Genomic DNA, 243,793 nt, shown 5'->3' with positions numbered 1-243,793 from the left:
TCGCATCCGATTATCCTCCCTCTAGTAATGCCACTTAAGCACGTGTTTGAAAATATCAGATTTGTGTCATCGTCTCTGTGCCTTTCAGCGTGCTACCTCTGAATGGGGCAGTTTAAAAGAAACAACTATTTAAATAATGTAGGTTTCATCCTTGGGTAAAAAAAAACCCAAACTTGAGGACATTCCCACGGCCCCTTCCGCTCCAGTTGAACCCCATCACTTTTTCTGTGCCTGCAAATTACCTTGGCTTACATTTCAGTGTTGTGGATATAAGGCCTCTTCCTTCCTTGTTTTCCCTTTTTCAACAACTTTAATACTCATTTTGATGTGTAAGAACAATGCAACAAATCATTTTTGTGAAAATGCCAGCCCTAAGCCTTGGTAGAAATAGACTCATATCACCATACCTTCCTTCCCTTATAAACTGAAGAATGTTCTCTACACTATCCCGATGTTACAGGCTGAGTCGAACTGAGAGCTAGTACAAGGAACAGATGACAACAAATGAGAAGGGAACACTGAGATTTAATGTCCTGGTACTTAAATATCTTCTAATATTAATGGGCTATCACACAGCTCTTAAGTCCCCAAAGTCAACAGCTCTCCAGGTTAGCAGCCTTTATTCAGGACAGGGACTACCACATACAGTGCAATAAGTAGGTCAAAAATAGAAAAACTAGTTCCAAATTAAGTTAGCAAAATAACAAGCAGTAGTCCATCTAAATTCCAAAGGTATTTTAATGCCAGGAAAGAAAACTTCTGTAACAAATGATGATGAAACAATTTTACATAAAAAATAGCTTTTAAACTTTTATATTCAACAAATATTGATTGAGCACCTTTCACCTAGCAGGTTCCATGCTAAGCACTGTGGCTGCAGACAGGGCCCTTACCCTCAGGGAGCTTCCAGTCTACTGGGAAAGACAGACATTGTACAGATACATTCAAAGACAGGGGATGTGAAGATAAAGAGCAGATGGTTTTGGGGGACACAGCAGGGGGCCTTAAACAGGGGTCCCTGAGAAAACAATGTTTGACCTGACCTTGAGAACTATTTTCTTGCATAGATACTAATAGCTTATTTGTATTGATACGCAAATATGGCTTCTCATTAATGTTATAGAACCCATTTGGACCTTTCTTTACTATATATTTTCATGTATTTCAAAACTTTCTTGCACCAAAATAAACTTATCCTCACTGTCCATTTTCCAAAAACTTTTAAAAGTGCCCTGCATAGCCTCACCTAGGTGATATTCAGAATCTCCAACAACAAGTGAGGCAGAGGATGGACCCCTTAGTGCAGACGCTGGCCCCGGCCATGCTGTGCACTCACTGGAGTCCACCACTTGAGGGGAGGTTGAGTGTTCTTTGGAGGGGCCACGGTAGAAGCAAGCCCCTGGGGAACTCAAGACCACCGCCATTTGCCAACAAGCACTATGTCTCTACTGGTACCTTGTTTTAGTCCAAGTAGATTCAAGGTGTTATGGTATATGTTTTTATTTACTTGATAAAATATGTTTATGGTGTACAGCATGGTAATTTGATACTTGTATGTGTTGAAGAATGAGTAAAGCTAGTTAGTATAGCCATTACCTCAGACACTTGTCAGTTCATTTGTGGTGAGAACACTTCAAGTCAACACTCAGCAACGTCCAAGCACTCAATCCTCTGCTGTTAACTGTCCTCACTACGCTCCACAGTGGGTCTCTCCTGCTCCACACTGATAAGACGGCACTCCTGTGCAACCTGGCTTCTCCATGGAAACAGCCAAGGTCAAGGTCAGAATTATTTATTTATTTTTTATTTATTTATTTATTTATTTTTGTTTTGTTTTTTAAAAAATTTATTTTTTAATTTTGATTTTCAATTAGTTATAAGCAGTCAATGCAACATGTAGATACAATTCTATGAACATAGTGATATTGCCTTCCTCCCTCCCTCCCTGTCCCTCTCTCTCTTGCTCCAAAATCTCTGAAATATCCCAAGAAATCCTAAAGAACACTAGCCTTTGACCATTAGTTCTGATGTTCCCTGTCTTCATGATGCAGTTTATTTTATTTCTTTGAAAGGTAGAGTTGCAGAAAGAGAGAGAGGGAGAGATGGGGAGAGAAAGAGATCTCCCATCTACTGGTTCACTCCCCAGATGGGTGCAAGGCTGGTGCTGGGCCAGGCATTTTTAAAGTATTGTTTTTTATTTGACACAGTTAGAGAGTGAGAGAGAGACAGAGAGAAAGGTCTTCCTTCCGTTGGTTCACTCTCCAAATGGCCACCACGGCCAGCGTTGCACCGATCCGAAGCCAGGAGCTAGGTGCTTCCTCCTGGTCTCCCATGCGGGTGCAGGGGCCCAAGCACTTGGGCCATCCTCCACTGCCTTCCCGGGCCACAGCAGAGAGCTGGACTGGAAGAGGAGCAACCGGGACTTGAACCCGGTGCCCATATGGGATGCTGCCGCTGCAGGCGGAGGATTAACGAAGTGAGCCATGGTGCCGGCCCCAAGCTCAGAATTCTAACTAGACTCTCCCCCAACCACCCCAAATCCTGTATTATTTCAGTCAATCTTACAAAAATCAATGACTAAGAAAAAGTAAAAATTTTTATGTAAGAATATGAAGTTGCTGGTTTTAGAATACATTCATTTTGAACTGTTGAGAATAAGCATTTTACCATATAGTTCTAAACACAAAGTATGACAGCATGCTTGGTTTACTTTTCTTATGGACAGAAAGAGAATCATCCAAAGATTTCAAAAATCCCTACATTTAGGCAGTTTTAGGAATGTACTGAATCTTGGGTTATGATTTTACCTACGTATAAAGTTCAAAATACAGAAAAAGGTGACATTTTAGCATAAGATTAAATTTATATTGAATTTACAAAGTACCAACAATTGACTAGTACAAAAAAATTACGTCATTGCTTAAAAACCAAACATAAATTTATCTCCATCCAGAAAGAACAACTGTATTAATTGAACTTTGAAGTACTGTGAAATTCTCAAGAAGAATACTCTGTTTAAATATGGCCTTCATTTTTAAACCAGCAAAATATGCCGAGCCTGGCTTCCATTAATTTAACCTTTACTGAATGTAAACATGTAGTACTTAGGAAATGCTAAGCTTACACCGTATTTACTAAAAGATCTTATGGACGAGGCAGACATGCTTCTATATATAACCAACTTGGACAAAACATCCGTGAAGTCGCGAATTTACTTTTGTTCTACCTTGATGTAAATATTAGTGGCCTTCCAGTCAATTCTAACAGAAGTCTGCTCACTTTTCCCTGATCCCTTCATCTGGACATGTCAAACACAAGTCTTCATGTGGTAACCTATTTTAAGGGCATCATATACTACTCTTCAAAAAAACAAAGAGCATTGTTTTTCTTTGACTTAAACTTTGACTTGTGACAGAGGGAGTACTAATTGGAAACTTCTGCATCTCTTACATCCTCATTTGTATTTCGACTAAAAAGAGCACTTTTGTAGATCATGTGATAAGAGCATCATTAAATGTTTTCAGAGTCATTTATGAACATGAGTTAACTAGGGAGGTGTGTTTCACAAATATTCCCAGCTTAGCTTATTTATCTGCAGATCAAGGCATAGTTTAAAGCAAAAGAGAGTCACACTACAATTTCAAGTGACTGTATCCTTTCTAGAAACCAGGAGGAAAGTGCCAAGTATTAGGATGAGCCAGAGTAAGACTCCCTTCTGGGCCTCACAAGAGCTTTCCTGACAGCCTTAATTATGCTGCCAGGAAGGTTTTCCAGTCCCCATACGTCTTCAGTAAGTCTCCATTTGGCAGACATACAGGGAGTCTTCAAAAAGTATACGGAAAATGTGTATTACGAAAAAAAAGTCTGCATGGATTTCAAAAATTTTAGCAGCAAAATATACTGATCTTTTAATTGTATTTCTCTAAAAACTTTTTGAAATACCCTCATGTTTTAATTAACTACATGGTTCCATTTTAAGCAAACCTGTATGCTATAAAATTTTCCCAACTCTAACAGATTTGCAGGTCTGGTTCAACTATATTTGTAGTTTTTTGCCTCCTTTTGCTAAGCGAGACCAAAATATGTCCTTCCATCAACGTAGCCTACTGGTGAAGGTTATGGAGGCCACGTTTGGAAGGGTCTGAAAGAGGAAAGGAAAGTATAGATTCCTGTTCCACTGTCTACCAGGCTGAGTAATGTAGGTAAGCTATTTAACTTCTCAGACTTTCTCTAGCCATACAATAGGAGAAAATATACTTCTTCTTAGGTTAGTAGAAAAATTAGGAGTGATCCATGCTAAGTGCCAGGCATGTAGTCAGCGCTTAGACAGAGTAGCTTTGCTTTTGTTTGTTACTTTGGGGTGGTGATGGTGGTGACGGTTTTTGTTTTGCCCACTCTTCATAAGCAAGCACCGGTGCTGTGTAGCATGGCCACCTTCTCATGGCGCCCGGCAGGACATCTCCACGGTGGGTGACTTTGCCCCCTCGGGGACATCTGGCCCTGTTTGGATGACACAAGGCGGGGGGGGGGGGGGGTTCTCTTGCCATCCAGCAGGGTGGAGATGGGGGGGGGCAAGGGATGCTTCTAAACACCCTCCAAGGCACAGAACAGCTTCGCACCCCCAACAAAGAATAATCTAGCCCAAAAGGCAACTGTGCTGTGATTAAGAGACCCCGGCCTGCATGATAAGCATAATAAATTCTAGAGGCAAGGAAGCCATAGCAACCATTGGAATATTCACCAGAAACTTCAGATTGTCCCTGAAGTAAATGAAGGACGGTTTTAGAACAGGCTGCCTGGTAGGCGGGTGTGGGTGGGAGTGCGTGCGGGTTTTTTTCACCAGTACATCCACTCTTGCTTCGGATATAGGTAGCACGATGAAGTCGACGCTCTACACCACCAACCTGGAATGTGTGGTTGCCTCGCCCCACACAAAGGGGACTTTCCGTAGCGCCATCCCTCTTCGGTCTCAGGAGTTAGAGATCTTGTTGTGGTTGTGTGTGCGTATCTCAACGCCGATCCATCGGATTGGACACGGAGGGTTAGCACACTCTTCATACTTCAATGTGTATATTTCAGCATATGAAATTTTTATGAAAAAAACCTGTGATATAATCCAAAGTTAGCTTTGCTTTGGAGATGACACCACACAGCCTGAATGTATGAACCACTTTAACGTTTGCATGTCTCCGTCCATGCATTTGAAATACCTCTGGGTTGAAGCGACTCCACTGTCATCACCAGTCAAGTTCAAGCTGGTCCTCTCAGCTCCACAACCTTCATTCGAGTACTGTGGGTTTTAAAATAAAAACCTCACCTGGATTTCTAAAAGTCATCACAACTAACTCAGAAAGTCTTGTTCTCTTGAACTCAAGTTAGAGAGATCATCTTATTGTAATACATTTTGGTTTCTCACTTGATAAATGACATTTTCAAATCACTGAAAGAAGCAAAAAGCCAACCTGGGGAACATCTGAGGGTAGAAGGAAGTTTAAAATAAAAACGGGAGAAGAAAAAAATTTACTAATGATCAGTATTCTGTACCCTCCAAACATTTTTGGAAGCAACAGCATACATACAATTTTTACACTCTGTGTAAACATCAAAAAATATACTAAATTGGCAAAGCAATAATTCAGTTATTTTTAAACTATTTAAGTAAGTTATCCAAAATGGGATTTTTGAAAATCATTCAGTGGAGTAAGTTTCTTTTCCTATAAATAGAAATTATTGGAGCTACAAATTCCACTTAACAACAATACATATAGATACTTAAAAAACATTCACAGAAAATGAAATTAAAAGATATGTATTTTGGTGGGAAAAACTTTTGAAATCCATACTGATGAGTAGGTCTTTTAAAAGTTCATGAAAATTATGAAATATCTATGCATGGATTTCAAAATTGTTTACAGCAAAATAAACATTTTAATTTCATTTTCCATGAACTTGCATATGGAAAGGACTGCTACTACTGACTACTGTGTAACCATCCGAGGAAAAAGGCACCACAGGCACGACGGCCTCAGGCCATATGTCACATGTGATGCCTACTGACAGTACCGGAAAATGCACTTGGGCTAAGGTATTAGAAAACCGTTGACAGCGCGGCCCACGTGCCTGGTTGGGAGCTGATGTTTGGAGGCTGAAGTGCTAGCAGTGAAGACTCGCACTTTCTGCTGTGTGCTCCGCTTCACAAAGGTAGGGATCCAAGGCTGAGTCAGGAAAGAACCGGGAGTTGAAGCTCGATAGTCTGGGCTTTGAAACTCAGTAACAGAATGCGATGTGTCCGAGGCCCTGGAAGCCAGAACCCGTGGCTGTTACAACACCGCTGCTTGGCCCCACAAAGGGCTGAGGAGGAATGACAAAGTGAGCTGGCAAAACCCGGAGAGAGGTGACTCCGCATCCAATGAAAGGCTCTGTTTTAAACAGGAGATCACGAACTTGGGAATGTCATCAACCCAGGACGAAGGGAAAATATATCATTTCATTGTAAGGTGGGTGAATTCACGGATTATAGACATATAATAAAGTTTAGGGAAAACTGGGATGCATGGGGGAGTACTTTCCAAGTCACAGTGGAGGAGGACAAGTTTGTCCTCTGTCAGAGCAAAAGGCCTGGGTCTGGACAAATGGTGGTGGTTGCGTGGTGGAGTGGCGAGCGTAGTTGGTTGTTCATCCCTTGAAGTATCGACTGTGCCTTTGCACATCAAGCTCCAGGCCCCCCTGCACCTCAGAGACAATGACACAGTCCCTGCTCCAGCAGGTAAGGAAGCTGCGTGCTCAAACCCTCGGAGGGAGCCATGGACGACTCCACTCCGGAAATACTTCCTTCCTTGTACTCCTCGTGAGGTCCTGCATCCTATTTCCACCTTGTATTCACCCAGCTCAGAGTATAACAGCTACTTGCATTGAAGAGATCTTTCTTTAGGAATAGCTGAGGTTTAGATAAATCTTTGTAACTGTGAAAAAGCCTGAAATCCTTTAGTTCTAATTCTTTGAGGAGGCTGTACCAGAATCTGACGACACTGCTGTCACTGCCACTGACCTCGAACCCGGGCCAGTGCAGATGGATCTCAAAGATGAGCTGTCCAATCTGTTCAAGCACATTTTCCAGAATGAGATTTTCCAAAACTTTCCATTCGGCACTCTCCAGATCTGCCTTGAGAACATCAATCTGAAACAAAGCAATGAAATGAGATTAGTAGCTTTGACAAATCACTGTTAAAAATACCATCTTGAAATCTGCAGTGGCACACTGTCACTGCCCCACAAGGAAGCACAATTTGTAAAATTTTAGTGTTGGAGGTCATTTGCAAGTGGCCAATTCCGATGTGAATTTCTAATCTCGTTCCATTCCAAATGTTACGTATGCAAATTGTGAAATGCCAGGCGGAAATGCTAACAGACACTTGCTTTCTGCCAGTGGGAATGGATGTCCGAGGAGGAGACACTGTGGCAGGTATGTCACGGAGCCCGCAGCCTCTCCCCACGATCTGTCTGCCACTCCAAGGGGCCCAGCCCAGTCCTAGCAGCACGGCGGCTACAGAGATGGACTCACAGAGGGCCACTGCCCACAGGGGCTGCCTCTCAAGCCTCAACCCTCGCCAAATGCATCAGGACTAGAAGCCAAAGGAAGAGTTCTCGGGCATCTGAAACTGGACTTGAGAAAAAATTATTATTCTGTGATTTCTTTTAAAAAGAAAAAAGCAACACCATCTGCTCATTTAATGAATACTAGGAGTCTTCAAAAAAGTTCATGGGGGCCAGCGCTGTGGCATGGCGGGTAAAGCCTCCACCTGCGGCACTAGCATCCAATATGAGCACCAGTTTGAGTCTCAGCTGCTCCTCTTCCGATCCAGCTCTCTGCTATGGCCTGGGAAAGCAATAGAAGATGGCCCAAGTCCTTGGACCCCTGCACCTGCATGGGAGACCCAGAAAAAGTTTTTGGCTCCTGGCTTCAGATCGGCTCAGATAGCCATTGTGGCCATGTGGGGAGTGAACCAGTGGATGGAAGACCTTTCTCTCTCTGCCTTTGCCTCTCTGTGACTCTGCCTTCAAACAAATAAATAAATATTTTTTTAAAAAAAAGTTCATGAAAAATGCATATGATGAAGAAAGTATGCATGGATTTTTAGACATTTTTTCATCAAAATAAGCTTATCTTTTTGTTCCACTTTCCACGTACTTTATGAATTCCCTTTGTACAGGTTCACATCCTAGGTGTGATGGAATAAAGGAAGAAGAATTGGAAGGGAGAGAAATAATTTGCAATTAAGTTACGAAAATCAGCCCCCCTGTTTTTTCTGGTTTTACACAAAATCCACTAGAATAACAGAACTCTGCATACCTTCAGAAACCTATGAAAGCTAATCCTTCCCAGGGACTTGTATGCGCCTGACACTCTGCTAAGTGATTCCCTTTATAATATCCATTTAATCCTCTCAACAATTCTGCGACGGTGATTATGGTAGTCTCCCTTAATTAATGTTTAAGGGAACCAGTAATCGCTCCCTTGTCACATAGCTGGAGGAGCAGTGGTGGAATCTAAGCACTGTGGGCAATGCCTGTGCTCTTAGCCACGACACCATGTGGCCTCCCCAGTCAACCACAAGAGGACGATGCTAACTCAGAGTCGCTAGGAGGTTTTGGGTTTGGGAAATCACATGCTCTCTGGCGAGTGGATATGAGTCAGTGAGCAGAGTACTGGGAGCGACACCTTTGCAGAGCACTTTTATTTATTTGACAGATAGAGTGAGACAGTGAGAGAGACAGAGAGAAAAGTCTTCCTTCTGTTGGTTCACCCCCCAAATGGCTGCTACGGCTGGCGCTGCGCCAATCCGAAGCCAGGAGCCAGGTGCCTCTCCTGGTCTCCCATGCGGGTGCAGGGCCCAAGCACTTGCCCTCCCAAGGCCACAGCAGAGAGCTGGACTGGAAGAGGAGCAAGCGGGACTAGAACCCGGCACCCATATGGGATGCCGGCACCGCAGGCGGAGGATTAACCAAGTGAACCACGGTGCCGGCCCCTGCAGGGCACTTTTCAAAAGGGCTAACTGTCCCGCACCGAGGGAAGCGGACAGCATTCAGACTGGCAGAACAGAAGTGAAGGGACTCCCGGCAAAGGACCCCCAGTTCTGGACCTAGGAGGTGACAGCAGGACCGTAAGCAGCCTGTCTGGAAGCTGCTGCCTGAACGTGAAAGCACCTCCACCTGTTCAGAGGCCTGGGGTAAACCCGAGAGGGTCCCGCCCAGCCTCTCCTCGCGCTGCGTGCTTGTTTGACGCGTTTCTCATGTGAGGCTGAAACCTGAAGTTCGCAGTATAATGGAAAGAGCCCGTATGTGATTTCAACATTGAGTAGACCAAAAGGCTCATGGAATTTACACATAATTACTGCAAGAAAATGAGCTTTGCCCAAAGTCCTGAGGCCCGAGGGAGACAGATTCGCTCACTTCCATGGTACCTCCAGCCCATCAAGAGAGGAGCTACATTAACAACTCCAAGAAGACCAAGAGGCTCTGGACAAGACTGGATATCTGTGGACCAGCTCGTTGATTCAGTAGTTTCTAAATCAAACTGCAAAAGTTAAACACACACACACAGTCACACACACACACTCACACACACACACATCTTTCTTCATGAATCAGCTGAGCCACGGCAGGTTCCATGTGAACATACACCAGGCTAAAGTCGTTCTTTTGAATCAGACACGATGTAACCAAGTCACTATTTCTTTCCATCTCAGTGGCACTGGCAATTGCAAGGCTTTATTTAATCTTGGCAGTTGTAGGCAGAATATTCCTGGATTAAGGGTAATTAAGCTGCCAAAAGAAATATTTAATTGAAACCTAATAGAATGTTCTAAACGGTACAAAAAATATCCAAAACTCAAGAATCAGCATTTGCTGAATCAATTCACGTAGCAAAGAATTTCTTAGGTTCCATCCAGATTTGTTTCCACCATGGTTCATGGGTTTTCCTGTTGAGTGTGACGAATAAATCAAAGAATCAGAAGGACAGGGTAAAGTTAATCAGTTTACAATTGACCTAAATACTATACTGGTGAAGTATTGGAGAATATATGTATTTTTCCGAACATATTTATAAACTGTCAGGAGTTATGATAAGAGTAGGAGCTGGCATTGTGGCATAGCAGGTAAAGCCACTGCCTGCAATGCCAGCATCCCAGATGGGTGCCAGTTCTAGTCCCAGCTTCTCCACTTCCAATCCAGCTCTCCACTGTGGCCTGGGAAAGCAGTGGAAGATGGCTCAAGTCCTTGGGCCCCTGTACCCACGTGGGAGACCCGGAAGAAGCTTCTGGCTCTTGGCTTTGGACTGGCCCAGTTCCAGCTGTTGCAGCCGTTTGGGAAGTGAACCAGTGGATGGAAGATCTCTCTCTCTCCCTCCCCCTCCCTCCCTCTTTGCCTCTCTCTCTCTCTCCGCTTTTCAAATACATAAATCTTTTTTTTTAAAAAAAAAGAAGTATAAGTAACTGGAAGAGGACTAAATTATTAGACTCAATCATAGCAAATATATTCTCTATGTAGAAATCCAACTTTAATTTACAAAACACCATCTATTCTAAAGAACAAAGTCTCCTAAACATGAAAACATCCCCATCCTCTTTTGAGTTCAGTGACTGGAAACTACTTGCCTTGATCAGGATTTTACGATGATCTAGATAGATTGTGCAGCCCAAGGGTGAGGTGTCACTGCCTTCTGAGAGCAGAGAATAAAACATATTTTTCTTTTCCAGTGGGAATTTTTTATTTCTTGCTTTCCATAACTTCCCATTTCAAATATTTTACAAGTGTCATTTCCATTCCTAGTGTATAATGCATCCAATATTATTGTTCTTATAAAGCACTAATCATTTCTGAATAAGATATGTCCCTTTTAAGGTGCTATTATCTGCTTTCTACAATTATGGTACTAAAAATCATGCAAATGATTATACTGGAATAATCAAGGGCCCATCCTGATACAGGTGGGTTTAGCCAGGTTTCTAGAGAAAAACAGCTAAGTGTTAATTCTCTGTAAACTTCAGAAAAAGTGAAAAATATTCTTGGGTGGAAGAGTCTCAAAGAAGGTAAATGAAACAGCCTATCTGGTCTATTTTTTTAATAGAAAACCCTTTAATAAATATAAATTTCAAAAGTACAACTTTTGGATTATAGCGGTTCTTCCCCCCATAACCACCCTCCCACCCACAAACTCCCATCTCCTACTCCCTCTTCCATCCCATTCTTCATTAAGATTCATTTTTAATTAGCTTTCTATACAGAAGATTAACTCTATACTAAGTAAAGATTTCAACAGTTTGCACCCACACAGACACACAAAGTATAAAGTACTGTTTGAAGATTGGTTTTACTGTTAATTCGCATAGTCCAACACATTAAGGACAGAGATCCTACATGGGGAGCAAGTGCACAGTGACTCCTGTTGTTGATTTAACAATTGACACTCAGTAGTAATCACTCGAGGATCTTGTCATGAGCTGCCAAGGCCATGGAAGCCTCGTGAGTTCACCAACTCCGATCTTATTTAGACAAGGCCATAGTCAAAGTGGAAGTTCGCTCCTCCCTTCAGAGAAAGTTACCTCCTTCTTTGATGGCCCGTTCTTTCCACTGGGGTCTCATTCACAGAGATCTTTCATGTAGGTCATTTTTTGCCACAGTGTCTTGGCTTTCCATGCCTGAGATACTCTCATGGGCTTTTTAGCCAGATCTGAATGCCTTAAGGGCTGATTCTGAGGTCTATCTGGTCTAATTTTAACCTTTCACAAAATTTTTGGAGAACTGGGCATTTTAATTTTCACTAGAGTAAGATGGGATGCCCTCTGGGCAGAAGCTCCTTATCATGGGCACAAGTTTATCCCTGTGGTCAGCCATCCAGGACTTCAGGACAGGAAGGAAGTGGAAGATGGGACCAGGGCGTTGTGCCAGTCTGCTGGGGCTGCCCCAACAGCCTACCACTGACTGGGTGACTCAAATAACAGGAAAGTATCATCTCATAGTCATGGAGACCAAAAGCCCAAGATCAAGGGTCGGTAGGGTTGGCTCCCTCTCTCCCGCCTCTCTCTTAGCTTCCAGCGGCCACTGGCCATCTCTCCAGGCTGTGGCTCCCACAGCACCTGATCTTGGCCTTCCCCCTCATGCAATGTTCTTTGTGTGTCTGTGTCCAAGTTTGCCCTTTTTATACAGACACCAGTCACACTGTATCAGGGTCCTGCTATGACCTCATTGAACTAATTATACCTCTGCAATGACCCTATCTCCAAACAAGGTCATCTTCTGAAGCACTGAGGGTTGAGACTGCAACATTAATCTAGGGAGAGGGGCACAACTCCACCGCAATAGAAGCAGTGCTTTGTAAAAGGCCAATGCTCAGGAAAAATGTCCTCTTCCAGAGATCCAAGGACCCCGGATATCACCCCGCCAGTCTGTCCGTCTGCCAACACTGAGGGCTCCAGTCCTGCCAAGTGCCAAAGCCAGAGCAACTTGGAAGCCTCCAAGGCCAACTGAAAGCACCCCTGAGAAACTCCTGTACTTCATTCCCGGGTTCTTTCTCAGCAACACAACCACGTGCAGCAGGTGCACTTTGTCCTGGCACTCCCCGTGCCCTATACACTGGGTTCCCTCTCCTGGAACTCCTCCAGTCACTGGGCACCCTCCCACCTACAGCACCCCACCTAAACTGAGACATCTCCCTTTTAAAAGGGCTCCCCAGCAGGACACACTGCTGACTGGCTATCAGCCGGGGAAAATTCAACAGCAGCACCCTTTCTTTGAAAATTATTTTATTCATTTGAAAGGCACAGTGACATGGAAAGGGATGGCAGGGGGAAGAGCTCTTCCATCTGATAGTTCACTCCTCCCAAATGCCTACAACAGCTGGAGCAGGGGCCAGGCCAAGCCAGGAGCCAGGATCTCTATCCAGGTGTCCCACATGGGTAGCAGGAATCAAAGTACTTGTTCCAACACCTGCTGCCTCCCAGGAACATTAGCAGGAAGCTGGATCAAAAGCAGTGGAAGGCCTCCAAAGCAGTGGCTTAATTAGCTGCGCCCAACACCTGCCCCTGCAGCAATTTTTAAGGTCTGGCCCTGGGAATCACAGGGCACCATTTCCGCTGCATTCTGTTGGTCAAAGCACATCATAAGGCCAGCCCACATTCAAGGGGAGGGGCCAACCTTTGAGGGAGGACTGGCCATTTCTGCAGATAACTGAGACCCATGATTAAAAGTAATATCACAGGGCTGGAGCAGCAAGCTAAGCCGCATCTACAATGCCAGTATCCCATATCAGAGTGCCTGTTTGAATCCTGGCTGCTCTGTTTTCAATTCAGCTTTCTGCTAATGCACCTGATGACCCAAGTACTTGAACCCCTGGCACCCATGTGGAAGACTTGGATGGAGTTCCATAGCCATTGTGGCCATTTGGGGAGTGACCAATGGATGGAAGATCTCTCTCTCTCTCTCTCTCTCTCTCGGCCACCACCATCTCCTTCTGTTTCTCTCTTTATCCCCCTCCCCTTCAAATAAATAAATAAATCTTTTAAAAAAACTAACAACAGGTGACAGACATTTGATTCAGTGACACAGTGGTTCAGATGCTGCTTGGGACACCCAATCCCACATTGGAGTGCCTGAGTTTGAACTTCGCCTCCACTTTCCATCTGGCTTTCTGCTAATGCACACCCTGGGAGACAGTAGGTGACATCTCAAATAGTTGGTCCCTGCCATGCACATTGGAGACCTGGACTGAGTGTTGGGTTCCTGGCTTTGGTCTGGCCTAACCCTTGTTTTCGCAGGCATTTGGGACGTGAACCAGTGGATGGAAGATCTCCCTCTCTTTCTCTCTGTTATTCTGCCTTTCACGTAAAAAAGCAATCATTAAAAACACACTTTACTTTTGAATTCTTAAACATTTTTCCTTGGCATAAACACATGCACACACGCCAACACACACAATTAATAGATTATAATATATACAAGCATAACTGAAACACACATTTTCTAGAAAGTTGGAATTATGTTTTGTTTTCAAACTGCTTTTTGTTGCATTTTTCCTTTTATTTATTTTTATTTAAACATTTAAAAGACTGACACATAGTAATTGTGCATATTTATGGAATACAATTTGACATTTCAATACATGCATGTAATATCTACTGATCAGATTAGGCAACTGAGATACCTATCACCTCAGTCATAAAATTTCATTGTATTGGGAGCATTCAAAATCCTCTATAATAGTGATTTTGAAATACTCAATCGTAGGCAACTATAGCTATCCAACTGTACTACAGAACATCAGAAGTTACCCTTGTAAGCAGGTGCACCCTTGTACCTATCAATCATCCCCTCACCATCCTTCACTCTTGACACCTTCTCAGGCTCTGCTAACCACTCATATATTCTATGTTTCTTTGAAATCAACTTTTTAGCTTCCACATAAAAGTGAGAACACCTAGTATCTTTCTGTCCCTGACTTATTTCATGTGACATAAAGTTCATCTGTGCTGCAGCACTGTATTCTTTCTATGACTCAGTAATATTACGTACATACCCCCCATTTTATTCATCTATTCATCTATCTATGGACACCTTGGTGGATTCCACATCTTGGCTGTTGTGAATACTGCAGCAATAAGCATGAGTGCTGGCTTTAACATACTGATTTCAATTCCTTTGGACATGCACTAGCAGGGCTGCTGAGTCATGTGATCATTCTATTTCTAGTTTTTGGAGGAGCCTTCACATTTTGTTCCGTAATGGCTATGTGTTTATTCCTACCAACAGTGTATGAGAGCTCCCCTTTCTCTGCCCACACACCAGCATTTTTTTTTTCTCTTTTTGATAATAGCCATGCTAACTGGAGTGAGATGATATCTCATCGTGATTTTGATTTACACATCCCTGATAACTAATAATGTTGAGCATTTTTTTCATATATTTGCTGGGTATATTGAGAAATGTCTATTGTGGTCATCTGCCCATTTTTAAACTGAATTATTTGCTTCTTTTAAAAAAAGATTTAGTTACTTAATTGAAAGGCAAAGTTACAGAAAGAGGGGGAGAGAGAGAGAGAGAGAGAGACCTTCCATATGCTGGTTCACTCCCCAAATAGCTACAATGGCCCAGAGCTGGATCAGGCCAAGGCCAATAGTTTCATCCAGGTCTCCCATGTGGGTGAAAGGGGCCCAAGCACTTGGGTCATTTTAATTAAAATGCTATAATCTATTGTTCTATATTAAGTCTTTAAGAGGACATAGATGCTTTTTTTCCCACTAGGAAAATGCTTATGAAAACTGTTTAAAAGACTTATGTGATTAACGAATTATTTATTTGAAAGGCAGGGTGATAGCAAGAGGGAGAAAGATCTTCCATCTGTTGATTCACTCCCCATATGGTCTGGGCCAGGTCAAAAAACAGAGGCCAGGAACCCGATCCCAGTCTCCCTCAGGGATGGCAGGGGTCCACACATTTGGGCCACAGCTGCTATCTTCCCAGGTGCATTAGCAGGAAGCTGGATCAGAATCAGAATAGCCAGGATATGATATGGGATATGATAAGCCGGTGTTGCAAGTGACAATCTGTGGGATATGATATGGGATATGGGACGCCGGTGCTCCAAGTGACAGCTTAACCTGCTGTGCTACAACTCCTGCCCCTGCATATGAAAACCTAAAATTGGCGAATACTCTATCAACCAAGATCTCTAGAGCCAGGGTTACATAAGCAACACCACTAAATGTGAGTATTACCTTCCAGCTTAGCAATCACCTAAGCCAGAATAAGGCGCTCTCCACTCGGGTCTAACGTCCTGCAGGTGCAGTCACTTGCCTCAGCATCATCTGGCTGTTGTCTGGCCAGGATCATGCACTACAACGCGTTTACACATGTTCACATGCTATAAAGGAGGCCTACAAAGGAGTGTGGGAGCTAAGTTTTGTGATCAAGAACATAACTGAATTCTTTATAATTTATTTGACCACGTCATCGGGTTAGGTATGAATGTTTTTAAAAATTTAATTGTCAATTTCTGACCAAAATGGCTGAATAGGGAGGGAGCTTATTGTGCTAGTCTAGGGGAAGACAGTTGTAAACATGTGAGAAAGAGTGCAGTCTCAGGGAAGAGCTAGGGAGCAAACGGCAGAGGAAACTCCACGCACATTAGAGGGACACTGTGGATCTGCGTGAGGGTGTGGATGTGCACAACTCAGCACCCCAGCAGCCAAGAGCCTCAGCACCAGCTTTGGAGACTGAGGTGAGACCAGACTGCAGCAGCCCAAGCCACTGGAGATAAAGCTGCAGGAACAGCCTGGCTTGAGTCCAGCTTGGAGCCCCGTGGGGGACAGTGGACCTACCAATCTAGAGGTGAAAAAAAGGGGACACATTTCTCTCTCCCAGACCACCCAGCACTGGTGTCCTGTAACTAGCCGAGAGAGGGCAGGTGCCATCTAGACATATGTTAACAGCTGTGCCAGCTTGTGTCCAGGCACCCAGTAATCAGCCGAGAGGAGACGCCTGAGTCTGGCTGGGAGAACTGACAGGGGGCTGGGTGCTCATGACTGTGAAAAACACCGGGGCTGTGAAAACACTGTGGTTGCGTGTGAAGGTGCAGGGTGTGGCTGGGTCTTTGGGCAGTCACTGTAGGTGGCTCCACATGCTCGGGGCTCCCTGATTCCCTGGTGAGAGTCATTGCTGCAGGATCCTGTGCTCACACCAAGGACTGCACAGATCCTTTGTGTGGTTCTTGTGGCAGCGTGGATGAATATTGTACCCACTGGGGCTAGTGCCAGGTATTAGTCTCCTTGGAGGAAAGGAGGTGAGCATGAGACTATACCAACAGAGCTGAACAAACTTCCCCTCTGATAAAAAAGAAAAAAGAGGAGATTTACAGCACCAAATTTGGGAGTCACCTTGGACACTCTCCTCACCCTGGAGCACTAAACAGAGTTCCCTGGCCACACCCAGCCAACACCTCAGGGTATTCACTGAAAGAGCAGACACTCCACTAATCCACAGAGGAATAATCCAAAGATAAAAGCCATCACAAGGAAAAAAAACACCCAACAAGTATCTCCACAAATGCCTAAAAATAAATGCAGCAAAAATTCAAGAAACAAGATAAGGAATACAACGTACAGCCTCAAAGGAACACAAGACTTCAATACTAGATTGTGAAAATGAAGAGATTGAAGAAATGCCAGAAATGGAATTCAAAAAATTAATTGGATTACTTAGAAGTAATCAGAGGAGCTGGTGCTGTGGTGCTGTAGGTTAATCCTCTGCCTGAGGTGCTGACATCCCAGATGGGTGTCAATTCAAGTCCTGTCTGCTCCTCTTCTGATCCAGCTCTCTGCTGTGGCCTGGGAAAGTGGTGGAAGTACTTGGGCCCCTGCACCAGTGTGAGAGACCTGGAAGAAGCTCCTGGCTCCTGGTTTCAGATCTGCACAGCTCCAACCATTGTGCCCAACTAGGGAGTGAGCCTGTGGATGGAAGACCTTTCTCTCCGTCTTTCCCTCTCACTGTCTGTAACTCTATCTCTCAAATAATACTTTTAAAAATAAATACTTCTTTAAAAAAGAAGTAATCAGAAGCAAATCCATTAACTAAATAAGTCTGTACAAGACAAAAAAATTTTCTCTTGAAATTAATATTTTAAAGAGAAATCAAAACAAAATATTGGAAATGAAGAATGTGCAATAGAACAAATAAAAAATGCAGTGGAAAGCCTTAACAGGCTCAGTGAGGTAGAAGAAAGAATATCCATATTAGAAGAAAAATCTCTGGAAATTTTATAGTCAGACCAAAAAACAGAAGAAGAAATTAGAAAACTTAAAAACAGTGTTGGAGATCTATGGGATACTATCAAACAACCCAACATATAGGACTTTGCAGTTCCTATGGGCGTGGAAAGAGAGAATGGATTAGAAAGCCTTTTAAAGTGAAATATTTACAGAAAACTTCCCCAATTTAGAGAAAGAAAGGGACGTCCAAGTACAGGAAGCACATGGAACTCCTAATAGACATGACCAGAAAAGATCTTCATCACAACACATTGTAGTTAAACTCTCCACAGTAAAACATATACAGAAGATTCTAAAATGTGCACGAGAGAAATGCCAGATTACTTTCAGAGGATCTCCAATTAGATTCACAGCTGACTTCTCATCAGAAACCCTTTAGGCCAGGAGAGAATGGCAAGATATATTCCAAGTCTTAAGAGAAAAAAACTGTCAACCTAGAATACTGTACCCTGCAAAGCTCTCATTTATGAATGAAGATGAAATAAATGTCTTCCATAACAAACAGAAATTGAAAGAATTTGTCACCACTTGTTCAGCCTTACAAAAAATGCTCAATGATGTGCTAAATATAGAAACAAAGAAACATGGTCATCACTATCAAAGAAGGTGAAGGCAGAAAATCTTCCAGTAAAAGTACAAAGGAAATCCAAAGTAAACAACAGAAATATTTATGGAAAAACAGCATGGCCAAGTTATTACTTATCAATGGTCACCTTGCATGTAAAGGGCCTCAACTCTCCAGTTAAAAGATACAGATGGCTGAATGGGAAAAAAAAGACCCATCTATTTGCTATCTATAAGAAACAAATCTCACCAACAAAACTACACACAGACTGAAAGTGAAAGGGTGGAAAAAGATAATCTAGGCTAATAGAAACTAAAAAAGAGCTGGTATTAGACAAAATAAACTTTACACACAAATATTGTTAAAAGAGACAAAGAAGGGCACTATGCAATGATTAAGGGATCAATTCAACACAAAGATGTGACTGTAATAAATGTATATGCACCTAATTACATAGCTATTTAAAAGAAATGTTAATGGATCTAAAGGGAGACATAGACTCCAATGCAGTAGTAATGGAGGACTTTAATATCCCACTTTTAACAACGGACAGATCAACCAGACAGAAAATCAGCAAGGAAACAACAGAGTTAACTGACAGTATAAACCAAACAGACCTAACAGATATCTACAGAACTTTTCAGCCTCCAGTTGCAGAATACACGTTCTTATCGCCTGTGCATGGAACTTTCTCTAGGATAGACCATAGACAAAGCCATAAAGCAAATCTCAGCAAATTCAAAATAACTGAAATAATACCATGCATCCTCTCTGACCACAATGGGATGAAGCTGGAAATCAGTAACTCAAGAATCTCTAGAACATATGCAAAAACATGGAGACTGAACAACATGCTCCTGAATGAATAGTGGGTTATAGAAGAAATCAAAAGAGAAATCTGAAAACTGTTGAGGAACAGGTTTTATTTATGCTACTTGTTGAACTCTTTAATTAGTATAGAGTTAATCTTTTATATTTAAAATTTATTGAAAATAGATAATAGTAAAAAATAAGAATGGGAATAGGAGAGGGAGGAGGAAGAAGAATGGTAGCAGTGGGGCTGGAATGGTGGGTATGATAGGAAGAATCACTATCACTATGTTTCTAAAGTTGCACTTATGAAATGCATAAAGTTTGTATACCTTAAAAGGTTTCTGGAAAAATAAAAAAATACAATAAAAATTGTCAATTACTGATCACTCTTAAAAAATCAAGTTGTATTCATTATTTTTCACTATAGTGTGAGTCAATATTTAATCATAATTTAAACATAACTATCAAAACTTCTTCCTGTTTTAGCTTAATTATGAAAAGCTGTTATTTACTGATAAAATAAATTCAGGCTTTTATATGTCAAGCATACTTAAGGGAAGATTTATCTGCACCTATAAGACTAGAAGTTAAAGGCATTAGAAGTTAAAGGCATTAGATCTTCTTGTAGAAAACTGGAACAAAATAATCTGTCTTAAGTGAACAGGAAGAGATTCAAAGCCTCTTTGGGAGCTTTAGACTTTAAACACACTAAATCAGATTCAATTACCACTGTCAACTGGCAGGAACATTAACAACACAATATTTTTGCTACCATTTGAGAAAGAGAGATGAGGCTTGCCCTGCATATTATAATAAATATGAAAGGTCACTCTAAGCTAATGTAGACCAATTCTGAACTAATAAGAAAAGAAAATATTTTTGTATGTAGTAATCAGCTTACAGAATGAACCTCTGCAGGAGGCAACACTTTGCAAATGAATTTAAAAAGAAATGAGAAAAACATTTACAAAGACTTTTGTGTGTGCCAGATACCCAGCATGAGCAAAGAATCCTCCCTGAGGCTGCCGAGCAAGAGTCTTCTGGGTTGGGTGAAAAGATGGGCACAGTAGCCCCAGGAACCAAGAAGGGACCTTTACAGGGAGAGCTGGTGACAAGTTAACCTGTTAGAATTCAGCATGGCTCCTGGTGACATGCTGAGCAACTTAAATGTAGGCAGCATTGTGATGGTAGCAAGGGCGGACTCAGGCAGAAAGGCAATGGCAGCACCAAGGACAGCTCCAGGCACATGTTTTGATTTCTGTATTTCTACCCACTTTCCGGGCAGCTGAGAAACAATATATCTGTCACTAGCCTTAACTCAGTGCCTTAAAGTTACATTAAACTTATAATGTATTTTCCTGTCCTAATTATATTTCCACAAGCATTCCAAAGTATTTCTGGAAAGATATAGGACATAAAAAAGATATATAAATTATTCTTAGATGTATAAACAAATAAATTAACAAGTAAGCACCCAACTAAAATATTCTTCAGGAAGACATGGTCTTGAGGTTCCTTAGGGAAATTTTTGCCTTTAGATTCTGGTGGCACTGAGTCAATCCCAGAGCATTCTGCGGCCAGCAATAGGACTTAAGCCACATAAAACATAGCCCAGCACTAATTTAGAGGGACATGAAATAAACTCACTTGGTTATTTAGTTTAGAGGGTGGTAATGAGGTTATAACATACCCTGAAGGCTAAGTGAGAAGAGATACTACCCTGGAAGAGAACATAGGAAATTCAGCAGTGAGTGGGATCAAGTGCTGGAAACCCAAATAAGAGGAGTCAGGGAACACCAAGAAACTTCAGGGTTAATGTATACACATGCACAACTAAAGAATGCTGTTTTGAAAAAATATGCAAAAATTATTTTCCTCACCTAGCCTGGCCTTATCTCAGATCTGAGTATCACTCCAAACAAACGAACCTCCAAGTCTCGAGTCCTATGAGACAACAGCAGTTCCTTAGATCTGTCAGGACTACCTTGATGTCCTCCATATCTGGACCCTACACAGACATCTAGAGAAGCAGGTAGCAGAGTTTTCATTCATTTGTTGATATTTTAATTCCCTTACCCAGGTTGTCAGTTGCTTCAGGGCAGGGATATAACTTCTCTTTGGGTATCAAGCCCTTATCAGAGTCCCTGGCACAGAGAAGGTGTAAAATCCCAACAGATAAAAGTCCTGTCCATTCTGCCTCAATAATATCTTGGGCCTGGTCTCTTCATCTTCCACCTTCACCTCTGGAGTTAGACTTCACCAGTTGAAATGGACAGGAGCCAAGCACAAATAAAAGGTATGAGAGCAGCAGTGAACTCCATCATCCTGCTAGCACTGATTGTGTTGGGACCCTGATGTTCAACACTTTATGAATGCTACACTCCAGCCAATGCAATGCTTTGCTATTCCTCAGGATGTCATGAACTTCCCTGCCTCTGCTCCTTTTCTCAGACCACTTCCTTCTGTGGAACACCAAAAATTTCTGCAGCTCATCTCTCCCCTCCACCAACATACAGAGGACTAAATTTTCCTTGGAGCACTGGCTGACAATTTTCTTTAAAACCTTGAGTTGTTGGGTTATTCTAAAATACTTACCATTGGGGTCTAAAGTGGGACAATAGTCTAAGAAAGCACAACTTACCACAAGTCCTAATAGGACTTGGGACTAAACACAAATTGGTTTTCTCTTGTGGAATATTTCATAGGCAGTAAACTACAAGGCTCTCTTCTAAAATATTTTCTAGTTAGTTGATATAAAAAATTAGTTGATATAAAATATATATAACAATGTAATAATTATGCAGGTGCATTCAGTTTTCTGTTACATTGTAGTGTGTCCCAGGCAGTGAACTGTGCAGTTGTAAAGGTACACGAATGTCTAGGGATGATACCAAGCTCTGCTGTCCTATACAATAGCCACTCACCATGTGTGGCCATTTAAACTAAAATCACATAAAATTAAAAGTATAGCACCTCTGCCACCTTTCACATGCTCAACAGCCACATGAGGCAAGTGGTTGTCCTAATGAACAAGGCAGCTATAGAACGTCTCCAGCATCACACAGATTTCTCCTGGACAGTGCTGCTCAGAGTAACCCAGGCTTCAGAATCACCCAGAGGGCTGGTGGAAACACGGTCTCTGAGTCAGTATATCTTGAACAAGGCCTGAGTATCTATTTCTAATAGGAACCCAGCTGGTGGTGATGCTGCTGACCCAAGAACTATACTTAGAGAATCACTGGACTTGGTTGAAAGCACTGGGCGAGCTATGGGTTTGTCATATATATCCTTTTATTAGGTGTTAAAGTATATTGCTTCTATCCTTATTTTGTTGCTAGGTGTTATTAAAGTATTTTTTTCTGCATCAATTGAGATGACCATGTTATTTTTTAACCTTCATTCTATCGATGTTGTTATGAATTATGTTTATTGATTTGTGAACACTGAGCCCTCCCAGCATCACTGAAATAAATCCAACTTGCTCATGATACATGATCCTTTTGATGTGTTGCTAGATTTGATTTGCTAGCAGTTTGTTGATAATTTTTACATATTTGTTCATCAGGGAGATTGTTTATTGTTGTGTTATTGTCTAATTTTGGAATTAAATGCTAGCCCTCCAGAGTGAGTTTGGAAGTGTTTCCTTACTTTGAATCTTTTGGAATAGCTTAAAAAGAATTGGTGTTGGGTCTTCCTTAAATATTCAGTAGTATTCAGTAGTGGAGCAGTTTGGTCCTGGCCTCTTCTTTGTTGGGAGAATTTTGGTTACTGAGTCAATCTCATTACTTGCTATTGTTCTGTTCAGTTTTCCTGTGTCTTCATGGTTCAGTTTTGGTAAATGTATCCAGCAGCTTATTCACTTTTTCTAGGTGTTCCAATTTGTGGATGTATACTTGTTCATAATAGTCCCTAATGATCCTTTGAATTTCTGTGGTATCAGTTGCGGTATCTCCTTTTTCATCCCTGATATTAATTATTTGAATTTTCTTTATTCTGAGTTAGTCTTATCTTAGGTTTATCAATTTTAGTCTTAGGTTTTTCAATTTTATTTATCTTTTCAAAGAATCAACTCTATTTCATTGAGCTTTTGTATTGCTTTTTAGTTTCTATTTCATTTTGTGTTTGATCTTTTTTCTTTCCTTCTACTGTCTTCGGGTTTGGTTTACTCTTGTTTTTCTATGTAGTTGAGATGTATTGTTACGTTGTTTATTTAATACCTTTAAATTTTTTACATAGGTACATATTGCTATAGACTTTCCTGGTATTACTACTTTTGTTGTTGTCACTCCCCCATTCGCGGAGGAATGACACTAGACCCTGCGCTGTTCTTTCTGCCTGGCTCTTCCCGGGTTTGCTGCCGGCCCTCACTCATGGAGAAACGACGCCGTCCCGGGTTAGCTACCGGCCCCTCCACCTCTGTGGAGGGGCGGAACCCCCCACTGCTTTCCCCGCTTCCGTGGAGGAGCGGCACACTGCCGGCCGGCTCTCTCGGGGGCTGCTCAGATGTTCCTCAGGTGTTCCTTCAGATGTTCCTGGTGTATGTTGTCTCTCTCCTCCTTTATAGTCCTCTTCCACCAATCCCAACTCTGCTACCCACACGCCAAGCACACTGCTCTCCTCCAATCAGGAGCAGGATCAGCTCCTGCAGCTTATCAATCAAATTGGTGAGAGGCAGCTGCGTAGAGGTTGTTTGGTGTCTCTCTCAGCGCCATATTGTGGGAGAGCAGATGCATAGAATAAGTCTTAATTCCAGTAACTTAGTCTAGTCCGAGTTGCTCCCCACAGTTGTATCCTATAAATCTTTGTTGTGTTTCCACTTTCATTAGTTTCAAGGAATTTTAAAATTTCCCTTTGATTTCCTCAGTGACCCATTCTTTAAGAAGCACGGTGTTCAATTCCCCGTGTATTTGTACAATTTCTAGAGTTTCCTTGGTTGTTGATTTCTAGTTTTATTCCATTGTTGTCAGAAAAGATTTCCTTTTTTAAATTTGCTGAGACTTGAATTGTGGCCTAATATACTGTTTATTCTAGAAAATGTTTCATGTGCTGATGAAAAGAATGTATACTGTGTCACTGTTGGATGGAACATTCTGTCAGTGCCTATGACGTTCACTTGGTAACTAACATAGCATAGTCCAACTTTGAAGTTTCTCCATTAATTTCTTTTGTCTGGATGATTGATCTGTCATGAATGAAATTGGGGTGTTAAAGTTCCACACTATTGGGCCGGCGCCGTGGCTCACTAGGCTAATCCTCCGCCTAGCGGCGCCGGCACACCAGGTTCTAGTCCCGGTTGGGGCACCGGATTCTGTCCCGGTTGCCCCTCTTCCAGGCCAGCCCTCTGCTGTGGCCAGGCAGTGCAGTGGAGGATGGCCCAGGTGCTTGGGCCCTGCACCCCATGGGAGACCAGGAAAAGCACCTGGCTCCTGGCTCCTGCCATCGGATCAGCGTGGTGCGCCGGTCGCAGCGCGCCGGCCGCGGCGGCCATTGGAGGGTGACCCAACGGCAAAGGAAGACCTTTCTCTCTGTCTCTCTCTCTCACTGTCCACTCTGCCTGTCAAAAAAAAAAAAAAAAAAAGTTCCACACTATTACTGTATTAGAGCTTATCTTTTCCTTTACAACTGATAATACTTTTTAAGTAAAATTGGGTGCTCTGGCACTAACTAGGTACATGCACATTTAAAATCATCATATCTTCTTGTTTAATTGATCCCTTGATAATTATATACTGACCATTTTTGTCTTAAAATCCACTTTGTCTGATATAATAATAGCAGCTCCTGACATTTTTTAGTTTCTGTTTGCATGGAATCTTTTTCCATCCTTCTACTTTCAGTCTCTGTGTTTCTTTCTGGTGAGGTAGATTTCTTGTAGACAACATATCTTTTGCTTTTATCCATTTACTCTGTCTGCATCAAATAATGGAATTTAGACCATCTGCATTAAAAGTTGCTATTGATAAGTAATGACTTTATACTGTCATTTTTACTTCATTTTTAAAAATTTTATTTACTTAGTTTGAGAGACACTGAGATGGGGGCCAGGACACAGGGGAGAAATCCCCTATCCAGTAGTTCACTTTCCAAATGTCTATAATATCTGGGGTTGGGAGATGCTGAAGCTGGGAAACAGAAACTCAGTCCAGGTCTCCAATGTGGGTGCCAGGGACCCAAGTACTAGAGCCATCCCTATCCCTGTCTGCTTCCCAGGGTGTGCATTAGCAGGAAGCTGGAATCAGGAGCAGAAACAGAACTTGAACCTACACACTCTGATAGGAGATGCGGTTATCATAAGCAGTATCATAACTGCTAGACCAAACATTTTCCCACTATTATTTTTTAAAATTCTTTCTGTGAATTAGCCTTCACTCTTTTTCTACAGGGTATTGTACTTTTACATGTTTTCATGAAACTAGTTATTTTTCTTTGTTTCTGTATATAGGACGCCCTTCAGCATCTTTTGTAAAGTTGGTTTGCTGGTCATGAATTCCCTCCAATTTTCGCTCATCTTGGAAAGTATTTCTCCTTCATTTATGAAAGATAGTTTTACTGGATTTGGTATTTTTAGTTGATAGTTGTATTCTTTCAGAACTTGGGATATATCATTCCATTTACTCCTGGCCTGTAAGGTTTCTGTTGAAAAAATATTCTGGGGGAATCGCATTGTGGCAAAGCAGGTTAAGCCACTTCCTGTGATGACAACATCCAATATGAGTGACAACTTGATTCCTGGCTGCTCCACTTCTAATCCAGCTCCCAGCAAATGTGCCTGAGAAGGCACTGGAAGATGGTCCAAATGCCACCCATTAGGGAGACCTGGATGAAGGTCCTGGCTCCTGGATTCAGTCTGACTTACCCCCTGGCCATTGATTGATCTCTTCCTCTCTCTGTAATTCTACCTTTCAAATAAATAAACAAGTCTTTAAAAATATATTCTGTTAGTCTAATGGAAATTCCCTTAAAAGTGACTTGATGCTTTCATAGTGAAGATTTTAAAATTCTCTTTGTGCTATATTTTTGAGAGTTCAACTCTTCCGTGTCCTAGCAAGGATCTTTCTTGGTTGTGTCTGTTTGTAGTCTTATTGGTCTGCTGTACTTGGATGTCCATTTCTTTCTCCAAGTTGGGGGAATTTTCAGCTATTCCTTCACTGAATAGGTTTTACATGCCTTCACACTTCTCTCCTTCATGAATTTTCAGAATACAAGTATTAAATCACGTATTGGTGTCCAAAAGTCCTTATAGACTATCTTCATTCCTTTTTTCTTTTTTTTTTTGTCTGACTAAGATATTTCAAAAGACCTGCCCTCAAGCTCAGATATTGTTTCTTCTGCTTGATCTAATCTATTATTGAAGCTATTGGACTTAACTGAGTTCTTAAGTTCTTAGATTTCTGTTTGATTCTTTTTTAAGATCTCTTTTTGCTGAATTCATATCATGTATTGATTTTCTAATTTCATGTAACTGTCAATCTGTATACCTTTCTATCTCACTGAGTATACTTATAGCCATTCTTTTGAATTCTTCATCAGGCATTTTGTTAGGCTCCTTTTCTTTGGAGTCTACTAGTAAAGTATTATTGTGTTCCTTTGGGGACATAATATTGCCATTCTTTTTCTTAAGTTTTATGTCCCTACATTGAAATTTGAACATCTGGAGGATCTGTTGTCTATCACTATTAAAGGATGACTTTTGTGGATTGAAATCTTTTCCAGAAGATGTCTTCAGGTGTCAGTATGGTAGGCTACTTCAGCTTTAGTTGCTGTTGGACACTAAAGTATAGCCTCCCTATATCTTCTTCACTGATAACAACAGCAATGGAATAAGGGACATTGGTGGCTACTGTAAGTCCCAGCATAGGTGTGTGCATCGCAGAGGTGGTGACCAGAGTCGTGGCAGATCTGGGCTCAAGCCTGGGGCACATATGCACTTCCAACTGCTCCCACTAAAGCCAGGACAGGCTCAGGCCACGGTTGGGCTGGAGCTCAGGGCGCTCACCAAAGCCAGGACAGAGCGGAGAAGGAAATTGTGCCACCTAGGTAGCTGTACATGACCAACCATACCTATGAAAACTTGGGCAGGTTCTGGCCACAGTGGGGTTGGAGTCCAGGGCACTCAGCAAATCTGGGGCCCACATAGACTTTATTGGGATTAAATAAGAAAATGCAAATAAAGCACTATGCACAGGGTTTAACACAGAGTAAGTGCTCCATCAGCGTTAGCTGTTACAATTTTTGCCAATTCTCCACGAGGTCCATAATCCAACATTTTTATGGCTATATGATTTAAGCTAATGTCAAAATGTATCTTCTGTGTATCACAGCAGCTATGTTTTAGGAGATGGTTCAGATATAAAATTAAAACTTGGTACAGGAAATATAGAGATATTCCAAATGTGATAGGCAAGAGCTACCTATATAGAGCAAATTGACTGATAGGTGGATGATTCAATGGACCTCCAGGATCCCGGATTATAAAAGATTAGATTCAGTAAGAACTCTGTGAACATCTTGTCTAACATCCTCATTGTAAAAATAAGAGATGCTCAAGATTACAATGTGATCAATTAGTGACAAAAATATCACTTCTGAAACATCATCCTTCCACTTAGTCTCCACACACGCACACATGCACATGCACACACACACATGCACATGCACACACACGCACACACTGACATTAACATGACTCCGAGGGAAGTCTCCAGCTCTATGCCTCATTCTTCCTAGGACCCCATGACCAGCCACCGGATCACCTTAAGGAGATCTCTGACATTTTAGAGAGAAGCACAGTCCTTTTATTCTCCTAATAACTTTTTCTGCCAAGAATCTTTCTACACCAGAAGTACCCAGAAAAGCACAATCTGGCATTTTCTAAATTTACTTCTGATCGATACCAGCTTGTACATTAATAAAAACTCAGATCCTATAAAATGCACTGAGGAATCCATTTTATAAAATGAGAAGAACAGCAGCATATATTATTGTTTAGTTTAAGGGCAGAACTGTTGCTTGCCTGCATTCCTATTCTTCCTTCTCAGTACCACAACTCTGATTTCCAGCTGACTCTAAAGCTGCCCTAATACAAGACTCTCTTTTCTAGTCGTTCTATGGCTGTCTTGCCAGGTGACTGAAATCTAAACAATAAGATATGAGTAAAAGCGCATGTGGCATTGGGGCTGGCACTGTGGTGCAGTAGGTTAATCCTCTGCCTGCGACACCAGCATCCCATATGGGCACCGGGTTCTAGTCCCGGCTGCTCTTCTTCCAGTCCAGCTCTCTGCTGTGGCCCAGGAGTGCAGTGGAGGATGGCCCAAGTGCTTGGGCCCCTGCACCTGCATGGGAGACAGGGGAGAAGCTCCTGGCTCCTGCCTTTGGATTGGCGCAGCTCCAGCCATTGTGGCCATTTGAGGAGTGAACCAACTGAAGGAAGACCTTTCTCTCTGTCTCTCCCTCTCACTGTCTGTAACTCTAACACTCAAATAAATAAAGAAAACCTTTAAAAAAAAAGTCATGTGGCATTCCCAGGAATTTTCCTTAAAGGACAGGGTTGCACTTTGTGCTTTCACCAGCTCTTTGCCTGGGATGAGGATGCCACGGTTTGTTCTAACAACAATACTGTATCATGAGAGGAAGGATTATACCCCAGGGGTACAGCAGGGAAAACCTGGATGGAGCTTGGGTCCCTGGTGACTGTGGAGTCCCCATACAAGATGTGTACTACCTACTTTCAGACTTCTCTCGTGTAAGAGGGAGTGAACTCTTCTATTGTTTAAGCCACTGTTGGCTGTTTTTTTTCACGTGCAACTCACCCAATTTCAAATACATTTAACATATGTTAGCATTCTTAGCTACTTATTAAGAGAGGTGTCGCACTGCAAAAGCTATTCAGAGCTGAAACTTTCTGTGAACACACAGTTAGTGGCAGTGCAATAGACCACCAACTGGTCCCACCTTAACTCTCAGTGTTCTTGGGCACTCTGGAATTGGTCCAAAGCTCTCTAGTCTGGGATCTCTACTCTTCCTCTACATCCCCTACCTAATTGCTTTCTTTTTTCTCCCCCTTAGCTCCAGGATCATGGTAATTCCCCTGCCAGGGTTCTAACGATGACCTGCTGCACTGAGCAGTATGGATTCTTATCCATAATGTTTCCATGATAATATTCACTTTAGATGATCTAAGTTGAACGTGTTGAGTCTCTCAAAAACAAACACAATTGAGAAAGATTCAGATTTTGTGGATCCTGAAGCTCATTTAATTCAAAGGAGCCTATTTTAAAAAATAGAATACAATATTTTAAACACACCTAATATATAATTAGGTGTAGGTCTCAGAAGGGTCCTTTGGCCCATGCAAGTGAGAGGCCCCAAGGCCCGAGTTGCATTAACTTCATGATAAAGTCAGCCCTGCTTATAATCAAGACATATGTGCAAGTCACAACTCAGGAGAAAAGCAGGGATTAAGTAAAAGCAAACTAGAATCAGATGTAAGGCTAAAAGCCAGAAAACAAAAATATGCAAGAAAAAAAAAATTCAAGCAGTGGGAGTTTTGAACTTCCTGTTAAATTTATGTAGCAATTAGAGGAGGGAGGGGGAACCTTTTAGACAAAAATATCAGGACCTGGATATCCCACACACAAATCACCCACGTGACATCAAGAAAATGTGCTAGAAACTTAGCCATGGATCAATCTAAAATCTCATCTTAAGAAAAGTACTTAGATAATGCTTTGTAGAATTACTGACTCATCGACTCTCACTGGATAGTTTTTAAAAACCCCTAATAGTTGCTTTAGATGGGCAATGCTTCAGAGAACAATATTTATCTTCTTATCTTGAATCCACTGCTAATGACAAACTAATAATTAACTAACACTCACTATGCACCCAGTCAAGTAGCCTGCCAAACATTTTATGAAGAATGCCACTATTAATCCTCAAACAACAAAATGAAATAAAATAGGTGCTTTTGTTATCCCTATGTTCCAGGTCGGGGGAGTGAGGCCTAGACAGGTCACATAGCTTATGAAAGGTGAAGCCAAGATCAATTATTGGTGAAACTTGAAGTTCAGAGAGGTTAAACAACCCCAGGATCACCCAGCTATTAAGTGGTACTGTCAGGATTCTGATTGGACCCGACTTCAAACAGGTGTTCATATACCCTCATGGTATGAAAGGATCCCAGGACAAAATAGGGCATGGTGGAGGGTTTCTGACGATAGCTTCTTTTGAAAAGTGACAGCAGAAAAGCCAATGTGGTGTATGTATTCATTTAACAAGTCCTTACTGAGCTCTCGGCATGTGTGTGGCCCACTTGGTGCCACTTTGGGGATTAAAAATCAGCAGGCAGGCCAGGCAGGAATCCTGGCAAATAGAGTTTAGCAGTCGTAGCTTTTTTTTTATCATCAGAACTCCCACCTCCCTGATCCATGCCATTTATCCAGAATAATGACATTGTCACCCATATGAATTTCATAGCTTCTCTCTAACCGAATGGTATAACTTAGGGCTGGGACACTTTTCTTGTCACTCTATGTTTAATAAAGTTCCCTTTTGATTAATACAACTATGCTATAACCAGGAAATCATCATTTACATATGTGGAAGCTGGAACAACTGCTGCAAAGTCCCTGTCCCTGCTACCGAGGGTTTCCTTCCGCTAATTCATCCCCTTTCAATTCCTACATTCAGACTTGGGTCCAACTGGAAGGGGCCAGGTCTACAGAAAACATCATATCTCAAGTTAAACTGCCACATAGAAAAAATGACTCAACACGTGTTATACCAAGAAACAAATGTGATGTTCCAATGCCATTCCAAGTCTCTCCATTCCGCAGGGGGAAAAAAACAATTTGGGAAGTTGTGTGCGTGTTTCTGTTTATAAAAATGAGACATGGTAATTGTTAAAATTAGAACACTACCAAAAGGTCTACAGAAAAAGAAAAAAGTTTTCCAGCATCCCAGTCCCAAGAGGAAATGACTATTAACATACTGCTTACATTTCATGTAGTATTTTATTTATTTTAGAAAATAATTGAGCTCAAAGAGTATATATAATTCTGAAATCTGTTTCTGCTTGGGCTTTTGGTTGTTTTTCACTTTAAAAGGCCATCTGTTTAATACTCACAAATAGCTCCCTTACATTTCAGGCAAAGATCATTCCAACATCTTGACTTGAGCATTCTAAAGACATCTACCAACAATCTGAGCTTCTCTTGTGTGCAGTTCGGTAGGCTGTCCTGGGACCTTTGAATTAGATGGTAAGTGAAGATACCCCCACACCGTGGGACCTGCATGGAGCTACGTGACAACATGAGCTGACCTTCCTTCCTGCCAAACATGACCGCTGTTGTATTTTCATGCTAATATGAATGTAGTGAGACGTTTTCATCTTTTTTCATGTTTCACAGCATCCACTGACTCACATCTGACAATCTTTCAAGGCACAAGCAGGGAAAAGTACAAAGACAAAGACAAAGAAGGGATGCAGCACCTACGGAACCATCTAGAGACTACGTGACATTAAGAGCCTCATTCATCTGACAAGAGGAGGGTGGAAGAAGAGAACATGACGGCAAGGAAGAGAGAGGAGGCAGTGGAGACAGCTGGCGTTCCAAACACTACGCATTTTCAGAGGACTGCTGGTTGAGATTTATCCTTTCCCATTGTCCCACAATCTATCTTGTGCCTCAGTCCCAGAGCAGGGAAAATAGCATGACTGCTTACTTCGATATGAGTTGACACGTGGGAGTTTTTGCAAATGATTATCCTTTTGAAAGTGATCCAAAGGTATACACTTCTAACTGAATCAAAGAGATCAATACTTATAATGGATGTGTTAAAAGTGTATGTGTTGGCCCAGAGCAGAGAGAGTGGAGGTGATCATCAAAGTTTTATGGCTTGTCAACCCAGGACTTCATCTTCTTGCTTGATTTCAGTGGCAGTGGATTTACAGCATCTTAATTGAAGTTCCCAGAATCCTCCATCATCTTATCTTCCTTCTTTAAAAGAACTGCTGATGCCTGGGAGGCTTCAGCCAGGAAGCAGTTTTATTGGAGCTAGGGAAGTTCTCCAGATGGCATTTTTCCAAAGGAAACAAAGGGCAGAAGGCAGCTTCCCCAACATTCATGCAACACTTAGGGAACCTGGCAGCCTGTCCCTTGTTCACCTGCAGCCACTGAACACTTCCCTGGATAACCCATGAGTTCTCCACATCAGCCACCAAAGTGGCTTCGGGCTGATATTTTCCAGGGATCAAGCATGCTAAAGAGAAGGAAGATTGTCTCCTCATAGCTTTGTTCTTGGATATTATAACATGTGAACTTCCCAGAAAACCAAGTCTCTTACAAAACCTTATATTAGAAGTCCAGGCTGGCGCCGCGGCTCACTAGGCTAATCCTCCACCTGCGGCGCCGGCACCCCGGGTTCTAGTCCCAGTTGGGGCACCGGATTCTTTCCTGGTTGCTCCTCTTCCAGTCTAGCTCTCTGCTGTGGCCCGGGAGTGCAGTGGAGGATGGCCCAGGTCCTTGGGCCCTGCACCCACATGGGAGACCAGGAGGAAGCACCTGGCTCCTGGCTTCGGATCGGTGCAGCGCCGGCCGTAGCGGCCACTTGGGGAGTGAATCAACAGAAAAAGGAAGACCTTTCTCTCTGTCTCTCTCTCTCTGTCTAACTCTGCCTGTCAAAAAAAAAAGTCCAAGTTACTCTCAGACGTGCAAGTTACTAAGGATCCTCTAAGAGTGTTTTCCATAAAGATCTTACAGGTAGAAATGTGTCCTAATTGTCTTGGCTACACGAGGGGAGGGAAAGCAGCACCACTGAGGTTCGGAGGTCCACTTGCCCAATTTGGCTAGTTCACTTGGTCATTTCATGTTGAGGGCCACTGCCTAATATCTTCATTTAAGGGCCTTTTGAATTTGTTGTTTCCAGAAGGCTGACTCTGATGAACTAGGAAGGATCAGTTGTGAGCTTCTTGATCTACATGCAGGAAATGTCCTCTAGACAAACACTTGAACTTGAAAAACACCTCACAGGGAAGGACCAATAAAAGAGAGTCCATAGTTCACTTTCAAAAAATCTATATAGAGTCTATATTAAAAAATCAATTTTCAGTTATCTAAGGGGTGGTTTCCAAACCCACACTCAAAAGCAGTTATAAGATCACAATCCACAGCCAAATATTAAATATTTACCTGGAGTTATCTTCAATTTGTGAGATGCCTGAAGAAAAATAAAAAATTGCTGATAGCACAAAAACAGCTTTAACTGTTTGTGGAGAATGTGGTATATCTCTGTTCTCTTCATAGATTAAAAACCCAGTTCAGGGGCCGGTGCTGTGGCACAGCGGGTTAACACTCTGGCCTGAAGCACCGGCACCCCAGATGGGCGCTGGTTCTAGTCCCGGCTGCTCCTCTTCTGATCCAGCTCTCTGCTGTGGCCTGGGATAGCGGTAAAAGATGGCCCAAGTCCTTGGGCCCCTGCACCCATGTGGGATACATGAAAGAAATTCCTGGTTCCTGGCTTCTGTTTGGCGCAGCTCCGGCCATTGTGGCCATCTGGGGAGTGAACCAGTGGATGGAAGACCTCTCTCTCTGTCTCTACCTCTCTCTGTAACTCTGTCTTTCAAATAAATGAAATAAATCTTAAAAAAAAAAAAAAACAGTTCAAATTTGTTGATAGTAGGCCTCAGAGGAATTTTTAATGTTTAGAAATAAATATTTCTTCTTAAAATGAATTATTAAATAGAATTTTAAATGTTCTGTGTTGCAGCTTTAATTTTTTCGCAGAGGGGTTTGACCTTCTTTTTCAAAAATAAGCTTGTTATTATAAAAGTTGTTTATAATTTGTACTCCTTAAATAAAAGGCTTCTTTGGGAAAAAATAAATAAATTAAAAATCTATCATGAACCTGAAAAAAGAAAGTTGGTTGTAAAAATATAACTAAGAAAAAAAAAATCTATGAAACAAAAAGTAGGGGCAGGTGTCTAGCCTAGTAGCTAAGATGTCTGCAAGCCCCATTCAGAGAACTTGGTTTTGATAGCCAGCTCCTGCTCCTGACTTGTTTCCTGCTAATGTATCCCCTGGGAGGCAGCACTGGCAGCTCAAGTAGTTGAGATCCTGCCACCCACATGGGAGACCTGGACTGAGCTCCCAGCTCCCACCTTCGGCCCAGCCAGCCCTGGCCATGGCAGTGACTGGGGAAGTAAGCCTAGCGGATGGCAGTTCTCTCTCTGTCTCTCACAGGAAACCTTTCTTTTGAAACCACAAGTCAAATGCCACATGACTGCCCACATTTTGTATTTTGGTAATGCTTGACAGATGTGACAGCTATTGCTAAAACGCCAAGGCTGACCAACGGCTTCTTCTCCAACACCGACTATGATCAATGTTTTCAGTGTTTGCTCACCCAATATTTTGAGTGAACTAAGCCAGCTCTCAAGAGATTTTAGCCTTGACTTGTCCACTTTCTATAATGTTTCCAGAATTATCTATAAGTTTTAAGCCTCATCATTTAAGTCCCTTGCTTAAAAGCCTCTCCCAGCTCCTTGCAGCTACAGAATGAATTCCAAACTCCTTTACACAGCTCACCAGCTCCCTCACAACCTGGACCCAACCTTCCCTCTGGCCTCACGTCCTTGCTGCCTCCACAAATCAGCCTTGTGCCGGCCATGCTGAACTTTGTGCCTTTCTGGGAACTCGCCATTCTCTTTCTCACCTCTATGCCTTTCCATTCACTATTTCCTCTCCCTTCTTCCTTTGATAAACTCCCGTTCAATTTTCGTGAGCCACCTGTAACATCACCTGCCCATCCTGGCTTTCCTGACTGCCCAAGAAAAACAAGTTGTTCCACTTCTGTTCTCATGCACTGAGTACACTGTATAATTGTACGATTCTTGTGCAAACATTTGCAAATATTTTGTACATTGAATAATCTTTGTACAAATATTTATCTCCTGCTGATGTCTCCGAGAGCAAGGACCTTCAACATTGACTCCCTGTCCTTGCTTCAATTCCTGATTTCTAAGAGGCTTTCAAAAAGTATTCACAGAATACCAACAAGGCATTCAATATTATCCAGAGAAAGCAAACCACCACAAAAAATCCAGTCTCTCTTCCTCCTCATGGAAGTACTGAATAGCAGTGTGTGACAAGCATCGACAACCTATGGCTGGCCTGCATTGGAAAGCACCCCATGAAATCCTACTGTGGCCACTTCCACAGCCGCATAGCCATGGCACAGAAGGCAAATTTCCTGAAAATGTTTCTCCTTCTCACCTTCTGCACTCCTCTCCTACCGCCTGTGTCTTCACAGCCCCAGCAGTCACTGGCAGATGCCCTCTGGCTGGCCAGAAGTTCCATTTTGCAGAATGTAGACCAAGCCACATGCAAAAGCATCTTCCTTTTCCACCTATGCCAATGTCCTCCACCTCTGCCGACATCCATTCCCTATGCCAAGTATCACGAGACAAGTATGCAAGAAGCTAGTGAGGTTACAGGAGTTCAGTAGTTGATGCACAGCAGGAACAGCTCAATTTCCCAGAGAGGAATGTCCTCTTCAAAGATCAGCTAATTGGGGGTCGGCGCTGTGGCGCAGGTGGGTAAGCCTCTGCTTGCAATGCTGGCATCCCATATCCAAGCGCTAGTTCAAGCCCTGGCTGCTCCCTATTAAAGCGCTTGGCAAAGCTGCAAGGGAGGGCACAAGTACTTGGGCCATTGCCCCTCACGTAGGAGACTCATGAGAGAGCTCCAAGTTTCCGGCTTTGGCCTTGCCTAGCTCCAGCCATTCTGGCCATTTGGGGAGTGAACCAGCATACAGAATATCTCCCTCTCTGTCTCTCCCTCTCTCTCTGTCACTCTGCCTGTCAAGTATGTAAATAAATCTTTTTTTAAAATTAGCTAATAATTAACACAGAGGAATACACCAGTGGAATACACAGGAGAGATATTTCCACTGGGAGACCCTCCAGAAGACCATCGGTTCTGGATGACGAGACCTCCAGCCCCACTGTGTTGGGTAGGTGCTGTCAGCAATCAGACACCACACTTCTGAAGGGTTGCTGACGCCTGGCCCATCCCAGTGTGCCCTCCTTCGGGGATCCGTGCTCTCAAGATTACAGTTGCCAGTGTTATCCACTTGCAGAAATCATTAGAAGACAAGCCAAATAAGGACAAGAAGGGCGAGAAGAAAAAAGGTTGAGAGAAGAGTGGCCGATGAGAACGGATGACACACTACTGGAGACCACACCATAGAAACAGACGGCACCAAAAGCCAACTGGAATAATTTCACCAAACCCAGCAAGCTTTCTATTTAAAATATTTTCCACCTGAAGCTGAGTGTCCTATAACACCGTAGCTTAAAAAAAAAATCACATAAGACTAAGTGGGTCAGAAAACCCCAAGCAGTTTGCTTTGGGAAACTGTGACAGCCTAACGAATGGCTGGAGCCGTCTGCTCTATTTTCACTTCTCCTGATACCAGTTTCCAGCCCCAATCTCATCTTATTGCCAGGGCGACCATGCCTCTTATAGCCACGCATGCTGAGATCACAGGACAGAGAGGCTGTTACACACAGGAATGACATTACAGAGAGGGGAGCTGGAAAGGGCTCAGCCTTCATCACAAAGAATAATTTCAAGAAACAAAAGTCATTTGTAGAGGAAGCTGAAACCAAAAATAGTAGCAACTTCAAACTTCATTTTAGGAGTGTGAGGGATGTTATACCTCTCTATTTGGTTGCCTAGGGAACGCGATTCACATCTCCTTTGCTTCCAATAATTTCTTGGAAATTGCTACCTTATATTATATCCGCGGTTGTTAAATTCACTCTAAATGGGAAAGCTCTTCAGAAAGTGCTAAGTGTAAGTTCTAGTAAAGGAACCTCTGTCAGGAAAATGATATAGGAAGCTAAAGCTCGTTTCATATATCTTGCTGTTCCAATAAATTAACATTCTGCTACTGGATAGGAGATTTTCTTATCCATGAGATCTTATTCTTCATTTTGATTCCTGGATGTGGAGTCGTATTATAAATAAATGAATTCACCTTGATCCAAAACATTTCTCTTAGGAGCAGAATTTTGGCCTAAGAGCTAAGCTGCCCATGTCCCACAGTGAAAGGGCTGGGTTCAGTTCTCAGCTCTGACCCCTAACCCCAGTTTCCCGCTAATGCAGACCCTGGGAGGCAGTAGTGATGGCTTAAGTGATTGGGTTCGTACTCAGCCCACATGGGAGACCCAGCTTGAGTTCCTGGTTCCTGACTTTTTCCCCAGTTCAGTCCTGGATGCTGCAGGAAAGTGAACCAACAGGTGGGAGCCTTTTTGTCTCTATTTTTTTCCCATTCCCTAAAATAAAAATTTAAATACATTTAGAAGACACTATCTTAGCATGTCAAAGGCATAAACAGGAAAAGTTAAGACTGAGCTAAGCCATGCAACACTATTCTGACTTTCCTCCAAACATTCAAGAAAGAATATCCTTGATAACAGAAAGTATAAGAAGCATAAAGAATGATGTTTGGCTTTCTTCACATGATAAATATTCTTCACCTTTTGCCTGTTATAGGCCCACCTGAGAGAAAGAAAAGTTCGGTTAAAGGTTGTGGACAGGCTAATTGGAAATGCCATTGATGGCATAAGCATGTATTTATTTCCTTTGTTAAAAAGAATTTATTTATTTGAGAAATTGAGAGACAAATGCATAGACAGACAAAGAACTCCCATCCACTGGTTCACTTCCCAAACAGCTGCAACAGCTAGGACTAGGCCAGGCGGAAGCCAGGAGCCAGGAGCTCCATCTACGTTTCCCATGTAGTGGCAGGGACCCTCTGCTGTCTCCCAAGGTTGTACATGAGCAAGAAGCTAGAATTTGGGGCAGAGCCGGGACTCAAACCCAGGCACTCACTGTCATATGGGAAACAAAGCATTCATCCCAAGTGATGTCTTAACCACTGTGCCAACCACTTACCCCGATGTGTTTGTTTTCTAATGTTTAAATTCAACAATTCTGGCCCAGTTTCTCTCCTTTCTGCTTCCTGTGGTTATTTTAGGCCAAGGTAATTATTTCACAGGTGTGCTGAGTCTTTAATTTTTTTAGTTCATTAATTGAATAAAGGACATTCTGAGAGCTAACTGTCCAGCAGGTGGAATATTCCTCTGTTAATGCTGCTTGCTAATGGCTTTGGCTTCCTTTCATATTCTCACTTCTTATGAAGCAAGCAGAAATCAAACTTTATCTCTACACTTTCTTCTTTGAAATACCCTGTGTTAAAAATCTAGAAAGGGGGAAAAAAAGCAGTCCAATGATTGGGGGAGTGGGTAATTGGCGATTTGTCGAGTTTAATTTTCTGTGAAATTTCACAACCTGGTTGCACTATGCCTGAAACCAGATACTTTGCACCTCATACACATAACCTCTAGTAAAACATCTGAAATGGTAGCCATTGGCAGAAGAGCAAGGTCTCACTTAACCAGAATCTAACCAACAGAAAAAAATTCCTACTGGCCGTGAAAACCCTTTGTTAGGCACTGTCAGGCTTAGCAATATGCCAAATCAAGTTGTTTTCCTGTACATAAGGGAATTGAATTACAAGAGAACAGATTCATATAAGAAATCTCATTTTTACAAATGGAAACAGAGGGAGTGGCATTTAGCCTGGGATGAGATACCCTCGTCCCAGGAGTGCCTGGATTTGATTTCCAGCTCCGGTTCCTGACTCCAGTGTCTGCCAATGCAGACTTTGGGAAGCAGCGAGTGTTGGCTCAAGTAATTGGGTTCCTGCCACCCACGTGAGAGACCTGGATTGAGCTCCCAGCTCCCAGCCTTAGCCCTGGCCACTGTGGGCATTTGGGGGAACGAACGGAATGTTTCTCTCTCTCTCTCTCTCTTTCTCTCTCTCTCCACTTCTCAAATAAATAAAATGTAAAAAGTAATGCAAACAGTTTCCAGAATAGGCTTAAGATTAGCACATATCCAGCTTTGTCTTGTACAACTAATTAGGGCACCTTAAAAATGAAATTCAGAAAGACTTTATGGGATGGGCAGAAACTCCATTTGCTCACTGTGTTTAATTCATGAGGGCCTATTAATGACTGTTCAGGATCCTGTAGAATGCTGAATGAAGGTTTTTTAACACTGAAGTGGATTAATGGTGAAAACAAAGTTAATCAACAAAAAACAATTTTAAGTTTCAAACTGGCAGTGTACATCGGGTATTTTATTTGAGAATGCCTAATTCTTCTATAGAAGATGAAAAATCAAGTGGTATATGTGAACTTTGCAACACTTATTTGTCGCTCCCCCTCTTCGTGGAGGAACGACACAGGACCCTGCGCTGTTCTTTCGTCTGCTCGGCCCTCCCCGGGTTTGCTGCTGGTTCTTCCCGGGTTGGCTACTATCCCTTCCACCTCCGTGGAAGGGCAGTTCCCCCTGGCTGCATTCCCCACTTCCGCAGGGGAGCGGCACACCGCCGGCCGGCTCTTCTCGGGGGCTGCACGGGTTCCCTTAGATGTTCCCCATAGATGTTCTTGGTGCATGCCGTCTCTCTCCTCCTTTATAGTCCTCCTCCGCCAATCCCAACTCGGCTGCCCACACGCCGAGTACGCTGCTCTCCTCCAATCAGGAGCAAGTCCTACAGTTAATTGGTTGAACTGGAGGCAGCTGTGCGGAAGCTGTTTACTTCTCTCCCAGCGCCATATTGTGGGAGAGCAGATGCATAGAATAAGTCTTAATTCCAGTAACAGTCTAGTCCGAGCTGCTCCCCACAGATCCCCCTTTCTTTTTATTTTTTTGGCATTGATACGCGCCTGTCTTCGGTGTCCCGCAGCACACACTCTGCTCTACTTGCTAGAGTTGCCACAGGCTCTTACAAGTCCTATCCATCAGGCAAACCGAATCCGGGTCCTCTCTTCGCCATGTTGTGAGGAGGTTTTTAGGCGCTGATGCGTGCCTGTGTTCGGTGCCCTGCAGCGCATGCTCTGCTCTGCCTGCAGGGGACTTACAAGACCTATCAGGCAAACCGAATCCAAGCCTTCTCATTGCCTTATTGTGGGGGAGACTTATTAGTGTTGGTTCGTGCCTATCTTCGGTGACCTGCAGCTCATAAGCTGCTAGCTGCCCGCAGGTGCTCATCGCCTCACTTGATTAGGCAGACCGAATCCAAGCCTTCTAATTGGCATGTTGAGGGGAGGCCTTATTTTTCTCTATTTCTCTATCTCCGGGCATTCCTATCTCTCCCATTTTACTTCTATCTGCCAACATTCCCATTTCTCTCACTCCACTTCCAAACTTCTGTTTCTCTTATCCCCGCAGCTTCCCGCTCTCATTCCATTTCTAAACTTCTGTTTTCTCTTATCCCCGCGGCTTCCCGGCGCCTCGCCCTGCCGGCAGCTTCACGGCTCCGCGCAGCTTCCCGGCGCCTCGCCCCGAGGCTGCTTCTCCGCGCCTCGCCGGCTCTGAGCCGCTTCAGCCCGCGCCTCATCTGCGCGGCTTCCCGGCTTTGCGCGGCTTGGCTTCGCGCTCCGCGGTCTCCACGCCCTTCGCGTCCGCACCACGGCCTACGCCAGCCCCGTTCCCTATCTATTCACGCCCCGTGCTCTCTGCACGCGGCGGCTTCCGCGAGTAACACAGCGTAGCTCACGTGTCCGCCACTAGCATTCAATCTAAGTTCCCCGGGCTAGCCTGGCGAATTCAACCCAGCTTACGTCTCCGCCCCACGGTTTGGCTTCCCGTCCTTTGCTCCCCGGGCTAATCAGACGGATCCCAACCTGGCTCACGTTTCAGCTTCTGGTTTCAACTTTTCGCCCCCTATTCCCGGGCTAACTTGAGAACCCCAAAGTGGCTTCCGTTTCCGCCTTGGCCTGCCCCCCACGGCTTCAATTTCCCTAACATTTTTCTCTACCCGGTATGTTTCCCCAAACTTTCCTCCAACAATATTCCTCCCTCATTTCTCCTGGCCTCTCCCCACAGTCCGCATCCGAGTCTGTTTGTTCTAGCTTTCACTTTCGCTTTCGACCTTAAAGATTTCTCCCAGCTTCCCCCCGTAGTCCGTATCTGAGTCTATGCCTAGGCTTTCAATAGCTTCTTCCGGCTCCTTTTTCGTCCGGCTTTTCCCTAGGCTGTTTGCTAGTCTCTCTCTCCGATATTTTCCCAATTCTTCCCGTTTCTTCCCGTTTCTTCCCTCCTAAGTTTCCTATCCGTCCTAAGTTTCCTATCCAAGTCAGGTTTCCTATCCGAGTCACGGCACCATTATGTCGCTCCCCCTCTTCGCGGAGGAACGACACAGGACCCTGCGCTGTTCTTTCGTCTGCTCGGCCCTCCCCGGGTTTGCTGCTGGTTCTTCCCGGGTTGGCTACTATCCCTTCCACCTCCGTGGAAGGGCAGTTCCCCCTGGCCGCATTCCCCACTTCCGCAGGGGAGCGGCACACCGCCGGCCGGCTCTTCTCGGGGGCTGCACGGGTTCCCTTAGATGTTCCCCATAGATGTTCTTGGTGCATGCCGTCTCTCTCCTCCTTTATAGTCCTCCTCCGCCAATCCCAACTCGGCTGCCCACACGCCGAGTACGCTGCTCTCCTCCAATCAGGAGCAAGTCCTACAGTTAATTGGTTGAACTGGAGGCAGCTGTGCGGAAGCTGTTTACTTCTCTCCCAGCGCCATATTGTGGGAGAGCAGATGCATAGAATAAGTCTTAATTCCAGTAACAGTCTAGTCCGAGCTGCTCCCCACACTTATTAAATATAGGTAAGTCAGTAACTTATGAAACATATTGGGTATAAATAAAATGAATAGTACATATGTGAAAAAAATAGTACATATGTGTATTAAGCATAGACATGGCTAGAAAAGCTCAGTAAACAGTAAAATTATGCCTAAACATTAACTGTACATGAGGTAGGTGTGGACAGTTAGTCTATTGGTTAAGACACTGGTTCAGATGCCCACATCCCATAATGGAGTGCACGGGTTGGATTCCTGGCTCCCGGCTTCAGCCAGCCTAGTCTTTGCCATTGCAGACATTGGGGAGTGAACCAGTGGATGGCAGTGTGCATGCTCTCTAGCCCTCTCCCTCCCCCACCTCTGTCTGGGACCCTAGGAGGCAACAGGTGATGGACCAAATAATTGGGTTCCTACCACCCACACAGCAGCTCCCAGTATCTACATAGATTAAGTGAGTCGCTCATCCACCATTTACACATGAGGCGTGCAAGCCACTCGCTCTTCATGAGGTCTTCCATTGGCCACGGATGGCTGACACCCATTCTGGCCCCACAGATTCTCTGCCAGATAAAATCCACAGCTGCTCCTAGGCTAACTGGGGAACCTGCAGTTGTGACCAGACATACTTGTCCCTGTGTCTCTCCAAATAAGTTTTCTTGCTCTTAATGTCAACTCTGTTCCTACTAACTGCACCATCAGCAGACAGAGCTGATGAGAGAAGGAGAGGAGAGGGAGGCTGATCCGCTGACTCCAGGTGAGTGCAGTGAGGCGCTTCCATCTGATCCCAGGTGCACTAACTTACTCCACCTCCCTCCTTTTCCTCCCACGGTAAGCTTTTAATTGATTCAACAAATGGGCATCTTACTCTGTGATCCAGAACCTCTGGATGACTTCCTTCACAGTGTGGGTGGGTGCTACACTGAATCAAAGTAATTTCCCACATGACAAAACTCATCAGCGTCTATTAAGCCTTCATAACTAATTGTCTGCCACCAGGGGCCAATACAGGAAAAATAAACGACAAGTGGCAACCAGTTATTAGTGGGGGAGCCGGAGATAATCAATCCTGTTTAGTCCTACAGCTTGGTTGCACGTGGTCTTTATTGTGACTTTCATGTTGCATACATAGAAATAGTTGTGTTTTCCCTGGTAAAGTCCTCCCTAGTCCAAATCTTAGATTACAGACACTGGTCTTCCACTATCCCTTCCACAAAAGGGATAGTGAGCTATACAGAGGGCCAAGACCCCAGGATGCTCAGCCACCCTGAACAAGTCTCATTAACATCATTTTACAAAGAGGCTCACTGATAATGTGAAACTAATTCATTTCAGGGCTTCCAGGATTTATTGGCTGCACATTTCACATAGAAGCACAGGCTGAGCCGTGCTGTGGAAGCAAGGGCACTGTGAGGGTGTCACTATCAGGATTTTCACAGTGTATGGAACAGATAGATACAATAGCATCTCAGGTACACATACACGTGGGGTATCCTAGAGATACAGTGTGCTTCAAAATGGTCGTGGAAAAGATTATTTTGATGCAAAACAAAATTGAAATCCACACATAGTTTTTTGTTTGTTTGTTTGTTTTTTTTTTTTTTTTTTTTTTGACAGGCAGAGTGGACAGTGAGAGAGAGAGACAGAGAGAAAGGTCTTCCTTTTTGCCGTTGGTTCACCCTCCAATGGCCGCCGCGGCCGGCGCACTGATCCGATGGCAGGAGCCAGGTGCTTCTCCTGGTCTCCCATGGGGTGCAGGGCCCAAGGACCTGGGCCATCCTCCACTGCACTCCCTGGCCACAGCAGAGAGCTGGCCTGGAAGAGGGGCAACCGGGAAAGAATCCAGCTCCCCAACCAGGACTAGAACCTGGTGTGCCGGCGCCACAGGCAGAGGATTAGCCTAGTGAGCCACGGCGCCGGCCTACACGCATAGTTTTTTTCATAACATGCACTTACCAGGAACTTCTTGAAGGCCACTTGGACTTTAAGTATCCAGGCAATTATGATGCAAGGAATTAGCTAACTTCCATAAAAGACACACATATAAAGCATGATGGGAATGCAAAGAAGCAAGCAGTCACTTCCATTGGAAGAATCCCAGTAGAATACAATAGTACAACTCTGTTGATGGTAATTGATCTATGTATATGAAAAGGCCCAATACTATATAGTTTATGGTGGTCAAACAGTGGAAGTAATGTATGCATCCAACATTTGGGGAGTGGTGAAACTGTGATACATCCACTTACCAGAAGATATGCAGCCATTACAAATCACACTATAGAGTTTAGGGGAAAAGTTTAAGTACACATGGTAAGAAGTTCAAACCCTTCAGAAGGACAACCAAGTGTCTTCCTCACACTGCACGATGCTCAGAACCTTTCCCCAAAGACACAGAAGTACCCAGAGAATCCCCAACACCTCTACTTAGTAGATTTGCTCAAAGACACAATGTAAAGCATGTATTCAAGCCTGCATTTGCTAAGCACATCTATTGATTTTTATTCAACTAGTGGGTATCATTACATACTCAGAGTTTGGAATTTTGTTTTAGGCCCTTAACAATGTATCTTGGATATTTTTCCATTTCAGTAAAGCATAGATATGTAGAATATGTACTTTAATAGACACCAAGTATTTAATTGTATCGGTTTTGCTATATTTAATTATTTAGCAACCTCTAAAGGACAATTATATTGTTTCTAGAATTTTGCTACTACAAACAATACTGCAATATATATAGTATAAATGTTTTAAAATGTGTGAAAATATTCAAGATATTTAAAATTAAAAAATAGATTATAAAATAGTATTTACAATATGATCCCAATTTAATTTTGTTACAACTGTATGTTATAATTGGAAAAAATCTGGAAGGAGAGACAATATTAATAGGCATCATCTAGTGGCAAATTGTGGGTGACTTTAATCATATGGGACCAGCATCATGGTGCCTAATGTGCCTAGGAAAGCAACGGATGATGGCTCAAGTGCTTGGGCCTTTCACCCATGTGGGAAACCTGGATGAAGTTCCAGGTTCCTGGTATTGGCCCGGTCAAGCCCTGGTCAATGTGGCCATCTGGAGAGTGAACCAGTAGATGGAAGATATCTCTTTCTCTCTTTCTCTCTCTCTTTCAAATAAATACATCTTATTTTAAAAAATGAATTGTGATTGAAGCTACATGGAATTAGACAGTGTAGTCAAGTTGGACCAAGGTGGGGGCAGTAACCACTTCATTTTGTCAGAGAAATTAGTTATCCAGAATATCCCTGAGTACCTGGTTCATCTAAAATTTGGGACTATATTGGATATGTCTCCCCAAAGGAATCAAAATGACCTAACAGAGGGGTTCAGAAAGAAACAGCTCAACCTAGAAGGTCATGTAATATCATATGGCAAATTTACTAAAAAGTATTGAAGCCTCGATACATAAAATATCTTCAAAGATATTAATATTACTTAGGTTCCTTCATAATAATATACTCAATAAGCCTGTGTAGCTGGAAGTGCCCATGCCCAAGAGTTGCACATGAGAAAGATCACTGAATTATAAGATTTCTACATCACTGCAGAGAGTTTGGTCCCAAGGACATCGGAGGGATATCAGGACATCAGATGCACGTGGCTACTCTTCTAAATACTTACAAAATCCAATCCGGAGTACACATTCTATTTACCATGTTCTGGAATAAATGGTTGACCTAATAGAAGTTCCCCACTAAGAAACAGAAAAAGCAATAAAATATGCCAAATCATCCACACTGTAATCTCACATCTACAGTATTTGCACACTGTCCTAAAACAATTCAAACCAACCCAACACATTAAATGCTTAATAAAAAGTTCCCACCTGGGGAGCAGGTGACCAAGCACTGTTCTAGATTCTTTGAGTCCTTTTTTGGTTTTAATTCCCTCAACAATCTTGCATGGAAAGTGTTATCATGCCCATTTTACAGAAAAGCATGTAATGTGGTTCTAAGAGCTTAATTCTCATGTATAACTCCTACAACTGGTAGGTATGAATGGGGTTGGTCACCTCTGTTTGGCTGGGAACCAGCAGCTCTTTCACTGGGTTCTATATCCAATACTTGCTACCTGCCCCCCAACCAGGATGCTGCAAATATCATCCACATTGTCCTCCTGTGCTAATACCAAGTCTACAGCAACCCTGGGAAACCCTCAGCATATATTGCAGCTATCTGATCTCTCTAGTTAATCAGAAGAAAAACACCATGGTAAACAGCAGAACCAATACAAATTTCTAAGGAAAGAGGGTGCCAAATATTTGTATTGCCTGCTTCAATTACTAGCAAAATTAAAAATTAGATATAACAAAAACTATGTCTTTCATTATTTTTTTAACTTTTATTTAATGAATATAAATTTCCAAAGTACAGCTTATGGATTACAATGGCTTCCCCCCCATATCATCTCTCCCACCCGCATCCCTCCCCTTTCCCACTCCCTCTCCCCTTCCATTCACATGAGGATTCATTTTCGATTCTCTTTATATACAGAAGATCAGTTTAGCATACATTAAGTAAAGATTTCAACAGTTTGCTCCCACACAAACATAAAGTGAAAAATAATAGATGATTTTTTAAATGATGATTAAATCAGATCAGACCTATTGTCATGTTTAATCCCAGTGAGAGTCAAGTTGGGAATTGATAATTTCTTTCTTTTTTTTTTTTTTTGTTTTTTTTACAGAAGATCAGTTTAGTATACATTAAGTAAAGATTTCAACAGTTTGCACCCCCATAGAAACACAAAGCGAAATATACTGTTTGAGTACTCATTATAGCATTAAGTCTCAATGTACAGCACATTAAGGACAGAGATCCTACATGAGGAGTAAGTGCACAGTGACTCCTGTTGTTGACTTTACAAATTGACACTCTTGTTTATGGCATCAGTAATCTCCCTATGCTCCAGTCATGAGTTTCCAAGGCTATGGAAGCCTTTTGAGTTCACCGACTCTTATCTTATTTAGACAAGGTCATATTCAAAGTGGAGGTTCTCTCCTCCCTTCAGAGAAAGGTACCTCCTTCTTTGAAGACCTGTTCTTTCCACTGGGATCTCGCTCACAGAGATCTTTCATTTAGGGTTGTGGTTTTGTTGTTGTTCTTTTTTTTTTTTTTTTTTTTGCCAGAGTGTCTTGGCTTTCCATGCCTGAAATACTCTCATGGGCTTTTCAGCCAGATCGGAATGCCTTTAGGGCTGATTCTGAGGCCAGAGTGCTGTTTAGGACATCCACCATTCTATGAGTCTGCTGAGTATCTCGCTTCCCATGTTGGATCACTCTCCCCTTTATTTATTCTTTCATTATTTGGAATCACAGATTCCTTTTACAGAACTAAGAACAGAATAAAAAGTTTGTTTCCAAATACTATCTACATATATTATTTTTTAAAAAAATACCTGAAATTCTCATGGAAAAGCTCAAGAATGAAATTTCAATTTAGAATACCTATGACTAGCATGTAATTGAGCAAAATATTATTGATTTAAGCCAAATGAAAAAGAAAGCAAGAGGCCTTTTTGTTATCTTTGTAGAACAAAATTCTTTAGATGGTGGAGATAATGTCCTTTTTTTTTTTTTTTTTTGGCAGGCAGAGTGGACAGTGAGAGAGAGAGAGAGAGAGAGAGACAGAAAGGTCTTCCTTTTTGCCGTTGGTTCACCCTCCAATGGCCACCGCGGCCGGTGCGCTGTGGCTGGCGCACCGCGCTGATCCGGTGGCAGGAGCCAGGAGCCAGGTGCTTTTCCTGGTCTCCCATGGGGTGCAGGGCCCAAGGACTTGGGCCATCCTCCACTGCACTCCCTGGCCACAGCAGATTGCTGGCCTGGAAGAGGAGCAACCGGGACAGAATCTGGCGCCCCAACTAGGACTAGAACCTGGTGTGCCGGCGCCGCAGGCAGAGGATTAGCCTAGTGAGCCGAGGCACCGGCCGGAGATAATGTTCTAAGAATAGAAAGAACTTTTCCTCGCCAAATATCTCCCTACTTCCTGACATCCACAGGCAGCTCCCCCCACCCCATCCTACCCTACCCTCAACCCAAAGAAAAGACAGGAACATGTCTGAAAGAAGTATCGCCACATTTCTGAGTGTTAGATCAGACACAGAAGGACAAGAACATCCCTGGGAAAATATCTTCCTTAACCTTGCCAGAGGTCAACAGAGGCAGCCAAGAGCAGGCTGGTACCACATGCACAAGTGCTCCAGTTCCATTCCTGCAGCAGGCTGGTGGCTAACAGCAAGGAGGATGCTGAGGCTGGAGACCTGACCACCAGGTCTGGATGGTTCGTTTACCCACCACACACTGCAAACGAAGCATCAGCAGCATAAAAACAAATGGCAGGTTACATGTGATTTCTCTTAAACATTCCCATTGCACACTGTATTTTTTTCTTTTTCTTAAAAATAGTTCCCAGGGGCCGGCGCGGTGGCGCACTAGGTTAATCCTCCGCCTGCAGCGCCAGCATCCCATATGGGCTCCGGGTTCTAGTCCCAGTTGCTCCTCTTCCAGGCCAGCTCTCTGCTGTGGCCCGGGAGGGCAGTGGAGGATGGCCCAAGTGCTTGGGCTCCTGCACCCGCATGGGAGACCAGGAGGAAGCACCTGGCTCCTGGCTTCAGATTGGTGCAGTGCCAGCCAAGGTGGCCATTTGGGGAATGAACCAACGGAAGGAAGACATTTCTCTCTGTCTCTCTACTGTCTGTAATTCTCCCTGTAAAATAAATAAATAAAAATCTTTAAAAAAAAAAAAGAGTTCCCAATCTCTTTTTCTTTCCTTTCCCTTTCTTTATTTTTAATCTACTTGACAGGCAGACCACAGAGAGTAAGATAAACAGACAGAGATCTTCCATTCTCTGGTTCACTCCCCTCCATGCCCATGACAGCCAAGGCTGGACCAGGCAGAAGCCAGGAGCCTGGAACTCCATCTGGGTCTCCCACATGGGTGTCAGGGGCCCAGGTATTTGGGCCATCTTCTGATGACTCCCAGGATGTGCATTAGCAAAAATCCTGATGGGAAACAGAGTAGCTGGGAGTCAAATCAGCACTCCACTCTGGGATATGGGGTGTCCCAAGCAGTGCTTAACACACTGTGCAACAATGCTCTCCACATATACATCTGCTTTGTAGCACTCAGCTATCTTTATTCTTTTTTTTTTTTTTTTTTTAACAGGCAGAGTTAGACAGTGAGAGAGACAGAGACAGAGAGAAAGGTCTTCCTTCCGTTGGTTCACCCACCCCCCAAATGGCTGCTAAGGCTGGGGCTATGCTGATCTGAAACCAGGTGCTTCCTCCTGGTCTCCCATGTGGGTGCAGGGGCCCACACCTGGGCCATCCTCCACTGCCCTCCCAGGCCACAGCAGAGAGCTGGACTGGAAGAGGAGCAACTGGGACTAGAAACCAGCGCCCATATGGGATGCCGGTGCCGCAGGCGGAGGATTAGCCAAGTGAGCCAGGGCACCAGCCCCTACAGCTATCTTTATTCTTAAAGACTTGTTTATTGGTGCCAGCGGTGTGGCACAGTGGGTTAAGCCACTGCCTGCAGCACTAGTATCCCATATGGACGCCAGTTCAAGTCCCGGCTGCTCCACTTCCAATCCAGCTCTCTGCTATGGCCTGGGAAAGCAGTAGAAGATGGCCCAAGACCTTGGGCCCCTGCACCCACACAGGAGTCCCAGAGGAAGCTCCTGGCTCCTGGCTTCGGATCAGCTCAGCTCTGGCCATTGCGGTCATTTGGGGAGTGAACCAACGGAATGGAAGACTTCTCTCTCTCTCTCACTCTACCTCTCTTCTGTAACTCTGTCTTTTAAATAAATAAAATAATTCTTTTAAAAAAAAACTTGTTTATGAAAGTATGAACTGATGTATTCACTGTGAAAAACTGAATGGTGGGTACTCAAAAAGTTAACAATGGAGTTAGCATATGATCCACAATTCTTCTACCATACTCAAAAGAATTGAAAGTAGAGACTAGAAGAGATATTTGTCCAGTGGACTATTATTCACAAGTATAAGAGGTAGAAGCAGCTCCAGTGTCCAATGACGGAGGACTGGATAAGCAAAATGTGATATATATACATGATTACTAGTCAGCCTTGAAGGAAATTCTGACACATGCTACAACATGGATGAACCTTGAAACATCAGGATATATAAAATAAGCCTGACACAAAAGGACAAAATATTGTTATGGTTCCACTTCTACAAGGTACCTGGAATAGGCAAATTCAGAGACAGAAAGTAGGTTCAGGTTGCCAGGGGAGAAAAGGGGCATGGAAAGTTACTGCATAGTGGGTTCAGTGCTTCTGTTTTATAAGATATGAATAAGCTCTGGATATTGGATGCACAAGAATGGGAATATACTTAACACTACTGAACTGTGCACTTAAAAATGGTTACATCAGAGGCAACTGCTGTGGCACAGTGGGTTAAGCCATCTGCCTGCAATGCTGCATCCCATATTCGAGTACCAGTTCAAGTTGTGGCTGCTCTGTTTCCAATCCAGCTTCATACTAATGTGCCTGGGAAGGCAGCAGAAGATGCCCCCGAGGCTCAGGCCCCTGCCACCCTACCCAGGTGGGAGACCCTGATGGAGTTTCTGGTTCTTGGTTCAACATGATCCAGACCTGGCCGTTGTGGCCATTTGGGGAGTGAAACAGCAGATGGAAATTCTCTCTCTCTCTCTCCTCTCTCTCTTTCTGTCACTCTGCCTTTCAAATAAATAAATCTGAAAAAATGGTTAAGTGGGTATATTTTATGTCATGTGTATTTCATCACAATTAAAAACTTACAAAATTTTAATAAGGGATTTGTTTACTCCTGTAAATTTATCATTTAAACATAGGATCTTGCATAAAGAAGATACTTAATCAATATTTATTGGATGGATAGATGGAAGGTAGATTGACAGATGGACAAGTAGAAGGGGATGTGAACAGAAATGCATTGTCTAAGCTGGTTCGGGCCATTTCATGTGAATATAAGGAAATAGGACCTACGAATATGAAGAACTGAAGATTGTTGTTGTTGTTGTTGTTGGGTTTGACACAGTATTTATCAGACAGTTACTTTGCTTTAGCCACCAACCACACAAAAATTTTTAAGACAGATGTAATTCTGTCTAGTGAAATACTTTTCAATTTTTATCTTTATGTGTTTATAGCACTTGCAACACAGTATAATATGTCTTTTGACCTAGATGATATTAAAACAGAGAAAAATCCATTCTGCGTCACCTTTGCTTTTTCCAGCATTCCTTTTAATCCACAAACGTAGTACAAAATAAGGTTTATGCTCGACACTGCAGAAGACAGAAAACAGGAAAAGTTGCAATGCCCACAGGTTATTAATCAGCCACCCTCCGGGGCGCAGGGAGATGAAGCCGTGGCATGTAATAAACAGCAGGCACAAAGAATAATCTCCCTTTTCTGACTCTAAAGCGCAAGCATGTGCTATAAAACTAAATTGACATCTGTTAGCAGGCTTGTCACATGGACGGTTTTTTCCTGCAGAATCTGGAATAAATTAAATCTTAAAATAAAACTTGGAACACAGAGGCTGCTTTACATAATTCCCTCTAATGGTGTGCTGTGAACCCATCACACTGATTTGAAAGAGAACTCCTTGTAAGAAATGTTTCATTATCATTTTAATTGTAAAACTGTTGAATGCCACTCAGTGCTAGGAAATTTGTTGTTGTTTTTTAAGGTCCTTATGTTTTTAACTGAAAAATGGAAAATAAAACCTTCCTTTCCTGATATTTCCACTGGCTGTAAAATACATCAGGGTTTATTTTCAGTCTCTACACGAGACTGATCACCTTTGCCCAAGCACCCAGAGCCCGTGGCAGGAGTGTGTTTGCAATGCTCGCTCGGGCACTGAGGCAATCAGGCAGGGCTGACTCCTGGACAGCAGTGGCCGGCACGGGTGTGACCTCAGAGGATCCACTAACAGGACTGTGCATTCTCAGGCATTCCACTTTTTATTAAACATGCTTGTAGGACTGGGGGAGCCACAGGACCCCACTAGCCTGAGCTGCCCAGCACCGAACACAGCATTCCTCTGCGGATCCACGGTGGCCTTGAGGAAGGAGGGGAACCCAGGGCTGCACACCAGCACCTGGCCCTAACTGACCCGTGCCCCCTTTGGATCCCTTTGTCTCTCCTTCCCTCAACTTGCTCAAACAAGCTCGCCCACCCCTGGTACACAGAGACAAAGAAAAACAAATGCCAGCTCCCCGGAGGCTAATTTCCTCCATGTGTGAATCTTCCTCTTCGGTTGCAAGGCGGGGCCCATTGGAAACTTCTAGGAAGCAACAGTCACAACATTCATTCTCCATAAAATAAGATCACAAGAACTCCTTGTTCCTTTCTCTTGCTGACATGAGTTCTTTTGCCTGTGCCACATTCCCCCATGACAGGAGTTCGTGTCACACACTTTACACTAGGGGAAACTGAGGCACAGAGGACTCAGTGGCGTGATGAGGAGACAGGGAAGGTGCTGCAAAAGTGGACAGCCAGGTTGCAGACTTGCTTATTACTCCAACTGCTTCATGCCCAGCAGAGGGCGGGGGTTTGCAAATGGAAGACAGAGACATTCTAGTGCTTCCTGCACACTAAGCTTCCTCCCGGGACAATTTGGATTAGGATGGGGTTTGATGAGGACGCAGGCGTCTGGGTTCCCTGCCGGACCGGCTAATTTGGAATCTGTGGGGCTGGTCCTGGGTTTGCCATTTCAGGCAAGCTCCCCCTGTGGCTGGCTTTCTTTGCTTGTGGTGTGTTGTCACTATTGTTTTGTGTGTTGTCTGGTGCCCCCCACCCTAATACAGGATCTGAGAACCACTGGGCTGTACGGTTAGGCGTGGGTCACCAGATGCCAGGGTATTGTTCACATACAATCTCACTGGTCACGGCTGCTGCCCCAGGAAAATCAGGGGGATGCAACAAAGACACCACCGACTGCAGCTACACTTTGGCACTGTGTCTTTCTCATTTGTTGTAGCTTCAGGCTGGTTAAATACAGAACAGCTGGAAAACCTCAAGAAGTGCCAAGGAACTTTGCTCCATGGCGATCCTCGCCATAATGGATGAACAAAAAGGGTGGAAAACAGAATGCACTTCCTCACTGTTGAGTTGAGAAGTTCTGGAGTCATTTCCCCACGATGCCTGTCCCTAGGGTCCGCTGCAGACTGACGGACGTGGAAGGCATCTCTGAGTGTCAGCACTGGGAATGACTCCTTACTGCTTAGTGGCCTCTGGCTTATCTCACAGAAACACAGCACCTCCACCATTAAATAGCTATGCAAGATGAGGTTGCCTCTAAATTCGCCAAAAGATGCGCAACTTGCTTCAGGAAAGGAACATAAATAAATTGAGACAGAAGATGGCATTGGTACCTGAACAATCAGCCTGGCTGCTCTCCCTCAGAAGCATTTCTGGTTCCCAGTCCCTGTAGGAGATATGTCCCCAGAACCAGTGCACCTGCTTTGGGATGGAGGCCCACTGTTCCACTGGCCCCTACATCTGTCATCGGAGCCACACTATCTTGCTCGCTGTCCAGTAGGTTATGTTTAAATTTGATCCATATTAGTATAAAGATTTGCTTTGTCCTTTTATCATTGGGGCATTATAAATCATCCATGGGAAGATAATATGGTAATTCATTTAATCAATTCCACGATGGTGGGTATGCAGAATCTTTTCTACCCTCTGCTAGTATAGGTTGAGCATCCCTAACTTGTTAGACTTCTTTATTCGGTGAAGTCTTGAGCCTTTTTACTGTAATGTAAATTTAAAATGTGTTATCTCAAAAACTAAAAAAAGAAAAAGAAAGAAAGGTAGACGGAAGAAGTGAAAGAGGAAGGGAGGGAGGGAGGGACTATCAATATGTTCTTAGACTTACATCTACAAATCATATTGAATCTGTTAAGAATTAATTAAAATTAAATAAAGAAAATCCAGAACGCTCCAAAATGAAACTTTGAGAACTCAATGCTACAAGTGAAAAATTTCACACCATGAAACTTTCTGTTCCATGCATAAAATTATTTTTTAAATGTACAAAATTACTTTTAGGCTATGTGTACAAGGTTCATACGAAAAATAAATGAATTTCATGTTTAGACTTGGGTCCCATCTCTCAAATAGCTCACTATACATTTGCATATATGCAAATATCCCAAATTTTTTTTTACAATCCCAAATCTAAAACACTTCTGGTCCCACACATCTCGGATGAGGGATACTTAACCTGTACAAACAAGGCTGCAAGAATGAGACATATGGGAACAGGATTGGAAAATTCACAAGAAACTTGCTGGACCCGGCATTTGCCACGTGGTCTCACCAAACCGCACTGCAGAGCTGTGCCAATTTACATTCCCACTGCTTCTTATCTTTGGCAACCTTTTGGATGAAAATATCTTATCTAAGTTTACTTTTAACTTCATTTCTCCTAATGGGATCAAGCTGAGTAGTATTTTTAACTATATGTCTTCCACATCTCCTTTTTCTATACTGTTTTTTTCTACAACTATTTGTTTACCCAATTTTCTATCAAGTTATGGATATTTTCCTTATTGATTTGTTAAATCCATTTTATTTTTTTAAACAAATATTTTATGTTGTCTCTTTTTTTCTTTTAAGATTTATTTTATTTATTTGAGAGCTTGTTTGGAGGTTCTAGCAGGGGAGCGCAGCTACTCATATACCCTTGACCGAAGACCGGTCCTCCTCTAGCGGGGAAGGTCGTCCTCTTCACGCAGCTTCGGGAGGGACGCACATGGAGCGATGAGGGAGGACGGGGACACCCGCCTAGCCAGCCAGATCAGCCAAATCAACCCTGGCGATCAATGGGGTGACAGATGTCGCAGCCAGATCGCCCTCACATCCTATTTTACTTATTTGAAAGCCAGAGTTACAGAGTGAGATAGAGATGGAGAGAGAGCTCTTCCGTCCACTGGTTCACTCCCCAATTGGCCGCAATGCCTGAGCTGGGCCGATCCAAAGCCAGGAGCCAGGAGCTTCTTCCAGGTCTTCCACGTGGGTGCAGGGGCCTAAGGACTTGGGCCATCTTCTACTGCTTTCCCAGGCCATAGCAGAGAGCTGGATTGGAAGAGGAGCAGCCAGGACTAGAACCAGAGCCCATATGGGATGTTGGCACTTCAGGCCAGGGCTTTAACCTGCTGTGCCACAGCGCCGGCCCCTTAAATCCCTTTTATACCAGGGAAATAAGCTCTCTGCTTACAAAATGATCTACAATTACTTTCTCAGTTTTTTATTTATTTTAATTTTGTTTTTGGTTAATCCTACTGTGCAGAAATTTTATATGTAATCAAAATAATTATTTTTTCTTTTATGATTTCCTAACTCCAGGATTTTTTTAAAGCAATTTGTCCTAGCATATTTATGGCTTTCATTTTTCTAAAAAAATTATTTTTGATTGGATTTTTTGGCAAAAGGCACAAATCATAGATCAAAAATAATTTTTTATAAATACCCATCTGTCTACATAATTTTGTTGAAGTATTCTCCCCTCCCCCATTTAGAGGCTACTTTTATCATATATAAAATCTGCATGCATTTCTGGATTTTTCAATGTGCCCATTAATCTGTTTATTCATGTCACCATACCACTTTGCTTTTATTTTAGTTTTATAAAAAGTTGAACACCTCAAGGCTAGTTAACCCCCTTTCTAAACCTTGGTCAGAATTTAGCTATTTCTGCTTGTTAATCCAGTATGAACTCTAGAATCAGCTTATCTTTTTCTACAGACAAACAAAATCCTCCTTGGCAGTTTTACTGAGAACCTGTTGTGTGACTAGATTATCAAGGGACAGGGAAGAAGGTAAGGGAAAGGCAGGTGTGGCTATGAAAGGCCATCATGATCTCTGCATTCCTAAAAGTGTCCCCTGGGTCAGCATCCTGGTGTGACAGCTCCTGGAGGTTTGCCCCCGAGGAAAACCGGCTATGGGGAAAGCTCTGCATTATTGCTCATAGCTGCATGAGAATCTGTAAGCATCTCAAAACGAGAAGACTTTGGTTTTTAAAGCTGTAGTCCAATCTTGTAAAATGTCGACAATGGACATCCTTATTTTTCCTCGGCTTTTCATAAGGAGACTTCTACTGCTTCCACATTAACCATGATGCCTGCTCTTGGGCTGAGATATATTAATGTAGTCAATTAGTCCAGGTATATCTGCAATAACAATATATAAATGGGTTAAATTCACATTCTGGATGGATGTATATAGAAGCAATTCTCCATTCCTTTCCATTGAGTTTTTTTTTTTAATTTGTAGAGATAAGTATTATATAGAGATGAGCATATAACAAAGACTTCATGGGAAAAGTTTGTATGGGTTGCAAAAAATTTTTGCATGAAAATAAATTTGTTTTAAATCCATTTTTTTTGACAGACTTTCTGAAGTACTGTGTGTGTGTGTGTGTGTGTGGTGTATCTATGTAGAGACAAAGAAAGCAAATACGAAAAAATATTAACAACCGGTAAATCTCAGTGAAAAACACAGGGAAGTTCATTGTATTATTTTAGCAAATTTTATATCTGAAATTCTTTCAAAACAGAAGGTAGAATTCCAGGGCGGTCATTGTGCTACAGTTGGCCAAGCCACTGCTTGGGACACCCACATCCCAAGCTGGAGTGTCTGGTTTGAGTTCCTGGCTACTGCACTTCCAGCTTCCTACTAATGTGCACTCTGGGAGGCAGCAGATCACGGTTTAAGTATTTGGGTCCCCGCCATCCAAGTGGCAGATGGAGGTCTGGGTTCCTGAATTCCACCTGGCCCAGCCCCAACTGTTGTGGGCGTTTGGAGAGGGAATCAGTAGCTGGGAGTGCTTTCTCTCTTTCTCCCTCTCTCCCTCTCACTCTCCCTCTCTCCCTCTCTCCCTCTCTTTCTCTCTCTCTCTCTCTCTCTCTCTCTCTTTCCCTCTCCCTCTCTCTCTCTGCCTCTCAAATAATTAATTTTTTTAAAAGAGAGAGGGCTAATATTGCAGAACTAATATCAGAAAAAAAGAGAAAAATATTTCTAGGAACAAAAAGTGACATAATACATACATGTATTATGTATTTTCTTACTGAATTTTCTTACTGAATGAGAATTTCATTTCCATTTCCAGTGGGAAAGCTGAGTATTATTCCAAACACGTATTCCAATACAGGGCAGTGTAACTTGTTTATGCTTGCCAATTTGATAAGCAAAATGAAAAGGAAAAGGCGATCTTTTGTAGTTCAACTTCAAAGTCCATATTCTCTCAATCACAGCAGTCACCACCCAACAAAACTAATGTTTGGAATAAGCACCCAGCCCAGGAAGGCAGAAACCCTGGGCCTGTAAGACCCCCAAGGGGACACTGAGCTGCTGTCCCCAACACGCTGCCGCCTCGGGTAGTGACAAGGACCCAAGCCGGAGCTGACAGGCACGCACTGTTGTCTCCACCTACTCTGAACCACTCCCAGTTAATTCCCAATGGCGTATTCCATTTCTACATGGCATAGGATTTACTTTCTATTCAGTCCCCAGCAAAGCCACTCGGTATCCCCGGGCAGCCAATGGTCATTTTCCACAACTGTGTCTGAGGGACCAATCGCTCTTCACTTTCACACAAGGCTTTCGCTGAAAACTCTTAACTGAATTAGGTACGGTTAGCAATTTCCAAAGAAAATCTCTAATGGGTTTTCCTCGAAAACAAAGAGTGGGGTACAATATTTTCTACAGCATTTAGTAAAAATTTCCTGAAACTGTTCATAAGAATTCTTCGAATTTGCTAGAAACAACTGAGAGACTAATTTATGCCAGGCTGGAGACTCACGCCACGTTCTCAGAGCTAATTCTCAAAAACCAGGCTGCGGTGCAGGCAGTGTTATGGGACTCAATTTACTGAGAGTTAAATCAAACGTTCAAGGAGGTTCAATGGTTTGCTTAACGCCAAAAGCTGTCGAGAGGACCCATGCTTCAAACCTAGACGGGTAAGTTCTCAGAGGCAAACCCCCAGACAGCCCCATTGCTGCTATGATCAGCAGCAACATAAAGACTGACGTCATCAGCATCTCAAATTAACTAGCCTGAATCATTTAATGGAATCTACCCATGTAACAAAAACATCATCCACTATGATGACCATGAAAAGAAACTTCAGGTTCAATATTTCTAGTCATTCTGGGGAAAAAATGCGAATGCTTAGCTAACAGCAATGACCGGCCCAGCAAGAAGTCAACAGGGAACCATTGCCAATATCGCCAGGGCCAGGTGATTTTATTCCCTGTCAGGCTGGGCTTCTGGGCCCTGCTGTTTTGCTGATGCAGCTGCCCCTGCTGGGTCCATCAGAAGAACTTCTTGATTTATGGTCTGAAGTTAAAATTAGCAAAGAGTTTTAAAGGCAGTCCGAAAGCTGCATGCATCTCTGTCACTCTCTCACAACACGGTCTTTTCGTTTTTGGCTGGTTTTGCTTGCGTGGCTGGAATATAGGTATAGAGGAAGGGAAGAAGACAAACCACAGCCCAGCATGGACGTTATCACAAATTCAAAGTCAGGAAGAAAACACCAAACAACAACAAATGCTTTGGCTTCTCCAGTCACTTCCAGGATGCAGGAGTGAAGGAGGCCAGGTCACAGCACTGACGTTTTTAAATGTGCTTTCTCTCCTTGCCTCCCCTGCCACAGTCACATCTTATTTACCAGCGTGTATACACATGCAGAAACATGAAAACACGAAAAATGTCTGTTTGCTACGAGCCATAAACAAGGTTTCCTTTGATCTGGCCCCTCGTAGCTCCTGGAAGTGCATTCCAAATAGAATCCAATGAGTATTACTTTTATTTTAAAGCATCCTCCCCAAAAAACACCTCTGTGAAAGATAAGTGTCTCTTAAATTCTTCAAAAAGGGTTATTTTCGGTACATCCCCCCAACCCCCAGCAGCAAATGGACACCAAGCCATTCTGAGCCAGACCACTTTCACTGCTAATGTCGCTAACAAAAAAAAGTAGCCGTAGGAAGAGAAGCAATCCTTTAAAGCATTTCCCCCTTTTTAGGTATCACTGTAAATACTGCTGCTTTCTCGGAAGGCATGTTGCAAAAAGCTGAGTGCTTTATTCTCTGCACAAAGGTTTGCCCACTGCAGCCCCCGGGGAGCTAAATGGTCCCATGGATTAATCCACAGAGAACTTTCTCGAACTCTTATTTTAGCCCCATCCTTGCCAAGTCCTTTGCTAAAATATTATTAAAAGAAGCCAAATGGCATGGTGTTCCACCTCTGTTTGCCTACTGTCTTTCCCTTGACCGGGCTTGGATGTGAAGGGCATGAAGGAGAAGCAGCAAAACTCCTACCTGAACACAGAGTAAGGAAAGCTCTTTCAATCATCTGGAGTTGACAGACAAGATTCCCAGCTGCGAAACGCAGGTCTACAGAGGTGACAGGTAGCAAAGAAAGAAAACAAAGTTCTGAAAAATGCTTCTGCTTCTTCTCACCCATATTTTAAAAAGCATTAGCATGTGAAAAGAGGAAGCATTGGTTCTGAGATCCACACCCCCCCCCAATTCCTATGCGTGTTTCATTAAGGCCCCTGACTATTAAATGCTGGTGATTCCCAGCGGCAAAGCAAAACACAAATCAATAGTGAATCGCAAGTTAAAAGAACAGCAAGTCCTTTGAAGTTGTTCTTGAAGAAGCCTCAGCTGACTAATTAAAGGGAGTTTTACAGAAAAGAAGAGGAGGAGGAGCAGGAGGAGAAAGAACAAGACCAGGGAAAAGCCCTTTTATTAAAGATCAAGAAACCAGTTCAAGTTTAAAATTCAGTGCCATGCACAGTTTCTCAGACAGAAACACACATTCTGACACGCTCCGAATCACAGGGTGTCTCTGGCAGGCTAGGATAGATCATTACCCAAGAAGGATCGGCTAACTAACCCACCGCACAGGGGATCTCTTGAGCCAACTGCCTACAGACTGCAATCAGCTTGGGGGTGCTATCCTCGAAGTTGCTTTTAGGGGATACAGTTCAAAGGTTGAGCTTTTTGGGGTGAGTGTTTGACCTAGCGGTTAAGATGTGCCTCCAAGTGCTTGGGTTCAACATCTGCTTCCTGCCTCTAATTCCAGCTTCCTGCTAATGCAGACCCTGGGAGGCAACAGGGGGTGACTCCAGTAGCTGCGTTCTTGCCACCTGCCTGGATTAAGTTCCTAGCTCCCAGCTTGGGCTCCCTGACTATTTCTGAGAAGGCATTTGAGAAGTGAACCACTAGTTGGGAGCTCTCTCTCGAAAAAAAAAAAAAAATTAAACGCAATTTTTAGAAAAGATTGAGATTTTTGCTTGTCCAGTTAGAATAAAATATTTGCAGGGATTTCACAACCGTATTAGGCCATTTCTCCTTGTACTCAGGTATGAGGCAGGCTAACTTTCTTAAAGGGGGCAGGGAAGCGCTATTTAGCGCATACTTTTAGAGGTTCAAAGTCCCAAATCCGGTGGGCCTGTGGGTTTGGCCTCTGGTGATGGCATCACGGAAACAGGACCGTGAGTAGAAGGAACAGATCACAGCTCAAACAGCAAGTGGACAGTGGAGCAGGAGTCAGGCTTGCTCGGGGGCCCGCAGAAGTGGCCTGCATCCTGTCTGGGGACCTCCCATAGCTCCCACCTCTTAAGGGTTCCCACCATCTCGTGACATCACTATGCACCAAGCTTCTAACACATACACCTTTGGGGTACAGATGTAAACCTTATCAATATCCTTCATGAATACACAGACTAGACATTATAGCATATATGATGCCTATTCAGTTTTCATCAGAGCTACACATATTCTATGCATTTTAAATGCTTATCAGCTCAATAAAGTGAGCAACATATCACAACAGTGGAAAATATCACACACAAGCAATCTCTTATCAAACATAAACCTGGCTCTGATTACTTTTTGTATTTGAGGCTGACATAGGAAATTTATTCTGGACACTTCAAGCCAACCAACAAAAGGAAACAGTATTCTTCAGTCTACGCTTCTTATATTCCTGCCAAGTCTTGGCTAAGACCTTAGCATTACTCAACAGCAACTAATACCATCGAATCAATTTAAATATCTCCTTCTTTGTCAAAGCTCTATTTCTACCGAATTGGCTCTATAAATCACATTGCGTGATTGGTAACCCTGAAACTGGACCTTCAGCTGTCCAGTGTCAATGTGGTTATTCTTGGTTTATGTTAAAAAATAAAAACAAAATCCTGCAGTGTATGGGTTTGTTCTCTTCGCTTACTGATGAAAACACGTGAGAAGTCTCACCTTGTGATGCCCAAATTCATTCAAAATGCTCCCCAGCTTTCTGGCACTGCCATGCGATCTCTGAGCAGCAACCGCTGGATGGGGGTCCCTCCAGGTGATGGACAAGCGGTGATGCCAGAGGCGCTGGCTCTCCAGAACGTGAGCTGACTTCACGCTAGGATCGAACCGATGCACTTCACATCCGTTCCTGGCCATGTCAACCTCAAAACGGGTATCATCACCTCCCAGCCTGCAGAGACAGAGGAGAGAAGTCAACAGCGAGGGCCTGGCAGGAAGCCAAGTGCTGGACTGATGAAATGACAGCTCCAGGGCCATGTTTTCATAGTCATAACCAGTCTTCTCCTATTTTAACACATGGGTAATGCACACGTCCAATAATTTTCACAGAAAGCATTATAGCTCTAAGTTTCTGTATAAAACAAAAATTATCTGACAAACACAACCCAGAGAAGCATTTGCTCAAACATGAAGTAGCACATAAAAATGATTTTTTTAAAAGATTTATTTTTTTTTTCAAAGTCAGAGTTACAGAAAGAGAGCAGGAGAGACAGAAAGAGAGATCATCCATCCACTGGTTCACTCCCCAGAGGGCCAGTGCTTAGCCAGGCTGAAGCCAGGAGCCAGGAGCTTCTCCAGAGTCTCCCACATAGGTAGCAGAGGCCCAAAGCCTCAGGCCATCTTCCACTGTTTTCCAAGGCCATTAGCAGGGAGGTGAATCGGAAGTGGAGCAGCCGGGACTCAAACTGCTCCCCATAAGGAATGCCAGTGCTGCAGGTGGCAGCTTTACCCACTATGCCATGGTGCTGATCCCATAAAAATGATTTTTTAAAAAAAGGTTGTAAATCATAGTCCACTGAGACAAAGAGGGATATCTAGCAGCCTTCTGAGATTTTTCTCAGAAGTTGCCAAAAATATAAACCCCTAGATTTGTCCCTTGAGGAGAAGTACATTCTACTAATGAGGCAATTTGTCTTCATTGTAATGGCCACAGTGCTGCGTGTGCAATTTGACTTAAAGACAAGCTATTTTCTTAGGAATGGCGTGCATTTTTTAAAAGTACAGTTACAGAAAAGAGGTAAAGGCATGTGATTCTACTGGATTCAGAGCTCAAAAAGCAGAAGTGTTTCCTCACCTAAATTCAAATCAACAAGGGGAAGAAATTATGAATTCATCAGGGTTAACTACCCAGTAGGTAGCACATCATGTGGAAAATTCATATACTTACAACTGTTGGATTGACTCAGAAATATTTCTTATGTAATGGTGTAAGCATCATCACTTTGATTAAAGCACCAATTTGAATGAAAAGCATGAAATTAACTGAGAGAGTGATTTTTTAAAAAAATGATGATTATGGCTTCTCTGCCCAAAATACTATAATTATATGTGATTTAGAATACCAAAATCCTGCAGAGTATCAACAAAGCATTGGTCAAACTTGAACCTGGTGCAGAAACATTCATTCTCTTAGACTCGACTATTTCAGACTATTGCATAATTTGGAAAGACCCAACTTTGGGTGGAACAGGTTTAAGTTGAGCAAAGCAAGCTTCCCCATCAAGGCTCTCCACCGGGCATCCTTCGGAGCTGGATCTGCCCCACCCTCTCCCTTCACCCTCCTCACTGCCCTTCTCTCCACTGGATTCCAGGGCATGTCAGCCCTCTGAGGTCTCTCACCTCAGCTCTTGCAATGCTTTTGGCCCAGAAAAAGGCTCAGCACTCCTCTCCCAAACAGTTCAGTTTCTCTACCTATGAGATCCTGTTCCTATTTCCTACCTCTTGCTGAAATCCCACGACTCAGGCCACAGTCCTGTTCCCCCAGACGTTCACTCCAGGTACTTCCAAAGCCTGTACTCCACACACTCTACCTTGAGGCACGTGATCACAGGAGGCAGCATCCTGGAGGGATTGTTTGCCGTCCCAGGGATCCAGGGACTTGTCAATTATGGGAAAGTAAAGCCCTCCCATGTGTGTCTTGCCCTTTCTTGAGCCCCAGTGCTGAGGACATGAAAGATGCCGGACAGACCTATAATACTCTGCCCTCAGTGAAAGGGAGCTATTAGGTACTGGAAGGCATTTCTGGAACATAGAGCGAAATATCCAATATCCAGACCTAGCAGGTAGTGGGCTACATTTCACGAACTTACTCAGGTATCTAAACAAATATTTATAGAGCACTTTATATATGGGCGGTGTTATACTGGACATCAGAGATAAACAGAAATCAAACATGGCCCTACATCTGAAGAAGCTCGCTAAGTAGCAAAAACACAAATTTAAATTAAGAACTTTTTTTTTAGAATTTCTAAAATTAATTTATTTTCATTTATTGGAAAGGCAGAAAGAAAGAAAGAGACAGACAGACAGAGATCTTCTGTCTACTGGCTCACTCCTCAAATGCCCACACAGCTGGGCCCCAGCCAGGCCAAAGCTGGGAGCCTACAACTCCATCTGAGACTCCCCTGTGGGTGGCAGTCACCCAAGTCCTTGAGCCATTAGCTGCTGCATCCAGGAAGCTGGAGTCGGAAGCATGGCCGGGACTCGAACCCAGGCTCCCCCGTATGGGATGTGGGCCTTCCCAGCCGCATCCGCACCACCGCACCAAATGCCCACCCTGAAGAAAGATTTTTGACAAATAACGGTTATAAAGTAACAATGTTATTTATAGCAAACATGTATTTAGTCTATAATGTAGCCATTAGCTGCTGCTATGAAGCTGGAAGGAGAATTCATGGTAGAACATTTGACTTCCTGGAAATATTTTATTTAAGATTTATTCCATGAAGCAAAAAGTACAGATCACAGGGCTTCTACGTCAGGATCCAAGATGACTGCTTCCTTTTCTGCGGCCTCGTGTCTGTGTTCAGTCAACAGGAAAGGCAAAAGGTGAAGCAAAGGTCACATCCTTTCCTCCTGAGGGCATGGCCTGGAAGGTGCACACACCCCTTCCACCACTCACATCTCATTGCTCAAAGCCAGTCACACAGACACGTATAGCTTCCAGCAGGTTAGGGAACATAGCCATCAGCAAGGCGGCCGTGTGTGCTGCTAACCTCAGGAGTCCCGCTCCCAAAGGAAGATGGGGAGAATGAATATTGGAGATAATAAGCAGTTCTTGGCTGTAACTCATTTATAAAAGAGTTCATCAGTTTATGCATGTTCATATATGTATAAACTTTTGAATTAAGATGGCAACCTCTCCCTCCCTGGTAGGGGGTGGGAGATAAAATTATGTAACCCTTCCCTAGGGAGTTATACAAATAATACAAGTATTATTCTACCCACGTTGATGAGGGGGTGTGAAGGCACAACAAACCTGTCAGCGTAGAAAAATGATCAAATCTGAGAGCTGCTGAAGAAATCAGAAGGAGAGGTTGATAGGGCTAAATTTCCAAGGGTAACAAAATGACGGGGCGTCATGTTGGCCCTCCTTCTCTGCTGTCTCAGAGAAAATCAATCAGGGCTCCCCTGTGTTGTGTGGGTTGTACACGGAACAGCTCCAGAGGCACCATTTGTACCACAATGACCATAATGATGGTCTCCTAGTGGGTAGCAGAAAAGGCTCTTGAGAGTAAGTGGGGTGCATTTTCCTAAGTTGTACAAAGGCGTGCATTGGACTACCTGCAGGGGGCGCTGGCTATCACATGCCCCTGGCAGATGAGGCAGCCTGCAGCGCTGCTTCAAGTGCTTGGTTATTCTTTTAAAAAGGTTCCACTAAGATTAAGGCGAGTGGCCTGTGTTCTCCAAGAATCAGAAACTCAGAGGGTAAGCACAAGAAAAGATGCTCAAGATCATGGGCCAGTAGGGAAGTGCAAGTCAAACCCACAGGAAGATCCCCCTTCACGTCTACCGGGACTGCTGTCATCGAAAGATGAGTAATAGTGAGTGTTGGCCAGGATGTGGAGACACTGGAACCTTCGCCAGTTACTAGTGGGAATTTAGAATGGTATGCATCCAACAGAAATGAACACACAGCAACACCATCCACAGTCGCCGACAACCAGCCACAAACTAAACATCCACCAGTTGATGCGTGGACAGATAAACTGTGGTGTGTCCAGCCACAGGAGGAGCAGAGCACCAACACTCGCTGCAGGGTGCATGCAGCTTGCAAACACTGTGCTAAGTGAAAGAAAACAGTCACCAAAGGCCGCGGATCACATGTCTCCACGTCGAAGAAACAGCCAGGAGAGGCAGCTCTATAGAGATAGAAAGCACATGGAGGCTGCCCAAGGTGGGGGCTGGGAGGTGGGGGAAGAGGTTGGGAGAGGGGGGGATGGGAGTGACTGCTACGTGTGCAGGACTTTTTATTGAAGGCTCTGAACTTGCTGGTAGTGACAGAAGTCCATCAGACTGTGTGTATTTTAAATACGTGAACTAAATATCCACAAAGCTGCTCTAAAAGCTAAAATAATAATAATAATACATTCAAAGCAGGCCTAGGGACAAGTTTTCATCCTCAAGCATTGAAGGCAAGGGCTGGATGGGAGGACACTTTGAGCTTCCCCAGGAGTTTCAAAACTCTCTCCTTCATCCCAGCAGGGGCCAGAGAATCCGGCCAAGCAATTATCCACATCTGTAAACTGCCAGCCGTGAGAGGGGAGAAATTCATTTTTCAAAGCAGAAATGACACTCAATAGTGGGCGAAAAACATTTTAGCCTCATTCATTTTGTTAAATAACATCACATGAACTAGCAAGATTCCATCTAAGCACCTGTGTTCTCCACAGGGACAATAGCACTCAGGAGGGGGTGCCCGGATTGTGAATAAAGCACACAGATGCACACATTAAGTAGGCAGATACGCGCAGTGCGGCTAGGACGTCAAGATTTCATAGAGGGTGATGGGGAAAGAACAGCTAAAGGGGGACTCTGGGGCTCACGATTTCCCGATTGCGCGTTTCCCTGCTCTGTACCAGCACCCTTCCTGCTGAGTTCATTCAACCACTGTGCATAAAAGATACTTAGCCCTGGAGCTTGTTCGCACTTCCCAAAATGCTGAAATGCTCGCAGCAACCGGAAGTCCCAGCTTTTCTGTGTAGAATACTGGCTCTCACTGCCAAACCATGTGTCACCTATGAAATCTCTGCTCTCTTACATCGAGAATCTGTCTCCTGAAACCACATGGCACAACCCAGCCCAGGGCTAAAGGCGAGAGGAGCACTAGGAGGGTGCTTCAACAAGTTCTTGGAAAAATGGAAAGCAAAGAGAAGTGTACTTTGGTGCAAAAAAAAAAAAAAAAAAAAAAAAAAAGATTAGAAACCACTCAGACATTTTGACATTTTTTCATGATACACATTTTCCTTACACTTTTTGAGGACTTCTCACATTTACATACGCATTTTATCCCCTCCCAAGTCTTCCTTCCCAAGCCTGCTCCTGCCCCCCAAATACAACCTTTGACATGAAAAGTAAAATTACTGATTTTTGTCCCCCTTCACATTATCCCCTCTTTGGTCCCCCCTTCCCTCCCCTCCCACTCCCCTCCCTCCCCTCCCCTCCACTGCACACGCACACACACACACACACACACACACACGGAGACTCACAGGACAGGCCCAGGCTCCCGCTGTGAGGCAGACAAGGTCGCCATCTGAACCCAGAGTCTCTCCGTATTTCCTTTCTGTTTCCCCTTCTCTGAAATACATACCTTGCTGGTGCCCTCTACCTTAATTGGTCTATTTTACCCCTTTCAAAATGGAAAAGGATCTGATTTACATTTCAATTGTATACTGCACAGAGTGCACCCTGTCTCTCCCATTAACTGTGGAATAAAAGTTTTGACTCCTAGAAAAGAGATTGCAGCTTCAGCATGCAGCAGGTGCACCTAGGATCCATTTTAGTTATGCGGGTGGAGAAGCAGAAGTGAGACAGACGTGAGCCTTTCCCTTCTGACTCCTGTGTCTGTAGATCTCTCCTTTCTGTCATTCTAAGAAGCTTCCCTGGGTTGTAGTTACCACCTGGATTTGTCTGGGTATCACTGGGCTCCGTAGCAGCAATGGTTTTGTTGCCGCCATGGAGCATGGAGCACACACGCGCCAGCTGGGTTTGGGGCCAGCAGCCCCAACACTGCTGGGTGCTGGGACTCTGGGGCCCACAGTCCCTGTTCCTGCGTCCCAACTCAGGACCAGTCATTCTGGTCTGGGTCTTCCTTCAGCCTCAGAAGAGATGTTGCCAGCCAGCTAGCTACTTCCCCCAGCCAAACGATTTGAGAGCAGGGTGCTTGTCCGACGCCGGACCCTAAGTCCCAGTGCAATCAGCGTCATCACCTGTCGCTCCCCGTCTTCGTGGAGCAACGACACAGGACCCTGCGCTGTTCTTTCGTCTGCTCGGCCGTCCCCGGGTTTGCTGCTGGTTCTTCCCGGGTTGGCTACTGTCCCTTCCACCTCCGTGGAAGGGCGGTTCCCCCTGGCCACTTTCCCCACTTCCGCAGGGGAGCGGCACACCGCCGGCCGGCTCTCTCGGGGGCTGCTCAGGTGTTCCTCTTAGATGTTCCTCTTAGATGTTCCTGGTGCATGCCGTCTCTCTCCTCCTTTATAGTCCTCCTCCGCCAATCCCAACTCGGCTGCCCACATGCCGAGTACGCTGCTCTCCTCCAATCAGGAGCAGGATCAGCTCCTGGAGGTCATCACTGAAGTTGGCAAGAGGCAGCTGCGTAGAAGCTGCTTTCTCCTCTCCCAGCGCCATATTGTGGGAGAGCAGATGCATAGAATAAGTCTTAATTCCAGTAACTTAGTCTAGTCCGAGTTGCTCCCCACAATCACCCACAGTTCAGAGCATCCTTTGTGAGCCATCAGAAATATTTTCCTTAGTTTCCAGCTTTCAGTTAAACATTTCTAAGTTTTTCAGCAAATAATGAGCCTTATAACCTATTAATTTATTTTCTCAGTGGGATTTCAAATGTTGATTTTAAATGGTAAAATTTAAATAAAAAAGAATATCTTTTTACATGTAACAATATGAAATCTTATTGTAGAACAATCGTGTTCAATGCCTCTGAGGAATTAAAAAATTTCCCCTTGGGGCAGGCACTTAGCGTAGCAGTTAAGACACCAGTTAGGGGGCCCTCGCCATGTCGCAGTGGGCTAAGCCTCTGCCCACGGCACTGGCATCCTATATGGGTGTTGGTTCCAGTCCTGGCTGCTCCTCTTCCTTTTCAGCTTTCTGCTATGGCCTGAGAAAGCAGTGGGCCTCAGATCCGGAGGAAAATCCTGGCTTCAGATCAGCCATTGCAGCCATTTGGGGAGTGAATCAGTGGATGGAAGACCTCTAGACCTCGTGTGTGTGTGTGTGTGTGTGTGTGTGTGTCTCCGTCTGTCTGTAACTCTACTTCTCAGATAAAAAAATAAAATAAAAAAAAAAAACAAAACACCAGGACACCAGTTAACATGGCTGTATCCTATATCAGAGTGCCTGAGTTCCAGTCCCAGCTCTGGCTCCCGGTTCCAGTTTCCTGCTAACACAGGCCCTGGGAGGCAGCAGGTGACAGCGCCAGCAGCTTAAGTCTTGTCACCCACCTGGGAGAGCCAGACTGAGTTCCCAGCTGCTAACTCAAGTCTGGGCTCAGCCCAACCATTGCAAATATTTGGGGAGTAAATCAAGGGGTGGGACCCCTTTCTCTTCCTCAACCCCCTTCTCTATCACTCTGCCTCTTGAATAAATATTTTAAAAATTTTTTAAATTTTCCCCAAAAGCAGCATTCCAAGTTTTATTTTACTCAGTTAGTATATGCTTTAAACAAAATTATTCCAGAGTGTAAAATATAAAGGCAGTTTGGAGCAAAAAATATAGGACCAAACTGAGATCTGCAATTTGCATGTGGTACTCGACTATGATTTTTATGACCTACTTTCAGACATTTTTAATATGACATAAACTAAACCCTGCTGTCACAGCTTGCACTCTCCCTGCAGTCCGGCGGCAGAGCTGCTGGCTCCCAGAACACGAGCTCTGCCCTGATCCCCTGGCTGAGCCTCTCACCCAACCCAGCCCTTCCCATTTCAACCACAACACAACCAGCTTCCCTCTCCAATCTTGTTGTCTCCAGCAGTCCTTTATATTTTTTTTACTTTTATTTAATGAATATAGATTTCCAAAGTACAGCTTATGGACTACATTGGTTTCCCCCCACCCCACAATGACTTCCCTCCCACCCACAACCCTCCCCTTTCCTGCTCTCTCTCCCCTTCCATTCATATCACGATTCATTTTCGATTTTCTATATATACAGAAGATCAGTTTAGTGTACATTAAGTAAAGATTTCAACAGTTTGCACCCACATAGAAACACAAAGTGAAAAATACTGTTTGAGTACTCGTTATAGCATTAAGTCTCAATGTACAGCACATTAAGGACAGAGATCCTACATGAGGAGTAAGTGCACAGTGACTCCTGTTGTTGACTTTACAAATTGACACTCCTGTTTATGGCATCAGTAATCTCCCTATGCTCCAGTCATGAGTTTCCAAGGCTATGGAAGCCCCTTGAGTTCTCCGACTCTTATCTTGTTTAGACAAGGTCATAGTCAAAGTGGAAGTTCTCTCCTCCCTTTAGAGAAAGGTACCTCCTTCTTTGAAGACCTGTTCTTTCCACTGGGATCTCACTTATAGAGATCTTTCATTTAGGTGTTTGGTTTTTTTATTTTATTTTATTTTATTTTGCCAGAGTGTCTTGGCTTTCCATGCCTGAAATACTCTCATGGGCTTTTCAGCCTGATCGGAATGCCTCTAGGGCTGATTCTGAGGTCAGAGTGCTATTTAGGACATCCACCATTCTACGAGTCTGCTGTGTATCTCGCTTCCCATGTTGGATCGCTCTCCCCTTTATTTATTCTATCAGTTAGTATTAGCAGGCACTAGACTTGTTTATGTGATCCCTTTGACTCTTAGTCCTTTCATTATGATCAACTGTGAACTGAAATTGATCACTTGGAATAGTGAGATGGCATTGGTACATGCCACCTTGATGGGATTGAATTGGAATCCCCTGGTATGTTTCTAACTCTACCATTTGGGGCAAGTCAGCTTGAGCATGTCCCAAATTGTACATCTCTTCCCTCTCTTATTCCCAGTCTTATATTTAACAGGAATCACATTTCAGTTTAATTTTAACACTTAAGAATAACTGTGTATTAATTACAGAATTAAACCAGTAGTATTAAGTAGAATAGACAAAAAAAATACTAAGAGGGATAACGTATTAAGTTGTTCATCAACAGTCAGGGCTATACTGATCAAGTCACCATTTCTCATAGTGTCCATTTCACTTCAACAGGTTTCCTTTTTGGTGTTCAGTCAGTTGTCACCGATCAGGGAGAACATATGATATTTTTCCCTTTGGGACTGGCTTATTTCACTCAGCATGATGTGTTCCAGATTCCTCCATTTTGTTGCAAATGACTGGATTTCATTGTTTTTTACTGCGGTATAGTATTCTAAAGAGTACATATCCCATAATTTCTTTATCCAGTCTACCGTTGATGGGCATTTAGGTTGGTTTCAGGTCTTGGCTATTGTGAATTGTGCTGCAATAAACATTAAGGTGCAGACCGCTTTTTTGTTTGCCAATTTAAACTCCTTTGGGTAAATTCCAAGGAGTGGGATGGCTGGGTCGAACGGTAGGGTTATCTTCAGGTTTCTGAGGAATCTCCAGACTGACTTCCATAGTGGCTTGACCAGTTAGCATTCCCACCAACAGTGGGTTAATGTCCCTTTTTCCCCACATCCTCGCCAGCATCTGTTGTTGGTAGATTTCTGTATGTGAGCCATTCTAACTGGGGTGAGGTGAAACCTCATTGTGGTTTTGATTTGCATTTCCCTGATTGCTAGTGGTCTTGAACATTTTTTCATGTGCCTGTTGGCCATTTGGATTTCCTCTTTTGAAAAATGTCTATTGAGATCCTTGGCCCAACTCTTAAGTGGGTTGTTTGTTTTGATGTGGAGTTTCTTGATCTCTTTGTAGATTCTGGTTATTAACCCTTTATCTGTTGCATAGTTTGCAAATATTTTTTCCCATTCTGTCAGTTGTCTCTTCACTCTCCTGACTGTTCTTTTGCAGTACAGAAACTTCTCAATTTGATGCAATCCCAATAGTTGATTTTGGCTTTGACTGCCTGTGCCTCCTGGGTCTTTTCCAGAAACTCTTTGCCTGTGCCAATATCTTGAAGGGTTTCTCCAATGTTCTCTAATAACTTGATGGTGTCAGGTCGTAGATTTAGGTCTTTAATCCATGTTGAGTGGATTTTTGTGTAAGGTGTAAGGTAGGGGTCTTGCTTCATGCTTCTGCACGTGGAAATCCAATTTTCCCAGCACCATTTATTGAATAGACTGTCCTTGCTCCAGGAATTGGTTTTAGATCCTTGATCAAATATGAGTTGGCTGTAGATGTTTGGGTTGATTTCTGGTGTTTCTATTCTGTTCCATTGGTCTATCCCTCTGTTTCTGTACCAGTACCATGCTGTTTTGATTACAACTGCCCTGTAGTATGTCCTGAAATCTGGTATTGTGATGCCTCCGGCTTTGTTTTTGTTGTACAAGATTGCTTTAGCTATTCGAGGTCTCTTGTGCCTCCATATGAATTTCAGCATCATTTTTTCTAGATCAGAGAAGAATGTCTTTGGTATCGTCATTGGGATCAGCAATCCTTTATGTAGCAAACTTGTGCCTACTGTGTGCTGAGTTCTAGCAAGAGGCACCATCAGCATGAGGGTACCTCAGAAAGTTCGTGAAAATGGAGTAAGAGGATATATTAATTTTGGTGCAGGGGAATTTTAAAATCCATGCTTAGTTTTTGCAAAACACACACTTTATTTTTAAAATTTTTTAATTTGAGTTATACAAGTTTAATATATTTCATATACACAGATTTGGGAACATAGTGACACTTGCCTCCCTACCCTACCTCCCACCCACACTCCAACCCTTCCTCACCTTGCATTCCCACTCTTAATTTTTATAGATTTATTTTCAGTTTACTTAATGGTCATGTAGCTAACCCTATGCTTAGTAAAAGAGTTCAACAAATAATATGAAGAGAAAAAATAAAAACCTGTTCCTCAATGGAAGAGACAAGGCTATAAATAATCATCAAATCTCAAAAGGTCTATTTCACTCCAATGTATTACATTTTAGGTACTCTATTAATTACCATGGATCAGGGAAAACATGATATCTGTCTTTTTGGGATTGGCTTTTTTCACTAAGTATAATGGTTTCCAGTTGCATCCACCTTGTTGCACAAGAAATATTTCATTTTTTAACAGCTGAGTAGTACTCCATAGTGTATATATACTGTAATTTCTTTATCTAGTCAGTAGTTGATGGACATCCAGGTTGAATCCACATCTTAGGTATTGTGAATTATGCTGCAATGAACATGTGGGTACAGATAAATCTTTCATGTGCTTATTTCTTTTGGTTTGGGTAAATTCCCAGGAGTGGAATGACTGGATCATATGGTAGGTCTATATTCAAATTTCTGAGGTATCTCCATACTGTCTTCCATGGTGGCTGGCTGCACCAGTTTATGCTCCCACCAACAGTAGACCAGGGTATCTTTTTCCCCACATCAGCACCAGCATTTTTTCATTGTTGATTTCTGTATGAGAGCCATTCTAACTGGAGTGAGGTGACACCTCACTGTGGTTTTGATTTGCATTTCTTTGACAGCCAGTGATGCTGAGCATTTTCTCAAGTGTCTGTTGGCAATTTGAATTTCCTCTCTAAAAAAATGCCTGTTCAAGTCCTTGGCCCATTTCTTAAATAGATTACTTGTTTTCTTGTTGTTGAATTTCTTGAATTCTTTATAGATTCTGGATGTTAACCCTTTATCAGTTGCTTAGTTTGCAAATATTTTCTCCCATTTTCTCAGTTACCTCTTCACCTTGCTGAGTGCTTCCTTTGCAGTGCAGAAGCTTCTCAGATTGATGTAATCCCATTTATCAATTTTGTCTTTGATTGCCTGTGCTTCTGGGGTGTTTTCCAAGAAGTCTTTGCCTATGTCTGTCTTGCAGAGTTTCCCCTGTGTTCTCTATTCATTGATATTTTGATTGGGAGCACATTGAATTTCTAAGTTGCTCTTGGTAGTATGGACATTTTCTTTTTTCTTTTTTTAAAAAATATTTATTTACTTATTTGAATGGCAGAGTTACAGAGAGGCAGAGGCAGAGAGAGAGAGAAAGAGATCTTCCATCTGCTGGTTCATTCCTCAGATGGCCACAACAGCTGTAGCTGCACCGATCTGAAGCCAGGATCCAGAGCTTCTTCCAGGTCTCCTATGTGTTTGTAGGGGCCCAAGGACTTAGGCCATCTTCTACTGCCTTCCCAGGCCATAGCAGAGAGCTGGATTGGAAGTGGAGCAGCTGGGACTCAAACCGATGACCGTATGGGATGCCAGCACTGCAGGCAGTAGCTTTACTCGCTACACCACAGTGCCAGCCCCTGAATATGGACATTTTTTAAGAAAGCTTTTATTTAATAAATATAAATTTCATAGGTACAGCTGTTGGATTATAGTGGTTCTTCCCCCCCATACACCCTCCCACCCCCAAACCATCCCTACTCCCTCTCCCATCCCATTCTTCATTAAGATTCATTTTTAATTAGCTTTATATACAGAAGATCAACTCTATACTAAGTAAAGATTTCAACAGTTTGCACCCACACAGACACACAAAGTATAAAGTACAATTTGAAAACTAGTTTTACCTTTAATTCTCATAGTACAGCTCATTAACGACAGAGATCCTACATGGGGAGCAAGTGCACAATGACTCCTGTTGTTGATTTAACTATTGACACTCTTGTTTATGATGTCAGTATTCACCCGAGGCTCTTGTCATGAGCTGCCAAGGCTATGGAAGCCTCTTGAGTTCACAAACTCCAACCTTATTTAGACAAGGCCATAATCAAAGTGGAAGTTCTCTCCTCCCTTCAGAAAAAGGCACCTCCTTCTTTGATGGCCCCTTCTTTCCGCTGGGATCTCACTCACAGAAATCTTCATGTAGGTCATTTTTTGCCACAGTGTCTTGGCTTTCCATGCCTGAAATGTTCTCATGGGATTTTTAGCCAGATCCAAATCCCTTAACGCCTGATTCTGAGACCACAGTGCTGTTTAGGGCATTTGTCATTCTCTGAGTCTGCTGTGTGGCCCACTTCCCATGTTGGATCATTCTCTCTTTTTTAATTATGTCTATTATTATTAGCAGACACTTGGTCTTATTTATGTGATCCCTTTGACACTTATTAAATATGGACATTTTGATGATGTTGATTCTTCTAATCCATGAACATGAAAGATTTTTCCATTTTTAATGTTTTTTTTTTTCTATTTCTTTCTTTAATATTTTACAATTTTCATTCTAGAGGTCTTTCACATCCTCGGCTAAATTTATTTCAAATTATGTAATTCTTTTTGGAGGTATTGTCTGTTTATACAAAAGCTATTGATTTTTCCATGCTGATTTTATATCTTGTCACTTTACCAAACACTTTTATGAGTTTCAATAGTCTCTCAGTGGAGTCTTTTGGATCCCCTACATGTAGAATCATGTCATATGCAAATAGGGATAGTTTGACTTCCTCCTTTCCAATATGTATTCCTTTGATTTATTCTTCTTGCCTAATGGCTCTGGCTAAAACAAAAAAAAATCAGCGAAATGAAAAACTGGCTTTTTGAAAAAATAAACAAAATTGACACACCATTGGTGCAACTAACCAAAAAAAGAAAGAAGGAGAAGACCAAAATACATAAAATCAGAGATGAAAAAAGGAAATGTTACAACAGATACCCCAGAAATAAAAAGAATGATCAGGAATTATTACAAAGAGCTGTATGCCAACAAATCGGGAAACCTAGAAGAAATGGATAGATTTCTAGACACATACAATCTACCAAAATTGAGTCATGAAGACATAGAAAACCTAAAAAGACCAATAACCAAGATGGAACCAGTAATAAAGATGCTCCCAACAAAGAAAAGCCCAGGACCAGATGGCTTCACTGCTGAATTCTACCAAACATTTAAAGAAGAACTAATTCCAATTTCTCTGAAGCTATTCAAAACAACTAAAAGGGAGGGAATCTTCCCAAACTCCTTCTATGAAACCTCCATCACCTTAATTCCTAAACCAGAAAAAGATAAGACAGAGAAAGAGAACTATAGACCAATATCTCTTTTGAACATAGATGCAAAAATCCTCAACAAAATATTAGCTAATCGAATACAACACATCAGAAAGATCATTCACCCAGACCAAGTGGGATTTATTCCTGGTATGCAGGGATGATTCAACCTTCATAAATCAATAAATGTGATACATCATATTAACAAATTAAAGAAGAAAACCATGTGGTTATCTCAATAGATGCAGAAAAGGCATTTGATAAAATACAACATCCTTCCATGATGAAAACCTTAAGCAAATTGAGTATAGAAGGAACATTCCTCAACACAATCAAGGCAATTTATGGCAAACCCACAGCCAGCATCCTATTGAATGGGGAAAAGTTGGAAGCATTCCCCCTAAGATCTAAAACCAGACAAGGATGGCCATTCTCACCATTGCTGTTTAATATATTCCTAGAGGTTTTAGCCAAAACATGCACCTCTTCAAGTCCCCTCATCTGTCTTCATTTAACCCATTAAGAATATTTGCTATCTTTAAATTCTTATTTGAGTCTTTTGTTTTCTTTAAAAAGATCCCCAGTAGCTTGAATCCTCATTTGTTATTGTCTGACAGCAATGGTGACCCCCTGAATTCACTCCCCTGGCTAGGTCTCTGCATCACCCAGACGTCTGCCCCTAACCCTGACCACCTAGTGTCCTGGCAGGTGGATACCACACCTGGACAGGAAGGTAGACCACAGATGAGGGTCAGGCAGGTGACAGTTTTTTAGGGTCCCCAGTGTTGGTTGCTTGTAAAGGACTCCAGTGGTCTAGCCTGGGAACCTACACAGCATCTACAAAGAGCCTATGGAACAGTGTTTTCCAAACAAAATTAATCCCCTCTTGCCCTTTTTTGAGACAGATGCCATTTGTAAGTTCAGGGCTGTTTCCAAAGCACTGGTATATTTGGTGAAATAGTCTCAGTACTTTATATTCATCCTTTCACAAAAAAAGCTTTCCAAGTCCATTTGTACATTTAGGTGATTTTCAACCAGAATAACTGAATGTCAGTTTTTCTCAAGCAGTTTTGATAAAGTCACATGGTTTTCATAAGAGTTCCTGCCCAGTGTACATAGATTCACCATTGGCACCAGAGATAAAAAGCCAGCAGTGGCCATTACATGTTGTGGCTCACTCATCCTCTGCACCAAATTTCTAACATGCTCTCTTTTTTTCAAGCCGAATTCATGAATACGCTCCTCTCTCTTTTAAAATAAGGGTGCTCCAACTTTAGCTAGAAACCACTGGTCTCAGGGCAGGCGCCGTGGCTCACTTGGTTAATCCTCCGCTTGTAGCACTGGCATCCCATATGGGCACCGGGTTCTAGTCCCGGTTGCTCCTCTTCCAGGCCAGCTCTCTGCTGTGGCCTGGGAAGGCAGTGGAGGATGCCCCAGGTGCTTGGGCCCTGCACCCCATGGGAGACCAGGAAAAGCACCTGGCTCCTGGCTTTGGATCGGTGTAGCTCTGGACGTGGCGGCCATGTGCGGGTGGTGAACCAACGGAAGGAAGACCTTTCTGTCTCTCTCTCACACTATCTATCTGTCAAATAAATAAATAAATAAATAAAATTAAAAAAAAAAAAAACCACTGGTCTCACCAACATGATTGTCCTTATGCTGCTAACTTGTTATCAGCAGAATGCGAGGAAAAGTGGCTCAAGCTGAGGGCACCCCTGTGACGAGCCTGTGCCTGCAGCTACCTAACAGACCCATCAGCAATGATGGCAGCAGAGCACCTGCTCTGCACTGCAGCCACTCAAGTTGTGTTGCTGGAAAAGCCATTGCTGCCTGCAAGAGTGTTTGTTTCCTTCCGCTGGAAAACACGTACTTACCCTAAAGAATAGAGGCGGCACTGCTTGTTGTGGATTTGCTGAGCTAAGCCAAACCTGTCATCGAGACACACTGACCAGGGCTGCTTGGCAGGGCTGGAGTCAGTAGCCAGGCTGAAGGTACTCATACGATTGCATGCAATCTGGAAGGATTGGAAATCAATGTGAATAATTTAAAATGCTGGATGAGAAATGGCAGGGAGGGACTTACAGCTTCCCTGGCCCCTGGAAACCTTAAGTAAGAAGAGAGTTATGTCTTCTACGGCTAACTGCTCCCATCCCCGGGGAGCCACAAGACTGCTGTACAACGCGAGGAGGAATTTCAAATACATGGCAAGTAATAAGTTACCTTAGAGAGAGACTATGTGCAGGTCTGAAGGGAAGCTGAGAGCTGCTATTGCCACACACACGAGGCAAAGAGGAGAGTCAGGAGCAGAGATGGGGCAAGAAGGGCCAGGAGGGCCTCATGGAGCGGTGTTAGTCTTGGAGGGGGAAGCTGCCCCAGGGCACTCCAGACGGGGCAGTGTCCCTTCTAGAAGGCCCCGATCTCAGGAGGAGACGTACAAGGTGATCCCCTGTTCCTGGCAGGGAAGGTGGGGGCACCAGGGACTGGAAGGATGGCATGTGTTAGCCCGAGTAAATCGTGGATCATGGCTCTAGAGGAATGAGCAGTGCCTGCTGATGAGGCAGCATCCCTCGGCGAGGCGCTGCTTTAATGAGCCTCCTCCTGGGAGAGAAGGGCAGGAGCTCCAGGCAGGAGGCTCTTCCTCAGCTAGCCGAAGCCCTTCTCTTAGCTCATGCATCCAAATGAGAGGAGCAAACCAAAGGGAATGTGTACTGAAGTCAAGCAGAAGCAAGTCGCTCATTTCAGCTGCACTTAGGCAAATGTACTTCCTAAGGGATGCGGACTTGTGTTGGAGGCTGGTACCATTTGCAGGGCTGAGTCTGTTGGCACAGAAGAAAACCAGTTCTATAGCCAAGACATGTATCATACTGAGCAACAGTATTCCCCCAAACCCTCAAAACTCTCCCGCTCATCGCGATGGCCCCTGGACGCACCGCTCTTGCTGTCGCATCATGGATCGCTCCAGATGCAAAGGGTTTGTTGAAGTTCATTGCTTTCCTTTGTGGGAAACCGAACGGCAAGAAATTTTCTTCTAAAGAAGACATTCTGGGTTTGTTCGATCTTTTTATTTAACTGATTTTCCAAATTGTTAGGCTAAGAAGAGCATATTTTGTGCAGCCTTTTCAACTAATACAGCTCCTGGATTACATCTGCTAACACCTGGGGCAGGCCTGACAAGACCATCCTGGGATTACTCGTCAGGGACCACGAGAGTGTCTGTTGCCAGGTTCTGGATAGCTCAGAGCGAAGCTGAAAAAGTGGGCCATCTATTTTGTATATAAATATATATATTATAAAACGTAATATATATTATATACATTATAAAACATAATATATATTATATATATTATTCCTCCATCACCCAGGCTCTGTCCCTCTCTATCTCCAACCACTGTTGGAAGGAAAAATAACAGAAAGTGGAATTGGGGTCTTTTCTCGAGGCGCTGCCACAGAACACATTTATTAGCAGTGTGCATCAACAGTTCACTTGTATAATTCATCTCCTCCTATTCTCCCACAGATGAATGGAAATCAAGCCCTTGCCTGCCCACTCACCCCAGGGAAGCCACGTTGCTAATCTAATTAGCCAGAGCCCCACGTGCTCGCTGGGGCCGATTCTGCTGGTGAGCAGATGACGGCCTCAAACATCAGTGCCTTCCTTAGCACTGTGTTCCACGTCCCACCTGCAGCAGGAAGGCAGGTCAGGGCACGGCCATGGGGCCCCAAAGCAGGCCAGGACCTCATAAGCCTGGGCCATTTGCCCCAGAGCATGGAGTTTTGATGAAAGTGGTACAATGATTCCCATCTGTGGCTGTTCTTTGTGTGTGTTTCTCCCTCTGAACCTCCAAAGTGACAGGTCAGGACACGATGTCCACAGGCCTTTGTCATTAACACCATCACAGCCTAACTGTACCCTCTTCCATGGTGTTTCTCAGAATCACCTGGGAAATGGTTCAAGTGTGGATTCCTGGGTCCTACAGCAGAACGGCCAAATAGGAATCTCTGAGGCTGACACCTGTGGGTGGGATGTGCATAAGTGACCCCAGGTGACACTGAAGCAGGTGGTCCTGTGAGTTTACTGGAGGTGTCTAGTGAAGCCTCTGTGAAACGTCCCAGCCTGGTCTCGCCTGTGCCTTAGCACTAAGGGGAGATGCTATGCTTGGACCAGAGCTTCAGACTGGACGCTGCAGCTCCCCTGCCACACCCCCAACAGAGGGCTGGAGGGGTTGGCACTGGCGATTAGTCAGAGGCCTCCAAATGTCAGGTGAGTATTAAGGGCCAGAGTCAGGGCTTTGAGGTGCAGGTGCTCTTGCTCTGGCAAGATCAGGGTCTTGGGCTTTATTCTTAAAGATGACCCTTTGGGATGGGCATTCAGATGCCTCTTGGATGCCCACAGAGGAGTGCCTGGGTTCAGGTCCCCACTCCTAATTCCAGCTTCCTGCTAACGAGCAACCTGAGAGGCAGCAGCTCAAGTGCTTGTGTCCCTGCCACCCACATGGGAGACTCGGACTGAGTTCCAGGCTCCTAGCTTTGGCCTGGCTCAGTCCCAGCTCCTTTGGATATTTGGGGACTGAATCAATGGATAAAAGATCAGTCTCTCTCACACACACAAAATAAATAAATAAACACATTTTTAAAAATATTTTTATTTATTTATTTGACAGGTAGAGTTACAGACAGTGAGAGAGAGAGACACACAGAGAAAGGTCTTCCCTCCGTTGGTTCACCCCCGAAATGGCCGCCACGGCTGGAGCTACACTGATCCAAAGCCAGGAGCCAGGAGCCTTTTCCTGGTCTTCCACGTGGGTCCAGGAGCCCAAGTACTTGGGCCATCCTCTACTGCCCTCTCGGGCCACAGCAGAGAGCTGGACTGGAAGAGGAGTAACTGGGACTAGAACCCAGCGCCCATATGGGATGCCGGAGCCACAGGCAGAGGATTAACCTAGTGCGCCACTGCACCGGCCCCAATAAATATATTTTTAAAGATGGCACTTGGTCTCCTTTAAGCATTTCTTATTCTACAGATTTCATCCTGCACTCTTTTCCATTCAATCTCTCCAACAACATTCCCCCTTCCTCTCTTAGTTCAAAAAAATACAACACCAGAGTTATTCAGTTTTAAGCATTTATTAACCATCTCATTGATAGACATTAGCTTTGGAAAACAACTAGGAGTGCTTCATAAAATTCTCCTCCAAAAATTAATTAAATATTGATTTTTTAAAAAAACTTTCTAGTTAAGATTTATTGCTAGGGCTTCAATAAACTCTCGTGCAAGCAAAATGAGAGAGGGCAGTAACTTCTAGCTAAGCTCCAACTCAAGTAATTATGTTTTCTGCCCGTCTCAATCCTCTTGTAATTTTAGCCACTTCAAAGTAGGCCTAGACAAAGGGAAATAGACTCCAGGGGAAAAAATGTTTCCTGAAATGATTTGTAGTTACTTAAAAGGACCCAATTCATTTTCACTGTATTTTGTATCCCATTAGCTTAAGTAGCATTTTTGCCATCTCATAAATAGAATCTAGCAAAGGGACCCCTTAAAATTTCGGGATCTCAGCAAGGATCATTTCAACTGAGTTCCACACACTTGTATGTTCTAGACAGTATCGGGGTTCCAAGGCAGGCTTGTATTTTTGTTGTTTTCAGCCTGAGGGGTGTGTGTGTGTGTGTGGCAGTGGATATAACAGATACTATTGTTGTAAAGTTATAGTCCCAATCTCCAGAGCCTAGGTGCTCAAGATATTCTTATAAGTTGATAGATGAGTAGATAATTAGATGATTGATAGATAGGGGATAGAGCGGAAAGACAGATGCATTTGAAAGCACATTTTAGTTTTTAAAACAGCCAGTGTTGCTGAGATTCATTTATACTGCAAGGCATGCTTCCGGGAGGCATATGGTTTGGGGGTTGCCATAAAAAGCTGAATCTGGAGCCTTCCCTTAGAATACAGCGCTGTCTTTACGACTTAACCATTTGCTGTCAGGCGTCGACAGGGCATCACATCACATCACACGCAGTACAATCATGGTCTTTCATGTTCCACAAACAGCAGTGTCCAGTCACACAGAGCTTCATGGGCAGCACACTCTGCCCTTACCTTTTGGGGCTTTAAAACTGCAAGTCCCTAACCACACCCTGCACAAGTCCAGGGCTGTCATGCCCAAGCATGCCCAGTGCCACACTGTCCCATGCCCTGTGCCTCTGCACGCAAGCCCCCTCAGCCGACAGAGCCATCTCCACCCACGGGTGCATCCTCTGTCGCATAGAACACATAATTCTCATTCACTCTCGATGTTTGCTTGGGAGTGGGAGATGCACCTGTTCTACCCAGTATTGATACCCCAGTGCCAGCCACAAAGCCAGTCCCCAACAAATATCTGCAGAGTTGAGGCATGAACAAATCAACAATGAATGTACCAAATGCTGGGCCTTGCTGTACAAGCTGGCACACAGATTTGAGGGAAATAATATTTTGTTAAAACAGCATAAGAGGAAGGGGGTGGAATTTGCTTTCGTACCTTCAGAGGTTTTATTTTTCTCTTGCCCATCATGACTCATTCCTGCTAACTGTGAAAACTGGAGGTAATGGTGGCTCTAATATTTTTGCCAGCTTTTTTTTTTTTTTTTGGTAGAGTGTTATTGCAGGCTTTCCTTGTCAAGATGCATTCTAAATGAGGTACAAGGCACAAAAGCAGCCCCAAAGCCCTGCATTACACAGAAAGGGGGAGGGAGCAATGGCTAGGCAAAGATTCTGCTTAAGAAACACTCACTGTCATTGCAGATGGCTCCCACCAGCTGGCCTCCTGGCAGCTGAGAAGCACAGCAAAACACAGTGCTTTACTTGGGTAAAGTGACCCCTGATTACAAATACACTGTAAGGTCTGGAACTTCATCTCACTCTTCCTGAAGGACAGAAGCCTTCTAGTGGGGCCAGTGTTTTGGCACAGCAGGTTAAGCCACGACTTGAGATGTCCACATCCCAGATCAGAGAGTCCTGCCTCCACTTCCCAGGCAGCTTCCTGCTAATGCACCTGACCTGGGAGGAAGCAGTACTTGGGTTCCTAACACCCATATGGGAGACCTGGGGATGGAGTTGCTGGCTCCTGGTTCCAGTCCCAGCTGTTGCAGGCATTTAGGAGAATGAAAAAATGGATGGAAGACCTCTCTCTTCCCCACCTCTCTCTCTCTCTCCCTCCCTCTCTCTCTCTCTCTGCCTTTAATAAATAAATCTTTTCAAAAATTCTTCTAGTGAAGCTGAATAATAATACTTCCATTCCAACTAACACACCATCTCCTTGAGGGCAGAGCTATATCTTCACAGCCTAGCAGTTCTTGATACCTTACAGGTGCTCAACAAATGCATGGTTGTCTCTCTGTCCCACTGCTTCACAAATATGTAAACAAAAATCTTTTAAAACACAGGGCAAATAACAATCCTGTGCTACTCTCTGCACAGCACGAGATCACAGCAACCCTGGAAACCATCTGATCCAATCTCGTCCTTCTCAGCATATGAACAGTGAGAGCCAGAGAAGAAAGCAAATCACCCAGGGCCACAGCATCATGCCACTTCACATCAGAGGCTGCTGCGCCGCTTTGAAAGAATTCTTTGCCTCTAAGCCCATAGCTCACGGGAAAGACTCAAGAGGAGTCTGAAATGATCAGCTCATGCCTCAAGAACTTCTAAGTAAATATGCTTTCCACAAGGTAGACAATATTGGCCTGAAATACATGCAGAATGGAATTTGAAGGCTTGCATTCGGTGTGTTTAATTTGGGGTGGGAGGTGGAACCCATAGTCCTCAAATTCAACTCATAAATTTGACACCTTTTGTTTTCCTCTGGAGCTTTTAAGGGTTTTTTTTTCCCCCAATGATTTATTTATTTATTTACTTGAAAGGCAGAAAGAGACAGACACACACACACACACACACACACACAGATAGAGAGAGAGAGAGAGAGAGAGAGAGAGAGAGAATCTTCCATACTCTGGTTGACTTCCCAAATACTTGCAATGGCTGGGACTGGGCCAGACTTGAAACCAGGAGCCAGGAATTCCACCTGGGTCTCCCATGTGGGTGGTAGAGACCCAAGTACTTGAGCCATCATCTGCTGCTTCCCAGGCATGCTAGCCAGAAGCTGGATTGGCAGCAGAGTATCCAGGATTCAAATGAAGCACTCCAACATGGAATATGGGATATGACTGCTTAACTTACAGAGCTATCACGCTGCTGCCTTCCCCTGTCACCTTTAAGGGCTTTTTAAAACCAAAGTTAATAGGTCCAGGTATGTATCCTTTTTGTCAACCCAAACTGTAAAATTAAAATCTCAGTATTTTAATTAAGTCTACATAAGTCCACCAAATTAATCTGAAGCTGCAAAACAAGATGAAATCATGAAAAGCACGGGGACCAATTCATCCTTCCAACCCTCATGATGGATAGCACAAGCTTTTACTTCCATGCGTGGGTGACAAATACTAAAATCCCTGGGACTGTCTGATTGCATATGAAAAATGGGACTTTCTTTCACCCTAAACGTAGCCTCCTAAAGATCTAGAAATAGTTTCTCTCTACCAAAGGAAAAGTATGGTTTGGCTGTAAGTGAGATTTGGAAGGCGAAGGGAAGGTGCCAAAAGCCAGGGGCTGAAGGGAGACCCAAAGCATCCAGCATCCCCCGGCTGCTGCGACAGCTCCATGGGGAAGTTTCTCAAATGTGACCTCTGCTCGGCTCCCAGGCAGGTGTTAATCTACTAATACCTCTCAGTTCAAAGCCAAGTTCCCCTCCCAGCCTTGATATCCTCTTCCCTTTTCCCCAGGATCAGGCGACTTGAGAAGGGAACCTCCTGATTAATGTAATGTGTTAAGAGGCACAGTTTCACCTTAATAGACGTCTCTGGCTGCTCAGGGCATGGTCTCAGCCAGGAGCTGGGCAGGAGCTGCCACAGTGGGTTAAGTCACTAATAAAAGCCAGGGCTCAGTAATGATGTGAAGTGCATTGAAGAGACAGCGCGCCTTTGGGTTCATTAACTCTCCACCCCCACCCTCCCACGCCCACCCAGGCTCCCGTGCTCCACTGCCTGGCACATCCCTGGCTACCTCACAACTGCAGCCAAACCATGAAGAGGCCAAATCCTCCAGGTCCACACTGGGGCCCGGGCCTCTGCGTGACAGCTCTGTTTGGTGACACACTCGACCACCTGCTCACGGGGACAGATCTGCTGCATTCAAAGGTTTCCAAAGCAATTTTGTAAAGTGGATCTTTTAAAACACTTTGAGATGAATCATCAGAATATCTCAGACTGATGAGACTCGTGCAAGGCAGCAGACACCTGAGCAAAAGCAAGGTGACTTCGTGCCTCCGAGAGAGTGGGTCACTGAAGCAACAACGCCTGGGAAACCATGTCCCTTGCACGTCCCAGCAGGAGCGGCTGAGAACCACTCCCCTGCCCCTTGGACAAATCCTGCTTTCACAGGGCCAACCAGTAGCTCTCACAAGACCACCAAACCCACTTGGGCCCAAAACACAACCTGTGTGGTGCTGATATAGCTCAGGAACCTCAAGGCTTCTTCATCCAGGGACCGAGCAGGGCCTGCCCAAGGCTGCAGCTCTATGTGCCATCGGGGACCCTGTGGGAGACAAGAGAACACACAGGTGGTGGTGAGGAACCAGGGGCTTGGCCGGGTGGGAAGAGGAGCCGAGGGGGGCGAGGCTGCCTTAGCCAGCAGCAGACCAAGCAGGTATGCACAGAGGCTGTGGGGAGCAACTGGGAGCAACTCGGACTAGACTAAGTTACTGGAATTAAGACTTATTCTATGCATCTGCTCTCCCACAATATGGCGCTGAGAAGGGAGAAACAGCTTCTACACAGCTGCCTCCAGTTCAACCAATAAACAGCAGGACCTGCTCCTGATTGGAGGAGAGCAGCGTACTCGGCGTGTGGGTAGCAGAGTTGGGATTGGAGGAAGAGGACTATAAAGGAGGAGAGAGACAACATGCACCAGGAACATCTAAGAGGAACATCTAAGGGGAACATCTATCCGAATAACACCTGTGCAGCCCCCGAGAGAGCCGGCCGGCGGTGTGCCGCTCCCCCGCGGAAGTGGGGAATGTGGCAGGGGGAACTGCCCTTCCACCTCCGTGGAAGGGACGGCAGCCAACCCGGGAAGAACCAGCAGCAAACCCCGGGGAGGGCCGAGCAGACGAAAGAACAACGCAGAATCCTGTGTCGTTCCTCCACGAAGACGGGGAGCGACAGAGGCACAGCAAGCTTAGATGCACCTGCTGGCATCTGGGGCTTGTCAATCACAGGGAGACAAATGAGACCTGAGAATGGCCAGCTCCCCAGGAAGCAGAGGATTGCCATGGCCTTGGGGCCTGATGGAGGTTTCTGATCAAAGGCAACCTCCACTTGCCCCACCCCCCGGGCTCGTGCTTAATTGCAGTTTTCTGTTGTGTGATGCTCTTCCCTATACAGAATAAAAACTTGCTCATTTACTACAGTGCCCAGAGCTCAGGACTTCAGACATCTGCATCTCCAAGGCCAAGGGGTGTCCTTTGCAGCACCGTGGTGCCACAGTGGCCTCTTTGTGGGGCAGGGGCACTTGGAACCTGGACAGCTTCCTTGGCACAGGGCCATGGGCCCTGACGACCTCACAGCTGGGACAGTGCAGCGGGGGTGAGGACGCCAGAGCCCTCACCACCAGAGCCCATCGTGTGGGGTGGTCCCTACCCTCCAGCAGGGGAACCGAGGCACTCCCTTGTGTTAAGCCCCCTTTTGCAGCAGGGGTAGGTGGAGGAGGGAGGGTTGGGAACCCCCTACCACTGCCCCCCAGGCAAAAAGGATGCACAGGTCAGGAAGTCCTTGCTGGAGCTCAGAGCCCCCCACCTGTGACTGTCAGCACCCAGAGGCCCCCAGGTCGTTCATGGGGATTTTGAGGGATGGGAAGGGCTTAGCACGCAGGTAGGGCTGGGCCAGGAGGCAGGGAGAAGCTCCAGCAGCCAGCAGGTGAATGTCTGGTTTCAGGAAAGCCTGCAGGTGTCACAACAAATTGGTTAGGTCAGGACCTCAAGCCCTTTTTGTGGCGAGGAAGGGGCAAGAGAGGCTTCTGGGGGCAAGCTAGGGACCATTCTTGGGGACACACTGTCCTCCAGTCAGGTGCTGTGGCAGGACCCAGCTGCCACCCCAGAGAGAAGCAGCGAAACAGGCTGTAGTACACAGGTGGTTTATGGCCCCAGATGGAGTGGCTTAAGCTACTTGGGATTAAACTGCAATCAAGGAGGGGCAGGAGCCACACAGGAGAGTCGGTGAGAAGCCAGCGTCTGGGCACGGGGAAGAGGAGCAGCTCTGGGCTGAGCTCAGTGAGCTCAGTGGCGATGCTGTGGAGTGATGGAGTGCAGAGTCCCAGGGCCCACGGCCCAAGCATCCTTGCAGCCCCTCCAGACTGAGAGGGCACGCCCCGACTCTCCACACTCGGCCTTTTCTCAGGAACCCATGAGGCATCCTGGGTGCACCGCCTGTGCAGCCCGGGAGGGGCGGCACTTGGCTGACAGCCCTGCCGACACCATCCTTCACTTCACACTGGGCTCCACGGATGATGCAGCCAGTGTGCCCGAAAGATCCTCTTCTGGGGGAGAGCAGCCTTTTTTCATAGCTGCTCTCGCTCTGTGAAGGCCAGGCAGGCAGAGACTTGCAGAAGTTCTGGTTTCCTTCTAAACCAAGCATCAGCCAAGCGTATCCTACTCAGAGAGCCAGAAAACTCCAATACATCTCCCGGTGAATGCGTTCCACCTCCTGGTTCCCTTTCTCCTTCTCTGAAGGAGAGTTTGATGATGACCAGGTCCAGCAATATTTGCTGAGCGTCAGCTCACTCTGCCAGGCCCAGACTCTCCCAAGAGGGTCTCGCGGAGTCGGGTGGGGGAGACAGATAGATGCAGAAATCCCAACACAACCCAGAGAGTCATTCTTTTCAGAAAAGCCTTTCATTTTGCAATCACAAGGAATAAGCACGTTAGCACACACGCCTCCTGGTTTTGCTGGCTTACTAGGTGAGCAGTAGGAGACACTGCCAGGGTACCCCAGCAGTCGGTGCGGCAACCTGGTGCTCCGCCTGGGGTTCAGAATCCCCCCTGAATTGCCATGGGCCACCCACAAAGGGCCCCCAGCAGTTGGCCCACAAGACTCCTATGAAACAATGAAGTTCACCTTTTGGCTTTCTTCTAAATCAAGCATCAGCCAAGTTTATCCTACCCTGGGTCAAATAGGGACTATTTTAGACCCTGCAGGCCTCTGGGATTCTGTTGCAATACCTCACCTCCTGTTGTGGCTCAAAGTAGCCACAGACAGCAAGCAAGCAAAGAGGCATGGCTGTGTTCCAATAAAGCTTCATTTGCAGCCACAGGGGGCGGGGCTGCACTTGGCCTGAGAGCTGTAGTTTGCTGACCCCTGCTCCAGATGATTCTAAATGGTTGGCCTAGCAGAGTATCTACTTGGAACAACGCAAGAGGGACAAATTGTGGTTTCTAGATAACCAACTACTTTGTCAACTGAGTGACTTGGGAAAATATAAGTCAGGTCCCAGCAGGATTCAGTGGGCTCCTTCAAACTGCTAATTGGAGAGAATGCCACAAAGTTGACAAAGATAGGGGCAGGGTTTCAAGACACCGGTAAGAACCAGTGCAATACCTGTGGCTGGTAACACCAAGGAGCCCGCCCAGGCTCTGGGCAAGGGACGTGGAGAGAGCTTCAACAGAACAACACGTGGGGCCCGCCACTGTGGCACAGCGGGCTAAACCACTTCCTGCAAAGTGGCAGCCCAGATGAGGCCTTTTGGAGTCCCAGATGCTCCACTTCCAAACTAGCTCCCTGCTAATGCACCTGGGAAAAGCAGCAGAAGATGGCCCAAGTACTTGGGCCCCTGTCACCCACACGGGAGACCTGGATACATTTCCAGGGTCCTAGCTTTCAGCCTAGCCCAGCTCTGGTCATTGCAGCCATATGGGGAGTGAATCAGCAGATGAAAGATTCTCTCTCTCTCTCTCTCTATATATATATATATATATACACACACACACATATGTGTGTGTATGCCTTTCTTTCTGTCTCTCTTTCCTTCCACCCTTGTAACTGCCTTTCAAATAAATCTTTTAAAAAAGAGAAGAATACAGCCAATTCTAGCAATACGTCATCCTACCTGTTCCACCCACCAATCTCGTGCCTCCTGCTGGCCCCACCCAAAGGGAAGACAGGGGAGAGAAAGGTGGTGGTTGGCGCATGCAGAGCAGGTGGAGCAGGGTGGAAATCGGAACTGACCAGCAAAGGGAAGGTCTCTGTGCAGCCTTCCTAGGAAAGGGCAGTGAGACTTGACCAAGGAGTTGTTCTTTCACTCGGTGGGCTTTTGTGCCGCAGGCCAGGCTCTGTGCTGCAATTTAAAATAGGACTTAGCTATGCCCACCAATAAGTGTCATGGAGTGTGTAGGGGCTCAGATGGAAAGGCTAATGGGGTACAAAGATGCAGCCCACGAGTATTGCTCCAAAAGAAATGCCAGAAAGCACAAGTGCAGGTGATGAGAAACTACGTCCATGGCTCAGGCCCCGGAGCACATGAGGGTCTTTCTAGCATCATTAGAGACACCTTACCCAGAGTACCAGCATTTGACACGGGCTCACACACAGAAGTGACGTCACAGGCCCCTCACTGTGAATCCACGTGGCGAAACGACAGAACTGCCTTAGGATCTCCCTTCCTGCAATCAGAGAGTTCCCGCTTCCAGCTGCGGGTTGACCGCACGCAGTCAAGCACAGGGAAGGGTGGCAGCTGAGGCGGCTCAGGTGCAGATGATAGAAACGTACTGCAGAGAGCTGGCCCCAGAAGTGCTCTGGCTTAATGCTTTGGCTGAGCTGTTTAAAAAACATTTCACATAAAGCAATGTTCTTATTGGAATCGGTCTGACAGCAGTTCGTGATTATTTCCCCATGGAAACCACTAGCTTCTATCATCTCTTTCAATTATCATTCGTCTTAACTCTCTCGTGCACACATCAACACGTGTCCTTCCCAAATTCCCACACATAGAATTCTGAGTACCTTCAAACACCAATGGCAGATTTAAAAGAAAAGGGCCAAAATGTTTTCCATTAAAAAATTTTTATTATTATGATTCTATCCCAAACAATTACCCAAGCACTTTGAACATCAAGTGGCTGTAACAATTCACCCCCTTAGCTCCCAGCAGGTGGGAATGTGGATTCCTAATTTTGTCTTCAGAGGGGTAGCAGAAGGTGGTTGGAAGGACTGCTATGTTGGATCTGTCTGTCTGTCTGTCCTCACCAGGCCTGAGTTGAAATGTCAGGTGGGGCACCGCGGCGAGTGCTCACAGAGGCCTGTTCCTGAGCCCCTGTGGGGCCGGGAGCCCCTCTGTTCCTTTGAAATCCAAGGTCCTGCTCCCTAAACCACCAAGGCAGTCACACAAAGGAGCCTCCCCCAGCACCTCCCACCTCACCCCCACACACACCCAACAAGTAATTCTCAAGGTAGTAGTGGGGGATTTTGTGATTGTTGTTAAATATTTTTAATTTATGGATTTGAAAGGCAGAGTGACAGAGAGAAGCCAGGAGCCAGGAGCTTCTTTCAGGTCTCCCATGTGAGTGCAGGTCTCCCAAGTGCTTGGGCCATCATCACTGCTTTTCCAAGTACAAGGAGCTGAATCCAAAGGCAGCAGCCAGGACTCAAAATGGTGTTCTGACATGATAGCCTGCTATGCCATAATGCTGACCCAAGTCCTGAATTTCTAAGGAAAGCAAGGAGCCACTTACTATTTTGTTAAGGCCTCTCCAGCACCTTCTCTGGGAAATATGCATTGAAAAGTGCATTGGGGGGCCAGTAAGGCCACCGCCTGCAGTGCCGGCATCCCATATGGGCGCCAGTTCGAGTCCCAGCTGCTCCTCTTCAAATCCAGCTCCCTGCTATGGCCTGGGAAAGCAGTAGAAGATGGCCCAAGTCCTTGGGCCCCTGCACCCACGTGGGAGACCTGGAAGAAGCTCCTGGCTCCTGGCTTCGAATTTGAGCGGCTTTGGCCATTGCAGCCAACTGGCAAGTGAACCAACAGATGGAAGACCTCTCTCTCTCTCTCTGCCTCTCCTTCTCTCTGTGTGTGTAACTCTTTCAAGTAAATAAATAAATCTTTAAAAAAGTCCCAAAACCTTTTTTTTTAAAAAAAGTGCATTGGTTTTTAATGAGAAGCCAGTGTCTTTATTACATAGGAAAAAACATTTCCAAACGTTGAGGGTAAGGACGGCAGAAGATTTTATGCACACCTGAGTCCTGTTTGGTGGTGATTTTGTAGCAGTCTGAGGTTTTACTTCCCAAGGTAAACACTGAGTTATTCATTGCATAGAGATCATGCATCTGAGTCAGAAAGACTGCAACGTGCACAACCATGAGGCCGCTGGGTATTTTTATCATTTCTGATCTCAGCATTACATTTTGCTTTTTGAAAAAAAGAAAATGATTCTCTTAAGCCATGAAGTTGAATTCCTAGCTTTTACCCCTGAAAGATAATGCAAAATTAAATCAATCTATAAAAACATTCCATTTCCAACCAACCTACACTTATGCATAAAATACCTAAGTACTTGAAAAAATCCTGGGAAAACAGAATTAAAAGACATGTTAATTTTGGTGTAAAAAATTTTGCAATCCATATGTAGGTTTGCATAACAAATATTTTCCTTGTACTTTTTGAAAATCCTTTGTAGAAATATCATAATGGAAGATCATAAGCCCAAAGCAACAATAGCAGCATGACCAAAAAGAAAAAAAAAAAAAAGAAAGAAAAAAGCCCCTTCATGACCTAGAAAAGAAAGCTATCGATTCTGCCTTGTGCAAAATCTGACTCTGTCTTGCAATTTGGAATAACAGCTCCCTTCCTCACAGGTTGTTTCCTCACACCCAGAAATGACCTCACACAGCCCAGGAAGAAACTGTCCAACTAAGAATAGTGTGATCCCATCAGATTTTTTAAAGAAAGAAAACTTTTATTTGAGAGGCAGAGTTACAGAGAGAGAGAGAGAAAGAGAGAGAGAAATCTTTCATCCACTGGTTCACTGCCCAAATGGCCATGGCTGGGCCAGGCCAAAGCCAGGAGCCCGGAAGCTCATCTGGGTTTCCCATGTGGGTGGCAGGTGCCCAAATACTTGAGCCATCTTCTGCTGCTTTCCCAGGTGCATCAGCCGGGAGCTGGATTAGAAGTGGAGCAACCGGGAGTTGAACCGGCACTCAAATATGATGCTGGTGTCCCAGGCAGTGGCTTAACCCACTGCACCACAACACTGGTTCCTGCCTTCAGATTTTGAACAAACATTTTTATACCTTTTTTGTCGGAAACACTAAATACACCTCAAGTCCAAAAAAAGCTTCTAACGGTCCAGTTCCCTGCATCTCAACGCTGCAGTTTCTTGGGAGATGATGCTGTTTGGTAGATGAGTGAATGATCAGTTGCTGTCTCATGACGGTCACTTGATGGAGTGACAAAACCCCGGCACTCCCAGGTGCGCGCAGCCACCACTGCTGAGCCCCTGCAAGCTTTCAGAACCAGCAACGGTCTGCTAAGACAGCTGGGACAGTGGAGGCCCAGCACAGGGCTGTGCCTGTGGGACAGAACAAGGCCCTGAGCCTCCCCTAAACAAGGCGCAGGGCGTGTGAGGATGTGTTGATGCTTTCTGGAAGAAACAAGCCCCAAACAAGTCAAATAGATTTATTTAGCGATATTGCTGTAATTCTGCGCTAATTAACAGCATCTGTTGTTGGGCAGCAACCAGTGGCTGGAGGGAATTGTTTATCTCTCCTTAGGAGGAGAAGGCAGGCTATGGGAGCTGCGGAGAGCAAACCTGAGTTCAGCCACAGCCAGAGTTAGGGAACCTCAGCCCTTAGGGGCTGGCCCGCCCTGAGGCGCTGATGTTTTTCGGCCCTTCCCTTAGCATTGCCAGGGGCTGGAGGGCTGGGGGTGGTGGGTGCAGCTCCCACACCTTCCCCTCTGCGGTCTCATGTCATCGACCTGTTTCTCAGATTCAGCCTTGCTTCAAAAAGAGCAGGGCTCAGTTGAACATTTTCTGGTGATGGTTAAAAATCAGGCACCGCAGAGAAAATTTTCCTTTAAAAAAAGGAGCAGTGGTAGGTAGGGGTGAGGCAAGGGGGGAGGGTTGAGTGTCTTGGTTTCGGTTCTGGGTCACATGGTCAAGAGCAGTCCCAGCCATGTTTCCCAGTGAATGCAGCAACTGAACCCGGACACAACGCAGTCATCTAAGGAATCTGGAAAGTAACCGCATCAGGCACATTGGGGAAGATCAGAATTCGAAGCATCACAGCACCTGCCGCGAGGTCACCGTGGTTTGTCCTTCTGCTATACCCCGGGCCCCATTCAGGGCATCGGCCCCTACAGAGAGCTCAGGGTCAGGAGGGAATCCCGTTTCCACCCTCCGCCCCCTTTTGCTTTTCTCAACTCTGGCCTCCATGTATTCCTACTGAGATGGAAGGGACCACAGTGGGGCCCCAAAGGCTCCTAAAACTCAGAGGAAAAGGAAGCTTCCCCTGCAGTCTGAGACTGTGCCCTCAGGAGGGTCAGCTGAAGCCCATCGGCCATTGTCTCTCTCTTCCCGCAGCTTGGCCTCGGCCTCAAGCGTGGTTCCAGGAAGCGCAAGCAGTGCAAGGGTAGCGAGAGCCCGGACTTTCCAGCTAGAGGTTTCAGGAGCCCCCGGGAACTGGAGAGCAGTGGGCAGATGCGGAGAAGCAGCAGCTTAGGAAGGCACCCCGAAGTCCTGGGCTCACCCCAGAACTGCACGTGCTTGGACCTGGTCGGTGCTGGTTAGTAAGGCAAAGACACTGAATGGCCACCAGGGGGCATGCATATGGGACAGATCTGAAACGGACAAGGAAGGCTATGAAAACAGCAATGACATGGAAGCCACAAGTGGGTGGACATTTGGGTATCAGAGATCCTGGGTTTGAGTCCTGAATCTGCTCCCCATTACCATTTCCTGCTAATGTGCACTCTGGGAGGCCGCAGCGATGGCTCAAGTACTTGGGTCCCTGTACGTGGACACCAGGATGGAGTTCCCAGGTCCTGGCTTCAAGCTGGCTGCTGCAGACATTTTTTTAAAAAGATTTATTTATTTATTTGAAAGAGTCATGGAAAGAGAAAGAGAGAGAGAGAGAGAGAGAGAGAGAGAGATCTCCCATTCGCGTGTTCACTTCTCAGATGGCTGCAAAGAGCTGGGCCAGGCAGAAGGGTGGTTGGGGCCCAACCATTTGGGTCATCTTCCACTTCTTTTCCCAGGCCTTTAGTAGAGGGTCGGATTGGAAACGGGGCAGCCAGAACACCTGTGTCACAGGCGGCAGCTTTATCTGCTATCCTACAATGCCTGTTGTACACATTTTTGATGGGGTGAATGGGAACAAGCTTGTTCATTCTCGCTCAAAATATTAAATAAATGAGTAAATAATAAACAACAATTATTTTTAAAAAGAAATCACAATTCACAGAAGGCAGGTTGGAACTTGATACTTGAACCCAACCAGATCAAGTGCCTGTTATAATCAATGTAAAGGTACTTCAGAAAGTTTGTGGGAGGGATAAAAGATAATTTTATTTAGTGCAAACATTTTTTTTGAAATCCATACCTGGTTTTTACATAATATACATTTCCATGAACTTTTTGAAGACCTCTCTATATCAACATTATCCATACTAGTTTAAAAAATTCAGAGTCTTGGGGCCAGTGCTGTGGCACAGAGGGTTAATGCCCTGGCCTGAAGCGCCGGCATCCCATATGGGCGTCAGTTCTAGTCCCAGCTACTCTTTTTCCAGTTCAGCTCTCTGCTGTAGCCTGGGAAAGCAGTAGGAGATGGCCCAAGTGCTTGGGCCCCTGCACCCGCATGGGAGACCTGGATGAAGCTCCTGGCTCCTGGCTTCGGATCAGCGCAGCTCCAGCCGTTGCAGCAATCTGGGGAGTGAACCATAGGATGAAAGACCTCTCTCTGTGTGTAACTCTGACTTTCAAATAAAATAAATAAATCTTTAAAAAAAAATTCAGAGTCTTATCATATTCAAAATGTCCAGGAAATAATCCAAAAACTAGTAAGCCTGTGAAAGATCAGGAAAATTGCAATGGGTAGGAGAAAAGTACAATCAACAGTTGCTAATGCAGGCATGACACAGATGTTGAAATGTTTTGACAAAGACTAAATATTATAAAAATACTCCATGCAGTAAAGACATACACTTTTCAAACCAATGGAAAGAAAAAATCTCAGCAAAGAAATGGAAGGTATAAAGCGTCAAATAGGAATTCTAGAACAGAAAAATATAATAACTAATATAAAAATCCCAGTGGATGGACTCAACAGCAGAATGAACATGAAGCGAGCCAGTGAACTTGAAGACAAATCAATTGCAAATACACAATGGGAATGACAGAAAAACATGATTTAGAGGAAAAAAAAAAAAACATGAAAAGAGTCGCAGGGACCTGTGCCACAGTACCAAGCGGTCTAACATTCATGTCACTGATATCCCAGAGTGGGAGGAGAAAGAATGCAATGCAGGGGAAAATATTTAAAGAAATAATGGCTGAAAAATCCCAAGTTTGATCAAAGGCATAAACCCAAAGATTTAAGAAGCCCAGCAAACTCCTGAGAGAAAGATTCAAAGAATTCCATGCCAGACACATTATAACAAGCTGCTGAAAACCAAAGACGGCAGTAACAACCGAAGCTGCATCCCTGTTAATTTGAGACAGATTCGGCCATGCCCTGGGGTCAGAGTGCTGGGTAGGAGAAGGCGGAAACAGCCTGTCCCACAGGGGCTCTCCCCCCAGGTCCCCTCGCCGTGGAGGCCCAGCCCCACGTCTCCGAGTGCGTCTGCTAAATGTCTCCGGCAGACAGCTTGCATGCTGCAACCCAAGTCCAGAGCAGCATCTTGAATGCCTTCCCCATCAATCTGCCGCCTCTGCACCATTTTCCCAGAGTGTGGGCTGGGAGGCAGGGGAACCAGAATCAAATCAACTCTGACAAGAAAAAAATGTACTCTTAATTCAAGCAGACCCTGATAACTTTTAGGAAGGCGGGGGGCGGGGGGGAGGGGAAGAAGAGTAAACACTCGGCTCCAGATTTATTTCCTAAATTATCCTGGTAAGTTGGTGGAAAGAGAAGCTGGGCTTTGTTCTTCAGCTGACATCTTTAAGTTTACCACATTTTCTGTGTGTGTTAAAAAGGCTCAAATCTGCGCGCGAGAGAAACACAACAGAGGAGCGGCTAAGAGGATAAAACCTCATAGATTTTCAGGTTTTATCAGAGGCAGTCAAAAGGCAAGCCAAATACCTGGAGCAGCTCCAGCGAAAGTCAGCGATTTGCGTTTGTTTTCATGATGTAGAAACTAGACAGTGTCTGCATGCTGAGTGGGGACTTACACGTCAAATCCGGCATTCCCCTGCAGTCACGCGTCGGCCGGGACAGGAGCAGGGAGCCGTGCTTGTCTTAGGAAAGCTAGCCTGTTCAGGAATGTCCGCCCAGGTAAGCAAGCAGGAATGCAGAAAAGCATGAGCCTGATTTTTCAGCTCGCTCGCTCCCTCTCTCTCTCTCTCTCTCACACTCCCGCACATGTATGAACACCCTATTCAAACTATACAGACTGTCTGGACTTTGAGAGACTCTGCATCAACAGCAATCCGCTCTGAGTTGATGGCTGCCTCACAGCAGTCGGAACGCGGCCGCCAGTCAGCGTCCCCGCAAACCTCCTCACGCCCCTGCGCGGAAGGCCCGCGGCACCCCTCTGAGCCAACTTCCAGTAGCTTCCAAAGCTGATGGAGAAGGGGAGCGGGCAGAGAGCAATGGAGAGGAAAGCAGGTGCTCTCCATCAACACCTGTGCGGCCGGCCGTCTCATCTCCCCACAGGTTCCCTTGGCGGGGAGGGAGGGCACTGGGGCTCTTAGGGCCTCTCTGTGGCTCTCAGCGCACGCCAGTCCGCAAATCTCACTCCAACCAGGGCAAGTGTTTCAGTTCTAGACTCTAAGCAATCGGTGATGCAAACGCAGGGTGAAAGGGATAGTGGCAGCAAGGCCGCCGGTGGTGGAACAGCAAGCAGCGGCAGCCCACAGCGTCCCCAGCGGCTGACACCGGGATGGCAGCCACGCGGGGCACAGCCCCTGATGGGAAGCAAAGTGTTGGAACAACCTCCTTTGAGAAAGGGCATGAGCAAGCGAGATACAAGGAGCTCCACTCCCAGCAGTAGGTCTCAGATAGAGACAGGGACCCCAATCAGGTTCCACGACGTCTGTGTCATGGCTGGCCCATGACCATGTGTGTGTGTGTGTGGGGGGGGTGTCTGTTTTGGTTTTAAGCAGGCCTATGCTCATAGCCGACTAACTCGTTGGTCATTTTCATACTGCCCACGTTGCATATTGTCCATACGGCCGCTCTCTGCCTTTGGATAGTGGTATGTATGTGACGACCTCAGTAAATCCTTCCTGGGTGATACAGATAAGCCTCGGGCTCCGGGACTTTTTTTTGCATGATTGTGTATTTATAGAAGGTTGTTCAGTCTGAATGCACTGTAAGTTACAGTGCCTGACAAGCTGGAAGAAGCCCAATAAATGTTTCTTTTTCATCTGTGGGAAGCTCCCAGCTAAAGCAGGCTGGGCTCCTCTGGAACCAGAAGCACTTAAGCCTCAACCCTGAGCAGAAGGGAAGACGGCTGTCGTTATCACTAAGTGGCCCTTTCCAGGAACGTGAGGAATTGCTGAGGGCAGCAGGCCTTTCTGGGAGTCAGTTAGAATCGGGTTTGCAGCTGTGCAGGTCTCTGGACAAAGACTTCTTGGAGGATCGGGACTGAGAGTCGCAAGGAGAGAAGGGAAGTGGCCGAACAGCACCGACCTTGCCCAGTCCCCTCGCCCACCTCAGACAGGAGTCACGGAGAAAACCTACAAAGAAGTACTTCCGGTCTGCGTGGATATGGAAAGAGCAGACAGCCCTCGAATCAAAGAAGAACAAACTTCCCCGTCCACAAGGAAGAGCCTAAAAAACCACCACCAAGACACGGCTACAGAAGATGAAAACAAGCCCTAACCTTGTGTGTGTATGTGGGGGTGGGGGGTGCTTTGTAACATTTTAGAATAGCTTTACATTTACAAAACAAAAATTGTGAGACAGTGATACAGTGAGCTTCCACACACTCCCACCCCACTTCTCTATCAACGTCACAAATTTGTATGGTCATCACGAGACGAACCACATCCAGTTCCCCAATTTTTTAAATCCAAATTCTTTTTATCCCTCCCAGCCTCTGGTAATCAACATTCTGTGTTCAGATTTTTTTCTTTGTTTGTCTATGTGTTTTTAGCTCCCACATGTAAGGGAGAGCATGCCAGTATTTGTGTTTTTGAGTCGGGCTTATTTCCCTCAACATCATGTCTTCCAGTCGCATCCATTTTGCTGCACATGACAAAATTGCATTCCTTTTCTAGTGAATAGCATTCCATTGTGTCTATTTACCACATTTTGTTTATCCAACCATCTAATGATGGACACCTTGGTTGATTCCATATTTTGGCTACAGTGGACAGTGCTGCTATAAGCATGGTGGTACAAGTGTCTCTTTGATACAATGAGTTCATGTCTTCCGGGATACACCCAGTAGTGAGATCGCTGGAAAGTCTATGTCTAGTTTTTAAAGAAATCTCCACATTCTTCTAATTTACATTCCCACCAACAAAGTATACGAGTTCCTCCTTCTCCACATCCACACCTGTTGCTTTCCATATCTTGGACATTAGCCATTCTGACAGGATAAGGTAATACTTCATTGTGGTTTTGATCTGCATTTCTCTCATGGCTAGTGATACTGAGCATGTTTGTATATAGTTGTTGGCCATTTGCATTTCTTTTTTTGAGAACTGTCTACTGAGGTCCTTTGCCATTTCTAAACTGGATTTTTTTTCAATTATTATTGAAGCTTTTTGAGTTGCTGATATATTCTGGGTATTAATCCTCTGTTGGATAAGTAGCTTGAAAATTTTTTCTGCTAATCTTCCAGATGTCTCTCACTCCATTGATTGTTGCCTCTGCTCTGCAGAAGCTTCTGGGTTTGACGTAATCCCCTTTGTCTAGTTTTGTTTTGTTGCCTGTGCTTTGAGAATCTTATCCAAGAAGTCATCACCTACACCAATGTCTTGAAGTGTTTCCTCTATATTTTCTTCCAACAATTTGATAGTTTCCGTTCTCAACATTTAGATCTTTGATCTATTGTGAGTTGATTTTTTGTGTGTATGGTGAGAGGCAGGGATCTAATTTCATTCTTCCACATATAAACGTCCAGTTTTGCCAGCACCATTTATTCAAAGACTATCCTTTCTCCAGTGTATGTTCTTAACATCTTTGTAAAAAAAAAAATTAGCTGGTGTATATATGTGGATTAATTCTGGGTCCTCTATTCTGTTCCACTGATCTACATGCCTGTTTGTAGACCAATTCCATTTTGTTTTAAATACAATAATTTGTAGTGTACTTTGAAGTCAGGTATTATGATGCCTCCAGCTTGATTTCCTTTTCCCTTTGGGATCATTTTAAATCTTACTTGTTTCATACCTGTAGGAACCACTGTATTGAAAGAGGCTGTAGGGCCAGCGTCATGGTATAGTGGGTTAAGCTGCTGCCTACAATGGTGGCATCTCATATGGGTGCTGGTTCAGATCCTAGATGCTCCACTTCTGATCCAGCTCCCTGCTAATGTGCCTGGGAAAGCAGCGGAAGATGGCCCAAGTACTTGGGTCCCTACCACCCATGTGGGAGACCTGGATGGAATTCAGGTCCCTAGATCCTAGCTTCAGTCTAGCCCAGCCTGGGCTGTTGCAGCCATTTGAGGGGTGAATCAACGAATGGAAAACCTCTCTCTCTCTCTCAACACTGCCTTTCAAATAAATAAAATAGATCTTTTTTGAAAAAATTGAGAAAAAAAAGAAAGAGGCTGTAAGGATAAGCTAGAGCAACCCCTTACATCACAGTGGAAGAAAAGAGTTCAGAGAGACGACGCGGCATACAAGAGCCATACAGTGGGCGGGGACAGGGATGGGACTGGGGCTTCTGGCCCATGCTTGCTGTTCTACACCATGCTGCCTCCTTCTCAGGTCTCAGGGTCTCACCTTCCCCACACCCAGTTTTCCTGACCATGAGGGCATAACACACCTCATAGCCACTTAGAAGGGATTCCCAGGGAAAAACCATAGTGACTGTCTTGAACTAACAAATTTAGCCACCACATGTAGGACACATTTAAAAACTCACCCGTAGCTCTGAAGATGTCCTGAGTTAAACAGGAGGATTAGGCTGTGTGGCGGGCAGGACTCAAGTCTTACGACAGATGGCAATGGTACATGAATAAGCAGGGGTCAGCCCGAGTCCCTGAATGATGACCACAGCTGAGACCGTGCCTCTCACTCCCACATGACAACCCACACTGGACATGCAGCACAAGAGGAAAACAAAAGTCCATCATTTTAATCCACTGAAATTTCACATCCAGACTCTTACATGGATGTTTGTTCTTGCAGCCGACCCACCCCCAGCCTGTGTTGACCGATCAAGCACCGCAAAGCACCCAGTAGATGATGGTTGTCGCTATTGTGAATGTAACCCTGCAGAGCTTTACAGTGCTACACCACCCGACCCTGAATAGTAGGCTAGCACAGACCACTGGCATTGTGGAGAGTCTTAGAAAAAGAAAAGAATGGTAACCAAAGATAATTCAGTGTCAACAGAAGACTCAGAGAAGTTAGTGAGAGTCAGATAAAGACCAAAAGGAAATTCTGGTTACAAAACAAATCCTACTCTGGTTTCCTTCCTCCCTCCCTCCCTCCCTCCCTCCCTCCCTCCCTCCCTTCCTTTTTTTCTTCCTTCCTCCCTCCCTCCCTCCCTTCCTTTTTTCCTCCCTTCCTTCCTTCCTCCCTCCCTTCTTTCCTTCCTTCCTATTTGAGAGAGAGAGAGAAACAGACACACAGGGAGAGACATAGAAAAGGGAATCTCTCATTTGGAGCTCATCCTCAAAGTGCTCACAACTAAGACTGGGCCAGGCTGATGCTGGGAACCAGGCACTCAATCCAGGTCTCCCTCATGGGTAGCAGGGACCCACCTCTTGAGCCATCACCTCCAGCCTCCCAGTGTCTGCATTAGCAGGAAGCTGGAGTCCAGAAGTGGGTTGGGGTGTTGAACCCAGGCACTCCAATGTGGGAGCCTAACTGGTGTCTTAACCATTAGGCTAAACGTCCACCCCAGCCTGGTGGCTGAGCACATCCTGCCCTGGCATACTGTGCAGGCTGTTTTCTTCCCGCCTTGAACGGTCTCCCTTATTCACCAGTCAGCTCAAACTCCTCTCATTGTCAGGGTTCAGTGTTAGTGTCGGGTTCTTCCTCAGCTCCCCTAATCCCTCAGGCCTCTACTGTGTGCACTAGACTGCAAAGCAGGTGCTTCAGCCATTCCTGTGTTTACTTCTCGTTTGATCCCTGCTCAGATGCTTGCTGTCATCTGTTTCAAGTGTGTCAGTCTTGGTTTCCTACCCAGACTACAGCCTGGTGAAGACATCATGTACTTTCCTTCTCTTCAGTCCCCCACAGAAACAGTTCCAAGGGACATTTTCACACTGATTTAAATGCCAGGGAAGAAAAAACATGATGACATTCTTGGGGTTGAGAAGGATTTTTGTTATTACCATGAAAGAATGTGGGGAAACTGACTAACTAGGTTTTATAGTAATACCTTAATCTAGCCAAATATAAATACTATTTCTTTAGGTAGAAATAAATTATTATAAACCTTGGATTCACCTTTGTTCAAATTAAAATAAAAACCAGAGATGACAAGTAGTTTAGGAACCTTGAGAGAAACTGCAAGAAAGCATTTTGGAAATTTAAAACACTCCATTAAAAATCAGCATTCACAGGGCAGTGTTGTGGCATAGCAAGTAAAGCTGTCGGCATCCTGTATGGGTGCCGGTTCAAGTCCCAGCTGCTCCACTTCCCATCCAGCTCCCTGCTAATGGCCTAGGAAAAGCAGCAGAAGATGGCCCAAGTGCTTGGGCCCCTGCACCCATATGAAAGACCTGGAAGAAGCTCCTGGCTTTTGGCTTCAGCTTGGCCTATCTTTGGCTGTTGTGGCCAGCTGGGGAGTGAACAAGCGATGGAAGATCTTGCTTTCTCTCTCTCTCTCTGTCTCTCCCTCTCTATATATAACTCTTTCCAATCAATCAATAATTTTTTTAAATTAGTATTTGTTTTGACATAGAAAAAAGTTATTTACATACTAGTGACCATAAACTTTATTTATTTGTTTTATTTATTTATTTATTTATTTTTTGACAGGCAGAGTGGACAGTGAGAGAGAGAGACAGAGAGAAAGGTCTTCCTTTGCCATTGGTTCACCCTCCAATGGACCCTGCGGCCGGTGCGCTGCAGCCAGCGCACTGCACTGATCCAAAGGCAGGAGCCAGGTGCTTCTCCTGGTCTCCCATGCGGTGCAGGGCCCAAGCACTTGGGCCATCCTCCACTGCACTCCCGGGCCACAGCAGAGAGCTGGCCTGGAAGAGGGGCAACCGGGACAGAATCTGGCGCCCCGACCAGGACTAGAATCCGGTGTGCCGGCGCCGCTAGGTGGAGGATTAGCCTATTGAGCCACGGCGCCGGCCGTGACCATAAACTTTAAGCCTAAGTCTGTACACTTATGCCCCTTGAATCACAAAGTCAGGTTTTGTCTCGATCTGTTTAAGAGCATGGAGCTATTCTAATATTGAAAGTCTGTTTTCCTACTTGCAAACACTCTTAGCATGTAACCTTGAAAGTATAAATATTTGTTATCATGAACTTTGTTAAATGTAGAAAAAGTAATTGTTCAGGTAAAGGTGAAAATGAGGTTTGTCACGGAAGACTGATCTCTGTATGGGAGACAAAGATCACACAAAGCCTTCTCAGAGGTAACCCACTGGTCGTGACTGCTGTGGTCAAGGTCTTGTCATTCCTGTCCACAGCGCTGTGCAGATTCTCTTGAAGTGAATTCAATGCATTCCTCCTGCAGGAATTTATTTCCTAGGAAAGCTAAAGTAGCTAGAACATACTTTACAGTGGGGTGCACAGTTGCTATGTGCATCAATATGTATTACGGTAGATGCCCTCTGAGCCATCTACAAAACCAGCTCTGATTAATTGGCACTCAGCGCTTTCTCTCCCTGCACATTCCTGCTGCTGACAGTTTTGTTGATATTCACCAGCAGTCATTTGGTTCATTCCCAAACCACTTCACATCGGTTGTACATGATACTGAAATGAAATGATTTAAGTGAAATGTAGGTAAGCCCATGAAATGTGTGCACAGAAAAAAAACAAGTTCTCTTTTCTATAAAAACCAAGTCAACAGGCTATGTGCTATTTTAAAACAGTGTTGTTTTAGGTACCAGTGAAGTAACTGTAAAAGAAAGTAACAAAATTCCTAACATCTAGTGGTGTTCACCGCCCAGCTCACACAGCTTCCCAAGTGTCAAACTCTTGCTCCACTTTGAAAAACCCAAAACTGGGCAGAGTGGGTGATCCAGTTTTGATGTTTTGTTTTTCTGTTTTATCTTGTTTTGCCAATTAAATATCAGAATTCCAGCCAAGGGCCATACATGTAACAACAAAAGACTGGTCAACAAATGCACATGCATGTTTTCCATTAAAATGACTGTGTACGTGTCTGTTTTTGCTGTTCATGGCTTTAATCACTTGTTACATAACTGACCGATTACTGCAGACTGGCGACTGGAAATGAGGCTTCTGCTCTGCTCGTTAATTAAAGGGTAATGGAGATTACACAAGTGCATAGTTAGAGGCAGAGCAACATTGTTAATCAACCTAGGGAGAGCCTGGGCTAATCTTGGTGCGTTGCTGGAGGAATTGAAGCATAAATCAGGATGCGGACAAGGTGGAAGAGATGACTCGTAACTGCCGTTAGATATATTTTCTCAAGGAACTATGACCTTTTCCACCTTTAAATATTTTTTGTTTAGCACAGAGTATTGTTACAGGACAGAACACTTAATTACAAACGGATTAACACAAAAATCAATAGCAGGGCGGAGCCACTGGCAAACTATTCTGAAAAATATGGTTCTTCTCAAAGGTACAGCTTATGGCAGTCACAGTGAGTGGACCTGGCCATCTGTAGGGTTGCATGTCTGGGCACTGCAAGGAGGTGGCTGGAGCAGGCACGGGCGGAACAGGGGCCCCAGGTTCTGCCTCCCAGGACTCAGCTAAAGGTGAATACTAGCTCAAGTTCAGGAACGAATCACCAGCTGCAATCAGCCCTGCCTTAACCTGGCTCTCATGCCCCCCACTCATACCCTTTGGGGGAGTGGCTGTTCACAGGAATCTGCATTCTGCTGCACTAAAAATTTAGGCTTCATGGGTGGGAGTTTAGCGCAGTGGTTACTGCTTGGGACACCCACATCTCATACCAGAGTGCCTGTTTCCAATCCTAGCTCCTCCTCTTCCTCTTTTTAAAGATTTGCTTATTTGAAAGGCAGAGTTAGAGATACAAGGTGCACTAGGGGTGGGGGCGGGGAGGGAGGCGGGGAGAGAGAGATCTTCCATCTGCTGGTTCTCTCCCCAAATGGCCCTCAACAGCCAGAGCTGGGCCGATCCGAAGTCAGGAGTCAGGAGTTTCTTCCGGGTTTCCCATGTGGGTGCAGGCGCCCAAGCACTTGGGCCATCTTCTACTGCTTTCCCAAGTGCAGTAGCAAGGAGCTGGATGGGAAGTGGAGTAGTCGGGATGAACCGATCCAGCTTCCTGCTAATGTGCACCTTGGGAAGCAGCAGATGATGAAGTACCTGGACCCTTGCCACCCACAAAGCAGACCCAGATGGAATTCTGGGCTCCTGGCTTTGGCTTGGCCCAGCCCTGGCTATGTGGCCATCCGTCAAGTGAACCAGAAGATGGAAGATCTCTCTCTCTCTCTCTCTCTCTCTCTCTCTCTCTCTCCCCTACCCCCCTTCAAATACAGTGAAAATAAACAAATAAAAATACAATAAAAAAAAGAATTCATCTAGGACCCCAAAGTCTTGGAGATCAGCAGTGAATGTGTGAGAGCATGACGTGCGGAATCCTGGAAGCCATCTATAGTTTCTCTCAAGCTGTTCTCATCAAACTCTGTACCCACCGTGCCGACCTCAGCAGCAACCTCACGCCTGGGCACCGACACAGTCCCCGAGGAATCCCACGGGGCAGCGGCACAGGGGCGCCCAGCTCGGAGCCTGCCCGCAGTAGTCCTGTTTCCCTCGCTACCGTCTTTTCCTGCAGACTCCAATCTGTTCCTATTTCTTCACTTCTATTTTTAAACTGAAAAGTTTCAGTTTCAAAAATAACTCTCACCAAAGAATTCCTCAGATAAAAGACATAGAAAATTAAATTTCCAATTTCCCTTACCCTATTTGTCCCATTCCTGTAAGGTTTTATCATTAAACATTTAAAAAGAAATAATCCTTAAGAACACTTTCTGTTTTTCTTGTGGAGTTAATGACTTCACCAAATGCACATGTCTTTATTTTGATTATCAATGTCATACCTTATCTGTAAAATTAAAACGATTTTAAAAAACCGACAAACTATACATTTAGACAGTACACTTCTGGTCTTGATTCTTGTCTCAACACCTCACCATAACAAAAGACACAATGTTGCATGTGTTAAACAGGCTCTTTTCTGTGCTGGTGGTTTGGTTTTTTATAAATAAGAACATTCCCTGTCCAGGAATAAGGCCGAGGCATTCAGATTTTCCAAAACAACCCTCTGTATCCAGGGTACCCAAATAAATTCCAGCATTTCAGTTTCAAAACTGATGTAGCTGTCTGCTCTGATTGAGGGTCCTCTAAGTATGCATTAGTTAAATAAGCCACTTTTTACTATTTCTGTGCAAAATGAATATTCACTATTCAAAAGAACATTCCCTCTCATAATTATATAATCAGTTCAAATTTGGTTTTAAGCCGACGTAAGGCATACTTGAAATTCCAACCAGACAAAAATAGCTAAAACCGAGCTTTAATATGTATTTGCTGATTTGGAAAATATCTAAGAAGCCTTGGTATCAAACCTAAAATCGATAGTCATCTACATATTTTTCTGAAACCCAGATGTCAGCATTGAGGTGGTCATAGTATAGAATAGAAACAAGCCTAAATCTGACCTCAGCTGACCTGGGTTATAATCTCAATTTAACTTGAACCAGTGACTGAACCAGATTCCCTCTCAGGGGAATGGAAATAACACCCACTGGCACCTAAGGCTGTCCCAAGAGCCACATGGATGCAGGTGCTTGGCCAAATAGTTAATCTGCCAGTCGGGATGCCCGTACCATGTCAGAGGACCAGTGCTCAGGGACCTGACTCCCGCATTCTGCCAATGCAGACCCTGTGGGGCACTGGTGGTGGTTCAAGTGATTGGGTTCCTGCCACCCACACAGGGTTGAGTTCCAGGCTCCCTATTTCAACCTGACCCAGCCCCAGCTGTTGCAGGCTTTGGGGTGTGAATCAGCAGATGGGAGCTCATGTGTTCTCTGTCTCACTCTCTCTGTCTCTCAAATAAATAAAAATAATTTTTAAAAATCCACTTGGCATAACAACAGGGCAAACCTTTGTAGGCTGGGAAGAGCTGTCTACATGCCAGGCATTGCTATAACTGCTGTTCCCTTGAACACAAATGTCCTCTAAGCTATATAGGACTGTCCCTACACATCATCACACAAGTCATGAGTGAGGTGACAAGGGTCATTCTGGTGAGAATGAAGGCAAGAAGGAAGAGTCAAGGTCACTGATGTCCTCAGTGAGACAAGAGCTCACTCATCTAAGAGACGCAGTGGGCAGACAGGTGCTTGGCCACGTCTTTGGACAAGCTCCTGGAGCTAATGCTATGGGAAGCTGGCAAGCAAGCTCACAGCCATGGCAGCTTAGGGTCCTCACGTGGCCACCTGAGGGCTCCTAAGTCTGCAACACAGGGCCATGTGTGACTGCTTCTGCAATGCACCTGCCAGGACTGGGGAGCTGTTAGAGTGAGGACCATGAAGTTCACCAGAAGCCACGTGAACATTTCTGAGAGGCCACGCCAGCTGTTACCAAGAGATGCAAGCACATGGGTTTCCCATTTTTGCTGAACCAGCCCATCAGTGAGCAGTGGCATACCAGGGGTCCCAGGGATCTCTCACAGTTCATTTATCTTTATCTGAGCAAAGCAAATCATATCATTTTTTTGTACCTATCACTCATTCCATGGGCTTCTGGGCATTTTTTAAGTTATCTATTTATTTGAGAGGCAGAGAAAGACAGACAGGTGGATAGACAAACAGAGCTCCCATCTGCTGGTTCACTTCCCAAATGCCTCAATCCAGGTTTCCCACGTAAGTGGCAGGGATCCAACTACTTGAGCCATAAGTTTCTGCCTCTCCAGGTACACACTAGGAGGAAGCTGGAATCAGGAGTGGAACTAGGAATTAACCCCAGGCCCTCTGATGTGGTATGCAGGTGTCTTAGCTGCTAGGTTAAATACCAGCTCCTTACGTGTTTTTTAAAAACTGAGATATAATTCACATACCGTAAAATTTAGTACTTAAAGTGGACAGTTCTGTGGTTCTTAGTATATACACAAGAGGTGCAACTATTACCACCAATTCAAGAATATTGTCATCAGCTCAGAAAGAAACCCTAGCCCGGTGACAGTCACTCCACTTCCCCTCTATCCATGAGTCTACTTTATGGTCCTTTAGGTTTGCCTAGGGTGAACATTTCATTAAAATGGAACCAGGCAACATGAGACCTTTTGTGATGCTTCCATTCACTTAGCATAATGTTCTCAAGTTCAAGTACATTGTAGCAAGTATAAGCATTCTCTATGGCTGAATGATATTCCACATTTTCTGGATCCACTTCCCACTCGACTGATACTTGGGTGGTTTTCCACTTTGGGTTCCTATGAATACTGCTGCTCTAAACATTCATGTGCAAGTTTTCTATAAACACATGTTTTCAGTTCTCTTGGGTATATTCCCAGGTACACAACTGCTGGGTCATTTCTGGGCATTCTCGAACCCTAAGGTTCAATGCCAGCATTCTCTGTATGAACTGACTTCCATGGTAAGCAGAAGGAAACACACCACAGTGGTTCAGGAGGTTCACAGACAACAGAATTAAAAGATAATGTGCAATTCCACTCCCTCCACCTCCCTGGGCCCTGCAGTAGGGCTGGTGCTGGTGTTCCTCTGCCGGACTACAGACGCAGGCTGTGTAGACACGGAGTAGGCAGTGGCGGGCAGGGCTGGCAGCAGGCAGGCATTCAGAGAGCGAGCCAGAAAATGGAAGCCCCAGACATGATCAAATGATCAGAGTGCAGGGAAGGTCCTGAGCTTCTCACAGGGTATGGTGCGGCCCATTTTAGCTTAAGTATGAAGGGGAAGAGTGATCCTGGGAGCTGGATCTTCCATGATATAATCTGCCCAATGACCTCAGGAAAGTGCTAGAAAAAGTGGGTAACAGGCCATGGTAGGCAAAACCAAGACTAAACCATTTTAATAGTTAATTTTAGATTTACTTTAGTTATTTGAAAGGTAGAGTGATAGAATGAGAGGGAGAGACACACACACACACACAGAGAGAGAGAGAGAGATCTTCCATCTGTGGGTTCACTCCCCAAATGGCTGCAACAGGAGCCTAGAACTCTGTCCTGGTCTCCCATGTGGGAAGCAGAGATCCAAGCACTCAGACCATCCTCTGCTGCCTTCCCATGTGTATTAGCAGGGAGCTAGGTCCAAAGTAGAGCAACTAGGACTGGAATTGGTGTTCATATGGGATGTTGGCATTGCAAGCAGCGGTTTTACCTGCTACGCCACAATGCTGGCCTCCAAAATTAAATCATTTTAATGTTCAGCACATAGTGGTGGACTCATGCAAAGACCTTCAAGACTCCCATGAATGGTCAGTGCCAAAACCAGTTTCTCAGTGCCCTGCTGAAGTCCAAGGCTGTTCCATGCTGCAGGTGAGACTCTAGCAGAAGCATATCTTGGATTTGATTGGTCCACTGAAGTCTGCTTTTGCCCCACCTTTAACAGTCACAGTTAGGTAACCCTGAGATCACTCCCTCAGTAGGGGTTGACATTTTCTGCAAAGAGCCAGACATAAATAATTTATACTTTGTGAGCCAAGAGGCAAAATCAAAGATATTTTAGGGGCTGGAGTTGTGGCATAGCAAATTGGACTGCTGCTTGTCACACCAGCACCCCAAATGGGTGCCAGTTCTTGTCCCAGCTGGTACACTTCCAATCCCGTTCCCTGCTGGTGTTCCAGCTAAGATGGTGGAGGACGGTCCTAGTACTTGGGCCCCTGAACCCATGTGGGGTTCCTGGAGGAAGCTCCTGGCTCCTAGCTTTCACCCTGGCCCAGCCCTGGGCCACTGCAGCCATTTGGGAAGTGAGCCAAAAGATGGAAAATCTGTCTCTCTCTCTGTCTCTGTCTCTCTCTCTCTCTCTCTCTCTCTCCCTCCCTTCATCCCTCCCTCTCCCCCTAACTCTGCCTCTCCCTCTCTGTAACTCTTTCAAATAAATAAATAACCTTTTTTTAAAATATCAAGGATATTGAGCAAGTCCTTGGATAACAACAGAGAAGACAAACACCCATAACCTTTTGTACTGAGGAAATTCAAAATCTCATGAAATTGCATGTAATTTTTAGTAATAAAGATCTACTAATGAGGACAATGGAATTTATTTATTTGATAGCATTTTTGCCTCTTTGGCGTTGCAAGCTGGTGTCTCCCAATGTCACACTGATTGCAAACGTTCACCTGTCAAAGCCGTTCTTGGCTCGCAGGCCAGACAATGACAGGTGCAGTCCAGATGCGGCTCTCAATCTGGGCTCTGCAGTCACCACTGTGTGAAGAAAAGCAACCACGGGGTCTAGAGTGCAATTCCTCGATGCAGAAATTTGTGGCCGCCTGATAGGTTCAGCTGTGCCTCCAACCTCTCGGGTCTCACATCCCCGTGATGGGAACAAACCATTCTCGCAGCCCATGTACACTGGGCATCGACCTAAACAATAAGCATAATACACACTGCGACAGTCAGAGTCGTCGGGGACACACCAGGGAGAAGAACACAGATGCTCCTGACCTCCATGGGGGATGAGACTGCAAACAAGAAAGAAAAAGCTGCCAGGGAGTGGCAGTGCCGTGGACGAAGTAGGAGAAGGTACGGCAGGAGTGGGAATAGGGAGCTACTTTGAATACAGCAGTATAGTAAGGAGTCCCTTTTTTTGGGCCAGGAACTCAGTCAAGGTAGTGACGTGGGTGGCGGAAACCCAAGTGCTTGAACCACCACCACCCGTTGCCTCCCAGGGTCTGCACTAACAGGCAGCTGGAGCCAGGAGCAGGAGGGCATGGAACCCAGGTACTCTAATGTGGGATATCGGCATCTTAACCACTGGGTCAAATGCCCACCACTATCAACCCTTCTTATCAGAGGTACTGTTTTCAATATGATGGGAATGCAACAGAATCCAGTTGTATCTTGATTTGCTTCCCTTGTTAGTGGAGTTGATCATCTTCACATGATGGTGTTTGGTCTTTCAGCTCTCCTGTGAATTCCTGATGGATTCCCCGCTTGTTTTTCCGTTCAGCTGTTTGTCTTTTTTCATTTTGCTGATGTCCCTTACATGTCTGGATATTAATCCTTCCTTGGCAACCCGCAGTGCAGACATCCCATCCTAGATTCTGATTTGTCTTTTAATGACGTGGTGTCTTTTGTTGACAAGAAGACTTCCATTTTTATCTGGAAACCACTCTACTTCGATCTGCCTGTCTCCCTCGGCAAATTAAAAAACGTGTGGATTTTGAGTTTAATTCTTTGGTTCGCCCCTTACAGCTATGTCTTGTCCAAGTGTATTAACATCTCTGAGCCTCTGCTTCCTTGTCTGCTACGTGAGGACAACTCCTACCTCACAGGCTTGTTTTAAGAATTAAATGAAGGAGCTGAAGCCATTCCCCTAGCACAACGCTCCCCACCCTACTCTTCAGTTGCGAGCTTTTTCAAAGAATCACACTCCCTATCAACCATGGGCAGGCTTATTACTTACATTTTATGTTTTGTGTTGGTTCGGCTTATCTTTAAAATGAATATAAAGTATGAAGTATAATAAAATGCACTTGGTCAACTTAAATGTGGGAGGCAAGACCAGAAAAAAGATTAGTGATGAGCTCTTTACCCCACAGTTATTCCAACTGGCCTCCTCAGTCTGCAGGTGTACCAGAGTGGTAGCCGGTGCCTCAGTGAACAGGACATCCAGGGGAACAGCACCCTTCACAGGTTTCAAATCACCTTTGGGCAGTTCATATTAATACAAGCCAAAACTATTCAACAGTATGTTGTAGAAGATACTTGTAATTAGTTTTGAGGGCGAAAATCACAAATTGATGTAAGCATATCAGCCTTCATAATTCCTTAAGAAACAGGCTCTCTTGGGGTATGTTTATAATGCAACCACTAACAAGCAAATACTAGTATTGCTATCGTATAGTTCAGATTTTTAAAAAATTCCAGACTCCTCCTCCGGGCTCTCGCCCGCCCTCCCTCCCTCCCTCCTCTGCCGGTCCTGGCCCTGCCCCTGCCCCCTGCTCTCAGCCCCTGCGCGCCCGCCCGGGGTGTCATTGGGCCCCGGAGATGCGAGCCAACTTCAGGCTGCTCCGAGGAAGCCTGTGCAGTCACCTGAGTGCGAGAGCGCAGCTGCCTCCGGCTCTCCCGCTGCAGGGAGAGCGGCGCTCACTGGCCTGGATGTGGTTGGATTTCTGGGGGCTCCGCAGTAGGGGTGTCGTGGCGGTGGCAAGCGCTGCAACAGGTCGACGGCGAGAGATGGACCCCGGCCGAGGCAGCTATGGAGACCAAAGGCTACCACAGTCTCCCTGAAGGTCTAGATATGGAATGACGGTGGGGTCAAGTTTCTCAGACTGTGGAGCAATCTACCCTGGGATCTACAGAGAGGACCAATGAGAGCAGCTACATGGAGATTGTCAATGTGAGCTGTGTTTCCGGTGCTATTCCAAACAACAGTACTCAAGGAAGCAGCGAAGGAAAACACGAACTACTCCCCTGCCTTCAGCAAGACAGTAATCGGTCTGGGATTGTAACATCTGATATTAAAATTGAGCTGGAGTCCAAGGAACTTTCAGCAACTGTAGCTGAATCTATGGGTTTATACATGGATTCCATAAGGGATGCTGACTATACATATGATCCACAGAACCAACAAGGAAGCATGAATCCAGCCAAGATTTATCAAAATGTTGAGCAGCTGGTAAAATTTTACAAAGAAAATGGCCATCGCCCTTCCACTCTCGGTAGTGTGAGCAGACCCTTGAGGTCATTTATGCCTGACTCTGGAAGCTCCATGAATGGTGGGGTCATGCGCGCCATTGTTAAAAGCCCCATCATGTGTCATGAGAAGAGCCCCTCTGTTTGCAGCCCTCTGAACATGCCATCTTCAGTCTGCAGCCCTGCTGGCATCAACTCTGTATCCTCCACCACAGCCAGCTTTGGAAACTTCCCAGTGCACAGCCCTATCACCCAGGGAACTCCTCTGACATGCTCCCCTAACGTGGAAAATCGAAGCTCCAGGTCGCACAGCCACACAAGCGCTAGCAACGTGGGCTCTCCTCTCTCAAGTCCATTAAGTAGCATGAAATCCCCTATTTCCAGCCCTCCAAGCCATTGCAGTGTAAAATCTCCGGTCTCCAGCCCTAATAACGTAACTCTGCGATCCTCCGTGTCTAGCCCTGCAAATATCAACAACTCAAGGTGCTGTTTCCAGCCCTTCCAACACAAATAACAGAACCACGCTTTCCAGCCCAACAGCCAGCACTGTGGGATCTATCTGTAGCCCTATAAACAATGCCTTCAGCTACACTGCTTCTGGCTCCTCTACTGGATCCAGTGCAAGCTGGGATGTGGTTCCAAGTCCAGACACACACGAGAAAGGTGCTCAAGAGGTCCCTTTTCCCAAGAATGAGGAAGTCGACAGTGCCATGTCCAACGGTGTGTCCGGCCAGCTTAACCTTGTCCAGTACATAAAACCAGACCCAGATGGAGCCTTCAGCAGCTCATGTCTAGGAGGAAATAGCAAAATAAATCCAGATTCTCCATTCTCAGTACCGATCAAGCAAGAATCAACCAAGCATTCGTGTTCTGGCACTTCTTTTAAAGGGAATCCCACAGTAAACCCATTTCCATTTATGGATGATAAAGACTATTACTCTCTATCAGGAATTTTAGGACCACCTGTGCCGGGCTTTGATGGTACCTGTGAAGGCAGCGGATTCCCCATGGGGATTAAACAAGAACCGGATGACCAGCATCCCTTTGTCTGCCATAGTTGGTGTGAATTCAGGTGGACAGTCCTTTCACTACAGGATTGGTGCTCAAGGTACAATATCTTTATCACGATCGGCTAGAGACCAATCTTTCCAACACTTGAGTTCCTTTCCTCCTGTCAATATCTTAGTGGAGTCGTGGAAATCACATGGTGACCTGTCATCTAGAAGAAGTCATGGATATCCGGTCCTAGAATACATTCCAGAAAACGTTTCAAGGGACACCTTCAACATGAGAACGAGAGCTTGTCTTTGTTATAAGAAGGATCATGAACCCATTCTGTAGTCTGTTTGACAAGTCAATCATGCACTGGCCAGTGTTGTGGTATAGCTGGTAAGGACACTGCCTGTGACGCTGGCATCCCATTTGGGCACCAGTTCATGTCCCCTCTGCTCCACTTCCCATCCAGTTCCCTGCTGATGGCCTGAGAAAAGCAGTGGAAGATGGCCCTAGTGCTTGGGCTACTGCCACCCATGTAGGAGACCAGGATGAATCTCCTGGCTCCTGGCTTTAGCCTGGCTCAGTCCTGACTGTTGTGGCCATCTGTGACAGATGGAAGATCTCTCTCTCGCTCTCTCGGTGTCTCTCCTTTTCTCTGTAATTCTGCCTTTTAAAAAAAAACTTTTATTTAATAAATATAAATATCCAAAGTACAAAAAATAAAAAAATAAAGAATTCCAGCTCCTGTGATCCCTGAGCATGAGATATATGCTTTAAGTTAAGACTGGTTGAAGAAATACCAAACATCACAGTGAATGCTGGCCTTCATACATCAGACACAAACGCCTGTATCTTTCTGATACCCGAGGCCAAAGTCCCAGCAGCCAACACTAAGTGGAACAGAGACGATCTTCATTTCCTGAACTAGTTCCATGTGCTAGGACCCCTAGCACACACTTTCATCCAATGCTCACAACAAGCCTGGGAATTAAGTCCCATTAATTTTTCCCAGAGGGAGAAAATGAGGTTCAGATAACTTGTTAGCATCCTAAGAAAGGGAGTAGAGTTTAAACTTCTAATCTTTTTTTAAGATTTATTTTTTATTTATTTGAAATGCAGAAAGAGAGAGAGAGAGAGACCTTCTAATTGCAGGTTCACTCCTACAACGGCCACAACAGCCAGAGCTGGGCCAGGCCGAAGCCAGAAGCCCAGAACTCCATCTGGTTCTCCCACATGGGTGCAGGGGCCCAAGCACTTCAGCAATCTTTCACTGCTTTCCCAGACACATTAGCAGTGAGCTGGATCAGAAGTGGAGCAGCCAGGACTCGAACCGGTGCCCATATGGGATGCTGGTATCATAGGCGGCAGCTTAACCCGCAATGCTGGCCCCTAAACTTCTGATTTTAACTGTAAAAACAGGAGCCCATTTTATAGAAGAGGCTGCACACAGTGAAGTGTTTCCCTGACATTTATAAGTCCAGGTAAACATATCTCCGAGGATCCCATGTATTCCTTGGCTTCCTGCTTCCACACTCTTCTCCCAAAACTGCAGCAGGAAGAGGTCTCCTACAGCCCAGCCGCTTGGAGCTCAGAGACTGTGTATTTTGCTAATTAGCATTTTAAGTGTCCCACTCAAAGCAGGTGAAGAATGGCCTTCAAGGGCTTGCTTCTGGGCAGTGTGAACGTCACCCCTGATTTGCGGCTAGAATCCAGAAGCACATGGTAAAGTATTTCAACCAGCTCCAACTAAGATGAGTACATGACACCTGAAGGTGAAGTTCGATGGGAGTTCGACCCGTCTCATCAGATGCCTTGGATTCACTTACACCAGCAGCTTTAATCTGTTCAAGTAACTGGCTACCCCCCGCCCATCCTCCCACGACTGTCCCTGCAAAGAATCCAACATAAGCCATGTCAACGAGAATCATGTACTTAACAAACTCCAGGGCTCACTCAGCGCTGTTCATAAGCTGAACGTCAGGTCTGGTTTTATTTTGCTGTTCTGCAAAATTCATCTGTCTGCTTCACTGTAGGTCTCAGTCGCATGGAAAGAGCCTCCTGGGATCTACTCAGCACTGTCAGATGCGCAGATTCAGCAAGGTGACTGTGAAACACGCTCTAGAGCAGGTGCACTTGGACGTGGGTGACGGAAGAGTGGCCCAACCATGGTGGCCACAAATGCCACTCACCACACATGTCCAGCTCTCTGACTTCCGGCACACAGCAGGGCAGGGGGACCTTAGGCCTTGGAAGGGGACAAGTGACCAGCACTGGCCTTGGAGTTTGCGTAGGAGGCACAGATGTCCCTCCAGGGCCAGGCCTTTTCATTGTGCCATGCAGGACCCTCCAGGGCACTCACACCTCTGCCAAGGTCACCAGCAAGGTTCTAGAGGGTGGTTGTGTGTGGTGAGGGTGATGACAGCACCCAGCCACACCCCACCCCTGCCACCCACAGCAGATGCACAGCCACAGCAAGAAGCAAACAAGTTTAGATGAGGCCTGAGATGGAGCATTGTTTGTGACTTCAGCACATACCCCCTGCCCCAGCAAATGCTGCCATGAGAAAGGGCTTGCAAGAGGCTGGCGCTGTGGCACAGGAGGTTAATCCTCCGCCTGCAGCGCCAGCATCCCATATGGGCACTGGTTTGAGACCTGGCTGCTCCTCTTCTGATCCAGCTCTCTGCTGTGGCCTAGAAAAGCAGTAGAAGATGGCCCAAGTCCTTAGGCCCCTGCACCCATGTGGGAGACCCAGAAGAAGCTCCTGGCTCCTGGCTTTGGATCGGCACAGCTCTAGCCATTGCAGCCATCTGGGAAGTGAACCAGCAGATGGAAGACCTTTCTCTGTCTCTCCCTCTCACTGTCTGTAACTCTGCCTCTCAAATAAATAAATAAATAAAATCTTAAAAAAAAGAAAAAGAAAGGGCTTGCAGTCTCTCATGAGCAGTTTGGGGTAATTTAGTATCTGAAGCTGCGTGTTATTATCTTGTCAGGGCAAGGTCCTTCAGCCCATAGTTCACATGGCCCCCAGTCATCACGTTCCAAAATCAGTATTAAATAGACCAGAAGCAAAATTGAAAAGAGAAAGTTGCAGTTGCAACCTTCTGAACTGCCAGGTCTAATTTATTGGTCTGTCAAGGTTCTTAGTTGTAAACAATAGAAGCCACTCTGGCTAGTTAAGCCAAGGAAGAACTGGTGAAAGATTTATTAGTTTACAGAATCTCAAGGTCAGGAACACCACCGCCAGACGGGCCAGTGTAGACTGCTCTGCCCCACTGCTGGGCATAGACACCACAGCTCCTTTTAGCACCCCTGGAACTCCAGCCACCGAGCCACACGGCAGCCCTCGTACAACCATAACGGATGACCCAAATCTGAACGGCGAAGCAGACGTCACCCAGATACACATCAGGTGCAATGAAAAGGGGGGGAATTTTTTTTACATTTTTTTCTTTTTTTTTTTTCTTAGAAAGGTAGAGAATACCTCAAACACAGGAAAGAAATTTAAAGGTGCCCTCCCCTCCCCCACCTCCACCATGCTAAATACCCACTGCATCTGTGACCACAAGTAACACAGATACCTAAGATTTTCAAGGCTCGTTTTAGTCCATAATCACGTTCCTGGAGCCCTCCTAGTGTGGGCCCTTCTTTCCTTCTCGGTCCTGTTCCACTCAGCCCCTTCTTTATTAAGTTCAGATGAGCCTGTCATTTGCCACCCAGAGTCCTAACAGATACAGGAGTAACCATATGTTAGAGAATCCCAAAGCAGTCCACTGCATCCCAGATGCCTTGAGGAATTTTTCAGATTTTTTTTCTTGCAAAGTTACTCTTGTATTGACAGAAAAAAAAAATCAAAGAATATAAGACTGTAACTTTGGTTTGAAAACCCTAACTAGAACCACAGGTAAAACATTGAGATTGACTTTCGCTACTTAAAGTCCTCATAAACAACCCTAAAGAAAAGAAAGACAAATATTACATATACATAGGACTTGTGTGCATATATCCACTGAATAAGAAAAACCAGAAATATATATATACCAGGTGCCAACTCATTGCCAAATTCTACTTGGAAATAAGGTTACCTATGAGGATACATCTAGATATCAAAAGAGTTAACCAAGAAAGATAGATATTGATTAGTATATAGATAGATGAAGGCATCTTCAAAAATTTATGTAAATGTATAACTGATGCATGAATTTAAAAAATATTCTGCACCTAAATTAACTCATACTAAGTTGTTATAACACATCTGAACAGTCTAAGGCACTAAGAAAGATAAGACATCAGTTTGTAAAGGGCAAGAAGAATTCTGCTAAAATTTAAACAAGAACAAAAATCCAATTGACAGGGAATCCAGGGGAAAATGATGAAATCACTAAGTTTTTATTAAAAGCTTATGGGGTCAGTGTTGTGGCACAGCTGTTTAAGCTGCCAGCCTGCATCCCATATGAGTGCCAGTTCAAGTCCTGGCTGCTCCACTTCTGATCCAGCTCCCTACTAATGAACCTGGGAAAGCAGCAGCAGATGAACCAAGTGCTCTGGCCCCTGCCAGCCACATGGGAGACCTAGATGGAGTTCCTGTCTCCTGGCTGGCCCAGCCCCAGCCCCAGCAGCTGTCGCCATTTTTGGGAGTAAACCAGTGAATGGAAGCTCTCTCTCTCTCTCTCTCTCTCTCTCTCTCTCTGTCTCTCCGTCTCTCTCAGCAACTTATCTCAAATAAATAAATGAATAAATCTTTTTAAAAATAAAAGAGACACCCATGGAGACAATGCCCCAAGGAAGCTGGCAGCTTACAAATAGAGAACTCGTCTTAAGAAGGATTGGGATGAGGTTGAAGCTGAAGCCCACGGCGGCAGGCCACCCACTTCAGTGCTTGCTCATGGCCTCACTGAACAGGACCAACATTACCGGGAGAAACAACAGACAATACTATAGACATCCCAGTTGGCTCAGCTCACACAATTCCAACGACAATTTTAAAGTAGAGCAAGCTTTCAGCTCAGTGGGTGCTAAAACTGCTGTGCCCAGATCAGTTGCAGTCAAGACGGGGCTTTCAACAGAGATTTTTAACAAGCGGCATCAGGAGCCTGCAGCATTTCTTCAAAGGACTGGAATAGGAGCTGAAGCCCAGCTTTCCCAGACAGGACACGAAGCAATGGCTACCAGGAGGTGGAAGTGGTCCAGTCAAAGCTGAAGCCAGCTACTTGCGCCAATGGTATTGGGGGATGCTCAAGGCATTTTCCTTGTTGACTTTCTGGAGGGCCAACGAATGATAACATCTGTTTATTAGGAGTGCATTGTGAGAACATGAGCCAAAGCTTTGATAGAAAAACACTCTGGAAAATGTCACGGAAGTCCTTCTCCTCCATGGCAATGCTCCTTGCTCATCCCTCTCCTCCAAGAGGAGCAAGCTGGCCAGTCTCAGTGGGAAAGCATAATGCAGCCACCTCACAGTCCTGCTGCGGCTCCTTCTGACATCTTTCTCGTTTCCCAACCCTAAAAATCCTTAAAGGGCATCCAGTTTTCTTCAGTTCATCGTGTAAGAAATACTGCCTTGGTTAGATGACCAGGACCCTCCGTCCCTCGGGGATAGACTAAATGGCTGGTATCACTACTTTTGAAAGTGTCTTAAATTTGATGGAGCTCATGTTGAGAAATCAAGTTTATCTTTTCTACTGTATCTTTTAATTCCATTTTCCATGAACTTCGTAAAGTTCATACAGAGGAGAGGACTTCAAGAAATTCCTGGAAAATAGGTGTGATGGAAAACTATGCATGTGTTTCAAATATTTTTGCACCAAAATAAGTATTTTTTGAAGTTTCTTCTTTCTACAGATCTTCTGAAGTGCATATATACGTGTGTGTGCGTGTATGTGTGTGTGTGGTCACACATGAATAAATTCTAGCATCTGAGATTATTAAAAAAGCAATTCTGGAGCTGGCATTGTGGTGAAGTAGGTTAAGCCGCTGCTTCCAACGGTGGCATCCCACAGCGGAGTGCCAATTTAAATCGTGGCTGCTTTGCTTCCATCCATCATTAAGTATCCACCTTACAGCCCTTGCTAATGTCCCAGGGGAGGCAGCACATGATGACCCAAGTGCTTGGGCTCCTGCCACTCACGTAGGAGACCAAAATGGAGTTCCAGGCTCCTAGCTTCAGTCTGGCCCACACCTAACTGTGCAGGGATTGGGGAATGTATCAACAGATGAAAGATATCTCTCTCTCTCTCTCTCTCTCTCTCTCTCTCTGCCTTTAAAATAAACAAAAATAAGTAAAATTTTTTTAAAAAAAATCCTATAATTGTGGCCGGCATTGTGGCATAGTGGGCAAAGCCACCACCTGAAATGCCAGCATCCCATACGGGCAGCTGCTCTGCTTCTGATCCAGCTCCCAGATAATGGCCTGGGAAAGCAGTGGAGGATGGTCCAAGTGCCTGGGCCCCTGCACTCACATGTGAGACCCAGATGAAGCTCCTGGCTTCTGTTGTTGCTATTTGGAGGAGTGAACCATTGGGTGGAAGCTCGCTTGCTCTCGCTCTCTCTCTCTCTCTTCCTCTGCCTGTGTGACTCTGACTTTCAAGTCAATAAATCTTTTTTTTTTTAAATCCTATATTTAGGCCAGCGCCGCGGCTCACTAGGCTAATCCTCCGCCTAGCGGCGCCGGCAAACCGGGTTCTAGTCCCGGTCGGGGCGCCAGATTCTGTCCCGGTTGCCCCTCTTCCAGGCCAGCCCTCTGCTGTGGCCAGGGAGTGCAGTGGAGGATGGCCCAGGTGCTTGGGCCCTGCACCCCATGGGAGACCAGGAAAAGCACCTGGCTCCTGGCTCCTGCCATCGGATCAGCGTGGTGTGCCGGCCGCAGCGCGCCGGCCGCGGCGGCCATTGGAGGGTGAACCAACGACAAAGAAAGACCTTTCTCTCTGTCTCTCTCTCTCACTGTCCACTCTGCCTGCCAAAAAATAAAAAATAAAAAAATAAAATCCTATATTTAATCTCTAGGTGCTCAGGCCCAAGATCAATGAAATGGGATAGCTGAAATAATAGAATAAAATATAAGAAAAAAACCTAAGGGCAAAATTGAGCAAAAATGACACTGATTAGTTGAGAAATGCCAAAGACTTGACTTCTTGGGGCAACTTAGAGAAAGTTTCCCTTTCTATAAGAATGGCTTCAGCAAGGGGCAGGGAGCCCTTGGGCTATGTGTAGGGCAAGTGGCCAGAGCAGGCTGATCCAGGGTGAATATTGAAGAGAATCTGTCAGTTTTTTGCAGTAGATTTGCTGTCAGAATAGAAGTGTAAAAGCCACTGAGTCAAAGCCAAAATGGAAAAGGAAAAGACTCATAACTTTGTGGTCACCGGACACATAGATTCGGGCAGGTCCTCTGCTCACAGGTGCCTGAGGTATAAACATGATGTGAGCAACAGACCATGGAAAACTCTGAAAGGAGGTTGCTAAGACGGGAAAACACTTCTTCGAGGATGCCCACGTCTTGATGAGCTAAAAGTTGAACACCACAGACATCTCACTGCAGAAAGCAGAGACCAGCAAGCATTACGCAACAACACTCATGCCCCAGGACTCAGAGATTTATCAAAACCACGATTCCAGGCACACCTCGGGCTGACTGTGCTGTCCTGATTATTGCTGCGGGGTCACGGAGTCTGAAAATGGTAGATCTGTGAGCATGCCCTCTGACTTACACACTGGGTGTGAAACAACTCGTTGCTAGTACTAACAAAGTGCAGTCCGCTGAGCCACCCTACAGCCAGGGGAGACAGGAAATCATTAAGAAAATCAGCTACAGCCCTGACACAGTAGCATTTGTGCCAATTTCTAGTAGGACTGCTGACAACATGCTGGAGCCAAGTGCTAATATGCCTTGGTTCCAGGCATGGAAAGTCATGCATGAAGACGGCCATGCCAGTGAAACCACACTGCTTGAAGCCCTGGGTTGCATCCTCCCACCAACTCGTCCAAATAGCAAGCTCTTGTGGCTCTGCCCTTACAGGATGTCTCCAAAATGGGCGGGATTGGTACTGCCCCTAGGGGCCAAGTGCCAAGTGCAGACTGGTAACCTTTGCCCCAGTCAATGTCACACTCTAAGTCAAGTCTGTCGAAGACCATGAAGCACTGAGTGAAGTTCTTCCTGGGGACAGTGTATTCTTGAATGTCAATAACGTGTCTGTCGAAGTTGTTCATCATGGCAACGTTGCTGGTGACAGCAAAAATGACCCACAAATGGAAGCAGCTGGCTTCACCGCTTAAGTGATTACCTCCAACCATCCAGGTCCAATCAGGGCTGGCCACGCCCCCGTACTGGATTGTCATACAGCTCGCATTGCTTGCACGTTTGCCGAGCTGAAGGAAAAGATTAATTGGCATTCTGGCAAGAAGTGGAAGACAGCCCTGAATTCTTGAGATCTGGTGATGCTCTCGTTGTTGATAGTTCCTGGCAAGCCCATGTGTGTCGAGAGCTCCTCTGACTGTCCTCCCTCCTCTCGGTCATTTTGCTGTTTGCAATATGAGACAGACGAGTTGCTGTGGGTGTGATCAAAGCAGCGGACGAGAAAGCTGCTGAGCTGGCAAGGTCACCGGGTCTGCCCAGAAAGCTCTGAAGGCTAAAGGAATAGTACCCCAGTACCTGCCACCCCAGTCGTAACCGGGGCTGGAAGAACGGTCCCAGTGTGTTTGCCCCCATTGGCTGGTCAATGATAACAACACCTTGTAAAGCCTTGGGAAGGAAACAAGACTGCTTCGGGGGGAGACTGTTTGTGTTTTGTGCGTGGCAGCTTTAACTTATTAGTTTTTAAGATCAGTACTTTTTAATGGAAATGACCTGACCCAAAATACACTACAGAATTTTGAGACCATGAAAACAAGTTTTACGAGAGAGAGAGGGACAGAGGGGGAGGGAGAGAGAGACCTAGTCCTGCAGCGAGGTGAGCCCTTGAGGGAGAAAGTCAAGAAATCCAGAAAGCTGAGTTTTCCAAAGCACCTCTGTTCCTCCTCTTGTCCACACAGCGGTCATCTAACTCCTCCTCCAGAGAACTACCCACGGCTTCCCAATAACTTTGATTCTTGTTTTCCTCCTTCTCCTTTTCTTTCTTCCTCTCTTTCTCTCTTTTGTTTCAGTTAGAACACAGTCCACTTTTCTTGCTTACAACCAAAGGAACGTTGGGTTAACCAAGCAGACTTTCCAGAGTCTCAGCCTGGGGCTGGCCGGCCCCAGCCGCAGGGCACTCACCTTCCTAGCCGTAGTGAACAGGAGGCCCTTGGCTTCCCTACCTAGTGACTACCTACCCAGCGCTTAGCAGCAGTGACTGCTTTTGTCACTTTTTGGAAAGGACAACTGCTAATTTTGGCCACATCTGGTTCAGGGCTATCAGACAGGTAATGTAAACAGAGGGAAGGGTGGGCGGGCCTCACCTGATAATCTGAGCCTCACAGAAACACGTCTAGTTCAGCTGCATAAAACACTATGTGGGGCGGCCGGCGTCGTGGCGTAGCGGGTAAAGCCACCGCCTGCAGTGCCGGCATCCTATATGGGCACCGGTTTGCTCCACTTCTGATCCAGCTCTTTGCTGTGGCCTGGGAAAGCAGTGGAAAATGGTCCAAATCCTTGGGCCCCTGCACCCACGTAGGAGGCCTGGAAGAAGCTCCTGGCTCCTGGCTTCGGATCAGCGCAGCTCCAGCCATTGCAGCCAATTGGGGAGTGAACCAGCAGATGGAAGACCTCTTTCTCTCTGCCTCTCCTTCTCTCTGTGTGTGTAACTCTGACTTTAAAATAAATTAAAAAGATCTTTAGAAAAAAATTATGTGGGTCAAAGAAAATTCATGGGCCAAATTTACCTTATGCACCAGCAACCCAGCTTGCTACTCAAGTCAGTTACACCATGCTTCTAACTCAGTTTTCTTTTCACCACAGAAACAGAACAAAAAACTCTTCTTGGACAGTAAAGGTTCCCACCCTCTCTTAGCAGAAAATTCCTTAGGACGTCCCAGGGACAGCGTGAGCTAGGTAGGCAGCCAAAGTGCTGCTTTCCGAAGAAGCTCATCGCTGGTGGGTTCCTGCATTAGTGCGTGTGTCAGGGCAAACCAAGCCGCTTCTGTCACTGTGTATGAATCACAGAACACAGAGCCAGCCTCCTTAGAAACACGAGCACTCCGAAGGTATCACAGCACAGATGGAAAGACTCAAAAGCCCGCCACCCCGGACAGTCTGGCTTCACTATACAGATGGAAAAGGAAATTCAATTCTGCTCAAAAACACTGACAAGACATTGTTTTCCTTGGAGAAAATGCACTGGACAAATTACACAGAAACTCTTCTGCAACCGGTTGTTGAAAAATAATCGGGCCTCCATTAGCAGTTTCTTTGCCCACAGCCGGCTCTCTGGGGAAATGCAGGGTTTGGAAACAGTGCAGAGTCCTATTCCCCACCTCAGGTGCATCACCGTTGTCATAAAAACTGGTTTTGCTTTGCGAAATAGCAACTGCTATTTTGTGCCCACATACCGCTGCAGCTCATTCAATTACCCTCAATGACTCGGTACGAAAAATCGAAGTGCTTTGCTTCCTTGGCTCGCTGTGAGAAGACTGATTAATGTTATTCCCTGAAGGACAGGAGTGTAGGTATTCGTGAAAACCTAGGGAGCTGGGAACTCCTGCTGGGCCATATTTCATAAGCAAGTCACACCTACTTCAAGTACTCTGCAAAGAATCAGGACTCTTAAGGCAGATGGATATAGCAGGGGCCATTTCTTCCCCCTCTTTATTCTTGATGACAATCACAGAATTAGAAAACCAAGAGGAGGAGGAGGAGAAGTGAGAAAGACCAGATTTTGCCATATGGTTTTTTCAGGGGAAGAGGAAAACAGCTTCCTCCCCCTACCGACACAGTGTTCCAAAGGATCTGTAACCAACAACCCAAGCCAGCACATTGCTGGGTTCTGCAGCTCTGTGACTCAGAAGGCACTTTTCTATCCAACATGTTAAATGTCAAGTAAAATCCCTCCGATAAGAGAGAAGGCGTTTCTTCAGGAAGCTTGGCCCGAGTCGGCGCTCCTCCTGTGCAAACGAGCCCTGTTTTTGCTGCCAACCTGTAAGATCTGTGACATCCACCCAAGAGCTGCACAGTGAGCACAGATCACGGAGTCCACATCTCATCCTCTACACGTCCTTCCCCAGAGAGATCTACTCAGGATAATCGTAGTAGACACCCATGCAATTTAAGACAGAAAAGCAAAACAAAACAGAAACACAGAGAGACAGGAAGCAGAGAGAAGGAAAAGTAAGAGGATTACAGGGATGTTTTATGCATGTGTAGTAATCGAAATCTGGAGAGGAGGCACTCTGACAGAATGCTTAGAGCGTGAAGCATGGAAGAACAATGTATAGGTTCCAGGGAAATCACCAGGTAAAGGGTGGTGTTCAGCCGTCATCTGTCGTTTGCTCTCCTGTCACCGTGCTAACACTCTGACTCTCTGATGTGAAAGTGGAACCCATAAGAGGGACCCTTAAACAGTTTATGGAGAGTGCAGTTAAAAGATGTTTATTTGGGGACAAACATGAAATCCATGCAAACAAGGGCTCCTCCAAAAATTCATGAAAAAACGCATGTTAATGAAAAAAACTACCCATGGATTTCAACATCTTTTGCACCAAAGTAAACATATCCATTAATTCCATCTTTCAATGAAGCTTGCTTAAGTGTCTACATACTTAGAGCTAGTTCTGGCATGGTTTGGTTGAAAAAGGGGGGGGGGGGATAAGGAAGGAGAGGAAGAAGTATTTGAAGACCACACGACACTTCCTTTTTTATAACAGATGGATTTCTTTAAGATCCGTGATTAAGGTGGCAATATAATTGCTGAATTGTTGCATCTCCAGCATCCGTCACAAGAAACACTGAGCAACCCGATTATTTCCTGCAGGTTTTCCTCCACCCAGAAATCTGTGCTCAAAATAGAACTTTTTCAAAATGGAACTTTTTCTCCCTTACCAGTCTGGCAGGTGCCTAGGGCAAGGTAACCCAGAAGCAAAAACCTGGTGATTCTTGAGCAGGCATCTCAACAAACCAAAAAAGATCCAAGGAACTTAACAAATAGCTTCCACCTTCTATTTCAATTACTTAAGGGTAATCCTGATTGTAGGGCTCCAAAGTAAAAAGCAACAAGATTGTCCCCAGATAGGAGATATTGGACCCTCTGCTCAGAAGGGGGAAGACAGATTGGATAGCTGCTTTTTCCTCTTTTGAGGACTATTTTAATTCAACTGTGAAATAATGGAAAAATGAAACAAATTCAATATCCTCGATATGGAATCATTTGGAGAGATTATATGTATAGCCTGAAAATAAGTCAATAACTAAGCAAATGAAAATCCAGGAAAAGTTATTCTTTATGAAGCTAAAGGAGAATGCTTTCAAAACAGTAATAAATCCAAGGACTTTTTTCTTACTGTTTTAAACAAAAGACATTGAGAGTTACAACACACTGAAATAATGAGATTGTGATATCGCTAGGTCTCAGAGCCCCGGGAGTAAGCATTTATCAGAGCCACAAGGTAACCTCTCATCAAGAACAATCCAGATCACAGGCAGGTCTCTTGTCACTGTCGGCCGCGCGCCCTCCTCAGGCAATCTTCCGCTGTGCACAACTCAGTGCCACCTGTGCACGCTCCCACACTGTGGCTTCAGCCTGCATGGCTCCTCCAAGCTCCAGACCCTCCTGCCCCTTAGCCCATTTTACACTTCCACCTGAATGTCTCAAGGGTATCTCAAACGTGGCATGTCTAAAACCCAACTCCAACACACACAGACACGGTCACCTCCCAACTCCGTGCACCTCTCAGCTACACCAGAATCCAACCGATTCTCACCACCTCCACACCTCCCACCTTGGCCAAGCCATCTCCATCCCGGGATCACCGTGGGTGTGGCTGTGATCTTGCCCTCCATCGACCTCTGAGCCTACAGATCCCAAACCTTGCCACTTGTAGGACAGATTCCAGCTACCCATAGTGTTGTCAGCCAGCTGACAGCAGAACAAGCAGATGTGGAGAGAGACTCTGAATGGGGTCGGAGTGCCATGCATGAGACACAAAGTCACAAGGAGCCAAGAAATATCTAGGATATTCTAGATAAACGCCCCATAACCCATCAGCTTTCCTGGACTCTCCAGCAGGGCTCAAGGCTTCAATGACAGGACTGGCCACCCCACTGGAAGCCCAGGCCCTGGGACTCTGTACCCAACTCCACTCTGCAGCACCTGGCAACATCACAAACCTGGTGAGCCCTTGGCCAAAGTGTGTATAGGCGTGACCAGGTTCCATGGAAGCCGTGTTAGCTTCATGGAGGCGGCTGTTCTCTCCTAAAGAGCTAAGACTTTATGTAGGAGGTGAGATTTAGAGTTAGGGGGAAAAGGTAACACCTGAAAGGGAACTGCAGAGGAGCAGAAAGACAGAGAGAGGTGCTGGAGCAGATGGTATAGACCAGCGGTAGCCTGGGCTCCTGGAGACAGCATCAGCCGGAGGGAGAGTGTCTCCCCCTTCCGCAGAGCCTGGGAGAGAAAGGCGCAAAGATCAGCTGCTCCAGGGGCTCTGGCCCATTACGTTCTCATGAAGGAGTGCAGGGGCTCGGCCTCGCACCCTGCGCCAGCCACCCTGCCAGGGCCCGTGCTGGGCCTTGAGGGGACTTGGACTGGCTTCACGGTGCATACCCAGGGATGGCAACCCCACCCAGCAGGCCCTGTCTTTCCCTGTAACCCTGGCTTTCCTGCCCTTTGGCTGCTGGATGTCGGCGCTCAAGGGGGCCTGGCACGCGGTGGACGCTCAATGCAAGCGGACTCAACTCTGCTTAGTCCTCCATTTGACCTGGGCATTGAACGATGCAACCAGTGAGTTCGTCCAAGAGAGCACGGCCTGGGGGAAGGAAGCAGTGGAAGACTTGGGTCTCCCAAGGGCTGGCCTGCAGCCCTGAGGCGAGAGAACCGCGACGAGGGAGGGAGTGGATGGGTGCGAGGCCCCAGACGGCGCGAGAGGCCACTGACCTTCGGGCGGGGGCGCCCGCGCGGGGCGCAGCAGCTCGGCTCCGGCGTCCGGCGCCGGTCGCCCGTCGGCGGCGCTCTGCGCCCGCTGCGCACGTAGGTCACCTGCCTCCTGCTGGCGCCGCGCGGCGGAGGGCCGGGAGCCGGCTGCAGGTGCGGCCCGGGCGGCCGAGGGCCCGGGGCGGGCGCGGCGCTGCGGGAGGGGGCTCCGGGCCCGGGGCTCCGCAGCTCGGCGAGGAGGCGCAGGCCGAGCAGCAGCGCGGCGCCGAGCAGGCACCGGCGCAGGGCGCCGCAGCCCCTCCCGGGTGGCCTCTCCCGGGCCATGGCGGGGCCCGCGTCCCCCAGGCTGCGCTCAGCAGCTTGCGTGCGGCGCCGGCCGGCAGCAGGGACGTGGCCCCGCGGGCCCGAGTTGCCCAACTGCGGGAACCCCCGCCACCCCCGCCCCAGCCGGCGGCCGGCGCGCCGCGGACCCGCCTCCCGTCCTCCCTCCGGGGCAAGGAAGGCCGGCGTAACCTTATCCTGCCCTGCCCGGCACGCCCGGCTGCTGGAAGGCGCTGGGGGCGGCGGCCCGGGCGGGGTCCCGTGGCGGCGGCGGGGCAGGGCCCGGGGGCTCGTCCTGGTGCGGCGCGCATTCATTCCTAAGGGATCCCGGGCCGCAGCCTGGGGGGGAGGGCTGGGGGTCTCTGGTCTCGCTATCCCTGAAGCACCGTAGGGGCGGGAAAGGTGAGCTGCCAGCAGGTCTTGCAGCAGGGAACAAGTTGTGATTGTCAAACCGTTTGTGCCATTAAGTACCATATAAAAATACACCTCACTTCTGCTCAGGTTTACAATGCCTCGCCCTCCAGAAAGAAGGGCGGGGGTGAGGGGCGCGAGGAGGGCTCCGTGCTTCCATTTCTAACCCGCGCGTGGAGCCCAGCCTGCCTTCTCCCCGTGTTACGAAACGTGCGGGGGTGAAGGGGGTGAGGGAAACAGCCAGGAAGACATCTGACAGCAGGGAGAGGGAACAGAAGTTACCATGGCGCGCGGCAGAGCTAATGATTTTAGCTCCCCACACACACCTCCCTGCCGCCTTGCACACAGGCGCGCGACAAATTTATCTCTGGGCAAGATGCTCCGCGGCTGCCCGCGCCATCCCACCTGACCTACAGGCACCCGACCCAGCCTTGAGCGTCCCGGCTTCAGTTGCTAGAATTACACCCATCTGGGGTGCTTTTGGGTTTTTCTTTTTTTTCTTTTTTTTTTTTTTAGCACTTCCTCCCCCACCCCCACCCCTCCTGCACCTCGATGCTCCATGCTTGCCCTTGCATTTTCTGTTTTCTGTGCTTGTATGTGACACTGCCCCTAAGGCCTCCTCCATCTTTCTCCTTCAGAGCCCAGCTTGGACAAGAGACCAAAGGTGGAGGCCCTCCTCCATTCCCCGAGGGGAATTTTCCATATGGAACCCTTCTCTTTAGAATCCTCTTCCCTCATTCTGTCACTGGACAAAGCATTTGGGCTGTTTTTCTGCCTGTCAGAAAACTTATCAGCTCCATCTAGTTCATTCCCTGGCCACACCTCATCCTTGCCGTTCCTGTAAGTTTCCTTGTGATTGACTTTTGCCTTTTTCTTATGTGCAGCCCCATTGCAGATGGGCTCTGGTTTGGACTCCAAACCCCAACTCTGAGAGACAGCCTCATATCCTGGGAGGATTTTCTTTATTGGTAAAGAATAAAAGTAACTACTATTTAAAAAAAAAAAAAGATTTCTTTATTTGAAAGGAAGAATGACAGAGAGAGAGAGAGAGAATCTTCCATCTCCTGGCTTACTGCTCCAATGTCTACAACGGCTAGGGCTGGGCCAGATCCAAGCCAGGAGCCAGGAACTCCACCTGGGTCTCCCCCATGGGTGGCAGGGACCCAAGCTCTTGGACCATCACCTGCTTCCTCCCAGGGTAAGCATTAGCAGGAAGCTGGATTGGAAGTAGAGATGCTAAGGACCTGAACCCTGCACTCTGATACGAGATGCCTGGCCTGCCACAATGCCTGCCCCCAAAACAAGGACTAGTAGTTGAATAGCTTCTTCAGGCCAAATGTTATTGAACTGCCACACACTTTGTGTGTAATCTCCTGATCCTTAGAGGCGATCCACATAGTGCCACTAACTAAAGAAGTCATCTCTTGGAGATCATGAAAACACGGACACAGACCCTCTGCTGTCTGTTGAGTTTCTCCGGGGGGTGGGGAGGTCCTGAGGAGTACCCTATTTAATTAAAATGGGAATATTTAATAAGATTCTTGTCTGAGGGGGGAGGACAGAAGGAGACTGCATTCAGAACAGTGCAGCTTTTGAAGAGAGTGGGTAAGATGACCTCATATTTTCCCTCTTCTCATTTCTATGGTTCTCTAATAAAATGTTTCCATTATGGAAAAAAAAAGCCGAATTGAATGCAATATTTAAATACCCTTTTCCCTTATCTTTTGTAACTGAGTCTGTGTGTTTTTTAACTAATAAATGGGGCTGTTTATATGTAGGTAGTATCATGAATTTTCTAGAAAGGGATCTCCCATTTTTAACTTCCAGCCAATATTCTCCTGTGTCAAGGATGGTAATGAATCATGGAATGGGTTGGTTGGTAACTGGAGTGCAAAATTTAACTGATCACTGTTTTGGCTGACAAGCAAGCTTTCATTCACGACCCTTGCTTTTGTCATCCTGTTGAACTTGAATCAGTCACTTCTGGACATGTTTCAAGAAATGCAGATAATCATTAACCGCTGTGTCATAGGTTGCTTAATTAAATGTGCAGGGCAGTAAGCCACAATAGCAGCTTTTATCAGATCACAAATTGCATCTTCCTTGAGACTTCGGCTGGAAAAATGAGTGAAATAGAACATTCTTGCTGCTGGTCTCCTGGACACCATACGTTTCCACTTGCACACATACTGTAAGGCAGAGGTTCTTTCTCAACCAGGGCTAAGTTTACCTCCCAGGGGACATTTGGCAACGTCTGAAGATATTTCTGGTTGTTAAAACTGGTGGAGGTGAGCCGGCTCCGCGGCTCACTAGGCTAATCCTCCGCCTTGTGGCGCCGGCACACCAGGTTCTAGTCCCGGTCAGGGCGCAGGATTCTGTCCTGGTTGCCCCTCTTCCAGGCCAGCTCTCTGCTGTAGCCTGGGAGTGCAGTGGAGGATGGCCCAAGTCCTTGGGCCCTGCACCCCAGGAGAAGCACTTGGCTCCTGGCTTCGGATCAGCGGGATGTGCTGGCCTTGGCGGCCATTGGGGGGTGAACCAATGGCAAAAGGAAGACCTTTCTCTCTGTCTCTCTCTCTCTCTCACTGTCCACTCTGCCTGTAAAAAAAAAAAAAAAAAAAAAAAAAAAAAAAAAACTGGTGGAGGCGGGACAAGGACGCACTGGCCTCCAATGCATAGACATCAGGATGCTACTAAACAATCCCCAAAGCAAGGCTAGCATTCCCCAACAAAGACTAGTCCAGTGCAAATGGCAAGAGACAGGAAACTGAGAAACTGCTGGAGCCACAGAAGCTAATGTGATGATTATTAGCTGCAGACTGGCCAAGGAGAAAAGAGGCTGATAGAAAGAGTCCTCACCTCCACCAGCTGGTCATCCCTACTTCTCCATGTGAGTTATACAGCCTGAATCAAAGTGATCCCACTGCAAGAGGAATGGAGCTGCAACATCTGGCATCAGCGCCCCTGCTCCGCCCACACCCATCTATTCTCCGTGGAATACATGTTCACCGAAGAGAAATCATCCTATCAGACTTTTTTCTATAGACATACGTAGTTTAGAAACATGAAAGCAGGGGCAGGTGTTTGGCGTAGCGGTTAAGAAGCCACCTGGGGCACCGGCAACCCTTCTCTGAGTGCCTGGGTTCTAGTCTCAGCTCTGCCAGATTCCGGCACCTTGCTAAAGCACAGCCTGGGAAGCAGGGCTGATGGCTCAGGTACCTGGGTCCCTGCCACTCACGTGGGAGACCTAGATTGAGTTCCAGGGCACCAGCTTCTACCCAGCCCACCCTCGGCTGTTGTATGCATTTGGGGAGATGGCTCTCTGTATCTCCCTCCTATCTTGTAAAAAGGGCAATCATATTACACATGGTTCTTTACAATCTGCATTTACAATATAATACATCATAGAGCTCACATGTTACATAATGCAACGAGTAGGATGTGCTTAAAAATAACCAGTGAAGGGCCGGCGCTGTGGCATAGCGGGTAAGGCCACCACCTGCAGTGCCAGAATCCCATGTGGGCACTGGTTTGAGCCCCGGCTGCTCCACTTCTGATCCAGCTCTCTGCTGTGGCCTGGGAAGGCAATGGAGGATGGCCCAGGTCCTTGGGCCCCTGCACCATGTGGGAAACCCAGAGGAGGCTCCTGACTCCTGGCTTCAGATCGGCTCAGCTCCAGCCGTTGCAGACACATGGGGAGTGAACCAGTAAACAAAAGACCTCTTTCTCTCTCTGCCTCTCTGTAACTCTGCCTTTCAAATAAATAAATAAATCTTTTAAAAAATAATAATAATCCAGTGAGGAGGTGGGAGATACGTAGGGGTATAAATGAAGCAAGAATGACTATGAGTTCATTATTGTTGTAGTTGGGTGGTGGATTCAATGCTATCTTTTATTAAGCGTGTTCGAAATTTTCCATAATAAAAATTCCATAAACAGTATTCAATAAACTATCACATCATTGTAAAAAATAGATTGCACTGTGTATATTAGGAGCTTGCAACACAGTGTTGTAGAATGCAGCTAGTGACAGAGTTACCATAGTGAAGCAGATTGCCCTATCCGTCATGCCACATACTTCCTCTGGGGGAGGGAAGGTTAGAGCAACTAACATCTAAGGCAGTCCCCTCCCCACGAGTAGGGGAGATGTTCCAGGACCCCCAGTGCAGATCCGAAAAGGCAGCTGATACCAAACCCCATACACAAGAACTGCAAAGCCGTGGTCACTCTGTTTGACAACTGAGGCAGCTGCTAAGTACCTAGTGGGCGGGCATGGACAGAACAAAAATGCACTGGACAAAGAGATGATTCACAAGCAGAGTGGAACAGGACGAGATGGTGCAAGCTTTCATCAGTCAAGCAAAATGATGTCCAATCTAAAGCTAATGAATTTGTTTATTTCTGGAATTTTCCATATAACATTTTTGGACCATGGTTGACTTCTGCTGATGCTGCAGAAAATGAAGCCCAGGTAAGCAGGAGCTGCTGTCCTTCTTTAACAAAAAGCCCTAGTGCAATAAGATTTTATTACTGTTAAGCTCCATATTGGATCTGTAAACCTGTTCATCCTCCATATCTGCTACTTGGTGTCGTTGGACCTCCCTCTCTCCATTTATTTCCCTCCCTTCCTCCACCTCTGTTAACCACCATTTCATTCTCCTTGTATTTGAGCTCTTTTTAAAATATGTATCTCCCTGGGGGTATGTGTTTGGCATGGCAGCTTAGACGCCTGCATCCCATTATTAGAGTACCCGGATTTGAGTCCCCTCTCCACCTCCTCTCCCAGCTCCTGCTAATACACACCCTAGGAGGCAGTGATGATGCCACAAGTACTTGAGAACTGGATTGAGTTCTGGTTTCCTGGTTTTAGCCTGGCCCAGCCCCAGCTATTGCAGGCGTTTGGGGAGTGAACCACAGATGGATGATATCTCTGCCTCTGTCTCTCTCCACCTGTCTCTCTGCCTTTCAAATTATTTTGATGCAAAAGTTCTGAAATTGGGGCCAGCGCTGTGGCTTAGTAGGTAAAGCTGCTGCCTGCAGTGCTGGCATCCTATATGGGTGTCGGTTCAAGTCCTGGCTGCTTCACTTCCAATCCAGCTCTCTGCTATGGCCTGGGAAAGCAGTGGAAGATGGCCCACGTGCTTGGGCTCCTGCACCCACGTGGGAGACCTAGAGGAAGCTCCTGGCTCTAGGCTTTGGATCGGCACAGCTCTGGCCATGGCGGCCATTTGGAGAGTGAACCAACGGAAGGAAGACCTTTCTCTTTGTCTCTCTCTCAATGTCTGTAACTCTACCTCTCAAATAAATAAATAAAATCTTAAAACAAAAGAAATAGTTGGGGGCTCAGTTCTGGGGTTCACCATGTTAAATCAGGAAAATGAAGAGTACCCAGTGCAGGGTATAAGATAGCTAAACAGTAAGGTAAGAGGATGTAGAATCTCAGAAACAAAGCGAAGAAAGTATTTCTAGAGGGAAGAGTAAGAGACCTAATGAGATGTGAATGGAAAACTGCCACTGGATAAGATGATGCCCTGTTGATTATCTGTCTGCTCCAACTAGAGTGCAAGCTCTGTGAGGTCAGAGATTTGTATACTTCCATCACTGTTGTAATCCTGGCACCAAGAATAGTAGCTGGCATGTAGTATGTGTCCAGCAAATAATTGTTGAATCAGAGAGTAAAGAATGAATCAAGTCTGTGTGTGTGTGCATAATTATTCTCGTATGTGAAATTCTTAATAGAATATTCAGACAAAATTGTAGGTCTTTCAGTGTGAAGTGCTATGATGAATTTTAAATTCACCAAAAACCAAACCAAACCAAACCCACCCTCAAGTGTTTTTTTTTTTTTAAAGATTTTTATTTATTTATTTGACAGGTAGAGTTACAGACAGAGAGAGAGAGAGAGAGAGAGAGAAAGGTCTTCTATTGGTTCACCCCCCAAATGGCCACCATGGATGTGCTTCGCCAATCCAAAGCCAGGAGCCAGGCGCTTCGTCCTGGTCTCCCATGTGGGTGCACGGGCCCAAGCACTTGGGCCATCCTCCACTGCCCTCCCAGGCCACAGCAGAGAGCTGGACTGGAAGAGAAGTAGCCAGGACCAGAACCCGGCACCCATATGGGATGCAGGCACTGCAGGCAGAGGATTAACCTAGTGGGCCACAGCACCGGGCCTCAAGTGTTTCTTGTTATCTTGGGGGGATCTCAGTGACTAGCCTGAGCCTGCCCCTAACAGAAGAAGCTAGGGCTTCTTCTACCACTACGCTTGAACTCTCCTCGAATGTCCATCCCAAGCCACTTCCCAGCTGGGGTTTATGTCTACTGGCTGTCAATTCATTTCCTCATCCCCACCGTGAAAGATGGAGCTGAGCATCAAGACAGAAGCTCTGTGTGACTGGTAGTCCCATCACGAGCATCATGGGAAAGGATGACCTCACCAAGATGAGAGCTTCAAGACCCAGAAGAACAAAGTCATAACAAAATGTACCTGCTGTAACACAGTACCTGCTATTTGGGGCTGGGAGCCCTGCCTAAAATCACACCACTGCCTGCTCCGCCACTCAGTAAAGCCGGCCCTCGGCTGGTTGCCTGGAAAATGCCTGCCTGGCCACGTCCGAATGAGCAGGCCAGCTTGGAAAGGAAGAGGAGTCTGCTGCCTCTTTTGAGCTCTCCCTGCTGGCCTGTCTCGGCATTTATCTTACTCTACAGTTTGTGGACTTTGCTTTACTCTTTCTTCCTGGGCCTGGCTTGTTTCTCAAGTTCAAGGGTGGGGCTACTCCCCACCTGCATCCCCCGACCCCCTGCAAAGCCTCTCATGGGATGGGCCTTCATCATGAATCTGAACTTTTCGATGTTGGAGCTCAGCAAATGATACCCCAAAACTATGGCTGAGGACTTCCAACTCAAAAGCAGTCTCAGAACCAAGGCCTCTCTGACCTCTGGCTCTTGGCCCCTCCTTCTCCACACAGAGTGACGAGGGGCTGTCCTGGAGTTCTCTTTTCTGGGGAGTTTCTCTGGAAGCAATGCCACTGTCTTGAGCCCCCTCCCTCTAATCTATCGCCGAGAGAGATTAACCAGCAGGAAAGCGGATTAGAGTGGACTCCACACTCAGCCCAGACAAACTTTGTTCTAAGCTCCTGTTGTTACAGGAAAACAGCAACGGAGAAATTATTTTTACCTCGGTTCTTTGTCTCACTTGGAAGAAGAATTTCCACGTAGACAAGGCAAAGAGAAAAGCGAGATTTAAAGGTTTAAAAGCAAGATTTATTGGAGTCAAAGACCTCTAGCCAGAGTGGCATGCAGGAGAGCTGCAAGAGAAGCAAAACCCAAAGTAGCCTGTGGCACTGGGGTTTTGAAGTACAATTCTGGGGACGAAACTGTCCATCAATAAGGTGGGACAACCCCCAAAATAGACCTGGTTTACATTCTTTATCCTGTCTGGCATCACAGGGTGGGATACCTAGCTTGTTTTTGTTTGGTTTTGTTTTGTTTGTTTGTTTTTTGTTGGTTTTTTTTTTTTTTTTTTTTTTTTTTTTTTTTTTTTGGACAGGCAGAGTGGACAGTGAGAGAGAGAGACAGAGAGAAAGGTCTTCCTTTTGCCGTTGGTTCACCCTCCAATGGCCGCCGCAGCTGGAGCACTGCGGCCGGCGCACTGCGCTGATCCGATGGCAGGAGCCAGGTACTTATCCTGGTCTCCCATGGGGTGCAGGGCCCAAGCACTTGGGCCATCCTCCACTGCACTCCCTGGCCACAGCAGAGAGCTGGCCTGGAAGAGGGGCAACCGGGACTAGAACCCGGTGTGCCGGCGCCGCTAGGTGGAGGATTAGCCTATTGAGCTGCAGCTCCGGCCCTAGCTTGTTTTTACAATAAACTGTAAACTCCCTTGCTATTCTCATGGTAAATTTAGAGATTCTGAAGGAAGGAAGGAGGGCAGACATTTTGTTCTTGCTAAAGATAACCTTTTGGGGGGAAGCAAGCATTTTACACCCCACATTCCGCTGGGACCACCCTGACTGTCTATTAACCCAAATGACTCCTCACAATGTCTGCTCCTGGGGCCCATTCATCTCTCCAAACATCTTGACACCTGTTCCTCTCCCCTGGGCTAATGGATACTCACTGTCCTGTGCTATGCACCTAATAATGTCCTTTGCCTCTCCTCCTAACTACTGCCAGTTTATTCCTCAGACTCAAATAGCAAATCCCCAGAGAGGTAAAAGAAGGAACTTGTAGGGGCCAGTGTCATGGCGCAGTGGGTTAGGCTGCTGCCTGTGCTGCTGGCATCCCATGAGGGCACCAGTTCCAGTCCCAGCTGCTCCACTTCCCATCCAGCTCTCTGCTGTGGCCTGGGAAAGCAGTAGAAGATTCTCCAAGCACTTGGGTCCCTGCACCCTCGGGGGGAACCCGGAAGAAGCTCCTGGCTCCTGACTCCTGGCTTTGGCCTGGCCCAGCCCCGGCTGTTGTGGCTATTTGGGGAGTGAACCAGCAGCTGAAGGATCTCTCTCTGCCTCTGCCTCTGCCTCTCTCTGTAACCCTGCCTTTTAAATAAATAAATAAATAAATAAATAAATCTTTAAAAAGAAGGAGGAGGAGGAAGAAGAGGAGGTTCTTTGGGCCCTACATTGCCGGAAGTCAGACATCATGCTCCAGTCCTGCTGAGGTCAGATCCCAGACAGCCATTCCTTCCAGCAGAATGTGTGGCTCACCCACTGTCACCCGACGGGGATCCTAGTAAAGCCGGCACTGCTGGCTCACGGGCGGGGTGTCTGCACCCAGGCACCTGCTTTTTCCTAAAGGAACTTGGGGAGAATGAGAGAATGTATCACATGAGCCACCGCGGGGAAGCAAGAACTAAAATGGAAGACACAAGCCAAGAACAAAACCTGGAGCAGGTGAGAGGCATGGTGGCAGGTGCTCAAGCCCTGGGCCCTGAAGTCTCCGGATAGGACGGACAGGCCGCTCTTCTGACAAAAGATCCCATCCCCTCCCCTGGATGCATTCTGACCACACAGCAGAGGCCTGGTTAGAAAGGTTTATTTGCGGACATTAGCTCCCACGATGAGACATTCTGGGATCTGGGGCCACTAAAGGGGCTTAGATTAAGAATGATCAAAACATTGCCCATTTTGAAAGCCCACCCATGGTGTGCCTCCCCCTCCCCAACCCTCCCCCCACACACACTCACCTTATCTCGATGACACATGCCAGAAATAATCTCCCGGCCACAGCTCACTTTGAAGTCAAAAACATTGCTGGCTGAAACTTTCCCAAAGTCAAGAGCTTAAAAAAACCTTTTAAGGTCAGAAAAGATCCCCAGGGAACTGACAAGATAAAGTGAGGCACAGCATGCCCACTGCAAAAATCTCAGGGCTCTGTCATTTTTGCTCAGCCTGTGAATGCATTAACCACCCTGAGGTCACATTTCGGCTGTGGCCGCAGCGAGAGCCTAAGAACTGGATTATTCCAGATCACCAGACAGACGCTCCCTAACTCACAACATGAGAATCACTAGAGGTTGTTCAGATGGATGAGCCTCCAAAAACCCACAATCCAATGTACAGGAAGCCTGGCAGAGTGGCTCCCCAGGGTGGGGACGGTTGGGGGTAGGAGGTGCGAAATGTAAGCAGCAGCTATTACAAGGCACCAGCTTATCCCTGGGCACAAATGTGCTCCCTCGACCCCCCAAGTACCAGGCTTCTCCAAGAAGCTCCTGGGGAAACAATTGAAAGTCAAGTTGCATTTGGCTTGACAGTTAAGACACTGATCGTGTCCCACATTGGAGAGCCTGAGTTTGATACCTGCTTCCAGATCCAGTTTCCTACTGATGCAGACTGTAGGTGGCAGCACTGATGGCTCAGGTAATTGGATTCCTGCCAGCTGCAGGGAGTCCCACATGGAGCTCCCAGCTCCAGGCTTCAGCTTTGAGCCAGCACTGGCCAAGCTCCAGACATGGTGGGTATTTGGGGAGTGAAGCAGCAGAGGAGAGCACTCTCTGTTTCTCAAAAAAAAAATTCAAGTTTTTAAGGGAAAAAATGGAATTAAAAGTAATTTTTAAATATAAGTTTATTTTGGTGCAAAAAAATTTTTGGAAATTCATGTAAATTTTTTTTCCATAATATTCAGTTTCCATGAATATTTTTTAAATTTTTTATTTACTTATTTTTTTTTGACAGGCAGAGTGGACAGTGAGAGAGAGAGAGAGAGAAAGGTCTTCCTTTTCCATTGGTTCACCCCCACAATGGCCGCTGTGGCCGGTATACTGGCCAGGAGCCAGGTGCTTCTCCTGGTCTCCCATGCGGGTGCAGGGCCCAAGCACTTGGGCCATCTTCCACTGCACTCCCGGGCCACAGCAGAGAGCTGGCCTGGAAGAGGGGCAACCAGGACAGAATCTGGCGCCCTGACCGGGACTAGAACCCGGTGTGCTGGCACTGCAAGCGGAGGATTAGCCTATTGAGCCACAGCACCAGCCCAGTTTCCATGAACATTTGGAAGATTGTTTGTATGGGTGGATTTCAAAATTTTTTTGCACCAAAATACACTAATCTTAAAAATATTTTACACTAATTAGTTTCTTATTTTCATTCAAAAGACAGAAAGACATCCCTCATCTTTGATTCATTCTCCAAGGACTTAATCCGGGTCTCTGACATGGATGGCGGGGACCCACTCCTTGCCCCATCACCTCCTGCTCCCCAGGGCCTGCACCAGCAAGAAGCTGGAACGGGAGTTGGAGGCAAGACTAGAACCCAGGGACTCCAGCATGGGATAAGAGTCCCCAGTGGCATCTTAACTAGGCCAAAGGCTCAGCCCTAAGCTTCGCCTTTCATTCCAGTCTCCATGAACTTGTGGCAGTGCTGTCATGTTGCTTCCTACGAAGTCTCGGTTATGAACAAGGAGAGTCCTCGTGTGCCAATGTTCAGGAGTGCCCAGGAAGCTGTGCCCCTCTCCTACCGCACCAAACGAGGGGTGGAAAGGCGTACACAAGGAGACCCAAAGGCCCGCCCTCCCTCCCTCCCTCCTGCCTTCCCTCTTCCTTGCCATATTCGCTGTGGGAATGTCTCAGAGCTACAGAATGGGAGGACGGAGTTGTAGCTGCCATGTGTGTGCCGGATGGTGAGAGCCTGCATGTGTTGCCCCACATAAGGCAGCAGCACCAGGAAGCACACGGTGCCCTGGCTGCAGGGCAAAGCCCTTCAGCTCACAAGTCACTGTAACTGGTGCCTCAGTAATAATAGTACCCCCCTCTGGAAAACGGGCATAACGATAGTACCTTCTGCCAAGGGTTGTTGTGATGATTAAATGAGTAACTATATTTAAAGAACCCAGTTGAGTAAGCCTGGCCAATAATGCAAGCATGTGTAATTTGTTCAGGATAAATCAGAGAGCACATTAGTTTTTAAATGCCTTAGTTCATTTTCAGTTCATTTAGTTTGATTTATTCGAGAGACAGAGAACTCCATCCAGATCTCCCACATGCGTGAGAACTTGAATTTTCACCAACGCATCCGAGGGTGTGCGTGAGCAGGAAGCTGGAATCAAGAGCAGGGCCAGGGGCCAGCGCCGTGGCTCACTTGGTTAATCCTCCGCCTGCGGCACCAGCATCCCATATGGGTGCCGGGTTCTAGGCCCTCTTCCAGTCCAGCTCTCTGCTGTGGCCCGGGAGTGCAGTGGAGGATGGCTCAAGTGCTTGGGCCCTGCACCTGCATGGGAGACCAGGAGGAAGCACCTGGCTCCTGGCTTCGGATCAACACAGCGCCTACCGTAGCAGCCATTTGGGGAGTGAACCAATGGAAGGAAGACCTTTCTCTCTGTCTCTCTCTCTCACTAACTCTACCTGTCAAAAAAAAAAAAAAAAAAAAGCAGGGCCAGGACTCAACCCAAACCCAAGCAGTCTGATAGGACAAGAGGTTTCTTGGCTGCTGTGCCAAACACTGCCCCTGTTTTAATTTCGCTCCAGTTTATGCCATTCGAGTTGCATTATTTGGGGCTTGGGCATCCTAAAATAAGAGGCAGGAAAGCCAGCCTGTGCCTCAGGTGCTACTGCCCAGCGTGGTCTTCATCATCGCAGCCATCACATGTCAGGCGGGATCCCATGAGGCTTCTGTTAACACTAGAGGGCACATCGAGCCACTTTAACTAACTGATTGTCTCTTCCTCCTTCTGTTTCAGGTCAGGAGACGGTGAGGGATCAGAGAAAGAGCTGGAGGAGATACGTCACCATACCTGCTCCCAGACTTTTCACTGAAACTCCTCCCATGGCCAGCTACTCCAAACCACTATGTAGCAAAGCTGCTGCTCAGAACCGTGCTGGCGAAAATATCCAACGTGGCTGCTGACCACGTGCCCATCCTGACCTGTAGCCTATTAGAAAACCACTATAGGGGCGAGCCTTGTAGCACACCAGGTTAAGCTACAGCCTACAATGTCAGCTTCCCACACTGGAGTGCCAGTTCAAGTCCTGGTTGCTCCTCTTCCAATCCAGCTCCCTGCTAATGCGCCTGGGAAGGCAGAAGAAGGCTCACGTGCTTGGGCCCCTGCACCCATGTAGAAGACCAGGATGGAATTCTTGGCTCCTGGCTTCTGCCTGGCCCAGCCTTGACTGATGCAGCCATTTGGGGAACGAACCAGTGGAAGGAAGATTCTCTCTCTCTCTCTCTCTCTCTCTCTGTCACTCTGCTTTGCAACTAAATAAAATGCACCCTTTTAAAAAGTCATGAGAATAAAATTGCCATGGCTGACACTCCTGCTCCCATCGTGCACCAGCATCCTGACACATCCAAGACTTCCTAAAGAGACCAGAGAATGGGCAGTCATCACATTCCTGGGAATCCCCGCCCTTTCTGGGGAAAGCCACCCAAAGTACCACCCCCCATGCCTCCAGGTTACATAAAGGGAGGACCCAGAACCTCAAGGGGGCAGCTCATTCTAGATCATGTACCTTCGCTTTGCTAATAGCTCTTATTCCTCTGCTAGCCTTGATGAGGTCTCGCCCTCTTATCCTTTGCTGCCTCTCATGCATCCCGGGGGGTGCCCATAACCCCATCATTTTGCTCCCCTTTACCTTTGCACCCTTGTTTGCTGCGCTCACTTCACACCTTGTTTCCCTTTCCAGCCTGCTCTCCCTCCTGTTCCTGCCACATCACCCTTAGAATAGCTTCAGCCGTGATCATTTGACTGTGAGCTTGCACCACGAGGATCACATAGGATCCCTGAGCACGTCCCTCAGGCCTCCCCCAGGAATTTTCCTGGCACTCGGAGCTGTGGGCAGCAGCTTCCTCCCAGAGTTGAGCAGAAGGCTGAGCCACCCCCTCTCCCTCCTGCCCCGTCCTCCTCCTCCAGGCTCCCCAGCGACTTCCACGGTTGCCCAGAGAAGGAGGCAAAGGCTGGCTGAAAGAATGCAGCTGTTGCTAGGAGAGGAAGCGGGAGAAACAGCTCGCTGTCACAGAGGGTGGCAGGAGAAAAGCCACTCTAGGCTGGATGACAAAGGGGCCTTTTCCATGTCTTGCAAAGGCCGCAGTGTGTGCACATTCGTTGCCTCCGCCACAGGCTGGCTTTATAGCAGCAGCGTTTCTATGTTAATATCTTTGAAGGTGTTTAATTCTGCCCTAATATGGGGAGGATGTATGTGAAAATCAGGAAACAAGTTGCCATTATTGCCGGAACTTTGGCCCGCGCAGGTATCAAAGCGGTTAAGTGCCCAAATTCCACAGCAGAGGCAGGGGCCGGGGACGTGGATGGTGAATTATTCATTTCTGCCTGCCTCTGGTAACCATTCTCTGGCATGGAGAGGAGCTCAACAAAATGTGCGCAACAGGGGATTTCCAGAAACCTGCATTGCCGGCCTTGGCGCCTGAGCAGACGTGGGCCCAAACCCCAGGTGACCTCATGCACTGTCACCGGCACCAGGGTGCTTTCCTGCCTCTGTCCCCTTGCACCTGCCAGTGCCCCTTTCCACAAAGAACACTCCAAGTCCCATCATGAGGGTGGGGCAGTGCTGTGCAGGTTTGGGGAGGAGCAGGCTGAGAAGTTTGCATTTTATTAAATGAGCAATGGTGTGTGTGTGTGTGTGTGTGTGTTTTGCACAGAAGACGGTGGCATGAGTCAAGGCAGGACCTGATTAAGACCTTCATAGGCCCTAAGAATGTGGGCCAGGGTATTTTCTGATCCCATCTATATATAGGCTACTTCCAAAGGTTCATGGGGATGGAATTAGAAGTTTATTTTGGTGCAAAAAAAAAAAAGTGAAATCCATACAAACAGGTACTTAAAAATAAAAACAATACCAAACTAAAAAACATACAACAGCATATATATTGGCATGGAAAAGGGAGTATTTAGGTTTTCTGAATGCAAAGTTCTAATTCAAAATGGGGTTCCTTTTCTAGGACTTTGCCTCTTCTTATCACCTAAGACTGCAATACCTCCCTTTATTTCCTGTAGAACATTTCCCCAGGAATTTGCAGAATTTTACAAGGTTTGAATCTGGAGGTTTCAACAACATACAGGGCTGACTGCCTTACGGTTCATTTTTTTCATACAAAACTAGACAATGATGAAGCACGATTATCTCGGAATAAATCCTCTCACTTTTGATTCAACCAAGAGCAGCCTGCCAGCAATGCTCCTGCACATCAAGTGTCTTTCCTGGGCCAGGTGTTGGGCACAGTGGTTAGCACACCATTTGGGACATCTGAGTCTCATACCAAATGCCTGAGTGCCTGGGTTCGTATCCCAGCTCAGTTCCAATTCCAGCTTCCTGCTAATACACGCCCTGGGAAGCAGCAGGTGGCTGGCTCAGCTAGTTGGTTTCCTGCCATTCATATGGGAGACCTGGATTGACTTCCTGACTTCTGGCTTCAGCCTGGCCTGGCTGTTACTGGCATTTGGAGAATGAATTAGCTTGTGGGAAGATTTTCTGCCTCTCAAATAAATAAAATAAAAATAATTTGAAGTCTCTTTCCTGAAGCACTTAAAATCTATGCTGATGAAATTTTATAGGAATCTTGGTTTTGTAGGTTAAGTACATTATATTAGAACTTCCTAGTTCTGGGGAGAGTCAATTGCAAGGCACGTCATCACATTCAAGCATTCAATTTTAGCATAAAGGGGAAACCAGTTGGCCTTGAGCCCTGTATATAACCAGCAAAATCCTTCATTTTACCCAAATCTGCTTTAAAAGCAAAAAGATGTTGGCTTCACAAGGGACTTCCAGCCTCAAGCTTTTCTAACAATTAAATTACACATGAAAAGGAGATACTTTATGCTTTCCTTTGACAAGAAATTAGGATCAAAACTAAATCAGTCACCTGTCATAATCAAATCTGTTTAAAACAGAGAGATCTTTAACACCAAGGTCTTTATCATGCCCCTTGGTGGAACACAACTCCTTCCATGCTGCGCATTTCAAATCCCAAGTTACACAAAGAGAGAAGTTCCATTAGATGTAGGGCCTTCACAACCCACAGTGAATGAGCTGTGTTTGTCTATTATTCCTCACCATTGTGAGAAGCTAAAGTGTGTGTTACTGCCAGGGGTAAAACTTAGCTGGGCAGATCAATGGGATTAGTTCTTCCTTCAGACAATTAGAGGTATGAAGATAATGACTAGCAATGTCTTCTTTTTTTTTTTTTTTTTTTAAATCCTACCTCTCCTTAGCAGTCATATTCCAGGAAAGGCTTTTCAAGCTGCAGCACAGGAGAGAGCGCCTAAGGTTCAACAGCTTCCTGTAGCAGAGAAATTTCTGCAGCTCTGAATCCTCTCTAAAATGCCAAGCAAAAATAAAGGCAAGTTCTACGGACGGTCCACTCTCCAAGCCGTGGGAAAGCGTCCATCACTAACATTCTCACGAATCCAGCGCTGTCAGACTGGAACTGCCCAGACAAAACCCTCCAGCAACAAGCAGAGCTGTGCTTTCAGAGGGCAAGCCTCCAGCTGGATTCACACCTTGGCCCCCAGGTGATTTTCTGGAAAATACTTGTCATGAAACTTTATGATCTGTTAAAAAAAAAAAAAGTGTCAGAATATTCTTCTTCCCTACCTCACAAAGATGCTGTGAAGATTAAAATTAGATAGCTGTGAAATTGTTCCTGAGTCTCCCAGGGAAGGCAAGAGAGGCTCTCAGGATGAACCCATTTGTTGAAACCTGCAAATGATTGTCATGATTTCATCTCAGCCTTCTCCCGTTAAAAACCCAGGATTCTTTGGACCAGTCACTCCCCTTGCCTCTAAATAGCTCCTTAAAATCATTCCACTGAAAGTATTTAAATCCATGATAGACAAAAAGGAAAAAAAAAAAATCACACCCTCCATCCTTCCAAACCCTCCCTGGATTAGTCAGGAGAGAAATTCCAGCAGCCCTGCCTTGTCTCGGAGTGGACTTACTCCTCTCTGCGTTTTGCTTCGTTTTCTTCCAAACACAAGATGTCTTCATGGGGAGTCTGTATTATGAACAAACTGCATGGATTTCAAAGAGTTTTGCAGCAAAATAAACTTATTTTTTAATTCTAACTTGCCATGAATTTCTTGAAATACTCCTTAGAAAGAATCAGCATGGGGTGGGCATTGGGCCTACTGGGTAAAATGCCCACATCCCACATTGTAGCACCTGGGTTTGATACCAGCCTCTCCGGTTTCTACTCTAGTTTTCTGCTGATGCTAATTCAGGGAGGGGGCAGCATTGTTGACTCAAGTGATTGGGTTCCTGTCACCCATGTGGGAGACCTGGATTGAGTTCCTGATTCCTGGCTTCAGTCTCAACCCAGCCCTGGCCATTGGGGGCATCTGGGAAGTAAATCAGCAGATGGGAATGCACCCACACTCTCTCTCAAATAAATAAGAAAAAAAGAGCAGTCACATGGCTTGCCCTCTGTTCACACACCCTCGTCTCATCCGCATGAGTCAGCATTCCCAGTTCTGTCACATTCGAAGGCGATTAGGCTTGGCCCACCCTCAGCAAAATGCATGGTGGAAGTATTCCCCCGCTCTGATCACCACTACACCTTCCAACTCCAGCAGTGACCCAATGCAGGGGGATTTCCCAAACTCTGACTCCTTTTTGTTCTATAGCTCTCCCCACCCCTAATTCTACACCATCAAAATCACCTCTCAACCAAGACCTGCAACACCCTTGCGTTAAGTTGTAAAGGACCAGAGACTGACTGAAGAGCTATGCCTTTGTAAACGGGCTGACCTGGTATGCATCACCTTCGGATCTGATACACTCCCCCCACCCCCTCCACAACCTGCCCCCAGGGAACAGAACAGAGAGGAACCTCTCTTCCTGTAAAAGTCACTGCACACCAGAGATGCTCCAAGGGGGTGCTTTGCCTAAGGGAACAGTAGGGATGAAGGAGAAAACAAAGATCTTACATAAGAAATGAAGTCCTAAGAGTGGAATTTCAGGAGAAATTTGAAGGCAGTCAAGTCAAGGAGCAGCAGATGTTGCAAGCACCCCTGGATCACTAACTGGGGTGCTATGGTGTCCACAGGTCGATCTCTCCCCAGTGACAGGCTGCACAGTGCCAGGCACTCAGAACTGAACGGTGGAGATGATGAGGACGATGGCTTCCCAGGCGTCTGGCACAGTTGGCACATGGCATGCGGCTGTAGACAGTGGAAGCTATACTCGAGTTAATGTGAGCGCAAAGAGAATTATCACCAAGCATTGCGTGATGCAGAGAAGCGTGGAGGGACAGGTGCTGATTGAGCTACGGGGAGCAACTCCCAGCTGCTTCTGTATTGTTGGGAAATCACCTTCCCTGGCTGTTGGATAGAGCAGAACCAAGGAGTGGCTGCGGTTGGACCACGATGCCTCTGTCGCCATCTGCACCAGCAGATGTGGAAATTTCTAGCCCCGCCTCTTTCCACACATTACACAGCTCCAAATCCAAGTTTCATGCCAACGCATCAGTCCAAAGAATCCAAAATCCTATATGGAGGTTTGGCTGCAAAAGAGTGAAGAAAATGCAGTTTTAGCTTTTAAGACTCTGTAGTACAGAGGAGCACGTGATGAGTGAGGGGTTTGGAGCGAATGCTGAGCGATTCACAGAATCTACCACGTTGTATTTCTTATGAGCAAAGCTTGTGGAAAACTGAAGAGCAACCAATGTGTCAAAACACTCTATTTAAATGATTTTTTACATTTTTATTGATTTCAGAAGCAGAGATAGAAAGAAAGAGAGAGAGAGAGAGAGAGAGAGAGAGAGCAGTCTTATCCTCTGGTTTACTCCCCAGATGCCCACAACTGCTCCCGGACTGGAGCTGAACCCTGGAGCCAGGAACTCAATCCGGGTCTCCCAATCACTTGAGCCATCGCCACTACTTCCCAAGGTCTGCATGAGCGGGAAGCTGGAGTCAGGAACGGACTAGGTATCAAACCCAGGCACTCGGAAATGGGATGCAGATGTCTTAACAGCCGGGTCAAACTCCCTTCCCTGACCATTTTCTATAAAAAAAAAAAAATTCTCAAGTGCTTTGCACTTTTCCTAGACTCAGTTAAGCTAAGACTGAATGTAATTTACTTTCTCTCCATGACCCCAAATCCTAACGATTGACACAAGTTACTTTCCGGTGCAGCAAAACAGCAGCATCCCAGGGACGGTCTCCCCCGAGTGGAAGGCCCTCCCACGGCTTTGTTGCTTCCCTCTCCTTCCTCGTAGCTGGCTCAGCTCTCCAGTGTTCCTCTGACGACCGCAGGCCAGCCGTGCATCCAGCTTTCCTCATTCAGAAGAAAACCAACTCTGCCAAAGGCGAAGAAGAGCTGGACTCCAGCAGCAGGGAAAAGGAAGCTGTGTGGGCGCAGCCCAGCTCTTCCCCAACCTTCTCCCACTTCTGGATGCTTCTCCATTGCTTCCACTGGGCCCTCGGTGCCCTTGAAGGTTCAAGCATGACCTCAGGTTTCTTTCTTCAGGTCTTCTCTGTGCAGCTTAAGATGTTGTTTTCAATATCACATTTTTCGGCCGGCGCCGCGGCTCACTAGGCTAATCCTCTGCCTTGCGGCACCGGCACACCGGGTTCTAGTCCCGGTCGGGGCACCGGATTCTGTCCCGGTTGCCCCTCTTCCAGGCCAACTATCTGCTGTGGCCAGGGAGTGCAGTGGAGGATGGCCCAGGTGCTTGGGCCCTGCACCCCATGGGAGACCAGGATAAGTACCTGGCTCCTGGCTTCAGATCTGCACGGCGCACCGGCCGCAGCACGCTGGCCACAGCGGCCATTGGAGGGTGAACCAACAGCAAAAAGGAAGACCTTTCTCTCTGTCTCTCTCTCTCACTGTCCACTCTGCCTGTCAAAAAAAAAAAAAATCACATGTTTCAGGAAAGGAAAACCACAAGGTACAAGTAGCACAAAGGAGTCTAACTGCCTAATGACACAAGTCTTGTCCTAAAATTACTCAAAGTAAGAAAGACATTGTTGGGGCCAGTGCTGTGGCAGAGAGAGAGAGAGAGAGAGAGAGAGAGAAAGGGAGGGAGGAAGGAAAACATTTTCTGAGTTTCAAACTTTAACTTGGGAAAACTACACCCTGGCCTCAATTGGCCATTGTCACCTCCACTTTCCTCCTTTCCTAATTTAACTTTCTCCTCCACAAAGAAGCTTAATGCTGCCAGGTTAGCTTCTTAACTTCCAGAAATTGGTATCTGATCCATCAGAAGACACAAAAGCATTATCAAGAAGTTTCCCATTCAAATCCCAAAACACAGCCCTTCATTTGTTTCTAGTTCCACAGCACTCCAGAAGGTTAATTGGGAGAGCTTTAGTGAGTGAGCCCAAGCTCCTGGCCCAGCGAGGCTGCTCTGCCCATGTCAGGTGTCTCCCAGGACAGCGTTGCAGAGGGGTTCCCTCCTTCCGCTCAACAAGAACTGGGGCTACAAGTGCCCACCCTAGAAAGGCTGGTCCGTGGTGAAGCCATTTCTGAGCCATGTTGCAATAAAGCTGGGGACGTGGGGTACAATGAGACCGATTCTCACGGGGCTCCTCTCCCTCTGAGGGGTTTACACTGTGTCCTCCCTCTATTCATTCCCTAAGTATGGGCTGTAGTAGATCATAGTGTCTGAGAACACCTCCCTCAGTAACTAGAAAGCAAATATCTGAACAAATGACTGAAGTCATAGTTCTTTTTAAAAAATTTAAAATTTATTTGAGAGCCAGAGAGCAAAACGGACAGAGAGAAAGATAGTTCCTCTATGCTGGTTCACTTCTCAAATGCCTGTTGGGCTGGCCAAAGCAGGCAGCTGGGAATGCAGTCCTCATCTCTCATGTGGGTGGAAGAAACCCACTCACTGTGTGATCCCTGTTGCCTCTCCAGGTCTGCATTGGGAGAAAGGGGGGGTGGGGGCTGGTGGCAGGAGTTGAGCCCAGGCACAGAGCAGGCAGAGTTGGGCGTCTCCACTACTGTGGTATGGGATGTGGGAGTCTTACTTAGGGCCCTCCTTGCTAGGATAAATACTTGCCCAAAAGTCCTGTTTCAGGGCTGGCACTGTGGCATAGCAGATTAAGCCACTGCCTACAGTGCCAGCATCCCTTGTGGGTGCCAGTTCAAGTCTTGGCTTCTCCACTTCTGATCCAGCTCTCTGCTATGGCCTGGGAAAGCAGCAGAGGATGGCCCAAGTCCTTAGGCCCCTGTACGTGTATGGGAAGACCCAGAGGAAGCTCCTGGCTCCTGGTTTCAGATTGGTGCAGCTCTGGCCGTTGAGGCCAATTGGAGAGTGAACCAGCAGATGGAAGACCTCTCTCTCTCTCTCTCTCTCTCTCTCTCTCTCTTATAGCTAACATGGGATTCTCTCTGTGTAGCTCTGACTTTCAAATAAATAAATCTTAAAAAAAAAAAGCCTTGTTTCTAAAGATACCGCATGAGATCTGTGAAAGCTATGAACATTGACTAAATTGAATTTTTTCCTCCTTGGAAGGGTTCGTTAATTTGGGGCAGGGGTTAAAGGAGAGGGATTTTGACAGAGGCAAGATAAGCATGTGGGGTTTTGGCAATACTGACAGGGTTGATGTCCAGGACAGATGCAAGCCTCAGAGGTGGCTGATTTTCTCCCACGCAGTATCTGACGGCTGCAGCTGTGCACGGGGGGCTGGAGAGGGCTCCAAAAAGGTGCTGTTGAAATCCCTTGTCATCACGTGGTGCCTAGGAGTCAAAGCCCAGCTGTGGCAAGGGCGCTTATGAACTGCACAAGCCCCTCTCCTAAATATTTGCCAGGCTGTTTAAACTGCAGGGGCCTGAGGGCGAACCTGAGGGAGCTTCAGAATGTTCACGGGCAAGTGGAATGAAGAGATAAGCTGATCTGGGTGCACACGATGGAAATCCACACGTGATTTGTGCGTCATACATGGTTCCCCTGAATTTCTGAGCACCCCCTGCCTCCCCCTCCATGCATGATTGCCCTTGGCTGGTGAAGGGGATGGGCAGGAGCATTGTCAAGGTGGAGAGGGACCCTGGTGAAACTTCCCTGGGCATTTTCCTGCCAAAGTGTCCAGGGTTGGGGAGGGAGACAGGACAGGGTGGGATGGAGGACCGTGGCATGGACGGGCTTCAGAGCCAGGCAGGACCACCTTCGGCTCAGACCATGTACAGACCATGTGACATTGACCATGCATCTAACCCATGAGCTTCAGTCTCTGCAGATGTAAGAAGGGAGTTTTTGCACTTCGGACTTTGAAGAGAGGGTGCATGTCAAATCACCTTGCTCCTGGGTGAGCTCTACCAGGCGTCCCTGGGGGTAGACATTGGCTTCTTCCTCTCCCAACTATTGTCCATTCTAATTTTGTATTTCTTGATTGGTTTTTCTTATTCATCTAGGGGTCACTCTCCAACTAAGAAATCCATTCTCAATGCTACAGCATAGACATTGCCATCAGTTTTTTTTTTAAGCCTAAATTTCCATATTTCATGTCTTCTCTGGTCACGATGTCCTGTCTGGCCACAGGGTCGTAGTGTCCTGTCTCCCTGTCCTCTCACTTCTTTCCTCCCAAGAATCACATCCACTCTGAGCCCACCCTGGATAGTTTAGCCTCCAATCTCCCTACTGCCCCCACCCTGTAGCTCCCAGCCATGAACTGGTCTCCTTACCACCCTGCATACTGAGGCTACAGGACAGCGTCTATCTAATTATGTGAAATACCTCTTCCCACTATTGTCCTTTCTTGGCATTTCTCGGAATTTCCACGTTCTCCATCTCTCTCCCCCTCTCTCCCTGCCACCCTCTTTAAGATTTTATCTATTCGGGCCGGCGCTGTGGCATAACGGGTAAAGCCACAGCTTGCAGTGCCGGCATCCCATATGGGCGCCGGTTCGAGTCCTGGCTGCTCCAATTCTAACCAAACTCTCTGCTATGCCCTGGGAAAACAGTAGAAGATGGCCTAAGTTCTTGAGCCCCTGCACCTACGTGGGAGACCCAGAAGAAGCTCCTGGTTCCTGGCTTCGGATCAGCCCAGCTCACCATTGCAGCCATTTGGAAAGTGAACCAGCAGATGGAAGACCTCTCTCTCTCTCTCTCTCTCTGCCTCTGCCTCTCTGTAACTCTGCCTTTTGAATAAATAAATCTTTAAAAAAAATCCCATGTTAGCTATAAGGAAGCAAAGGAGCAAGATTTCTAAGCCAAAGCTAAGAAACACTAAATGCTGGATTTGCTCTGTGATGTTTCCATTCTACTCTTCAGCTATAAAAAGCATCCTTATTATCGAAATTATTGCAGCAAAAAACAACTTCTTTTTTGAGGAATCTGAAACTCTCCAGCAAGCTCTCTAGCTCGCATTCTCTTGCCTCCTGGAAAGAATCATGCTTTAAAAGCCATTTTTAAAAATGCGAAGTTTCTCAGAACTGCAGAGTTGACTGTCCAGTCAGGCTTCATGGGAAGTGGGACTGGGCCAGGCCTGAGGTCTCTCTCCACGCTCTCTCGGATCTGACTTCCTCCATACAGATCTGAACGACCTGGACCGCCAGCCCCAGTCGGAATGGCTCAAGAGCCTGCCATCAAGAAGAAATCACTTTAGAACCCCTTACTACAAATTCTTAATCTGACGGTTCAGTTTATAGTTCGATACTTTAAATGGTTTATTTACTTTCATTTAAAAGGAGTCACAGAGAGAGACAGATCATATATCTGTTGGTTCATTCCCCTAAATGCCTACAACAGCCAGTGCTGGGCAGGAGCCAGGAACTCACTCTGGGTCTCCCACACGGGTGGCAGGAACCCAACTACTTGAGCCATCACCTGCTGCCTCCCAGGGTGCACATTGGCAGGAGCTGGAATTGGAAAGCAAGCCAGGACTGGACTACGGACACTCTAGTATAGGAGGCAGGCATCTTAACCCCTGTGTCAAATGCCTGTCCCCTGTAGTTTCATTCTTTTAGCATGCCTAGAAGACATCTGTAGCCACACCAAGCCAAAAGACTCCATTGCCAGCTTCCCTTGAATCTGAGTGTTATCCCGAGGCTAAGTCCTACACAACAAGACATAAGTGAAAGTCCATGTGAGTTCCCTGTGAAGTTTCCTTGGGAGAGGAGTGGATGTGATGATGTGATGGCTGGAGCACCTACTGCCATCTCGGACCATGAGCAGAAGGGCAACAGCTCTGAGACAGCATAGTGATCAGGGGACACTGATGACTGTGGAATCCACTACACTTCCAAATTCAGGCTTCCTTTATGTCAGAGAGAAATACACGCCCACCTTGGCGAAGTAAATATTTGAAGGATTTCTGTTACTTACAATTGGACTTACACCTACATCCTAGTTTCCTCTAATCCAATAAACTGTGAGACACTGGGCGGGCAGAAAAGCTGCTGCCCACAAAGGCATCCTCCCAGGCCTGAGCAGGTCTCCCAGGAAAGGGGGCCTGGGCAGAGCAGGAGGGGTTGGGCGTCTCCACCACTGTGGCTCGGCTCCATTGCCAGATGGCCTGGTTCTGTATGGAAGGCGAGCGCTAGGACACGTGAACCATCTGAGGGTGAGCCAACACCATAGAACATACGCCAGAGTAACCATTACACTCCAAGGGAAACAGGCTCTGGGAGGTGAATTGTGGGTAACATGGCAGCAGTCCAGGTCGGCAGGTGCCCCGAGCAGAAGGAAGTCAATTGTCCTGCTAATAATTGGAGAAACATTGGTTATCTTTTGAAGGAATCTGGTTAATTCATTCCCTCTGTCTACTGGGAGCTGTGATTTATAGGCAGCAGAGTCACTTAGGATAATAAAGCCCGCAGGCCTGGTGGCCAAGTGCTGAGATTTTTCAAGGGGAAAGGGCCTGCTCAACCAGCTCAGCTTTCCTGGAGTGAATGATGTCCTGAGGAAGCAGGTTCCTAATGTGTTGCCATCATTCACACCCACAAGAAGAAAGATGAGAGGTATCAAGAAAAAAAATACTGTAAGTGCTACATTCATTTCAGGTATTTGACAAGTTCAGAACAGCTTCCAAGAACTACAACTCCCAGCAAACACAGCTCCCACCATCCTTTTCCTCCTTCTCTCTGAAAGCTCTCAATTGATTGGGAAATGTTGGCTCAGTACCCATGGACTTAAATGTATCTATTCAACACATGTCATTTAAAAAATAGCTTTGCTTTTCTACAGCCATGGAGAACTGAGCTATTTCTTCCTAAGCAAATGTAATCCCGATGGTTTGTGTATAACCTTTATCTGCTGAGGCAAGCACCAGGCTGGCAATGACAGAGCCTCAAAATACCCTGGTTCCCGTGGGTCTTTGGCAGCAGCTACAGTCTCAGTGACAAAGGCCAGAGGTGGAAAGCAGCTGCTCTCTGTGTTTACAAAAAATTCAAAGGTGTTCTGAAATAGACAATAGGGAGGGAGGGAAAAAAGGAATCCATTTTCTATCAATTGCACAGACACCCAGAAAAAAACCTCAACTTATCTAACATGAAATCATTGTGGAAATAAACACACATCAGTGAATTTCATCTGTCCACTTGACTGGGCTAAGGGGTTCCCAGATGGCTGACAGAGCATCCCCCCTCGGTGTGTCTGTGAGGCTGTCTGTGAAAAGACCACGGGTGAAATGATGAGCTATGGAAAAAGAAGACAGTCCTCGCCACCGCGATTGGGCATCACCCAGTCTGTCAAGGGCCTGCCCAGAACAAAAAGGTGAGGGAGGGCAAACTTGCTCTCTGCTGGTGCGGCCGTCACACCCAGCCGGGGACTACACCCCTGGCTTTGTTGGGCTTCCTCCATGCTTGTGTGAGCCACCCCCTCCTCCTGATAAATCTCTGTATATCTATACGTGTGCATCAGTTTCCTTTCTCTGAGAGCCCTAATACATCAGCCAATAAGAAAAGCCGAGGCTATCTCTTTAGAGCCTCTTGTAGCATGGGACTGAGACAGCATCACTGGTATTTGGCAGACTCAGAGGCAGCCAGGAAGAAAGAGATGGCGTGGGTGTTGGGTGTACCAGTTAGCTCACTGCTTAAGATGTCCCTATTCCTTATCAGAGTGCCTGAGTTCAGGTCCCAGCTCCACTTCAAATTCCAGCTTCCTGCTAATGCACACCCTGGGAGGCAGCAGGTGATGGCTCAAGTACATGGACAAGTTAACTAAAGCAGGTTGTCCTATGTAACTGGTTAGGGTGCAAATTTTGCTTTCTGTGGTTGCTGCTTCGTTAGAAGGCAGGCACAAAACTAAGGAAAGCTATGCTATTAATCAAGGCCTGGCCATTTTGTACCAATTGTTAGGGAAGATGATCTTTGGCTTTCTGGGTTGCTACCAGAGGTAGCAATCTGGCTTCCTGTGGGTCTGACTTAGAGCAAGCGGGCTCCCTTGCATTGGTGTTGCAGGTAGGGCTGGTGGTTTGGTGGGCAGGTTGCTGCAGGTTGTGGGTCAGAGTTCTGTTTGCATATGTGGTGTAGCCTATGTCCATGTGCACAGTCTCTGTCTTTCAAAGACAGACAGCCATCTCTGGGCCACCAGCCTGTCCCCAGCCAGAAGCTTCCCAGCATCTGTAGAGAGCACACTGGGAAACAGCAGATTCCAACAGGCCCCTCTGCCCTGGAGGGTCTGAGGACACACCCGCACACAGCACATGAGGGCGTCCCTCCTGGCTCCGTGCACCAACGTGGCAAGCAAGGCTGGGAAGGAGAGTGGTTATGGTAGCAGTGGAGCCATCCCAGAGGGGATGGGAAAAGTCCTCAGTGGTTCTCAGCCCTGGCTGTCAGGAGAGCCCCGTGGACAGCTGTGACTACTTAGTGATGCCCCCCTCCCCCCCCACACCCCCGCACCAAGGAGTCTCATTTAATAAGGTCTGGGTATCAGTATTTTTCAAAACTTCCTTGGTGATTCTAAGTTGTACCCTGGATGGGTAGTGATGGGCCAGAACCAGTAACCGTTGAGAGACACTGGAGTGAAGACGCAGTGATCCACGAGGATGAAATCAGGACACGCAGCCATGAGGCCCCCAGTCTTTCAGGCTGGTGACAAGGTCCTGCAGAAACTTCAAATGCAGAGTGGAGCTGAGCCAGAGCACCAAGAGGCAAAGGTCCTGGAGAGCAAGCCTGCACAAAAGGAAAAGGCGCAGGATGCCGGCCGTGGGCAGGGAACAGGTGTGCACACTTCCGGCCACCGTGAAATGGCTGAAATTCTACTTCTGAGCAGCGTCCTTCATCTTTCTAAGCCACTAACAAGACGCATCCCCTGCCTTGTAAAATGCCATTTTACATAGCACATCGCTACCCCCGTAGCATGTGAGATGCGTGCGTGTTTCCAGTCAATCTGAACTCAAACATTTCCCAAATATGTTACACAGAACTCAGGATGATGCATTTAGGTCATATAAACTCCCAAATATCAAAAGAATTGCACACACATTCCACGTGCTTAGCATGTTGTTTTTTTTTTTTTTAAGCCATTTTTCCATTTTCAAATTTACCAATGCATGTGAATTTGAGACAACACCACCCCCTGGTGGAAACCAATAGAAACTGTCCCACCTGATTTAAATTGAGAATTTTTACTGCAAAAGATGATTAAAAGCATTTTCTCCAAGAACCTTTCCCCCCTCCCCTCAGCAAAATATTCTTTTCAAATGACATCATATGCAGAATCCCAGCGAAGAAAGCTGTCCACCCAGAGCTGTGCTGGAAACTTTTTCTTTCCCGCATTTTCATTCCCAACCCCACATTTCCCCCACCTTCCCACCGCCAAGGATGTCCAAAACACAACTTAGGGGGCAGGCATTTGACCCGGTGGGTAAGATGCCACTTGGGACACCCATGTCATGTGTTCGAGTACTCTGCGCTCAAGACTCAGCGTGGCTTCCAGTTCCAGCTTGCTGCTAACACACGCCCCGGCAGGCCGCAAGGATGCCTCCAGTACTTGGGTCACTGGCCCCACACGGGAGTCCCAGATGGAGGTCTTGGCTCCCAGCTTTGCGGGCACTTGGGGAGTGAACTAGCAGGTGGAATTCTCTCTCTCTCCCTCTCTCTCCTCTCTGCCTTTCAAATGCATAAAATGTTCAATAGAACTTCTTCTTATTAAACGTAAGTCATCTCCCTCCAAAATTAAAACAAAAGTTAAATCCAGTTGGCGTCAGCCTCTCTTATTACCCCATTTACCACGTCCCCGTACCTAAAACTTTCTCGAGCACTCTAGATAGAGTCGGCCTGAGTCCAGGAGCCAGGCTAAACCTACCCGACTCAGCAGTTCCCAAGCTCATTTTATTATGAGATGCATCTCTCTTCCTCACTATTTTTTTTAACAGCCTACAGAATACTCTTTGGTTATATTTCATCCAGAATGATTATTCCATCTCCATCAGCAAATTAGCTCGGGTACGGCACATACAATTCAATCTTCAAAACTGCTTAGGTAAGTCAGCCGTCCCAGCCAGCTCCTCATCAGTTATGGTAATGGAATATACAGCCCAGGCGGCTACCGAGTGGATGCCACACCCGTAGGCAACTTCATCTCTGTCTGCTGCCGTCCCCGCCAGCTGAGGGGGAGAGGTCGCCACTTGTCCTGGCAATAATCATGCGTTGTCCTCAGTCAAGTGCAATGAGTCTGCATAGCATGGACACTAGGGGATTTTCCTTAGAAGGCTCATAAGGCTCACTCAGCGATCACCTAACAGGGCCAGAGGCAGTTCTGCAACTGGCCGCAATTGAAGTGTTTCCCATGCATCATCTCCGCCATGGATTTGTGAGCCAAAATACAGCACACTTCCTATGGCTTCCAGCCTTCACGTACATTAGCATAGATCCTTGCACATGAGATTCAAAGAAATCTGACCCTATATAGCCAACACTTTTTAATAAAAATAGAGCTTTATGTCCTATGTCATGAGTAGTAGCCTTGCTAATGCTACTGATACGTGTTGCATCATTTCTCATTTTGAAACCAAATAAGCATCTGATTAAACTTTCATGCAGCGAAAATGTTATTTGAGCCCGCCTGGTGCTGCTATTGGGCTTTGATCCACGCTCTCTGGGGCCACTTCCTGTCACTTCATGTTATCTAGAGCTTTGAGTGGGGGGCAGGGGTCCCGAGGGCCTGGGCACACTCGCTCACCAGTCTGGCGGCCTCTAGAGCCGTGCCCCAGTGCACGGAGAAGCCGCCGGCGCCGTGGCCGTAGTGGTGGACCACGGGCAGTCTGCGGCCGTCCCGGACTAAAAGCTCCTTCTGTAGCCGCACGCCCGGCCGGGAGGGCCTCAAGCCCACCTGCTCCTTTATGTCGTAGGCTCTGTGGAGCGAGGGCTCCAGAGCACAGCACCGAGAAAGGATATCTCTGCTAACCTCGGCATCTGGGGACAGATTCCAGTCGCCTGGCTGCCTGGTCCCCCCCAGGGTGACATGGAACGCCCCGGGGTAAATGTACGTCAGTCCGCTGCCGTCTCGGATGAAGTGCTTCACCCAGGGCGCCTGGACCTGGAGCACCTGCCCCCTCACAGGGAAGACCGCGGAGTCTCCCGCCAGCCGCCTGCTCCCAAGGCCCGAACAGTTGACCACGATGTCGAAGCTCGGGTGGAGCTCCCACAGGTCTTCCACTCGGCGGGTGAGAATCACGCCTCCACTTCCTTGTAGCCTGGGGAGGAGAGAGCCGGGGGTGAGCCTTTGTAGCTTCCTACTCATCCACTTCAGGAAGCGAGGAAGGAACACAGGACCGGACAGGAGGCACCGATCACCGCACTGATCACCGCACAGACGCCGCCCAGAGCTCCCGGGGCCCAAGCAGGCCAAATTGTAGCCGTCGCCTGCCTCTTATTTTCAGAAACAGGGAGTTCCTGGAATTGAACGTCAATGAAAAACGCTTTTGAAAATATGAAATACATGGAATACCTCATCTTGTATATTTTTGTAGAATTCTTCTATCGCTCAAGATGCTGCAAGTAAATGCTACATGGATCTGATATTTAAATACTGCAGCATTTTTGTTTCTGCCACTCCTGACCATCTACATTCTCTGCCTGGGATGCTCTGTCTCATTGGGAGCTCGCGCCTCCCACCCCCTCTATGTCTTCCGGGATGCTAGCAGAGAGAAATACAAAATATTTGTATCTGGGAGATACCATGATAGTTTTGTTTGATACTTATTTTCTGGATAAAATATATAAATAATGAAAAGAAATGAGTTATCTGAGTCTTGGAACATTTTTTAAAGTTGCAGTAAAGGGGACAGCACTGTGGCGTAGTGGGTAAAGCCACCGCCTGCAGGGCCAGCATCCCATATGGGTGCCACTTGGAGTCCCAGCTGCTCCACTTCTGATCCAGCTCTGGCCTGGAAAAGCAATAGAAGATGACCCAAGTCCTTGGGCCTCTGCACCCATGTGGGAGACCCGGAGGAAGCTCCTGGCTCCTGGCTCCTGGCTTCGGATCAGCTCAGCTCTGGCCATTGCCACCGTTTGGGGAGTAAAACAGTGGATGGAAGGCCTCTCTTTCTCTTTCTGCCACTCCTTCTCTCTGTAACACTGACTTTAAAATAAAATAAATAAATCTTTAAAAAAGTGTCAGTGAAATACACATATCATAAAATTTACCATTTTGACTTAATTTTTTACAAAGATTTATTTATTTATTGGAATGCCTGAGTTACCCAGAGAAAGGGAGGCACAGAGATAAAGAGGTCATCTCTCCGCTGGTTACTCCCCAAGTGGCTGCATCGGCAGGGGCTGTGCCAGGCTGAAGCCAGGAACTTCTTCCAGGTTTTCCTCATGGGTGCAGAGTGTAGGCACTTGGGTCATCTTTAGCTCCTTTCCCAGGCCATTAACAGGGTGCTAGATCAGAAGTGGAGCAGCCAGGATTTGCACTGGCACTAATATGGGTTGTCAAAATGGCAGCCAGCTGCCCAACCTGTTACATCACAACACCAGCCCCATTGTCCCATTTTGACCACTTTTAAGTGTACCGTTCAGTGGCACAGTTATCCAGTCATCACTACCATCCGTCTCCAGAACTTTTTCTATCTTCTAAATGAGAAGTTTGAGTCATTAAACAATAATCCACAGGAATATCATAATCTTAATTTTTATCTCTTGAATCCTATAATCTTCTTCACAAACCACTTTTTAAAAAAGATTATTCAGGCTGGCACTGCGGCTCACTAGGCTAATCCTCCGCCTTGCGGTGCCAGCACACCAGGTTCTAGTCCCGGTCGGGGCACTGGATTCTGTCCCGGTTGCCCCTCTTCCAGGCCAGCTCTCTGCTGTGGCCAGGGAGTGCAGTGGAGGATGGCCCAAGTGCTTGGGCCCTGCACCCCATGGGAGACCAGGATAAGTACCTGGCTCCTGCCATCGGATCAGCGCGGTGCGCCGGCCGCAATGCCATTGGAGGGTGAACCAACGGCAAAAGGAAGACCTTTCTCTCTGTCTCTCTCTCTCTCACTGTCCACTCTGCCTGTCAAAAAAAAAAAATTAAAAAAGATTATTTACTCGAAAGGCAGAGTTATGGGGGGTACAGGAAGAGGAGGAGAGAGAGAGAGAGAGCTTCCATCCACTGGTTCGCTCCCCAGATGGCCATAACAACTAAGGCTGGGCCAGGCTAAAGCCAGGAGCTTCCTCTGGGTCTCCTATGTGGGTGGCAGGGGCTCAAGTGCTTGGGCCATCTTCTGTTGCTTTCCCATGTGAGTCAGCAGAGAGCTGGATCGGAAGTGGAGCAACAGAGAGGGTGGCAAACAACAGCATGGGTCTTAGCAGCTGATTTTAATGAGCAAAAGGGGGGCTCTCAGTAGCGACCCTAATTTTCTTCCCCCACTGCCTGGTGCAGAAGTTCAACTGGAACTTGCAGTCAGACCGGCAGGAAGCCAGCCTCTGGCACGGGACGTGTGGCCCAGCTAATGGGCGTGGAAGAGACCAATGCTGCTGCTCATCTGTATCCCGGTGTCCAGTTCCCAGTCTGCAAAATAGCACTGGCTTCCTTCTGTGGGGTTGCAACGCCGCCCTCTGACGGAAGGGATTCCCCTCCCCTGCCCCCTCCGTCTGCAGAGACCTCTGCACTCTCTGCACAGAGCAGCCTGAAGAAGGTTTTGAAACCTCTGGATTAGATCTACTTAGAGGACTCAGCAGGTCCTTTTTTGGCAAGCTCTGTGCTAGGCCAAGAGAGCTCATAGGCGCCTCTTGCTCTGACGTTATACGAACCCCTTGTGCACTCATTAGGAAATACAAGCAGTTGTTTCAAGCATCAGTGCTCCAAATGACACAGCTTACGTCCCAGGTGCTGGCACTTTAACCGCATGCACGCTTGCTTGTTATTCTGAAAACCCACCAAAGACACAATGTTGTTTACCTGACACAGGAAACCAAAGACGCATCTGGCAAACATGCACACTTTAGGGCCCCCAGAGAACTTAGAAAGCCAATGCATTACTTTGTGTCATAACCAACAGTGGTTAAAAGGCAGCGAATGGGGCTGGAACTACTGTTCTGTTTTCTTTCTCATTTTTCCTAAGTAAAACAGATTGTAGATAAAAATACTTAATGTAACCAATCTTATGGTCACAAGTTTTCAGCTCTCTCATGAAATAAATGATTTGAGAGCTTAAATTATGTTTTTTAAACATATAAGAATACTTCAAACATATAAGAATACTTAAACATATAAGATTACTTCAAAAGGCTTGTGGAAAAATGGAATTAAAAGTTAGGGTTCTACATTGAGGTACACTGGATTAAGCTGCTGCCTGCAACACCAGCATCCCACATGAGTGTAGGTTTGGGTTTCATTTCCTCCAATTCTAATCCAGCTCCCAGCCAACATGCCTGGAAAAGATGGCCCAAGTGCTCGGACCCCTGCCGCTCACGGTGGAAACCCGGATGGAGTTCCAGGCTCCTGGCTGCAGTGTGGCACAGCCCCCATCCTAGCAGCCACTTGGGGAGTGAACCAGCAGATGGAAGACCTCTCTCTCTCTCTCTCTCTCTTCCCCCTCTTCCCCCCACTCTCTCTCCTTCTCCCCCCCTTTCTCTGTAGTTCTGACTTTTAAATAAATAAATCTTTTTAAAAATCTTTTTTAAAAAGATTTATTTATTTATTTGAAAGTCAGAGTTACACAGAGAGAGGAGAGGCAGAGAAAGAGGTCTTCCATCCAATGGTTCACCCCCCAATTGGCCGCAGGGGCCAGAGCTGTGCCGATCCGAAGCTAGGAGCTTCTTCCAGGTCTCCCACATGGGTGCAGGGGCCCAAGGACTTGAGCCATCTTCTCCTGCTTTCCCAGGCCACAGCAGAGAGCTGGATTGGAAGTGGAGCAGCCGGGACTCGAACCAGTGCCCATATGGGATGCCAATGCTTCAGGCTAAGGCATTAACCAGCCGTGCCACAGTGCCAGCCTCTAAAAAGAGATGTTTATTTTGGGGCAAAAAAATTTGAAATACAGTCATCTTTTTTTTCATAATGCACATTTTCAATGAACTTTTTGTGTACTCTTCATACAATGACAGATGAGTGATTTTAAGAGTGAAATAGCTGCGAAGAGTCTTTCCCCCTAACACTGACTGGCACAGAAAGGCATACACTGGAATTTTGTGGTGATACTAACCAACACACTGCAGTGTTCATAATCTTTAAAAAACTGAGCACAAAAATGCTCATAGGAAGGATTTAGGCACTTTCTCCTTCATAGGGATTTTGGCCAAGTTACTCAATTCCTGCAAAAGCTCAAGTTTCACCCACCAGCACGGGGATATTCATACTGACTTCATGGGTTCACTGTGAAACGAAATGAGGCAACATCTGGAACAAGTTAGCATAAAATATGACAGACTACAGCTGCTCAATAAAGACTTTTGTGAGAAAAATGAAAGGGTTTGGGGCTTATTATGCTGCTGTAACATACAAGACCCCATCTGTGAGCAATCCCTGCCCTGCAAACCTGTATGTCACTTCCATTTAAGAATGGCATTTGAGGGGCTGGCGCTTTGGTATAATTGGTAAAGCCGCCGCCTGCAGCGCCGGCATCCCATATGGGCACTGGTTCGAGTCCCGCCTGCTCCTCTTGGATCCAGCTCTCTATTTATGGCCTGGCCTGGGAAAGCAGCAGAAGGTGCCCCAAGTCCTTGAGCCCCTGCACCCATGTGGCAGACCTGGAAGAAGCTCCTGGCTCCTGGCTTCAGATTGGCTCAGGTCCGGCTGTTGCAGCCATTTGGGGAGTGAACCAGCAGGTGAAAGACCTCTCTCTCTGCCTCTGGAACTCTGCCTTTCAAATAAATAAATAAATCTTTAAAAAAAAGAGAGAATAACATTTGAATTTCAAAAAATGTGTAAGTGATCATTCTTTGAACATTATCTTTTTTTTTTTCACTAGCAGGTGGATTCCACATGCTAATGTATGAACATTATGTGTTGTGCTCCAGCAATCCTAAGTAAGACTCAGAATTATTTTACCCATTCGGGGAAATGAAAGAAGTTACCAGCACTGGGATTGAAGGAAACGTCTTAAACTCATGGAACTTGTTTACTCAACTGCGGCTCAGGGAGAAGAGAGCCCAACTCGCACAGTTGTGATGACAATTACATAAGAATTGAGTCCAAGCAAAGGTCTTTCTTTTCCATCTCAGCGGGTCGAGCTGCTGATGAAAATCCAGCCTGAACCAGAGATGCCCTGGGCGGCCGAGTGCAGGGGCTCTGGGGAGGGAGGCCCTGTCCGTGTGTCTGTCCTGGCCTCCTACCTCCCCAGGCCTTGGACCCCAGGAGGAGGCTCACTGAGTGTGTCCAGATCTGCCATCATGACTGCAGTGACACCTAGTTACCATGGTGACACCTATGTCACCATGGGTGACATAGCAAAGGAGGACACTGCCCTGGGGCCGGGTGTGAAGTTAGGGGACTGGGTGCTGCCTTCTGCCTGCTGTGTGGCCATTACTCTGGAAGTTTGGGGTGGCACAGTGAGGGTATAAGAAGCTGGGTGACTTTGCTCTCCTGCAGCTGAGCAAGACCTTATCCCAGAGAGGGAGAACACCCCTGCTACAGACGCCACATCCCACATCACAGCACCTGGGTTCCAGTCTCAGCTCCACTTCTGACTCCAGCTTCCTGCTAGCGCACACCCTGGGAGGCAGCTGATCGTGGCTCAAGCGGGAGGATCCAGACCGAGTTCCAGGCTTGTGGCTTGAGCATGGCCCAGCCCTGGCTGTTGTGGGAACTCGGGGAGCAAATCAGCTGATGTAAGATTTCTCACTTTTTCTCTTTCCCTCCCCCCTCCCTTCTTTTTGAATTAATAACAATAAATAAATGAAAAATTTCAGAGCGAATGCAGGGAGGGAGCCCCGGGGGCTCTGCAGAGCTGGGGCTGGCGTGTTCTTGTCCTGGGGAGAACGCTTCCCAGGAGTCAGGGCAGTACCAGGCCAACAGGGCAGGAGACTAAGGGAGGGGCTCAGAGGAGTGACTGCCCTGGACAAGAGGCAGGTCTTCCCGCGCTGCCCCTCCTTCAGGGAGGCCACTTCTGCCACCACTTCAGGAGCCCCGGGCCCTTATGCCCCCTCCCCCACCCCCTCAAAACCCTCCTCCTCACCTTCTTCCGCCTAGGCTCAGGGACTCAAAACTTGGCTCATTAGCAGCTGTGCCCTCCTCCCCAGGGGCCGCCTGCTTTGGTGGGCCTGGTTCTGGCCCTTCCCCATGACGCCCCTGCTCATAGGCTGAGGATGTATCTTCCCTTCTTGTCCAAATTCTCAGGACCAGGAACCCCACGGTCCCTACCCACTTCCAGGGCCAGGCCAGGAGCCCCAGGGGTGGCCAAGGGCCAGGGCCAGGGCCAGGGCAAGGGCAAGAGTATGGGTGGAGCTTGGCGCCTCCCGGCCTGCCCTTGGGCCCCTTGCTCCACGGTGAGAAGCAGTGCTCCTAGGGGTCTAAGAGTTCTCAGTGCAAAGGGGGCCTTCCTGGGGGTGGGGGCCTCGAGGCTGTCAGAGAATTATATCTTACTGCGGAGTTCCTTAGCCTGTTTCCAGACTTGTACTGCTTGAACTTCTCTTAGTTATGTATGTATGACAATCCATTTACTTGCTTGAAAGGCAGATTGAGACACAGAAAGAGAGAAAACTTTCATCCATTGGGTCCCTCCCCAAATGCTCACACTCGCAACAGCCTGGGCTGGGCGGGCAGCAGCCAGGAACCCAGAACGCTCTCCGGATCTTCCACGTGGAAACCATCATCTGCCTCCAGGTGTGTTAGCAGGAAGGTGGATTGCAGGCCTGGAGACCTGGGACTCAAACCAGGCACTCGGATCTGGGTTATGAGCGGCCCACGCAGCGGCTTAAATCGTTAAACATGCTCGCCTGAGCTTCTGTCTGTATTCGCGTCCCAGGCGGGACCAATGGTAGAAGGCGGGGCTGGTTCTGGGCGTGGCCCCAGCTCCACTCAGAGGGAAAGAGAAGTGAGAAAGACCAGAGGCAGCAGCGGATGAATCTGCAAATCTAAACCTTGACGTTGCCTCGGGTTTGGAGTGAGGGAAATGAGAAGAGAAAACATTTTCTCCCCCGAGCTGGACTGTTTAGAATACTTTGTGTCCAAAAAGGTAAGAAACTGCTTTTAAAAAGCAAATGACATAGATGTGTCAAAAAACACAGGTGCAGTGTGACAGAGCTCCCACTGCCCAAATCTTGGATACTTTGAACTTCTAAATAAACAAGAGTAACGGATTAGAGTTCACTGAATAAAACAGAACTCCACAGGTCTATGGATTCCTGACGTTTATACACTTGTGTGTGTGTGTGTGTGTGTGTGTGTGTAGTATGCATATTTTCTTCTTTCTGTTGTAAATAAATAGAAATACAGGGAAAGAGGAAGCCCTTCCTCACGGTAGAAAGCAGGCTAAATGTAGGAAGCGGTAGAAAACGACCGCTCAGCACACATCACACCGATGGTTGGTTCAGACAAGAACCACCAATGCTCAAACCTGTAGGTGAGGCTGCTGATTTCACAGAAACAAGAGATGAGTTCGGATGTGCATTTGTGAATGGCGTGACTCATCCCACAATCTACATCGGGGACCCGATCATTGTTGTCACTGTTCCTTGGGCTCTTTCGCCAGCATTTACACAATCAACTTCGTTGGTTCCTGTCCGTCTGTCAACACACACAGACGTTGGGTTCACAGCCCTCAGTACGCCAGCATGTCCAGGCTACACTGAGGGCAGATTCATGGAGGTGTCTCAGAGATGCTGTGGATGTGGTTCCCAGCTTGCTGGAAACAGGAAGTCCTGGAAACCAAGCCCACATGCAAGTTCAAGGCCTGATGGCTGAACTTAGTACTAAAGCAATTGCACCGTTTGGATAAACTGCTCCTATTTATGACAAACTCAAATAGTGAAGCTATTTTCTTTCCCACAAATGAAAAAAGTTACAAAAATAATTTATAGCAAGCGTACGATTCTCTTAGGCAAAGAACTGGAGTAAATCTCACGGTTTTATAGCTGGGAGCATTTCCTCCAAACGTCTCCATTTCAGAGACAAGAAGACTAAGGGGCTGTTTCGGTAAGTGGGTTTTACCCGGGAGGGGGTGACAAATGATAAGGTGTGTACTAAAAATGGAAGTGAACCATGTCACTGTGCATGGCGTGACTGAGTCCTGGTGACACACACACTGTCTTCACATTGTTTTTGCAAAGCCCTAGCCACCTGTGAGCCACAGGACAAAAGGCAGAGAGTCCGGGGCCGGGGGTGGGGTGGGGACAGTGAATAGCCATGAGGGTATTTGTGTCTGTGACCGAGAAAGGAAGCAGCAGCAGCAGGAGCCAAGTCCACCAACCTTCTCTCCAGCCACGGGAGGTAGGCAGAGCCTTCGCATTTCAGGGTGGTGAACGCCTGGCCGAACACGTGCTGGGGGAACTTCTTCAGTTCGGCCTCGGTCATCTTTCGAAATCCCAGGACAACGTCAGCCCAGAAGGGCGCTTCCTCAGCAGGAATGTTCCGAAATATCTGCCAACTCAAGCGCAGCAGTGGATAAATTTCCTGAAGAGCTGTGAAATAGTTCTAGTAAACTCGTATTTCCAGTGAACTCTAGTAAGCCTGTATTTCTAGTAAACTCAGGTGGCATTCTCAAAGCGTTTTAAAAATTCATTTCTATAAACACAAGGAGAAAAGATTTATTCTTCCACTCTCTAGGGTTCAGATAACTAGTAGCCAATTTTTTTTTTAAGTTCATTTATGTGAAAGGCAGAGCAACAGAGAGAAGGGAGGGACAGAGAGAGGGGAGGGACAGAGAGAGGGGAGGGACAAGGAGAGGGGAGAGAAGAGAGAGGGGAGAGACAGAGAGAAGAGAGTGATCTCAACCCACTGGTTTGCTTACCAGATGGTTGCAATGGCTGGGGCTGAACCTAGGCCAGGAAAAAGTCAGGAGCTTGGAGCTCCATCCTGGTCTTTCACATACATGACAGGGGCCCAAGCAGTTGAGCCAAATTCTCCTGCCTTGCCAGGCCATTAGCAGAAAGCTGTATCAGCAGTAGAACAGCCAGGACTCGAACCAGCACTCCTACATGGGATGCCAGTGTAGCAGTAGTGATTTAGCCCACTGTACCACAACGCCAGCCCCAGCGGCTAAATTTCAAATGTCCATGATGGCAAGAATAAGACATTTTTAAAAGTAACTTAACTTTTAAAGTTTGGATTTAATTTACTCTCTCTCTCTCTTTTTAAGATCTATTTATTTATTTGAAAGTCAGAGTTATAGAGAGCAAGGAAGAAAGAATTTCCAGCCACTGGTTCCCTCCCCAATTGACTGCGACAGCCAGGGCTGGGCCAGGTTGAAGCCAGGAGCCAGCAGCCTCATCCGAGTCTCCCACGTGCATACAGGAGCCCAAACACTTGAGCCATCTTCCACTGCTTTCCCCAGGCTATTAGCAGGGAGCTGGATAGGAAGTGGAGCAGGCAGGATGAAAACCGACGCCCCTGTGGGATGCCAGCACTGCAGGTGGCAGGACAGTGCTTTCCATAAAGTGTAACAAAACAGCAGAAGCCTAGAGGTTAATCTCAGTTCTGAACAAGACATCTAAGTTAGAGCCAGCAAGGGCAGGGGGGTAGGAGGGTAGGAGGGCAGGGGGGCAGGGGGGCGGGAGGCTGGGGGTGAATGATGAGTAATCGGTGTTAGCTGTAGGGCTACAGGGAAGCCAAGAGGTGTGAAGAGGAGCGCCATGGCGGGCAGGCCACCAGCCGAGCAGGATGCGCTGGGTACAACACGGGGGGCCACCATGAAGCCTGTGAAGAGCCGACTGACAGCTGCCGCACCTACGTTTGCACTGACGAGTATCCCTCAGGTGGCTTTCATCAGCAGCTGCAATCACCGCCCTTCCACAATAGCCAGGAAATGTGAGTGCCAACGAGGACACCACGGCTGCGGCAGAACTGCAATTCCAAGTCGTTCATCCCAAGCCGCCCCCATGAAGGTACAGTGCTGCTTCTGCAGGGCTCTGTGCCTGTCCCCGTGCCCTCTCAGTCTGCACACGCCTGGACTAGATGCCTGTCTGCCATGTCTCCACCAGCACTCACCAGCCGGCCACTCAGAAGACTATATTCCGGTCTGCGCCAAGGCTCGCTTGGTTAATCCTCCACCTGTGGCTCCGGCATCCCATATGGGCACCGGGTTCTAGTCCCGGTTGCTCCTCTTCCAGTCCAGCTCTCTGCTGTGGCCCGAGAGGGCAGTGGAGGATGGCCCAAATGCTTGGGCCCCTGCAACCGCATGGGAGACCAGGAGGAAGCACCTGGCTCCTGGCTTCGGATCGGCGCAGCACATCAGCCGTTACGGCCATTTGGTGGGTGAACCAACGGAAGGAAGACCTTTCTCTCTGTCTCTCTCTCTCACTGTCTAACCCTGCCTGTAAATAAAAAAGAAGAAGAAGAAGAAGAAGACTATATCCCCAGCCCTGTGCTCTCTCTCCACAGCTCCAACAAGGGATCTGACCCAAGTTGCCTAGACCCCACTGGTTAACTCTACTTAGATGTCTCCTGTTCTCTCTGTCTCTCTCTCCCCACAGTGTTAGCCAACTCAGAAGATGGGACCCAGCCACTCAACTGCTACTACCTGCAACCCCAGAATCGCCCTTGATTGTCTCTCCTCCCTTGCCCCTCGCATCAACCACGAAATCCAATCCAATCTCCTCATAAGCATTTCTGAAATTATCTCCTCTCCTCCCCTATGGTCAACACCTAACATATCCCCCATCACTTCTCTCCCTACAACCCCATTCACACTACACACGGAACATCTTTGCAATGCTGGTGCGGTTGGTGTCCTCACTGTGTGAAATCTCTCAGTGCCTTCCCATTACCCGGGACTTCAGTCCCTCCCACCACCGCTGACCCAGACACAGGGGCGTGTGTGCTGTCTCCGCATGCCCCCACCCCATCTCTGCCCCCTTCATCTCCACGGAGGCTCTGTAGCACCCGTGTGCATCCCTTTGACAACTCTCGTTCCCTTTGTAGCCCCTTGGGCTTAGTACTTTCCTGACTGCAAGCACATGAGGACAGGAGTGTGCCTTCCTTTCTTAAAATTCACTCCGCATATATTTATTAAGCATATACTATACGCCGAGCTGTATCACCAAATTGCTCATTGCCGCGTCCCTAATGCTCAGGAGAGGAGCTGCTGGTGGTGAACGCCAAAGCAGTGTGTTTAGGCCAGAGCTGTAGAGGACAAGGAAAGCCTTTCTCTTCATCATTTTTGGGCATTGCGGTTTCTGAAAATTGTCTGGTCCTGAAGTTTGTGAATTTAGGCCGGGTCTTGTCAGTTTGGGACAAACACCGAGGTGTGGCTGTCAATCAGTGGGAACAGCCTTGCTCTGCGGCTCATCAGCTGGCCCTGAAGATGGTTACAGGGCACAGCCAGCCCACAGATCGCCAGGGAAGCGAAAGCTGCCACCCTGGGCAGGGTCTTCCGGGCAGTAAGCGATGCCAGTGTCTTCTCGGTGTTGGTGACAGTGAGGGGAGGCTAGAAGAGGAAAGGGCAGAAATCTTCCTGATGCGGGTGTGGACGCAGCAGCAATGTCAGCAAACAGTCCAATAGCAAAGGGGGCGTTGGAGGGTGGGCGGTGTGGCACAGCGGGTTAAGCCACTACTTGGGTGCTGGGATCCCTTACGGGAGAGCCTGGTTCATGTCCTCAGCTTTTCCACTTCTGATCTGGCTTCTTGCTAAGGTGCACACTGGAGGCAGCGGATGATGGCTTAAGTGCTTGGGTCCTTGCCACCCCATGGGACTGACTGAGTTCCCAGCTCCTGGTTTCGGCCTGGCCCTGCCCCAGCTGTTGTGGGCAATCAGGAAATGAAGCAGCAGATGGAAGATCTAGCTTTCTCTGTCACTCTGCCTGTCAAATAAATAGATAGGAGACAGAGAAAATATGTAAGGTAAGCCTAGTGATAGGAAAGAGACAGTGGTTTTGAGAACTTAGGAAAATCAAAGCTTGTATGCTTCTCAGATGGTTCTGAGGCACAGCTGTGTCAGCACTCAGGACGACACAGATGGCAGACAGCGAGTGTGGCCAGTGACACCGAGACGGGATGATGCTTAAGAAAATGAGAAAGATACTGTCACAGTTTAAACACATGTTATCTAACACATATTTGTATTAGATGTTTAATAGGATTTCCTTGCAAACTTTGACTTAATTGTGTATGTCTCCTAAAATCAGATGTTAAACATCAAATAGAATTATGCTGATCATTTCAGAACTAGTTTTTTTTTTTTTTTTTTTTTTTTCACACAGCGCTTTAAAAGGCAACTTTAGTGGCCTATGAAATTTTCTCCTTTGGAATGTGTCACATCTGAGGATACCGAATAAAGAAGGTGTCCCTATACCGGAGGTCTCGGTACCCACGCCAGTGTCACACCTGTTTGCTTTGCACCAGCCACACCATCCTCATGTAACCCAAGCCCAGCATTTACCTGCTGTATGCTTGGTTTTGGTGGTGGTGGTGGTGTTTTGGATGTGTGTGATTTTTTTGGCTATATTTTCAAGTCACTGTATCTTCCCCCCAAGGAAATGATGAGAAATTGCAGTGGTGGCTATTGTTCAAACGTCTAATTCTGTAGCTTGTCTTTCCTAAGTTCTCCAGAGCGAAGCCTGAAGCGCTCCTTCGAATCCCCACATCTGAGGCAGCTCCGCTTGCAGCACAATGCCCAACAGGTGCTTTGCACTGAATTCCCATGTCCACTCAGACCATTCCAAACTCTGAAACAACTCCCTTACCCAGACACCAGGTGGACGCCGGCGTCCACGGCTTCGGCAGAGTTGGCGATGGCGGACAGGTGCTCGAAGGTCTCCCTGAACCACTGCTTCTGCTTGTGGCTGGGGGTGTCTGGAAGCACAGAGAAGAGCACAGTGGGGCGGACACGGAGAGGGTGGCAGGCACTGCCTCGGGCGAGCACCTTCCTAGCAATGGGAGAAGACAGGCGGCAGGGAAGGGCCTTCAGAGGAGGCACCGCATCGTGGTGGGGGATCCGGCAGCCACCAGAGCCTGCTCATTTCATGATTCCTGAGAGGCGGGGAAGCAGGCAGGGCCAGGCGGAGCCTGACACATGAGCTGGCTGCAGAGTCGTCTTCGGTACGGATTCAGATGTCCTTGAGGGGCCCATGAGCAACCCAAGTGGAAATGTGTTCATGGCCCAGGGACCCAGTGGGCCTCACAGTTGAGGCAACAGGAGAAAGGCTCAGGGCCTCTTCCTGGGTGCAGGAATCAAGAAGGTGGCAGGGGTGGTCTGGGCAGCCGGAGTCTACCAGGACAGAGAAGGAATGCGAGTGGCAACCCCGGTGAGCGCCACCTCCTGGCAGAAGGAAGCACAGCCTGAGAGCCAGGGCCGCAGGAAGCAGGGAGCAGCTCAGAGTGGCACTTCCCAGGTCAGCAGGGGCCAGCGGGGAGCACAGTTAGAAGACAAGGGCCTGGGGCTGACACATGGCTCCCTTGGCTAATACTCCGCCTGCGGCGCCGGCATCCCATCTCTCTGTCTCTCACTGTCTAACTCTGCCTGTCAAATAAATAAATAAATAAAATTTTAAAAATAATAATAATAAAAAAAAGAAGACAGGGCCTGGGCCTTGGCTCAGCTTCTGGAATAATCCCTGGCCAGCCAGGAAGGAGACAGGAGGCAGTGTCTAAGCTCCCATTAGTACAGAGTCCAGTGTGGCCACAGGGAACAAGTGCAACTTGAGCCGCAGACACGCCTCACTGTGGATGGGGTTTTTGGCCACCAGATTCCTATAGAAGGGCAAGACATAGTGTCCACAGTCAGGCCAGGGACTGGGGAATCAGAATCCCAGAGGCTGCTGTGGGGGGAGCCACAGAGAATGGGGGTGCACTGGGGCAAAGAGGATGTGGGACTGGTTCTACTTGGAGAGGTGGCCCTGGAACTCACGGAGTAGATGGGAAGACCCTTGGGGACATCCTGCTCCCCAGGCAGAGCTCCCACGGCCACGGGGACTCGTCAGCTGCAGGGCTTGAAGCCAATGCCCTCTGCAGAGAGCCAGCAATGGCTTCTTCAACAATGGCTCTGTGCTGTCACAGCTAAACCTGTGCCCGCGCTAGCCCCATGCTGTGGACTTGCAGACTGGGGTGGCTGGTTTAGAGACAGGAAGCTGCAGAGGGACTGTAGTAGAACTCACGTGACCAACACCGGGAACTGGCGCCCGTGGGCGGGGCTGGGCTGACCTGCATCTCCCCTCTTCCCACCCCAAAGCTGCAGAGCCACATAGTGGCTGAGAGCCCCAGGCTGCAGAAGTCACCGCCGAAGAACAGACAACACCAGGTCACAGTGGGCTGAGCGAGGCTGGAGCCCTCATTTGCTTCCAAGTGCTGGTGGAGCAAAATGGCAGCCAACAGGACAGGAAGAGCCGCAGACATCGACATGGCGCTCGCTGTGCGCCAGGCGCCATTCTGAGTGCTTTACATACATGAACTCATTCAATCCTTGCACCACTCCCTTGGCGCGGGCACCGTCCCCACGTGGTAATCAGATTTGTGAGCACAGATTTCACTCCCGGGGCTCATCTGAATCGCACCTGGGAGAGAAGCCCAAAGAGAGGGCCAGGTCTTTACCCAGCAGCGCCAGAGAAAGACCCAGCCAGCCCGGCCAAAGAGAGGTCTCCAGTGTCGGTTGCGTGGGTGAGCTCTCAGAGGAGCCTCCTTCTCCCACCACGGTCCCAGGACTACTACGGAGCCTTCTGAGTACACACCAGGTCTGGCACAAGCAAGGGGTCTCCTGGAAGAAGGACACAAGGACTCTGGACAAAAAAAGACACCTGGTGGGAACCAGTGTCTGGCCAATGCCCTCCAGGCACATCCTGTGCCCTTCCTGTGTGGTAGCTCCCAGTGTAACCGATGTGGTGACGTGGTCAAGTTCCTGGACCTGCAGTGCCGAAGCCACTGCCCTCACCACCCTGGTAGAAGATGGATTGGGTGTTTCCCAGTCCAGAGAACTGGGAAGCAAAGGCAAGAGTGCCATCCTGGGCACAGGACGGCTAGGGAAATGTGAAAATCGGATGCTCAGGCCCTGCCTCTGCCCCCTGCACCTTCTAGAATGCTGGCCTCCAGGCCCTCGCCCTCTCTGGGGAACATGACCCCTTAAGAAGAAAGACTGGAGCATAAGGACATGTAGGGCTCCCCAGTAACCGGCTCTGCTATCTCAGTCCAGCAAAGCTCACTAACGAGCCTGCTGGGGGCTGTGCAGGCTTTCTCTTCCAAGTTCACACTGGATTTGTTTGTTTTTAAGATTTATTTATTTACTTGAAAGCCAGAGCTACACAGAGATAGGAGAGGCAGAGAGGGAGACAGAGACAGACAGAGAGAGGCCTTCTATCTACTGGTTCACTCCCCAATTGGCTGCTACCGCCGGAGCTGAAGCTGCGCCGATCCAGAGCCAAGAGCCAGGAGCTTCTTCCGGGTCTCCCACCTGAGTGCAGGGGCCCAAGGACTTGGGCCATCTTCTCCTGCTTTCCCAGGCCATAGCAGAGCGCTGGATCGGAAGTGGAGCAGCCCATTTGGGATGCCAGCATTGCAGGCAGCGGTTTCACCTGCTCCGCCACAGCTCCGGCACCTTACACTGGATGTTAAGCCTCCAAGTGTTAAGATGATGTAAATTGGGTGGAATTTTAGTTCAATCACAGTGTTTGGGAGGCGGGCCTGGTGAGCAGACCTCAGGTCCCTGGGGGCTTGTCCTGGGAAGGCAGTTCTTGGGGAGGGCCATTCTAAAGGTTGAGTGGGGCTCAGCAGGGCTCTCTGATTCCTGGCTCACCACATGATGCTGCTTCTGCACACGCCACACCCCTCATCAGAGGCCAGACCAGAGGGGCTGCCTGCTCTCAGACTGCCAACCTCCAAAACCAGGCACCAAAAGAAACCTTTCTCTTTACGAAGTTGGCTTCTCCCAGGTGTCTCGTTACGGTGGAGAAAAGGCAACTGAGGCAAAGCCCTGTGCCAGCACTCAGAAAGTCCATGTGCTGCTCAGGACCTCCTCCAGAAACATCAGGACTCCCCAGGGCCACGGAGAACCTCTACTAGGGGAGATGAGAACTTCACGTGGAAGAATGTGACTTGGAGCCAACAGACATGGTGCAGGGAGAAAACTTTTACAACCATTATTATAATCTTCAGAAAGATGAGGCAGTGCAGTGAAGAGACAACCGACAGAATGGGAAAAAATATTTGCAAACTATGCAACAGATAAAGCGTTAATAACCAGAATCTACAAAGAGATCAAGAAACTCCACAAAAACAAAACAAACAACCCACTTAAGAGATGGGCCAAGGACCTCAATAGACATTTTTCAAAAGAGGAAATTCAAATGGCCAACAGGCACATGAAAAAATGTTCAAGATCACTAGCAATCAGGGAAATGCAAATCAAAACCAGAATGAGGTTCCACCTCACCCCAGTTAGAATGGCTCACATTCAGAAATCTACCAACAATAGATGCTGGAGAGGATGTGGGGAAAAGGGGACACTAACCCACTGTTGGTGGGAATGCAAACTGGTCAAGCCACTATGGAAGTCAGTCTGGAGATTCCTCAGAAACCTGAAGATAACCCTACCATTCAACCCAGCCATCCCACTCCTTGGAATTTACCCAAAGGAAATGAAATTGGCAAACAAAAAAGCAGTCTGCACATTAATGTTTATTGCAGCTCAATTCACAATAGCTAAGACCTGGAACCAACCCAAATGCCCATCAACGATAGACTGGATAAAGAAATTATGGGACATGTACTCTATAGAATACTATACAGCAGTCAAAAACAATGAAACCCAGTCATTTGCAACAAGATGGAGGAATTTGGAAAACATCATGCTGAGTGAATTAAGCCAGTCCCAAAGGGACAAATATCATATGTTCTCCCTGATTGGCGACAACTAACTGAGCACCAAAGGGGAAAATTGTTGAAGTGAAATGGACACTATGAGAAACAGTGACTTGATCAGCTCTTGTCCTGACGGTTTGTGGGGAGCAACTGAGACTAGGCTAAGTTACTGGAATTAAGATCTATTCTATGCATCTGCTCTCCCACAATATGGTGCTGGGAGAGGAGGAAACAGCTTCCACACAGCTGCCTCCAGTTCAACCAATAAACTGTAGGACCTGCTCCTGATTGGAGGAGAGCAGTGTACTCAGCGTGTGGGTAGCAGAGTTGGGATTGGTGGAAGAGGACTATAAAGGAGGAGAGAGACAACATGCACCAGAAACATCTAAGAGGAACATCTAAAGGGAACACCTGAGCAGCCCCCGAGAGAGCCGGCCGGCGGTGTGCCGTTCCCCCGCGGAAGTGGGGAAAGTGGCTAGGGGGAACCACCCTTCCACGGAGGTGGAAGGGTCGGTAGCCAACCTGGGAAGAACCAGCAGCAAACCCGGGAAGGGCCGAGCAGACAAAAGAACAGCGCAGGGTCCTGTGTTGTTCCTCCGCGAAGAGGGGGAGCGACATAATGGGGCCGTGACTCGGATATGAAGCCTAGGCAGGGCTTAGTGTCGTTCCTCCATGAAGAGGGGGAGCGACATAATGGTGCCGTGACTCGGATGTGAAGCCTAGGCAGGGTTTAGTGTCGTTCCTCCATGAAGAGGGGGAGCGACAACAGTTGATGTACAATGTAATACTTTATCCATTTTAGTATTTTTTTTTTTTTGTTCTAGTACCATTGGTTGAACTCTGTAATTAACACACAATTATTCTTAGGTGTTTAAATTTTAACTGAAAACTAATCCCTGTTAGGAATTTGGAAAACATTATGTTGAGTGAAATAAGCCAATCCCAAAGGGACAAATACCACTTGTTCTCCTTGATAGGTGACAACTAACTGAGCACCAAAAAGGAAACCTGTTAAAGTGAAATGAACACTATGAGAAACGGTGATTTGATCAGCCCTCACCCTGACTGTTGATGAGCAGCTTAATATGTTATCCCTCTTAGTATTTTTTTTTTGTTTCTTCTACTTAATACTTTTGGTTGAATACTGTAATCAATACACAATTCTTCTTAAGTGCTGAAACTTAACTGAAAAGTGATCGCTGTTAAATATAAGAGTGGGAATAAGAGAGGGAAGAGATGTGCAATTCGGGACATGCTCAAGCTGACTTAGCTCAAATGGTAGAGTTAGAAACATACCAGGGGATTCGAATTCAATCCCATCGAGGTGGCATGTACCAATGCCATCTCACTAGTCCCAGTGATCAATTTCTGTTGACAATTGATCGTAATGATAGGACTAAGAACCAAAGGGATCACATAAACAAGAATAGTGTCTGCAAATACTAGCTGATAGAATCAAAAAGGGAGAGAATGATCCAACATGGGAAGTGAGATACACAGCAGACCCATAGAATGGCAAATGTCCTAAACAGCACTCTGGCCTCATAATCAGCCCCTTTTAAGGCATGCGGATCCGGCTGAAATGCCCATGAGAGTATTTCAGGCATGGAAAGCCAAGACACTCTGGGGGAAAAAAAAAAAAACCTAAATGAAAGATCTCCACGAGTGAGATCCCAGTGGAAAGAATGGGTCATCAAAGAAGGAGGTACCTTTCTCTGAAGGGAGGAGAGAACTTCCACTTTGACCATGGCCTTGTCTAAATATGATCAGAGTCAGTGAACTCAGGGGGCTTCCATAGCCTTGGCAACTCATGACAAGAGCCTAGGGTTGTGGGGAGCAACTGGGAGCAACTCGGACTAGACTAAGTTACTCGAATTAAGACTTATTCTATGCATCTGCTCTCTCACAATATGGCGCTGGGAGAGGAGGAAACAGCTTCCACACAGCTGCCTCCAGTTCAACCAATAAACTGTAGGACCTGCTCCTGATTGGAGGAGAGCAGCGTACTCGGCGTGTGGGCAGCAGAGTTGGGATTGGTGGAAGAGGACTATAAAGGAGGAGAGAGACAACATGCACGAGGAACATCTATCCGAATAACACCTGAGCAGGCCCCGAGAGAGCCGGCCGGCGGTGTGCCGCTCCCCACGGAAGTGGGGAAAGTGGCAGGGGGAACCGCCCTTCCACGGAGGTGGAAGGGTCAGTAGCCAACCTGGGAAGAACCAGCAGCAAACCCGGGGAGGGCCGAGCAGACAAAAGAACAGCGCAGGGTCCTGTGCTGTTCCTCCGCGAAGAGAGGGAGCGACATAGGGTGATTACTGATGCCATAAACAAGAGTGTCAATTTGTTAAGTCAACAACAGGAGTCACTGTGCACTTACTCCTCATGTAGGATCTTTGCCCTTAGTGTGCTGTACATTGAGATTTAATGCTATAACTAGTACTCAAACAGTATTTTTCACTTTATGTTTCTGTGTGGGAGCAAACTGTTGAAATCTTTACTTAATGTATGCTAAACTGATCTTCTGTATATAAAGAGAATCGAAAATGAATCTTGATGTGAATGGAAGGGGAGAGGGAGTGGATAAGGGGAGGGTTGCGGGTTGGAGGGACATTATGGGGGGGGGAAGCCATTGTAATCCATATTCTGTACTTTGGAAATTTATATTCATTAAATAAAAGTTAAAAAAAAAAGATGAACACACAGAGGAGGTCACAACAGAAAAATTCAGAAAACAAAAAGAGCTTTGGGATATTAAAAAACGTGGTAGTAGAAATTAAAAAGTCTTGGGGCCTGCACTGTGGCGCAGCAGGTAAAGCCTCCACTTGCAGTGCTGGCATCCCATATGGGCGCTGGTTCGAGTCCCAGCTGCTCCATGTCTGATCCAGCTCTCTGCTATGGCCTGGGAAAGCAGTAGAAGATGGCCCAAGTCCTTGGGCCCCTGCACCCGCGTGGGAGACCTGGAAGAAGCTCCCGGCTCCTGGCTTCAGATCAGCTCAGCTCTGGCCATTGTGGCCATCCTGGGAGTGAACCAGTGGATCAAGACCTCTCTCTCTCTGCCTCTCCTCTCTGTAACTCTGCCTTTCAAACAAATAAATAAATCTTAAAAAGAGAGAGAGAGAGATTAAAAAGTCTCCTGGAAAGTGAAATAGAGAAAGGAGGAAGAGGAATGACACAGAGAGAGGAGCGAGGAAAAGATAAAATCATTGCAATTCCCCTCTAGTAGGCTGCACCTAACAGTATTTCCAGAAAGAAGTATTTTTTGTAATCAGTGATGTAAACCATTTGTTTAAACTACACTCACATGCAACTTTGCTAAGAATGAAAAAAAAAAAAAGTGAAAATGAAGAAGCAGAGACTACGAGCATGACCCCTGCTGGCTGCATCTTGCTCCCCTTATCGGTTCCCACTGAGAGAACTGGAGGTGATACGGGACCCAGCAGGGAGATAAAGTTTTGGCTTAGCCCGTAACAAAGGGACGCATGTGCTCACGTCAGCACCTCTGCAGGCCGCTCCGAGGACCTCGGGCTCCAGCGGCAGGGTCAGGTCGCCCAGCACGCGTGGTTTCTGCCTCTGTGGTCACTGGCGGTCTCCGTCTGAGGAGTCCTAGGTGCTGCCCACGGGACACTTCTATGGCTGTCTTCCGGGAGCCCCACAGAACTACACCTCCAGACTCCATCAAAAGCGCTGCTGGTGGCTTTGCTGGCCAGAGCGTTAGACCGCAGAGGAGAGACCCTCACCCATCCCTGCGCGGCGACCAGCGCCGCTCCTTGGCCGCCGACGGGCCCTGGCCCAGGAGCCGCCTGCCATGAGGACTGAGCCGGAGCGAGGACCAAGGTTTACCGGTCTCGGAGGCCGTCACGTCCTGCGCACAGCCAGGCGTGTCCCGACAGAGACGCCAGCGCCGGGTGGGAGCGCCCGATGCCCCGCTCCCCCAGCCCTCTCTCACCTGGATATGCGTGCGGAATGAGGATGCCGGCCGCCACGTCGCTGGTGGTGTCAGGAGAACGCTGGTCCGAGATGACGGTGACAGCGCACCCGGGCCCCAGGGTGGAAATGCACACAGCCGTGGAGAGCCCCATCAGACCTGCGCCCACGACGGCCACCCGAGCTGTGTCCATGGCCCTGAGGAGGGATTGAGGCTCCGCTGCTCCCTAGCCACTCGCGTTTTGGCCTGGATGGGTCCTGGCTCAGTGTGCGGCCCCCTGCGGAGTTCCCTGTGCGCTGAAGCAGGCCCCCTCCCCAGCCCCACTCTGCTCTCTCCCCGCTGAGAGCTGGGGTCTGAGTGGCAAGGCCCCCTGGGCTTGCAGGCATTAGCACAATCGTGTGTGTACTGGGAAGAGATTTCTGCTCGCTTTTCGCCCCTTTCTAGGCCACCGACGGTCCCTGCGGCTGGTGAGGGGCCAGGGGACTCCAGCAGGGCTGTGGTCCCCGCTGCAGCAGCCGCCTGAGCAGCAGCCCTGGAAGAGATGCCCTGAGCAATTTTGACCAAAGTCTGTCTACACCCTGGTCTCTATTGGCAGCCTCGTGACTGAGGGCCCAGTGACCCAGATCTGAGTTAGTGGGATCGGGGCCAGGAGCAGATCGGCTCCTCTCCTGCTCTTCCCTCTAGAAGCCGCCTATCCCCTCCCACCTTCCCCGCCTCCTGTCCCTGGCTGCTGCCCCTGCCGGCCACCCGTGGGCAGCATGCTTCAGACAGGAGGTGGCCTGGGCCCCCCGCTGGTCCATGATAGGCTGCACCTGCGCCCCAGGGAACAGCATGGATTCGTGTCCCAGCTCCTCTGCTCAGACAGAGCAGGGATGTTCTTCATTAGCCCTCTTTGGTGGTAAATAAGAGACCACCAAAGCTGTCTCCTAAAGGGACCCCTGGTACAGGAGGCAGACATCCCAGAACCTGGACTGGACCACCCGAGACTGGCACCCCGTGTGGGAACCAGAGTGGCAGAGGATCCGGCAGCCTCCCCGCCCCCGCCCCCACCCCCACCACCAGCCCTGCTCCACCGCCAGCTTCCCTGCCTGCCTTTGCCGCTCTTTTTGTCTTTCAACATCTACTCTGGCTCTCTGCAAGGCTCAGGTTCAAACTCCAGAAGGAGAAAGTGCAGTTGTTCTAGTTGGTCATTACCACGTCTGTTGTTCCAAGCTCCAGCACCCAGCCAGCTTGTTTCTAGATTAAGCCAGCCTGCAGATCTGGCCTTGGCACAGGGACCCTTCCCTGTCCAAAGAGCAGTGGCCAGGGCGCTGGGTCACGTGGTACAAAGCACGGCTGCCCACACACAGGTCCACCTGCCCACCACGGGGCCTGGGCACAGCACAGGTGGAGCTTGGCTGTCAGCCACCTCTGTGGCTCCCCCAGCTCCACAGGTCCCCCTTCCGCACTACAGACTTGAAAACCCGTGCATGAGGTTTAGCGTGAGTTATTTCTATCCTTATGCGGTCTGTGCACTTCCTCAGCTGTTTGCTAATGAGAGCAATGTCGGCTGGGCTTGGCAGCTGGAGAAAGGCAGCCCTGCCAGGGCGGGGAGGGGAGGGGGTCCCGGGCGCTGAGCAGCCGAGGAAGACCCTGAGTAGTGGAGCCCTGCCAGGGTCCCTGGCGGTAGAAGGCAACCACCTGTGCCCTTACTGGCAGTCGCTACTTCACATCAGCACCCCCCCCCCATCCAGCGACTTTATCAAAGTAGCTAATAATAAATTAGGTTGGAAGACAAAGTGATCTGTGTCTAAAACTAACCAGCCAAGAGGAAGCAAGGCATGAGCCAGCCGGGGGGGGGGGGGGGGGGGCCTTCTGGCACGGCAGCCTGTTGATCCCTGGCCCCGATCCCACTAACTCAGCCCCCCAGATCCCCAGCATACACACAGAACGACCCCTGGAGGCAGACACAAGAGGATTCAAGTACCTGTCTCTGAAAAGGCAGCCTGGGAACGCACCGAAGGCTCTGGCACCAAAGCTTGTTTTTCAGTGACTGCTTGGTCTGGTGCCCTGAGCCACAGAGGGAGAGCAAAACAGCTTCCCATTGGGCAAGCACGAAGGGCACGACTTCCAGTCTGAGGCTCCATTGGCCCACATGCCTGTGCCTCTGGTGTGCATTCCCCTGGAGAAGGCAGCAAGTGCCCTCCTCTGGTGAGCTCCGTGGAGCTGGGTCCCTGCCGAGCCCTCCGCAGCAAGTCCACCCCCAGCGGCCCTTCCCTTTCTGGTGCACAAGCCCTTGGCCTTGCTGCCGGCCTGGGGTTTCGTTTCGCAGGCTGATTTGTAGATATGCCCTATCCAACTTCCAGCAAGTTGCAGCCAGACGCAAACACTGGTTATGTCACTTAGCTGCCCTGTGGGAGCCTGGCTCTGCCGGTCAGCTAGGGGAGCATGGGCAAGGAGGGGGTTAGGGCAGCGTACTGTTGATCATGAAGATGGTGACTTGACCAGAACAGGAAAAACTATTCAGGAGATAATGGAGGCTGGAAAGCAGGTGGTTTTTATTATTTCAAAGGCAGAGTTACAGAGAGGAAGAGGCAGAGAGACCTTCCATCTGCTGGTTCACTCCCGAAATGGCTGCAACAGCTGGGGCTGGGCCAGGCCAAAGACAGGAGCCTGGAGATTCTTGCGGGTCTCCCACATGGTTGCAGGGGCCCAAGCACTTGGGCCATCTTCCTCTGCTCTCCCAGGTGAGAAGGTATACTAAATTCTGTGTGAGATGGTCTGAGGGTAGAGGGACAAAGCACTGGTTTTTCTCCTATTATGCACAAGGCTGTCACAAAGTCATTCAACACAGAACATTTCTGTGGCCAGATGAGGAGGGAGCATTCCCCACACAGCAAGCAAGCAATTATTCTGGGGATTCCACAGCAGCCATGAGCTGGGTGTCCTCCCATCTGATTCCGTTCTGCCTCTGTCTACCTAGAGACTGCATCAGACCCCCACAGGTGCAGGGCTTAGTCCCACCTAAGTGTCCCCTACTTCAGACACCAGTTGCAAGCCTCGGGCTGCACCCCATGCTTCTGGCTGACTGGTTATGACTCGAGGTTCCCACCACGTCCTCCATAAATTCAGTTATTGGCCAGAGTGGCTCACAGAGCTCAGGACCCCACTTGGCTTCTCACCAAGTTGCCATGAAGGATGTCTCAGAGGCCACCCAGGGGCAGCCTGACGGATGCACTCCACAGGGCAAGGCGGTGGGAGGGGCGTGGAGCTTCCATGCACCCCTGGGGCACCACCCTCCAGGAACCCCCACGTGTCCAGCTCCCAGGAATCTCCGCCAACCCTGTCCTTTCGGTCTGCGGTCAAAGCTTTGTTCCACAGGCACAGCCGAAGAAGCCCCTGGCCAGGCCTCAAGCCCCTCCCCCTCCCCGGATCCTCCAGTCCTGCCTTGCTCTCTTCCAAGGCCATACCCATCGTGAAGCCACCAGTCATCTCCTGAGCATGAAGACTGCCTTATTCTGGAGAACCTAAGAGCTTTAGCCACTGTCTCGGGAAGTAGGGAGGAAGACTAAACACATCTTTCACAACATCTCAGATGGAATACAGGTTTTATGGAGCACCTGTTATAAAAAGTCAATCAACAAACACCTACAGAACTGTCTCTCTGGCCAAGAGATATTGCAAAGGCTACAGGAGATTTAAGGACTGCTCAGATGATGTTTTCTTCCCCTGCGAAAGGACACACGACAGAATAAGAGTCTTCTAATAGGGCTGGCGCCGCGGCTCACTAGGCTAATCCTCCGCCTTGCGGCGCCGGCACACCGGGTTCTAGTCCCAGTCGGGGCGCCAGATTCTGTCCTGGTTGCCCCTCTTCCAGGCCAGCTCTCTGCTGTGGCCAGGGAGTGCAGTGGAGGATGGCCCAAGTACTTGGGCCCTGCACCCCATGGGAGACCAGGAGAAGCACCTGGCTCCTGCCATTGGATCAGCGCGGTGCGCCGGCCGCGGCGGCCATTGGAGGTTGAACCAACGGCAAAAGGAAGACCTTTATCTCTGTCTCTCTGTCTCTCACTGTCCACTCTGCCTGCCCAAAAAATTTTTAAAAATTTAAAAAAAAAAAAGAGTCTTCTAATAACCAACACAGCCGGCCGGCGCTGCAGCTCACTAGGCTAATCTTCCGCCTGCGGCACCGGCACCCCGGGTTCTAGTCCCGGTCGGGTTGCCGGATTCTGTCCTGGTTGCCCCTCTTCCAGTCCAGCTCTCTGCTGTGGCCCGGGAGTGAAGTGGAGGATGGCCCAATTGCTTGGGCCCTGCACCCGCATGGGAGACCAGGAGGAAGCACCTGGCTCCTGCCTTGGGATCGGCGCAGCGCGCCGACTGCAAAGCGCCGGCCGTAGCGGCCACTTGGGGGGTGAACCAACGGAAAAAGGAAGACCTTTCTCTCTGTCTCTCTGTCTCTCTCTCACTGTCTAACTCTGCCTGTCAAAAAAATAAATAAATAACAACACAGCCTGGGCTCAGAATACGAGGTACTTCAAAACTTCCTGGGAAAGTGGAATTAAAAGAAAAGTTTATTTTGGTACCAAGACTATTGAAACTCTTACACAGTTTTTTCATCATATGCATTTTCCATGAACTTTTTGAAGACCCCTCATATGAACTTGGCCTTCTTCACAAGGTTGTTGAAGAAGCAAGGCTCAGTGGGGCCAGGGACTGCTGTCTGCACAGGGCTGGGAAGCAGAGATGAGCAGGTGCAGGGGCCCAGGCCTCTGACCTCTGGGCTGGCAGCCTGGATTCCAGAAGCAGAAGCAGGGCAGAGTCTACAGCTGACCCCTTCCTCCTGGTAAAATAAGACTGCAAGACTGATGAGAGATCTACAGAGAATTCAGTGAAAACAAGTATTAAGAAAATAATATTCTGGCCAGAGCCATGGCTCACTAGGTTAATCCTCCGCCTGCGGTGCCGGCATCCCATATGGGCGCCAGTTCTATTCCCAGTTGCTCCTCTTCCAGTCCCGCTCTCTGCTGTAGCCCAGGAGGGCAGTGGAGGATGGCCCAAGTGCTTGGGCCCTGCACCCGCATGGGAGACCGGGAGGAAGCACCTGGCTCCTGGCTTCGGATCGGCGCAGCTCCAGCGGTAGCGGCCATTTGGGGAGTGAACCAACGGAAGGAAGACCTTTCTCTCTACGTCTCTCTCACACTGTCTATAACTCTACCTGTCAGATAAATTTAAAAAAAAAAAAAAAGAAAAGAATATTCAGGGCTGGTGCTGTGGTGCAGCGGATTAATGCCCTGGCCTGAAGCGCCGGCATCCCATATGGGCGCCAGTTCGAGTTCCCGTTGCTCTTCTTCCGATCCAGCTTTCTTCTATAGCCTGGGAAAGCAGAAGATGGCCCAAGTACTTGGGCCCCTGCACCGACGTGGGAGACCTGGAAGAAGCTCTTGGCTCCTGGCTTCAGATCAGTGCAGCTCTGGCCATTGCAGCCAATTGGGGAGTGAACCATGGGATGGAAGACCTCTCTCTCTCTCTCTCTCTCCCTCACTCACTCTCTCTCTCTCTCTCCCTCTCCCTCTCCTCTCTCTGTGTAACTCTGACTTTCAAATAAATAAATGCATCTTAAAAAAAAATCTATGTACAAAATTCACATTCCTTTTTGCCGGTAATATGCAGCTAGAAGGTAAAATTACTAAAATCTTAGTACTTCTAATGGTAACAAAGCCTTATATCTAGAAATAAATACAACCAAAAATGTGCATGACCTCCAGGGAGAGATGGCTTCGTTGAGAGATATTCAACGAGCTGGGTAAATGGACAGATGAGCCATGAGGACAGATACAAGTCGATACCAGAGAAAGGCACAGATGTGCCCTACATTCCTCTAAAACGTCATGCAACTCGAGCGGAGGGCAGGACTGCAGCTTCAGTGGCATTGGCGTGGTGTGGGCACCTGGCATTGCGGTCAGCAGTGACCAGCACCAGGTGCAGGCTTGCGGGCCCCGCCACAGCCGTGGCAGCTGCTCCCTGACCTCCAGGCAACGCCTCCTTCCCCCTTTCCTCCAGCCCAGCCGACACCTTGGGAACTAATGTCTGCATCCAGTGCCTCCCTGCTGGAAATCTCTCCGATGACGTCTGTTCTGCAGCCTGGGCACTGACCGAGCTGTGCCCACATGGGTGCTGTAGTCTGAATGTGTCCCCCGGATTCGTCTGAGGAAGCCCTGGCCCCCAGAGTGATGGTGTCAGCAGACAAGGCAGGGCCTCTGTGAGGCCGTGAGGATGGATCCCCAGCGGGGATTAGTGCCCTTCTCCTGAGAGACACCGGAGAGCTTGCCAGAGCAGCAGGTGCACAGAGAGGCAGTCACAGTAAGGCAGAGGCCTCAGGGTGGGACTTTCCTTCCTGCACCTTCATCGTGGGCTTCTCAACCTCCAGGAGACAAAGGTCTATGGTTTAAGCCACCCAGGCTGCGAGACAGCCCTAGCAAACTGCTATAGGATACAAAGAGAAAGTCCAGAAAGTATCAAATAGTAACTAAGGGAAAATGTTGGGAACAGGAGAAAAACAGGCTGAGGAAGAAGAAAGACAGGGCAGAGTACAGGAGGAGAGAAAGGCTAAGGAGGCGTCTTCCTCCCTGCTTCTCACAGCCTCCTCTTTGGTTTTCTTTTGCAAAGCGAGAAAAGGAGCTGGTTTCCTTTTTTATTTTATGAGTGGGAAAGCCAAGTGAAGAACTAAAATATGGCCCAGGGAATTGGATTAATATAAAAAGTCTAAATGATGCAGCTCAAATGCCTCCTGTTTCCCCCTTAGCAACAATTTTTAAACTCACATCATCTTTATAATTGCTTTCTTGTATTGATTCTATTGCACTGGACATAAGACATGTCTAACGGCAAAACTTCCAGAGCAAAGGAGAACAACCGCGAAGTCCAGATGAGGCCAAAGTCGGGAGAACCCAACACCCGTGGACACTTACTGGACACATAAATCTGAAGTCTATCCTGCCAAAGGACAAGTGATGATGGAATATTTACCTGTCCAGGATATTATATTATATATTATCTTTACCTGTCCAGAATATTATATATATATTATATATTATATATAATGTACAGGATATTAAACTACTTTTGAAAGATGATGCCTTTAAGGAAAGTTGGGGAAGCAAAATTTAGAAAAAAAAATTAAAATCTCAGTGTAACATTTCTTTTAAAGGCAAGCACACTTGCAGAATTTTATGCATTGGCATCAGATTCAGAGGGAACTTAAGGCAGGTTTCCTGGATGATGTGCAAACTGAAAGAAAATCTGCAATGCACTAAAATATCAAGGCTTCTCTCCGCTGTGAAGGAGACTTATGGAGAGAATTTGGTTAAAAAATTCTTTTTTAGAGCTTTATTTTATTTATTTGAAAGGCAGCACCACAGAGAGAGGGAGAGATACACAGAGAGAGAGAGAGATCCTCCACCCGCTGGTTCATTCCCCAAATGGCTGCAATGGCTGGGACTGGGCCAGACCAAAGCCAGGAACCAGGAGCTTCATCTGGGTTTCCCATGTGCATGTAGGGGCCCACGCCATCTTCTGCTGCTCTCCAGGGCCATTAGCAGGGACCCGGATCAAAAGCGGTAGCAGCGAGGACGGGAACCAGCGCCAGTGTGGGATGCTGGCATCTTAAGAGGAGAGTTTACCCTCTGTGCCACAACGCCAGCCTCTGCTAAGAATCTTGGAACTAATATCAGACTAGAGTAGCACCCTCCACTGGGCAGGTGCACGCCCCTTACCAGAACCAAGCACAAGCACGGGGGTCTGCACCTTCTCGCCTTCTTGGCTCCAGGTGCTAGAAAGCAGGACATCGTTGCAGAGGCCTGGAACCCATGGGAGGGTGTGGACCCTCAGGCCCACATGGCAGTGTGCATGCGTGAATCAATGACATGGGCCAAACGCGGGCAAACGCTTGGCAGCAGCAAGGAAGCAGCGTAGAGCAGGCATTGGTGCGGTGGCTGAGACTCCACCCAGGATGCCTACACTCCTGGGTTGAGTCCCAGCTCTGGGGCCGTGTCCACGTCCCATCACCGCACAGTCCGCGGCCCTGCCCCCTCCACGGGAGGCCCAGGCCGAGTTCTGGGATCCTGGCTTCAGCCTGGCCCGTTCCTGGACATTGGAGGAGTGACCCAGTGGATGGCAGATCTCGCTCTCCCCTTCTCTGTATCTGTCTCTTTTCTTCTGTGTCTTTGCCTCTCACATAAATTTTTATAAAGAAAAAAAGAAAAGAAAGCAGTTTAAAACAACATCCAAGTCTCATTTTATTTCTTCTACTTTTACAAAACAATTGTTAAAACTTTCTTACAAAACGTGTGAAACATTCTCCTACTCAGCAGGTGGGGGTGGGAGTAACTCTCCTCTCCTGATGAACAGGGTGCAGGTGCAGGCGCTGGCCCCACATTCATTCGCCCAGGCCAGAATCCTCGAGCTTAACCACTTCCGTGTTTTCCACGCCGGGCTCATTGGCGGTGGGGACGGCTTTGCTGGAACTGCTTTGGTGTTCTGACTCCAGAAGCGCCATCTCCTCCCAAGTCGTCGCCAGTGGCTTCCTGTTGGTTTCCGGCAGGGTCATTGAGAACACTCCACCCAGGAAGGAGAGAATCCCCAGGCTCAGCTGGAAGGGATGCAAAATGATGCTGAGCCACCCAGCTCCACGCCCGTGGGCCCTTCACTCTTCTAAGCCTGGTTCCACTCTGTCCCCAGAACTGGAACCCGACCGGACAGATTCCACTGTGACCTAGCACTTGTTTTTCTCCCTTGGTGAGAAAGGCCAGTACTCAGGAGAGGCCCCAGGAGCACGGCAGGCTCAGGCTGGGATTCAGAGAAGGAATCCATTGAGAGAGCATTCAGAGAGGAGAAGGAGGGGCACTGAGACCCAGAGGGAGAAACTCAGGAGGGGAGTCTGCAGGAGGAGGGGAGGCCAGCAGGTGGAGGGCTCCCGCAGGCACCATGAAAGGAGGCAGGCAGCACAGGACCACACCCCTTCCACCCTCCCTGCTCCCATGTTCCCTGCAAGGCTATAGCAGACCCAGGGCAGCCCCTGTGGGAGATGAGCCTGCCTGCTCCCACCCCAGAGCCACCTGGGGACCCAGCAGGGCAGCCTGGGCCTCATCAGGCCTTCATGAGCCCTGCAGGTTCTGCTAAGCTGAAAACCTCAGGCCCCCACACCTCCTGTTCCCACAAACCCCAGCATCAAGTGACAAAGCAGGGGCTTCTACTCAGTTAAAAACAGGGGAGGCGACCCGCCACTCTGCCTCTCTGCCAGCGAGCCAGTTCCGTAAGCTGATCAGCACCTGGGGCATGAAGATCCAGGTGCTGCTGAGGTACAGGGCGACCGGGGCCAAGATGCTCCCCACGCGGCACACCATGTTGCTGGTGCCCATGGCCAGTGACCTGAAAACACGAGGCGGTTAGGACGGCAGCAAGGATAAGGTGCGCGCACAGAGCACACCGGCATGGGTCCCGCCCCACCCTCCCAGTGCCAGGAGAGATCACCCAGCCTAAGCTCAGAAGTCATTTGGCTTGAATTGGTCAGGAATCCCCGGTGAGGTCTCCGCATGTCCACCATGCAGGGTGGGGACGAGCACATGGAGAATTCCCAGCCATTCCCGGCCCACAGCCTCCTGCAGCAGGTGTGTGGACGGAGGCCCTGGGGGCTGACGGGCCTGTGGGGTCTTCTACTGCAGGCATTTGTTTGGGGCAGAACACACAGGATGTGTGTATGTGAGGACTATTCCATTTCAGTGGTTTAAAGCCAAGCAAAAACATGAAGCACGCTTCCCTTCAAAGATATTTCAGGAAAACGGACACAAGGTCTGCTAGGAGGGGAAGACAGTGCTGCTCACGTGGACAAGTTCCTCTCTCGGCCAGTGAAGCATCAGCTTTCCTGGGTCACGGCCAGTGATAAGTAACCGATAAAAGGGTGACCTTCCGGGGCAGGTGTTGGGTGTAGGTTAAGACACTGATTGAGATGCCCGCATTTCATGTTGGAGCACCTGGGTTCAAGTCCTGGTTCTGCTCCCCATGCCAGCGTCCTGCTAATGGTCACCCTGGGAAGCAGCGGCGATGGCCACTCAGTCTGCAGCAGCTCACTGGGGCAACCTGAGCTAACTCATGCAAATGACATCAGCGTCACAAGATGCACAGGACCATCTGTGGCAGGTGATGGTCTTGGAGGTTGAAAACGGTGTTAGTGTAAGAGTGTGATTTCAAAGTCATCTCTCAAATGCCCTTGCTTATGGGGTCCAGACGGAGCCTCAGCTCCAGCATGGCATTTCCCTGGGGAAAGAGATCACTCATCTCCCGAGGGCAGGTGCAATAAATGACACACAAGTGGAAGACAGAAACAGGCCACCCTCACCTTACGACGGTTGGATACAGCTCAGCAGTATAAAGGTAAACAAGGCCAAATGTTGATCCTATGAAAAATCTTGCAAATATAGTTGCTGCAATCACCCCAAAGTAGTATCTCTGAAAAAAAAATTAGCAAAGTAGACCGTCACAAGTAATATTTTTGAAAGGAAAATGTAAAAATCGTTACAACAGTTGCTGAAAATGTCTGATTCCTTCAGCGTTCTTTAGAACAACGAAGAGTTTCACTTTTCTGTTGGAGCTTATTTGGATCTCCAGCAAGGCGTGCAGGAGCTGTCTGTCTCCCCAACAGGCAGAGGCGCCCCCGCAGCTTCCTGGTTGTAGACTGGCCCCTTCCAAAGCCTCCGCTCTCCACACCCAGGGCAGCCGGCTGTCAGGCCGCAGGGCCACCCTGGGGCCCTGTGCTCAGGAGGCAATGCCCCTGCCAGCCTGGGGCCCTTCGTGACCTCCTGGAGGCCTGGAGGGCTGTCCTGGGGTGAACGTGCCCACAGTGGAGGCGAGTGACAGACTGCTGCTCCCAGCAAGACACTGCACACCAAGAGCAGGCTCCCCGGGGGACTCAGGGCACAGCAGCTGGAAGCTCCCGGTCTCCCCACGGGAAGACGGGAGTGCAGCAGTTGGGACCCCCTGGCTGTCTGGCTCTGCAGAGCCCTCGGAGGTCTCCATGACATCACGGGCCACTGCCTCTGAGGGGCACCTCATCCTCGACATGCCAGACAAAACCCTCCACCTCGCATGCACACACACACACACACACACCCCTTCTCCACCTTCATCCTGTTTTGTTTTCCTTCAATACATTTACAGAATGACATTACAATGTCATTATGACATTACAGGTGTCCCCAGCACCTGGCCCATAACAGATGCCGGCTAAATCTCAATTGACTGAGTCAGTAAGTGAAAGTTCAGTAGAACAAGGATCACTGGATGCTGTGATGCTGTCCTCACACTACATTTTTGGGTGTAAAATCGGGGTGCCTGGTTTGACTCCCAGCTCCACTCTCAATTCCAGCTTTTTGCTAATGTGTACCCTGGGAGGCAGCAGGTGATGGCCTAACTGCTTGGGTCCCTGCCACCCATGTGGGAGACCCAAAATGAGTTCTGGGATCTTGGCTCAGAACTGGCTCAGCCCTGGCTGTTGTGGGCATTTGGGAAATGAATTGGTGAATTGGAGCTCTCTTTTTGACTCCAAGATAAAAATATTTTTCTTATATATGGGATACTTTTACAAAATGATTTACTTATTCATTTGAAAGTCAGAGTGAAAGAGAGCAGAGAGAAAAGGAAAGAGAGCTTCTGTTTACCAGTTCAGTTCCCAAATGCCTGCAATAGCCAGCCCTGGGCCAGCCAGAAGCCAGGAGCCAGCAACTTCATCCAGGCACCATTTTCTGCCTCCGCAGTACATTAGGAAGAAGCTGGACCAGAGGTGTGCATTAGCCAGGATCAAACAGGCATGCTGATATGGGATGCAGGGTCCCAAGTGGAGGATTAACTCACTGCACCACAACACCTGCCCCAAGAATAAATATTATAACATGCTGATTCAAAAAGAGAACATGAGGTTCACAAAATACACACAGGCCATCTCTGGAAAGTAAAATTATGAGCTTTTAAACAAATATTTTTTTCCCTTCAGTCTTTACACAGTGAACATATATTACTTATATAACAGAGAAAGAATCAAATTTCAAAGAAAATATATTTTCCTTCAGAAACCTTTTATTTAAGGTATACAGACTTCATGTATTTCACAAATACAACTTCAGGAACATGGTGATTCTTCCCACGCCACCTGCCCTCCCTCCCACACTCCCACCCTTCTTCTTCCTCCTTCTCTTATTCCCATTCTTATTTTTCCCAAGTTCTATTTTCAATAAATTTTATACACATAAGACTAACTCTATACTAAGTAAAGAGTTCAATAAATTGCATGAAAAACAAAGCTGTTCCTCAACAGTAGAGACAAGGGCTGTTCCAAGTCATCTCATCTCAAAGTGTCAGTATCACTTCTGTAGATTACCTTTTAGGTGCTCTACTAGTTACCTCAGATGAGGGTATGGTATTTGTCCTCTTGGGACTGGCTTATTCGACTAAGTGTGATGTTTTCCAGTTCCATCCATTTAAAAAAAAAATTCTTTTTGACGGCTGTATAGTGTTCCCATGGTGTTCATGTCCCATAATTTCTTTATCCAGTCTTCAGTTGACAGACATTTAGGTTGATTCCACATCTCAGCTATTGTGAATTAAGCTGCAATAAATATGGGAGTACAGATAACTCTTCCATAAGCTGATTTCATTTCCCTTGGGTAAATTTCCGGGAGTGGGATGGCTGGGTCATATGGCAGGTCTATATTCAGATTATTCAGGTATCTCCATACGGTCTTCCACAGTGGCTTTACCAGTTTACATTCCCACCAACAGTGGATTAGGGTACCTTTTTCCCCACATCCAAGCATTTTTTGTTTGTTGATTTCTGTATGAAAGCCATTCTAATGAATGTGAGGCAAAACCTCATTGTGGTTTTGATTTGCATTTCCCTGATGGCTAGTGATCCTGAGTATTTTTTCATGTGTCTGTTTGGCCATTTAGATTTCCTATTTTGAAAAATGCCTGTTGAAGTCCTTTCCTCAATCTTAACTGGGTTGTTTGTTTTGTTGTGTGGAGTTTCTTGATCACTCTATATATTCTGGTTATTAATCCTGTATCCGTTGAAAGTTTGCAAATAGTTTCTCCCATTCTGTTGGTTGTTGCACTTTGCTGAGTGTTTCTTTTCTGGTGCAGAAGCTTCTCAAAATGATGTAATCACATTTGTCAATTTTGGTTTCAATTACCTGTGCCTCTGGACTCTTTTCTAAGAAGTCTTTGCCAATGTCAATGTCTTGCAGGGTTTCTCCAATGATCTCTAAGAATTTGAGAGTATTGGGTCATAGATTTAGGTCTTTGATCCATTTTGAGTACGTTTTGTGTAAAGTGTAAGATGGGGGTCTCGCTTCATACTTCTGCATGTGGAAATCCAGTTTTCCTAGCACTATTTGTTGAAGATCCTGTCCTTGCTCATGGGATTGATTTTTAACTCCTTTGTCAAAGATGAAGTTGGTTGCAGATGCATGGGTTGATTTTTGGTGTTGCTATTCTGTTTCATCAGTCTATCCATCAGTGTTTTTTTGTTTGTTGTTGTTGCTGTTGTTTTGCCAGCCTAAGGCTGCTTTGGTTATAACTGCCCTGTAGGATGTCTTGAAATCTGGTATTGTGATGACTCTGGCTTCATTTTGCTGTATAAGATTGCTTTAGCTATTTGGGGTCTCCTGTGTTTCTTTTGTTTTTAATAAATTTATTTATTTGAAAGGCAGAGTTACAGAGAGGCAGAGGCACAGAGATAGAGAAAGAGGTCTTCCATCTGTTGATTCACTCCCCAGATGACCACAATGGCCAGAGCTGCACTGATCCAAAGCCAGGAGGCAGGAGCTTCTTCCAGGTCTCACTCGCAGGTGCAGGGGCCCAAAGTCTTAGGCCATCTTCTACCACCTTCCCAGACCATAGCAGAGATCTGGATCAGAAGTGGAGCAGCTGAGACTTGAACCCATATCCATAAGGGATGGCAGCACTGCAGATGGCAGTTTTATCTGCTATGCCATGGTGCTGGCCCCTGCCTGTGTTTCTATATGAATTTCAGCATCATTTTTCTATATCTGAGAAGAATGTGCTTGGTATTTTGCTTGGTATCACATTGAATCTGTAGATTGCTTATGGTAGCATGCACATTTTGATGATATTGATTCTTCCAAACCATGAATATGGAAGATTTTTCCATTTTTCTGTGTCGTCTTTTATTTCTTTAACATTTTGTAATTCTCATCAAAGATATCTTTGATGTCCTTCATTAAATTTATTCCAAGGTATTTTATTTTCTTCTAGCTATTGTGAATGGGATTGATCTCAGGAATTCTTTCTCAGCCATGGCATTTTCTGTGTATACAAAAGCTATTGGTTTTTGTGTGTTGATTTTATATCCTGCCACTTTGCCAAACTCTTCTATGAGTTCTAATAGTCTTCTACTGCAGTCTTTTGCATCCCTTATATATAGAATCATTTCTTCTGCAAATAAGGATAGTTTGACTTCCTCCTTCCCAATTTCTATCCCTTTGATTTATTTTTCTTGCCTAATGGCTCTGGCTAAAACTTCTAGGACTATTTTGAATAGCAATGGTGAGAGCTGGCATCCTTATCTGGTTCCAGATCTCAGTGAGAATACTTCTGTTTCTCCATTCAAAAGGACGCTGGCCATGGGTCTGTCATAAATTGCCTTGATTGTGTTGAAGAATGTTCCATCTATACCCAATTTGCTTAAGGTTTTCAACATGAAAAGATGTTGTATTTTATCAAATGCTTTCACTGCATTTATTAAGATAACTATATGGTTTTTGTTTACAGTTAGTTAATGTGATACATCACAATGATTGATTTGTGAATGTTGAACCATTCCTGCATACCAGGGATAAATCCCACTTGGTCCAGGTAAATGATCTTTCTGATGTGTTGTTGGATTCAATAAGCTAGTATATGGTTCAGGACTTTTGAATCTATGTTCATAAGAGACATTGGTCTGTAGTTCTCTTTCTCTGTTGCATCTTTTTCAGGTTTAAGAATCAAGATGATACAGGCTTCATAGAAGGAGTTTGGGAGGATTCCCTCCCTTTCAATTATTTTGAACAGCTTGAGAAGAATTGTAGTTAGTTCTTTAAATGCCTGGTAGAGTTCAGCAGTGAAGCCATCCTATCCCAGGCTTTTTTTTGTTAGGAGGGTCTTTATTACTGATTTAATTTCTGTTTTGGTTATTGGTTTGTTTAGGCTTTCTATGTCCTCATAGCTCAATTTAGGTAAGTTGTATGTGTCCAGGAACCTATCCATTTCTTCTAGGTTTCTCAATTTGCTGGCATACAGCTCTTTGTAGTAGTTCCTGATGATTGTTTTTATTTCTGTGGTATTTGTTGTTACATTTCCTTTATCATCTCTAATATTATTGATTTGGGTCTTCTCCCCCACCTTTTTTTGTTTAGTTGGGACAACGATGTGTGAATTGTGTTTATTTAACAACAACAACAAAAAAACGCTCTTCATTTTGCTGATCTTTTGTAATTTTTTTATTTCAATTTTGTTAATTTCTTCTCTAATTTTAATTATTTTGTTTCTTCTACTAATTTTGGGTTTGGTTTTCTGTCGTTTGTTTAGGTCCTTGAGATGCATTGATAGCCCATTTATTTGGTGCCTTTCGAATTTCTTGATGTAGGCATTAATTGCTATAAACTTTCCTCTTAACACTGCTTTTGCTGTATCCCATAAGTTTTGATAGGTTGTATTGTCTTCATTCATTTCCAGAAATATTTTTATTTCTCTTTTGATTTCTTCTATAACCCACTGTTCATTCAAGAGTATTTTGTTCAGTCTCCATGTGTTTGTATATGTTCTGGAGATTCTTGAGTTGTTGATTTCCAGCTTCATTCCATTGTGGTCAGAGAAGATGCATGGTATGATTTCAATTTTTTTGAATTTGCTGAGACTTGCTTTATGGTCTAGAATGTGGTCAATCCTATAAAAAGTTCCATGTACTGGTGAGAAAAATGTGTACTCTGCAACTGTAGGATAAAAAGTTCTGTAGATATCCATTAGGTCCATTTGGTCTACAGTGTCAATTAACTTTGCTGTTTCCTTGCTGAGTTTCTTTCTGGCTGATCTGTCCATTGCTCAAAGTGGGGGTACTGAAGTCCCCCATTACTATTGTGTGGGAGTCTATGTCTGCCTTTAGATTCATAAACATAGCTTTTAAATAGCCAGGTGACCTGTAATTAGGTGCATATACACTTGTTATAGTTACATCTTTGTGTTGAATTGATACCTTAAGCATTGCGTAGTGCCCTTCTTTGTCTCTTTCAACAGTTTTTTGTTAAAGTTTATTTTATCTGATATTAGGATGGCTACACCAGCTCTTTTTTGGTTTCTGTTACCATGGAATATCTATTTCCATCCTTTTACTTTTGGGTGTATCTTCTTGGTGAGATGTGTTTCTTGGAGGCAACAAAAGATGGGTTTGAGGTTTTTTTTTTTGTTTTTTTGTTTTTTTTTTTCCATTCAGCCAGTCTGTATCTTTTAACTGGCAAGTTGAGGCCATTTACATTCAAGGTGACTATTGTTAAGTTTCAAATTGGACCTGTTACTTTTCCATAAATAGTCCTATTGTTTACTTTGGATTTCCTTTGTACTCTTACTGGAAGATTTTCTGCCTACACCTTCTTTCATAGTGAGGAAATAGTTTTTAGGTTCTAAAGAGTAGGAAGTAACATCTTATATTCTGCTTACTAAGTATCTGTTTGCCAGCAAAGTGATTCCAAACTATTTTGAGGGTAGCTCTGATACTAAACAAAAGCGATAGGTTCAGCTGCTAAGGTTCCATCTTTCTGTGTTTCTGTGTGTAGCAATCCTTAAGCATCTTCTGTAAGGCTGGACAAATGGTGATGAATTCTTTCAATTTGTTTGTTATGGAAGGTCTTCATTTCAATTTTATTCATAAATGAGAGCTTAGCAAGGTACTATATTCTGGATTGACAGATGCTTTTCTCTTAAGACTTGGAATATATCTAGCCAATCTCTCCTAGTATGGAGGGTTTCTGATGAGAAGTCAGCTGTGAGTCTAATTGGAGATCCTCTTTTCTCTCATGCACATTTTAGAATCTCTTCTTTATGTTTTCCTGTGGAGAGTTTGATTACAATGTGATGTGGTGAAGATCTTTTCTGGTCATGTCTATCAGGAGTTCTATGTGCTTCCTGTACTTGGATGTCCCTTTCTTTCTCCAAATTAGGGAAATTTTCTGTAGTTATTTCACTAAAGGCCTTCTAATCCATTCTCTATTTCTGTACTTTTAAGAACTCCTAAGACTCCATATGTTGGGTCATTTGATAGTATCCCATAAATCTTCAACACTGTTTTTTAGTTTTCTTCTTCTTCCTCTTCTTCATCTTTTTTTTTTTTTTTTTTTTTTTGGTCTGACTGTAAAATTTCCAGAGATTTATCTTCTAATTCAGATATTCTTTCTTTGGCCTCACTGAATCTGTTGTTAAGTCTTTCCACCACAATCTTTATTTAATCTATTGCATTATCATCTCTGATATTTTGATTTCTCTTTAAAATCTGAATTTCATGGGAAAAAGTTTCTTTCATATATGAATTTAATTCATGGATTTTCTTTTAATAACTTCTCCATTTCTGGCATTTCTTCAATCACTTTATCTTTACTATCGAGTATTGCATTGTTGTTGTGTTCCTTTAGGCCATCATGTTTTCTTCCTTATTTTTGTTTCTTGAATTGCTGTGCTTATTTTTAGGCATTTGTGGAGATATTTTTTTCCCCTGTGATGATTTTTATCTCCTGGACTATGCCTCTGAGGTTTAGTGGAATGCCTGTTCTTTCTGAATACCCAGAAGTGTGTGCTGGGTGTGGCCAGAAAGCTCTATTCAGTGCTCCAGGGTGAGGAAAGTGTCCAAGGTGACACCCAAGTTAGGCATGGTAAATCTCTTTTTCTTTAATCAGAGGGGAGTTTATTTTTAAGATTTTATTTATTTATTTGAGAAGTAGAGTTACAGACAGTGAGAGGGAGAGACAAAGGACCCAGGAGCTTCTTCCAGGTCTCCCATGTCAGTGTAGGGGCCCAAACACTTGGGCCATATTCTACTGCTTTCCCAGGCCATAGCAGATCAGAAGAGGAGCAGCCAGAACAAGAATCAGTGCCCATAAGGATGAGCGCCATGGGCAGAGGATTAACCTTCTGGCCCCAGAGGGGAGATTTAATCTGCTCTGTGGTATAATCTCATGCTTGCCTTCTCTCCTCCAAGGACACCAGTGCCTGGTTGCTAGATACAGTGAGTACAATATTCATCTGTGCTCACAAGAACCACACAAAGGATCCATGCAGTCCTTGGTGTGAATACAGATCCTGCAGCGATGAAACTCACCAGGGAATCAGGGAGCCCCAAACATGTGGAGCTGTTCACAGTGACTGCCCAAAGACCCAGCCAAATCCTGCACCCTCACATGCAGCCACAGCGTTTCCACAGTTCCAACACACAAGACTCCCACAGTTACGAGCACCCAGTCCCCTGTCAATTTTCCCAACCATACTCAGGTGTCTCCTCTCAGCTGGTTGCTGGGATCATGGACATGAGCTGGTGCAACTGTTACATATGTCCAAAATGGCACTCATCCTCTCTCAGCTAGTTACAGGACACCATCGCCAGGTGGTCTGGGAGAGAGAAACATACCCCCTTTTCTTTGTCCTCTAGGTTGGCAGGTATACTGTCCCCCACAGGGCTCCAAGCCAGACCTACACCAGGCTCTTCCCACAGCTTTACTGCCCATGGCTTGGGTTGCTTCAGTCTAGTCTCACCTCACTCTCCACAGCTGGTGCTGAAGGTCTTGGCTGCTGGAATCCTGAGTTGTCCACACCCTCCACATAGGTCCACAGCATCCCTGTAATTTGCGTGGAGTTTCCTTTGCCGCTTTCTCCCCAACTCTTCCCTGAGATTGCACTCCCTCCATTTTTTTTTAACTGTCTTCCCCTAGACTAGAGCAGTAAGCTCCTTCTCTATTCTGCCATATTGGAATTCTCAGAAAATATGCTTTTAAGTATTATATACTGTCCATGTGTCTGAACTGACACTCAGATTTAGTATCATGTGCTAACAATCCTTCCAAAAACCTGTCAGAGTATAACTCATTGTTCTCAACAAGAAATACAACCCAACTCACCTGGGGTATGGCGATGATGATGGTGCAGAACAGAGCAATGCAGAAGAGGCAGAAGGCCTGACCAATTCTCCTCCCAACCTTGTTGATCAGGACACTTGTGAAGATGTAGCCAGGAATTTCCAGCACGGCTGTCATTGAATGAATGGGTCATCTCTAAGGCTGGGCACTTGACTGCACAAGGGACCCACCTTCTACTCCTCAGGGCAGGAGCAACCTTCTCCCTGCTTCCAGGGCCTTTGAGAACCCTCGGAGGGCTGTCTCAAAGGCAGCGAGCCCTGTCATGTAAACTCAGTGAGAGGACGAGCATGTCCTGTGAAATGCAGTAATGCTCACGTTATCCACCTAGCACTTGCCTCCATTCTAGGGGCCTTATCTCACACTAGGCTGCAAGCTGCCCAGGTCACAGCATGGTGCCTGGAGGACAGCCTGTTGAGTGAATAAATGAGCAAATTAATAGACAACATTGATTATTTCTCATTTTAGTTTCTCTGCTTGTCAGAACTAGGGGAATGCTTTCCAATCAATAGCTTCAAACTTAAGAACTGCTCAAGAAAAATAAAAGTGGAGGTCATGATTTAGACAGATCCTAAGGCCAACAGCCCATAACCACAAAAGGAAAGCTTAAGTCAGCCTGTTTTCCCTGATGTACCTCCAATCCTAAATTAAACACACAACAGAAGCTCCGTGACCTGGTCAGCACGATTCTGTGACACTTAGCCACTGGGCTACACACAAACCAGCTTCAACAGGTCTATGTGTCCTGAAAAGAATGTGAATAATATCACAACCAATCCAGAAAATGGCAAAACCCGTCCTCCATTCTGCTTTATAAACAGGCTTGCAAATGCTCTCAGGCGAGCTTTTCATCACTTAGCTTAAGGTCTCCCATTCAAGAACTGTTCTTCTGGACGCACAACAAACTTTTGATCTGATTTTATTTTTTTAAAGATGAATATCTTTTTTTATTTGAAAGGCAGAGTGACAGAGAGAGGAAGAGACAGTGGGAGAGAGTGAGAGATCTTCCATCTACTGTTTGACTCCCCAAATAGCTACAACAGCCAGGGCTTGGCCAGGCTGCAGTCATGAGCCTGGAACTCCAGCTGGGCCTCCCATGTGGGTGGCAGGGGCCCAAGCATTTGGGCCATCATCCACTGCTTTCCCAGGAGCATTAGCAGGAAGCTCAGTCAGAAGTGGAGCAGCCGGACTCCTAGCTTAACACGCTATGACACAACACCACTCCGATTTTATTATTTGACAAAGCTAAAGCAGCAAGTTTGTTATTGGCTAAGTACACAAACCAATAACAACACCTAATAGATTTGAAATCTAAAAGGAAGTTTTTAAATTTTAATTTTAAATTAGTTTTTAGCAGATTCAATATGCTTTGTAGATGCAGTTCTAAAAAAATCCCCTTCTTCTCTCACCCCCTCCTGCCTCCTCTCTCCCTCCCACCCTCCTTCCTTCTCTTTTTTCTTGTTTTTTACTTTCTGATATAACACATTTTAAATTTACATTACTTTCTGAGATAACATTACAAATTTACATTACAGTAAAAAGGCTAATACTCATAAAATAAGAAGTTTAACAAGAAAAAGCAAAAAGACCCTAGTTTAGTGGGAATATACACAATGGCTACAAACAATAATTGAATGGAAAAATGACCATTTTGGGTCAAATAGAGTTTTATAGTAATCATGGATCATTAAATCTACAGTAGTATAACATTCTTAACCATTGGTTTCACAAGGTATGAAACAAAATTTTAGAAGATTATTTTTTGTAACAATATGGATACACACAAACATTTCTTTCTTTGTTCTTTCTTCTTTTTTATGTTTGTTTTTTAAATTTTAGCACCCACATATAAGGAAGAACATGCAGTATTTGTCTTTCTGGGTCCAGCTTATTTCAATCAACATGATGTCCTGCAATTGTGTCCATTTTGCTGCAAATGGTAGAATTCCATTCTTTTTTTATAGCTGAATAATATTCCATTTTGCATAAGTATCACATTTTCTTTATCCATTTACCTGATGATGAACACCTTAGTTGATTCCAAATGTTGGCTATTGTGAACAGCGCTGCTATGAACATTGTGGTGCAGGTATCTCAAGTATTTTGGGTATTCACCCAGTAGTGGGATTGCTGGATCATATGGCAAGTCTATTTCTAGATCTTAAAGAAATCTCTACACTGTTTTCCACAATGGCTGCACTAAGAAGGAAGGCCTCTCTGTCTCTAACTCTGTCTGTATCTCTGTCTTCCAAATAAATGAAATAAATCTTTTTTAAAGAGTCAACTCTAGATGGACCAAAGACTTAAATGTAAGACCTGAGACTCTGGAGGTGCTGGAAGAAAACATAGGGAAAATACTCCCAGGCATTGGTGTAGTGGAGGGCTTCCAGGACAAAATCCACAAGGCACAGGCAACAAAAACAAAACTAAACAAATGGAACTATATCAAACTCAGAACCTTTTGCACAGCAAAGGAAATAATAACTAGAGTGAAGAGACATCCAACAGAATGAGAAAAAATACTTGCAAACCACCTGACAAAGGATTAATATCCTGAATATATCAACAACTTAAAAAAGTGCGACAACAACAACAACAAAAACGATCCAGTTGAGAAATTGGCAAAGGAATTTAATAGACAGTTCTCAAAAGAAGAAATACAGAATAGGCACTATGGCACAGTAGGTTAAGCATCCATCTGTGGCACCAGCATCTTTTATGGGTGCTGGTTCGAGTCCCAGCTACTCCACTTCCAATCCAGCTCCCTGTTAATGTGCCCAGGAAACAGTGGAAGATGGTTCAACTGCTTGGGCCCCTGCGCCCATGTGAGAGACCTGGAGGAAGTTCCTGGATCTGGCTTTGGATTGGCCCAGCTCCAGTCGTTGTGGCCATTTGAGGAGTGAACCAGCAGATGGAAGATCTTTCTCTCTCTCTCTCTCTCTCTCTCTCTCTCTCTCTGATTCCCTCTGTCTGCAATTCTGCCTCTCATATACATAAATAAATCTTTAAGAAAAAAAAAATTTCCACAGTGGCTGCACTAATTTATATTCCCACCAACTATGTCTAAGTGTCCCCCTTTGTCCACAATTTTGCCAGCAGTTGTTACTCTATGATTTTCTGGATGACCTGCCCATTGATGAGAGTGGGGCACTGAAGACACCCACAATATTGTTTTGGGATCTATTTTTCTCTTTAGGTCTAATAGTATTTTTTGTACACATCTGGGTGGTCTTGCATTAGGCACATACATATTTATGATTGTTATGTCTTCTTGCTGAATAGAACTTTTTTAAAAACATATCTTTATCTCTTTGTATAGTTTTTGATTTGAACCCTGTTTTATCTGCTATCAGGATAGCTATGCCTGCTCATTTGTGGTTTCCATTGGCCTGGTATATCATTTTCCAACCCTTCCCTTTAAGTCTCTGTGTATATTTGTGAGTTTCTTGTAGGCAGTATATAGTGGGGTCATGTTTTTTTTTTTAATCCATTCAGCCCACCTAAGTCTTTTGTTTGGTGAATTTAATCCACTTACATTCAAGGTTAGTACAAACAGGTAACAACTAAGACCTGTCATTTTGTTGATTGGATAATGATTCTACCTGCTCTGTCGGTGAATTTGGTGGTGACACGTGTTTCATGTTACTTCTAATGCAGGACACCCTTCAGAATTTCTTGTAAGGCTGGTCTGGTGGTGGTGAATTCTCTTTAATCTAATTGGTTTTCCTTCATATGTACCTTGTTGTTTTTCTCTGTCTTTAGGATTCTTTCTTAGTCTTTAACTTTTGACAATTTGATGACAATATGCTTGGGGAAGACATTTTTTGGTTGAGTCTGCTTGGGGTTCTCTGCTTATATCTGGATGTCTATGTCTCAAGACCTGAAAATTTTTCAAATATTATTTCATTTAGTAGATTTTCAATCCCTTTTGCCTTTTCTTCTTCAATAATATCTATAATACAAATATTTGTTTGTTTAATGGTATCCCATATTCTGTTCAGACTTTCTTCATTCTTTTTAATTCCTTCTCTTTACTTTTGTTTGATTTTGGTTACTTCTTGTCCTCAAGGTCAGAAATTCTTTCTTCTATTTGGTCTATTCTGCTGTTAAAGCTCTCAATTGTATTTTTATTTCACTGATTGAAGATTTCATCTCCAAAATTTCTGTTTAGTTCTTAATGAATTGCTGTCCTTAGTAATATTTTCATTCATGTCACTCGTTGATTTCCTCATTTCTTTTCTATGTGTATTCTCTTGAATCTTGTTGAGTTTCCTTACAGTCATTATTCTGAATTCTGTATCTGTCATTTCATAAATTTCCTTCAGTTCAGGATCTAATTCTGGAGGGGATTTTTTTTTTTGGTAGTGTCATGCTACCTTGCTTCTTCATGTCTCCTCTGTCTCTACATTGATGTCTGCCTGTCTGGTATACTCATCCCTTCTTCTTATTGGAGTAGGTTTTATCGGAAAAGAATCTATGGTTTAGCTGGAATGCAGAGTATCACTTGGTTTATTGCTTTGGCTTTAGTTCGGAGTGAGCCCAGGAGTGTAGTCTCTGAGTGATTTCTCTTGTCTTAATCTATGTCAGTTGTGTCTGTAAGTGACACAGTGGTCTAGTCTGCTGCAGTTTGCAGGAATACAAGTATGGCTTTGAGATGAATAAGTGCTTCCTTGGATGTGTATCTTGGGCCCACAGTGAGTTCAGTATCAGTCTCCATGGTGAATGTGATAGCCAGGGTCTTGTTCTTGAGGTGCTGAGGGAGACAAACATGACTGCCCCCTTGTTCTACTGGAAGCCTGAGTGTTGCTGGGGTTTGTGGCACCAATTTCTATGGCTATAGGACTATGTGATACAGATGGACCCTTCCTCAGGTCCTGCTAGGAGAGTTCAGTTGGTACTGTGGTTTATAATACCAACAGCCCTAGTCCTGGGACTACAGCATGTGAAATGAAACCCTTCCAGTCCTACAGGGGGACTACAAGATATAGAGATTTTACTGTGGAAGATATGAGTCCAGAGAAGTGGAATGCAGGTAGGTTCTTCCCTATGTCCACTAGGTGGATCCCAGTGACACCGAGAAATCCAGAATGAATTGCTACAGTTCTGGTGTTGCAGGGTATAGTGGGGTCATTACCAGATCTCCCAGGGTGGGAGTGTGTGGTGGAATGAGAAAGCCATGCCAAAGTGGCCGCTGGCAAGCAAGCGTCAGTTACTCAGGAATGGCTTTGAAACCCACCTGGCAATGGAGCCTGCCTGGCAACAGGCTGTGATTGAATGGATTTGAAACCCACCTGGCAATGGAGCCTGCCTGGCAACAGGCTGTGATTGGATAGCTTTGAATCCCACCTGGCAATGGAGCCTGCCTGGCAACAGGCTGTGATTGGATGGCTTTGGAAACTGCCTGGCAACAGGCTGTGATTGGTTGGGGCATAGACTGCCCCTTGACCAGACTGGCTGGTCTTGGCTATATAAGATGTTGTACCAACTGAAATAAATGAGTCTGTGGGCTACTTGCCTCAAGTCTGCTTTCACCCAACTCCTGGGGTCTGTGTGGTGACTCTGCACCTCTTGCTCCCACCACACTCCTCCTCTCAGAAATGAATCCAGTTGAGAAATCAACTGCAACAGGAGTGGATTTTTTTTTATGGACTGCTTTTGGTGTTAGCCCCAAGAAGCTAAGGTAAATCCCCCGGGCTCACATAGACCGCATCAGCATAGCTCTGGGACTAATGCCCCAAAACTCCCAGTTGTCACATGCAGGGGATCCGTCCTTTGCCCCGTATGTTGGGTTGACTCTAAGATGTTGGTAGGAGCAGAACAGAGGTGTGCTGTGTGACTTTTCGCTGCCAGGCGTGGTGCTCTGTGCGGGTTGGGGAGAGGAGGAAAGCAACACAGCTTCCCCGCTCCAAGCCTGGCAGTTGCTCAGGCCCCAGTCAGCTCTCCGGGCTGAAGCAGAGTCAGCAGGTGACTGTGGAATTCTCAGCTAGCGCTGCGAGTGGCAGGGCACCCGGCGATTTCCTCCTGTCTTGATGAGGTCATACGGCAGGCAGCTGGCAGTGCCACATGGCTGACTGCAGTGGTATTGCTGTTTTCTCTCCCCCTGTCTCATGGAGTCTTCATTGCTTTTTTTTTTTTTTTCCCCCACTTCTTCACTGAAAACTTCCATCAGATCCCTGGAACTGTAGTCTTCTTTTGTAGTTTTCACATCCCAGAGCAGCTTAAGTTAGTGTGGCTACGCCCTATTCAGCCATCTTGGATCTCTAGAAGGAATACATTTTATATTATAATGTAAATCCCCTGCAGAACTGGGCCTTTGTCTTGGACCTCCTCCTGTCTCACCACAGTGAGAAAAAAAAAAAAAAAAAAAGAACTGAGTCCATAAATTGATGAATCTATTGAATTAAAAGTCTTTCTCCTAGAGAACCCGGGACTGAACCTGAGATCCAGAAGACAAGACAAGAAGCCTTATCACTGTGAGCCAGGCAAATCACAAGGCTCTCCTGCAAACTAGGCAGCACCAGCCGTGAGGGGCAGGGGGCACTCACTGTCCCCCAGCCTGTGCCTTGCTCGATTCCCTTTTGGGAACTCTCTGCCCTCTGGCATTTGCCCAGCCGCAAGGACATGGCCACACCTGCCTTGTAGGAGTCAGGTGCCTTTGTCCCGTCAGCTGTGGCCCGAAGCAGCCTCCAGAGGTGCAGGGCTGGGTCTCTGTCTCACGCAGCCTCTGGCTAACAGCAGGGGGAGCTGTGCATCTTTCGAGTGCACACCGTTAGGACATCAGAAAGGAACCTCAGTCGCAGGTGCTCAGGAAAAAGGGCTGGCTCCGGAACAGGCAAACGCTGGCGTTGGGAGCCCCGTGGGAGGAAAGCCCCTCACCCTTCTTGACTGAAAACTGAACAGCTCTGGAGCGACAGGCCCACCGTCAGCCTGGACTTGTGGTGGGAGAAAGTTTCTAAGGATCACTTCCTTCTCTTGCTTTTTCAAGAGTTCGTCGAGTGCTTTTCTGTACCAAACAAGGCAATGACTGCCAACAGAGCCGCCTGTGAGTAGGCCTGGGCTGTTATCCCCATCTCACACCCTCCGCTACATGATTTGAGCGAATGAGCAAACGACCACTCTGGCACTGGAGTGAGGTCTTCAGGAAGCCAAAGCCCCTTGCAGCAGCCTCCCTATCCCGATCCCCTCTCCAGGGCTGGCTCAGGGCTTCTCCCCATACATGACTGGGTGCTGAGCCACAACCACCATCCTATAAGGTGGGGCAGGACACAGTTGAAGAGAAATGTCAAGTGTGCTACGCTGGGCGGGCGTCGTGGTATGGCAGGTGAGGCTGCCACTTGGAATACTCATATCCCATATCACGGAGCCTGGGATCAACTTCGCCTCCGCTGCTGATCCAGCTTCTCCCAATGCACCTGAGAGGCAGTGGATCATAGTCAAAGTGCTTGGTTCCTGCCACCCACATGGGAGACCTGCATGGAGTTCTCCTGGCTCTTGGATCTGGCTTGGCCCAGCCCTGGCTGCTGTAGGCCTCTGGAGAGTGAAACAGTGGACAGAAGATCTCTGTCTCTCTCCCTCTATGTCATTCTGCCTTTCAAGTAAATAAATGAATAAACTTTTCAAAAATAAACAAAGTGTGCGACACTGCTGTTTCCTAAGTTGGTGTTCCAGGGCACTGAAAAGATACCCAGGGGCTAGCACTTTGGCACAGAGGGTTAAAGCCCTGGCCTGTAGCACCAGCATCCCATATGAGTGCCAGTTCGAGTCCTGGCTGCTCCACTTCTAATCCAGTTTTCTGATATTGCCTGGGAAAGCATAAGAAGTTGCGCCAAGTCTTTGGGCCCCTGCACCTGCGTGGGAGACCTAGAAGAAGCTCCTAGCTCCTGCCTCCTGGCTTTGGATCATCTTGTCTCTGGCAGTTGCAGTCATTTGGGGAGAGAGACCTCTCTCTCTCTTGCTGTACCTCTCTCTGTAACTCTTTCAAATAAATAACATAAATCTTTAAAAAAAAAAAAAATCAGCGTCTTAGCTTGACCATGGCTAGGCTTTCAATGCTGCAAGCAAGGAGGCTCAGCTCCCTCGGCATTAGGACAATGTGTCATCACTTTCCTCATTTAGTCACATGTCAGCTTCCTTGTCACCTGAACCCCATCCCACCACCCTCATCCCATAGCCCCTTCGTGTATCTTGAAGCTACTGGGCTACAAATGATACAAAACCAGGCTGAAATTCCTACCAGTCCCAACTGCCTGAAGAGTTGAAAGGTTGTTCAAAAATTCCCACAAGAGGAGTGCTGAGGAGAAGCACCTGTCAGCAAGGACACTAATGGGGAGGGAATCACATGACACGGACAGAATCACACATCCCATCAAACCATGTGCATTTGTCTCTGGAAACATTTTCATAGTTATGGGATTGCCCAGTTTCTTGAAAATGCACCAAAACTAAGAAATCACATCACAAAGATCTGAAGCCCCAGCTTTCCCTCGCTCCCTACTCCGTGCTTCCTGTACCCCACTGATGCCCCTGCCACTTGTGGCTCTGTTCTGGACACACCACACTGTTCCTCAAAATGACGTGCAGGATGAACAAACTTATTTATCAGCTTGCCCAAAAAAGGAGTGAAGACGTTTTCTTAAACGACTTACAATTCCTACTGCAGTATAATAAACAAACCTAGATGGCCACTGGGGCTTTAGAATGAGCACAGATGGGGTCTATGGATAAACATTATAAAGTAAGATTTTCCTACTTTAAATACAGGCAGTCTATCCAGAAATAACCAGGAGTTAGCACTGGGTGGATAAAGGCATATTTCTAGTATTTCTCTCGAGTTCAATTCAAACTTGGATTACGCAAAGGAGTCACATCTCAAGCCAGCCAAAGCCATTTCAGCCTGCTGCTACAATGAGAGAAGCATAAAAGTATATGTTGCAGTTGACTTTATTAATCAAATTTCTAAATCAAGGACATTTGAAGACAGGAAGATGCCAGATTCCCAAAACATATTAAATTTTAAAAGGAAAGCAACTTACAAAGGAATCATAGGTAGTGAATGATTTCATTTGTGTTAAAGTGCGAGACATTTATATGCACAAGGATATGGAAATGCATAGAAAAAAAAGTGAAAGGGTACAAGCCAAACAGTACAGAAGTTACCTGAGGGCACAATTCCAGGGTGAAGATGGGTGGAAGCAAGGAGCAGAGCCCCAGAGACAGGAAGGTGGGGAGAGACTAAATTATTTTGACTGTATGCATTTTTTTTTCAAAAATAAGATATATACATGAGTTAAAATATATTTGGTAAAGCTGGGGCTGGCGTTATGGCATAGTGGGTTAAAGCCCTGGCCTGAATCGCCAGCATCCCATATGGGTGCCGTTTTCTAGTCCCGGCTGCTCCTCCTCCAATCCAGCTCTACTATGGCCTGGGAAAGCAATGGAAGATGGCCCAAGTCCTTGGGCCCCTGCAACCACGTGGGAGACCTAGAGGAAGCTCCTGGCTCCTGGCTCCTGCCTTCGGATCGGTGCAGCTCTGGCCATTGCAGCCATCTGGGGAGTGAAGCAGCGGATGGAAGACCTCTCTCTCTGTCTCTACCTCTCTCTGTAACTCTTTCAAATAAATAAAATAAATCTTTAAATATATATATATATATATTTGGTAAAGCTAAAAGTTATCATAATAATATGGTTAATAGTAGTTAATATTAGAAAGACAATGCATCTCAGCACCAAAACTAAGTATAAAAACATATAGAAATTTCACTTCATTGTCACATTTAACTAGATTGCAACTACTTACCCACAAGGAAGAGGTTGATGTACACACTGTCTCCTGAATGAATAGGCTTCATGGACAAAGAATAGAATCCAAAACTCACTGTAAACCAAACAAGCCAAATAGTCAGTGTTCCTGATGTAACTTTCCAGCTATAGAACAGATCTAATATGTTGGGCTTCTTAGTGGCAGCGGATTTACTACCAACGGGCGCACTCAGATCCAGTGAGAGAACTTCACACAGGTCACAGCGGCTGGTGCCGTTCCAGTGGGCCATCACGTCAATGAGCTGCTGCGCTTCTTTGTATCTCCCCTCGGAGATGAGCCAGAAAGGCGACTCTGGGAGCACCCAGCAGTACAGGATAAAGGGAAAAGTCACTGAAGAGAGGATAACTTGATAAAGCCACCAGGTCTTGACAAAGTAGCCTGTAAAAGCCACCACTATCAGGCCAAACACAAAAAAGCTGTTCATGTTCATGGATGTCCACGTCCGAGATTTTCTGCCAACGAATTCCGTCACGTAGACAAACCCCACCACAAGATAGCCACTTGTAACCTGAAAGACAAGGAGGGGAGGGTTCGCGGTTACAGTCACATGGATGACAACCGAGGGGTCTGCGCTCTGCAATTCACACACAGGCCAGAGAGAGCTGGCCAAAGACTGCTCTCTGAAGCCCAAGTCTTATTTACCAAAGGGCACTCAACCCTATGGGTCCTTTTATCTTCCTGCACCCTCCCCACCCCAAATGGCAACAGATATGTAAATGTGTCATTTAAATGTTCCATTATAATGTGGATGTATTTCTCAGGTCCTTGTGAATGCAAATATCAAGGTATCTGCATAAAAGAGGTCTTATTATGAAATCCCAATGATTAAATGGGGACCAAAGAAGACCCAAGACGCCTGAATACTGAGAAGCCACACTGACCTCAGCTACAGAAAGATCAGAAAAACAAAGAGGGACGGCAGACGGAAACTTTCAGTGGAGAAGTGACAGAACAGAGCCCAGGTGGGACAGCAAGGAAAGAGGACAGACACACTGCCTTTGTCTGCCAGCCGCACCCTGCATCTACGCAGCTGGCTGTCAGTTGAGGGTCGCCATCTTCCCAAGTCAAGGTAGGAAGACGGTGCTGCCTGCCCTGCCACCGGCAGCTTTAACTGAGGGAGAGATCCACAGGCCCCCACTGACTTCAGCTCCGGCCTGGGGAGCTGCCTGGGGTCTGAGCAACTACTTGGCTCCCAAAGCACCAGTCTCAACTGGCTGTGCAGGGGGCACAGCTGATCTCTCTTCCACTGCTAACAGAAGCGACCAGAGACAGAGTCAAGGCAACTTAGAGGTCAGAGGGCAGACCCCCTGCATCCTGCAGCTGTGCAGTTTTGGCTTAAATCCCAGAGCTGCATTCACTCACGCTGTGTGATTTAGGGAGGTTCCCCTCAGCTTCTTGATGCTAGCACCATAGCAGCCCATTAAAATATCTGTACCCAACTGGAAAAAGTTCCCTTGACACCACCCAGCTCATGGTCCTGGGAGCTCTTGCATGCCACATGAGACCTGGGGGCAATTCCATCTCTGCCTTGCAGAACCAGGTCTGCTGATGTTGGCAATGCAATCTTTGGAGTAATTTGCATTCACTCAAAAGTATCTGCATCACTCTGCTGCAGGAAGGTGGTTACCACCATCCCCACCCTGGGAAATCTGACCCCACTGTATCCAGTAAAACCAGGACTGTAAGGATCAGTACTAATCTCCTCAAATCCACTGGAATCTAACTGGTAGGACCTAGGGAATTACCTACAGGTATTCCACCTCTCCAGAATCATACCTGCTGGGGCAAAATCTCCTGTATACCTTGTAGTCACGCTGTAGGACTGCAGCAGGGTTAAGCTCATATCCCCCCATCTTGGGACTAGGGCTTTTGGTGTTATAAGCCACAAGACCAGGTGGACTCTCCCAGCAGGACCTGGGGAAGGGCCGATCTACATCACAATCTGAGAGCCACAGCTATGGATGCCCCAGCATCGCTCAGGCTTGCTGGTGGGACAAGGGGACGGCCCCCTTTGTGTCTCTCAGCACCTGGAATGAGACCCAGGCTGTCAGAATCCCCAGTGTAACTGACATCACACACTTTGGGGACTGAAGGGACACACTTTAGGCGGCCCACATTCACATTCTGCCCCTACAAACTGCTGAAGACTGGACCACAGCATCACCTATAGACACAGCTGACACTGATTAAAGTCTTTCAAAAGAAATCACTCAGCGGTTACACTTCTTGGCTCACCTAGAACCAATGTCAAAGCAACAAGCCAGGGGACACCTTGAATTCCACCTAAACCATAAGCTCTTTTTCATTACAACTGACTCCATAAAGAAGGGACTATTATTACACCAGATGTGCAGACGTCTCTGTAAGGACATAGGAAACGTGAAGAGGCAAGGTAGCATGACACCTCCCAAAGAGCACAAGAGCTCTCCAGAACTTGATCCTGATCTGATGAAAATCTATGAAATGCCAGAAACACAACCAAAGTAATGATTGTAAGAAAACTCAGTATGATGCAAGAGACTAAAGCTTATAGAAATGAGGAGATTAGTGGGTGACATGAGTGAAAAATCCACTAAGGTGACAGAAATCATTAAGAATCAAACAGGGGTCAGTGTTGTGGCAAAACAGGTTAAGCTGTCTCCTGCAATACTAATATCCCATATGGGCAATGGTTTGAGTCTCAGCTGCTCCAATTCCCATCCAGCTCCCTACTAATGTGCCTAGGAAAACAGCAGAAAGTGGCCCAAGTGTCTGGGTCCCTGTATCTTCAATGAGAAACCCAGATGGAGTTCTGGGCTCCTGGTGTTGACCTGGGCCAGTTCCAACCATTATGGCCATTTGGGTAGTAAACCAGTGGGTGGATGATCTCCATATATTCCTCTCTCTCTCCCTCTTTCCCTCTCTCTCTAATTCTGCCTTTCAAATAAATACATAAATCTCCTGTTGGGGTCGAGCAGTGTCCGCCGCCGAAGGAACGACTCCAAGAGACACTCTCATGCAATCATCAAAGGGTTTATTCAGACCAGCATGCTGGGGCTCTCTGAACGCACAGGGACAGAGCAGCCCCGAGGAGTTGAGGGTCAGGGTTTTTATAGAGTTTTCAGAGACATTCTATACATCATGGTACCATTTAGCAAATCATCTTATCCAGTGGGAAATTCAAAGGACATCTCCTAGAATTGATTAGTGCATCCAGTGGCGGGAACGGACCTAGTAAAGGTGGTTGGATGGCTTTGGGGTTGATGCCTTTTGAATTGATTGGCCAAAGCATAGGGTCCGAACTGATGGGGTGTATGTGCCGAACTGCAGGGTCTCAGGTAGCTATCAATCACCTTATCTGCCCTGAGAAGACACCAGGAACTCTAGGTATCTCTCCGTTATCTGTTAATTGGCTGTTGCTAGGAGAGTTTATCACAAGGGGAGTTCATTTATTTAGTTTTACACAAGTAGCGGGTCAAGACATAGGTCACGTAGTTTCGGTTCCTTATCTGCACGGCTGCACCTGGAACACATAGTTTTGGCTTAGGTTTGTAATTTTAAGTTTTAGCCCTTCGCTCCAAAAAAAACACACACAAATTTTGGAGATGAAAACTTCAATCAATAAAAATGTGATTGAGAGCTTCACCTGAATAGATCAAGTCAAGGAAATAGATCAAGTCAAGGAAAATAGAATAGATCAAGTCAAGGAAAGAATTTCTGATATATACAGCACAAGATTTTTTAAATACCCCAATCAGACAAAAAGAAAAGAATTAAAAAGACTGAAGAAAATCTATATTGGCCGGCGCCATGGCTCAATAGGCTAATCCTCCACCTTGCGGCGCCGGCACACCGGATTCTAGTCCCGGTCGGGGCGCTGGATTCTGTCCTGGTTGCCCCTCTTCCAGGCCAGCTCTCTGCTGTGGCCAGGGAGTGCAGTGGAGGATGGCCCAAGTGCTTGGGCCCTGCACCCCATGGGAGACCAGGATAAGTACCTGGCTCCTGCCATCGGATCAGTGCAGTGCGCCGGCCGCAGCGCACCAGCCACGGCAGCCATTGGAGGGTGAACCACTGGCAAAGGAAGACCTTTCTGTCTCTCTCTCTCACTGTCCACTCTGCCTGTCAAAAAAATTAATTAATTTAAAAAAAAAAAAGAAAATCTATATGAAATCTGGGACACCATTAAGAAACCAAATATTGGCCGGCGCCGTGGCTCAATAGGCTAATCCTCCGCCTTGTGGCGCCGGCACACCGGGTTCTAGTCCCGGTTGGGGCGCTGGATTCTGTCCTGGTTGCCCCTCTTCCAGGCCAGCTCTCTGCTGTGGCCAGGGAGTGCAGTGGAGGATGGCCTGAGTGCTTGGGCCCTGCACCCCATGGGAGACCAGGAAAAGCACCTGGCTCCTGGCTTCGGATCAGCGTGATACACCGGCCGCAGTGCGCTGGCCGTGGCAGCCATTGGTGGCTGAACCAACGGCAAAGGAAGACCTTTCTCTTGGTCTCTCTCACTGTCCACTCTGCCTGTCAAAAAAAAAAAAAAAAAAAGAAAAAGAAACCAAATATTCCTATCACAGGGATTCCTGAAGAAGAAAAAGAAAAAGCACTGAGAACCTACTAAATGCAGTAAGAGTTGAAGGCTTCCCTGTGGGTGACCCCGTGAGGCTGCCTGCCTTGCCCTTGCAGGAGGCTGAGAGTGCATGGTGCGCCACGCCTCCTGGGAGGGACCCTGAAGCCTGGCTGCTGGCAGGTGGCGGGAGCCCTGGGGACACTTCCCCCCAGTCCCACCTTCTGCCAATCAGGTAAACTGCTCCCAGGTGTGGCCCAGGCCCACCTGGAAAGCTACCCTAGCTACATGACCTTCAAGCTGATTGGAGAGGCATTTTGGCGCCAGTGTCAGTTCTGTCCTATAGAGTTAGTGTTCCCTGAATTAGTTACGGCACTTCTGCCTGCCCTTTAAATGTGTACATGGTTGTGAATATAGATGGACATGTTCACCAAAGCCAGTCCCCGGTGCTTCTTGTGGAAGAACTCCATCGCCCTACTCTCCCCAATGGTCCGGCCTCACAGGGTGACTCTCTACTTCCCAAGTCTTGAAAGAAATATAGACATCCAGATACAAGAAGCTCAAAGGACCCGAAGCCGACTCACCCACAAAAATATTTTCTCTAAGGCATCTTGTATCCAAATTGTCAAAAGTTAAGGATAAGGAGAGATGCCTAAAGACTGTAACAGAAAAGCATCATGTTATATATAAATGAAAACCTGTTACACTAACATCAGACTTTTCAGAAGAAACCTTACAGGGCAGAATGTAGTGGGATGATATATTCAAGGTCTTAAAAGCAAAAAACCTTCCAACCATAAACATTATAGATGATAAAGCTATCCTTTAGAAGTGAAGGAGAAATAAGGTATTTCCTGGATAAGCAAAAGCCAAGAGAACACACACTAACACAAAACAAGCCTTACAAGGAATTCTGAAGGGAGCCCTACATCAGAAATAAACACGCAAACACATGACACTAACAAATTCACCAACAGAGCAGGGATAACCAGTAAGCAATCATCAAAATGACAGGTGTTACTTCTCATCTATCAATACTAACCTTGAAAACAAATGTATTACATTCCTCAGCCAAAAGACTTAAAGTGGCTGTTTATATTAAAAAAAAAAAAAAGACCCCCACCATATATAACCTACAGGAAACTTAAAGAAATAAAAATAAATGGAGGCCAAAAATGTATAGTAACTATAAGGAAAAAAAGAAAAACAGATTTGATTAAAACTTGCTTTGGGGAGGCAGAAATTTTTTAAAAATGACTCAGAGGACTTCATGAAAATTAAAACTTCTGTGCATCAAAATTTGAGGGAAAAGACAACCTCCAGAAAATATTTGTAAATCATATTTTTGGTCAGGGATCCTACAAAACTACCACAATTCAATAACAACAACAACAAAAAACTAAGCAAACCAATTCAAAAATGGGCAATGGACTTGATTTCCCTAAATAAGACACACAACCAGCCAATAAGCACAAAACACAGACGTGCAGCATCATTAACCTAGGGAAATGCAAATCAGAGCCGCGGTGAGCTGTCACCTCCTAGCCAGGAGGATGGCTGCTGTTCAGAACCGCAGCAGTGAGGACTGCTGGTAAGGACGGAGAGAGACTGGAACCCTGAGCACTGCTGCCGGGGTGCACAACGGGGCAACCTCTGTGGAAAACGAGATGACAAGTCCTCAGAAAATTTACAAAGAGGGTTACCACACGACGCAGTGATTCCACTTCTGGGTACACCCCAGAGAACTGACAGTGAAGTCTCCCAGAGGAGTGTGCACCGCCGTGTTCTTCCCAACAGCCACAATACATCAGGAACCCATAGTTAGCCGGCGGATGAACACAGGAGGAAAAGGTGGTAACTGCAAACAACGGGGTCTCGCTCGCCTTGAGAAGGAAGGGCATTTTGCAGGAACCTTGCGAATAGTAGGCTCAGTGAAATCAGTCACAAAAAGACAAATACTGTAGGATTCAACTTAAACTAGGTTCATAGGGTAGTCGGACTCAGAGTTACGAAGCAGAAGGGGGCTGCCAGGGCTGGAGGCACGTGGGGAGGGGTGAGAGGGGAGTTACTGTTAGTGGACACACGTTCAGCTTTGCAAGATAAAAGGAGTTCTGGAGGTGCTTGGGGGTCCAGGGTTATACAACACCAATGCACTCAGTATCACTGACTGCCCCTACAGACGGCGATGGCACGTTTTATGTTACATGTGTTTTACCAGAGTAAAAAAAAAAAAAAAGCTAGGAAAGAACTTTGTTTTGAAAATTTGCTTATCTTTAAAAAAATTTGGTTTATAATAATGTGATTCTTGGAACAAAGAATGAATCAAATGATGAACTTTGCGGGAGGGGATGTGAAGTATTGGAATGTGTCCTACAAAAATATTTCATATTTGCCTTTCATAAGATAAATCATAAAGTTAATTTTATAAAGTTAATCTGGAGCACCACTCATCTCCCCGGGGCCTTTCTTCATCCTCTGACACTCATCGCTCTCCTTTGAAGCTTCATCACATCACTGTCCTCACGATGTTAATGTTAAAAAGATTTATTTATTTATTTGAATGGCAGAGTTATAGAGAGGAGAGATAGAGAGAAAGATCTTCCATCTGCTGGATCCTTCCCCAGATGGTCACAATGGCCAGGACAGGGCCAGGCTGAAGCCAGGAGCCAGGAGTTTCATCCAAGTCTTCTACGTGGGGGCAGGGGCCCAAGTTCTTGGGTCATGTTCTGCTGCTTTCTCAGGCCATTAGCAGGGAGCTGGATCAGAGGTGGAGCAGCCGGGACACCATCCGGTCCCACATGGGATGCCAGAGTCCCAGGCTGTGGCTTTATCTGCCAGGCACCAGCCCCACTGACGTTAATTTCGTTGAAAAGTTCACTGGTCCACCTCTGCCAGAGCCCACGTGGTAGAGGGTTCTGGGGAGGCTTCAGGCAGGCAGGACTCACTCCTTTAAGGAGATGTTGTAGTCCCCCTCCTGTGTAAGATCTCCAATTCCACCTTGCATGGGAGAATCACCATGAGGCTGGACAGAGGGACACTCCCTCCACGGCCGAGGACTGACTCCAGCAGCAGGCGGAGAGGTGCTGGACATGGGCTGCTGGACTGGTGGTCAGATTCATATCTTTGTGACAACAGCCACTGAGCCCTGGGAATTGAAGATTTTCTCATTCAAACACCAGGGCAATTTAGAGGAGCTATGACTCCAATAATCGCCCATGGTCTAACGTCATCAGATTTATTCTGCCTCGCAAACTCAAAACAACGAGCCAATTCACAGCCAAACTGCAGCACCGGCCCGTGACCCACAGCAGCGTTACCCCTAAAGCAGCATGAGCTCTAGCAAACTTAACTACCTCAGCCTACAAAACAGACACTTCATTGGAGAATTAGTCGAGGTCTATCATCATTCTCACAATCCAGCTTCATCATTGCCCTATCACAAGCCAGCATACTCATTGCAGCTCTCTCCTCCCCTTACACACCAATCTCAACACAGCAAGGAAAACGGACAGGCCACACGCACAAGCTTGATCCTTGTGCATGAGCCTACTCAAGCACAAGCTAGATCCTGTTCACACGAGAGAACAATCCCTGCATAGCTCTTTCCCCAAATATGCCTGTCACTTACCTCTAAAATTATTCAGGGCCCATCTACTGGAAATATGGTTTAAAAGAAACATGGCAGCCTAGGAATGATATTGAACCCCAACCGACAGGAGCCCTCCACCCAAGAAGGCCCTTGGCAAGCATTAGCAGCTATTAGAGCACACAAGCGAGAGTGTGAAAACCTTCCATTCCTACAAATTGCCTGGTGAAACGGAGCTGTAACATTAGTCCCTGTCAAGTTGTTCAACTCTCCTTATTTCTCCCGAATGCAACCCACTTCCTGCTGGCTGCCGCTGTCATCGGATTCAGACAATCTGTACACAACTGCCTGAGCAATTCCAGAGGCTCCTGCAATCCACTTACATGCATCACCTCCATGGATAACGCTCTATTGCTCACATCTGCTTCCGACTCCAACTCCACACAGCAGCCAGAATGAGTACTGCACACCCAACCCTCCTCCCGAACCCCTTCGAGGCCTTGCATAGCCTGTAGGAGAAAGAGCCAAATCTTTTTTTTTTTTTTTAAGATTTATTTATTTATTTGAAAGTCAGAGTTTCACAGAGAGAGAAGAGTCAGAGAGGTCTTCCATCTGTTGGTTCAGTCCCCAGTTGGCCACAACAGCCAGAGCTGGAACAGCGCTGATCTGAAGCCAGGAGCCAGAAGCTTCCTCCAGGTCTCCCACTTGGGTGCAGGGGCCCAAGGACTTGGGCCATCTTCTACTGCTTTCCCAGGCCATAGCAGAGAGCTGGATCGGAAGTGGAGCAGCCAGGACTTGAACCAGCACCCATATGGGATACCAGCACTGCAGGCAGCAGCTTTACCTACTATGCCACATGGCTGGCCCAGAGCCAAATCTTTACCATCCTGCAAGGTCCTGCTACTGCCTGCCTCACACCATCCCCCCCACCCCACCCCAGCCTCCTCAAGAACCTCACCCCTGTCTATTCTCCAGCCTTCAATTCTCCTCCCAGGGCTTTCTCACCTGCTGCTACCACTGCTGCAATGTCCTATTCTCACACATCCCTCAGACTAACACGTCCCTGACCCTACCCTCCAGACTGCAGCGGGACCCCCTCTCATCATCACCATTGTATTTAGTTTTGAGAATGGCTGATCAGCACCCTGCCTTCCACTGCACTGCAGGGAAATGGAGACTGCTGGGTCTGGTTTACTCAGCTGGGCCTAGTTTACTCTGTCGGCAGCTCCACAGCTGTGTCCAGTGAATGAATCTGCATGACCTGCCGTGCTCAGACCTGCACCACAAACACAAAGCCCATGAGAACCAAAGCAAAGAGACCCTCAAAATGACGGCCAGAGTTCATGGGTGTATTTGCAGGTGCAGCCTCATTTTCTTGGTTTCATGACCCAATGCATGGTGTTTTGCAAGACTGAAACAAGTGTTTTCAGGATTATCCATTCAGTTTTCCAAGAGGACTGTCCCACTCGCTCAGCACCTGGGCCTCTGTGGAGCCACCACTCCCATGGGAAGGTCTGTCTCATCAAACAGCACTCAGGTTCCAGAGCTGTGTTCTCAGGGCAAACAGAATTCTGGTTGCCACCTTCTAGCTTAAAAACCCTTTGCATTCTTAAATATATGTATCGGTCTCTTTTCAAGGTGCAGTACCTCCCATTCTACTGTTTCTTATGCATCCTCCCAGCCCTTGGCTATGTGGATGGGTTCCAGCCATTGGTGAAGCCTCCACATGGACCCCTCCCCTTGTCCCCTGGGGGGTGGGGATGCAGGGCTTTGTGCTGAGATGAGCACCCTTGGCTCCCTCGGGACTCTCGGATCATCAGTCCTGCTGCAAGGCGCTCTGCGCCTGCCCTGCTCTGCCCCAGATGGAAACTGCACTCTGCCAGGTGTGCCCAGTGAAGTCCCACCCAGCCTCGCTGCTGCTGCTGTTCTGGAGTCGGGAGACCTGTCTGGATGCCTCACAGCCTCACAGAGCGTGGACACACGAGTCCTGGCTTGCCAGGAATCCCTGCTGTCACAGCTGCCGTGGTGAGGCACGGACACCCCAAGCCGGTGCAACCCTGCAGGTGTTCACCTTTCATCTGGCAGAGTCCTGACAACAACCAGGGAAACAGGCACTTTTTCCTGTGGTTAACGGATTAGACATGGAGGCTCCAAGTGGATAACGTGTTTGCTCCAGGTCGGCTAACAAGCCAACAGATGACTAAGGTGTTGTTCAAACTCCACACCCTTACTGCCGACTCCCCTGCTCCTCTCAGGCAGAGGTCTCACACACACCTCACAAAAGACTTTAACCAACTGGCGCCGTGGCTCACTAGTCTAATCCTCCACCTGCAGCACCGGCACCCCGGGTTCTAGTCCCACTTGGGGCGATGGATTCTGTCCCGGTTGCTCCTCTTCCAGTCCAGCTCTCTGCTGTGGCCCGGGAAGGCAGTGGAGGATGGCCCAAGTGCTTGGGCCCTGCACCCACATGGGAGACCAGAAAGAGGCACCTGGCTCCTGGCTTCGGATCAGTGCAACGCCAGCTGTAGTGGCCATTTGGGGGGTGAACCAATGGAAGGAAGACCTTTCTCTCTGTCTCTCTCTCTAACTCTGCCTGTAAAAAAAAAAAAAAAAAAAAAAAGACTGTAGCCATACACCTCAGCTGTCTGCTTGGTTCAGGGATACAGCCCCCAACTACACCAATGTAATTGCTCTGAAATTAAAAAAAAAAAAAATGCCCTGGAGTCCTTCCTGGGATGTGTGTCACATTCCAGGCTTGAGGCCAACACACAGTTTTTGCCTGGTCAGCAACGTGTTTCCAGGTTAGTGAGTTCTACTCTAAACATAAGGCGTTAATGCTCCACAAACTGACTTCTGCTGCGCCGTGAGCAAAGACTTGTCCTCGATCGCCCTCACTAGATTCTAACAAGCTTTGGAAATACCGCAGCACAATCACAGAGGGAAAGGCAGAACTCACCATGGCCAGAAAAAAGCGTGCAATCATGAAGATGTAGTAGTCAAAGGTAAATGTGGACAGGATTCCAAACAGAAAGATGCCGGTGCTCGTGAACCACAAGACCACTTGTCTTCCCTTCCTGAAAAACAAGAATCACACAGCACAGGAGAAGGTTTGCTTGAAACTGTTGCCACGGTAGTTCTTGTTCCTGAGAGGGGAAATGTTGCCGACATTTTTAATAGCCAGTGCATACGACTGCTGTTACTCATTCACTGCTTTTGGGCAAATCATGAGTGGACACAACTCCTTTCAGAGACCAGCCTTTCCTGGAGAGGCTCTGAGCTAAGCTGCTGGCACACAGACGTGACCATCCGGGTCACCCTCATCGGTTGGCTGGGATGCAGGGCACAGCAGGGAGACGGCATCCTTTCCCTCCAGGGCATGGGCGCTCTGACCTGCTGGGTCGTCTTCCCCGCCAGGCTGGCTCTCTGTCCACCAAGGTTCCCGCAGCTCTGCTACGTCCTTCTAAACCCCGGGGAGCTACCTTCTGCTCCTATATCAGGTGCATACTTGCTCTACATTTTCATCACTGAGAGAGGCATTTCTTTGTCTAAATACAAACAATAATCCTGACAGATTTAGAAAACTGTCATATTATTCAATGATATTGGATCGATCATATTATTGGATACAAGATCCCAGCTTTTGAGGTATTCAATTTGGTGGCTTTTCGAGTATCAGAAAATCGGGCAACCATCTTCACTCTAATTGCAGGACACAGTCATCACCGGAAAAGGAATGCTGAACCTGGGGCCATCACTCCCTGTTCTCTGCTCCCTCCAGTCCCCGTTAACCATCAACCTACTTTGTCTCTACAGATGTGCCTGTTCTGCACAGTGTATTCAAATGGAATCAAACAATGTGTGGCTGACTTCTTACAGATTTATTCATTCATCTGAAAGGCAGAGGGAGAGAGAGAAAGAGAGAGAGAGAGAGAGAGGAGAGACACAGAGAACTGATGTCTTCCATATGCTGGTTCACTCCCCAGTTGTCTTCAACAGCCAGGGCCAAACCAGGCTGAGGGCAGGAGCTAGAAACTCTATCTAGGCCTCTCACATGGGTGGCAAGAACTCAAGTACTTGAGCCATTTCCTCCTGCCTCCCAGGAGCATTGGCAGGAAGCTGGACTGGAAGCAGGAGCAGGACTCAGTCCTAAGCACTCTGATATGGGATACAGGTGTCCCTAGTGGCTGCTTAACCTGCTGCACCACAGCACCCACCTCGGCGTCTGCCTTGTTGACATGACCATCCTCTTGGGCTGTGAAGAGGTCTCTCACTGTGGATCTGACTTCCGTTTTTCTGATAACTAAGGATACTGGGCATAATTTCACGTGTGTATTACGCATTTCTATTTATTCTTTAGTGAAATATCTGTCCCTGTCCTTTGTCCACTTTTATATTAGTCTATTTGGTTTTCTTAACATTGAGTTTTAGGAGTTGTTTACATATTCTGGATGGTAGACTCTCACCAGATGTGTGACTTACAAATATTTTTCTCCATGCTGTTCATCTCTGATTAGTTTGAAGGCAAAAAGAACAGACTGGAGCCCAACAACAGAGGTACTTGTGGAGCAGAGCACGTGCAAGCGGAGGAAACGCATCTTCTTCACACCCACATACGCGGGTAGGGATTGTTGCCTGTCCCGGTGGCTGTTCCCCACCTCATCTGGGCCATCTAAAGTGATTTCTCCCTGTCACTCACGATCGTCTCCCTGCCATGGCGGCTTCACTCTTGGCCAGTGAGCGCCTTCTCGTGCCAAGAACAGAGACCGACAGAGACAGCTCCCTGCTCTGCTGCGTTCAGCCTTCTCTTCCCCTCCACCTCTCTGCAGACCCCAGCCTCTTCCTCTGCAAACGCCCTTTTGTGACCTTCACCTTGGATCGTGCCTCTCTGTGTGTTCTCTGTGGTCTGGATCTACCCAACGCTTTTTCTTTCCCTCCGCTCTGATTCCTTCCTTTCAGTTGAAGTCTTCCCCCACCAGAGAAAAGAACCTTCTCTTGACCCCGTGGCTCCTCTGGCTGCCCTGCGTTTCCTCCCATGACAGACCAATCAAAGGGAACATCCACTTCCTCCCTCCCGGCTCACTGCCTCAGCCGGGTGCAAGCAACTCTTCTAAGATCGCTCTGCAGTCACCAAGGGGCTCTCAAGCTGCCCTACGCTTGCAGAACGTCACCTTCTCCTGGTTCTGCTCATGGCTGCCTTGATGCTGGCCTCTCCCAGCATCCTCCACGGCACACGCCACCCTGCTCATGGCATCTGGCTCCCAGAGCCAAGCGGGGAACTCAGTGCAGGCAAGAGTCCAATAACTGAGTGATCAGCACCATCCCCCAGGGTCTGCATCACCAGGAAGAGGGAATCGGAAGCTGACCGTGGCTACTGAACCCACATACTTCAAAGTGGAACGTGATATCACAACCAGCAGGCAGATGCCTGTGCAGGAAGCTGAATTTTAAAGGCTCATCAGGAGCCAGTTCCTGCTGCAGTTCCCCAGGCTGGGTCACTAACGCCCCACTCACCTTCTGGCCTTAGCTGTTCCTCCCCACTTCAATGTCTTACAGAGCTGCCATTTTTCATTGCTGCTGTGTTGCTGGGATTAATTTGGAATATATTTTCTCTTTTTTGTCCTGAATCCAAGGACAGTACAAACTGAAAATATTCAAATATGCTTCTCTGTTCTAAAGATGCTCTCTCCCTAGTATTTCCTGAATTGGATCACAACAGCAACTGGCATGCAGGCTCCCAAGTGTTAACACAGTCCCCCTGCAGACGCCCTCCCTCTGCATGTCCATCACCCGGTTCCATTAGTTTGGAAATGCCTCCCAAATGTCTCCAGCCGCACCCTGCTTTTCAACCTCTTATTCAGTCCTTCACCATTTCTTACATTCTTCACACTCATCTTCCTAAGCTCACACCCACACGGCTCCCACACTCCCTAGGAAGAAAGCAGCCTCCAGCCAGTTCCTCCTTCCATCCTACTCTCCTGCTGCACTGACTTCCCACAGTTCCCTGCTCGTGCCAAGTTCTCTCACAGCACAAAGAGCTGCTCCCTCCCCTTGTGAAGGCTTCTCCAGCTGACAGCTTCTAATGAGCCTTTGCAGCCAGGTTAGCGCACAGGCGTGGGGCCTAGGGGTAGACATCCGTGTCCTCTATCAGTGTCCCTGGGGTCAACGCCCACCTCCAGCTCCTGATCCCACCTTCCTGCTAATGCAAACCCTGGGACACAGCGGCAGTGACTCAAGTTACTGGAATGCTGTCACCCATGTGGGAGACCTGGATTGGGTCCCCGGCTTGAGCCTTGGCCCAGACCCAGCTGTTGTGGGCATTTAGGGAGTGGCCCAGCAGATAGGAACACATGCACTCTCTCTCTCTCAAATAAATAAAATTTGTCAAAAATAAGATGAAACTCAGATCAAATGCAAAATGTTTCCTGGCCATCCCTCGGTGTCTCATGGCAGAAATTAAAGAGAGACTACACCGGCTGGGCTCAACTCCCACTCCACCCCTTCCTCCCCAAGTGAGCTTCCTATGCTTCCTTTTCTTCATCAGTACAAAAAGGCCCAGTAATGCCTACCTCACAGACTTCATTAAGTAGTTAAATGAGAGGACACACAAACTATGGCACATAGTGCCTGGTGCATAGTGAATTGTGAATAAATGGGAGTGATCATTATTTTAAAAGCATTGGCCACATTTCATTGAAATTACCTGTTCAAAAATCTATATCCTCCATCTTAGCTTAAGAATGGGGCCAGATTTTATTTATAAAATAAAATACTATAGCATACACACAATTATGCATAAAATGTGTACAGGTTAGAGAACAATAAATAAACCTCTGTAAATCACAGCCCAAGAGATCACCGCGCGCCACCTCCTTGCTGGTATTTGCAGCTCCCTTTGTCATTACAAACCCTTGACCCCATTCTAGAAGGAATCATTATCCTAACTTTAGCGATAATCAATTACTTGCTTTTTTTCCCCCATTTTACCACTTTTATAAGCAATCCTAGACTACAAAAGATAAGTAATATACCTTATTGCTTATAAACATTAAGTTAGCTCTGCTATATGATTTTAAACTTTCAACACCAGAACAGAATTGTGTTACTCTATGATTCACTACTCTTTTAAAAGATTTATTTATTTATTTATTTGAAAGGCAGAGTTACAGAGAAAGGAAGCAAAAAAGAGAGAGAGACCACTACCTTCCATCTACTGGTTCACTCCCCCAGTGACGGCAACAGCCAGGCCGAAGCCAGGAGCCAAGAGCTTCTTCCAGATCTTCCACATGGGTAGCAGGGGCCCAAACACTTGGGCCATTTTCCACTACTATCCTGGGCCATTAGCAGGGAACTATATTGGAAGTGGAGCAGGCGGGACAGGAATTGCCAACCATATGGGATGCTGTCGTCACAGGCAATGACTTTACCTGCTCTGCCACAATGCCAGGCCCCACCTGCTGCTTTCACTCAACATCATGTTTAGGAAATTCACCCATGTTGTCCTGCAGCTCATTATTTTCACGGGCACACATTCTACTGCAAGAATACACGACGACTCACACATCTACAGTATGGTGGAAGGGTGTGTGAGTGTCCCCACATCATTGCCAGCATTTATTGTTTTTTGACTTTTGGATGATAGTGATTCTAACAGAGATAAGGTAAAACCTCATTGCGGTTTTGATTTACATTTCCCTGAAGTGGTGTTGGGATTCAATCCCACACACTCCGATATGGGATGCAGGAGTCCCACATGGTGGCTTACTCCACTGCACCGCAACACCTGCCCCTGGTCTGTTTCGCTGATGGTGTTCTCACCAACTTCCGGCTGAAATGGAATCCCCAGTGCAAGTCTTGAGAGGTGAGGCCTTCGGGGGCCATGAAGTCAAGGGTGGAATTAGCACCCTTGTGAAAGGGCTCAGGGTTGCAGAGACTGCTCTGCCGCCTTCCACCCCAACTCCCACAGGAGGATGCTGCAGGCACCCCCCTCCCAGGGACACAAAAACAAGACACCACCTTGGAACAGAGAGCAGCCCTCAGCAGCCTCCACTCCTTCTGCAACCTTGATCTTGGACTGCTCAGCCTCCAGAACTTGGAGAAAGGAATTTCTAGTGTTTGTACATCGCCCAGTGTGTGGTGTTGTTTTAGAAGCACAAGACAGGTGGCAGATTAAATCCACAATTTCGTAATGACTGCTTAGGACCAGGTCACCCCTCTTAAACAGGCAGTCTATTTAAGGGGAAAAAAGAATTCAGAGTCAAAAGCAGTATCTACTGAATAGTTACAGGCACAGGACAATTTCTTCCTAAGCGACACTTACAGTGATGATACTACTTCCATTACCAGCTTCTAACTAAAGAGCCTGAAACACAGACAAGTTAGGGGATTTCCACAGCTAATAAGTGGCAGAACCAGGATTTGAACCCAGGCAGACTATTTTCAGGGCCCGCCCTAAGTATTGGGTCAACAAATAGGTAGGTATTTATGGGAGGCACAGAAATGACTGAGTTCTGGATGTCACTTCCTGCCTGCTAAGTAAACTGGATAGGAAAATGACCCCTACACACTAATGGAAGAATCCCAAATATTTCATCTTACTTGTCAGAAAAGTAGCCAAAGATGATCGCCCCCAGCAGGACTCCAAACATAAAAATGGGCTGGATCAGCTTTGCAAACAATTTCTGGTCACAGATCAGATTCCATTTGGTCACCACGGTGCTTTTCCATTGCCTTTGGTCATATACGTAGCCGTCCGAGCAAGGAAAGTGAGGCTCACTGCCGCTGTTTGCTGCATGTAATGGGCTGTCCCTGCGCACTCTACCGCACCGGGAGAGGTCCCAGACCTCACCGTTCTGCAGCTCTGCTGTGATGTGCTCTTTATGGTCCGGGGACATCAGGGCCCACACATCCTCCAGCTTCGCGACAGAGGTATTGTGGACAACAAACTTACTCACGTTGCCTGGGGGCTTGCAGGCATGCTCGGGAGCAACTACCAAAATCATGGAACCCATGTAATGGATACCACAAGACATGTTCTGGAAGGCACATATAAAATAGATGAACACCTGGAACCTGCAAAGAGAAGAAAAGCTGGTTATTCTACCTGTATTATAGGCTAAAAAAAAGAACATAAGCAAATACCAAGGGTCCCCATGTGTTTGCCCTAGCATATATAAACAGATGGGCAAACACAGAAATAATCATAAATATGTTTGTAACTTCCGGTACATGCATGAACCACATAGCTGCATCTACTGTCAGGACTGAGAGGCAGTGACATCCCAACAGTAAAAAGCACAACCCTTGCCCATAACTTGGTTTCTAAGTACCAATCTCCACCAAAAGGAGCCAGAAGAAAATGGCTCATTTTAAGAGGACAGGGAGAATGTAAGAGAAGACTGCCGAATCTAATAGTAGCAGAAAGTAAGGAAGTGTCCGAAAAACAAAAGGATGAAAGTGTGGCAAAGGACACAGGAGCCAGCCTCCAACAGCCCCCAAATGCCAAAGCCAAACTAATTTGAGCAACAATGTAAATAGCATAGTATTACCCACACAGTCCCCAAAAGTATAACATAAATACATGAAGCCGTACAATGATGGCTAAATTTATGTGTCCATGTGAGCAGGTTAAGGGAGGCCAGAAGCTCAGCGCTTCAATCAGCAGACTGAGTAGGGCAGATCATCCTCTCCCGTGGGAGTGGGCATCAGCCCATCCCTGAGAGCCACAACAGAACAAAAAGACTGAGGAAGGGCAAACCTGCTCGCCCTGCTGAAGCTAAGACATCATCTTCCCAGGCACCAGCACTCCTACGTCAGGTTTGTACCATGAGCCCGCCTGTTCTCAGCCCCTGGTCTTTGGACTGGACCACACCACTGGCACTCCTGGCTCTCAACCTTGCAAACCATTGATCATGGGACACGTGGCTTCTATAGCAATGTGAGCAATCTCTCTCTCTCTCTCTCTCTCTCTCTCTCTCACACACACACACACACACACACACACAGACATCCATGCTTATGAGTTCTATATCTGTGCATTCAAAGATCGAAAATATACCCCCTCCCAAATTGTGTCTGGACTGAGTATGTGCAGACTTTTTGTCTTGTCATTATTCCCTAAGCACCACCGCAGGACACCTAGCAGCACGGCACTGACACTGTCTCAGGCATAATGATTAATCCAGTCCCGATTAAAGTGCATGGGCAGCTTACAGGCAAACTCGCCATTTTAGATCAACTTGAGCACTCACAGATCCCAGTGTCCAAGGAGGTCCCGAAACCAATCCCACTAATAAAATTACATTAATAGTACAACTACCAAAGCTAGTCTCCAAGGTGTGGTATTAGTACCATCTCCCCAGAGCTGTGAGGTAGGTGACTGTGTGTGGCGTTCTCATAATAAACGTTTCTACTACCATACTGTAAACTCCTGTGTACTATCATCACCCCTCGTTTACAGTAAATAAAATGCTCATGACCATTTAGCTAACAGGGGCAGAGCCAAGACAGGAGCTCAGACATCCAGCCTCATGGCTCATCTTGAACCCCTGAGCTCTTCTGTTTCCAAAGCACATAGTGAGACAGTGCAGACAGGGCCTGGCCCAGCCTTGTTTGTTCCCTGTGCTCAGCAGAGCAGGATGGGAGAACCCACAAGCCAATGGACAGCCACCGGCTCTGACAATGCCTGGCTGCGACTGGATCTGTGCCCTCGACAGAGAAGCCCTGACTTCTCATCTGCGAAACGGGACACACAGCCGACCTCGCAGGGCCACAGCGACGACTGAGCGCACCCAGCACCAGCGCCTGCGGCCTCCCCCTCGGCGCTCTGCTCCACACTTCCTGTCCCCACACGGAGAATCACCTCCACGCGAGAGCCGCCTTCCCCTCCAACCTCAACCTATCACCTACCCACAAGGCCCGGCAGAGGACAAGACAGGAATCTGTGCTGCCAATACGTGTTTTCCCCTAATCAGGTTAGCAACTGAAAGCAGGTGTGCACAGGGAATCCACTTGGGTTCCCTTTGGGTTCCACACCGCAGTAGCTCTGCGTCCTGAACCCACCAGCCTCGGTTTCCTAACCACTGGAACAGGGATCCGAACACCTCCCTTGCTCACCCACGTCAGGCGTCAAGTCAAGAACTGCAAAAGCACCCAGAAGTCACCAGGTTTTCATAAAGAGCAACCAATGGCACCAACGGTCGGGGGGGGCGGTTCAGAAGGGGCAGGCGATGCTCTACCCAAAGCCCTGGCCATGGAGGTCCAGGCTCCGGCTCCTGCAGACTGCGCGCCGAGGGGCCCGCTCGCCTGTGCCTCTGGGCTCTGCTGGCTTCGGGAAGGTCCCGCCGCGGGGGGCCGGCCGGGCGGGTGCGGGTCGGGGCATCGCTGGGGAAGGAGAGGGAGTGGAGGTGTCGTCGGATCCCGAGCGCGGCGCAGGAACTGCACTGCAACGCAAAGCGGCGCTGTCCAGCGGCGCCCACACCCGCCTGGCTGCCCCCCCGGAGGCCTACCTGCCGAAGTGCCCCACGTGGTCGAAAATCAGCTCCACGCCCGGGTACTTCATGGTGCTGTCGCGCCGACCCGCCTCGGAGCGCCCGCCTTCTGCGGGCCCGCGCGTTAAGGGCTCGCGACTCGGGCGTGACGGGCTCTTCGCAGGCACCCGCACCTCAGGGTTCTCGGAACCGCCGCGGCTTCTCGGTGCGTGTGGTCCCTGGAGTCCGCCCGGCCCAACCGCCCTGCCTCAGACCGCGCCGCGGCACGTGGAGCTCGGTGGCCCGCGTGGGGCCAGGCGTCGGCGTTCCGGGCCGCGCATCCCCGTGGGCCCGGGCTCGAACACAGCCAGCCCGGGCAGGGCCCACCTTCCTTCGGGAAGGCCCGGGCAGTGACCTGGCGAGAAGACGGCCCGCGGCTGGCCCGCAGAGGCCGAGCGGACGCGTTGGTCCCCGCCCCGACCGCAGGGAGGACGCCCTCTCCAGTCCTCTGGCGGCGCCTGCCCCATGGCTGCCCGGGCGTCCCCCCTCTGGGGCTGCGGGGTCGCCGGCTGCAGGCTCTTGACCCTTCAGGCCCTGGTTGGTTAAGCACCTGGCTTTGGGGCCTTATTTAATGACTTTCTTGTTCTGGCCACTAGGTGGCACCTATTCTATAGAAAATTTGGAAAAAATTACTTCAGGAATGAAAAGTGTAAAATCTTTCTCAATAATAGTTCTTTTTGGTTTTGTAACCATGTCAACTTTGAGGAACTTAAAACTGCAACATCCATGCAATGTATGTTAGCACCAAGTGTAACATTTTGATCCAACCTATAGATCAAGAAATATTGGACTATTACAAGAGAATGTACTACGATACTTGAAAAAGTCCAGGGGAAAATGGAATAGAAAGCATGAGTTCATTTGGGTAAAAATTTGAGGAGTGAGTGTTTGATCTAGCAGATAAGATGTCCCTGTCCCATAGCGAAGTCCTTGGGTTTGATCCCCAGCTCTGGTGTCTAATTCCAGTGCTAATACACACCCTGACAGGCAGCAAGTGATGGCCCAAGTAAATGGGTTCATGACACCCACATGGAATACACTGATTGAGTTACAGGCTCCTGGCTTCTATCCCTAGCTCAGACCCAGTCGTTGTGCACATTTGAGGGAATGAACCAGCAGATTGGAGCTCTTTCTGTGTGTCTATTTCTCACTCAAATAATTCTCACTCAAATAAATCAATTTAAATGTTTTGTTTTGTTTTGTTTTGTTTTGTTTGGACAGGCAGAGTTAGACAGTGAGAGAGAGACAGAGAGACAGAGAGAAAGGACTTCTTTCCATTGGTTCACCCCCCAAATGGCCGCTACGGCTGGCGCGCTGCGCTGATCCAAAGCCTGGAGCCAGGTGCTTCCGCCTGGTCTCCCATGCAGGTGCAGGGCCCAAGCACTTGGGCCATCCTCCACTGCCTTCCCGGGCCACAGCAGAGAGCTGGACTGGAAGAGGAGCAACTGGGACAGAATCCAGTGCCCCGACTGGGACTAGAACCCAGGGTGCCAGCGGTGCAGGCAGAGGATTAGCCTAGTGAGCCGCAGCGCCAGCCAATTTAAATGTTTTTAAAAATTTGAAATATATGCATAGTTTGTTCATGATGTGCATTTTCCACATATTATCAAAAATTATTTTGCACCTACATTTTTGGCAAGAAAATTAGTGCATACATTTAAATCCATTTTTCCATAAACTTTTTGACATATCCTTCAATAGGTGAGACATTTTAGGTTCCACGCTGGAAAAATACAAGACTGGAAGACTTCCAGAATTGTTAAAATCATCGCCATCGAAACATTACCTAGCAGTATGAAAATTAACTTTCTGGTTCAATATTTTCTATTTCATGAGGTAGAGTTACAGAGAAAAGAAGAGACAGAGAGAGAGGTCTTCCATCTTCCAAATGGCTGCAACAGCCGGAGCTGAGCTGATCCGAAGCCAGGAGCTGGGAGCCTCTTCCACGTCTCCCACACAGGTGCAGGGGCCCAAGGACTTGAGCCATCCTGGGCTCCTTTCCCAGATCATAAGCAGAGAGCTGGATCAGAAGAGGAGCAGCCAGGACTTGAACTGGTACCTATATGGGATGCCCGCACCACAGTGCTGGCCCCAAATCTATTCATTTCTAAACAAAGGATGCAGAGGCCCAAGCATTGCAATCCCCGAGAGAATAGACATACCCATGGCTGGGCTCAGGAGCCATGCTTCTGAACTCAGATCCTGACCATCGGCCCCAGAAAGGAAACTGAGTTGACTAGGAGAATGTAGGGAGCAGATGTCCCCTCCACCACGGATACCAGGGCAGGAGAGAGGGCCAAAAAGCCAGCTCCACTCAGAGGCCCTGGGAGGTCCCATCCTCCCCCACAGGACCGGAAAGACACAAGGAACCAAGCAAGAACAGCCTCTACCCAAGTAGGCAAGAAAACACCTATGACCACAGGGTATCCTACCTTAAGCACCAGGGGATTGCAGAGGTAGAGAAGAAATTGCAGACAATGTAACTCCCGGCAGGCCCCAGGGCAAAGGGAGAGGTGGGGATGGAGGAGTAGGCAGGAGGAGCTTGTGCTCTGGGAGGCGGTGGAAAGACCAGGAGGACACCTTAGAGTATTTCCGCGGAAGCACAGTCCCTGGGAGCCCAGGAACAAAGACTGCACCGGCAGCCACAACTGCCTCGCACACGCAGGTCTTTGCACGCTGGAAAAGGAAAGATGCAGGGCCCAGAAGAAGTTCATGGAAAACTATGAAAAATTACCCACGAACTTCAACATTTGCTCCAAATTAATCTTATAACTCTGTTTTGAGTTATCAAAGCACGTGCATTTGTACGCTGCAAGTTAACACTATGAATTTAAAGGTTGTTGTGATAAACCAAAGTTGACTTTTTCCTGCTTTTTTTTTTTTAATAAATCCGTATCTTCTGGGGGTGGGCTTTGTGGCACCAGGAGTTAAGTCCCAGCTTGCAAAGTGTGCATCCCATATCACAGTGCTGGTCCTGGCTGCTCAGCTTCTGATCTAGATCCCTGCCAGTGCACTTGAGAGACCAGGATGGAAGTCCCAGCTCCCAGTTTCTGCCTGGCCCAGCCCTAGCTATTGTCACTCCTTTTCTCTGTCTCTCTCTGTCCTTCAAATACAATGAATAAATATGTAAAAGAAGGGATGTCTCCCAGACTTGAACATGTTCGTGTGAAATGGGTACCGTTCCCTCCTGTAGGAAGTTTGACAGGCACAGCTGGGATTCAGTTTCCATTCCTTCCACCCAGAGAGCTCACCGTGGAAACAACACATGGAGTGTTCAGTACAGTGTAGCTGTGAACAACGTCCCTTCCAGACATAACCCCGGACAACACTTGGACTCCCGGTTGTCATCGTGTCTCTGGCTCTGCTGGGGACATGGCACTCTTCACTCTCTGGTTGGTGGTAGGTTTCCAGGGAGCTTTGCTAAGCACCTGGGGTCTTATAGATTCTGTCCACAGAGCCTTAAAAAAAAAAAAGCAGGAACTTTAAGTCTAGTATATTTAGAATTTACTATCTCAGAAAATATACAGCCCAAGTGATTCCTAAGAATTGTAGAGGGGTGAGTGTTTGATCTAGTAGTTAAGACACTGGTTAAGATGCCACCATTGGGGCCAGTGCTGTGGCCTAACAGGTAAAGCCACCGCCTGCAATGCCAGCATCCCATAAGAGTACTGGTTCTAGTCCCTGCTGCTCTTCTTCTGATTCAGCTCTCTGTTATGGCCTGGGAAAGCAGTGGAAGATGGCCCAAGTCCTTGGGCCCCTGCACCCGCATGGAAGACCCAGAAGATGCTCCTGGCTCCTGGCATCAGATAGGCACAGCTCCAGCCATTGTGGCCATCTGGGGAGTAAACCAGCGGTTGGAAGACCTCTCTCTCTCTCTTTCTCTCTCTCTCTCTCTCTCTCTCTCTGTCTTTCCTTCTCTCCTTGTAACTCTTTCAAATAAATAAATAAATCTTTAAAAAAAAATCACATCTCCAAGAACTACCTGAGTTTGATACCTCTCCATTTCCTGATTCTAGCTTCCAGCTGATGTAGACCTGGGAGGCTGTGGTGACGGCTCAGGTGACTGGGGTCCTGCCATCCACTTGGGAGACCTGGGATTCCAGGCTTCCAGCTTCAGCTTGATCTAGCTGATGCTAGCATTTGCCAGAATTTGGAGACTGAACTAGTAGATGGGAGTTCTCATCTTTTATGTATGTGTCTCTCTCTGTATCTGTACTGAACTGTACTCTTCCTAGTTTGTACTCACTGAATATCATGGTTAGTGATGTATTAAGTCTATAACCATATAATGGATTGAAATTATGTTTTTACAAAAATTAAAGAAAAGGAAGGAAGGAGTAAGATTGAGGGAGGGAGCGAGGGAAGTATGGTTATCTTCTTAGAATTGTACCTATGAAACACATGAAATCTGTTCTCCCTATATTAATTAAAAAATTTTTAAAAGATGAAAAAGGTGCCCATGATATATAATCACACCACATATTTTTGACCGTATTTGTATTGGTGAGGATATGCAGATGTGGAATCTCTCCTATTGGTGTGAATGGAAACAAGAATGTAAATTGGGACAATTTTGAATAACGATTTTGTTTCATATAGAAAAGTACACAGGATAAGTACACTTCTAGGGCAAGCACACTAGACATGCTCTTGCATGTGTCCATAGGGGTATCTACATGTAAGAATGCTGATATAGCACTGTACTTGCAACCTTGCTCCACTGACACTCACATGTCCTTCAACCATACTATGGATGCAGGCATTGTAGGGTATTATTGTAATCCCCTGGTATACCAGCATTCCATATGGATGTCAGATCGTATCCTGGCTGCTCCACTTCTGATCCAGCTCCCTGCTAATAGCCTAGGAAAAGCAGCAGAAGATGGCTCAAGTGTCTGGGCCCTCGGTAACCTTGTGAGATACCCAGAAGAAGCTCCTGGCTCCTGTCTTCAGCCTGGCACAGCCCTGACCATTTGGGGAGTGAACCAACAGTGGAAGATCTCTCTCTCTTTCTCTCTCTCTCTCTCTCTCTCTTTCTCTCTCTCTCCCTCTCTCCCTCTCATGAATAAATAACTTTTTTTAAAAGAAGCAACTCATACAATAACATACACAATGCTATTCTGGTATGGAAAGTTAAAAACCACATAGCAATGCTAACAATGCTGTTTATAAGCAATAAGCTATATTGGTTTTAGATTATAGTCTAGGATTCCTTATAAAGGTGGTAAAATGGAAAAATAGGCAAAAGTTAATCAGCACTAAAGTTAGGATAATGATTTCTTCTAGAAGGGGTCCAAGGGTTTGTAGAGAATCACAAATAGCTACAGGAAGGCAGCCCGCGATGATCTCTTGGGTTGTAATTTACAGAGATTTCTTTATTGTTCTCTAACCTGTACACATTTTATGCATAATTTGGTGTATCATATAGCAAAGACACTAAGTGAAATCTGGTCCCATCCTTAAGGAGCTAAGAAGAAGGAGATAGATTTTTGAACAGGTGATTTCAATGAAATGTGGCCAATGCTTTTAAAATAATGATCACTCCCATTTATTCACAATTCACTATGCACCAGGCACTATGTGCCATAGTTTGTGTGTCCTCTCATTTAACTACTTAATGAAGTCTGTGAGGTAGGCATTACTGGGCCTTTTTGTACTGATGAAGAAAAGGAAGCATAGGAAGCTCATTTGGGGAGGAAGGGGTGGAGTGGGAGTTGAACCCAGACAGTGTAGTCTCTCTTAATTTCTGCCATGAGACACCAAGGGATGGCCAGGAAACACTTTGCATTTGATCTGAGTTTCATCTTATTTTGTGACAAATTTTATTTATTTGAGAGAGTGTGTATGTGTTCCTATCTGCTGCTCACAACAGCTGGGTCTGGGCCAAGGCTCAAGCCAGGGACCCAATCCAGGTCTCCCACGTGGGTGACAGCAGTCCAGTAACTTGAGTCACTGCCGCTGTGTCCCAGGGTTTGCATTAGCAGGAAGGTGGGATCAGGAGCTGGAGGTGGGCGCTGACAGTTTGTGGAGCATTAACGCCTTATGTTTAGAGTAGAACTCACTAACCTGGAAACACGTTGCTGACCAGGCAAAAACTGTGTGTTGGCCTCAAGCCTGGAATGTGACACACATCCCAGTACTCCAAGGGCATTTTGTTTTATTTCAGAGCAGTTACATTTGTGTAGTCGGGGGCTGTATCCCTGGACCAAGCAGGCAGCTGAGGTGTATGGCTAAAGTCGTTTGTGTGGTGTGCATGAGACCTTCGTGTGAGAGGCGCAGGGGAGTCGGCAGCAAGGGTGTGGAGTTTGAACAACACCTTAGTCATCTGTTGGCTTGTTAGCCGACCTGGAGCAAACACGTTATCCACTTGGAGCCTCCATGTCTAATCCGTTAACCACAGGAAAAAGTGCCTGTTTCCCTGGTTGTTGTCAGGACTCTGCCAGATGAAAGGTGAACACCTGCAGGGTTGCACCAGCTTGGGGTGTCCGTGCCTCACCACGGCAGCTGTGACAGCAGGGATTCCTGGCAAGCCAGGACTCGTGTGTCCACGCTCTGTGAGGCTGTGAGGCACCCAGACAGGTCTCCCGACTCCAGAACAGCAGCAGCAGTGAGGCTGGGTGGGACTTCACTGGGCACACCTGGCAGAGTGCAGTTTCCATCTGGGGCGGAGCAGGGCAGGCCCAGAGCGCCTTGCAGCAGGACTGATGATCCGAGAGTCCCGAGGGAGCCAAGGGTGCTCATCTCAGCACAAAGCCCTGCATCCCCACCCCCCAGGGGACAAGGGGAGGGGTCCATGTGGAGGCTTCATCAATGGCTGGAACCCATCCACATAGCCAAGGGCTGGGAGGATGCATAAGAAACCTTAGAATGGGAGCTACTGCACCTTGAAAAGAGACCGATACATATATTTAAGAATGCAAAGGGTTTTTAAGCTAGAAGGTGGCAACCAGAAGTTCTGTTTGCCCTGAGAACACACCTCTGGAACCTGAGTGCTGTTTGATGAGACAGACCTTCCCGTGGGAGTGGTGGCTCCACAGAGGCACAGGTGCTGAGCGAGTGGGACAGTCCTCTTGGAAAACTGAATGGATAATTCTGAAAACACTTGTTTCAGTCTTGCAAAATACCATGCGTTGGTTCATGAAACCAAGAAAATGAGGCTGCACCTGCAAATACCCCCGTGAACTCTGGCCGTCATTTTGAGGGTCTCTTTGCTTTGGTTCTCATGGGCTTTGTGTTTGTGGTGCAGGTCTGAGCACGGCAGGTCATGCAGATTCATTCACTGGACACAGCTGTGGAGCTGCCGACAGAGTAAACTAGGCCCAGCCAAGTAAACCAGACCCAGCAGTCTCCATTTCCCTGCAGTGCAGTGGAAGGCAGGGTGCTGATCAGCCATTCTCAAAACTAAATACAATGGTGATGATGAGAGGGGGTCCCGCTGCAGTCTGGAGGGTAGGGTCAGGGACGTGTTAGTCTGAGGGATGTGTGAGAACAGGACATTCCAGCAGTGGTAGCAGCAGGTGAGAAAGCCCTGGGAGGAGAATTGAAGGCTGGCTCTCTGGAGATAGGAGGTGAGATGCTTGAGGAGGCTGGGGGGCGGTGGGGAGGCAGTAGCAGGACCATGCAGATTTGGCTCTGGGCCAGCCATGTGGCATAGTGGGTAAAGCTACTGCCTGCCGTGCTGGTATCCCATATGGTTCGTGTCCTGGCTGCTTCACTTCCGATCCAGCTCTCTGCTATGGCCTGGGAAAGCAGTAGAAGATGGCTCAAGTGCTTGGGCTGCTACACCTGTGTGGGAAACCTGGAGGAAGCTTCTGGCTCCTGGCTTCAGATGTGTACAGCTCCAGCTACAGCTGTTGCAGCCAACTGGGGAGTGAACTAGCGGATGGAAGACCTGTCTGTTTCTCTTTCTGCCTCTCCTTCTCTCTGTGTGTAACTCTAATATTAAAATAAATTAATTAATATGTTTTAAAAAAGATTTGGCTCTGCCTCCTAACGGCTATGCAAGTCCTCATAGTGGTTGGGTGGGGGGTGTAGTAGTCATTCTGGCTGTTGTATAGAATTGGAGTCAGAAGCAGATCTGAACAATAATAGAGCATTATCCGTGGAGGTGAGGGGTACAAATGGATTGCAGTAGCCTCTTGGAATTATTTAGACAGTTGTGTACAGATTTTCTGTATCCAATGACAGAGGCAACCAGCAGGAAGTGGTTTGCACTCAAGAGAAATAAGGAGAGTTAACTTGACAGGTACTAGTGTTTCACCAGGCAGTTTGCAGGAGTGCTCATTACTGTAGGAGGCTTACGTGCTGGGACTGTGAGAACTCAGAGGCTGTGTGGGAGGTCTCAGGGTGTCCTGGGACATTTGGCACTCACTGTGGGAGGCTCCACATAATCATGGCTCCCTTATTACTTGGTGAGATACATTTTGGGGAATCTGAGCTTATACTGAGGACTCCACAGATCCATTGTTGGTCCTTGTGGCAGAGCAGACGAATAATATACTCACTGGGGCTAGCGGCCAAGTCTGGCCTCCTTCAAGGAGAGGAGCTCAGCTATTTCTACAACAGACAAGGAGAAAGCACCTCTCTGGTTAAAAAAAAAGACTGACCATGCCAAACATGGAAGTGTCACCTCAGACACACCCTTCACCCTGAAGCACTGAACAGAACTCCCTGGCCCCTCCCACCACACGCCTCTAGGTATTCCCTGAAAGCAGACACTCCACTAATCCAATCAGACATAGTCCAAACATAAAAGCTGCCACAGAGAAAAATCAAGAAAAAAAAATATACCCCACAAATGCCAAATAACAAACACATCACTCCAAGAAACAAGACAAGGAAGACAACATGAAACCTCCCAAAGAATACAATACCTCAATACTAGATTGTGAAGATAATCAGAATGAAGAAATGCCAGAAATAAAATTCAAAAAATTGATCATAGGATTACTTAGAAATAATCAGAAACAAATGCACAAACTAATTAAATCCATACATGACATGAAAGAACATTTCTCCCACAAAATTGAGATTTTTTGTAATTTTTTTTTATTTTTGTCAGGCAGAGTGGACAATGAGAGAGAGAGACAGAGAGAAAGGTCTTCCTTTGCCGTTGGTTCACCCTCCAACGCTGTGGCCGGCGCACCGCACTGATCCGAAGTCAGGAGCCAGGTGCTTCTCCTGGTCTCCCATGTGGGTGCAGGGCCCAAGCACTTGGGCCATCCTCCACTGCACTCCCGGGCCACAGCAGAGAGCTGGCCTGGAAGAGGGGCAACTGGGACAGAATCTGGTGCCCCGACTGGGACTAGAACCCAGTGTGCCAGTGCCGCAAGGCAGAGGATTAGCCTAGTGAGCCATGGCGCCGGCCCAAAATTGAGATTTTAAAGAGAAATCAAAATGAAATCTTGGAAATGAAGATTCAGTAAAAGAAATAAAAAAATATAGTGGAGAGCCTTAACCATAGAATCGGTGAAGCAGAAGAAAGAATATCCAACTTAGAAGACAAAGCACCAGAAATTATACAGTCAGACCAACATAAGAAGAAGAAATTAGAAAACAAAAAAGCACTGTTGAGAATGTACAGGATACTATCAAACAACCTAACATATGGGTTCTAAGAGTTCCTGAAGTCGTGGAAAGAGAGAAAGGATTAGAAGACCTTTTAGTGAAATAATAACAAAAAAATTCCCAATTTGGAGATAGAAAAGGGTATCTCAGTACAGGAAGTACATAGAACTCCTAATAGACATGACCAGAAAAGATCTTCATCATGAAACATTGTAATCAAACTCTCCACAGTAAAACATAAAGAAAAGATTCTAAAATGTGCAGAAGAGAAAAGCCAGATTATTTCCAGAGGATCTCCAAATAAACTCACAGCTGACTTCTCATCAGAAACTCTACAGGCTAGGAGAGAATAGCAAGATATATTCCAAGTCTTAAGAGAAAAAACACTGTCAACCCAGAATATTATACCCTGCAAAGTTCTCATTTATGAATGAAGGTGAAATAAAGATCTTCCATAACAAATAGAAATTGAAAGAATTTATCACCACCTGGCCAGCCCTGCAGAAGATGCTTAAGTATGTGCTGCACACAGAAACATGGTCATCACTATGGAGGAAGGTAAAGGAAGGAAAGTTCCAAGTAAAAGTACAAAGGAAATCCAAATTAAACAATAGGAATATTATGGAAAATGACAGAGCAAAGTTGGTACTTATAGTCAGCCTGAATGCAAATGGCTTTAACTCTCCAGTTAAAACATACAGACTGGCTGAATGGATTAAAAAACAAAACCCATCTATGTTCTGCCTACAAGAAACACATCTCACCAACAGGATGCACACAGACTGAAAGCAAAAGGATTGAAAAGGAGATTCCGTGCTAGCAGAAACCTAAAATGACCTGCTATAACCATCCTAATATCAGAAAAAATAGACCTTAACACAAAAACAGTTAAAAGAGAAAAAAGAACACTATGTAATGACTAAGGGATAAATTCAACAGGAAAATGTGACTATTATAAACATATATACACCTAAATACAGGGCAACTGGCTATTTAAAAGAAATGTTAAGGAATCTAAAGGGAGACACAGACTCAAATACAGTAGTAACGGGAGACTTCAAAACCCCACTTTCAGCAATGGACAGATAAATCAGCAAGGAAACAGCAGAGTTAACTGACACTATAGACCAAATGGACCTAACAGATATCTGTAGAACTTTTCATCTTACAGTTGCAGAATACACACACTTTTCACCTGTGCATGGAACCTTTTCTAGGATTGACCACATGCTAGGCCATAAAACAAATCTCAGCAAATTTAAAAAAAAAAAATCAAAATCATACCATGCATCTTCTCAGAACACAATGCATGAAGCTGGAAATCAACAACTCAGGAGTCTCTAGGACATATGCAAACACATGGAGACTGAACAACATGCTCCTGAATGAACAGTGGGCCATAGAATAAATCAAAAGAGAAATCAAAAAAAAAAATTCTGGAAACAAGTGAAGACATTACAACATATCAAAACATGGGATACAGCAGTGTTAAGAGGAAATTTTATAGCAACTGGTGCCTACCAATCAAGAAATTGGAAAGGCCCCAAATAAATAAGCTATCAATATATCTCAAGGACCTAGAAAAACAACAGCAAACCAAACTCAAAACTAGTAATAAAAAGAATTAATTAAAAACAGAGAAGAAATCAAAAAAATACAAAAGATCAGCAAAACAAAGAACTGGTTTTTTGAAAAAAATAAACAAAATTAACACATCACTGGCTGAATTAACCAAAAAAGGAGAGAGAAGAACCAAATCAATAAAATTAGTGAAGAAAAAGAAAATGTTACAACAGACACCACAGAAATAGAGTCATCAGAAATTACTGTGAAGAGCTGTATGCCAACATACTGGAAAGCTTAGAAGAAATGGATAGATTCTTGAACACATGCAACCTACCTAAATTGAGCCATGAAGACATAGAAAACCTAAACAGACTCATAACCAACACGGAAATTTAAACAGTAACAAAGGCCCTCCCAACAAAGAAAAGCCCAGGACCAGATGGTTTCTAAAAAAGAACTAACTCGATTTATTCTCAAGTTATTCAAAACAACTGAAAGAGAGGGAATCCTCCCAAATTCTTTCTATGAAGCCAGCATCACCTTAATTCCTAAACCTGAAAAAGATACTACAACAGAGAAAGAGAACTACAGACCAGTTTCCCTGATGATCATAGACGCAAAAATCCTAAACAAAATTCTGGCCAACCAAATACAACAACACATCAGGAAGATCATTCAACTGGACAAAGTGGGATTTACCTCTGGTATGCAAGGATGGTTCAACATTCGCAAATCAATCAATGTGATATATCACATTAACAAACTGAAGAACAAAAACCCTATGATTATCTCAACAGATGCAGAGAAAGCATTTGAAAATACAATATCCTTTCATGATGAAAACCTTAAGCAAATTGGGTATAGAAGGAACATTCTTCAACACAAGGCAATTTATGACAAACCCACAGCCAGTATCCTATTGAATAGGGAAAAACTGGAAGAATTCCCACAGAGATCTGGAACCAGAGAAGGATGTCCACTCCTACCATTGTTATGCAATATAGTCCTGGAAGTTTTAGCCAGAGCCATTAGACAAGAAAAGTAAATAAAAGTGATACAAATTGGGAAGGAAGATGTCAAACTATCCCTCTTTGCAAATGATATGATTCTTTATTTAGGAGATCCAAAGAACTCTACTAAGAGACTATTGGAACTCATGGAAGAGTTTGGTAAAGTAGCAGGATATAAAATCAATGCACAAAAATCAACAGCCTTTGTATATACAGGCAATGCCACAGCTAAGAAAGAACTTCTAAGATCAATCTAATTCACAATAGCTACAAAAAAATCAAATACCATGGAATAAATTTAACCAAGGATGTCAAAGATCTCTATGATGAGAATTACAAAACATTAAAGAAAGAAATAGAAGAAGAAACCAAAAAATGAAAAAATCTTCCATGTTTATGGATTGGAAGAATCAATATCATCCATTCTTCCAAAAACAATCTACAGATTCAATGTGATACCAGTCAAAATACCAAAGGCATTCATCTCAGATTTTAAAAAAATGATGCTGAAATTCATTTGGAAACACAGGAGACCTCGAATAGCTAAAGAAAAAATCTTACACAGCAAAAGCAAAGCCAGATGCATCACAATACCAGATTTCAAGATATACTACAGGGCAGTTATAATCAAAACAGCCTGGTACTGGTAGAAATATAGATGGATAGACCAATGGAACAGAATAGAAATGCCAGAAATCAATCCAAACATCTACAACCAACTTCTATCTGACCAAGGAGCTAAAACCAATACCTGGAGCAAGGTCAGTCTCTTCAACAAATGGTGCTGGGAAAACTGGATTTCCACATGCGGAAGTATGAGGCAAGACCCCTACCTTATACCCAGTTAAGAAATGGACTAAGGACTTAAACAGATATTTTTCAAAAGAGGAAATCCAAATGGCCAACAGACATGAAAAAATGCTCAGGATCACTAGCCATCAGGGAAATGCAAATCAAAACCACAATGAGGTTTCACTTCATTCCAGTTAAAATAGCTTTCATACAGAAATCAACAAATAACAAATGCTGGCAAGGATGTGGGGGAAAAGCTGCCCTAATCCACTGTTGGTAGGAATGCAAACTGGTGAAAAACACTATGAAAATCAGTTTGGAGATACCTCAGAAATCTGAATATACCTACCATATGACCCAGCCATCCCACTCCTGGGAATTTACCCAAGGGAAATGAAATCAGCATATGAAAGAGTTATCTGCACCCTCATGTTTATTGCAGCTAAATCCACAATAGCTAAGACATGGAATCAACCTAAATGCCAGTCACCTGAAGACTGGATAAGAAATTATGGGATATGTACTCTATGGAATACTATACAGCAGTAAAAAAAAAAAGAAATCCATTCATTTGCACAAAATTGATGAGTCTGCAAAATATACTTAGTGAAATAAGCCAATCCCAAAGGGACAAATACCACATGTTCTCCCTGATCTGTGATAACTAATAGAGCACCTAAAAGAAAATCTGAAGAGCAGTGACTTGAACAGCCCTTGTCTTGAATGTAGAGGAACAGTTTTTTTTTTCTTTTTCCTTATTTGATATTGGGACTGGGAATGGAGAGGGAGGAGGAGGTGGGGTGGGAGTGGGAGTGGGAGTGGGAGGGTAGGTATGATGGGAAAAATCACTATATTCCTAAAGTTGTACTTATGAAATTTGTATTCATTAAATAAACCATTACTTTGGGAAGAAAAAAATCATCAAGGACACAAAAAATGGAAAGATATTCCTTGATCATGCATTGGAACAATTAATATCATTAAAATGTTTATACTACAAAAAGAAACCTACAGATTCAATGCAATCCTTATCAAAATGCCAGTGATATTCTTTACAGAACTAGAAAAAGCTATCCTAAAATTCATATGGAATCACAAGGAAAATCCAGCTGGAGGCATAACAATACCTGACTTCAAAGCATACTACAAAGCTACAGCAATTAAAACAGCATGTTAACTGGCATAAAAGCATACATAGATCAATGTATCAGATTAGAGAGCCCAGAAATTAATCCACATACATACACTCAACTGATTTTTGACGGAACTTCTAAGTTATACAGTGGAGTAAAAATAGTCTCTTCAATAAAAGGTGCTGGCAAATATGTATAAGAAGGAAATTAGATCCATACCTCTCACCATATACAAATATTATCTCAAGATGGATCAAAGATTTAAATTTAAGACCTGATACTATGATGCTGAAAGAAAACATAAGGGTGTAGGGGATGACTTCTTGGACAAGACCACCAAACTACAGGCAACATAAGCAAAATTAAATAAATGGGAATAAACCAAACACAAAAGCTTTTGCACAGCAAAGGAAATGGTCAGTAGAGTGCTGAGACATCCAAGATATGGGAAAAAATATTTTCAAACCACCTGAGAATTAATATCCCGATTAGATCAGCAGCTTAAAGAACTCAATGATGACAACAACAACAACAAAATCCAGTTGAAAAATTGGCAGATTTTAATAGACAGTTCTCAAAAGAAGAAATACAAATGGCCAATAAACACATGAAAAAGTGCTCAATGTCACTAGCCATCAAGGGAATGCAAATCAAAACCACCTCACCCCTGTTAGAATGGCTAAAATCCAAAACACAGAGAGTGACAAATGGGGTGCGGATGTGGACAAAGAGGAACATTTACACACTGCTGGTTGGAATGTTAATTAATGCAGCCACTGTGGAAAACAGTGTGGAGATTTCGATAAAAACTAGAAACGGACCTGCCATATGATCCAGCAATTCCACTACTGGGTATATATATAAATCCCTCTACTGGGTATGTGTCCAAAAGACTTGAACACCATGTGTTAAAGGGATACCTGCACCACCATGTTCATAGCAGTGCTGTTCACAACAGCCAAAACTTGGAAGCAAGCAAGATGTCCATCATCAGATGGATGGATATAGAAATTGTGTTATCTATGCACAATGCGATCTTATTCTGCCATAAAAAAAAATGAAATTCTACCATCTGCAGCAAAACAGACACAATTGAAGGACATTATGCTGAGTGAGATAAGCTGGACCCAAAAAACAAATACTGCATGTTCTCCCTTATATTTGGGTGCTAGCATGGTCAAGTTCTGGTGAGGGCCCACTGCCTACTAGTAGGAAGTGGCCTGTCTCATCAATCTTCACCTGGCAAGGAGAGAGAGAGGAAAGCACTAATTCTCCAATATGTCTTATGGGGGCACTAATCCCATCGCAAGGGCCCTACCCTCATGGACTCATCTAAACGAAATTACCACCCAAAAACCCCGTCTCCAAATACCGTCCCCTTGTGGGTTAGGGCTGCAGCACCTGAATGGTGGTGGAGGCAGGAGGAGAGGACACAGTTTAGTCTGTAGCACCCAGGAATGGATCACAGCAGTTGCCACTGCGTCCAGAGAGAGAAACAGGATGCAGGAGATAGGACTGGAGGGTGCTTTTTCCCTGTTTCTTTGTTGTGCGTCTCCAATCCTCTGACACCAGCTAAGTTTCCAGCACTTCCATTCCAACAGGATCTACCTGCAGCAGAGTTCAGTCCTACAAGAATGCCCCATGTCACACGTCTCGAGTCTTCAGCCACCCTTCCTTGTGTTTACTAATTTATTCATTTATTTGAAAGGCAGGGAGACAGAGTGAGTGAGTCTTCCATCCACTGGTTCACTCCCCAAGTGTTGTCAACGGTCAGGTCTGGGTCAGGCTGAAACCAGGAGCCAGAAATTCCATCCAGGTCTCGGGTGGCAGGGACCCAAGTACTTGGGCCATCGTCTGCTGCCTTCCCAGGCACATTAGCAGGGAGCTGGCTCAGAGGCGGGGGAGCCAGGACTTGAATCGGCGCTCTGAGGTGGGACACCAGCCTTGCAAGCTGCAGCTTAGCCGGCTCTGCCACAGCGCTGGTCCCAGCCACCCACACTGCTCACTAACTGGCTGTCAGCTGCTGGGTCCCACAAAGCCCTCCCTGGGTTTAGTAATTTGCTATTGGCTCACAGAACTCAGAAACACACTTGACTTACGTTCGCCGGCTTATTGTGAGATTACAAATAAACAGCTAGATGAAGAGCAGCATGGGACAATGTCCCAACGGATTCCAAGAGCAGGTGCTACTGTCGCCTGGCGTTGGGAAGTGCCGCGATGCCAGCACAGCCCTGTGTTCACCAACCCGGAAGCTCGCTCAGCTCTGCTCCCTAAGTAGGGGAAACCTTCCGCCCAAGGTTAAATGTGTGGTGGCCGCCTCAGGCCAAACTTAGGGAAGATGAGCCGAAAAGGATTCCTGACTTTTGGAGAACTACACCCAATGTTAATCAAGCCTTATCAGCGAGCGTCTGAGAGCATCCAAGCTCCTGAAGCTGGGAACTCACTGAGAATTAATTTCAATTCATGAGAAGACGCGACGTGAAACACAAGCCTTCCTGGAAAGGCCAGCATGTCTAAGTCTAACCTAAAGGTTTCCCTCCCAATTAACTCTTTCCAAAACCACATTTTCTTTTCTTTTTTTTTAAGATTTATTTTATTTATTTGAAAGACAGTTACAGAAAGAGAGAAAGGTTTTCCATCCACTGATTTACTCCCCAAATGGCTGCAATGGCCAGAGCTGAGCTGAACTGAAGCCAGGAGCTTCTTCCGAGTCTCCCACATGGGTGCAGGGGCCCAAGGACATGGGCCATCTTCCACTGCTTTCCCAGGCCATAGCAGAGAGATGGGATTGAAAGTGGAGCAGCCAGGAATCGAACCGGGGACCCTATGGGATGTTGGCACTGCAGGCCAGGGCTTTAACCTGCTGTACCACAACCCTGGCCCCCGAAAGCACATTTTCTAGATGAATCTTTAAGACAAGCATACACTCTTTAAAATTGCTGGAAACCAGTGACGTGCATGTAATAATGTTTATATTAATATCAACCTTAGGTCAGACAAGATCTCACTGTAATTGAAGTTCTGTTTCCACAAATACTAGGGACGTGGCCCAAGGTTGGTTGTTTGAAGTCAGTGGCCGAGGCTTAAAGGGTCACTGTTTTCTTCTAGAAACGTGGTTTGCTACTGTCATGATGGCATTTCTCTGTAGGGCCCTTTGAGTCGATGGTGTAACGTCTCCGTGGATTCTGGACTCCGCCATGAAATTTTCATGTGGTCCAAGTAAAAAGCAGTGTGATCATTTTGGAATCAGTGAATCCGTATGTCTTTCTCTACAGGTAACTCTGTTGATCTCTGGAACACAACCTTTAAATGACATCACTGCCAGTGAAAACCAGTCAATCAGACTCCCAAGGGCTGAACTCAAAGCCAAGACAGCTCAGTGCAGGTGTAAAGCCCCACTGGTCACGCCTGCTTTGGCCACTAGAGGGCCTTTTACTCTCAGTTCCGTAAAATATTTTCCTCTGACAGCCACTGTGTCACTCTCAAGGACAGATTCAGCCCCTGTGAGGCTTGAAGTATATGCAGTTGGAGGAAACCACTTTACGAGACACAAAAGTACAAGTGTAAAGCTATTTAGAATAATAAATCAGCATATATTGCAAACTTCTTTTAATATTTATGTATTTATTTTCAAAGTCTGAATAAGAGAGAGAGAGAGAGAGAGAGGGAGGGAGGGAGGGAGGGAGGGAGGGAGAGATATCTTCCATCTGTTAGTTCACTCCTCTGCAAGTCAGGCCTCAGCCAGAAGCCAAGAGTTTCTTCTGGGTGGCAGAGGCCCAGGGCCTTGGGCTGTCTTCCACTGCTTTTCCCAGGCCAGTAGCAGGGAGCTGGATCGGACGCAGAGCAGCCAAGACATGAACCGTGCACACATGGGATGTTAGTGTCGTAGACAGCAGCTTTACCCACTTGCCCTGCAATGCCAGCCCCATGACAAACT

The 243,793-nt window shown here is 46.6% G+C and overlaps 4 protein-coding genes across 9 annotated transcripts; 1 reads left to right on the top strand and 3 right to left on the bottom strand.

Moving 5' to 3' along the window:
• Positions 1–505: 505 nt before the first annotated feature.
• Positions 506–127,293, bottom strand: METTL24 (methyltransferase like 24). 2 transcript variants are annotated; one of them, XM_002714897.5, is made up of 5 exons: positions 126,776–127,293; positions 84,852–84,950; positions 77,199–77,338; positions 61,203–61,431; positions 506–7,177 (listed from the first exon to the last, which is right to left on the bottom strand). In XM_002714897.5, the coding sequence occupies exons 1-5, from the start codon at positions 127,094–127,096 to the stop codon at positions 6,863–6,865; spliced, it is 1,104 nt and encodes a 367-aa protein (XP_002714943.5). In that variant the 5' UTR covers positions 127,097–127,293; the 3' UTR covers positions 506–6,862. The 2 variants fall into 2 exon arrangements, with proteins under 2 accessions (XP_002714943.5, XP_069929803.1); XM_070073702.1 differs by lacking the exons at positions 77,199–77,338; positions 126,776–127,293.
• Positions 111,167–113,072, top strand: LOC103349910 (mineralocorticoid receptor-like). The gene is given in 3 exon segments (XM_008263633.4): positions 111,167–112,217; positions 112,219–112,764; positions 112,766–113,072. Coding segments are annotated over 3 exon segments (1,776 nt in total). The 5' UTR covers positions 111,167–111,294.
• A 27,014-nt stretch (positions 127,294–154,307) lies between the features above and the next one.
• On the bottom strand, positions 154,308–179,240 carry DDO (D-aspartate oxidase). Of its 3 annotated transcripts, none has more exons than XM_051854419.2 (5): positions 179,088–179,240; positions 177,143–177,318; positions 169,095–169,203; positions 164,666–164,842; positions 154,308–156,520 (listed from the first exon to the last, which is right to left on the bottom strand). In XM_051854419.2, the coding sequence occupies exons 2-5, from the start codon at positions 177,312–177,314 to the stop codon at positions 155,953–155,955; spliced, it is 1,026 nt and encodes a 341-aa protein (XP_051710379.2). In that variant the 5' UTR covers positions 177,315–177,318; positions 179,088–179,240; the 3' UTR covers positions 154,308–155,952. The 3 variants fall into 3 exon arrangements, with proteins under 3 accessions (XP_051710379.2, XP_069930724.1, XP_051710380.2); XM_070074623.1 differs by having other exon boundaries at positions 164,666–164,876; positions 179,088–179,174; XM_051854420.2 differs by lacking the exon at positions 164,666–164,842.
• A 6,126-nt stretch (positions 179,241–185,366) lies between these two features.
• On the bottom strand, positions 185,367–226,319 carry SLC22A16 (solute carrier family 22 member 16). Of its 3 annotated transcripts, none has more exons than XM_002714913.5 (8): positions 225,768–226,319; positions 222,859–223,332; positions 217,220–217,337; positions 206,114–206,645; positions 196,303–196,430; positions 187,491–187,600; positions 186,424–186,523; positions 185,367–185,744 (listed from the first exon to the last, which is right to left on the bottom strand). In XM_002714913.5, the coding sequence occupies exons 1-8, from the start codon at positions 225,818–225,820 to the stop codon at positions 185,532–185,534; spliced, it is 1,728 nt and encodes a 575-aa protein (XP_002714959.2). In that variant the 5' UTR covers positions 225,821–226,319; the 3' UTR covers positions 185,367–185,531. The 3 variants fall into 3 exon arrangements, with proteins under 3 accessions (XP_002714959.2, XP_008261591.2, XP_051710378.2); XM_008263369.4 differs by lacking the exon at positions 225,768–226,319 and adding an exon at positions 224,018–224,159; XM_051854418.2 differs by lacking the exon at positions 225,768–226,319 and adding an exon at positions 223,853–223,875.
• Between the last annotated feature and the right edge of the window lie 17,474 nt (positions 226,320–243,793).

Source organism: Oryctolagus cuniculus, chromosome 5, assembly GCF_964237555.1.
Source record: "Oryctolagus cuniculus chromosome 5, mOryCun1.1, whole genome shotgun sequence".
In the NCBI taxonomy this organism is placed as follows: domain Eukaryota; kingdom Metazoa; phylum Chordata; class Mammalia; order Lagomorpha; family Leporidae; genus Oryctolagus; species Oryctolagus cuniculus.
This window is presented reverse-complemented; position numbering and strand designations above follow the sequence as displayed.

Bases quoted from the DNA above. Each gene is read 5' to 3' on its own strand.
- METTL24 (XM_002714897.5), bottom strand. From the start codon at position 127,096: ATGGCCCGGGAGAGGCCACCCGGGAGGGGCTGCGGCGCCCTGCGCCGG. The intron at 77,339-84,851 runs GTTGTGTTTTGG...CAATCCTTCCAG, and splicing joins GCTATATCAGCACCACACAG to ATTGCATGCAATCGTATGAG. The intron at 61,432-77,198 runs GTAAGTACGTGT...CTGTCTCTGCAG, and splicing joins TGCCGCCTCTATTCTTTAGG to GCTGGGAGGTGATGATACCC.
- SLC22A16 (XM_002714913.5), bottom strand. From the start codon at position 225,820: ATGAAGTACCCGGGCGTGGAGCTGATTTTCGACCACGTGGGGCACTTC. The intron at 187,601-196,302 runs GTGAGTTGGGTT...TTTTTTTTTCAG, and splicing joins TCATCATCGCCATACCCCAG to AGATACTACTTTGGGGTGAT. The intron at 186,524-187,490 runs GTGAGGGTGGCC...TCGTGTTTTCAG, and splicing joins CTGTATCCAACCGTCGTAAG to GTCACTGGCCATGGGCACCA.
- DDO (XM_051854419.2), bottom strand. From the start codon at position 177,314: ATGGACACAGCTCGGGTGGCCGTCGTGGGCGCAGGTCTGATGGGGCTC. The intron at 169,204-177,142 runs GTGAGAGAGGGC...CTGTGCTTCCAG, and splicing joins CATTCCGCACGCATATCCAG to ACACCCCCAGCCACAAGCAG. The intron at 164,843-169,094 runs GTAAGGGAGTTG...GCTGCGCTTGAG, and splicing joins GGCGTCCACCTGGTGTCTGG to TTGGCAGATATTTCGGAACA.